General features: G+C 35.8%; 3 protein-coding genes across 17 annotated transcripts in view; 2 read left to right on the forward strand and 1 right to left on the reverse strand.

The window, feature by feature from the left end:
* Positions 1-28,289: 28,289 nt before the first annotated feature.
* GFOD1 (glucose-fructose oxidoreductase domain containing 1) lies at positions 28,290-167,026 on the forward strand. Of its 3 annotated transcripts, XM_031946838.1 has the most exons (3): positions 28,290-28,656; positions 28,926-29,444; positions 163,430-167,026. In XM_031946838.1, exons 2-3 carry the CDS (start codon positions 29,192-29,194, stop codon positions 164,347-164,349), a joined length of 1,173 nt encoding a protein of 390 aa, XP_031802698.1. In that variant the 5' UTR covers positions 28,290-28,656; positions 28,926-29,191; the 3' UTR covers positions 164,350-167,026. The 3 variants fall into 3 exon arrangements, with proteins under 3 accessions (XP_031802698.1, XP_003760211.1, XP_031802699.1); XM_003760163.3 differs by having other exon boundaries at positions 28,290-29,444; XM_031946839.1 differs by lacking the exons at positions 28,290-28,656; positions 28,926-29,444 and adding an exon at positions 49,737-52,225.
* Positions 167,027-233,606: 66,580 nt separating this feature from the next.
* On the forward strand, positions 233,607-260,605 carry TBC1D7 (TBC1 domain family member 7). Of its 5 annotated transcripts, none has more exons than XM_023496326.2 (9): positions 233,608-233,776; positions 235,091-235,161; positions 236,596-236,713; positions 240,445-240,525; positions 243,077-243,264; positions 249,004-249,141; positions 253,486-253,631; positions 258,246-258,375; positions 260,351-260,605. In XM_023496326.2, the coding sequence occupies exons 3-9, from the start codon at positions 236,602-236,604 to the stop codon at positions 260,435-260,437; spliced, it is 882 nt and encodes a 293-aa protein (XP_023352094.1). In that variant the 5' UTR covers positions 233,608-233,776; positions 235,091-235,161; positions 236,596-236,601; the 3' UTR covers positions 260,438-260,605. The 5 variants fall into 5 exon arrangements, with proteins under 5 accessions (XP_003760220.1, XP_023352094.1, XP_023352096.1 ...); XM_023496328.2 differs by having other exon boundaries at positions 233,608-233,714; XM_031946840.1 differs by having other exon boundaries at positions 233,608-233,714; positions 235,095-235,161.
* Positions 260,606-279,263: 18,658 nt separating this feature from the next.
* PHACTR1 (phosphatase and actin regulator 1) overlaps positions 279,264-288,358 on the reverse strand; it is a 622,984-nt gene continuing 613,889 nt past the window's right edge. For all 9 annotated transcript variants that reach the window (XM_031946843.1, XM_023496332.2, XM_031946844.1 and 6 more), the window contains 2 exons: positions 284,634-284,710; positions 279,264-282,893 (listed from right to left, as the gene is read on the reverse strand). In XM_031946843.1, the coding sequence (XP_031802703.1) occupies positions 282,878-282,893; positions 284,634-284,710 (93 nt within the window). In that variant the 3' untranslated portion in view covers positions 279,264-282,877. The remainder of the gene's footprint in view (positions 282,894-284,633; positions 284,711-288,358) is intronic.

The raw sequence follows: 288,358 nt of genomic DNA on the forward strand, positions 1-288,358 counted from the left end.
ATAATCTTGTTACTGTGTACCATGATTCCTGGTTCTGCTCACTTCACTCAGCATCAGTTCATGTAAATTTTTCCAGGCTTTTCTGAAATCAGCCTGCTCATAGTTTCTTATAGAATACTGATATTCCATTATCTTCATATGCTATAACTTATTCCTCAACTGATGGAGATCCTCCACTGAATTCCCAGTTCCTTGCTGTTACAAACATTTTTGCATATGTGGGTCTTTTCCCCTTTTTAAAGATCTTTTTGGGATACAGGCCCAGTTGAGACACTGCTGGATCAAAAGATATGCACAGTTTTATAGCCTTTTGGGCATAGTTCCAAATTGTTCTCCAGCATGGCTAAATCATTTCACAACTCCAGCAATAATGTATTAGTGTCCCAATTTTCCCACATCCCTTCCAACATTCATCATTATTTTTTCTTGTCATCTTAAACAATCTGAAAGATGTGAAACCACAGGTATTACTATCCCTATTTTACAGTTTGGAAAAATGAAGCTCAAAGAGATCAATGACTTATCCAGTATCATATAGTTAGTAGGTGTCAGAGATGAGATTTGAACTCCATTCTCTCATGAATGAAAGTCCAGCATGTTTTCTATTATGCTGTCAATGAGAAAGCTAAGTGGTACAGTGAATAGAATTCTCAGCCTGAAGATAGGAAGACCTGAGTTCAAATTTAGGTACAGACATTTATTATTTGTGTGATCCCAGGCAAATCCCTTACCTCTATCTGCTTCCATTTCTTCAACTGTAAAATGGGAGTATGAATGGGAATAACCCATTCATAAGGTGGTTGTGAGCATCAAATGAGACACTATTGTAAAGTGTTCAGTTCAGCACAAAACCTGGTGTAGAGTAGAAGTTCTCTAAATGCTTATTCCTTTCCTTTCCCTTCTTCTGGTAGTTCTTTATAATTATAAACTATACTTTGAGAGGAATAGGGCATATGACTGCACTTAGCTGAGACATGACACCTTTCCAAGATCAAAATGCTTTAAACAGAATATAAAGGGAAGTATAAAAGGCTCTTTGGAGAGATTAGGTCACTCAGATGAAACTGGAATTGGAACCTTTGCTCTTTGAGTCCTATAAGTAAGTGGAAGTTACCCATGGTGTCAAACAATAGCCTTTTAATCTATGGTGATAACTGAAGCACTTACAGATGGGCTGACTCCAGGAGGGTGTCCTGATCCAGATTCCCAGACTATGCTGCACATGATTCTCTGCCAGAAATGGACTTGCTGGGGCAAACATTGGTAAATGAAACAGGTAATATCGTTGAGAACTTGTATTTGCGAGTAGGGTCTCTGCTTTCACGTAGAAAAGAACATGAATTGTATGTATGTTGCTGACTCAGTAGCAGTGCCCTAAAAGAATGCCACAGGAGATGGAATCACATTAATTTAAGGGAAAATTGAGGTAATAAAAATACCTGTTTTAGAATTTAGGATTTAATGCTAGGGGGAGAGATGCTTTAGTTAGCATTTGGCCCAAGAACATAGACTTTCTGAGACCTCAAATGATATCAAATCCAACTTCAGATGATTAAGAATTGGGTCTACAAAATGCTCTGAAAAAGATTATCAAGTTTTTTCCTGCATACTTCCAACCTACCATTTCCATGACCCCAATCAGACCTCAGACACTTACTAGTTATATGACTGGGAAAGTCACTCAGTCCATTTCCCTTAATTTTCTTCAACTGTTAAATGGGGATGGTGTGAGAGTCAAATGAGATGCTAATTATAAAGTGCTTACCACAGTACTTACTAAGTATTATGTAAATATTAGCTATTATTATGGCTGTCATTACTCAAACTGATTAGGTAGGTAACACAAAGGCTAGAGCTCTGTCGTCTCTGGAGTCAGGAAGAGGTGAGTTCAAGTTTGATCTTAAACACTAGCTGTGTGACCCTGTGTAAGTCACTTAATCCTATTTGTCTTTCCTCATCTGTAAAATAAACTGGAGAAGAAAATGGCAAAGCACTCCAGTCTTTTTGCCCCCAAAAAACCTAAATAGGGTCACCAAGACACAACTGTACAAAGGATGAAGTTTTTCCTCCTTTTGAGACTAAATCCTTCTCTTTGTAGCTTTGGCCATTAGTTCTAGTTCTGTTCCTTGAGGCCAGGTAGAATGAGTCTAATCTCCCTTCCATGACAATCCTTTAAATATTTGAAAACTGTTCAATTTGGGATTGCAGTATCTGAGAATCATGGTTCATAGATGATTTAAAAAAATTCAAAGAGGTTTGTTTATAGTCACAAAAGACTTTATTGATACAAATATGGACAGATCAAACTCTTAAGTTTGGCCATTAGAAAAATGGGAGAAAATATAATGATAAATGTTGGAGGAAATGTGGCAAACTGGGACACTTGTGCTTTGTTGATGGAGTTGTGAAATGATCCAACCATTCTGGAAAGCAATTTGGAACTATATCCAAAGGGCTATAAAACTGTCCAGACCTTTTGACCCACATGCCACTTATTGGATCTGTATCTCAAAGAAATCATAAAGGAAGGAAAAGGACCCACATGTGCAAAAATGTGTGTAGCAGCTCTTCTTATGGTACCAAAGAATTGGAAAAGGAGTAGATTTCCATCAATTGGGGAATGGCTGAATAAGTTCTGGTATACAAAGGTAATGGAATATTATTGTTCTATAAAAAATGATGAATAAGCCAACTTTAGAAAGACCTGAAAAGATTTACATGAACTAATGCTGAGCGAAACAAGCAGAATCAGGAATACACTGTACAAAATAATAGCAAGAATGTGAGATGATCAACTATGAAAGACATGCTTCTTTTCAATAATTCAATCATCCAAAGAAAAAAATGGACATAAAATGCCATCTGTCTCTAGAACAAGAATTATGGAGACTGAGTGTAAATCAACTCAGATGAGTTGCTATGTTTACTTCTTTTTTCTGTTGTTTTTTTTTTTTTCCTCTCTCATGGTTTTTCCCTTTTGTTTTGATTTTTCTCTCCCAACATGATTCATAAAGCAATGTATATTAAATAAATAAATAAAATTTTGAAAAAAAAGAATAAAGTTTTGGAGAGTTTTCTATACTGAATTTGGAGATTTCAGTTAGCATGGCGAGTCTACATGGGGAGAGTAAGGTACAGATAAGAAGGAGCCAGGATTCTTTTAGCCAAATTATTTAGGGAAGGGGACAGGTAAGAAGTCAGGATGTAGCTTTGACATAAAGACAAATAAGAAGTCCTGATGATGCTTTTATGGGAGACAAAGAAGGGTCAACAAATAAAAGGTTTTATTGCTCTATATTCTTTAGCTAGGTATGCAGTTTTAAATAGACTCTGAGCTCTCACCCCTCTGGGTTAAGTGATTTACTAATAAATGCCTAAAGCTAAATTTGAACTCAGATTCTTCTGACACCAAGGCTGGTATCCACTGAACCATCAACCTATAGCTGTTCAATTTCTAAGACACTACAATAGCTAGAAGGGATACAAAGATACAACATGTAACCTGTTAAGTAAATACAAAGTATGTAAAAAATCATTTCAAAAGGGAGAGAGCTCCAACAATTAGGGAGAATCCGCAAAGATCTCTTGCAAGAGGTAGCATCAGAGCTATGTTTGGAGGAAGCTAGGGATTCTACAACAAAACAGAAGAAAGAAGAGACCTACAACTGGAAGGGACCTCAGAGACCATCTCTATCATTTTACACATGAGTAAACTGAGGTCCGAGAAAGTTAAACACCTAGTTACTAAGGAAGCAAAAATACCAGAGGCAAGATTTGAACCCATAGTTATTGCACTAACACTCCTTTCTCATACACTTATGTGTGAGGAACAGCAAATAGGTCAGTTTGGTAGGAACATTATCAAATGAGATTGGAGAGGTAAATAGATGTCCACTTGAGGAGGGCTTTAAATATTAGATTGAAGATCTCACTCTTTATCCTAAAGGCAATAGGAAGTCACTGAAGGTTTTTAGTAGAGGAGCGAAATGGCCAAATCTGTGTTGCAAGAATATTGAGTTTATCCATCAGTGACATCACTGGGTCTGTGTCTCAAGGAAATCGTAAAGGTGGGAAAAGGACATGTGCAAAAATGTTTGTAGCAGCTCTTTTTGTGGTAACAAAGAATTGGAAAATGAGTGACTGCCCATCAATTTGGCCATGGTTGTGGTATATGAAGGCAGTGGAATATTATTGTTCTATAAAAAATGATCAACAAGTCGACTTTAGAAAGGCCTGGAAAGATTTACATGAACTGATGCTGAGCAAAACAAACAGAACCAGGAACACATTGTACACAATAGTAGCCAGAATGTGTAATGATCAACTATGAAAGACTTGGTTCTTCTTGGTTGAGTGATCCAAAACAATTCCAGTAAATTTTGGATAGAAAATGCCATCTGCATCCAAAATAAGAACTAAGAAGAATGAATGTAAATCAACACATGCTATGTTCACTTCTCTTCTCTATTTTTTTTCATCTCTCACATTGTTTTTTCTTTTTTGCTCTGATTTTTCTCTCCCACCATCATTCCTAAAGCAATGTGTATTTAAATATATATTAATATATATATATATATATATATATACTTATATATAAATAGGGAAAAAAAGAATATTGATTTAGTAGCAATTTGAAAGATGAATTGAAAAGGGAAAGGATGAAAAACAGGGGGACCAGTTAGAAGACTATTTCAAAACTCTTATAAGCACTGGACTGGAACTACTTATTTGAAATTCAATAGAGATAAATGTAGTCTTATACTTGGCAATAATGAATCAACTTCCCAAGCATAAGACCAGGTACTGTGCTAAGCACTTTACAAATGGCATTTCATTCCATCTCCCAACAATCCTGGGAGGTAGGTGCTATAAGTGTAGCCATATTACAGTTGAGAAAAAGTAGTTAAATGTTAAGAACTTTGTTTATAAGTTAAGAACTTATCCAGGAAAAGACATTTTCAGTTTGGCTAATAGATTACTGCTCATTTTATTTACTCAAACAAGTCTGGAAAAATGTGGATTCTCTCTTTTGTCAAGTAGGTGATAAAAAAATTGATGTCTCTTTGACCAAGACTTGGGTGATCCAAGTCATATACCTTAAAAACCTCATTGGAATATAATCCACCTCTCATTATAATATTCATTGTCTCACTAATTGTTAACCAGAGTTGATTGCCACCTTCAGGAACACCTGCTCTTCCAAGGACATATTATAAATTGGGAGCCTACCTACAAGAGGGAGGGGTCTTTGACATTCAAGAGTGAAAAAACTGACCTTTTTATTAATATCATACTAGTCCTTTTAGTAACATGATTAAATTATCCAGAAATTATTTTTTTCAAAATTTTTTAATGTCACATACATACACATAGCTTTCAAGGAGCTGGTTATATATGATAAGACTAGCTCTCCACTAACCCCTAGCTTTATGTATTTGAGAAAAGCACTTGTGATAAGACATTTTCTGTGTGTCTACTGATTTTCTGAATTACTAGCTTTGGACTTTTGCTCTGTTTCTTTGCATTTTGAATTCTGTTAGTTGCCTATACCTTATCTTCTTTTCTGTCACTTAGTGAAGCTGTGTGGCTGATCAACAATCAAACACATTTCATTTCATGACTGTATTGCCTTTAATGAGAAATTTTGGGTGTAAAGTAGTCATCATGTTCTGGTGTTTAATTGAGTATATTTGAGGAGAAAGAAGAAGAAGCATTTAGATTAAAAATCTTAGGTCTTAGGTCATGATCCCCATCTCCCCACTACAAATTCCCTGGAAATTAGTGATCAGTTTTGAAAAGCAGTTATTATAAGGCAGACTTTTAAGACAGTTTTTCTGGTTTGCTAATAAATGTGGGTCTGAGTAGCTTGTTAATGATTCAGGTTGCTAAACAGTTTTTTCCATGTACCTATTGATCTGCCTTGAAAAAGCACCACATTTGCTTTTTGTTTATTTATAGAGCTAATATGCCTTGTTACTACATCCTATGCTCCAGCTCCTTAACAGTCTGCCCAAGATGACAGAAGTAAAACAGTGTTCTATCACTCCTCAGGAATCATGGACCCAAAGAGGAAAGTGCCTCAGGAATTTTCAGAGGTCAGGATTTAACTGCAGTATTTTTAATCTTTCAAATGAATCCATGTCTACAATTACCAAATACTTGTGCACTTCCTTTAAACTGATTTGTTTCAGTTGCTTTCCACCCTAAGTAACACTTTGATTTGGCTGAGTTTGCTCACAAAGTCTCAGATATTTCCTGTAACATCATGATTCACACCAAAGAGAAACCTGTAGTGTCACATTTGCTTGGTTTACAAAGCTTGTTGAATCATGTATATTAACTGGTAAAACATAGGAGTAGTTATGTAAACTCAAATTCTTTGAAAGTTCTCCCATTCTGTATAATATATCTGAAAAAAAAAGACTTTGGGTGAAATCAGATGATTGATTTTAAAGAGCTGAAATATATTTCTTCTAGGCAAAGACTCTTGGCAACTTTGATTGGAAATTAATGCTGTCATAAAGGGGCAGGTAGGTGATAAAGTAGATAGAACACCAAGCCTGGAGTCAGGAAGACTGAGTTCAAATTCAGACTTTGATACTTTCTTATCTGTATAAATTCAACAAGTCACTTAATCTCTATTTTTCTTAGTTCCTTATCTGCAAAATGGGGAGCATGCTGAAGGAGATGTCAAACAACTCCGGTATCTTTGTCAAGAAAACTCATGGACAAAAATTTATGGTGTCAGGTTGCAATGTTCAGGTTAGCTTTCTGGAGAAGTGATGAAGGCAGGACAGCCACCAGGAGGATGATCAAAAATGGAATGTTTCATTTCCAGTCCTTCTTAGCCCTTATATTACCTTAGCACAATTACATCATTATAGCATACTGAATATGTGTGAACTAGAGAACCATTGTATCACCATATTAAGTACTAAGTATACATGTGAACTAGAAAATCCTCATCTCATCAATTTCATTGTCAATACCTTGTTTTGAGTATACTTCTCCAGAATTCCAGCCCTCTACATCTCCCACTTTCTTTTGTTTTAGAACACAGGTGGTCACGCCTTCCCTGACTTCTTAGGAAGAGAGGTGAAAACAGCAAAAAAGAGGCGATCACACCCTCCCAGACTTTTTAGGGAGGTGAGAACACCAAACCAGATATTGTTAGCAGGTTTCCTCTGGACTGAAGGGTCTTACTTGAAACAGGTATACATAAATCCATCAGCTTGGAAGGTATTACACAAGTACATAGCAATATAACACAAGCTAGTAGTGATGTAACAAACAATATGAATCTACATGAGGAATTATACATGTCCATAAGTCCTAGAAGGAGGATATATAAATAACAATCACACATACACCTACTTCAGCAGCCAAGAGATAGTCCAAAACCAATCTATTGTCCATTACTTCATGTGTCAGGGAATCCAATGATTTCTGCAGGTTTTGAAGTCCTGCAGCAGTCTCATCAACAATTTTTGATGTTCACCAGTCAATTGTCACACATAGGGTTAATAGCCATACTTTTTCAGTGGCATGTGTAGTCAGAAATGGAACCATCTTATGTTTTTTGGGTCTTTTCCTTTGTTTCAAGGGTCTTCTCCATCTTTCTCCTATGGACAAGACAAATATGGCTCCTTGGCACCCATCTGATTCCTTTTCCATCTGTAGAGATACAAACAAACCCTCTCCCCCAAGCAGTTAATCTATCTGGTCCCTTTCATTCACCACTTTCTGAATCTCTCCGCATCACCTGGCAATTATCTAAAGATAATGGAGCTGCTCACACGGGACACTACCTTTCTGGTGGATTATAAAACCTATCTGCCAGAACCGGTGGATCTATGTCAAAAATCAAAAAATTAATAGTGTAAAGAGCTAAATTTTAAAGTTCTCTAAGGTTACCTGTGGCTTCCCCTTTCTTTTGTTTTTGGAGGAGTGTCTTAATGTCTCTGTTTCTCCTCTGTACTATTGCCTGTCCTTGAGGATTAAAAGGTATGCCAATGGTGTGTAAAATCTGATACTCTGTCATAGGGGGTGGACAGCACTGCTGCATGGGTGGTGCTGATTGAGAAGCATCACACTCCTTAATTTCATCAGCACTGTACTTCTTTTTTGTCCAATTATTCATGCTTTTCATTTGCTTTGTCAGTACCATCCCCCTTCTGCTCTTTCTCCTTTTTCCTTATTATAAAACTTGTGGGATTCCTTAAAGCCAATTGTATTATGTTGTATATATAGAATGTTTCCTTAGGAATTGAATCAGGACCATTATCATTGTAATATTCAATTAGTTGCTCTCTTGTAATTTCCACATATCTGGCTCTAATTTTTCTTTCTTAGAGAACCAAGGAGACATGTATTCTAATGTATCCAAGAGTCCAATTATCAGCTCCGAAGTTACCAACAAACCTTGCTTCTTTATTAACCTAACTATGCTTTCTATACACTTCCCTTGAGGTGGGAAAGGCTCTTTTCTTAGTATCTTCCCCATTTCAGCTGAAAAACGAAAGTGACTAGTTTACTAGTTTCTTGGGTCACAGGGTCTTCTCCACTGAACTTAGAATTGCGTCAGTCAAGCTGCTGAGTGTAGATCTGATGAGGTTTAGATTTGGGGTACCCAAATGAAATTAGGATTTCTGGTGGTCAGGGAGTAAAATGAGGTCTAGTGGTGGTGCAAGGGTAGGGAGTTCTGAGGATTCGCTTTCTAGCAGCACAAGAGTCCCCTGTAAAGGAATTTACAGACCCAAAAACCTAGATTGATAAAAGAGGTTTATTATGGAGATTGGAAGTAAGGTTCAAGTCTACTTAGTAAAAGGTGTTAGGTAAAGAGAGGTTGGCACTGGGAAATAGTATTACAGTGGGCAGAGGCTCCTTGGGATGCCAAGCATGGCATAGCATGGCATGTTTGGAACCTCTGCCAAGAGAAGATTTTAGTTTAGCTCCTTTTATAATGAAAGATTTAGCTAAAGGGGCCTGAGGGTGGAGTCCCAAGTTGGCTCAGATCTGGTAGGGACTGGGACAAGCCTGGATCTCCTATTGGAATTCAAAGGGGTGCTTTTGACCATGATTTGTGAATCAAAGGTCCTGGCTTCTTGAATTGATAATGCATCAGCCAGGAGGGGTTGGAAGTAATCTGACTCACAAATCAATTTGAAAGGATCACAAATCAATTTCTGAAAAGGGACCACAACCTGCTTCAGATCCTTACATCCAAAGTCTCAAAATGTAGTATGCTTCTTTCAGTGCCCATGTTCAGACGCCAAAGTGTAATCTTTGGGTTAGCTTTCTGAAGAAGTGATGAAGGCAGGACAGCTACCAGGAGGATGGTCAAAAATGGAATGTGTCATTTCTAGTCCTTCTTAGCCCTTATATACCTCAGTACAATTACATCATTACAGCACACTGAATATGTATGAACTAGAGAACCATTACATCACCATACTAACTATATATGTGAACTAGAGAATCATCATCTCATCAATTCCACTGAGTTAACACCTTGTTTAAAGTATACTTCTCCAGAGTTCTGGCTCTCTGCATCAGGTAGAGTCAAACATAATTGAACAACTAAGACTTAAAGAATTGAAAGTAACATTTTAGGAAAGAAAGTCAAAGGACTTTAAGCTAACCTCAGAACAAAGGTTTTTATTTTTGGTATTTCTTTTGTAGAATTAAGTCATAAACTTTACAGTATTTGATGACGGGCTAGAGAGTGGGTAAGTATCCCTGATAATAATGCAGGAATAAGATCATAAAATCATAATTTTAAAGATGGAAAGGATTTTTGTTGGATGATCTGTTAAGGACCATGCCTAGGTGAAGGGGCAGGTCAATTTTCCGAGAACCTCCACAGCTGTGAATCATAAACCAGGCGTTGCAAAGCAGCCTTTACTGATACAAGTGTTGCTTATAGATGGGGAATGAAATAAATTGGAGGCAGAGGAAAGAAGAGAGAGGTCAGACAATGCAACTGCTTCTCAGTCTCCTTGTATCATTATCATCCTCTCACATGAAGAGATCCATTCTACAAGTCTGAGTTAGACCTCCAGCAGCCACTGGCAGGTCAATTTATTGTTTTTTGAATTTTCTTGTTTTCCCTTGATTGGGAACACAGAGATAGCAAGTGATTATAAGTAACATGCACTGATAACCAAAATTCCACTATTCATTAAGGAGGCTCTCTAGCTGATTCAGAGATCTATGGCTGTACAACTAGGTTCTGATTAGTTTGAATAATAAATCCCATAAAATGTTTGCATTGTTCTAATTTGCACTTCAAATTTCTATTTGACTGGAACAATAATCATATTTTATGTAATTATAACTTCAAATAGTGTGTATCCAAATACATACAATTACTTCATGAGATTCCTTATTAGTACTAATTTAGGCCTAGTTATACAATTAGGAAGTAACTCTGACCTCACTAAAGACTTCCTATGCATCATTTCCCTCCACATACTTTATATTGAAAATGTTTTGGTCTATTTACTATTTCTTACACATAAGGCTTCATCTTCTACTTCCTGGAATGTTCTTCTTCATCTCTGCCTCTTGGAATCCTTGGCTTCCTTCAATATTCGACTTAGGTATAATCTTTTGCATGAGTTTTTTTCTGGTATCATCAATTTCCAGTTTTTAGTGCCACCCTCTTCTAGGTTACCTAATAACTCCTTTTCATGTATTTTGTTTATACTATTCAACCTCCATTTCCAATACATTGATTATAAAGATTATAGCTATTGTTATTACATCTTTAAGAGTGAAATGAAATGTTACAGAAAAGTCAATGTTGATGGGAAAGCTGAAAAATACCTTTCTGGGAGGTACATAGAATATAACAGAGAGAAGCAGGGGTGGGAGGGAGCTTTTTACATTTCTTATGACATAAAATGTGGATAGTCTGTTGAGAATGATAACTGGATGGAAGCTTTAGAGTATATTTCCTGTCATGACTGGGAAGAAGTTGGAGTAAATGTAGATAAAAGAGATGGAGAGACTGTTTGTCATAAAGTTGTTTTTACCTTCATCTTGCAAATAATATTTTTGACTTCTCAAAAGTACACTTTACTTAATATTTTAAGAGAAATCGAGTGACAGAACTAGTTTTCATAGGAAGAGAAATCAATTGGCATTACATTGAAAATTTGAAGTGACACTATAATTTTTCAGTCAAAATATTGTAGGTGATTATGGCTTTATGTTTGTTATTCATGTACTTATAAATTATATGTTCAGCAATTTTAATATATATCTAATTATAAAAAATTAAGCAATTTATGAGATATTTCTTCAGTTCCTTAAAACTACATATGGATAAGACCAAAATTTTTAATGTCATAGATTTAGAACGGAAGTGACCTTGGAAGTCATTGAGCCCAACTTCCTTTTTTTATGGATAAAGAAATTAAGACTCAGGAAGATATGCAATCTTCTCAGGGTCATGGAATTAGTAAGTATCATCTCCCCATTACAATTGTTGCTTTGTCCTTCCTTCTTGAAGGAAATCATGACATCAGAAAGACGTGAAGAAGTAAAATATGCACCAGGAGTGTATATAAAAATAGCGTAATAGAGATTCAGTTCAAGACATAGAGAAATTATCATAGGCATCCATCACAAGTTGCAAAGGAGTGCTATTTATTATGTGAATTAAGACACAGGAGTTATCAAGGAAAGGGGTTTTAACAATTAACTAGAGGAAAGACAAGTCCCTTAATGTATCTCAATTAACTTGGAAGGAAGCTGCCATAAAAGCAAATACACCATGAGGTGAGACTACTCCAGGCTAAATCCAGAGAGGAGTTTAGCAGACCAACCACAAAAGGGGTCTAGCAAGGGAAGGAGATCACATCATTGACTGGCAGCAGATCCAAAAAAGAGATTTAGCAAAGATCTACACCACCATAGGCAGATTTTTTTAAAGGGTTTCTAAAGATCTCCATCCAGGTGAAATTGTAAGGAAAGTCCACTAAAACAAAAGACCAACTAAAGAACAAAAGCTCAATTGTTAGTCAATCACTGAGAGTCAGAGTGATTTAGATTTAAGGCATTAAGCCTTAATATCGTAACTTTTAAGGCCAGGATTGTTTAATTTTTTTTTTTTTTTATTCCCAGAGTCTAGACTTAATTCAATAGAATTGATTGATTTTAACCCAGTGTTCCTAGGTGGATAAATATCAAAATTGGCTTGGGGCTTGGGGGATGTTCTTAAATGGAAAATGTTATTCTTTAAAAAAAAAAAAAAAATATATATATATATATAATGTATCTTAATATATATATATATATATATATATATATATATATATATATATCTTTTTATTTACAAAACAAATGCATGGGTAATTTTTCAACAATGACCCTTGCAAAATCTTCTGTTCCAACTTTTCACCTCCTTTCCCCTACTCCCTCCCCTAGATATATGTTAAATATGTTAAAGTATATGTTAAATACAATGTATGCATACATATTTATACAGTTATCTTGCTGCTCAAGAAAGATCGGATCTAGAAAGAAGGTAAAAAAACCTGAGAAGGAAAACAAAAATGTAAGCAAACAATAACAGAAAGAGTGGAAATGTTATATTGTGGTCCACACTCATTTCCCATAGTTTTCTCTCTGAGTGTAGTTGATTCTCTTCATTACTGAACAATTGGAACTAGTTTGCATCATCTCATTATTGAAGAAAGCCTCGTCCATCAAATTGATCATGATATAGCCTTGTTGTTGCCATGTATAATGATCTCCTGGTTCTGCTCATTTTACTCAGAATCAGTTCACGTAAGTCTCTCCAGGCCTCTCTGAAATCATCCTGCTGATCATTTCTTACAGAACAATAATGAAAATGTTATTCTTTTTGGAGTTCATGAGGCACTTGGTCATTTTGAGCTAAAGAAAATTGGATGAGCCATGAATGGGCAAGAGGAAGTATAGCTAGATAGATTACTTTAGGAATTGTATTTTCTAGTCTTTGATTTTTTTATGTGCTTTTAATAACCTTACCCTATGACACATTTCTATGGTCTGAAATATACACCTGATTAAGAAGAGAAAAATAAATAAATGCTAGAATCTATACCAAAAGATACTGTTAATGGTTAAGTAGGAGAGGTGAAAGAAAGATGTTATTGTAAATATCAAAGATGAAATTGAAACCCTTGTATTCTGACACCAAATCCAATATTCTGTTCAAAATTGCATGTGAAAAATGGATGCCTTGAGACCTAACATAAAGACTTTCTGGACAGGTTCGAAGAGGAAGAAACAATGTCTGAGGCAGCTGACTGAAGTGAAAAGCCCAGGATTCTTCATGCCTTTCATCTTAAGAATTATTTATCACATCATAAGTTGAATGAGGGAAGCATGTGCTGCAGAAGAGAAAGGAAGGAAGCTACCTTGGAATTGTTGGAGCAACATAGATTTGAAATTTTTCCTTTAGAGTGTAGAATTTGACCAATTAGGATGAAGGTTGGACTAAATATAAGTTTAAGTTTCTCAGAGATCTTAGAGCTTCTGATTCTGTAATTTAGAGTAAACTAATTCTTAGGTACCAAAACAAGAAATAGAGACTCTGTGGTTTTCCTTTTAAGAAAAAATATCTATATTTGCCATGGGGATATAATGGGATGAAAATCAAACACTTCCACCACAAAGCATTAAAATGCAAGGGAATCCTTACTATCAGCCTCTTAAATTACAAATTTGTTAAGTTTCTTAAAACTATCTTGTAAGTAAGGTTATTATCCCTGAGAAATAACTTGAGTTACATAGGTCCCAATGAAGGAATGAGTTTACTGATAATCTACAATTTGTTAAGTAGGAACAATTTATAATGATGGGCTTTTACATCAGGAATGTTAAGCTTGAGACTCCCTCCTCAGATATCAAGATGAGTTGTAAGTTTTTTATGATGAATCTCTTACTATTACAATTATATGAGACAATCACTATTCAATGGCATATGCTAGAATTGTGAGTTTGTTTACTTTAAACACAAGGTCTTAGATATTTGTGTGAAAATATTGAAACATTACTACTAGAAATTTAAATCTATATTTGATTTGATTTTAAGCTTAAAAAATTATTAAAATTTTTTTTTTTACCTTAGGGGGTCATATGTTTGTATCCCCTAATTAGATGAAGTATATTGCTTTCTAAAAAGTATTTTGGGTAATTTGTAAAAATTATGCTTTAAAATTTTGTCAGCTCTGCTGGACATATGTATAAGTTTTATAAAATTTGGTCCAAAATTAATTAGGTATTAACTATATTGTGAATTTTAAAGTTTGTTTGTTTTTAAAGAGGTGATTTTAAAAACAAGGGACAACAAAGAGTGATTTGCAAAAGCAATTGATAACTTGAATGGAACACCTAATTAGAATATCACAAGGTAAAGTATTGATTTTTAAAATAACTTTTTAATTAGTATGTACATTAAAATTGGAAATAACTATAAATTACATGAGATTCCTGTCCATTTTTGTGATAGGCTATGTTATGTTTATTTGCCTGTCACTTAAGAAAATTGTGAAATTGCTAATTAAATTATTTGGGGTTATTGTCATAATATTGAAACCTAAAATTGTTAGGGATTTGTGGGTTATGTAGATACCACATGATGATAGGCACCAAAGTTGAGATTTGGTCATATGAGGAATTCACATTGTCCATTGTCTTTGGCAAAAGGTAAATTTCTTATGAAAAGGGCAAGCTCCTAGTAGAACTTGCCATTTGCCAGGGAAAGGAAATACCCTATAAGATTGGGGCATGCCCTTAGCTGGCAGCTAATTTATGAAAGGGACTTAGCATCCTAAAAGAATTAGCTCTAAGGAGGAGAAGTGGGGTTGGGAAGCATAATGAAGCTGAGAGAGACACCACATGGAGTGGGAAAAGAGAAAAGGGAAATCTGTCTGCTTGGAAAGGTGAAGATTTAGCCCACCCTTCCCCCACTGGATGTGGCTTTATTCACTGTAATTCATGCCCCTCCCCTATATTCTGCCACTCCCCTTGCTGGTTAAATGAAATTACTTTAACATTAATTGCTTTTATTGTTTAAAGTAATAGCTTATATTTACATGGTGTTAATAACTGAATATTTGTTTTTATTTTTCTAGTTTATGGCTGCTTTAAGGCAAGGTCATTTTTGATGCTGTATCAAAAATAACACTGCTTAACAATGCAAGACACTTTTAAAAGGTTTGTTAGAACTGCAAGTTCTCTGAAAATGTTTTTTCTACCAATGTTTCCATCTGTCTTTAGCAAATTATTTAATATTTATTTAAGTGCATAATGGTCTCTTTGTTTAATGAATATGATAACAAATATGATCTATAGCTTTTTTGGAGTACCTGAGTAGAATTTTAACTTGATATCCTTGCACTAGTTTTAACTGTGTTTTACCGGTGCATTTGATAGATTATGCACAATGATTTGTAAAATTTTTTTTTTGTTTTTATATAGATCTGAAGCCCTTGATTGGTGAAACTTGCTATTGAGATGAAATCTCTTGGGACTTAATATAATTTTGAGTTTTGACTTTCAATATGATTGCCTGATGGATCATTAAGTCAGTAACTCACCATTCCAAAGAAATGCCATAAGTTACTCAGAGGCATGCCATCCTGAACTGTTCAAGTGGATGTATTATCTGGGCAAGAGTTGGAGGACAACCTTAGCCTCTGCTTAAGATGTGATCCTTCTGACTTGGTTTCCCCATTCTATTTCTTGGCTACTTGATTATTCCTGAATCTGTCTATGAAATGGAATTGTTATTGCATACTTGGTTGTCAGAGCTAAAGATGCTTTATCTTCTCATGTATATGTTCTCAGATTGAGGCCATGAAGAATCAGTTTTGACTGATTATATTATATTATAGTCATGTCCCTGCTTTTTCCTCTTATAGCAAATTTCTGAAATTAGAGAAAGTGGTCAGTAGAAGACATTGAGGCACAATACAAATATGTAGATAACATCTTGATTTGTAGCCCAGCCTTGGAGGCTTCTCTGGTTGTTGCCATAAAACCTTTAACTCTCTTGCTTTCTGGGGTGAGAGTTTCTTTGTCTGAAGGCCCACTTTGCCTAAGTATTTGGGCCACTTCTCACCTTCCTTTTGCTTACCAGGAGAGGAAGCAGACAATCTTATCCTTCCCTGATCAGGCCAAGGTTTTTTAAGACCTTGAAAGCTAAACTGACCTCTCCCCCATCCCTCTACCTTTTATATTGTACACTGATAGAAGGTGGGGATAGGTCCTCAACAGACTCGTTTCTTTGAGAAGAATCCTGCAGTAGCTTCAGAAGATGAGACCTTCGTGCCTTTATCCCAAATGAATCTGGGTCTGGACTGCTTCAGGTGGGAATGATGGTTTGGCCCTGAGGCTCCAAGGCCCCTACAGTGCTGTAGTTCTAAGTATAACTGGCAGCCAAATGACAATTTGTTGGTCTCTGGTGACAAGGTTTCCAAGACAATTAGTGGGAGTTGGGGAAAACAGGGTCTCTGATTCCTGCTCATTGCCTTAAGCAGCATTATTTATCATTCACTTGCTTATGCACTTAATCACTAGAATAGTTTAAGATTTCTTAGCTAAAATTGTTCCTGAAAGTTTCCACCGATGGGCCAGAGTTGGTTCTAAATGGTAGAGGGTGGGTGATATTGAAGAGAGGAACAAGTTTGAAGGCCTAGATAGCAAGGATGTTCTAGTGGAAGAAATGTATCAGGATTGGTATGAGAAATCTTCAAAAGTATGAAATAAAGAGGAGGGACTGAATGGGACTAGGAGAAGATTTCTCAAAAAGTCTATGAGATGCAGTGGGTCAGACCATAGGCCTAAGCCTCAGGAAGTTACATGACCCACAGAAACTTACAGAAACCCACAGAAAACTACATGACCTACAGAAAGTAGACAGCATTGCTGACCATTGGTCAATGGTTATTGCCTTTTCAGTGCATCCAATGAACTCAAGTCTTTTGCTATTTAACCAGTTCACTATTTCTGTCTCGCCACCACATACCTTTCTGATCTGGCCAGTTGGTGTGCTTGGACCTCTCTTTGGAAGAACCGAATAAATGCTTCCTGTTTGTACCTGAAGATGCTTCTGAGTAGTGAATTTGGGTAAGGGGATCTAGCACCCTCCTCACACAAAATCAAGGTAATAAAAAAGAAGAAACTAATTTTGAAGTATTTTATTTGAAAATAGACTTATTTATGATGCAAAATCTCAGTATTTGGCCAATGATTTGCAATTCTAAATGGCACTAACTTAATTTTTATTAGTACCTTGTGCTTTGCACATAATAATTTCTTGAAAAATATTGGTTGAATGAATAAATTAGAATATTTCTACACAATACTTGAAAAATTGAGAGAAAAGTTAGGTCAAATTTCTAGTAGCCACTTAATTAACTATTTTAGTTTAAATTTTTTTTTCTATGGGCTTAAACTTTTGATTATAGGTAATATGGAAAATTATTACGAAGCCAGTTAAGTAAGTGCACCAGATGTGTTGATTTTTTTTTTTTTTTAATGTGGTTTTGGTCATGTGGGTGGTTGATTAGGTTAATACTTTGGTGAGTGATATTGATAGGTTACAGATCTAAAGTTGGAAATTTCCTCTGAGGTAGATCTAGAATAGAAGAATAGGAGGAGATGGGGCTGGGTTGAATTTGGGAAATGACAGAACATTGTTATGATCCATAGGATCATAGAGTTGTAAATATAGAAATGGAAGAGCCGCCTAGGAGGTTATTAAGTTCAAATCTTTAGTTTTACAGAGGACGAAAGTAAGATTAAATCAATTGCTCAAATAGTAAGTAGCAGAGTTAATATTTGAACTCTGGTATTCTGACACCAGATTTAATGCTCTTTTTTTCTTAATAGTATTTTAGTTTTCCAAATATATGTAAAAATAGTTTTCAACATTCATTTTTTAAGATTTTGTGTTCCAAATTTTTCTCTCTCCTTACCTTACCTTCCCCAAGACAGCAAGCATAGGTTAAATATGTACAGTCATTTTAAACTTATTTCCATGTTTGTCATGCTGTGCAAGAAAAATCAGACCAAAAGGGGAAAAAAATGCGAGAAATAAAAAGCAAACAAACAAACAAAAATATGAAAATTTGTTTCAATCTATATTCTATCTCCATAGTTCTTTCTCTGGATGCAAGATGGCATTTTCCATCCCAAGTCTATCAGAATTGCTTTGAATCACCTCATTGTTGAAAGGATCCTAGTTTATCACAGTTGATCATCCCATAGTCCTGTTGTTGCTATGTACAATATTCTCATTATGCTCACTTCACAGCATCAGTTCATGTAAGTCTTTCCAGGCTTTTCTGAAATCAGCCTGATCATCACTTCTTATAGAACAATAATATTCCATTGTTTTCATAGAACATAACTTATTCAGTCAACTCTTGGATATCCACTCAATTTCTAACTCCTGCCATCTCTGCCATCACAAAAACTGCTGCTATAAATATTTTTGCACATGTGGGTCCTTTTTCCTCTTTTATGATCTCTTTGGGGTACAGACCCAATAGACACATTATTGGATCAAAGGTTATACAGTTTTATAAACCTTTGGACATAGTTCCAAATTGCTCTCCAGAATGGTTGGATCATTTCACAACTCCACCAATAATGCATTAATGTTCCAGTTTTCCCATATTTCCTCCAACATTTATTATTATATTTTCTTGTCACCTTAGCCACTGATTTAATGCTCTTGCCATTGTGTCAGAGGAGAGTTTATAGAGCAGTGTGGCACAATGAATTGTTGGAGCAAGAAGAAGTTGAATAAGGAAGAACATTTCCAATCCTGCCTCAAACACTTAGCTGTATGACTATGGACAACTCATTTAACTCTTTTCAATTTCAGTTTTCTCATTTGTAAAACAAAGATAATACTAGCTAGCCATATATGAGTAGTGTATTTGTTCAACCTATCTCATAAGACTGTTTTGATAACCAAATGAGACAATAAGTTTAAAATGCTTTGCAAATCTTAAAATGCAATTTAGATTTCTATTACCATTATTGCTGTGCTTTGCAAACTTTTTTGTTATTATTTAGTCATTTTTTTACTTGTGTACAATTTTTATTTTCCCATTTGGGGTTTTCTTAAAAAAGATACTGCAGTAGTTTTCCATTTCCTTCTCTATTCCATTTTTACGGATGAGGAAATTGAGACAAATGGGGTTAAATGGCTTTCCCAGGGTCACAAGTGTTTCAGGCAAATTTTAAACTCAGATCCTCCTGACTTCAATGCCAGCAAACTTTAAAGAACATTATGAATATTAGCTGTTATAATTGCTTTGCCACTTCCTTTGCAATACTCATCTCAAGTTGTGCATCACTTTTGAACACTGAAAGTTTTGCAGGTAACCCTTGTGGATGTGAATGGGATGTAGCATATTGACAACAGCAGCACATGAAACAAATGAAAACTTTGAAACAAAAGTTGTCATCATGGTGAATTATGTTGATATTAAAAAAGTGGACCAATCATGCAGAGAGTGAATGAGAAGAACAAAAGAGCCTAGGAAGGAACTATACTGGTCTCCATAAATTACTTTTGGTATTCCCAAAGTCTTCATACAGTTTTAAATAATTAAAGCTTAAAACTTCATGAAGATTGTTAGGTGAAGACCTCTAGCACTTTGGAGAGGTCCTTTATGGAGGCTATATTAAATTACATGAGTGTGAATCACTTAGAAAAAAAATCCAGTCCCACCAAACTCTTATTTCAATCAAGGAAAAAGAGGCTTTAGTAAGTTAAGTGACTTAACCTAAAATCACAGAATAGGAGTGTTCTTAACACTGTCTTATGCAGAGTCAAAGGTGTGGATCAGTTATGATCTCTTTAGAGGAGGCAATATCCAGATCAAAGAGTTTGCAGCTCCATGAATATATAATCTCTACATGGTGACAAAGCATTTTAATAAAAAGTTTTTCAAAATCAGTCATATGGATGTGTTTATTCTACATAATTTTAAACATCTGAATATTTGTAAACATCTTCAATACTCCTCAACTTCCAAACATCTGGATACTCAGTTTAGAGCAAACATTCATTTGAAAGAATGAATTTATTTCTTTTGGCATTTTGCCCTTGAAGATCCATCACAAATGTTCATTGCTAGTTAAATACTTTTTTATTTTCTTGTCTTCATATCATCTTTTATTCCTCCTACCTTCTTCACCCTCATCCCACATTGTCCCCAATTGTTTATTTCAATCAATCAACTACAAAAACATAAAGTTACCTGGTGATCTATATTCTTCTACCTGAATGGAACACTCCCACAATTGTTACCGGTCAAAACTTACTTTGTCAAGAAAAGGAAGGGATAATGTTATGAGAAACTAAAATGTGTTTCTATCCCTCGTGACAGGCAGTATTATTTGATGGGTGAAAATGTACTGAGTTAATTGTCACATTTTTCAAGCGTTCAAAAGTACAAGAACAAGGAGAAAGAAAATAGCTACCTATAGTATAAGTGTTGAGATTGGGAAGGGGAGATCCCAAAACTCCCAGACCAGTGTCACGAGGTGTCTCAAAAGATTTTGCAGGCCTGAACCCATCTTCTAGTCAAGGAGCAAAGTTTATTGAAAGAAATGGTATGCCATTATTTAGTGGATTGAATTCTAAGGCACCCTCAAATGCAGTTTTTTATTTCCTATTTTGAAGAGCATGCTCCCTACCCCCCACCCCCCACCCCTATTCTCTATTAATTGTTACAGAAATTACAGAATGTGAATCTCTACATCTCATTACATAGCCATTCCCTGCCCCCCAGTGAGTTTACATACTTAAGGGGAAAAAAAGTCAGCCATGAAGGGCAATAGACAAAGTCCAAAAGGATTCTTTTTTTTTTTTCCCCCAAATCTCAGGTCTGATTACAAAAGCCAGTCCCTGCCCTTAAGGAGCTTACATTCTTATGGAAGCAAAGTTCAGAGCGCTCTTGTTTAGCCCTTGATTTGTTCAAATCAAAAACTGCCACCCCTCATTATTCTTTGATGTCCTTGTAGGTTTCAATACATACATATATTTTAAAGCAATAATTAAATTAAAACATATATATGGATATTTTAAATATATGAATTTTGAAATATATATCTACATATTTTTCTATTATAATCTTACTATTCTATTGTTTTGATGTCTCGAATTCTTAAAAAAAAATGTATCTTTTGTTTCTGCACACTATTATTTCCAAATGCATTTTTCCCCCTTACAAGAAGCCTTCCAGAGAAGGGGGGAGGGAGCAGGAGGGAAAGAGAGAGAGGATAAAGAAACATAATAAAACTGTTTAATGTACCAACCAAGTATGTACATTTCATAGTATTTAAAATGCTCCTCTATCACATCCCCAACATCTGAAAAGAAGGGAGAGAAGTGTATATTTTTGTGGAAGAGATGGCCTGATCTTAGGCACAGAGATAGCAGATAGTTGCCAAATAGAATCTTGTATAGGAAGAGCAGCAAACAGGACTATTTGGCTATAAGGGGGAATGCATGAGGGGAAGTAATATATAATCAGCCTGCAAAGATAAGCTAAAGAGAGAGATAAGGAAAGGTTTCAGATACTAAACAGAGAAGTTTGCATTTTGTTCTAATAGTAACAGGGAACCACTGAAGCACTTTGAGCTGAGAACAGAACCATATTATTGTATTTATTTGTAAGAAGGAATAGTCAAAAAACCATTACATTGAATTCCCAATCCCTATATTTATGCACACCTGCATTTTTGATTTCCTTCACAAGCTAATTGTACAATATTTCAGAGTCTGATTCTTTTTGTACAGCTAAAGAACGGTTTGGTCATGTATACTTATTGTGTATCTAATTTATATATTAATATATTTAACATCTACTGGTCATCCTGCCATCTGGGGGAGAGGGTGGGGGGTAAGAGGTGAAAAATTGGAACAAGAGGTTTGGCAATTGTTAATGCTGTAAAGTTACCCATACATATAACCTGTAAATAAAAGGCTATTAAATAAAGAAATTAATATATATATATATATATATTACATCTAAAAAAAAGGAATAGTCAGTGCAACAATAATAATTATTGATTAGATGTCTACCTATAAATGCTCTTGTGCATATTAGTATGTAGATAGGATTTTGTATCATTTTTAATATGGGTATCATTCATGGTATTATGTGATGAGAATTATCTTGGCTTCTAACTTAAGCTTCCATTTAAACTTTTGGCCAGAATATTGCTTTACATTGTTAATCAAATCAATTCTACCATTACTTCTGGAAAAGAAATTATAATGACACTTTTGACTCCTTTAACACACACCAAGACGCCATAGATCAAGATTACCTTCCTTGGCCATCTTTTCCTTCTATGCTTTTTGCCTCAATTGTTACCTAGCCTTAATCTCTGAATGAGTGTGGCTTCAGTCAAACTGAGACCTGTTGAAGATCTTAGCTTAAAAAGACTAAGATCTCCCATTTCATGCAGGGCCATCTCTAGTTATCTTGATTTATATCTTGCCATTGGACCCAGATGGCTCTAGAGGGGAAAGTGAGGCAGGTGACCTTGCACAATCCTCCCTCACTTAAATCCAATTCACTTGCATGTTATGGCATCACCTCCCTGATGTCATGGTCCTCTTTGAGAAGGAAGGACAAATAACAACAAGAACCTCTGAAGGTAGTATCCAGAAGTGTGCTGGTAAATGCTAGTCAGCAGGCCATCTGGGAAATGTGGGATATAGTTTTTAATTTTAATCTACATCAACATTTTCTGCATCACTTTATAAAATATAGACAATCAGCAAAACAATAAATCAAGCCCTGGTTTGTAGAATTTGCTAATTTCTGATCTGTAAATACTCATGCTGAAAATAGAACAGTTAGCTCTCTGCTTGGCTCCAAGCTGACTCCAAGATACCTCTGTTAGAGTCTGAGTTTTGTTTTGATATCCCCAATTCCTGGCACAGCACATGGTACATAGCAGTTGCTTGATACATGCTTCTCATTCATTCATTCATTTAATATTTGTAAACATCATCAAAGTTTCTCAGCTTTGGAACATTTGGATTCTTTCTATAGTGCAAACCTACCATTGATCAAATGAATTTATTTCTTTGGGCATTTCACTCTTGAAGATCCTTCACAAGTCTCCATTGCCAGTTAAGTACTAATGACAAACTATTTTTTGTTTTCTTCTCATCTTTTATTCCCTAGACCTTCTCTACTCTCCCTCCTACCCCACTATCATAGCGTTAAAAAAAATCATTCACAGGTAAACTGTTCCTGATGGCCATTTGATTTAATGATTATTACAATCATAAGACAAAAAAAAAAAAATCAACAAAATCCCCATCAGAAAAACTGACTATGATTAAAGTCTCATCTAGATAGATATGTGACACATTTATACTAACCTTCTTACTTGCTAAGAGCTAGCTAGCTACTTGCTAGCTTACAGAGAATATCCTATTTTTATTAATATCTATTTTATTATCCATACCTACAGGTACCTTTTCAGAATCACCACTAGATATATCCCTTACAATTCAGGGGTCCTCAAACTGAGGCCCGCTGGCCAGATGTGGCAGCTGAGGACGATTATCCCCCTCACCCAGGGCTATGAAGTTTCTTTATTTAAAGGCCCACAAAACAAAGTTTTTGTTTTCACTATAGTCTGGCCCTCCAACAATCTGAGGGACAGTGAACTGGCCCCCTATTTAAAAAGTTTGAGGACCCCCTGCTCCATCATGGTCAAGAAGTATGTGCTTTGAAAAGTGGTTCTTTAGCTGTTATAATGTTCTATTTCTATGTTTGAAGGCCAGTAATGCCAAACTTCAGATTTTTTTTCATGTATACTTTCATCAATCAATAAACATTTATTAAGCACCTATATACTCTGCAATATACCAAGTTTTAATTTTAATCATTTAATTGAACACTTCAGCATTTCAATTCTGCTCATTCTTTAGAAGCTTGCTTGAAAGCATCTGCCAGTTGGTGTCAGTAGCCTGAACTATATAGTTCAATATCACTTATTCCCTCTGCATTGGTTAAATCAATCAGCCAATGAATATTAATCATATTCCTTCAATATGCTAAATTAAAGCTTCGGGTACTTCAACCTTTTTCCAAAAACTGAGATAACTATCTAGATTCATAACAAAATCACCCAATTTATCTGAAGATAATAAGGAGCAGAATTTTGAAAAAAAAAAAGTTATGTATTATAGTAAAGCCATGTTTCAAACTTGTTTTCAATATTATTTAAAAATAACAAATATGGAGTAGAAATAGGATTTAAGATTCAGTTTTTATAAAAAAAAATCTGATATTAATGTCACCTTTGTTTTCTGAATCATCTACATGCATCTAGGCATGTCTGTCAATATATGCCAGAAGGCAATAAATGTAATGAATGACTGTTTAAAATTGTTTAGCATGCTAAGTAGAACCTTTGGAAACATTCTAAGGGAATGAAACTCCTTGAGAAAGTACATAGGAACTTCTCAGAATTTCATTGTGACAAAAATATTAGGAAATGTTTTTCATTTTGACATGTTTATACTTGAGTTTACTTTACAATGCACTTTGAAGCAGTAGGAGTTAGGAGTTGAGTGTCTATTCCATTGATTTTCTATGTGATCTTGGTAAAGTCATTTAACTTCTTTCAGCTTCTTTTATTTAACAAGTCTGGGTCTGGGAGGGGTTTGTGTCTGTTTTTGAATGAGTCCTTTGATTATAGCAGAGTAGGGATCACTTGGTGAAAAACAGTCTCCCTCTAACAGTGAAGATTTAGGGTCATCATAAAAGCCAAATGTAATATTTTATAAAAGATTTGAAAAAGTTTAAATGTAAGGTATTATTGTTTATAGAGCTTTATAAACCCGAGGGGATTTATCCCAACTCTTACTCATACTGATAAGTAAGGTTTCCAAGAGAAATGTTAGTTACATCTTTCACTGAGGATTTTGGAATTACTGATTGAAATCTCCCATTCTGGTGTGTTCTCCACAATATCAATCACCAGTTACAGTTATTATCTTCCCTATTTCATTGATTGACCCAATGTTTAGTGTCCTAGTATCATCTAATCAATTAAAACCAATTAGCTTTTGCAAAGGAATATTTTTTGAGAAGATATATAAAAATAGAAATTATAAAGCATTTTCGCCAATACCAGAGGTAATACCTTCTACCTCCCTATACTATGTTGATCCCTAGAGAGAAAAGGATAAAAGTTAAAGTGATTGCCATGAAACATTTCCTCCAGCTTAGTCTTACTTCTGAATGTGGCAGTTACTGGTCAAATCACTCACTTGCTATGGGACATAGCATTTGACCGGATTGATTTATGGCTGGGCTGGACCTTGCAAATTGCTCACTCCTGAAGGTTATGTTGGCATTATCCCAAACTCAACTGCCAGCAAGCTCTGGTATAGATTCCAGTTCCTGAATCTCTGACAGCTCTCTTTTTGTGTTTTCGAAGCTTACAAGGTCACAACAATCTCTATATAAAAACATAAAAGAGTAAACATGAGACAGGAAAAGGCATAGTGATGGGAGATGGACAATTTGGCTGGATTGTAAAGTATATGGAAACAGAAAGACAGTCAAAATATAGATATTCTGTATTTTAGTGTTCGATTTTTTTATGTTTCTATTATCTCCAAGGCCCCCATCCCCCATCCTCCAAGAATATAAAACCTCTTTATAAGACAAGGACTGGAAAGTTTTTGTTTTTTGTCCCCAGTTTTATTACACTGGAAATGTTGTGAAGAGATTTAAATGCCAAAGGCATTGTTTCTAGAGTTATAAATAAGGAGTTAATAGAGTTTACTGAGTTTATTAGTAAATCAATCATGAACTTTAGGAAAATCATTTTAACAACTATGTTTAAGTTGCACTGAAATGAGGACATTCTTGATGCAGGAAGACCAATTAGGACTATTTCAATGGTAGAAATGAGAAGTTATGGGAGCCTGAACTAGGGCTCTGACTGATGGGTTGATGATCTGAGTGATGATAATACTTAGCATTTACATAATATTTTAAGCTTAGTAAAATACTTTATAAATATAATCTCTTTTTATCTTTACAACTCTAGGAAGGAGGGGGATTATTATACCCATTTTATAGATGAGAAAACTGAGACTCAGAGAAGTTACTTGCCTTGGATCACACAGCCAAAATTCCAATTCTGGTCTTCTAAACCCCAGCATCTTAAACTGTGGTTCAAGATCCCATAGAGGATCTTGTAACTGAATGTGGGGGTGGTGAAATTGTGATTTATTATTGGTAATTGTTTGATTTATATACTTATATATGCAGGGTCATGTAAAAATTCTCAGGTGAAAAGCAGTGATTAATGGAAAAAGTTAAGAAGTACTGCTCTAGACACTCAGTCTAGAACTCTAAACATTGCCACCTAACTGCTACTGAGAGAATAAAATGTATGCGATGTTATAGAGGGAGAAACAAGATTTGCTAACTGATTGGATGTGGAAAGTGAGAGAGAGAGTTGTGGAAAATGACAGAGGTTGGAACCTGAGTAACTATAAGGATAGTGTTGTCCTCAACTGAAAAGTAAAACTGGAGGGTTTTTTTTTTTTTTTTTTTTTTTTTTTTAAGATATGAGTTCTACTTAGATTATGCTGATATAGAATGCCTACAAGTGTACAATTTGAAATATCCAATAGACTTTTGGGGAGAGGAACTAGGGCTTGGAAGACAGATTAAATCTGGGAGAAAATTAAATAAGTGGGATTTGATTAGGTGGCCAACTGAAAGAGTATAGAGAGAAGAGAGGTGCTCAGGACAGAGCTATGGAGTATACCTATACATAGTGGTCATAACATAATTAGTGACACAAGAAAGGAAACTAAAGAATGTTCAAACAGAAAGACAGCCAAAATATAGATATTCTGTGTTTTAGTGTTTGATTTTTTTATGTTTCTATTATCTCCAAGGCCCCCATCCCCCATCCTCCAAGAATATAAAATCTCTTTATAAGAGGATTGGAAAGTTTTTGTTTTTTGTCCTCAGATGCCAGGCACATATTACCCACGTTAACTTCATAAAAGTTTGTTTAAAATGGATGTATTAAGTAATTAAATTGCACGAGGCTGAAGACCCATCAAATGCTGTTACATGATTCTGTTATTTTGTTAAAAAAAAAAAAATTCTTATTGTTGTCACAGTTACCATTGAGATTACCTCAACTTGGAAGTTAGGCTAAAAAAAGTAAAACAAACAAACAAACAAAAAACTACCAGAGGATGGCTGTCGGCATTGAGAAAGGCTGGGGCAAAGGTTCTCTGGGACAAAAAATAACTTTGACAGTCCATGTCGCGGTGATCCATAGACTGCAGTGGCTATGAACTTGGCAAACAAGTCTATTTGCAGTCAATGAATGAAATCCAATGGGAGATCCACTGCAGGAAAACGAAAAGGCTTGTTTAACTTAAGGCGATCCTTAAGAGATCTGATAATTTTCTTGCAGAAATGCTTCTGCCTCAGAGATGACAGCAGGGAAACTAGCACTCCTTTGCAGTCTCCAAGACAGACCAGACCCTTCCCTGCCTCCTGCTGCAGCGTGAGCCATGCAGGCTCATATTTCCATTCACCTCAAATCTCCTTCGAGCGTTTTAATGCATTTCCTAGGACTGCACATACAAATGAATGAGGGAAAGGGTATGTGGCAGGAGGGGGGGGGGGGGGGGGCAGTAAATGAATGGAGCTAGTGAAAGGGATTTTTTTTTCCCCTTTCAAATTACACTTACTTGCTAGGTAGGATGAGAGGAAAGGGAAAGGAGGCCCGGCGTGTGATGTAGAAAGTAGGATATGAAGAAAGGCAAGGCAAGCGGATAGTGGATGCGTTGTGCAAGGATCTCTTAACTGCGTTGGAGTGGCCTGTGGGCTGCTGTCGTCTGTAACCCAATCCAGACTGGCTTGCTCTGCCTAACAGCTTCGGGGAGGTACCCTGCTTGGCTAGCTGAGGGACAGGACGGTTGCTGTAGACTGGAGGAGAGGTTACAATCACTAGCGCCCGACTCCTCCTGTAGCGGCTAGTCCAGTTGGGCTAATAAGCACGCCATCGCGACCCTCCCTACATTTATTTGGGGCGGGGCTAGGAGGAAAGAAAGGAGAAAAGAAGGTTGAGAAGGAAAAAGAAATAGAGAAGCAGAACCAGGAGGAAAAGGAGAAAGAGGTGGAGTTGGGGCTCTAGAAGGGAGGAGATAGCAGGCAGAATAAGAAACAAGCGACAAGTCTCGGGGGCGGGTGGGGCGAGGCGGGGTGGGGGTGGGGGTAACTGCTCAGCCCGGAGGCCAATGGTGTGGGGAGCTCGGGAGAGGGCGTTGCAGGAAAACCCAGGGAGCTGACAGCCAAACTCCCCAACTCCGCCTTCCTCCTAGCGCGAGCGAGCCGGGAGCTGGCTGCCGCCGCCGAGGTCGAAGATGGCAGAAGAATGAAGGGGCATGCCGATCGGCCGTGACTCCGCCGCTCAGCAACTTGGGACCCCCACCCTGCCAGGGGAGCTCAGCATCCTTCTCCGCGAGCCTCCTGGCGGCTGCTTCGTTTCGGTTGATTTTATTACGAAGAGACGAGGATAACGAGAAGACAGAAGCAGATTCACTCCTTGCTCTGGAAGGTGCAAGCTTTTTGCTTTTGGGGGGCGTCTGGGTGGGTGGGACTCGCAGCCGCGAAGACAGTTGGGCGCGTGTGTGGGAGGGGTGAAGCCGGAGACCTACCCCCTCCCATCCCCAGTCTCGGGGCCGCAAAGGTTGGGAAGCTTGGTGGCGGCGGCGGCGGCGAAGGTGGAGAGGGGATGAGCCGACTATGGAGCTGCCCAGGCGGTGCGCGCGGAGCAGGCTGCCGCGGTGGCCGGTGCCCAGCCTGAGCCGGTGCTCCGCTGGGCAGTGGGGCATTTGTGTCTCTGCAGCCACCAGTAGCAAGGGCGGGAGTCTCTGGAACCCGGCGCAGCAGCGGTAACAGCAGCAGCAGTGGCGGCGGCAACTGGAAGGACTGTGAGCCACAAACGGCATCCCTGAAGTGGGCTCCGCTTTCCAGATCCCTTGCGTGGCGCATGGTACCCGAGGGAACCAGCTGGAGCTGCAAGGTCCGGAATCGTGGGGTGTATATGTGCATCAGCCCGGAGATCCCCGTGGCTGCACAGTTTAGCAGCCATGCTGCCCGGAGTGGGCGTGTTCGGCACCAGCCTCACTGCCCGGGTCATCATCCCACTCCTGAAGGACGAAGGCTTTGCGGTGAAGGCACTGTGGGGCCGGACGCAGGAAGAAGCTGAGGAGCTGGCCAAGGAGATGAGCGTTCCTTTCTACACCAGTCGCATCGACGAAGTGCTGCTTCACCAGGATGTGGACTTGGTCTGCATCAACCTGCCTCCTCCTCTCACTAGGCAAATCGCGGTCAAGACCCTGGGTGAGTGAGTAAGGCTTCTGCCTTTGCGCGTTCCCCTGACTCCCTAATCTTCAAGCCCTTTCTCCACACCTGTCCTCCCCACCTTACCACAGCCTTAGGAGAAATCCACAGACTCCCTCTGCCGCTGCATCCACATGTTCTATCTTCTTCACCCCCGGAGTCTTCCCCTCCCTGGTACTAAGGAGGTTCTTCCTTCTGCACGTGTATTAAGAGGATGTTGGAGGTGTGTGTGGTGAGGTGGGGGGAGCCGGGGCGATACTGAGGCTGATGCTGATCGCCAAGCTTGGACAGTAAGAAGAAACCAAATGCTGAGTCGTGTGTGTGTGTGTGTGTGTGTGTGTGTGTGTGTGTGTGTTGGCGTGTGCAGTCCCAGAGAAAACTGAGTAAATGACACCCCACGTGTTTAGGCTTTCCTTGGGGAGCTGAGAGTTTTGCTATGTAACTCCTGCCAAAACCTCGTCTAGGTAGTTTTTTCCCCCACTGGGTTTGTTTGTTCGTCTAGGCTTTAGAGGAGAGGGTTCTGGGATAGCAAGCGTCTGGAATTATTCCAGTGTGAGCCCTTAGGCAGGAGGTGGAAGGAGATAAGGTGTCTTCCCTGGAAACTTTTTGAGGTTATTCAAACGCTGTTGGGCTAGCAAGAAAGGCTTTGGTCTGACCATATATATAATTTGGGTGATGATTAAAAGTACAACTTTGGAGCTTTCTTTTACATTCTTTTGGTTCAAGTCTAGCTTCTGTTTTGGGATTTGAAATAAGTGCTCTAAAATTCTATGAAAATGGAAACTGTGGTGTCCTAAGCATCATTTCTTTGTACCCAGGAAGACAGAAGTCTCCCTGGTTCCTTTTGTAGGTTAGTTGTTGTTTCCTTCCCCAAAGTGTTTCAAAAGCATTTCTAAAGCCTTAGTGTTGAAAGGCTTGATGGTGATCTCTTTATACTTTATCATCCCAGGCTCCTAGATTAACATCTCTTTCATATTCCGGAAAAGGGAAAAACAACTAATTGAACACTCCTATTGTTAATTTTCCCAGGGACACTGTAAGCTGTTTACTGGTCCTAGAAAACAAACATTGTCTGAAGTGCCATCCAAGGGGTGATATATTGTTCTTGAATTTTGGGGTTTTGGTGGGAAGGAAGAGAACATGATAAAATGTTAGAGGGAGAAATTTTTAAAAAATAAGAAACTAGGAACCATTTATGAAATACTCTACTTGTAAATATTAAGTAGTATTAAATTCGGGGAAGAACCCAAGGGAAAAAATATTTTTAAAAATAATCCTGAGTTTATGGTAGGTGAAAGTTATGTGAACTATGACCAAATCTTAGACTTACAAACAGGTTGGAAAAAACTTTCTTCAGGAAAGAAATCATTTTTACTAGTACATACTCCTAGTAGACATAATAGAGGGCCTCGGAATTAGAAAGATGAAAGTTCAGATTTTATATCAGACACTTAATAGTTGAGTCACCTCAAGAAGTCATTTACTTAGTTTCATTTCCTCACATGTAAAATGGCTTTATTAATGGTCCTCATTTTACAAGGTTGTTGTGAGGCTCATGTGAGATAATAGGCAAAGCACTTTGCAAACCTTAAAGTGCTGTATAAATAAATGCTAGATAACTATTGTTATTCCTAGAATCAATCCTAGAAGTTATAATAGATTGTATTCAGGCAGTATGATATCCAAGCACTGAGTCACAATTTCTTGTGTTTTAAATATGTGCTATGGTACGGTATGGTAGAATGAATGTTTGACATGAAATTAGCAGATCTGGGGTCAAGCATTGACTTAGTCTCTAACATTTATTAATTGTGTGCCTTAGGCTGGTCATTTAAATTCCCCGAGCTTAACCCTTAAGCAAAAAAACGATGTTAGCACCACCTCTCATATAGCATTGTTGTGAAGAAAGCACTTGAGAGTTCTTACTGGGGAGTCAGTTAAATTAACTTCTTTGGAAGAAATAGAAGGTTTATTATCTTTGTCAGCAGAGGGTATATTCATACCTATGAAATTGTGAATCCTTGAAGTTTTGATATTAATATTGCCACTTTTTTTTTTTTTTTCAAATTGAACTTGTGCTTTTTGTAGTATAAGGAATTGGCTCTCTAAATGCTGACTAGCACTTGATCTTCATCTTATAACCTAGAGACACCTAGATTTGCTCAGGGTAAAGCCTTGTGTTCTTTTCTTTTTTTTTTTTTTTTTTAATAATAACTTTATTTTCAAAATACATGTAAAGATAGTTTTAAACATTCACCCTTGAAAAATCTTGTGTTCCAAAACAGCAAGTAATCCAATATATGTTAAACATGTGCAATTTTTATACATATTTCCACATTTATCATGCTGCACAAGAAAAATCATATCAAAAAAGGGAAAAAATGAGAAAAAAAGCAAGCAAACAACAACAAAAAAGGTGAAAATATCATATTGTAATCTACATTCAATATCTACAATCCTTTTTCTGGATGCAGATGGTCTTCTCTATCCCATATCCATTGGAATTGACCTGAATCACCCCAAATGATCACAACTGATCATCACATAATCTTGTTGCTGTATACAGTGTACTCTTAGTTCTACTCATTTCACTTAGCATCAGTTCATGTAAGTCTCTCCAGGCCTTTCTGAAATCATCCTGCTGATCAATTTTTATACAACAATAATATTCCATAACATTCATAATTTATTCAGCCACTCTCCAACTGATGGGCATCCACTCAGTTTCCAGTTCTTTGCCTCTACAAAAAGGGGTGCTACAAACATTTTTGCACATCTGGGTCCTTTTCCCTTTTTTAATGCTCTTTTTGGAGTACAGGCCCAGTGGAGACCTTTTTGGATCAAAGGGTATACAGTTTGATAGCCCTTTGGGCATAGTTCCAAATTGTTTTATGTAATGGTTCGATCAGTTTACAACTCCACCAACAATGTATTAGTATCTCAGTTTTCCCACATCCCCTCCAACATTTGTCATTATCTTTTCCTGTCCTCTTAGCCAATCTGAGAGGTGTGTAGTGCTACCTTAGAGTTGTCCCAATTTGCATTTCTCTAATCAATTTTTCCATTAGATTAGAAATGGCTTTAATTTCTTCATCTGAAAATTATCTGGTTTATATCTTTTGACAATTTATCAGTTGGAATGAAAGCCTTATATTCTTCAGAGAACTTGAATCCAGGTATTTTTGATTCTGTGGGCTCAAACTGGTTTCAAAAATGCTTTACATATATTATTATCGAATTTGAGCCTGGCAATCCCCCTCTCCCCTACCCCCTACTCTTCTTTCTCTCTTCCTCCCTTCCCCCCAGAAGAATAACAGGTATGCTCCCAATTTTGTATATGAACTGTTAGTCATAGGGTCATAGATGAAAAGCTGGAAGGGACTCAGAGGTCATTTAGTTCAGTAGTGTCAAACTTAAATAGAAATGAGGGCCAATAACCCCTAAATAAGAATTCTTTGGGACTACATGTTGACACTGTTTAAAAATGTAGTCATGTCTACATTTTATTATGTTTTTATTTATTTTGTTAAATATTTCCCAATTGTAACCTGACCTAGTGGGTTGGCATGGGCTGCAGTTTTGACCCCTATGATTAAGCTCAATCCCCTAATTTTTATAGGATTATACTTCTAGAGTGGGAAGGGAGGCCATCTAGTTTAATCTGTTGATTTTACAGATGAGGAAACTGAGGCCTAGGGAGGTAGTTAAGTGACTTGCCTAAAAGTCACAGACAGAATTAGAACAGAGGTTAGCATGTATTGGTCAATCTGCCATCTGGCAGAGGGTGTGGGGGAAGGAGGGGAAAAATTACCCATGCATATATCTTGTAAATAAAAAGCTATTAGAAAAAAAAAAAGAACAGAGGTTAGCATTTGTTAGACCAAACCATACTGCCAATTAGGAAATTCCACCTGCAAAGTTTGAACCCAGATCTCCCTAACTCTTAAATCCATCACTCTATTCTGCCTGTGTTTATGACATAATTCTGTTTAATGGTGTGGGTACCAAGAATATATAGGGAGGATGTATTGCAGTATCAATTTGGAAGTACTGAGCTATCCAGTAATCTGACATCAGCTGATACTTCTAATTTGAGCTGATAATTATGTATCAAGACACTTCTGTATGCAGGAGATGGGGTGGAGATGGGTGGGGTTATGTTGCCTCCTGATAAATAAAACAGGCTCTGTTATGCATCAATAGTACTTCTTTTGTCATAAAAAATCCTAAACAAATATGGTGTTTATCTTCTTAAAGAGCCTCTTCAAACCCAAGATTTAGCAGCTGGGTTTACTGTAACAGCTCAGAGAATAGAAAGCCTATCCCTAAAGCATGTTTGAAGGGAGATTGTTTGTTTTTTTTTTTTTTTTTTTTTTTTTTCATTTTTCTGTTGTCCTGGGTCTTTTCTTAAGCTTTGCTTGTCTCATTAGTGCCAATTGGATTAGAATTCAACCTTGATTTTGGTGCTGCTAGTTTTTGGATGTGGGAGAAAGTTATCAGTGCAATTATAGTGGAATTAGATTTTGTAGGGTTTAGGTCTTGTAGTACTGTAAGGTCTGTAGTACTGTAAGGTCTTAGGTCTGTAGTACTGTAGCACCTGCAGATGTACAATGGGTTTTCCTTCTTTGGTTGACTTTAGTCACAGTTGGACCTCTAATAAACATAATGCAATGAATGAATGAAGCAAAAAAGAGATTATATTACAGGAGTTGATCTGGGTTGGGTTGCACTAAGCTTGTTTATGTTTAGTGTTGAAATTAAAGTAATATGTATTACTCTTTTTTATATGAAGATATCAGGGCTGACACTATCAATTGTTTATCTAGTAGGGCAGACTGGCTCATGCTTATTATTAATCTTTTTAAATATCATAAGCACAATGGTCCTTGTAGGTAGAATTATATAGCTTGACTACATAGCATCATTAACTACTACTGTTACTGCTATTGCTACTATTATTACTACTGCTACTACTTCCATGTCTCCTCCCTCTCTTTATGGGGTCCTCTACTAGAAAGAAGGACATTTATATGGCACTTTTAAGATTTCTAAAGTCTTTTATATAGTTAACTCATTTGTTTATATAGGAATCAGAGCTTTGAACAATTTCATTATAATTATACTTTCACTAATTGAGCTAATCAGCTAGTTTAACTAATATTTAACACTTTCCTAACACTTAGTGATTTTTTTCCTTATAAAGAGAATTCCAATCTTCCCAAGTTGGGTATTTATAATATAGGCATCTTTCATAGACCAAATTATTGATAGAATGTGGAAATCTATGCACATATACTATAGTTCTTTCTGATTTCTGCTCAATAGACATCCATTACTGAATAATTAAGATTTTGTGTTTATATGCAGGTAAGCTTTGTTTCACTTTGTAAATTATTCCTACCCAGAACTGCATTGGTAAGCTTGTTCCATGAAGTCATGAGAACTGCTCTCATTAGAATATGAGAATCTCTCTGGGCTGCAGGAGGACTGTTTGTTGTTGGTAAATTGTTTCCTCTGCAACAAATCATCCTACATTGGACTTTATTTTCTATATCTTCAATCATCAGGTGGTGATTCCCCCATCTTTTACAAGTGACTAATAAAAAATATCTGCCAAGCCCTTTGAATATTATCTTAGAAAAATTTTTGTAAGTATAGCACTATCATTTTTTGGGAAAAACTCGTCTCTGGAGCTAGCTATCAGATCTAAAGTGAATTAATGAAAAAAGCATTTATTGATCATTATTTTGAATACCATGCTAAGTACTGTGGATGCAAACACAAAAGCTAAATGGTATTTGCCTCAAGAAGCTTATATTATAGAAGAAATAAATCATAGATCCAGAGCAGTCAGAGTAGGTGTTTTGGCTTGAAAAATCAACCAAGAAGTCCATGGAAAGCAAGCGAAGTAGAAAAAGTGTCAGGTGATAAACAAGAAGGTAGTGAAACGTGGCTGGGACCATAAAACAGAGTGAGCTATGTGAGGCACTCGTAATCAAGGTAGCATTTGCCCTAGGAGTTCTAAATTGAAAATATCAGTCAGTCAAAAAAACATTTATTAAGCACATAATATATGCTAGGCAGTTAGATAGCATAGTGGGTAGAGCACTGGGCCTGGAATCAGTGCTCTACTATCTGAACATTCATCTATCTGGCCTCCCACATTTACTAGATATGTGATCCTAGGCAAGGGGCAAGTCACTTAATCTGCTCCGTTTTCTAATCTGTAAAATGGGGAAGATAACAACACTTACCCCTCAAGGTTGTTGTGAGAATCAAAAGAGAAAACCATTGCAAAATGTTTTTTAGCACAATGCCTGATACATAGTAAGCATTATATAGATGTTAGCTACTATTTTATCAACAGAGAATAGACATTCATAAAGTAATAGAGTGGACTATCCCCCAGACCATTCACCATGGCACAGCCCATGTAGTTAATTTTTCAGTAAAGGTTGCTGAATATATTAATAACTTGGAGAAATTTAGCCCTTCTTGCTTTGCCAGGAAGAGGTTTTTTCAGAAACAAAAAATAGAATTTAGGACTCCCCTATTTCTCAAGTTTTTTAGCTTTTGCTCCGGGGAAGCTGACAATGCTACTTCTCTATCTTTATTTTAAATTGTAAGCTGTCATTGGAACCATGTCAAGATAATTATTGCTCTGTGGTAAAGAGTGACAATTTCTGTTTTAATGAGCTTCTTTTTTCCTTAACAAAAGATCATAAATTCAACCCATAGGTCTTTTTTAAACCTGCCAGATTATGGTCACCAAAAGGCTCCTTGGATGCTAATTAAGATTTTAGGGCTTCACCTAAGCTTTGATCTTGTTGCATATTGCAACTGAGTCAGCTTTTGTCCTAACTTGTTTGAGTTTACTTAGCTGGGAATTTCAAACTCCCGGTTCTTCCTCCTATACTGTCAGCTATTGCTTGAAGTTAGAAGGTTACTGCTTTAAAGGTCTTAGACTCCCAGAGGCTGGGACAGATGAGGAAATTTACTGACCATCATTGTCAACTGCTGAGTTGTCCTTCTAGCATGGTACACTGATGTTTGCTTTTCCATGCTTCTTTTAAGATCCCTTGTGGCCTCCTCCCCACCTTTTGTAAATAAATTGCTTGAAAGTATTAGTGGATACTAGTACAATTCAGGTATATGAAAATTGTTGAGAGTATGAGAAATCCCGGATATTACATAAACAAAAGAAGTTTTGATAATTATTTCTAAGAATAATTAGGTGATGTTATTCTCATTGTATAGAACTGAAATTTTGTTAATTCAAGTTATTACCAAACTGAAGATTTCTGACTTTGAAAACAAAAAGACACTTGCACAGAAATTTAAAGTTAAACAGAGAGGCTGGAGGCCTTTGAATTCCTCAAAATGAAGGGAGAACCCCTCCTCCCCCAAGATGTATTCTGTGATTCTCACCAAGAAAGAATGAATAGGTAATCAAATAGATGTTCTGACTTAGATTACTCATATGACACAGTAGAAATTTTTTTTTTGAATGGTGGGCACCAATGAATTAAGGAAATATATAACAAAATTTAGCCTCTCCATTATATAAACCCATATTTAAACCTATGTGCAGAAGGCTATGGAAGACATAAAACTTAACTCGAGGTCTCTACCTTTAACTATAATATACTACTAATTATATTATGCATGTAATAACTATATTATATAGTATATATGGTACAGTGTTTATTATAGATATTAATATTACATAAATAAAACTGCTAATTATATATTACATGCTATTATAATACTATTTAATATACTATTATAATACTATACTATAGTATAATACTGTTATTCTATAATAGAATATATTATTAAATATGTTAGTAGACAGACTCAAATGAGATAATTCTGCCTAGCAAGATGACCAGCAGCTAAGTAGCATTTCAAAATATTTTTTTGAGGATATTTATGTTTTCTGAGCTTTCTCCTCCAAATTTACAGAAATATGGTTTAAAGTGTCTTACTTTTGAAATAGAAGTAGCTATTTTTCTTCCTTTAAAAAAATTTTTTTTTGCAGGACAATCAGAGTTAAATGACTTGTCCAGGGTCACACAGCTAGTAAGTGTTAAGTGTCTGGTGACAGATTTGAACTTAACTCCTCTTGATTTCAGGATCAGTGATATCCACTGTGCCATCTAGCTGCTCCTGAAGCTGGTGTTTTTTAAAGATCTTAGCCTATCTTTATACTTGAGATTTTTGAAGGAATCACAGTGTGGTAATGAATGTAGAAAAGAAGCTTGGACTGAAGTGGAAAGTAAATGATATCTAAAGAAAATCCTTTAAAGTCCAAGCTTATCCTTATTTCTTTGCAGAGAAGCAGTTTTATTTCTAATTCTTATTGCTATAATTGATTATCTTTAGCTTTTAACTTATATATTCCTTAGCTTTATTCAAAACAATTGGAGTCTAAGAAGATGAAGACTTTTAGTATTGGTCAATGAAACAGGAATGCTTACATAGTGTGGAGAGTTATATTAGGACTTGCAGTAAACTGAGCATCAGGTGATCTCCTGTACTGGCTTGTTCACTCTCCCTAGGCTTTAGTTTCTTCATCTATTAAATGAAGGTGGTAGAGGACTCATGAGGATGCATAGCTGGGAGGTAAGAGGAGGAAGATGGTTTAAGTTAAGGAGGAATTTTTTTTTTGATTGAAATTTTTTATTTCCAAAACATATGCAAGGATAATTTTTCAACACTGACCCTTGAAAAACCTTGTGTTCCTATCTTCCTCCTCTTCTCCTCCCTCCCCTCCCCTAGATAGCATGTAATCCAATATATGTTAAACATAGCAAAAATATATGTTAAATCCAATATAGGTATACATATTTATATGGTTATCTTGCTGCACAAAAAAAAATCAGATAAAAAAGTAAAAATAATGAGAAAAAATAAAATTCAAGTAAACCACAACAAAAAGAGAGAAAATACTATGTTGTCATACACTTTCAGTTCCTACAGTCCTTTCTGTGAGTGTAGATGGCTCTCTCCATCACAGGTTAAGGAAGAATTTTTGAAGAATTGTGTTCAAACATGAAAAGATTTAATTTATGAAGTAATTAGTTTTGTCAATGAAAGTATATAAACAGAAAGATGTTGCATGCCTCCTTATCTGGGACATAGTAGATGGAATAATTGAATTGGATGTAAGATTGGATTAGATGAAAATTTCTTACCCCTATCTCTCTTACCCCTAGATGAAAGATTCAGCATGGGTTGGGACAGTGATTGCAAATGTTTTTTTTTTTTTTTTTTCTCTTTAAATTTAAGGCAGCACAATGTTATTATTATTCTTTGCCATCAGGATCATGGCACATTATGGAAGAGGAAGGAGATTCTCTTGATTTGAGAATGTGTATTCAATTGCTAAGTTTGAGTTTCATACAATCCTTGGGAAATGATGTGGAGGCATATATAGTTCCAAGTATAAAATCCATACAATTCAGGACATATCAAAGCCACCTTTGAGAATTATTGGGTTAAACCCAGTGGCAGTTTGCTTGTGTTTATATATATTGCCATAAAGCAACACTGGTAAAATGTTCATATTGAAGAGGTAGATTTTTATTTTCATGGGAAGGTTAGAGTCCAGAAAAATACTTTGCAGTTTCTTGAAAACAAGTCCCCTCTCTTCCCCACTCTTCTCCTTTTCAAACCTAGAACAAGTTTGTTGTCCAATTTGTGGCCTGTCCCAGATTGGACAAGCTCTCTAGATAAATCTCTCCAAATACAAGTTGAGATCTTTATCATCTCACAATTCACTAGAAGATGTAAAGAATATAATAGCCTATTGTGCTTCTTGTTTGTGGATTGTGAAAAATGATTTCACTCGGTAGAACTGCTTTCTGTCTTCTTTTGTTAGTGTCTTCCATCTGGATAAACATGAAAATCTTTAAGGATTCCTTAGAACATAAGTGTCAAATTTATAACCTTGGCTGCATGATCTGATTGGGAAATATTTAATGAAATAATAAAAATATAGTGCAACATAGACAATGTTAATTCATGTTTTTTTCAATCAATGTACAGCTGGCAGGGTTCCATTTCTACTTGTTTGACATTGCTGCCTTAGAAGATATAACAAGAAAAGTAAACCAATTCAATGGTCCTCTGATAATAAACATTAATTTAGGCAAAAAACAGGAAGATGTATGTTTGCCAAAGGTACTCTCTGGCAGCTGTGATGGAGGAGATCCAAAATAGTCTGAGTTATTTATATGATCATCCATCTTTTTATCTTTCCTTCTTTCCCTACATCTCACTCTAAATCTATTTTTCATTCTTATGATTTCTATCCTAGCAGACATCAAGTTCCAAATTGATGTTTGTGGCCATTGTAAAGGTGAGATTGGACCTTTTGAAAATTTGATGCAGTTATTTTAAACAGAATTATTCATTTCTTTTTGTGTTTTTCTTTTTAGAAATTTTATTGATATCTTTATTTTAAAATCATTTTGTTTTCCAAATGCATCTTCATTAAGACTTTTGGAGCAGCCTTTATGTTCTTCCCCTCCTATCTTCACAGCCTCCCTTCCTTGTAACAAAGAATAAAAATTAAGAGAGAAAGAAAAAAGTTCAGCAAATCTGACCAAAATATCAATTAAACTTGATAATTTTTACAATGTTTCATACACATCTCTTATTTTTGGAAACAGGTACATTTTTTAGACTTTTTGTAGATCAAACTTGCTCATTATTATTGTAGAACATTGAGTTTATTATTATTTTTTGTTATTGCTGCTATTCTTTTCATTTCCATTGTTATAGTCACTGTATAAATTATTTTCCTGTTAGCCCAGTATTTAGTACAGTGCTTGGCATATAGTAAGTGCTTAATAAATGTTTGAAGGTTTCTGCTTACTCCAAGTTATATTAGTTCATATAACTTTAACCATGTTTCTCTGTAGTCATTGTGGTCATTGTTTCTTATAGCAGAGTCATATTCCATAACTTGTTTAGTCATTTCCCAATCGATGGGCACCTACTTTGCTTCCAGTTCTTAGTTACTATAAAAAGTGCTGCTATAAATATTTTGATATAGCATTATTCATTTAGAAATAGTGACTTGCTTCTGTCAAATGTGGGTTAAGGAATAGATGATCCCTAAGGTAAAGACTTTACTGGTTCCTCTCTGATTTTAAATGTAGAACCATATAACTGTATACACATAGTTTTGATTGCAGATCTTGGAGGAAAGTCAAGATCAGAATTTGTCTGGATGAACGTTAATTGCATATGCACACCAGGTGCTGAGACACTTGAAAGCTATGTGTGAGTCTGGAAAGGAGAATTGCAGGTTTAGTCAGCTATTCATAGAAAATTGTCTTGGTAATATCAAAGACAAGGTATGGCTCCTACAGGAAATAGGGCTTCTGGAAACTGTTAAGAATTATTTCTTCTAGAAGAAGGATGTATAGGAATGTGAGTATGGATATATGTGTGTACACATGTACATATATATGCATATATATTATATGAAAAAATATTTTCCCATAATGATAGTATGTTCGCATAAAAAGATGGTCAATAACCTATGGGTAGTACTGATAAATCCATTATTCTGACCAATCCAGCTACTCATCTTTGAAACTTGTGGCCATCAGGGTGTTTGGACAAAACAGGGATGTCTTATGTGGTTTGGATTTTTCTGGGTTATATTATAAATCAAAGTATCCTGTTGGCCCTCGGAAAAGAAAAAAAAAAAACTTAACAAAAGCTTCTTAACAGAATAGAATAGTATAAGATAGTCTTTATAAAATATTGGTTATCTGATTAATCCTCCAGTGCAGTTGTGTTAGCTCCTGGCAATCTGCTGATCTTTTGCTTCAGTTAGTCTAGTTTCTACATGCTGTCATGTGGTGATCCTGTAGAGCTATCAGGACCTTAGTCTTTTGATTTGTGAGATAATTAGTGTTAGCTTTTGTCCCTGCATTTCCCAGTTTGGTTTGGTATTGTGGTACCTGTCACTCATGATAAACATTTTCCTGGATTTTCCAAATCTCTCTCTCTCCTCTGCTCCCTCTCTGTGTGTGTGTATGTGTGTGTGTATGTAGAAGTGGGACTTAGCATTCAAAAATCTTGTTAAATCTCCTTTGAGAAATCTTATATACTTAATTTTCAGAGTTCATAAAGAAGGAAGCCATACACTTTGAAAATGGATCTCTTAGTGAAGACCCTGAGAAACTTATTAACCAAGAGAATCAGCCTGTTGAGGCAGATACTTAATTAAATGGTAGAGACTGACATTTGTAAACAAACTAATATTGGGCCCCAATAAGAGATTCAGTTCTCAATGAGTTGGTTTTTAGCTTTTGAAGAGTAACTGTGATGGTCTTATCTCCTCATTTTCTTAGCTAGACATGAGATATAGTACCATTGTATATTTCCATAATGCTTTAGGGTTTACAAAGTACTTTGAAATGTTGATTCTTATTCTGACCTTGTTAAATAGGAAGAACAAGAATTAGTATTCCAGTTTTTACAGATGAGAAAACTGAAGCTTTGAAAGATTAAAATTTGCTTAAGGTCACAGACAAGTGACAGAGTGATGACTTTGCATTTTGAATAAAAGTACCATCACTGTTTTATTGGCTTTTCATTTATTCAACAAAATCTACTGAGCTATTATTATACACATAGTGCTGTGCTAGGTACTATGGGAAATACAAAGAAATAATAATACAGTTTCTGCCCTTAAGGAATTTATAACACAATACTATTTTATTAAATTTTTAAAAAAATCTTATTTATTTATTTAGAGCTGTTTATTAAGGATCTGTTGGGTACAGAACTGAAGATGTGTTTAGTTAAGACCTGGCCTTCAGCTACATAGGAGTTACAGGGGGATAAGACAGAAACAAAGATAAGTCAAAAAAGTGCATCAGAGAGTTGGTGGTGATGTGAATAGAGAGCTGGAGACTTATCTTCCTGAATTCAAATCTGGCCTCAGGCACTTATTAGCTGTATGACCTTGAGCAAGTCACTTAACCTATTTTGTCCTCTGTAAAGTGAGTTGGGAAACAAAATGGCAAATTATTTCAGTATCTTCTCCAAGAACACTTCACATGGGGTCATGAAGAGCTAGCTATCATTGGAATGATCAAAAACAAAATTAGAAAGTTGTAAAACTAACTTCATTGAGGAATGAAGTGTTGAGATGAGTGAAGGTTGTCACTAGGGAAAGCATCACTCCTCCCCTGGCTCTGTTGATGACCCTTTGGACTTCTCTATCAACCTTAGATGCCTTCTCTTCCTGGAAGACCTGTTCTACTCATGGGGGAAGATAACTCTGCCTCCTCCCATTGGCAAATTCCTGGAAACTCCATTTTGAAGAATTCCCCAGACCAGCCATACTTACTCCTTTACTCCTTTTGTAGTTCTGTTGCTAATTGTCCAGATTTTGGTGCCCTCTCTTCTCCCTCCTGTTTCCTCCCCTCTTCTTCCCCCCCATTAGAATGTAAGCACTTTGAGAACTGGACTGACTTTCTTTTTGCTTGTACCATCAGTACAAATTGAGCACTTGTATATAAGTTGACTTGATATCTTGGAAGAATTGATTTTGACTCAGGCTTTAGTGCATGAGTAAAAATTGTGGGCAGCTAGGTGACACAATGGATAGAGTACTAGGCCTGAAGTTAGGAAGGAAGATTCATTTTTCTGAGTTCAGTTCTAGCCTCACTTTCAAGTTGTGTTTCCCTTAGGCAAGTCACTTAATCCTGTTTGTTTCTGTTTCCTCATTTATAAAAATGAGCTGAAGAAGGAAATGGTAAATCACTCCAATAAAACCTGATAAAGAATAGAAGAAGTGACTGAAAATAGCAACAAGAAATTCCACATGTAAAGGAGGAGAAAAATATCATTTCAAGAACAAAATATAGGCATAGAAGTAGGAAGATGTGATATAATTTGGGGAACAGGGAGTTGTCTATTTTACTTGAAGAATAGCATGAATAAGAATAACAATGAACAAGGCTAAAAAGATTGTATGGCACCATATTATTCAAGGAGTTGAATATTCAAATCTAGCAAACTTCATTTGGCAGATTCATAAAGAAAAATTTTCTGGAAGCAATATATGGATGGACTGGAGATAGGAGAAAACCGAAGCAGAGAAATCTCTGAGGCATATAATCCAAGTAGATGATATTGAGGGCTTTTACCAGAGCTGTGACAGTGAGAATAGAGAACAGGGGATGAAAGCAGCAGGTATTGAGGAGGTAAAAGTCAACAGGGTTAGTAACTGATTACAAATGAGAAATGAGAGTACTGTTGCAGACATGATGAATTGTGGACTAGGTGGCACTCCAAATTGGTGGATTTCCAATTACCTAAATGAATGGACCCAAAGAATAGTAGCCATGTCAACCTGGGAATGAATTTCTGGTGGAGTGTTCCAGAGACCTGTATTTCATTCTTTTGTTTGAATAAATAAATGAATAAATGAATGAGAAAACAAATATATATTAGATGATTTTGTTGAATGTGCTAAACACTGTATTAAGTTCTTGGAACTGAAATATTTTTTATCATTGACTTGGATATAGATGTAGGTAGTATGTTTGTCAAATTTCCAGCTGACACCAAACAGTGAGGGAAACTTAAAAAGGGTTGAATCTCTATGTTCTCAAACTTAGGTCCTTTCTGTTTCTAATATTCTGTGATTACTACATTTTTAGAGATAGTCCAGATAGAGAGTTGGTACCCTAGCAATTTTTTAGGATGTCCTTTTAAACACCCAGTGGAACCTTAAATAGCAATTGTTCCTCATATGATCAGAAATGCCAGCATTCAGAGAACTGAAATTGAGCAAGTAATCAAAGATGGGTTTAAACTCAATGTACTCTCACCTTCTTTCTTCTTGATTCATTTCTTGGAGATCAAACAATTTTTATAAAAGTGATTTTATTGATTTTCTTAGGTACCTGGGTGATTCATTAGGTAGAACACTGGGCTTGGAGTCACAAAGACCTGAGTTCAAATCCAACCTTAAATATTTACTAAGTAGATGAACCTGGGCAATTCACTCAATCTCTGTTAGCTTCAGTTTCCTCAGCTATAAAATGAATATAATGACCTTCTAGGATCAAATGAAATAAATATTATTGATAAAGTGCTTAGCACACTGCTTTGCACAGAAGTATTTATTTCCTCCCTATTTCCCCACCTATGTAATGTAAGCACAAAAACGTGGAAGGCATATTTTCTACATTGAATAGGTGGAAGAACTGATGCTTAGCAAAATGCCATGCTTTATATTCCAGCAACAAAGAGTCCCGTACAATGGGATGCTCTGAACTGGTCAGTTAGCATTTCTTGAGGATGACATCAGAAACTGGAAAACCAGAGCTGTCTCTGATATGCTGTAATTAGCAGAGTTCAAATATACTCCCTCTGCATTTTTATATTTTAAGATGAAACACAAGACTAAGTAAAGAACTGATTTTCTATAGACTTTTTCAAGTTCAAGATACCAAAAAAAAAAAAAAAAAAATGCTGCCAAGAAGTTTCATTCTCATCTTTCACCACAATTATTTATCTCCATCTCTTGTATCTCAAATGGAGACAATAACAAGAGATTTAGGTAGAAGAGGAAACTAGCTTGTGAAAAGGTTGGAAAGCATCTCAATGAGAAAAGCTTAAAAGAGATGCAAGAATGTTACCCTGCAAGAAAAGTTCAAGGAAAAATGCCCTCTATGTGGTGAACTCAGTCATCTAATCTGGGGAAGAAAAGAGATAATTTAATTAGGGGAATTTATGCAATCTGAGAAGGGGATGATCTACACATTACTCTGTTAATGATTTTGTATGAATTTGAATGGAGTTGGATTGGTTGCATAGTCATTTTGCTTTTTCTAGTACCCGAACCAGTTAGGAATGTAATTGTAAACAATGGTAAAAGAAGATAAAAGTCCTCTATCTAGGAAGATGTATCTAGAGAGAGAGATCTTGAAACGTTTTTCAGTAACCTCATCATTGTTGTTCATTTGTTTTTCAGTTCTGTTCAACTCTTTGTGACCCCATTTGAGATTTTCTTGGCAGACATACTTGAGTGGTTTGCTATTTCCTTCTCTAATTCATTTTACAATTGAGGAAACTGAGGCAAACAAGGTTAAGTGACTTCTTAGCCTCATGTGGCTAGTTATTGTCTGAGACCAGATTTGAACTCAAGAAGTTGAGAACTCATGATTTATAAATGAACTAAAGAAATGATGTCTTTTCCTTTAACTCCAGTATCTTTGCCAAGAAAACCTCAACTGGGGTCATGAAGAGTCTGACACAATTAAAAAATAAGTGAACACAACCTTATCATTAGGAGGTGACAGCTAATGGAATTTGTATAATAGATGGGATTGAACAATGCAACACATTGACTATCTAGCTTATATAAAGCTTTGAAGCTTTACATTGTGGAAAAGGTTAATATTAGAAAAAGGACACATTGGAAGGCCTCTGAACTAGAATAAATGGTCAATTTCAGTGATGGAAGGGTTACTGGGGCCCATATTTTATCTTATCATTTCCAATTTTTGTAATGTCTTTGTTTTTAGACTTAAAATCTGAGACTGTTTTTCATCTTTCTTTGTATCTCCAGTGCTTAGCACAGTTGTCTGGAACATTGAAGGTACTCAATAAATGCCTGTTGACTTGACTTGTATAAAATTTAAAAATAGTTGATACAGTATTGACTTGGTGCAAACTATGAAATCATTTCTTCAATTGGCTTCCATACTGTTTGAAAGTGGGAGATTGAAAATTTTTTTAAGGTAATATATTTCATTTTTGGGTCACTATAAGAATGTTTCATGTGTTACTTTTGACCTTCAGTGTGAGAAAACAATGAAAACACTAGCAGGTATTCTAGTTAGCCAGTACTAACTAGTCAATCCATAAATGAATCAATCAATCAATCAACTAGTGTTTCTTTTTTTCTTTCTATTTTTTAAATTTATTTTTTTATTGAATTAAATAAAAAAATAAGAAAAAACAGAATAGAAAAAGAAGCACAGAAAACAAAAATAAACAAAACAAAACAAAACATTGTCATGTGCCCAGCAGAACATCAGGGAGGATTCAAAATATATAAAATTAAATTCTCATTTCAAGAAAACATAGATGATAACAGAAGAAATTATATTTATAACAATATTTCTTTTTTTAAATAGCTTTTTATATGCAAAACTTATGCATGGGTAATTTTTCAACATTGACCCTTGCAAAAAATTTGTTTCAGCTTTTCCCCTTCTTCCCCCAGCTTCTTTCCTAGACAGCAGGTAGTCCAATACATGTTAAATATGTTAAAGTATATGTTAAATACAATATATGTATACATATTTATACAGTATAACAACATTTCTTAAGTGCCTACTATGTGCCAGGCACCATGATAAGTGTAGATGATACAAATACAATAAATAAAATAATCCCAACTCCAAAGGAGATTATATTCCAGTGGGAGGAAAAAAAAGAAGGATGTATATATGCAGAATATATATGCTTTAAAAATTTAAATAAATATAAAGCAGTTAATACAGGGTAGTTTGTAATGGATTATACACTAAATTGAAAGGATCAGGAAAGTGTTCATAGAGAAAGTAATGCTTCACTTGCATCATGAAGGAATAGAGGATTTATGTGAGGTGTAAGTAAGGAGAGAATACATTCCAGGCATACTGGACAACCAATACAAAAATATGGAAAAGGGACATGGAGTTTTGTATGTGAGAAACAGAGAGGACAAGTTTGTTTGCAGAGTTCAGGAAGGAAAGGAACATATGATGAGGCTGGATAGATATGTTGGAGCCATATTATAAAGAACATGGAAAGCCAAACCAAAGAGCTAGATGAAACAAATCATTCTATTTATCACCCAAATTATTCTTCTTTGATTATTTATTTTCCAGATTTTTGTCAGATATGGAAATTATATCTCCGTAGCTGTTGGTTTCTCAGAGCCATATTATTTTTGGTAGGCATAAGATCTTTTGTTTATTCTCTCTTTTTCCTCTTCTTTCCCTTTTTACCTTTTTCTCTCTCTGTGTTAAAATGAAATAACAACAACAAGATTTTTTAATAATTAGAGATGCTCTAGAATTATAATTTCTTATGAATTCTCTAACCATTATTCCTACCCTATTAAATGTGTGACTATGGGCAAGATAAGCCTTAGTTTTCTTAACCCATTTAAAAAAAAAAAAATAAAGATGGCTGGATGACATAAGTGGGTAGAATATTGGACCTAGAGTCAGGACAACTTCTCTTCCTTTTCCTTCCAGAGTTCAATGCTGGTCTTAGACACTAACTAGCTGTGTGACCCTTGGTAAGTCACTTAATCCTGTTTGCTTCAGTTTTCCTCATCTGTAAAATGAACTGGATAAGGAAATAGGAAACCATTTCAGTATTGCTGCCAAGAAGATGCCAAAATGTGGTGATGAAAATTGGACATGTTTGAGAAAATAACAAAAAATGGAAATAATCCCTGCATCCCTTCACTGGGATATTATAAGAACTATATACATGTGAGTGAAGGTGATGATAATAATTTTAGCTCCATCTTCAATCAACTCTTGAGATTTACTTGATAGAATTTCCTAGATGATCTAGGATCTAGTAAAGTCAGACTTACTATAGGGTTAGCATTAGGGATTAGAGGCTGCTGTTAATGGTGAGTGAAGGAGTATGTATGTGCATAGGACTGTACCCACACATACTAAGTCTTAGTATGTTCCTTACTCAGTTCCAAAACTAATTAAAAATTATTCATTGTATTTTATTACCCACAATTCTTATTCCATCCATTAGCATGCATAATCAAGAATGGGTTGGATAAAAATGTCATTATCCTTGCCTAACATTCTCTTCAATCTCCCTCCCCCAAACTCCCCCACAGTTGAATAAATATATCAGAGGGGAAGAAAAAAGAATCAGACAAAAAATGCATTCTGGGCAGAAATGTCTGTGCCACGTGCAGCCTCCTCAGTGCACGTGGCTGTGTTTGCCTGAGACTCACAGAGCAACACCCCCATCCCCCTCACCCTGGCCCCCCAACTCCCAGTAGAGCCCATATGGGAGATTTGTTTATACCCATGATGCATTTCTCTTAAAATCCTGGGGCCCAGGTTTACATCTATTTGGATATGTAGTTCTCTCTGATTTAATGTGCACAGCTGTTCACATCCAGGGCACCAAGGCAGGCTGCCTTTCTCTCTCTTAGCTCACATGCACTACATGGTTTTGTCTCAGTGGTTCTAAACAGTCTTTTCATGCTTACATAAATTGGCTTACAGCTTGCATGCAGTGTGTTGCTTTCCCCAGGCTGCATTTGTAGAATTAGTTCTGTCCAGAATACGGGTTCTTATTCTGTGATGAGGGATTTGCTAAGGACAGTTGACATCTGTTTATTCTTTTCCGTCTCCTTCTTTCCTCCCCACCCCCAATCCTCTTACCATCAGGTATGCTGGCTTTATACAGTCCTAGGAACTATGCAGATCTACATCCCCAAGTGGAATTTGACTATTAACATATTTATTCATTTTCAAGTTTCTTTTTTCAGCATTCATTTGTTCAACAAATATTTATTGAATACCTACTGTGTGCAAGACACTGTGAGAGGATACAAAAAGAAATTGAATCTGGTCCAACCATAAAAATGGTTCTTAAGGCTGTACTGTGGGAATGTGATGAATTATTCCAAGGACACACACCATTTTATTTCATTATTTCATTAATGAGGAGCTTTGTAGCTTTGGGAAATGAATGTGTCAAACAATAAATATCTTTCCTTCAAAAGCTGAACAAATGCTAATTATTTTTCTTTCTGGCTATTGTTGAGTACTTTTTAAAATCCTAAAATAGTAAACTAATATTTTGTATGGATGGGATGGAAAAAGGAAATGTAGCTCTTTGTTTTTTCTTATTTTGGTTTTAAAATATTTCCTGGCTAAAAATGTAATGATATACTGCACTTACCCCATTTTTTCCATATAGCATTGACTAATGATAGCAATGGGGGCAGTGAAGTAGCACAGCTATAGAGTGCCAGATCTAAACTCAAAAAAACTCAACTTCCTAAGTTCAAATCTGGCTTCAAATACTTACTATCTGTGTCACCCTAGGCAAGTTACTTCACCCTGTTTGCTTTAGTTTCCTCATCTGTAAAATGAGCTGGAGATGGCAAACTACTCCAGTATCTTTGCCAAGAAAACCCCAATGGGGTCACAGTCAGATTTGACTGAAAAAATGACTGAACAACAACAAATGGTAACGTGGAAGGAATGGGGGGGGGGGAGAGAAGGGGTCTTTGCCACTGATCTGTAATCCAATTGAGTACCTTTAGTGCTGTTACTATGATCTTCCACCTTCCACAGATTTTGGGGAAATCTGGAAGCATGGATATATTGGGGTCATATTTCAGTATTCTAATGCTCTGAAATGTTGCTTCTGAATTGAAATCAAGTCTTTGGACCATCTTCACCACATCTGTTCAAGTCCAAGGTTGCCCTAGGCACTTAAAAAAATGTCACAGATTATAGGGAGTAAAAAAAATCATCTGATGATGCTCCAATTTTTTTTCTACATCATTATAATTGCTCCATAGCATAAATACTTTTAATCAAACTTGCCTCTTGAATGGTTAACATGGAAATGACACCAAAAAAGAAGTCATTTCTCTTAGAAGAAGCTAGTCTGACTGATTAGGGAAGCATCATAAAGAGAGAGCTTTGTAAAAGAGAATGAATGAATGAATGAAAACATATATATTAAATGCTTACTCCCATATGTGCTTTGCAGATACAAATGCAAATATATTATCTCTGCTCCAGAAACTTTATCTAGAGAATAATGTATACAGAGGAAGGGGGGGGTAGGAAAAAGTATTTTGGTTTGGAAAATTATAAGAATGGTGAGTAGATTAGGCACACCCTTTCCAGGATTAATGAGAATTGTTTTGATTATGATACCTCAATTGGAATGGGAGAGGGTTGGTCTGGGTAGGGTACCCAGGTCATAGAGAAGTGGCTGACTGGGGAATGAAGTGAAATATGACAAGAGTCAAGCTCAGAGGTAATGGGGTGACTGTGTTATTAGTCATGAGAGTAGGGACAAGATGGGGTCTTCTTAAAATGGTTTGATGAGATAAAACTTGGTTGGAGCAAGGAAAGAATCCGGTACTGATACCTGGCTTCCAGTTAATGGTGATTGTGTGACCTTGGGCACATGATTCAATTTTTCCCAACCTGTTTCCTCACCTCTAATAATAATAGCTGACATTTATACTGAACTTTAAAGTTTGCTGACAGTTTTACCATAAGTATTTCATTTCAATCCCACAATAACCCTGGCTGTAGACTCTATGATAAGTTCTATTATCCCCATTTTACAGATGGGAAAATGGACACTTCAAATGTATATAACTAGTGTCTAAAATAAGATTTGAACTTAGGCCTTCCTGAGCATTATCTCAGCACACCTCATTACTTCTTTGTGAAATGATGAGCTTGGACTAGATTATCCCTAAGGTTGTTTCCAGACCTAGTGTTTCCTGACTCTGACAAAACTCTTCACTTCTTACAAAAATGCTTGAGTGGCTGCTTTATCGTATTCATTTCACCTCTCATGTTTTCCACTGTCAGTGGGGCATTTGGTGTAGTGAGCACAGGATTTATGGAAGTGTTACATGAATACACACAACCATATTTTCAGTTTTAGCTTAAAAGTTTGTCTTTGTTTTAAGTCTGATTTCTTTAAAGCCCAGTCTGGTTCCTATCAATGTTTTGAGCCATTATTCCCATTAAATCATTCATTCACTCATTCATTCTCTCTGTGTGTGTGACATTCGTGATGGAGAAGGGAAGGAAGATGATAAAGCTAAATTAGACACTCTCCACTATCTTCTGGAAACCTGACAAATCATTGGACTACTTAATCACTAAATCACAAGATTCTTTTATATCTCTTAGATTTGAAACTGGAAGGGATTTTATTGATCACACTATTATTGCTCTAGAGATGGAAGGAATTTATTTCAGACAAGATCGGGCATGTTCAGGATAGTATGGCCATAGATAGAAGGAATTTCAGAGACCATATGATTCAACTCTCAATTAGCAGATGGGAAAAATGTTTCATGGAGGCTGAGTAACTTGTTCAAGGTAGTAAGTAACAGAACTTGAATTTGAACCTATGTTCCACAAAAAGTTTTTTTCCATTGCATCATACTGAATGTGCTTTGAATATGCCCTGAACATTTGTTTAAAAACAAAACACTTGTTACTGGCTGAGTAGGTTTACTTAATGCAACAGATAATTTTAAAGGTTCATTCAAAAAAATTTCTTTCTTTCTTTTGTGTTATCCCTGCTGTATCCCAGAAGAGCATTCTTCCCTTTATCTTTCAGGGAGGAGATACATTCCAGCAGAATGACTGGTATTTTGGAAGGTAGCCAGCAAGGTGGATTGTGTACATGTGTGGGCACATGCATTCATTCTTGGTGGTGTGGGGACCTTGGTTTCTAACAAAGCCTGGCCTGCTGCACACCCTTCTGAATCTGTAGGTGCTGCTGGTGTCATGGAACATTAAAAAGTATGGTTATGTCATTTCAGGCACCTGAGCTTTGGTTTCTCTATGGGCTGTACTGGACTGGCCATTCTACCTGGCAATTGGGAACGATGTAACTTTGCTAAGCACAGATACCACTCTGTCAGCTGGAGAGGAAAAAGATCCAGGGCCTGGTTCTATCTTTGTAGCAGGCAAATTCAGAGGAAGGTAAGGGGAGGAGGGAAAAAGCAGATCTTAACCTGCCAGGATTGAGTAAGTGGCTGGGTGCAGCCATCTTTCATAAACTGGCTTACCTCCCTATGACTGGTTCTTTCTCTATTTCATTATCCCACCTAACAGAAAATAAAACATGAAACACTAAATTATTACCCTCACCGTAGTCACTCACACTATCTTGCCAGACCAACCTGAGAAATAATTGGAATTAAATTCAAACATTGACTGATGACTTACTATTTGCAAGATTCTACACCTGATATATGAAATAATTTTTTGGAAGGAAGGATTTTGAGATTCTACTTCTTTAGGAAGACAGATTTTCTCTCCTATTTTCTCCCTATATAACATTCATTAATTGTTTTAAGTTTGTGGTAGATGATAAAGCTTTTATTTACTTATTTATTAAGGGAAAGTGCCATTTTTAAAAATTCACCCACTAGAATTAAATAAGTAATCAAAGAACCCTAGTACCAGATTGGGACTCCAAGGGATCGAGTCCAATGTTTTGCTTCCACATAGGATGGCATAGGGCGGGATCAGTTTTCATGAAAAAGGCCAATTCATATCTGCACTTGCCATTAAAACACTAATTCAAATATGTGCCATTTATTACAGTTAGACAGTGTTTTCTAAGGTCTAACTTGAGTTGAACTTGACTTTTTTTCACGGAAATTTCTATATCTGTTCTCCCAAATGAAACAGATCTATTATATCATCTGTAGATTGGGTAATTTGGATGTTAACATTTTTACCATTAGAGCACATTTCTTGTTTTTTAAAAATTCTTATTGGGAGTCAGGACGCTTAGATTCTAGATCTGGCTCTGTCATGAATTGTGTGACCCAAGACCATACATTTCATTTCCTAGGACCTCTTTTCCTTACCTATAAAATAAGGTAGTTGAATTAGATTACCTGAGGATTCCTCCTTTACTGTGATTCTTTCTTTCCTTCTCCTTTTTCTCTCTCCCTTCCTTCTTTCTCTCTTTCCTCTCTTTTTCTTTCTTCTTTTGTACTTCTCTCTCTCTTCTTCTCATTCTTTCCTCTCTTTTTTCTTTCTCTTCCTTCTCTTTCCTCTCTTTCTTCCTTCTTCTCTCCCACCCTTCTCTCAGCTACCCTTCTTCTCTCCTACTCTTCTTTTCCTTCCTTCCTCCCTCCCTCCTTTTCTCCTCTGTTCCTCCCTCCCTCTCTCCCTCCCTACTTTCCTCTCTTCCTTCCTCCTTCCTTCCCTTCCTCCCTCCCTCCCTTCCTGCCTTCCTCCCTCCCTCCCTCTCTCCCTTCCTTCCTTCTTCTCTCCTCCCTCCTCCTTCCTTCCCTCCTCCCTTCCTTCCTTCTTCCCTCCCTCCCTCCTTTTTCCCTCCCTCCTTTCTTTTCTTCTTTCCTCCCTCCTTCCCTTTTTTCTCTCCCTCCTTCCCTTTTTTCTCTCCCTCCTTCCCTTTTTTCCCTCCCTCCTTCCCTTTTTTCTCTTCCTTCCCTTCTTCCTCCCTTCCTTCCTTCTTCCCTCCCTTCCTCTCTCCCTTCCTTCCTTCTTCCCTCCCTCCCTCCTTTTTTCTCTCCCTCCTTTCTTTCCTTCTCCTCCCTTCCTTCCCTTTTTCCTCCCTTCCTTCCTTTTTCTCTCCCTCCTTCCTTTTTTTCTCTCCCTCCCTTCTTTCCTTCCTCCCTCCCTTTTCTCCCTTCCTTCCTTCCTCCCTTCCTTCCTCCCTCCCTTCCTTCCTTCTTCCTTCCCTTCCTCTCTCCCTTTCTTCCTTCTTCCCTCCCTCCTTTCTTTCCTTCTTTCCTCCCTCCTTCCCTTTTTTCTCTCCCTCCTTCCCTTTTTTCTCTCCCTCCTTCCCTTTTTTCTCTCCCTCCCTTCCTTCCTTCCTCCCTCCCTTTCCTCCCTTCCTTCCCTCCCTCCTTCCCTTCCCTCCCTTCCCTCCCTTTCACCCTCCTTCCCTTCCTCCCTTCTTTCCCTCCCTCCCTCCCTTCTTTCTTTCCTCCTTCCCTTTCTCCCTCCCTCCTTTCCTCCCTCCTTTCCTTCCTCCCTCCCCCCTCCCTTCCTCCATCATTCCTTCTTTCCTCCCTCCTTCCCTTCCTTCCTTTCACCTTTGATACTATTATTCTGAGATTTGTCTTTGAATTTGGCTACTATACATTGATACTGTTCATTTCTGAGAACTTGTAGCCCTCAGAAGCTGTATGCTGCTGCCTTGGCACTTATTCATCCTGTTGGGAAGAGAGAGAGAGTGTGTGTATATTCATCGAACCACCCTTAATTTGGAGAGTGAAGCTCCTCAAATGGCCTTTGTTCTCCTTTCCTCCCCTTGCTTAATGCCATTTAAGCCGCAGGTTAGTGCACTGGAGTCTGAAATTAACATTGGGGAAATCTCTCTGATAGTTCTCTAGATCTAACTTCCCAGGGGCTATTGATGTTGGCCCTAAATATCGCACACCATCCTTTCATCTAGTTCAGATACTTAGATTAGTAGCCAGGAAGCCTAGGAGAGGATGGAATCTGGCCTAGGAGGCCAAGGAGAATAGATTTTCTTGGTTCTCTGTAATGACAAACATCTTTTGATAACTGGCAGTGTTCAGTAGGTTGGAAGGAATTTGATGTTATCCAAAGAATGCAATGAGGTAATTTGAACTGGTTTCACTTCCGAATGGCACATTCTTCCTCTTCCATTCACACTTGACCAAAGAGAAATATGTTGGACGTGAGATTTGTGATCCCTCGATTTGTACTACTACGCCCCAATATGATCTGAAAGAAATTAGTAATGCTGGTTTGAAACTTGTATGAAGCAACCTGTCACTACAATTGTATAGCACTGTATTTTTGTATAGTCTCAATTTCTAAACTATTACATTCAACAAACAATTATTAAGATCTTAATATGTACAGAAGGCATCTCTAGATTACGGGCAGATAAAGACAATAACCAAATCAGTCTCTGACCTCAAGGAGCTTCCATTTTACTTGGAAAGGTATCTATAGTACACAAATGACTTTGTTTTTACAGAGTAATTTGAGGAAGGAGAAGGCATGAATACTCTGGGGGCTGGGAAGGCTACATAGCAAAGGTACTTGAACTGAGCCTTGAAAGTAGATAAGGAATATGAGAAGCAAAGATAAGAAGTTCCAGGCAGAGGGGATAGCTAGTGCCAATGGAATGCCAAGTATGGGTAACAAGTATTGCAGCTTGCTTCCAATAGAGAGAAAATAAAGTGAAATAAAAGAAGTTTAGAAAGCTAAATAAGGACTAGATAGTAGATTACTTTCAATACTAAGTTGAGGAGTTTGTATTTTATTCTAGTCAATGAGAAATAGGAAATCACTGAAGATTTCCTGGTAGGGGAATGATATAGTTGGACCTGTGCTTTATCAATATTACTTTGGCAACCATGTTTTAACTATTTTTTTTTTTTACCATAACCTAATGACATATTTTACCTGCTTAATACATGATTATTAAATGATTTTATGAATGAATTCTGAAAGGAGCTTTTGGCAAATTAGTTGATTATCTATCAGACATACCTCTCTGTGTCTATATCTAGAACAGTTCTAGGTTAGATAAAGGAGTTTACAGGTTTCTCTTTGGATATCTCCCATTGTTATTCAGTGATTGAGCAGCTTGGTAGTACAATGGATAAAATGCTGCTCCTGGAGTCAGTTCTCATCTTTGGGAATTCAAATCGGACCTCAGGTACTTACTGGTTATATAACCCTGGACAAGTCACTTAATCCTTTTTGCCTCAGTTTCCTCCTCTGTAAAATGAGCTAGAGAAGGAACTGGCAAACCATTTTAATATCTCTGCCAAGTAAACTCCTTATGGGATCATTAGGGTTGTATGGGACTGAAAAATGATTTAAAATTTAAAAAAATTGAATAAGATATCCTTATTCAATCAAATGTTAAATTAAAAATACTTCTGAAATATATGTGGAAGGCTTGGCTCTTTTGCCACCATCTTAGCCAGAAATCCACACATAATTTTCAGCATAGGTTCATGGGCATAAAAATAACTGATGGCTGTCACTAAACATAAAGAGCTTGAATTTCATAGATGTGTGTGAATTTCAGACTTTTAATTAGTGATACCCAGATTTGCTCACTCTTTTAAAACCAGGTTCCTTATATTTTGTTACCTTGAGATATTCAAATCACTAGGGGAAGGCTTTTTAACAGAATTAGAGGATTGGAGGGTTTATGGAAAGACAGAAAAAAATCTCTCAGGAGAAGAAACTCTTCATTGGTGGTAGGAATGCCCACATCAGTGAAACCAGAGACTCATAAAATGATCAGTCTCTTGAAATGGAACACAAACTTTTTTTTCTTAATTATTATTATTATTATTATTTTTTTTACTGATTCTGATTACTATTTTTCATGATATATAAGTAACTATGATAGAAGTCAGAAGACTTTGGCTTTATCCCAGGATCCTGACACTACCTATTTATGTGACATGAGCCAGTTACGTAATCTCACTGACCCTTATTTTCTCATCTATAGAAATAGGGATAATCATTCCTTTCTTGAGAATGTGATTGGATTTTATTTACATATGTAGGTATGCAACACTTTGTAAATTACATATGTAAGATATTAAAAGTAAAGGTAGTTCTTTGTTAATGAGCTAATCAATTTTTTATGGCTGTATTTGAGCAGTAGTGTCAAAAGAGTTAATTCCATTATCCAGAAAATTAATTCTCCACGATGCTGGGGGAATTTGGTGTTTTTGTTAATAAAACATTAAAATGTTTTCTTTCCATATCTATATCATGCTGGAACACTGTCCTCAACAAATTAGAATACAATATAAAGACCTCAAAAGGAAAGTTGCTGGACATTATTTAATCTTTCTATGTTGAATCAAAAGCAGTTTAAGGAGTTTGCAGTGACTGAGGATCATTATTAGAACTATAAAGATTCACTTTACTGGTCAAATCTGGAAAGCAATAGTTAATAGAGTTGCACTAGACTGCTCACTAACAAAGGATTTACAGTATGTGAAGTCCAAATTGTTTTTGTCTCCTGCTAACAAACCAAGAAAAATGAACACTTTTTTTTTTTTTTTGACCTAGTTTGAAATACCATTTAACTTCTGTCTGGGGCTCCTAGTCCAAATGGCCAGAGGCAAGTGCTTCTTTTTCCTTTCCCTTTTAAATCCTGTTGCAGGATTTGAATGGATGATAATGACTCTGACATAGAATTTCACACATTGACTCACTAAAATCTGGGAATAGATGTTTATTTGCATTTCGAGAGTAACTTTCTTGCCGCTAAACTTTAAATTCCTATAAGTGTCTGAAATAAGAAGTACTGGAAAGATCATGAGATTTGGAGCCAGAAGACCTGAATCTCTTATTGGGGCAGGCAGGCTCACTTGCTTATTATAAGGTATATCAATTAATCTCTTTGAGCCTTACTTTTCTTATTTGTTAAATGAATTTCATCATATTTGTTATTTACCTACAATGTTGATAAGTAAGCTTATGTGAAACTTAAAGTGCTCTTAAATATACATTATTGCCATCACTATCATGATCTTCTTTAAGATGGAAATCATTATCCTTGTATTACCTTTTTTTTCAGGCTCTTGTGAAGAAAATGTAAACCATAAAATATCTACATAAATATAAACGATATAAGTGGATCTCTAAACATAGGATTTATATTATAAGCTTGCATAAAGAATTTGAAATTTACAAAGACAAGTATTGCAATAGGTAATAATAGCCTACCCAAATAATCTTGGGCTCATTGTCCTATTTTTCTGGTCTTAAGTTTCTTTAAGCAATCAAGAAGCAATTGTCAAGCACCAACTATAGCTCAAGTGTTGTCTTGAGTACCATATACAAAGACAAAAGTAAAAGTTCTTGCTTTCATAGAGCTTACATTCTATTGAGGGAAGACAACATGTACATATAGGAAAATGTACAATATATACAAAGTGTGGTGGGTGAAAAATGAAATGACTAAGGAAGCAATGGTTCAATTTTCCAAGCATATAGATTTTTTAAAGCAATGAATACCAATTGTCACAAACTGGGACCAAACCTCCTCAGTTTGAGCCTGGACCCTGAAGACAAAGAGACAAATTTTTATAGATTAAAGACAATGCATCAAATGATGCCAATTAATTAAAAGGGAAACAATACAACATTAGGTAATCTGATTTCTAATTGATAAAGATGAGGAACTTTTCAAGTGGAGAGGGAGATATCAAACAGTGAAGTTCAGAAATTCAGAAAAAGAGGTGTCCTACACCTCCCATGTGTCTGTAAAGAGTATCAAAACAATAACTGAACAATATAGGGCCAGATATATGTGTTGCTTGAGATGGACAATTGTGAGAAAATTCTTTGTGTCAATCTTTGAATTTGCATTTCCTAGGTCAGCATCGTGTAGGTCCTTAGTTAAGGGTTTCTAAGCAGAAAGGAAAGATGGTCTATTCAGTTTCCCTGACATGCAGGGCTAGATTCAAACAGTACACTAAGGTTTACTCTCAACTTCTACAATTGAATAAGCTTTTCTCATGAACAGAATTTGGACTAGACTCATAACAATAGAAATGGAACTGAAACTTTTCTCATATAGAAATGGAACTGAAATACAATTGAATAAGCTTTTCTCATGAACAGAATTTGGACTAGACTCATAACAATAGAAATAGAACTGAAACTTTTCTCATATAGAAATGGAACTGAGATAGCTCCAAAATGGAGTCACAATATGGTGTCTCATACAATTCCTGAAATTAACAACTTGTTGTCCTAATTCCTTCAATTCCCACAAAAGTTAACGTAAGATCTTTTCAGAAAGCAGAAGGGAATGATGAAAAATTAGAAGGTAGGACTAGATCATATCTGAGGTCCAATTCAGTTATGATATTCTATATATTTGAAACATTTTCTCAGCCCCAAAGGCAAATTATTATTTAATTCATCAAATCTTAAGACTCATGTATACTTTTATTATTTAGTAGTTTACAGTAGAGCAGTATACACACACACACCTCATTTTGCTTATGACTCAAGAATTTAGATTTCTTTCCTGTATCTCCTTGTGTCTATCATCAGGGCTCCTGGCAATCTAAGAAGGTCTCTATCTGTCATTATTAATCTTTTAAAAAAATGTATCATTAGTGGAAGGAGACAATCATTTGAGGTCCCCTGTAAATGCTTTTAGTATTATATTGGTTATTTATATTTAGGATTGACATAGCACATTAAACCAAAAGGCTAAAAAGTATATTAATGTGCATACTCGGCTCATGGGGATTTGGAAAGCTTAGATAAACCTCTGGAAATGTGTCTCACTGAATGGCCACTCTCCTTCCACTTAGGGACTCTATTTTACTTACCTTACTCCACCACAGGACCTGGTCCAATAATGACTTTGCATTAACAGAGTCACTTTCTTCAAAGAGTTAATTTTCCAGATGTACTAATCACATGCTTGATCCCTAAAAGTGAGCAAAGAGCAGCTCTTATCATCCTCCTCCACTTTACCGAACTTGGGACTACTTAAAACTCTTTAGGATTCGGTAAAAACTGTTCAGTACTCTTTATTACAATTGTAATATCCCTCTGATTGGTTTTCTGGAAAGGATGAGTCTGAATTGAATGAGGTGATATGCTTAAGAAAGGATGTCCTTCCGGTATAATCTATATCATATTGCTATATCATCAGCAAGGAGTGAGGAGGGAAAAGGAAAGAGAGAATTTGGAGCTCAAAACTTAAAAAAACAAACCAAATGTTAAAAATTGTTTATATATATAATTGGAGGGAAATATTAAAAAACAAGGATATTCTTTTTTCCTCCTGGCAAATATGTGCCTGCTGGGGGAGCCAGAAGGATTACTGAGAAAAGAAAAATAGGGTACTACTGCAACACTAATAAAGGTAATTGGCTGGAAATAGAGTTATTAAGAGAAAAAAATTTTTTTGGGGGGTGACCAATCTCTTGGGTGATGGGAGAATACAAGTAATAGGTTGAAGGGTACTTACAAATGTCAAAGAAGGAAGAGCCTGTTCTGGTTAATTAGCCATGCTGTTGTGTTACAGCAGTGATGGTAGCACAGCAGAGGGATCACAGCTGTGGTGATGCACTTAGGTCACCAGAAATGTTTCAGGCTGTGTGTTACAGAAGGGTCAGAGTCTGGCTGTTGTGGAGGCAAACAGACATCCGGGACCTCATTGATCTCTGAACCTGACATGTGTACCTTTTCACACTACCTACTATGTCCTTATAGAGGATTGAAGCACTAAGGGTATGCAATGAGTTGAGGATTTGTATTAGTCCTCACAACCCATGAGCACTTATTGAGCACTTTCTGTCTGTGGGTCAGGAGTTAGGCAGTAGTAGTCATGAGCTTATAATCTGACCAGTTCTATAAAACACATAATGAATAATGAATACATAATGAATCTGACCAGTTCTATAAAACACACCATGAATTCCAGGTGAGTTGTGGCGATTAAAAACCTTTAAAAACTCATTTTATTACTTCTATTGGGCCCTAGTAATAGATGGATTGGCTTCTGAGAAGGCTGTCCAACAAAGAGGCCATCTATAGAATATAGGGAGTTTTGGCTCACTATTCTCAGTACTCGACTCCTGCCCAGCAGGATTCCAGACAAAGGCTTTCTTTTGAGAATTGATGGAAGATGGAGAGGATTTCTTTGATTCCCTGCCCCTAGTTTCTCTTTTTCTTCCCCTTATCCCTTATTTCTTAATGTCCACAACTGAATAAAGGCATATTGGAAGTATCTCTTTAAATAATACTCTTCAACTGCCATCTACTCATTCATTTATTCCTCATGAATGATTCAAACCTAGATTTTTTTTCTTTTGTGTAGAGAGTATGCTCTCACAACTCTCTAATCCCTCCAAGGTTTACCTTTTTGGCCAGGAGGGGAGGATGTGGTTCTCACTCTTTGCAGCTAATGTGATAAAAAGATGTGAAATAAATTTGAGAAGGAAAAAGAAAGTGATTCCAGCTTCCATGTAGCCCATTTTGGACCTTTCTTTAGATAATCCTGGGATTTTAGCTTTCTTAGATGAAATGTGCTTAGAAGAATTAGGAAGGAAAAGGAATCATATTTCTGGGTCATTGACTCCTTGCTGAATTTCTAGGAATTGCATTTGAAAACCTGTACTCCTACCTACAATTAAATTGCTGTGCTTCGAGGGAATCATCATCATGACTTAATGCTGACTGAAGGCTGTGAGAAATCACCGCCCAGAGAAGAAAAACAACATCTCTCCCTTCCCCCAGCTAATCTAATTAAATTGAATTAAAACACACGCAAGTTTCACAGACTCATTGAGCAAAAAACATGATAATCAGCTTTTAAAGTGAAAAGATATGCAGCCATTTAAAATCAGGCAATACAATTCTCTCAGCAATTCTTCAACAAGGAAAGCTAGAGATATTCATAGCAATGTTCACAGCATGGAATCATGAAAATGTTAGAGTTGGAAATTTAAACCTTTTTACTTAAAGAAATTATGATATAGAAAAACATTAATACACATGAATATTTTCATATGCAAGGAAGGCCAGAAAAAAGATTGCATATGAAATAAATCTTGTTAACAAGCAATAAATACAATAGATTTATTATTGTATAAGTATATATATACATATATACTTGAATACATACACACATATACATAAGTATACACACACACACACACACACTTTAATTTGGTAGTACCAACAGTGCCTTGCTTGTTGTTTGCTTCTGAACCTTTTTGCTCTTTTCTATGCATTTCTTTTTTTGGATGGGAACAGACTATCAAAATTGTATTTGTTAATTAAATCTTTTGTTTCTCAATAGTATTTTATTTTTCCAAATACATGTAAAGATAGTTTTCAACATTCTTCCTCTCAAGACCCTGTGCTTCAAATTTTTCTCCCTCCCTGTCCCCTCCTCAAGATAGCAAATAATCTAAGGTTAAATATATGCAATTCTTTTAAACATACCTGTCATGCCATGCAACAAAAATAGAGAGAATGCTCATTGAATGCTCAGTCTCTATAATTCTCTCTGGATGCACATGGTGTTTTCCATCCCAAGTCTTGAACCACTGTATTTTTGACAAAAGCCAAGTTCAACACAGTTGGTTATCTGTTCATTTCTTAAAATGTTTTGTTGACATTCTATCTTTTAAAAACATTATCACTATCCTAACTATCCTCCTATTTTGCACTTGATCTCTTCCAACGACCCAAAGGACCAAATAAGGAACACTGATCCAAATTTGTATTGGTTGTGCTTGAAAATTTATATTTCACCTTATATAACCCATCACTTCTCCACTGAGAGGTGAGAGGAATGTTTCATCTGTAGTGTTCCAGAGCAGGAATTTGTTACTTCATTGATCCTTTAGTCTTTCAAAGTTGTTTTTCTTTATGATATTGTGGTCACTGTATAAATAGTTTCACTGGTCCTTCTCATTTTGTTCTACATCAAGCTTGTACAGATCTTTCCAAAGACTTTCCAGATCCATCTCTTGAAAGATTTCTTATATTAGCCCCCCTTGTTTTATGGTAAAAGAGATAGAGACTCCGAGATGTGACATTGACCAATATCATCCCAAAGCCATACCAAGATTTTTCTAACACCCTGGTGAAGACAGGAGAGAGTTCAACTCATACATTTCCTCCTTATTTACCTGGCTGTATTACTGAGGACTTCTCTCACTATCTTTATCATGTCTCCAGGATCACCTACCCCCTTTCAGCTTCCTTTTATGTTTTGTCTTTCTCTATTACATTTTAAAATCCATGAGAATAGGGGCAAGCTTTCTTTTTTCTTTTTATATGTACTGATTTCTCACTGATTTCCTTGCTTCAGAAAAGTCATTATTGGGATAAGTCCACCATCCTGTAAGAACCCATCAGCCTAGATCTTCTACCTCATCACTACTATGTGCCTCTCTGGAAGATGGGGCCATGAATACCAAACTTTTATTTAAGGAGAGAGCTCAGCTCAGATATCTCTTCCTAGCTCACTTGTCTTACACTTCCTTAGAACTTCCCTCACTGACTTCAAAGTGTCCCAGGAAATTCATTATTGGAATAATGTCATTATTTTCTGAGCTCCTATATGTCTTGGTATTCTTTTTTTTTTTTTTTCCTGTTTTTTTTACTCTCTCTGATTAGAGAATAATAGTGCTACCATGACCTCATTTAAGGAGATACCTCAGCTGAGACATCTCCTTGTTCACTCTATATTATCCTGGGATTTCTCTCACTGCCTTCTCCACCATGCTTCCAGTATTCCTTCTTCCTTTCAACTTCTTTTTATATTTTGTCTTTTCCTATTAGATTTTAATCTTCCATGAGGGCAGGGATAGTTTTTTTTTTTTTTTAAATGCATTTTTGTTGCCTAGTATTTAGCACAGGGCCTGGAACATAGTAGGTGAGTGATAATGTTGATAGATTGATACTAGTCCCATGCTTTTTCCATTTTATAAAATGATTGTCATTGAGAAGGATTCCCAGTTTCCCTTCCCCGGATCACATGTTCTTCTGAAGAATTGCTGCTATACAGCCAAAAGTATCACATGTTAAATATGCATCACATGCATAGGAATAAATATATGTTCACTCTACCCATATATCATGTGGGAGGATAAAATTATATAAGGAAGAATTGGAGGAACATCTAAGATGTAGGAAGCAGATGTGCCTGCATTATGTTAGGCAGCATCTTAAAGTAGGATGGCCCCTTTGGAGTTAGATTAAGTGAAATGAGCCCTTTACTACTCTTTAATCATCTCTTTTGCCTGCTCTTGTTAATTATTTCTTAGGATTTTATATCTGCAGCATGATATATGGACAGCCACTCCGTATACTGGCATATGACAATAATGGATGACAGGCCAGTGACATTCTCATATGGCATTGAACTTACAAAGAGGTCCAGTGGCCAGTCATTTAATCTATTGGCACAATCCTATACATAAATACAAAAAAAAAATCTCCTATCTGAATTGTTTGTTTTTTAAAAATATTTTCCCCAAAACACACAAAGACAGTTGTCAGCATTCATCTTTGCAAAACCTTTTGTTCCAATTTTTTTTCTCCCTCTCTACACCTTCCTCCTTCCCCAACCAGCAAGCAATTCAATATAGGTTAAACATGTGCACTGAATTTTTTTTTTTAACTAGCTTTCTTTCCTTGATAGCAGTTTCCCTAACTTAACAAAAAGGAAGTAAAATTCTTACTCAGGTAAAATAAATTCTTACTCATTCTGGGCAATCAAAGATATATTAAAGCTAGAGTAGGTTTTGAATCCTCCCATCAGCCCTATATATATAAACTTACTAAGCCACATGGAACTTCAAAGTTTAATTACAATCAAAGGACAACATTTGAAAGAGAATGCCAAATTGCCATTGGTTCTTTTTTTTAATGGAAGGAATCCAAATGCAGATGGCATATAGCCCTCTGTAGAGCAGTTCTTCATAAAACTGGTCTTATTCCCATGATGCTAGTTCCTGACTTGGACATCTAGAGATAGTTGGCAACAATTTTTTATGATCAGCAAATATTTGTTGAGCAGTTACTACATGCAAAGCACTGGTGGTAAATTCTGAGTCACTCATTTACTATTGATATTCAACTGTATCAGTGGAAAAGTAAAGGCAATGAAGATTATTCTTCACCAAGCTTTGCCTCTGCCTTTTGGCATAGTCTGAATCTGAATGTCCTGAGTGGGAGTGATTTGAAAAGAGAGATGCTGTAATGTTTATTCCATAGGAAGGTAGATGCTAATTTTTCATTGACTGGTAGAACCCCATTTGCAGGTCTTGTTACTTTTTCAGCCTTGTGTCATTGCCCTGAAGGGCAGTCTGGTACTTTGACTCTGGATGAGCCACCCTGTCTTTATTTGTTCCACGTAATAGGTCTGGACCACTAGAAGTCATTCAGCAGTTTGACATGGAGGCGGGGAAGAGAGAAAGTGTGGATATATTCTTCTTCCAGAAGAGCATTTGATTCACAGAAATATATTGAATGTCAAACTTTAGAAAATGACATTCTTTTTTAGATTTCTCTTATAAAGTATTTTTGGTTTTTAGAGGACACTAGGAAGAGGAAAGGGCATGAAATGAAAATTAGTTTTTTAAAGGTCACAAGATGTTTCACTAAATGTCACAAAATTTGGTGGGGAACCTGAAAAGGCCGATCTCCAGCTTGAAGTCCACTTCATTTAAAAATGCATCCCTTTCTCTGCATCCATTGAAGTATTAAGGATTAAGACTTACCTACATTAGAAACTTCATTGTCATTCTATGAGTTTCAGGTGAGTCCAGTACTATGTTAAGAAAAAAAGAATGCCTATATAAATGTTTATATTCTTCCCTCCTCTATTCGTACCAGTGTAGAAAATGTTTAATTAATAGACAACTTGATAAAAATGAGTAATGATAGCTTCCATTTCTATAGTGCTTACTATATGCCAGGCACTGGGCTAAGTATAAGTCATCTCATAACAACATAGGTTGGTAGATATTATTATTGTCTGAGGCAAAAAGAGACTAAATGACTTGACTTAGATCAACCAGTAACTTGTCTATGGCTGTATTTGAATTCAGGTCTTCCTGCCCTCAGACCTAGTATTCTATTTGCTGTACTAGCTGAGTACCTGGATTCAACCAATTAATAAATCTGTGTTTAACTATGAACCCAGTTAAAGAGACTTAGAGATCATAGGATTTAGAGAGCTGGCATAGACCTTAAAAATTAGGTACCTTTTGCTCCCTCACTATTACAGGTAAGGAAACAGAGGTCTAGAGTTGCTTTAAGTCAACAGATTTGCCCAGAATCACACAGATGACCATTAGGAAAGCCAGAATTTCAACGCAAATTTTTATGCTACCTCTCTGTGGTTTAATTGTAGCTCAAGATTGCATTTGGGGTTAATTTGTTTCCTTGGCTGTCCCTCCCCCCAGCCAGGTCTTTTAGTGTTCCAGACAGTGAGTTTATGCATTTTTAAGTGAAGGAAGGTAGCTGGTGCCACTTGACCTTCTGTGTGCTTAACACTGCCCTAATATGGGTCTTTGTGTGGGTGTTTCCCATTAATTTGACTGGGCTGCTTCTCTTCTGAATCAGCTTGTTTAGATCCAGCTAGGTTTGCAAGCACAGGATGAAACCAAATATCAGATGTGATGTTGGCTGTTATTTGGACTTCAAGCCGGAGGTCAGCCTTTTTAGGCTCCCCGCCAACTTTGTGACATTTAGTGAAACATCTTGTGACTTTTAAAAAACTACCTTTCATCCCATGCCCTTTTTTCTTCCTAGTGTCCTCCAAAAAAATAATTTTTCAGCTGAAATTTGTTCCGTTCAATTCCATGGGTGCTTGTTAAGTGCCTACTATGTGCAAAGAAGGGGAATGATCATGCAAGTAGGAGAGCAAGAGAGAACAGCATGGAGGAAACCAGGGATGGGCAGACAGAATTTAGTTGTAGGGAGTGAGATTGAGTAACGTTGTTACACACTTCTGAAGTTGAGTCCAAAACAGTCTTTTAGAGCCAGAGGCATTGGCTACAGATATGAGCTCTTGAAAATGTGGGAGTTACTGTTGCCCCTTGGAACCTTTCTGCTGAGGAAGATCATTGTAGAGTCTCTGGATCTAGGATTGACTTTCTCCTGGGAAACACAAGCTCAGATAAGCACTGACCAGAAGTTTGGAATTACCTAGGTGATTACTTAGCCTGTAAAAGTGAGTTCAGATCAGGTTAGACTGGACATACCTGTGACACATAGGGATATATATCCACCCCCTTGCCTTCCAAGGATTTGTATGCTTCTAAGCAGATAGGGACTGGTGCCCACTTTAGGTTGTATCCTGTAATTGGGTCCACTTAACACTGTGTGTTCCTGTTACACAACCAAGTGATTGATAGGACCTGAGGTCAGTCATTAAGGTCAATCTTGGCAGCACAACAGAGTTTCATACAGGGGCAGCTAGAATTTGGTTATGAGTGACAACGGGAGGCAGACTGCAGAATTTGTGAAGGCCTCAGCTTGCCCACTCAAGCAAGACCCTTAATCCAACCTATAGGGAATGGTGCTTTCAGCATACAGGAAGACTAAATAACATGAATATTCATCAGAAACTGTCACTCTCGGTCCCATGTTGTGTCTCTGAATCAGAACTGTGCATAAGCACATCATAACCCAAAGGAGTGTAAAGAATCCAGTCAGCAAATCTGTGAAATCAGGATGTGAGAAATTTCAGCTTATCTGAATGTGTGGCTATATGCATATGTATAGGGGTGCCAAGTCTCACCCTGAGAAGTGTGTTGTAAGCAAGCTGCTATAAGGAGGTGACTCTTGAAGGATCTGAAGGTGCAAGTGCAAGATTGAAGGGATATGATGGAAAGGCATGTGTTATTATTATGAACAAAAATATAAACATAATAAATTAATAATCATATAGAGCCCTAAGGTTTACAAAGTGCTTTATACATGTTATTTCATTTGCTTTGTCAATTTTAATTCCTGGATATCTCTTCTCTCCCCCCACATGAGTCCTTTTAAACATATTTAAACCTAAACATATAAGGTATTGACATTATATTTTGGTAGGAATATGGTACAAGGAAGAGAAGAAAATGATACCCATGTGCTCACAAAATTGAGGAAATAGAGGGTGATGATAGTGACTAGACACTTCCAATGATACTCTGAAGTATTCCCTAGATATGCTTTCTCTTTAAGTCTTTAAAAGTGAGTATGCTCTTAGTCACAGAGTATTATTCCCAAAGAAGCAGGCTCATTCTCCTTGGTATAAGTCTGGTTAAAAAAAAAAAAAAAAAAAAAAAAAAAAGAATAAAAGATACTGTTCCTACACCAAATGCGAGAATTAAGCACTTAGTTACTATCTTTTCCCAAGATGTTCTAAACATTTTATAGGCCTCAGCATACTCAGTGTGGAAAATGAAGAGTGGAAACTCTAAATTTACAATCCTAAATATCCTATTTTAGGGATCAGGAAACTGAGCCACAGAGAAGCTAATTCATCTCTGAAGGATTATCCAACAAAGTTTATTGGCCAGTATTTATGTATTTAGAAGTTGGAGGTGATTTTTTGTTTTTGTTGTTCAGATCTGTGAATTCATTAATTCTTAACCCCATTTGGGGGTTTCTTGGCAAAGATACTGGAGTGATTTGCTGTTTTCTTCTCCAGCTCATTTTACAGATGAGGAAACTGAGGCAAACAAGATTAAGTGACTTGCCTATGGTCACACAAATAAGAATTTGAGGCTGGGTTTGAACTCGGGTTTTCCTGGGGCCTTGTCCACTGCTTACTTAGCTGTCCCTAGCATTCAATGATAGAGATCAGTAATTCTTGAACTTACCATCATATAGATGCTAAAGATTGAAAAGTTATAGATTGCTTGGGGTCACACAGCTAGTAGCTCTCAGGAGCAGAACATGAATCCAGGGCTTCATGATACCAAGGCCAGTCCTTTCTTGTCTTAGGCTGCCCTCTCCATGTTCTGGTTATAAAGTGCTTTAAAATACATCATCACTCTTGATCCTTATAACAATCCTTTAAGCTCTATTGCAAAAAATCTTCCATGTCCATTTTATGAGGAGGGACAGCTTTTTCAATAGCAAAAAGCTAGGATGTCATAAAGCAAAAACCTAAATGCAGGTCTTCCGTCTTGTGGCATTTGACTCTACTATGCTACTTCTAGGCATTTGCATCAGATCCCAATACATCTTCTGTCATTTTTTTGGAAAAGGTGAAGTACTATATGCATAGTCAACTAGATTATTTCTTATGCCTAACGTTCTGGAGACATTAAGTGGAGGAAGTTTCTCAAGCACCTCTAAACAAGAGAATGGGGAAAAACCCAGTAAAATGAAGGGGAGGGAAGGAAAAGTGCAATCCTTACCTTACCACTTATTTGTGTGACTTATTTTCTTAGTTTTGCTTAGTAGTGCTTAGTTTCTTCATCTGTAAAATGGAGACAATAATATTTGCACTATTTCACAAGGAAAGTACTTCATAAATTATTATTTAAATAGGAAATATTATTAATATGGATTATATTGATGTCTCTTTTGGATTATGACAGCAGTGGCTATGGAGGGGCAAAAGGTCCTTACCTTTTATAATGAGGGCAAACAACATCAAAAGCAACTTTGGCATAATGAGGGCAAACGCATCAAAAACATCTTTGAACTAGACATGGGATAAAGTATCTCTCTGCTTCTGCCTATGACACTATCTCATTATGATCTCAAGCAAATAATTTTGACTTTACAGGTCAGACCCTTAGCTTTCTGGAATGTTAAGTGCTGAGGAAGGAGAATGTATATAACTCCTGACCTATGTTGTGAGTCAGATAGGAGATGGGGGTCCTAGTTCTGGCTCTGTCACTCACTGACTAGAAACACAAAACGGGGATTTCCCAGAGTGGCTGAGAAAGAATATGTGATGCAACATTTAACCTCATTTACTAAATGAGGATAATATGTACTTGGTGGCACAATGGATAGAATACCAAGCCTGGAGTCAGGAAGACCCAGTTCAAATCCAGCCTTGGATACTTACTAGCTGTGTGACCCTAGGTGAGTCATTAAACCCTGATTGCCTCACTTTCCTCATCTATAAAATGAGATATAGAAGGAAATGGCAAACCACACTAGTACATTTGCCAAGAACCCCAAATGGGTCCTCAAAGAGTCGGATGTGACTGAACAACAATAATATTTGTTCTGCCTTATTTTGAACATTCTGGGAAGGTCTAATAAGAAACTGCAATAATATGATAGATGATATTTATATAGAATTTTAAGGTTTGCAAAATTCTTTACATATATTACTTGAAGTAATGCAAGTTCAGAAGAATATAGATTAAGAGCTGAAAGACCTTAGAAGCCATCCTATTTACTCTCTTTGCCTTTGAGCTCACTGAAAAAATTTAAATGGCTATATATAACTAACAACTATAAAAAAATGATTAATGACTCAACTTCTGCCTTTTTCCAATTGGCTCAGAGTCATGAGACCTGAGTTTGGCTTGAGGCAAGTTTTTAGCCTCAGTTCCTCAATGAAATGGGAGGGCTGGTCTTGGTACCCTCTAAATGGTACCTTCAGCTCTAAATGATTCTATAAATAACCTTAAACCTCATACCTCATTGTCTACATATATGAACTATAGTTCCCATCCATTCTCCAATTGCCCAGGATTGATTACTGTTGGAATTTACCCTCTTTTCCTTTTAGAAAACAAGTATGGATACCAACTTTCTTAACATTTTTGTCTCTTGTCAGCCCCTGGCCATCTTCAAATGGCAATTCCTACATTGAGTTGCTCTTATGTAAGAATTAGCTGTGACAACAAGATTTGCAATAATAGATTATTCAGAAGAGTAAAGCATAGACACCAAGTCAAGGAACCATTCCTTTTGGGAATGATAAAAAGCTCAGCGGGGTGTGGGGAGAGACATATAGTTACATTGCTGCATTGCTCATTGATATAATTTTTGCAACATTGCCATAGACATAAGTGACAGAGTAGGATGCAGTGGAAACAATGGATCATAGCATTTTAGAACTATAAAAAATTTTATAGATTATCTAATATCCTTCTTTAAAATTTTTTTGGTCATTGTTTTATTTTCTTATTTAGTATATTTTATTTCCATTCCAATTGCATGTTAAAATAATTAACATTTTAAAAAGTGTTAAGTTCCAAATTCTATCTCTCCCTCCGTCCCTTATCCTATGAATCCTTTGAAAAGGATATTGAAGCCCAAGTATGCTAAGTGACTTGCCTATTGTCTTCCAAAAGTGCTTTGTATAGTTTAAAAACTTTAAAATTCTTAAATATTAATAATTTGAGTTGAATGTATGATTGGAAAAAATGAGCTTTCTTTTGATGACTATCAATTAACCATAAGATATAGTTTTTCTTTTTAGAAGCAGCTAGGGGCTTAGTGGATAGAACCCTGGTCTTGGAGTCAGCAAGCTTGCATTTAACCTCAGGCACTTACTAGTTGTATGATCCTGGGCAGGTCATTGGTCCTCTGTTTGCCTCAGTTCACTTAGCTGTAAAATGGGAATAATAGGAGAGCCTACTTTTCATAATTGTTGTGAGGGTCCAGTGAGATTATATTTGTAAAGAGTTTAGCACAGTGCTTGGCATATGGAAATCCTATATAAATGTTAGTTATTATTATAAGTAGTAGTAGTACAAGAAGTTGCTATCCTAAATTTTTCATTGGTTTTTAGCAATCTCTTTGTTGATTGATTCTGTCACATTCATAGATTGAGTTATGAAAGTGTCAAGGTACATGAATTTTCTTGTGATGATTTTATACTTGTCTTCCTGATCTCCAGTAAGAGGTGCAACCACTTGGCAGATGTGTTGTGGCCTCTGTCATGTGATAGTGCTGCCATGGATACTGGAGCTGTGTGGCAAGGAAAACATCTTGCATTCCTTTGAAGTGATAACACAGTAGAAGTGGGCTTTGTGCTCATCCTTGTCAGGCATTTAGTTGAGCTTCCCTGTAGGGATCCCCATCCAACTCATATTCTATGTGAGAAGCTTACTGAGCAAGGTTCAGAGTTATATACGTATACATACTCATCATCCCTTCAGAGTAGCTTAGACAGAAGTTGATCCACAAGTAATTTCTTTGGGATGGACCACTGACTCCCAGAAGCAGTATTGGAGTTAACATTTGGTTCTATCTACCTGCCCCATTGGCAAATAAATATTGTAATGCATAGATTGTGGGGCTTGGAATCAGCAAGACTCATTTTCATGAGTTCAAATACAGCCTCAGGCACTTACTAGCTGTGTAACCCTGGGCAAGTCACTTAGCCCTGATTGCCCTAACGTTTCCTCATCTGTGAAAATAGTTAAAGAAGGAAATGGCAAACCATTTCAGTATTTTTGCTAAGAACATCCCCAAAGCTGGGGGGTCATAAAGAGTTGGACATGATTGAAATAACTGAACAACTTTCCCCTTGTGAAGAATACTTCTCCATCTTAATTTCCTCTGATTCTTATTTCTGGAGTGCTTCATTCAGCAATTCTACAAGCATTTATTGAGTTCCTGTTTACTATATCTAACACAATGCTAAATAAAGGAAATCCTAAAACACAGTCTCTGCCTTTGTGAATTTTATAACCTAGTTGGGGTGAAAAGACTAAGACAAAAGAGACTACCATTGGATGGTACATGCTAAAATGGCTGAGACATATATCACTGGACTTCAGAAAAGGGATATATTGAGGCAGGGTGGAACTGTGGAAAGAATGCTGATTGATCCATTAGAATGTAAGTTCCTTGAAAGCATGAATGATTTTATTTTTGGTTTTGGATGTGTATGCTGTCTACAATTTAGTACAATATCTGGCAAATAGTAGGTATTAAGTATATACTAATTAAATGAATGAATGAATTTGGAGCTAGAGAACTTATGCTGAGACCTCACTCTACTCATTACTTTTTGGGACTTTGGGAAAGTAACTTCAAATTTCTGGGCTTTAGTAACCTTATCTGTAAAACTTTGGGGAAAGAGTTGAAAGAAAATCTTCAAAATTTCTATAGAGACATGATAATTCTTGCCTCAGAGGATGTTATAGAAAATTACATTGCAAACTTGAAAAACTGCAAAATGAAGTTCTTCGCCACCAGTACCACCACCACCACTACTGTTTTTCTACACAATCAATGTTTTATTTTGCTGACTAGTTTTAAATTCCAATCCAGGGCAGTATGGTTATTAATGTATAGAAGTAAATCCGGCGACTATAGTCTTCCTTGTAATGATGCCCTCTATCCTTATTTTTATGGAAAAGGGGAAAAGACTCTTTGGAACTTCACTCAAGGCTTTTGTATAAATTTGGAAGAAATAATTATGGTATCATTTTTTTTTTTAATAGCAGAAGGAAATGCAAGGTCACAGTATTTTCATTGTGGTTTTACTGTTTAACAATTTGACAGTTTTTACTGCTTGACAATTTCCAAAGCATTTTTACATACATTATCTTACAGCTCATTGATTTGGAGCTAGAAAGCATTTTCAAGAACATTTATTTTGACTTATTAATTTTATAGATGTGAAAACTGAGGCCCAGAAAAGCTAAATTATTAGTTGTTAACCTAACATCACACACGTAGGTAGTGATAGAGCTGGGGTTTGAATCAAAAAAATCTTCTCACCCCAAATTGAGCATTCTTTCCAAAGCATAAAAATACTCAAAACAATCCTGAGTGTTTGAGCATCAAAATGTTATCTTCCCTATTATATGATTGATGAGACTGAGAGATATTAAGTGATTTACTTTTAAAGGTCAGGCAAGTTTTGAGTGTCAAGACTTGCATTGGAAGCAACATTTTTTGACTCCAAAGCTAGTGCTTTCCCTGTTACACTTTTGGACACTTGGAACAATTTGGACACTTTTTATTTAATTGGCTGTAGTATTCTGTTAACCAGGAAGTAGGAATCTGCACTGATTCTGTAGGGTGCCAGAGAAGTATATTATCCCATATGGATGCTACATACTACATGGAACAAAAGAGAAATATTCCATCTTAAAGGTCCTTAATGGGCATCCTTCTCTGTCTCTCTCAGTCTCTCTCTCTCTCTCTCTCTCTCTCTCTCTCTCTCTCTCTCTCTCTCTCCCTCCTTCTTTCCCTCTCTCCCTTTTCAACCTAGCACTGACTACCTTTTGCTGGCCAAATGGCTGAGGATTTCATTCATACGCCATAAACTGATGGAGGGAATCAACTGCATTTTAGATTTGTTGTTTAGGTTGTTTTCATTTGTGTCTAACCCTTTGTCACCTCCTTTTGGGTTTTCTTGAAAGAAAGATACTGAGTTTCCCATTTCCTTCTCTAGATAATTTTATAGATGAGGAACTGAAGCAAACTGGGTTAACTGTCTTGTGCAGGTTCACAAAGCAGTTGAGAATATTACCTTTCAGAAATGAACTGCTCAAGACAAACTTGGGCTCGGAGTCAGAATTAAAACAGAAGAAATTTAATATTAAACATAGAGCCATCTTGAGCTTTTTGTAGCATGTTCAATTACTACAAACAGGATTCTTAGAGATTGCTTTGAAATAGTTTGTAAATTTAGTCACTACTTTGTGGGTTTAAGATGTTGACTTGGCCTATATATATATATATATATATAGTCTTTAAATGATTTCTTGGCCTCTGTATTTGGAAAGACCAAATATTTTGAAGCATATAACTCTTTCTAACATGGTTGGCAAAGTGCAGTCAATCTGTTCCATTTTGTGTTTGGGAAGGATTCTGAATGTTGCATTTGATCATTTGCTGTTCCTTGTCTCAGACACACTTCCTATTTCTAAGCCTTTTCATTGGCTGTCTCACATGCTTGTCCCTCCTCATCTCCAGACTCCTATTTCTTTCAAGTCCCAGCTAAACTCCTACTTTAAAGTTTTCCTGAACTCTCTTTAATTCTAGTATCTGCTCTATGAGGTTATCTACAATTGTCCTACCTAGTTTTTACCTTTTGTCTCCTGTTGGACTGGAGCTTTTTAAGAGTAGGAACCAAGTTGGGTCTTTTTGGGGAAGAATATTTACATTTGTTTGTATCCCCAGTGCTTAGCACAATGTTTAGCACAAAGTAGGCACTAATCAGTGCCTGTTGTTATTTCATTTTCTTTTCAGCTAATATTTACAATATGTCCATTTTAATGGAAAAATAAGAAATGCAAAATAGAATTTGACCAGGATCTGTAGTGCAAAGAAAAGTCAGCTGATTAGCTTAACAAGCTTAACTCTCTTGTTTCACTGAAATTAAAACAAAAACAAGACTAGCAGTTTAAGAGCATTTGATGTGCACCTACTACATGTAAAAGCATATATTTACTAAGTATTGTTAGAGAATGCAAGAGAAACAAAAGAAATGGTCTCTTTATTTAAGAAGGTCTTATTCTTTTTTTTTCATTTAATAAGTTTTTATTTTGCTTGTTTATTTTATTTTTTATTTTATTTTAACAGCCTTCTATTTACAGATTATATGTATGGGTAACATTACAGCATTGACAATTGCCAAAACCTCTTGTTCCAATTTTTTCCCTACTTCCTCCCACCCCCTCCTCCAGATGGCAGGATGACCAGTAGATGTTAAATATATTAAAGTATAAATTAGATACACAATAAGTATACATGACCAAACCATTATTTTGCTGTACAAAAAGAATCGGATTCTGAAATATTGTACAATTAGCCTGTGAAGGAAATCAAAAATGCCAGTGGGCAAAAGTATAGGAATTGGGAATTCAATGTAATAGTTCTTAGTCATCTCCCAGAGTTCTTTTGCTGGGTGTAGCTGGTTCAGTTCATTACTGCTCCATTAAAGCTGATTTGGTTCATCTCATTGTTGAAGAAGCCCACATCCACCAGAACTGGTCATCATATAGTATTGTTGTTGAAGTATATAATGATCTCTTGGCCCTGCTTGTTTCACTCAGCATCAGTTCGTGGAAGTCTCCCCAGGCCTTTCTGAAATCATCCTGTGGTCGTTTCACCAACAATAATATTCCATATTATTCTATATACAATTTATTCAGCTATTCTCCAATTGATGGGATTCACCAGTTTCCAGTTTCTAGCCACTTTAAAAGAGGGCTGCCACAAAACATTGTGACATACAGGTCCCTTTCCTTTTTATGATCTCTTTGGAATATGCCCAGTAGTAAAAATTCTGGATTAAAGAGAATGACAGTTTGAAACTTTTTGAGCATAGTTCCAAATCTTCCAGAATGGTGGATGTATTCACAATTCCACCAACAATGTATTAGTGTCCTTGTTTTCACACATTTCCTCCAAATTCCGTTATCTTTCCCTTGTCATTCTAACAAGTCTGAGGGTATGTAGGGTATCTCAGGTTGTCTAATTTGATTTCTGATTAATAATGACTTGGAGCATCTTTTTTCATATGGCGAAATAGTTTCTATTTCTTTGTCTGAGAATTGTCTGTTATATCCTTTGACCATTTATCAATTGGAGAATGGTTTGATTTTTATAAATTAGAGTCAATTCTTAATATTTTGGAAATGGTCCTTATCAGAATCTTTTGACTGTAAAAATATTTTCCAGTTTATTCCTTCTAATCTTTTGATTAGTTTTGTTTGTACAAAAACTTTTAAGTTTGGTATAATCAAAATTTTCTATTTTGCGATCTGTAATGATCTCTAGTTCTTCTTTGGTCATAAATTCAGAGGGTCTTATTCTTGCTGGGGAGGTGGACATCATCTTTTAAAAAATGACAAATACAATTATAAAGCAACATACCAGACATGGCAATTAACAGAGTGTAGATTAATTATGTGACTGCTGAGAGGTTGCTTTATGAAGACGTTATAATAGTTGATATCCAAGACCTCTTCTATCCATCACTAATTTCTGTTTTAGGTGATAAAGCTTTGATAAGATGATAAAGGTTTGAGATCAGTTTTGAGAGGTGAAAGGCATGGATTGGTAGGGGGAAAATATCTTGACCCTTAAGTTCTCTGAAGAAGAAAGGCTTATAAGAGAGCTCTGATGGCTCCAGATGAGGTGTGGGGATTGGAATTTGAACCAAAAGAGAGAGATTCAGGAACTCCCTTGGTTTTCAGGGAGTTAGATATCCTTGTAGTGATTTCTCATATTGAATCTGATAAGCCATTAGGCTCTAGGGGAAGGAGAAGAATTGGTCCCCTAGATAAAAGAACTAATAGAGACCAGAATTGGACTTTTCAGAATATTGGCTTTCAGCAGTAGTTCTGGATTCTTTAGTCTTGTCTTTATCAGAAATGGGGTGAAGAAACATGGATGGGAGGAGTATTATCTATTATATGCATAAGTCCTTTGAGGGCTGCTGAATGTTACAGTGGATACAGTGCCAGCCCTAGAGTCATGAACTTTGATCTTCCTGAATTCAAATATGGGTTCACACTCTTAGTAGCTGAGTGATTCCGGGCAAGTCATATAACACTTTGCCTCAGTTTCCTCATCTATAAAATGAGCTAAAAAAGGAAATGGCAAACCACTCCAGTTTCTCCGCCAAGAACATTCCAAACAACTGAAACAGCTGAACAACAAAAGCCCTTCATTAGGCAATGGTTCATTTATCAGAGGCAGCCTGTAAAGTTATTTTTGTAGCATAAAGTCTTATGGTTAAAAAGAAATAATTTATTCTAACTCCCTCATTTGACAGCTGAGGAAACAGGCCAAGAAAGATGAAATAAATGATTGTCCATGGTTTTGTAGCTGCTTAGTAATAGAAGAAGGATTTAAATCCAGGTCTTAGAAAACTCAGTCCAATATTTTTCCCATTGCTTCATTTTGCCTTCCTTGTCAGAAACTTATATTTGGAATGGTTTTTATAAAATCCTTTTGTTAAATTCATTAACTGTCATAATATGTTATGTGCCAGTATTATAAATAATATTTAGAAATCATAAATTATGTCAGGTTTTTTTTGGTAACTTCTCTCTCAGGATTGCCTCGATGTTCTTTTAAATTTCTTTATTTCAATTGTGTAAAAATGCTGAGGGGAAAGGTTGGAGGACCTACTCTTTGTGACTTGTCTAGACTTATTGTTTGTTATGTATGGTCTTTCCTAATATCACTTGAAATAGATCTCTAATCTGGAAAGAGAGAGCCCTTAAATGATCCTGTGGTGTTGGCTTGCTGGCCAAGGTTTTATACCAGCTTTATCAGTACTTTTTTTTTTTTTTTAATTTAGTGACTAATGAAAAGAACATTTAAACTAAAATCCCTTTCCAATGCCTTATTGAGAAAAAGAGGTGACCATGAGCTCTTTTGTGTTATGCCAACAAAATGTAAGCCATGGAACAGACTTCCAAGTTGGAAGAAATTTTTGTATAAGTCTGATGACAGATTATATGCTTCTTGTCTATCTTATCCTAGCTAAATCTGGGGAGGTTTATCACTAGACTGATCACAGGTGATCCATTTTTCATCCATTCTGCCTCTTGAAGACCCCTTGCTGAGTTAGTTAGGGGTTGTGGGCTATAGTAGTAGAGAGAATACCCTCAGTAATAAGTCTGCCAATCCTTGATGTATAGAAGTATATAGAGATAGTTACCAGACCTGTAATTTCATTTTTCTAAGGAACTCCAAAATGAGGAAGTGTCTTTTACCAATGTAAAATGGTACCTTCTTTGAAACTTACAGTATTAGAGAGCTGTTCATCTCATTGAGAGGGCAGCCAGTTTTTGTGACATTGGTAGAACGCAGGGAAGCCTAAAGGTTCTCATGTTCTTATAACTGGAGGGGTGATAGTTAAGACCTCCTATAGACTTTTTCCATTAGTATATCAGTATAATGAATTTCTCAGATTAGCAAATTGTTACTTTAGGAAAAAAAAGGAATTTCTCAGATTAGCAAATTGTTACCTTAGTAGAAAAAGAGATCTTGTGTGCAGATTACTCTTTAGTGTCATGGATTTGGATAAGATGTGATACAGAAGGAAACTGTGGTAGGAGGGAACAGAGTTATTGAATAAGAATCTAGAGAAGGGTCAAATGGGTACCATATCGAGGGCTTTATGTTTGGAACAATGGGGTGTGGATTTGAAGAGCTATAGCCTGAGCTCTTGTTAATTTGTTTATATAATGTAGGATGAATTAGCATATTGGTTATTCATTCAACTTTCATATGAACATCAAAGTTCTTACATGGGTCTGGGCTCACTTGCTGTTTGGATGGTCAGGAACAAAGGAGCACTAAGGCCACTGAGAGCTCTCCTTGGTACTGCTTCAGACCTCAAATCTCACATCTAATCTCTCCGGCTAGTCCCATTTCTGTTTTCAACCGACCTGTCTTGTTTTTACTGATTTTGCTTTGATACCATACTCTTTCTCCCTCATTTGAGGCAGGGTAGTCTGTGTAGGTGTGCCTGGAATCAGATTTGCCTTATTTGTCTGATAGCACTTACATGGAAAAGATGATTCACATTCATTGGAATAATGTAATATTTCCCAACTAGGTTTCCAAAAAATTTTTTTTAAACAAAACTTGTTTTTGTTTTTAAATTTACTGGGAAAAAACCAAAGCAAAACAACTTTTTAATCTTGTTCTTTGGCTAGGTATATATTTATAGTAGGAGATGAAAGACAAGGTGGTGGCATGGTGCTTCAGTGACTTTCTTTTTTCCTCCAATATTCTCCTTGAATTTCACTGCCAGCACTGAGGGGAAAAAAATCTTTTTGTATTTAACAAATTCACTTCTAACTCTTTCTCTGCCACCCAGTGCATTTCATGTAATCAAGGCAACAAGCTGCAGGTTTCCTTTTGTTGTGATCTTTTATACAGCCTCTGAAATTCACTGTACAGCATGAAATGTTCGAGCTTGCAGTAATGGCCAAATTTGTATGCTGTATGTCTCTGTGGGAAAGATCTCTGCTGCTCCTTTCTATTAAGTGTCTGTTAGAGCTTGGGCTGTTTATGAATTTTTACTCAGCAGTGGTCAGGTTACTTATTTCAGGAATCAACATCCTAATTTTAGGGAAGTAGGGAGAAATTATAGTTTTTCTTTAGAGCATTTCTTTCAGGAAGAACAGAAATACTATATATCAGAAACACATATACTAAGATTTTTCTTTAAGGTCTTCCTTCCCTGGCCTTGAGTGAATATTGCCCTAAAAGTGTATATTTTGGATCTACTAGGGAAAAAAAAGAAACAGATCATACTAATGACGATAGTCAGAGTATATATTCATTTACCTTTGACTTGGAAAACAATAGCTTATTTAAAATAAATAATTTTCTATATATTCTGATGGGGAAAAGGATATTTGGCCTGAAGTTTTTTAGGAAAAAAGGTCTTATTTACTTGCAGAGGGCAATTATTATTTTTATTATAGGAGGGTTATGGCCATCATTTACTTGATTGGTAAATCTCAGTTCCTTATTTAGATCTAGATTTATATTCTCTTCAGAATTGAAATATATGTGTATATATACAAAAATATACATACATATTTTCCCCTGGTAATTCCTTTTTCATCAATAGAAAGTAAGATTAATATTCATGAGTATATTTATATTCATATACATATTTTCATACATGCATGTGTGCATGTGTTATATGTGTATTGTATGTATATGTATGTGTATATATATGAAAGAGAAGGAGGGAGGGAGGAGGAATGGGTTAAATTGGGAGATTGCCTCTATGTCTATTACAAAATTCTGAATACTTTGTAGTCTCATCTATTTGCCTCTGAGAAAACTGGATATTGATTATTTACCTTGTTTGAGATCTCTCTTCTTCAAGCAAATGCTGGCTTTTTAATGTTGAGTTATCTGAATGTCAGGTTCATGACATGGTATTTAAAAAATTTCACTGTTATTCCTATTTTTGTTTATGAAGTATGTTAAGATAGAATTATATTTTAGAAAAAATAGGAAAATATTAGTGGCAGTGATTTTCTTTCTTTTTTTTTCCACATAAAATAAAATTTTTCAATATGCTGAATTTTTGTGGAATATGTCACCTGCAAATGACATATTTCATATTTAGAAGGCCTATTATCTGCAATTATTTCACATTCTTTGCCTTCATAGAAGCTTCTTGCATTAAACCATGAATTCAATAACATGGAAATTTTTTTTTAAAAAAATAGCACTTTATAATAGCTAAAATGGACATTAGAAGGATAAAAAGAATCTTCAGAGATGATAGAAAAACCTTAAAAAAAGACTACATAAAGTGTCTGAAAGAAATATGACTAGTTTTTAATTAAGAAATAGAAAAATCACTAGGGAAAAGATAACTCTTCTTGATTATATGGAAACTATTTCATATAAGAAAAATAATATAGTAAAACAATATTTAAGGCAAATATTTCAAATTAAGATTTAACAACTAATAAACACTTACTTTTGTTTCTTCTTATTATTATAGCTTTTTGTTTACAAAACATATGCATGGGTAATTTTTCAACATTGACCCTTGCAAAACCTGTTTCCATTTTTCCCTTCCTTTCCCCCCTCCCCCCCACTTCCCCTAGATGGCAGGTAGTCCAATACATGTTAAATATGTTAAAGTATATATTAAATAAATATATGTGTACATATTTATAGTTATTTTGCTGCACAAGAGAAATCAGATCTAGAAAGAAGGTAAAAAAGTCTGAGAAGAAAAACCAAAATTCAAGCAAACAATAATAAAAAGAGTGGAAATGCTATGTTGTGGTTCACACTCATTTCCCATAGTTCTTTCTCTGGGTGTAGCTAACTCTCTTCATTAGTGAACAATTGGAACTGGTTTGAATCATTTCATTGTTGGAGAGAGCCACATCCATCAGAATTGATCATCACATAATCTTGTTGCTGTGTACAGTGTACTCTTAGTTCTACTCATTTCACTTAGCATCAGTTCATATAAATCTCTCTAGGCCTTTCTGAAATCATCCTGCTGGTCAATTTATATGAAGCAATAATATTCCATAACATTCATATGCCATAACTTGTTCAGCCATTCCCCAACTGATGGGCATCCACTCAGTTTCCAGCTGTTAAGTTCTTTGCAAATATTATGTCATTTTATATTCATGCTATTATGATCTCCATTTTACAGTTGAAGAAATGGAAAAATAGCTTAAATGACTTGAGCAGAATCACACAATTAGTAATATTGAATTTGAACTCAGGTTTTCTTAACTCCAGGCCTAGAAATCTCTATGTTTTGCAGCTGCCTCTATCTGAAAAAGGAACTTCTATGAAGTAATTAAAATTGAAAAAAAAATCTAAGCCAGAAGAACAAAATACAAAACTCTAATACAAAAGGGAAGAGATAATGAGGAATGGGATAGATCAAGAAATCCAGTATAGACAGAGGGAATGACTGAAAAGTTAAAACATCTTATTTACTTAATTTCACTTATTTAAATTATTCACTTATTTAATTACAATTCACTTATTTAAATTAAATTGTTGCAGAAACTACTTGAGTAAGTATAGATATTTATAATTTATAATATATCACTGAAAAGGGATTCATAGAATATCTACTATATGATTACTATATGCAGCCTTGTAGGATCAGAGAATTTGGAGAAGTAAGTGACTGGAGGAAATAATTTAGTTTAATTTCTGCTTTTTGTAGATGGAAAAAATAGAAACCTGAGGCTAATAAGTGATTTCCCAGGTCATGTAACCTGTTAATGGTATAGATCTTCTGAACCCCCTCTCAGAGTCCAGTGCTTTATTTAAGATTTTTTTTGAGGCAGATAATTTGCTTTACACCAGTTTATCTGAAAAAAAAAAAGTTTTCTATAAAAGAAATACTGTTATTCCTTGGTTTGGTGGTGGTCTGAGCTTAAGCCAGTCCTACTGAAAATCTATTACTTCTCATTTTGGAGAATGTGTTTACTTTGGTGCAACAATATTTATTCAATTCTTTGATGCATCTTTGATCTTGCTCTTGTGGATACTGTCTCTGGCTATGTAGATAGTAAGTCATGGAGGACTTCTCATCTTTTATATATTCTAGGCAAGTAGGTGTCAGTGTATAGAATGATGGATCTAGAGTCAGGAGTTCATATCTAGCCACAGATACTAGTTGTGTAACCAAGAGTTCATATCTAGCCACAGATACTAGTTGTGTAACCACTTCTGCACCAGTTTCCTCATCTGTATAATGGGGATAATAATAATACCTACTTACCTTACCAGGGTTGTGAATTTTAGATGAGATAATATTCTTAACACAGTCCATGGCACACAGTAGATGCTCAATAAATGCTTATTTCCTTCCTTCCTTCCTTCCTTCCTTCCTTCCTTCCTTCCTTCCTTCCTTTCTTCCACTCCTATTAATTGTTTATGGAGGATCTTTTCAATTTACAGAAGTATTCCTGTCCACCTTTTTTTTATCCCTCTGGTACCAGTGGTCAGACTGTCTCCTTGTCTTCCATTACTTTAACTATATGATTGTCCTACCTCATTTGTTGATTGTACATTTCCCCAATGATATCCCAATGGTCACAAGTCATTGGAGATAATAAGGTATAGTCTGCTTATGCCCTTTATGTTTTTTACCCCTTAGGAATTTTCCATGCAATTTTGGTTCTTTGAGGATTGTATTTCATGCTTTGCAGCTGTGTCAGTACAACAAAAGAATATGGGAATTTTTTTTTTAAATGAGAGCTGGTTGGAAATTGTTGAAAACAAATTACCTAAATATTCCCTCATTTTTCAATTCATTTCAGTTCTTTGCCCAGGTGATCTGACCAATACTACTCAGTGTTAATAAGTATCAAGGTACCACTGTGCACACACATTGAGAAAACTATTTCATTTTAAAACATATCATATGTATCTGCTTATTATTTAAACCTATAACTAAAGTCCCTTGAAACTTCATTGTAACATACAGGTGATCCTGGATTTTTCTAGGTTTAGCTACAGATTTCACCATCAGAAAGAATACAAAATGGAAAGCTTCAACTGTAGACTTAATAGTGGATTTAGTGTCTATTGTCCAGGAATCAGCCTTGCTAGGTAAACCAGGACTCAACACACACAAACACACACACACACACACACACACACACACATGCACACACACACACAATTCATAAAAATTCATAAATAACATCTGATAAGATGTGGTGGAGTTTAGAATCATAGGTTTAGATCCTAAAGGGATCTCAGTGACCATATAACTAAACTTCCATATTTTACAGAAGAAGAAACCAAGGCCTACAGAGATTAATTGGCTTGCTCATGATCACATAGGCAGTTAAGTGACAAAGAAAGGATTTAAATCTAAATCCTCTGACACCAGGTTCCATTGTGTTTCCCATTGCTGTATTTTATTGTCAGTTGTAATCTGTATTGTTGCAGGTTTTATCCATACTGATTTTCTTTTTTCTTTTTTTTTTTTTTGAAATATGATCTAAATTTATTCACATAGATATGGACTGTCTCTGCATGGTATAAAAGGGAGTGGATTGTTGGCAAATAATGAGTGAATTTGAACCTTATAGATGAAGCGTTCTGGCCAAGGCCAAATCATCTTATTTTCATTCAGTGCATGTCTGAATTATTCAGATAATTGCACAAGTTCCCCAATTAGCTTGTGGGGAGAGAGCCACAGAGAAGATCAGTAACCAAAGATATAATAATAGGACAGAGATATATGAAGGAATGCAAAATTTTAGCAAACATTGAAGCATTAAAAAAATTAAACCAATATTTAATGCTTTAGTAATGAGGGGAACTAGTGATGTTCATTTAATAATCCAATTATTGTTTACATTGAAAGCTGTTCCCTGATTTAATAGAAAACATATCTGGTTTTGATTTCAGCAAACATTTGTTAGCAAGATTGCTGCCAGGAGACCAAACCAGTCCTAGAATAAAGGGAGCCTTGTTTGTTGCTTTTTCTAGGAAAGTGTAGAATGTTTCTCTTATGTCATATGTTTACACTGAGAAGAATATGAGTTAATCTTTCAAAAATCTTTAAAATTTTGTATATTTAATAGTTTGAATTAACCTGAAAACTCAGTGAGCATATAATAATTACAATAAGAATAAGAATAATGATAGCAGTGCACATTTACATATGTGCCATGCTTTCTTCTAGGTATTTTAATATGTGGATACTAGAAGAACATAAGAGAGGATTCTCCTTCTATTATGCTGTGTTCTTGCCACATTATCAGCCTATTTCTTTTTCCAGTACATCTTCTGAAAAGTATTTTTTAATGGCAATATGCAGCTGTATAAGTGTGAATTCTCTTTTTTCTCTTTTTTCTTCTACTTCCCTTTATTACCTCCCCTTTCCTCTGCCTCTTCCTTCTTATGATATTTATATTTAGTACAGTTATTATCCCTTCCACATCATGGGACTTAGGGGCATGGTGCCTCCACAATCTGGAAAATCTGTTAAAATATATTGGCTCTTCCTTCATACCAGAGAATAAGTCTGAATTATTACAGTATTAAAAGATAAAATATGTTATATTTTAAAATAATAAATTTAAAACAATTTAAAATAAAACGTATGTAAAATACATACAATAAAAAAGTATGTATACATACATATGTATGTATGTATGTACAGTATTTATTTCTGAATTTCTAAACTTTGTGTCATGTATTGGCTTTTATGTGTCATCTGTGGCTTCCACAAAACTACTCCAAAATTCCCATTTAATTTCTTATGCCCACTTAAGAAAAATCATAACTGAGATGGGGAAAGTTATGATGTGGAAGGGGTAACTATAGATAGGCACAGTAGAGTGAGCAAAAAAGGGGGGTTATCAAAGGTGATGATGATGATGGTGATAGCAATGACATTCCCTTTGTGATGAATGACCCATTTCTCTCATCGTACAAAACTGTCATTTAAGTGTTATCTTTGTTCTTCAAAACTAGAATTACGACAGTATTAAGGTAGGCAGCATAGTAAAATCAGTTTAGCATTCAATAAGCATTTATTAGGTAGCTGCTAGGAAGGGAGGGAAAGGAAGGAACAAGGATTTATTGAGCACTTATTGTAGGCTAGCTACTGTGTGCTAAGCACTTTACAAATATCATCTCCTTTGATCTGCATAACACCTTGGAAAATAGATCCTATTATGGTCCCCATTTTATAGTTGAGAAAATGAGGCAAATGGATTTTAACCTTTGCCTAGGATCCTATAGCCAAAATGTTTGAGAATGTATTTGAACTTTTTCTTGACTGTGACCAATGTACTCTTTCTTTGTGTGTGTGTGTGTGTGTGTGTGTGTGTGTGTGTATCTGTCTCTCTTTGTCTTTGTCCCTGTCTCTATTCCTGTATCTCTTCCTCTTTCAGTCTCTCTCTGTCTCCCTGTCTCTTTCTCTGTCTCTTTATCTCTCACTCTGTTTCTCTGTGTCTATGGCTCTGTCTTTGTATATATGCTCTATGTGTGTGTGTATATATATATGTATGTGTGTGTATACGTGTAGCTCTGTTGAGGAACACAAGACAAAAATGAAACATACCCTACCTAGATTTTATCTAACAGTATACTATAATCTACATTGACCTGGGGGTTAGAAGACTTGAGTTCTCCATGTGGCTTTGATACTAACTACTAAGTCATTTCCATCTATGGCCTTACTTTCCTTATCTATAAAATGAAGGTGTTTGGGCTTGATCTCTGAAGTTCTTTACCACGCCAACATTTTAATTTCATAATGTTCCCATCCTTACTATTAGAGCTATTTTTTTTTTTTTTGGTGGAAGATATGTGCACCTTTTGTTTCTTTTCATTCACCTCTTTCTTCCAGCTGCTGCATGATTACCCACTGGGATTTAAGCCCATACATAGCCTCTCCGCAACTCACTAACTGAGGAGAGTTTTTCATTTCACAATTAAATGAAGAGATGAGATAATGAGCAGCATGTGTTCAAGAGTGAGAGCTTCTATGCATTGTTTCTATCCAGGGTTGTTGGTTTATAATTTAATGTGTATTCCTCGGTATGCCCAGAATTACCTTGAAATTCCTCAGTGAATTTGTTCTGAGAGTACATACAAGTGTCTTTTCAATTCTTCAAATTATGATTATCAGTCTCATGAGGACTGATTGAGAATGGGTATTCTAGAGGAAAAAATGCTTAGGGAAGACATTATAGTTGCCTTTAAGTACTAAAATTTGGAAGGATTAGATTTGTTTCTTTTGTCTCCTGAGAGCAAGACCAAAACTAGGTAATAAATGTTTCAGGGAGAGATAAATGTTTCAGGGAGAGATTTTTTTTCCCACTCAGGACAATGAAGAACTTCCTAGCATGCAAAAATGGGACAGACAGGTGAGTTTCCTGTCACTGGAGGTATTAAAAGGCTTGAAGACCATATTTTGGGGATGATGTCAAGAGAATTTATGCATCAGGAAGGGGATTGGATTAGACATCTTCTAAGATCTTTTCCAACTCTGAGATCCCATGATTATATAACAGGCTTGAATGGCCATTTTCTCCCTTGCCTCTTGATTTTGGCTTTTTGATATCCCTGTAACCTTTCTTACATTAACTCTTAACACTCTAACCACTCCATTACTTATTCAGAGCTCTGATTAGGGTTTTGGTGGGAGAGCATCTAGAAGTTATTGGTTAAAAAGTAGTATCTATGAATTTCAGTTGTGTGCTTCTAGTCATTTGTCTTTACAGACAACTAAGTAGATGCAATTTATATATATATATATATATATATATATATATATATATATATAAATCCCAAAATGAAATTTTTGGAGAATAGATTGCATAGCTTTTTGAGCAATAAAAATACCTTTATGCCAGAGACTGTGAGTGATTTGAGAGCAGAAACTATTTTTTACCTTTCTTTATATCCCTAATGCTTAGCACTTGGGCACTTAAGAAATACTTTTGTAGGCACTTAATAAATTTTTATTTATTTTATTAAGGCCCACATTAAGCACTTAATAAAAGTTAATTGAGTATCCATTTCAGTAGGGTATGAGTACATGAGAGCATTTCCTTCCCCAACCAATACCTAAAACTTTAAATTTACTTCAAGAAGATTGGCAGGATAGGTCCTGGATGGATGCTAATTGAGTGCTATGGATGCACATCCAGGCACTAGTTCTCCTTGGAGCTTGGGGCTTCCAAAAACATTTAATTCTCTGCATAGTTTTATATTTTGATTGCTGATTATAGTGTCTTTCCATTTAACCACCGAATTCTAGGAGTTCAGCAATATGTTATGGTGTATGTAAGAGAAGTTTAAGATTGGGAGACATGAAAAACTATTAGAGGGTGTGACAGAAAAAGGATATCCATGGACTACATTGTATAATAGTCAGATGACCCTCTGTGAGTTCAACAAATTCAATTAAAATAAATTTTTTAAAAATTCAGAGGATTAAAGCTGAGCTCTCTTCCAGGGAAATGATGGAAATATAATCCAGAATGAGATAGTATATTTGGACATGGCCAATGTGGAAATTTGTTTTGCTAGGTTCTGCATATTTATTGTGAGGGTTTAAAAAAAGTTATCCTTTAGAGGAGGAGTATGTAAGAGAGAAATAATAAAACACCCCCCCACACACACACACCTTTTTAAATAAAGAGGTTTTATGTAATAAATTGAATTGGAGTAGGACCTTGAAGACTGGAAAGATTTAGAAAGATGGAGAGAACAGATAATATTCTAGGTGAGGATAAACAAAATCATGAACACAAGAATGAACATGATGTTTGGGAGTGAAGGGGGAACAATAAAGAGAATATCCTTATTAGAATAGCTGTGTTATTACATTTTTCTCAGTCTTTTCATTTCTGAATAACTAACTTAATCAGGGGTATGGTTTAGTAACATTTAAATCAGATCATTTCTTGGGGTTTCAATTTTTTTAATCTGTAAAGCAAAGATGGTTCCTGAAGACTCCTTCTGGCCATAACCAGTTAATGAAAATCACATTGATTCTTGATCATTTAGGAATGATTCTTTCTAAAGAGATAGTAGTCCCTTAAAAGGAGGGACTGTTTCATTATTGGTATCTCCAACATGAATCGCAATACTTGTGTATTTCAAGTATGTCAAATTTTTTGTTAAATTGATTTTTATTGAATTGAAATAAAAGGATTTAATGGAGAAATATGGGTAATCTTGATTTATTTTTATTTTTTCATAAGAGCTCATTTTACCCAGTTGAGATATATTATTATGCAATAATTGAAATTATCATTTTCATTTCAAGCCTCCAGGCTTTTGGGCACTTCATTTAATCAGTGAAAAACCTGGTTATTATTTTCTTGGAGACGATTTCACTTATCTTGTTTCCTGAGTGAAATAGTTACATACCTGTAACTTATGCCTTATGACATACGACAGGCAGTACTTTATGGCCATCTGGTGTGATATGAAGTCCAGGTCAGGGCTGAATCCCCGTGAATAAAGAAATTCTTCCATTCTATTTTTCCCCCAAGAAGAGCAAAATGTGACTGCTGATGAGAAGGAAACAGCCATCACCTCAAAGAGTGCATTTGGATTGCAGAGAGGTAATTTTTTATGGAATGAATCATTAAGGGTAGTGGGATATGCACTTTAAACTGGCTTCTGTCAAGTGTTATGTTTTGAAAGCAGGGAAAGGGTATAAGCAGCTCTGGGAAAAGGAACTCAGTTGGAACCTCTTAGCTGGCAAAGTTGCACATTTTGTGGCAACATGGGGAGTGTATGATAAATAGTCATTAAACATTTATATTAAGGTGCTGTGATTATTAGAGCCTTTTCCTTGTGGTTGATGAAGGAAATATTTCTGAAGTACGACTCAAATGATGAATTATACCCTCAAATGTCTATAGATATACCTAGGTCATGAAGACAGCATACAAGGGAGATACAGGGAATTTGTCCTTAATTTATAAGAATGTTGTACCCTTCTCCTCCATCCCCTGCCCCAATATGTTTCCAGGGTGACAGCCTGGTGAAGCCTAGGAACCCTTTTGATAGTCTCGTGAACCTTAGGAATGCTTTTCAGAATAATATTTGTAAATGCATATTATATAGGATTATAAAGGAAGCCAATTATATTTAAAAAGTTATAATAATGTATATAAATATAAGAATATAAATGTGTATATATTTCCATAAACATTTTGGGTAACTTTTTCAATGTACATATGTGTGTGTGTGTGTGTGTGTGTGTGTGTGTATTGGATTAGCTAGATGGTACAATGGATAGAGTGTTGGGCTTGGAGGCAGGGAGAGAGAGAGAAAGAGAGAGAGAGAGGGAGAGAGAGAGAGAGGAGGAGAGATAGAGGAGAGACAGAGAAACACACACACACACACACACACACACTCAGAGTTTATAGAATTCTTGACCCAGATACAGGAAGGGAGAGAGAATAACAATAATGATAAGCTAACATTTATATAGCACTTTACCATATATTATCTCCCTGAATCATCACAGATTCAACCTGTGAAATTGATATTCTTGTTATTATTGTCATCTTCCTTTGTTGTTTGTTGTTGTTGTTCAGTTGTGTCCAACTTTTCATGTCCTCATTTACAGATAAGGAAACTGACATTTTGAGAGATTGTTCCTTGTCCAGGATCAATATAATTTGTAAATGTTTGAGGCAAGATTCAAAGATAGGTTTTTCTAATTCTAATAATGTGCCTCTAACAATCAGGTCTGTTCCTGAAGGTGGCATACAGCTTTGAGGGAAACTTATGTAATTATATATAAATTAGAGAGGAGGAGGTTGTAGTGGTTTATTTTCCCATGAAATCACTAAAAATTATTACTTGAGAATTTCATTCCAGTGAGATCCCACAGTTCTGATTTGAGCCCCAATAAGACCAGTGCTGCTGGTATCTAGTACTTTGTATCCCTTGAATGCTTCTGTGTTTGTACTGGGCTGATATGTATTCTTTTTGCTTCCACTAATTCCCATGCAAGAGAAAGCCAACCTGCTGGATCTCTCTGGGACTATTATGACTGCAATACTGAAAAACAGGGTAATGAGGAAGGTGGGCCCATTCCCTGTTTTTCTTCTGCATGAAATTATTCTCATACTTTTTTTTCCATTTCCTTTGAAGAAAAAATACTTCTAATTTAAGTGAAATAAAAGTGACTCAGTCTTAGAGAATCATGATATTGTGGAAAGAGAGCCATACCAAAATCAGAAGATCTGGGATTCTACTCTTGGCATTACAGCTAATTGGTTGAATGATGTTGGGTAGTTAATTAACCAGTCTAATCTTTAATATTCTCATCTTAAAATGAAATTATCTCTAAGGTCATAGCTTATAAAGCTGAGAGGAAACTTAAGAGATAAATTAGGCCTACTCTATTTAATAGAAAAGCAGCTGAAACTTAGAGAGAGGATCAGTAGATCTAGAACTGACTTGAGAAGTTGTAGTTGAGACCAAGTATTAAGTGACTTGCCCAAGATTTCATAGATGATAAGGAACAATTGTTATTGAAACCCAGATCTTTTGACTCCAGATTTAGTAGTAGTAGTAGTAGTAGTACTAGGAATAGTAGTAGTAACAATAGAATTAGTAGTTGTAGTAGTAGAAATAGTAGTAGTAGTTGTAGCAGTAAAAGTAAAAGTAGTAATTTAAGTAGTAGAATTAGTAGTAGTAGTAGTAAAAGTAGTAATTAGTCTTTGTAGTGACATTCATATAGGAGCAACTAGGTGGTATACTGGATAGAGTGCTGGACCTGGAGTCAGGAATTCTCATTCTCTTGAATTTGAATCCAATCTTAGATACTTTCTAGCTGTATGATTCTGGGCAAGTCACTTAACTCTGTTTGCTCATCTGTAAAATGAACTGGAGGAGGAAATGTCAAATCATGCCGTGAAAACCCCAAATGGGGTCAGGAAGAGTTGAATACAACTGAAAAACAACTAAACAATAACAAAAAACATTCATGCCTCATGCTGAGGTCTGCAAAGTATTCATATTCACCACAACTTTATAAGGTACATGGCATTTTTATCTTCATTTTTATAGATGAGGAAACTGAGGGGGAGAGAAGTCAAATGCTTTTCCTCTAGGGAATACATAGCTGCTGAGGCTGGTTTTGAGTTCTTCCTTTCTCTTAAGCTAGAATTCTATATCCATGACATTTTCCTCACTCATCACTTTTAATGTCAAGATCTAGGTTTATATGAAACCCTATCTTAGTGAATCTAGACAACCACATCCTATTTATGGTGGTGAATTGGGGTAGTGATCTGTTCATGGGAACTTCAGCCTATCTTTCTCTTCTTAAGTATCTTCCTAGTATGAAATGGAGTGAAGTCTTTGACAAGGAAAAAAAACCAAAAACCAAAACCTAGCTTCAATGGAAAATAGATCATGGGATCATGAAAAATCAACACAACTGAACAACAACTCTCCTACTCACTGTTCAGAGGTAGCTTGAGACTCAGGGGCTACAGAGTTGTACCTCTTGGTCCTTCAAGAAATCCTGGTGAGTTTAGAGTAATGTATATAGCTCCATCCCAGCCCTGGTCCCAGGTTCTGCCTCTAATTTCTTTCCCTCTTTATGTCTTGGTGACATTTCTCTGGATCTGAAAGTATTGTACTAGAAAATTCTATGTATGTTTATTCCTAATAGCTAGGATCCTGGATCTTGGTGACCAAACCTTCCAAGCATATTTTCATTTGGGGAGGGAAAAGCATAATGGAGTGGTTAAGTTTCTGACTTGGAATCAGAAAGATCTGGATTCAGATCCTATCTCTTATTCTTACTATGTGTATGATCCTGGGCAAATAATTCTCAGTTTTCTCACCTGTAAAATGGAGATAAATAATAACACTTACCTTATAGAGTTGTGAGGACCAAATGAGATAATATTTGTAAAGCACTTAGCACAGTGTCTGGCACAAAGTACTATATTATAATATTATTAATTATTATTATGGTGTTATTAATTATTCCCTGGACAAACTGATTAACTTTCTGGGGGATTTGGGTTTTCTGAAGTTCAACAAATTTGACTAAATAAACATTTATTAAGCACACACTATATTTAATTATACATAGTACATAAGGATTCATTAAGATATTTATCTTCACATGTAACATAATGAGGTTGAACTTGATGGTCCCAAAAGCATTTTCTAGTTCTCATTCTATGAACCCCTTATTGAGCAAGTAGTCTCATCAATGAGAAGATCATTTTGGGTGGTACAAAATCAATGAGACTGACCAAATTGCTTGCTACCATAAACCTTTCTGACACCACCATCTAGTTTTTCCTTCTGGGCAGTCTGGGGCAAAACTCTTAAAATGATGACAAGTACTCAGTTCATAGAGAAGTGTCTCTTGATTGGGCTTCAGAAATGTCAAGGCAGACTTGACTTAGCCAGACTGGCTTTCTAAATCTAAACTTTTCCACTTCAGCAGCAACTGACACTCTCTTGGATCTTGCTCAGCAGTGCTGGGAAAAGTCAGATGTGGGATGAAACCTCCTGTTTTCTCACTGTCAGAAAGAAAAGTGTGATTCATCCACTACACAGCACAAGCTGTGAAATCCTCCTAAGGCTTCTCCAGAGATCAAGCTATTGACATCTGTGAAACTGGAGCAAACTGAAAGTGCATGCTGGGTATTGGCATGCAAATGAACAAGTTAATTAGGTAAGTCAGGTGGCCATCTCACATTGGACCCAGAGGCTCCTTTGGACAATAATACTATTCCCCCTTCACAGAAGGATAGCTCTGTAGCTTTCCTATAGGAAACTGAAAGAGGCTTCTAATCATCAGACATAATGGCTTCATTGCCTCAGTCCCCTGTAGCAGGTTCTCTAGGTTTCTTCTGCTCCACTGGTTTGCTGGGTTACAAATAGGTCTATGTCCCCTAGGCTTGTCTTGAATGCCACTGGTCTTTCATCAGTGTCTTTGTGCTGTAATTTAGTTTATCTGATGGATGAGAGAGCTCATCCATAATACTTTTGGCCTTATACCTTTGCATGGGGGAATATTTAAATACTCAAGTGGTTCACTGATGTGACTTCTCCCTTCAGGGATGCAGCTCTATGTTTATTTATCTCAGACTAGTTTTATTCATGGTCTCCCATAAGTAGTCCATCCATCATAAGGTAGGGCATCCTTTTTCTCCTTTGATATCACAAGAATCCTAAGAACATAGTTGTTGTTTAGTAATTTTTTTTTAGTGGTGTCTGACTCTTATTGAATCCATTTAATTTAAAAATCCATTTGGGTTTTTCTTGGCAAAGATATTGGAGGAACCACTTACTTCTCTAGATCATTAAAAAAAATTTTTTTTTGTTTAAATTTTTAACACATTGCTCTATGAATCATGTTGGGAGAGAAAAATCAGAGTAAAAGGGAAAAATTATGGGAGTGATTAAAAAAACAGAAAAAAAGATGTGAATATATCATGTGTTGATTTACATTCAGTCTCCTTAGTTCTTTTTCTGGATGCAGATGGCATTTTGTCCAAAGTCTATTAGGATTGCTTTAGATTATTGAATCACTGAGAAGAACCAAGTCTTTCATAGTTGATCATCTCACATTTTGCTGTTATTGTATACATTGTATTTTCGGTTCTGCTTGTTTTTCTCAGCATCAGTTCATGTAAATCTTTCCAGGCCTTTCTAAAATCAGCTTGTTCATCTCCCTCCCCCTCCCCCGAGGCAATTAAGGTTAAATGACTTGCCCAAGGTCATACAGCTAGGAAGTATTAAGTGTCTGAGGCCAGATTTAACTTAAGGGTTGCTACTCTATTCACTGCACCACCTAGCTGCCCCTCATCCTTTTTTATAAAACAATAATCCATTACCTTCATATACCATCTCCAGCTCATTTTACCGATGAGGAAACTGAGACAAATAGGGGTCAAGTAACTTGCTTAGGATCACATAGCTAATAAATATCTTAGGCTATATTTGAACTCAGGAAAATGAGTCTTCTTGATTCCAGTTCTCATGTTCTATCCACTGTATCATTTAGCTGCCCAAGAACACATGGGCTATCCCACAAATCCTTGTTGTTTTTATCCCTTGTTCTTGCAATCAGAGGATTTCACAGTTTTGTTACTTATTCTTTGTTCTTTCTGTATTACTCACCCTAATCTGGGATACTGGAAAGATGGTGGTGCTTTTGACAGAAATAAGGAAGTTTGGAAGTGGGGAGGGTCTTTTTTTTTTTTTTTTTAAGATGAAGAGTTCTGAACATATTGATAACTACAACATCCAGTTTGAAATGTCTTATAGCTGATACAGGACGGAGGGGGTGACTGGGTCTGAAAATTGAGATCTGCACTGCTCTTTCCACCATGAAATGATTGTAAGAAACTATTTCAGTTTACTACTAAAATATGGAGATAAGGATAAGGATGATCTATAAAAGAGTAAAATGAATTAAGATCATATTTTCTTCCCCACCCAAAAAAGAGATACTGAGTCTTCTCTCAGTGAAGCTTTTCTGTGCTTTTTAAAGAGCTGACCTATAGGCTTTGCTTTTATGTTTAAAAGCACTCACTATGTTAAAAGCAAATCTGCTTTCTTCAGTGGATCCTGGATCCTTGATATGCTATGTACTATTAACATACTATTAGTGGAAAGTTAGGCAATCTTGGGTATCAGAGACCAATAACTGATCTGAAAATGAAGTCTGTATTTCCACTGATGTTTGCAGTTTCTTTTCTTTTGTCTCTTCTGTGTCCTCCCCCAACTTTCTCTCATTTCCAGTTTCCTTCACAAGGTAGTGACTAGTGTTGTTTTGGGGTGAGTAATGCTCACACTCTTCTTAGATTCCAGTATGAAGCTGCTAGGTATAGAAATAATTCCTGAGGAGGCACAGATTTCTAGGGAGGCTCAAAATGAGGAAGATTTTTGGGGGAGGGAATGTTGTCAGTTTCTAATGTAGGACTCCTAGAATTAGATGGATCCTTAGAGGCAAATCTGATCTGACCTGTCTTACCCTCATAGCTACAATTTTTTGGAACCTTTTTTCAAATTCTACCTCCTCCCTCCTTCTCTCCCTCCCTTCCTTCTCCCTCCTTCTATTCCTTCCTTCCTTCTATTCCTTCCTTCCTTCCTTCCTTCCTTCCTTCCTTCTTTCCTTCTTCCTTCCTTCTTTCCTTCTTCCTTCCTTCCTTCCTTCTTCCCTTCCTTCCTCCCTCCCTTCCTTCCTTCCCTTTTTAATATTTTATTTTTCCCAATTACATGTAAAAACAATTTAAAACAATTTTTACATTTTTTTTTCAAATTTTGAATTTCAAGTTCTCTCCCTCCCCTCTCCCCCATGAAAAGATAAGCAAATTTGACATAGAGTTATATGTGTGCAGTCATGCAAAACACATTTCCATGCATGTCATTCTGTGAAAGAAAACAAAAAAAAAAATCAAGGAAAATAAAGTAAAGAAAAATATCTTTGATCTGCATTTAGGCTTTACCAGTTTTTTCTCTGGAGATGCATAGAACCTTTCATTATAAGTCCTACAGAATCACGTTGGATTACTTTATTGCTGAGAATAGCTAAGTTATTCATAGTAGATCATCATACAATATTGTTGTTACTCGGTACAATATTTTTGTGGTTTTAGTCATTTCAATTTTCATTAGTTCATGTAAATCTTTCCATAGTTTTCTAAGAACATCCTGTTGTTCATTTCTTAAAACACAATAATATTCTATCACAATTATGTACAACTTATTCAGCCATTTTCCAATTGATGGATATTCCTTCAATCTCTAATTTTTTTTTTGCCACTAAAAGAAATCTTATAAATATTTTTGTGCAGATAGGTTCTTTTTTTTTTTTATCTCTTTGAGATACAGATTCAGTAGTGGTATTCCTTAGTCAAAGAATATGCTTGGTTTTATAGCTTTTTGGACATAGTTCTACATTGCTCTCTAGAAGGGTTGAATCAGTGTACAACTCTACAAATAGTACATTAGTAAACACTAATTTCATTTTTCTTATCCACCATTTGTCATTTTCTTTTTCTGTCATATTAGCTAACCTGATAGATATAAGGTAGTAATTCAGATTATTTTAATTTGCATTTTTCTCATCAATAGTGATTTAGAATATTTTTAATGTGACTAGTCATATGATTTCTTTGTCTGAAAACTGCCTGTTCATATCCTTTGACCATTTATCAATTGAGAAATAGCTCTTATTTCTATAAACTTAACTGAGTTTTTAATGTTTGAGAGAAGCCTTTTACTCAGTGCAAAAAAATATTTTTTCATAGTAATAATGACCAACTGTGTATCTCACTCCATTCTATTTTCCCTGTTTATCTTTTTTCCCCTTTACTCTGTCCATTCATATGGAAAATAGGTATGAAAATATCTATGCCTAGCTATCTGTCTAATTCTGTGCCCTGAATCCATCACCTGTGTCAGGAAGGGGAGCTCACACTTCATTATCAGTATTCTGCAATAGATGGTGGTTGTTTGTCTTTCTGACTTTGTTGTTATTGTATACATTGTTCTCCTGATTCTTCTAGTTTCATTCTTCATTTTTTTTATAAAGACCTTCAAATTGTTTGTTTTTATAATGCTGATGTTAGAGTATAAATTGTTATCATGATTCTGTTCACTTCACTTGATCAATTCATATAACTTTTCAGGTCTCTTTGAAATCATCTGTTTCCTCATTTCTTACGTACAATAATATTTTGTTACATTCATAAGCCTTCTTTCTTTTGAGTTTAAATCCTATTTCAAACATCTCCTATAGTATGACTCCAAGCAAGTCACCAAACCCCTGTCTGTTTTAATTTATTCAACTTAAAAATGGGGTTAATAATGCCTTTAATTATTCTTGGGAAGATTAAATGAGATAATATTTCTGAAGTGATTAGCAGACTCCCTGGTTTAATATATAAACATTTAATAAATACTGATTTTCTTCCTTCTCATGTATGACATGTGGTAATGACTAGGTAGATGCTAACCGATTTGTGTCCTATAAAAAGGCTCCTACTAAAGCAATGTCAGTCACTCATCAGGAAATGGGAAACCAAACTCTGCCTAAATAGCCTAGACCTGTTTGTGAGTATCATTCATAAACTTCAACTGGAGTAGGAAATTGGTAGTATAGTTGTTCTAAAACAGCTGGATTTAGGATTAGAGGACCTGAGGTTGAATTTTGACTCTGACTTTGACGCTTTCTACTTGTATAACTTTGGAAAAGTTCCTCATTTTTCCTAAGCCTCAGTTTACCCTGAGTAAACTGAAAAATGTGAATTTTTGGACCATGTGACTTGAGTCCTCTTTTCTATGAAGTTTCTGTAGTACTAAAAATTAATCCCATCCAAGTTGCATGAACTTAATTTCTTTTTAAAGTGTAAGGAAACCTCACTAATAAAAACACGGTATTTTAAAATTTGTAAAATGCCTTACATAATTATCTAATTTGAATGTCCCAACAACCCTCTGAGGGAAGTATTACAATTATTATTATCATCAATTTTCTGAGGAGGAAACTGACACAAAGAATCTAAGTGATCTGTCCAAGGTCACATGGCTAATTAAGTGTCAGGGATGAGATTTAAACTTCAGTCTTCCTGACACTAGATTGGCACTTTGTTCTGGAAGTCCCTAATACTTCACATTTCTTTTTCATAGTTAGCCTTTGCGATTTCTCTTAATCTTCCCAGTACCCACATGAGGTGGGTAAGATTTAAAAGAATCCTTTTAAGGATTTGCTTGACTTCTGTCAAACAAAATAAATAAATAAAACCCACAAACAAAAAAAAAACCTTATATAATACAAAAATGAATCAAGTGTTTTTGTGTTTTAAAATATAAAGCTTTATTGTCTGTTCTAAGTCATATATGTAAGCTTTGAGGCACATGGGTTTACTCATATTAGTATCTATCAATTAATCATGAAGCATTTATGTGTTGGGCATATGCAGAGTCCTAGAGATACAGAGATCAAAAACAAAAGAGCTCTTATCCTCAGAGAGCTTACATTTTATTGTGGGAAATGATATGTATAAGTGTATGTAAAAAAATACAAGTTTTGTTTCTGTTTTTGTTTTTTTGTTGGGGAGGATTAGAAAAGCTTGCTATTTTTGTTCAGCCATTTCTTTGTGACTCCATTTAAGGTTTTCTTGGCAAAGATACTGGAGTGATTTGCCATTTCTTTCTCTACCTCATTTTATAGAGGAGGAAACAGGCTTAAATGACTTCTCCACAACTAGGAAATTTCTAAGGTTAGATTTGAACTTAGGTCTTTCTGGCTCCAGGACTGGTGCTTTCTTCACTGTACCATACACCTAACTTTTGAAAGAAACTAGGAATTCTAAAAGACAGAGGTGAGGAGAAGATACATTTTATTCATGGAAGCATAGATATGGAAGATGGAGTGCTGTGTGAGAAACAGAAAGATGGCCAGTCTGATTGTACTGTACACAAATAGAGTATCAGAAAGATTTTAGGCAAAATTTCCCAATGAAATCTTCCAAACAGGCATTCATTCAACATACCCTGACTCTTGAAGAGCTTCTACTACTAGAGCTTCCAAGTAGTATTAAAGGGCCAGGTCCTTGGAATCAAAGAATTTTAGAAGTTTGAAACACCACAGAGAACATCTCTAGACTTTCCCCTTTCCCTTTTTTTTTTTTTTTTTTTTTTTAATAGATGAAGAAGTTGAGATATAGAGTTACAGAGCTGAGATAATCTAGTTAAGAAACAGAGCTAGGACATACCTGGTTTGTAATCAACTTTTAATAAACTCACTATACTGCACAAAAACCCACACTTGTTTAAAAAAGAAGTAAAGAAACATTCCTCTTTCTCTGTGCATGTGTGTCTATCTGTGTATCTATGTCTGTCTGTCTGTCTCTGTCTCAGCTTTACACAAAGCATTTTTCAAAGGGTTACTTTCTATCTACTTCCTCACTTGGTTTTCTGTCAAAGAAGGTAACTAATGTGTTCTTTGGAAAGTTACAAGTATTAATAAAAGAAGAAGAAGAAAAAGAAAAAAAAAAGAAAGAAAGAAAAAAAAAAAGGAAAGTTACAAGTGTTATAGGATTGTAAAGTGTTCTTGTTCCTGTTAGTATTAGTGAATATAAAAAGAACTTTAAAAATTCATAGGATTATACATTGAGATGTGGAAGGGATCTTAGAGGTTCCCTGAGTTTAATCTTTCTATTTTACAAATGAGGAAACTGAGATCCAATTATATAATCCAGTCAATAAGGGGCAGAAGTGGCTTTTATAGAAATGAAAGGAGTTCAACCCACTTTGGTCCATTCTCCTTTAAATCAATCAAGTATCACTGCTGAAAACAAGGTACAATAAGGATCCCTCAGCCATGGGCTGCTTTCATATTATTTTGTTTGGTCCAGGGACCAGAGTCCTAAAGTTTCCATCCCATTTGAATACTCTTGTTACATCTAACTTATTGATTAACATATGGATTGACCTGAGGATTTTGCTTAAAGATCCCCAGGTGAATTGTCTTCTGTGAGAAGCATTCATTCTCTGTTCTGCATGGTCCTGATGTGCCTGTCTGTAACAAATAATTCTACCCATCATACTTGCTGGTCATTCACTCAATTTTAATAAGGGGCAGAAACCAGACAAACAGGGGTTCTTAAGGAATCTTTGTGCATCTACTGTTGCTGATCAGTCTCTGCTATAGTTTTTTGGAGGAGTGAATTTGGTGTTATTTGGGAGTGTACTTCAGTGTTCTCTCTACTTTTCATTTCAGTTTATTTCTCATGATCTGCCCCCTGACCCAGATAACACAATAAGTGACAGGTGGGATCAGTTCAAAGCCTGGGATGCTGAGCAATGTAAAGTAATGATTCTCTGGTTTCCTGGCACTCATTTCTTCTCTTGTAAAGCCAAATCAGGCTATATTCTCTCCCTTGTGTACAAACATTCTTACTCAGTAAAATGTAGCAGGATTTTTTTTTTGTCATGCCATAAAAACAAGCTGAGTCCATTGTGTGAAGAAGAAGCTGTTTAAATTGGTCCATTTTCTCCCATTGAGTGTGTGCCCCTCAGCTTTGTGGCCCCCATTTCCTGCTAATTTTACCTCAAGGGTGTGGAGGGAGGAGCAGGAAGCTGAGGTATGGTGGTCCCTGCTCATGTCAGCAGCTGTAAAACACATCTGAGTAAGAGTGTTCTGCCTCTGCTTCATACTTTCTTCTGAAAGAATAGGATATGTATGTCTTTTATTTTGTTTTAAACCAACCCAGTGAGAAATGCTCAACAAATTCCATTTGCTTAACTACTGATGGAATAAAAGAATCAAGGCAGAAAGCATGGTTTTCTAAAGTAAGCTTGTTGGAGACAGGAACTGGTTTTGTTGTCGTTTTGTAAAGGTTGATATAGTATAGTAATTTGCATATACTGGGCACCTAATTATTGGTTGAATTGTCAAAACAGGGTGGAAAATTTCAATTTTAATCTTGTCACAGAACCCCAGATTTTTAGATCAGTTCTTTAGCCAGATTCTACATTTTACATTATAAACTTTTGTTGTTTCTAGGCCAGAAAATTGAGAACAAAAGAACAGGAGTTATAAGATAGATCTTTCAGATATATTACATTTAGTGTTAGACCAAACTCTTTTAACTTATAATGGTAAGTTTAATAAAAGCCAAAACTTTTGAGCTAAAAAGGGATTTTCTCTGGCTTGTTTATATAGTCTTCTGTGTAAAATGAAGGCTTAGGAGAAGGATAATAGTCATCTTCCTGTATTTGGAATGATTTTTATGGAAGTAATAGATAATATCCTTGGACACAGATGTCAAAACAAGTATAAATAGGTGCAAATTATAAGGAGATATATTTTTATTCCACATACATAATGAGGAACATTTGAACAGTTATAAAAGTGAGTTTCCAATCAGTAGATTGGCTAGGCTTGATGACTGTTGATCAGGAATATATATTACATGGAAGATTCTTCTTTTTATGGGAGATTGATACTTTCCAATTAAGATTCTAAGGAAAAGAGTGCCCACCTATCTCAAGAATATTCTATTTTGATTTCTTTAGTTATGAGTTGCAGTTGTTCCATCTCTATAAACTGACCTAAATTAAATGCCGATTGGGACTTTATAATTATTCTTAATTATTCACATCCCAGGAGTAAAGTTTCTCTCCAGGAGTCTAGATGATATGTTTACTAATGAAATAATCAGAGAGAGCAGAATGTGGAAAGTGGAACAGTTCTTCCAGGGCTGTGTTTTACCTTTTCCTGTATTTTTGGAAATAGTCAATTAAACCAAGATATCCTTGAAGGCACTAATTTTTTCATTTATGTGTTTGTGTCCTCAACATTTAGCACATGCCTGGCACATAGTAGACACATAATAAATTTTGTTGATTGGTTTTTAAAGGAATTGGTGTCCCAGGACACCCAATTTCAAATCAGTCTCATATATTTCCTAGCTGTGTGATTATGGGCAAATTCTTTATCTTCTCTATTTTAGTTTTCTTCTCTGTAAAATGGGGATAAAACAGACCTTCTTAACAGGATTGTTGTAAGGATCAAGTGAGATATTTGTTAAGTGCTTTGCAAATTGTAAAATGCCAAATAATCAACCAATAAACATTTATTAAGAGCCTCCTGTTATGTCGGGGACTATGAGTACTGCATTTTATGCTAACCATATAAGTTCTAGTTCTTATTATTATTAACTGGGAAGGTAGATAAGGGATAAGAGGAAGTTAAAATAACTTATTTTGCATAATTATAAAATTTGTTCCAATATCTAAGAGAAAAAAATCATTAATTGCCCTGGATGTTCCCAAGTCTGCAAACTTCCTGACAGTTTCAGGGAAGCATTTGGTTCAAACAAAGGTATCCAACAAAGGTATCTGGAAGGACAATAGTTTTTACTAAAATGGAAATGATCTGAATAAAAAAGTTATTTAAGGATATTTTATTGATGTTTCTGCCAGGACCTTTCCTAGCTCCTCCTTAAGGTTACCTCAGTCAGTCAGTCAGTCTGTTTTTCTTTCTCTCCTATATTTCTCCTCCTCTTCCTCCTCCTCCTCATTTTCTTCCTCCTCCTCTTTGTATTCACAATGCCAAGCACAGTTTGGCACATAGTAGGCACTCAATGCTTATTAATGAATTGAACTAGTAAGCATTTAGTAAATGCTTGCTGATTGACTGCGGAAGCATAACTCACACTCAGTTACAAAATTTCAAAAGGGGGAAACTATTGGATAATAACTGGGACATGATTGGCATGGCTGTGCTCCTTGTGAAGCATTATTGCCAACACCTTTTGGGTTTCTTTGGGCCTCAGTTTCCTCATCTGTAAAATGAAATAGCCTGACTAGATTGTTATTCTTTACAGTGCCTTAAAATTAGTAAATTCTATGGTTTTTTTCATTCTCATTGATTTATTGAGATTTGACATACATACAGTTCATCTATAGTTTTCACTTAGGGGTTCTTTTGACATTCTACACTTCAGAATCAAAGTTGCTGATGTCCTAAATGCCATCAGAACTGAATCTAAGGATTGAATTGATTGGAAGAACATGTATTGGAGAAAAAGAAGGTTTTTGCATCCATGTCTGTAAAGAGGCTTGAAAAGAATGTTTTATATGATGCTTGGGTCATAGCCAGCCTCTGTTTTTAAACAGCAAATTGGTTTATTTTTTTCCCCTTTCTCATTTTATTTTTTTTTTCTATAAAAATTACAACTCACAATTTCTGATTCTAAGCAATTGAGGCTTCTCAGTAGAAAGGAAGCAGCTGTTGAAAAGTCAGTTTATTACAGATTTCAATGTCAAATTATACCATTAGCTAACCATCCTGGGGGAAAGTCCATGACTGACCAGCAAAGCAGCTTTGACCCTTTTGAAAAAATCTACTCTCTCTTTCAGAATGAGCCTATGGCACAATGGCCTGAGAACTCTTCTGAGAGTGTCAGAAATGTGTCTGGAAGGGTTTTTTAAAGGCATGATAGAGGTGGGAATACCAAGCATGAATTTGATACTGATTGTCAATCATGATGGTAGTGGTAGATGTGAAGGAGTTAACAAAGAGTTCCTTAAAAGACAAGTGTGTCTACATAATCTTCTCTGTTGAAATTCTAGTGTTTAAATTTTTCTTTTGTTTGAATGGCAACTTTAAGCAAAGAAAAAAAAGTTGTAGAGGGGGATAATTTGAATAGTATCAAGATTTCAGGATTTTATTGGTATATAGTCAGTCACTTGGCCCTATGGTGGATGAAGCTGTAAAGTTATCAGGGAAGCAAAGGATAAAATTGTCCTTCTGTCATGGAAAGTTTGTGACTCAGGTTCAATTCTTCATTGAATCATAGCATTGACCTTTTACTGTGGCAAAAAGAAGCCTGTGAATTTAAGAAAAGAACTGAAACACACATAAATAAGCACACTCACTGGAGGCTCTGGGAAAAATCCCCTAACTCTGACTGTTTTACTTGATTGACTTTTGATGTAAATTGCCAGGCAGAGTGTTTCAATAAGAATACTGAAAAATACATAATAATATGCTGTGTGTGTGTGTGTGTGTGTGTGTGTGTGTGTGTGTGTATGTGTATTCGTAGGTTTTATGGTAAAATTAGCCCAGTATTCACTGTCACTGTTCCATGAAGGTGTTTGGTACCTTCAATGGGCTCTGGAACCCTCCTTGCTTCATTAGATTCCTTTTTCTTTCTTCTGCTTCCTCTTCTCTTCAACATTCTAGCTGTTGCTAGGGCTTTTTCCCTGAAAGATCACCCATAATAATTGGCTAAGCCCTGAGCAGGCTGAGATGATTCCTCTGCAATCCAGGAAATACAGGGTTAGGTCTTGGGTTAGAGGGAGCTTTAGGCAGCATTTGTCACCCTTTGGGAGCCTGAAGTGAGTTCTGTTGCTTCATCATTTTTTAATAGAGACTCATATTATTTATAAAGCAAGTCCCATGTGTATTTATTGTACCCAGAGGATGTTAAAGGAGCTGGAGAGCCAGCCTGGATTCTAGTTTTCAAATAGAAATTTTGTTGATTTATTCATTGACTTGAATTCTGTGTACCATCATATAAAAGGAATGTTTTCTCTGTTCCCCTCTCTCTCTGCAACTTAATCAGAATATCAAATCAAGTCACAAGTATTTGTGGAGTGCTTTTCATGTTTCAGACGGTGGGAATACAAATAGAGCTGAAAAAAAGCACTTGTCTGCTCTTAAGGAGTTTACATTCTGATGGGGAAGGACTATATATATAAAAGAGATAAAAAAGGATGAAGGGAGAAGGATAATAATAATACATTGTTCTTATGTCAATCAGGTTTATTAATATTAATATTTATTATTATAGTTAACATTTATGTAGTGTCTAAAAAAATAAAATGATTCTTGGGAAGTAGCTTCTATTACCCCTATCGTGTAGACGAAAACATAGAGGCAATAAGTGTATAATATCAGATTTGGATTCAAGAAGGTGAATCTCTGACTCCCAGCCCAGTGTTCTCTCCACTGGGCCATCTAGTGTCCTACTAAATAGATTAGGGAATCTTAAATACCAGTTTGGGAAATTTTAAATGCTAGGCTATAACACATATAAACAAATTAGTATCTATAAATTGAGGTATTTGGACTAAATAATTTCTTTAAAATGAGGAGTAGGATAGTCTCAGGAAACCTGGAAAGATTTCTATGAACGGAAACAAAGCAACTGTAATATTAGAAGATGATCAACTGTGGCTTAGATATATTCAGCAATATAATGATCTAAGACAACTCTAAAGGCTTTATGATGCTCTTGTGATGAAAAAGGCCATCCATCCCCAGAGAAAGAACTGATGGTATTTAACTATAGATGGAAGCTTACTTTTTAAATTTTGTTTTACTTGAGTTTTTTTTTAGCTCTGTTTTCTTTCATGACTAATATAGACATGTTTTGCATGATTATACATGTATAACATATTGAATTGCTTGCTTTCTCAATGTGGGGAGGGGGGATGAATGGAAAGAGAAGAAGGGAGAGAATTTGAAACTTAAAGTTTTAAAAAGCAAAGATTTAAAATTGTTTTTACATGTAACTGGTGAAAAATAAAAAAGCTAAATAATTTTTTAAAAATTTCTTAAGATCTCTTCCGGTTCTGACAACCTTATGGTTCTAGGATTCAATTGTCTTTTGTAGACACAAAGCAGAAAATAACAAGTTTGTCTACTTTCTCTCCATTGTAAAAAGTGGTTTAAGGTAGGGGTAAAGACTTTTTTACTTAGGAAACTTCCAAATCTATTTGTGACCCATCTTACTTCTACTGTGAGGTCTTAGATTGTAGATTCATGGATTTAGAGGTTGGAGGAACCACAGGGGACTTTTAGCTTAACCCCCCTCATTTTACAAACAAGGAAATGAAACCTAAAGAGGTCTCATTTACCTAATGTTGTTTGTTAGTCAGATGCAACTTACTCTCATGACCTGTGTACTATGTTGTCCATGAGATTTTCTTGGCAAAGATACTGGAGTAGAGTAAGTCAAACAGGGGTTAAATGACTTGCCCAGGATCACATAGCTAGAAAGTATCTGAGGCTGGATTTGAACTCCTGTCTCCTGACTCCTGGTCCAGGACTTTATTTTACTAAGCCATCTAATGTCGCATAGAGATAATAAGCATGAGAGCTGGGATTTGAATTAAATTTTTAAAATTTATTTATTTTTTAATATACATTACTTTAAGAATCATGTTGAAAGAGAAAAATCAGAATAAAAGGGAAAAACCATGGGAGAGAGAAAAAAAAGAGAAAAAGAAGTGAACATAATATGTGTTGATTTAAATTCAATCTCCATAGTTCTTTTTCTGGATGTAGATGGCATTTTCTATCCAAAGTCTATTGAAATTGCTTTGGATCACTAGACCATTGAGAAGAACCAAATCTTTCATAGGTGATCATCTCACATTCTTGTTGTTATTATATTCAGTATATTCCTGGTTCTGCTTGTTTTGCTCAGCATTAGTTTGTGTGAATCTTTCCAGGCTTTCCTAACATCAGCTTTGATCCAAGATTTTTTGACTCCAAAACTAGTGTTTTTGTTGTTGTTGTTGTTGTTTTTCTGTAACCTAGCATCTTTTTTGGACTCATTGTTTCCAGCTGGCACCAGTCCTTCCTGTTGACTTCCCTAGAGGATTAACAAAGCCTTTGTTACTATCTGAGTACACATCCTAGAATCTGAGACCTTCCCATCTTAGGGGTAACTTTGTCATATATGGTGCAATGGAAAGAACAGTAAATTTAGAAGACCAGGGTGAGTGATTATGAGAAAAGTATTGTGGAAAGCTCAAAGCTATCAATAGAAATGTAAGTTTATCATGATTAAATGAGAATTTTTGAGGAAAACTGGGTCTTGCTCAAGGGCAAAGAAGTTGGGATGGTACTAGAATCTAAATTTCTAGAATCTGGGTCCCGTGCCCTTTTGTGCATGATTTAGGATTGGATTTCTCTGTAACTAAATTATATTCTTCAAGTTATACTTCAGATGTTTGGGAAAACATGAGTATATGGCTCATGGTCTCATTATATCTACTTGACCGATTTGCTTAAGGAAACTGGGAGAAAGAGTAAATGACCAAAGTGATTAAAGGACAACAAGTTCAGCTGCAGCATCATGGAATTTCAGAACTAGTAGGGACCATGTTGAGCCTGTAGTCTAACTAACCTTATTTTAGAGGGAAAAGAACCAAGATTAAGTGACTCAACCTAAGAATACATAGCAATGTGTTGTTGGAACTCTGAAAACATTAAGGACTGAAAAAAAAAAAACCCCAACAACCAATATATATAAATATATATAATCAACTGAACTAGCAAAGAAGCAAAGGCAGCACCATAGACAGCAGCTAAGTAAATTTCCAGCTTGGTGCACTTTCTATTATGTTACACAATTTCTTTCATAGGACCTCTTAAAACTTTAGCTGTTCTTCCAGGGCACCTTTGGGGAAATGGCGGGAAACAATAAATAAGAGGCTAGCTCTGGTGGTAAATAATTATAATTCCTTCTACTAGGGAAACTGAGGCTGGCAGATTTTTTGAGCCTAGAAAAGCCAATGATCTGGTGTCTGCATCAAGTCCAATACTAATATAATGAGCCCCTATAATTGGAGGACTTTCAGGATGTTTAAGGATGGATGAACTAGCCTATATAGGGAAATAGAGATGGTTATTGCTTCTATTCCAATCAGCATTGGGATCAATCTATGAGAGACTATTGCTGCCTGAGTAAGAAAAGGAGACCCCATCTGTTTCCTTCCTTCCTTCCTTCCTTCCTTCCTTCCTTCCTTCCTTCTCTCCCCTCTCATATAAAATACATATACATATTACTTCATGTATGTATATATAGATACATATATACATGTATATATAAATATGTTCATATTTAATAATGATATATATATATATATAAATGGATATATATGCTCAAATATACAGAGAGAACCTGAGTAAGATAAGGAGATCTTGTCTGTTCTCTCTCTCTTCCCTTCCCCTCCTTCTCTTCTATCTCTACACACACACACACACACACACACACACACACACACAAATACATATATATATATGTATAAAATTACTTAGATGTATCTACATATATTTATACACTCACATACAGAAGATATATATAGTGTGTGTATGTGTAGCTGGTGGGGGAGCTATAGAATAGGGACAAAACTTCAGTATCTGTAAGATTTAGAGACTTTAAAAACATTGGCAGTGGTTGGAAGAAAACCATTGTTATGGGAAAATGGGAAACGATATATTAGCTGAACTTAGTTGCATGAACTTATAAGAGCAAGGCAGAGACATCCTTCTAAACAAGTTTAGTAAAATCCACTTTTAAGTTCTAGCTATCTTGCCATCGATTTCTCAAATGGCAGGTCTTTGAGAAAATTGAAGTAACTGTTTTGGACTTTAGTTTCTTCCTCTAAGAAAAAAAGAAATAAAAGACTGAAGAAGAATAGAAGGCAAATGAGCAGTTTCTCTGATATCTGCTAAAGGTTTCCTTGGACTTTCTTACACTTACTGAGAGGGAATGCTGGTTAGTTTCTTTTCCTTTGCTGAGTAATGTGCCTAAATTCAGCGGGTCACTTCATCCGATCCACAATAAAAGGTGTTTGGTTGTATTATTATGATTATAGAGGATGCCATCTTTGTAGTTCGATGGAGAATGTAAGTCAGAATAATAACTGATATATATATGTGTATATATATATATATATATATATATATATATATATATAGCATTAGCTCATTTGGTCCTCAAAAAAGTTCTGTGAGGTAGAACTACAGGAATTATTGTTTTGCAGATTATTATTATTATTATTTTGCAGGTGAAAAAACTGAAGGTCAAAGAGATTCTATGATTTACCCAGAGTCACAATTTTTAGTAAACATCACAGATAGGGTTTAAAATGAAATCTTGCTGACTTCAAGTCCAGCTCTCTGTCAGCTGCCATGTTTAGTCTCATAGAATTAGCAAGAATCACTATGGTGAGTTTCAAATCTGCACTCCTACATTTACTAGCCAGATGACTATGGGCAAATCTCTTAATTCCAGTTTATCTCAGCTTTCTCATCTGTAAAATAGAGATAATAATAGCATCGCCTTCCCTGGTTTGTTGTGAGGATCAAATGAAATAATGATTGTAAAGTATTTAACATAGTGCTTAACATATGGTAGGTGCTACATAAATGTTGGCTATTATTATTATTATTAGGATAGAAGTTTTAATTTATATAAAAGCCCTGTCTCAGGAATGTGAAAGTCATTGCCACAGGAGCATCTGAGTATGTTTCCTCAGGCATGTTTCTGAGTACCTTTTTTTCTGTTTAAGTCAGAGGAAGAAATGCTTAATATTTTTTTTATTAGTCCTGTGACAGGGACAAATCCTCTTAGAACCTTTGTTTAAAGAAGGCACTCAGGCCAACCATGACTTTATACCTTTCCAGGCTTCGCTTGAATTTTCTTTACCATGGTTTTGCTCCTTTCCACGAACCCTTTTCAGTTTTGTTTTGTTTTTTTAATCTGTTGTTTTATTAGAATGCAGGCACATTGAGGGAAAAGGACTGCTAATTCCTTTCTGCTAATATTTGAATTCCCAGTACTTTAAACATAGTATGTGCTTAATAAATATTTGTGGACTTGTTGATTAAACTTGGATGATAGTAGAGAAAAGGGGACAGATCCAAGATATATTGTGGAGGTGGTAATCTGAGTTCTCTAGGCAATGTGGTGCTAGATCTCACTTGGCCCTGAATAATAATAATAATAATCTCTTTGGAATATAAACCTAGTCATACTTGGTATTTTAAATGATTCTGCTTCCTATAGCTGGGCTGCATTTATCAAAAAGTGAGAAGGCATAGAAATTGAAGAACATGATTATATAATTGCCCTTTCCCTTTTTCAGGGAAAAAAATTTGATCCTGTCTGCTATGAATTCAATATGTATTTATTTGTTTAATTGTCAATTTGTCCTCTGTGTAGGATTTCTATATTCTTGTGGAGGATAATGAGAAAAGAGTTCTAGGTTCTCTTTTTTTTCCCTCTCAGTATTAGCTTGTTTTCCTCCCTAGCAGCCTCCATTTCATTTTTTATCATCTTTGGTTTTTTATGATTTATTGTCCAACCTGTCACTTGCAGTGGTTTCAGTGGAGAACTATAGTGTGTGGGTGGTGGCTGGCTTCCAGAACTGACATATGCAATTCAGGCCACTAGTACTGAGGCAGTTATTCTGTGTGGCTGAAGCTTACAACTGCCCTTCTCTGTGAAAAGAGAAAGTTCACAAGCTTTTCTTTTCTCACACTTGTGGGATAAAAAACTCAGATATCAACAAATGGGGGGAACTGGGGGAATATGGTCTTATAGTATCTGCTGTTCAGTTGTTTCAGTCATATCCATGACTTCATGATCACATTAGGAGTTTTCTTGACAAAGATGCTAGAATAATTTGCCATTTCTTTCTAAGATTATTTTACAGATGAAGAAACTGAGGCAAACAATAAGAAGTATCCTGCCCAGGTCACCCAGCTAATAAGTGTCTGAGGCTGAATTTGAATTCAGGTCTATGTGATGCAAGACTATGCATCTTAATTTTTAAAAAAATTACTGATGTTTTAACTTGTTATAATTATCATCAATATAATGCTAGAAGTGTTAGTGTTTTTAAACATATATGATCAAGAATGACAACAACAATAAATGATATGTTAGCAATGGACTGAGTTACTAGCCCCAACCTCTCTTTCAAGCCTTAGTAAATATATTTTTCTCATCCTCATATTTTGCCAATCCAGTCCTGTCTGATCTTATTTTTCCTCACACATGACATTGCATTGGCCTATTCACTGATATCCTCCCTGCCTGGAATTCATTCCTTCTTTACCTCTGCCTCAAAAAATTCCTGTTCCCCCTTCCCCCCAATTTAACTCAAGTACCATATTTTTTTTCCTACATGAAACCTTTTGTGATTCTTAGTAGCTACTAGAATCTTTCCCCTGACAAGTATTTTTTTTTGCAGATAGAGAATATATATAAACTATATATGTATATATGTGTATGTATGTACATTATACATACACATAGATTCACACATATATTCTCTAACCCATCTCTTGCCCACACCTTCAATCTCAAAGAATACAAGTTCCCTGAGGGAAGGGCTGTTCATTTCATTTTTTGAAATCTCAAAGTCTAACTCAGTACCTGATACATACAGTTGGTGCTTAATAGTTGGATGTTGATTGATTATATACAGTTATACATTCACTTCAAGCAGGAATTTTTTATTTAAAAAAATTTTTTTTCATTATGTGTTCGTTTAATAATCTGGTGTTTGCCTACATTTATTATGCAGGGAATAAATGTCAGTGAGAGATTAATGAAAATAAAAATGTGTTTAGTAGGGTTCATATACAAGGTCACAGACCTTCCTTAAATCTATCCAAGGACTTTTAAGTATTTGGTTGATATTGTTATGTTGTCAAGAATTTGTTATAGTTTTTAGGTCTTAAAAATGCAAATAATGGGAAAGCCATGGGTGTTATACCTGCTGGAAATCTGTGCCTCAGGCCCACATGGATGCTAAGACACCACAAGGCTCTATGCTTAGCCATTCACTTGACTTGATATTTGATGCCTTAGGGGTGGTAATTGAAGTTACCCAGACCGGACACTAGTACAGGAAATGGATAGAAATCTTCACCCAGAGGAAGGATGAGGGGAAAGCATGATTCAGAAGTCTGTTGATACCTTAAGGGCTGAAGTCTGCCCTCCCCACCCTCTACTACCCCACATTTTTTTTTTTTGAGACTTTCACACTCAGAAATCCACAGGCAAAAGAAAAATTGTTTAAAAATACCAGGAGGGGAAGGATAGATGACTCACTTATGGTGGGAGGTGCCATTTCAACCACAGTCATTTTGTTCCAGTGGGAGCCTTTACTAATCAAATTAAGGCCCTCAGAGAAGCTAGTTTTGAAGAGGGATTAGTGGCAGGAAAAACAGGTCAGACCGAAGCTGAGGGGCAGGACAGACAAGGCTGTTCTGGTTTTTTGAGAAAAGTATAGAGGCCCAAGAAGAGGACTAGGTTTGGAAATAAGGACTCTGGCTTGAGTCTCAGACACCTGTGGGAAACAGCAATTAACTTGCTTCTTCTCTCTCAGCCTCACCCTCCTCAGTGAAATGAGGAGTTTGAATTTGGCGACTTTGTCCTCCAGACTCAAGAATCTAGAAAAGTATCAGGAACAAGACTGGAAGAGAAAGACTAAATTTGCTGGCCACAGTTTGCCCCAGTGCAGGCCTGAAAAGTGGTCTGAGTATAAGAAAGCAGATGAAAACATTTGCTTGATAAAGATAAAAGTCAACCCTTCCCCATTCCCCCTTCCACTCCCTCCCCTGTGGACAACACTACGTGTTTCCTACCTTGTGGCTTTTATTCAACTGCTAATCTTTCTGACTGGAGGGTTGGTATGCTTTCCATTCAGCACTCTAACACTTTTGTTTCTAGCTTGGAAACAGCCTATGCTAATGCATCAGATATGTTTACAATTTTGGCCAACCACTAACTACCCTATTTATTAGACTATATGACCTCTTTTATCTTTTGAGGAAAAAAAAGGCTTACACTAAAGATTCTCAAGGCCACATGATTACTTTATGCCTTTTAATCTGACTTTTGACTTTGAATGAATGAATCAAAGAATCATTGTATTTTAGAACCAGGAGAAACATTTTAGATCATAGATTCTAATCCCTTTCCATTTTATAGATTAGGTCTTCTTAAACCTTTTCTACTCGAGATTTCACTTGAGAAATTATGATGTGACTCTGGAATATAGGTATATAAAATAGTTATACAAATCAAACATTTAATGATAATAAATCATAATTTTGTCATCCCCACATTCAGTTATTAGACCTTACATGAGGTCACAACTCACAATTTAAGAAACTGGATCATAGATGAGGAAATGGAGATTTAATCCACATCTATTTTATTATATTATTATTTTATTATCTATTTTATTACTATTCAATAGAACCAGGTAGATGGCAAAACTGAATCTTTTTAGCTATAGCTAGTTGCTTTAGTTCAGTAGGTAGAAATTTGTAGTCTCCTATCATTTTACTCTATATTGTCTTGTATTGTTCCCAGGTATTTTATGGAAGAAAGATAGAACTTGTTCTTGACTCCAGAGGCAGAACTGGGACAGTTAGGTGAAAATTGTGGAGAGGATGATTTTTATTCAATATAAGCAGTTACGTGTTAGGCAATGTTTAACAAACAACTTTTAATTATTTTTAATAATTTTAATAAAAAATTTTAATTATTTAATTAAACAAACAATGTTTAACAGTTGTTTAACAACTGGCTCTATCAGGAAAAAAAGTATATATAACACTTAAATTTAATCTTCATTATGAATATTTTTTCAATTACTTTTGTAACTTGTTATGAGCCAAAACTCTGTACTTGAAACAAGGATTCTTACAAGGTGTTAAGTCAGTGGAATTGATGAGACAATGTTATCTAGTTTAGCATGGTAGTTAATAGTTCTCTAGTTCAGTATGATTGATTTAATCTTACAACAAATAATTGGTTTATACTCAGTATACTGCATATAAGCTGGGACAAACTCAGCCAGACAGATTCATTTCATCTCCCACCTTTGTGGTGGCTAGAGGCTGGATATTAATATTTTATTCCTCACCCTGTAAAACATTTTTTTTTACATTTTAAAAAAGTTTTAAGTTCCAAATTCTGTTCCTTCTGTGACCCTTCCCCCACAATTGTAAGCAATTCTATATAAGTTGTACATGTGCAATCATGTAAAACATTTCCATATTAGTCATTTTACACAAAAAGACTTGACAAGAAAAAAGGAAAGAAGGAAGGAAGGAAGGAAGGAAAGAAATGAGAGAGAGAGAGAGAGAGAGAGAGAGAGAGAGAGAGAGAGAAAGGAAGGAAGGAAGAAAGAAAGAAAGAAAGAAAGAAAGAAAAATTAGTATACTTGAGTCTGTGATTAGACAATATCAGTTCTTTGGAGCATAGCATGTTTCATCATGAGTCCTTTCCTTTTTCTTTGATCTCTTTGGGATACAGAACTACCATCAGTATTGCTGGGTCAAATGTATTGCAACTGTATTGTATTGTCAAATGTATCACATAGTTTGAGTGCCCTTTGGGCATAGTTTCAAATGGCTCTCTAGGATGGTTGGATTAGTTCATAACTTCATCAAAAGTACGCTAGTATCCCAGTTTTCCATATCCTCCCCAACATTTGTCATTTTCCTTTTCTGTCATATTAATCAATCTGATAAGTGTAAGATGATACTTCAGAATTGTTTTGTTTTCTCTAATCAATTGTGATTTAGAATATTTTTTCATATAACTGCAGATAATTTTCAAAAATTGTTTTTTCTATAAAACTATGCATATCCTTTGATCCAGCAATACACTACTACATATGTATCTCAAAGTGGAGGGGGGGGGGGGGGAGAAGGACCTATTTGTACAAAAAATATTTATAGCAGCTCATTTTTGTGGTGGCAAAGAATTGGAAATTGAGGCAATGCTTATCAATTAGGGAATGGCTGAACAAATTGTGATGTATGATTGTGTTGAAATATTATTGTGCTATAAGAAATGACAAACAGAATGGTTTCAGAAAATCCTGTTAAGATTTATATGAAGTCATGGAAAAGGAAGCAAGCAGAACCAGGAAAACATTGTACTCACTAGAAGCAATATTTTCAGATGATTAGTTATGAATGTTTTAGCTATTTTCAGCAAGATGTGGATCCAATACAATTCCAGAGGACATCTGGAGATGGATCCATCTCCAGAGAAAGAACTAATGAAATCTTAATGCTGACTAAAGCATACTTTTTTTTTTGGGCTGAGGCAATTAGGGTTAACTGACTTGCAGGGTCACACAGCTAGGAAGTGTTAAGTGTTTGAGATTGGATTTGAACTCAGGTCCTCCTGATTTCAGGCCTGGTGCTTTTCACTGTGATATTTAGCTGCCCCCAAAGCATACTTTTTAAAATATATTTTTACATATAAATAAGAGAAAAAATAAATTTAAAATAAAACCCCAAACCATCTTTTGGAATGCTTCACATTGGTACTAATGAATCTTCCAGCTCCTTCAAAACAAATAAGTTTTGCTTAGTTATCTGTCAAGTAGCTAAAAACTTCTTCAATGAGAAGTCTGATTCTAATTTCTGGGAGAGTATTTATTTAGGTTTCAACTATTCTCTGGGAGCTGCATTTATTCTCCTTTATTTGGTATCATTTGTTCCTCTAAGATCCCTCCAATATAACAGATAGTTCTACAGATATCAGGAAAAAGGAGAAATTATAAACCAGAATTCATCACTGGGTCTTGCTAAAATTTTTGACCTTACTTACCTTTTCCTCCCTTCCTCCTTCCCTCTTTCCTTTCCTTCCTTCTACCATTCCATAGAAAGCACCACGGTTGTGAATGTCATGCATTGAGTGACAGCTGCTTATCTGAGGGAAGCCGCAAGGTTGATGACTTTCTATCATGTTAGCCAAAAAATGCCCAAATGGACATTCCTTCAAGTTCCGCTCATTCTTGGCTTACCTTCCTTAGGATGAAGGTAGGGAATGAAGTGGGAGTTAGTCAGGAACTCTGTGTCTCTTGATTTTTCAAATGTCCTCTATTCCCTTCTAGATACTCTCTATCAGAAAGGAATTTTTTTTTTTGTCTCTTAGATTAGGCATTTCTTCTTTTTTTCTCCTTTTTTGGACAAGTTGCTTACTTACATCACTGCAGCCTGATTTAGGCTGATGTTCATATGACATCAAACAAAGTCAGTCCTCAAACAGGCATTGGGCTGTGTTGACTTTCCTTTGCAGTTCAGAAAGTTTTCAATTTCATAATGCCAAAATCTAGAACATTTTGTGAGTACTAACTGGCCCCTGAGAAATAGAGTAGAAATGAGAAGACTTGGACTCCAGCATTGGCTCTCTTACTAAATAGCAGCATGACCTTGGACAAATTATCCCTTGAACCTCAGTATAATCATCCAAAAAATCATGGGGTGAACTGGATCTCTCTGAAATCCCTTTCAGCTATAAAACTTTCCTCTTCCTTCATTATCACATCTTTTTACTCCTCTCAAGTAATTATAAGAAATACAGTTTGTCTCAGGAAAATGATCAGTTGCCCACACAAGCCATATGGCTCCATATAAAAATGTTGCTTCTGACAGGGAATGGGGGATATAAGTTGTTTGTGAAGAAATTCTAGGGAAAAGTTTTTGGAACTGATTATTATAGGGGAAGAGCCTGTTGAGGGAGTGTATTGAGCAAGAAGGTCCCTCACTATTGACTTAGGCAATGGTTTAATGAAAGGTTCTTCCCTTTTTTTGGATCTCTTGTTTACCAAGCATTGGTAATAGAAATCTTTGAGTGAGCAGCACAGTGAAAGCAGAATAATCTTACTATTACAGTTCCTTTGTCATTGTCTTTGTTGTTATTTAGTAATTTTTTAGTTGTGTCTAACTCTTTGTGACCTCATTTGAAGTATTTTTGGCAACAATATTCAAGTTGTTTGCCATTTCCTTCTCCAGTTCATTTTATAGATGAAAAAACTGAAGCATCGGTTAAGTGACTCGTCCAGGATCACACAGTGTATGAGGCTAGATTTGAATTTAGAAAGAGAAGGCTTCTTGACTCCCAGAACTGGCACTCTATTCACTGTGCCATCTAGCTGTCCCTGTCATATTCACTAGGGACAATAAAATCTGACTTGAAAACATGAGGTGTTTTGAGTGTTATGAGGTGGGATGGGGCTTGTGAACTCCTCCAAAAATGTCTTGGAATTCATTAAAATTCATCTGCCAGCCTGGCAGTACAAGATTTGTCAAGATTTCAAAGGGTGGTTTAAAAAAAAAATGACATGGAGTCTTGAATGGATAGCCCTTTTGTGGTAGATAGGAAATGGAGGGGAAAGGACTCTGGTAAAGAAACAAGGACACACCATTGCTTTGATTCTAAAGCCTTAGGAATTCTGAAAGCAATGAGATGCTGGACAGACTCCTAGAAGGTGTTTGAAGAATATCCTTTCCTTTGGCTGAAAATATCTATTGGATCTATAAAGTTAGTAAGGTTTATTTAAAAAGAATTTTTTTTTTTTTTTTTTTTTTTTGTGGGGCAGGTAAGTGATATAGTGTACCAGAGCACTAGCCCCTGGAGTTAAGAGGATCAGAGTTCAGATTTGACCTCAGACACTAGCTGTGAAACCTTGGGCAAGTCACTTAACCCTGATTGTCTTAAAAATGAAACAAAAGCACTTTGCAAGGATGTCAAAATGTAGAGCCAGAAAAGCCTTGAGAGATCCTTGTTTAAATCTCTGATTTTACATATGGGGGCTGAGAGACATTGAGGTTGCTCAAGGTCAGAGAATTAGATGTAAGATTTGAATTTGGGTCATCTGACTTCATAGCCAGTATACTTTCTACACACAGGATCCCACAGCGAGCTAGTATTTAGCAATTCAACCTAGTTCTATATATAAAAGTGCTTGCCTTAAACAATATAACATAAGTCTCTTGGAATTGCCTTAAATTGTTGCATTGCTGAGAAGACTAAGGTTGATCATAATGACATCATATTGCTGTAATTGTTTACATTATTTTCCTGGTTCTGCTCATTTTATTCAGCATCAATTCATGCAAATCTTTTCAGGTTTTTGGGAAATTTGTTTGCTCATCATTTCTTAGAACAATAGTATTCCATTACATTCATATACTGATGTGGGTGATATAAACACCAGATGATGGTAGCACCAAAAGCTGGAGTTCAGTCATGTGAAGAATTCACAGTGGTCATTCTCTTTTTGCAAAAGGTAGATTTATTTAGGGAAATAGGTTATAGACAAAATGAAGAAATACAATAAATACCAGGAATGGTTAAATGTGAAATAGAATGGGAGAGCATATGAAAGACAAGTACCTCAGTGGAACCCACAATTACCTTGTAGAAAGGGAGCATCCCATGATTTTGGGGCATGTCTTTAGCTGGCAGCCTAAAGCCTGAAAGGATCTTACACACTTAAAGAGTTAATTAGCTATAATAAGGAGAAGTAGGATTGAGAAGCATAGTGGAGTTAGAAATACGACATAGCATGGGGGAGGGCTAAGAGAAAGACATCATGAGGTAGAGTGCCATGACAGACTGACCCAAGGGAAGATAGCAACCATGAGATGGCTCATAAGTAGATTTATAAGGCAAATTTCATCTCAGGGACATAACTTGGACATGGCAAGGTGAAGCTGCACATGACCCCTACAGAGGGTGGACTTCAGGAGTTTGAAATAACTTGGATTTCTGACTAGATGACCTCCCCAGAGCATGGGACCAGGGAGCTAAACTGGATTTCTATCAGTGTCTTCCCTCTGCTTGCCTCAGGGATCAATTCTTTGGTTTCTTTACATAGAACACACCTTTCAAGACCTCATCATATTCTACAACTTGTTCAGTCATTCCCCAATGAATTGGCATTCCCCAGATTTCCAATTCTTTCCCAAAATACACAATTTTTATTTCTTTTTTTTTATTGAAGCCTTTTATTTTCAAAACATATGCAAAGATACTTTTTCACTATAGACGCTTGTAAAACCTTGTATTCCAATTTCCCACTCTTCCCCCATCCCCTTTCCTAGATGGCAAGTAATCCAATATATGTTAAACATGGTAAAAATATATAAATACACAATTACTCATGGAGTCTTTCCTTAGACTTCTCCTAATTTCTTGGATTCCTTTTCTCTTCCAGGGTTTCATTAGAAATTATATTAGGGGTTGCCAATAACTATTCCAGAGAATTCCCTAGGAGAAAGACAAAGGTATTCAGTCAATAAACACTTATTAATTTAATTCAGTAAACATTTCTTAGGTACCTACTATGTTCTGGGAAACATGGTGCTAAGTGCTAGGGATACAAAAAAAGGAAGACAAGTTACTGCCTTCAAGAAGCTTGCAATCTAATGGGAATGGGAAAAGCAGACAACATGCAAATAAATGTAAACAAAGAAAGCTTTATACAAGATAAATAAGAAATAACCGACTGAAAAAAAGACACTGGAATCTTGAGAGGTTAAGAAGGCCTCCTGTAGATTGTGGGGTTTTAGTTGAGACTTAAATGAAGCCAAGGAGGTCAGTAGTCAAGAGCATATGTTTTGTACCTAGTACTGTGTTAAGTGCTGGAGATGTGACAGTTCCTTTTCAATCTAATGGAAAAGACGATATGCATGCATAAAAGGAAGCTAGAAAGAGAGGGAGTAAGGAAAGGTACATTGTTTAGGGTATGATGAAATCTGAAGTAGTACAGCTAAATGGGAAATAATTGATTCAGGCATATGTGTCCACACTTGCTTTTGACATAGGGACTGCATATAGTGATTAATGATAATAACTATATAGCACAATAAAGTTTTCAAAGTGCAGTCCTCCCAGTTATTGGGCCACTAGGTGATACAATGGATAGAACTGGAGTCAGAAAGATGGGCTCAAACTTTACTTCAGATAGCTGTGTGATCCTGGGCAAGTCACAATTTCTCTGAGCCTCAGTTTCCTCATCTTCAAAATGAGGTAATAAAAACTTTTACCTCAGATAAGATCAATTGAGCTAAAAATAAAAGCACTTTGTGGTTTGCAAAATGCCTTTATAATCAATCTCATTTGATAATAAAAGCTAACTATTATTTCTTTCCCTTTTATAGAAGAAGAAACCAAGACCCCAAAAAGTGACTTTTCCAGTTACATGTTTACTAAGTGGAAAAAACTCAAAACCTGAATCTAAACCTAGTCTTTTTTCCACCATATGCATTGCAAACTTTAAAGCTTTATATAAATGTTATTATGATGATAATTATCATGAGGGTGATAAGAATGATGCCTTATTGATGTCTCCATTGCTAGTTGTTTCCTTTTACTGGGAACTTACTAATTCTATCGCTAATATTATAGCTTAATTACCATTCCAAGAAAGGCTATGGGTTGAGATTAACAATTCATCCAAGATTGGGTTGTCTGCGAACTCTTCTGTATTGGAAGATAGCCACTTTCCTGATGAAGGAAAAAGGAATGTTCTTTTCTGTATGTATAGAACAGATGAATGTGTTTTTTGGCTCAACATCTGGAGGAAACAGATTTCATATTAAAATTGGATTACAAAAGGCTGCTGATTTTTGTTTGTTTGTTTTCACACATGAGGGAGGAAGTCAGGACTAAAGGCAACAGCAGAGATATAATTGAGTCTGTCCTTCTGAGAGAACCATTTCCATAGCTGGGCTCTGCCCATTTCCCCCCCAAATCCTAAAATTCCCTTCCCTGGCCTTCCCTCCTTTGCCTTCTGTTTTCCTTTCAGTCAAAAGTTAATGATTCCACTTAAAATGAAGACAAATTCCAACCAAGGTCCTCGGCACATTCTAAAATCTGAAGTAATCCATCTGGTTCCTATTTTCAGCGTCTAGGACTTTTTTTTTTTTTAGTGTGAAATTAAAAGCAAAACTTGAGTTTTTTTGTTTTAGCTTTTTTTTGAGGCTTTGTACTTGATTTTTATACCTTATAAAAATTTACCACTATTTGAAATGCATTTCCTTCTATTGTATCCTTGCCATTCTGCCCCAGTCATTCAGTAACTACTATTGCTTTTTTAGGGATGTGGTTTGATATAGTTGCTTGGTGGAGAGGCAAGTAGAGAATGAAGGATGAAGGGGAAGGGCAGTAGAGGATTTAGTTTTCAGTGCCAGTATTGTGAATAATGCCTCTTAAAAAAAATTTTTTTTTCTCCTTTTCCTCTTTGGATTTCCAAAGAGGGAAGGAACTACATCCAGTGTATCCCGTATTGGTCTTTGACATAGATTCTGGATTTCAGAGATTGTTCTCTAGTTTCCTTTCAAATTCCCAGCCTTTCCAGTATTCTGGAAGTTTAAAACCCCTTCTTATCTGTATTGAGCCAAGTGGGCCACCTATGCGTTGAAGTTTTCAGTCCACATGTTGTTAAGAAGTGCCAAAGGCTATAAAGAATAGGCTATATTTAAAGGACTGGAATAGTCCATCTTACTGGGTGGGGGTCTTCCTCCTCTACTGGGAAAGCAGAACAAAGTCTGGAGAATAGGTCTTATGCACCCTTGAGTTCTAAGTATCTCTATAGATAACTGTACTCCAAGAATATGTTTTAAAATAGATGTTGCTAATACATTGTTGGTAGAGTTGTGAACTTATCCAACCGTTGTGGAAAGCAATTTGGAACTATGCCCCAAAGCCTATCAAACTGTGCATAGGTTTGATCCAACAGTGTCTTCACTGGATCTGTATTACAAAGAGATCATAAAAAAGGGAAAAGGACCAATTTCTGCAAAAATGTTTGTAGCAGCCCTTTTTGTAGTGGTAGGGAACTCAAAACTGAGGGGATGCCCATCAGTTGGGGAATGGCTGAATAAGTTATGGTATATGAATGTTATGGAATATTGTTGTTCTATAAGAAACAATCAGCAAAATGATTTCATAAAGGCCTGGGGAGACTTGAACTAGCATGAATTGATGCTAAGTGAAAGGAGTAGAACCAGTTAGAATATTGTATATAGCAACAATAAGAATATGGGATGATCGATTCTGATGAATGTGATTTTTTTTTTTTTTTTTAACAATGAAGTGATTCAGGCCAATTTCAAGAGACTTGTGATGGAGAGAACCATCTGCATCTAGAAAGAGGACTGTGGATCACAACATAGTATTTTTACCTTTTTTGTTGTTGTTTGCTTGCTTTGTTTCTTTCTCATTTTTTTTTTCCTTTTTGATCTGATTTTTCTTGTGCAGCATGATAATCGTGGAAATATATATATACAGAAGAATTGCACGTTTAACATATATTGGACATTATTAACATAACTTGCTATCTAGAGAAAGGTGAAAAAATTTTGAACACAAGATTTTGCAAGGATGAATGTTAAAAACTATCTTTGCATATAGTTTGAAAATAGAAAGCTATTATTTAAAAAAAAATTTAAAAATAAAGTAGGTGTTGGTATCTTGTTTTCCCAGACCTTCACCCATTGTACTCAAATTGACCTTGGTTTCTGCCTTAGGTATCTGACCATTTTTTCATAATTCTATCTGCTAACAAATCTTCCTATAAACAACTTAATTCCAGTCTTACAAATCCATACAAATAAAATGAATCTCTCAGGTGGTTTCTCTTTATCTAGTGTTGCTAAAAGAAGGCAGCTCCTAGTTCATTTTCTGAAATGTAAAAAAGAACCTTAGGAATTATCAAGAACAAAATTAATTTTATAGATAAGAAAGCTGAGGTTCAGAGAGTTTTGAAATAATTTCCACAGGGTCACAAAGATCCTGTGTTTCAAATATAAATTCAGTCAGGTTGACTGGCTTAGTGTTGAGATTTTGAGCTTAACCTGTTGCTGCATTCTATTTTAAACATTTAAGAGTCCAATTTATCACCTACTGCCCTCACAAGGCTGTTATGAGGAAAATTATTTGTAAACTATATATTTATCACATATACACATACACAAAAGTACACATGCAGGCACAACTGTGTGTATATATAAATATATGTACATAGGTGTGTATATATATATATATATATATATATACATACATACACACATATCTATATGTATCTATCTATATATATCTACATATATATATAAAACCAGAATTTTAATTACATCAATGTAGGCAGAAAGTGAAACATTTCCTTCAGCGCTGTACTTAAGTAATTCCTCTGCACCATATAGAGAGCTGCTCATTGAGAGATCAAGTTGTTCATGGTCAAGCTAGTACATGACAAAAGCAGGACTTGAGCCTAGATCATTTGCATCAGCATAAAAATAATAATAACCAGAAACTCTATGGTGCCTTTAAGTTTTGCAAAGCAATTTACAAATCTCATCTTAGTTGTTCCTCACAACAACTCTGTGAGATAGGTGTTATTATTATCTCTGTTTTACAGATGAGGAAACTGAGTCACAGACAGGTTAAGTGACTTATTTAGGGACAGCAGTGTCTTGAGTTGGAATCAAAATTAGATTTTCCTGAGTCTACCTCTCTCTACTAATTGTTATTTCAACAAATATTTAGTCTTGCCCACATGTGTGATATCATGCCCTATCATTGGGGGCACAAAAATACATCTGTTTTGTCATTTGTGAAATGAATAGATCTCAAAAGGTTTTTCTCATTCTGTGTGACTGATCCGATGGACCCATCTAGGATTCCAAACCGATTGCTTTTCCCTGTATACCACACAGTGTCTGATAGTAGTGAAGAAATTGTGCTTCCAAAATGTCATTTTTCATGCTTTTCTAAAACTTGCACTGGTTTGTGACCTGATTTCTCATAGACCTATTGGCCTTATTTCTCAGACTTTGCCCTCCCCACACCTGTGCTACTTTGCATGGCTACTGTATCCTTTGCAGGCTAACTACAGGAGCAAGCCTCCCAAGCAGAAACAAATTTTCACTGAAAGGGCTCCATGCCAGCCGCCTTTGGGACTGCAACGAAAACAACATCCTTCCCACAACTAACATTGTTTCTGAGCAGAATTTTCCCAATCGTCTCAAACGCCAACCACCCACTTTAAAACAACGGGAGGAACCACAGGGAGGCTTTTGCCTCCCTGCCTGAGATAAGGCACTTGCCATATTGTGCGGAAAATTTAATTAAATGAAGTGAGACAATTGGAACAGCATCCTGCCCCACGAAGGAAAGGGAATTAACCTTTGCCTGCTGCTGCTGTGCCCAAGGTCATGTTGAGTCATGTTATGATCAGACTTGTTTCTGAGCTCTGAGGGCAGATGCCAGCGGATAAGCTGCCTCTGTGTAGAGCCTGGAGACGGCTCTTCTCATTGGGCTCAGAGCTTCTAGTCTTTCTTTATTGGCCATGTTTTGGTCAGGAAGCGTGTGTTTTTTGCATGTCTTAGTGAGAGAATAGATTCCCTGGGAACAAAACCAAAGGCTTCTGTCTTTTAGAAGTTGACCTGGGAATTCCTTTGTTGACCATCGATCTCTGGTTGGGTAAGGTCAGAGGCAACCTCTATTTCATCATAGTTTATGTTAAACAAATAACAGCCAACCCTCATATGGGATTCCTATTTTAGAAAGCTTTCTATATAATATAATCCTCACATTTGGTCAAAACACTTTGTTTTAAACAAACAACATTTTGAGAGGGAGAGTTGTGAGCATTATTTATCCCTATTTTACAAAAGGGGAAATTGAGACCTATTAAGGAAAATTTTCTCCACATTTACATGCAGAGGTGATTTGATTGAACCCATTCTGATCAATACTATAAACAAATCATGCTTACATGGAAAATCTCAAACTGGAAGGCTCTAAGTAGCAGTTTGTTAAGAATCTGTTTTGTTGTATGAGAAGTAAGAGCCCCTTTCCTTACTCTTAGGGGTCCTTTCAGATCGGTCAGATCACCATTGCAAATCAGAAAATCAGCCAACAAGCATTTATTAAGCATTTGTATATGTTGTGCTAAGGCCTGAGAACACAGATAAAAGCTCCAAGATTCCTCCCCTCTAGGACTTACATGCTAATAGAGGAAGACATAAAAGGAAGTTAAAAGGGCTATTTAAGAGACTGCCTAGAGAGGTTCCCAGTGCAATCTAGTGAAGAGATTGCTGGCCTCAGAGGCCCTCTTTAAAAGGAGAATCTTAGATGAACTAGAGCCATCGAGAGATTACTGGAGAAAGGTACTTTTAAGGTGTAATCCCAGCTCCCAGGTAATCTTCTAGAAAGAAGAGGTTACAAAAGTCTGCTAACACTACAAATGAAGAGCATATTCAAATGATAAAAAAGAGGACTAGTGATTGTGGCTGAATTGGTTTATTTTTTATTCTTGCAAGAAAGAGGCAGGTTCTGGGAGGATATGCATTTATGAGCTTCTTTATTTTCTATCCTGAAAGGCAAAAAGCGCTCTCTCTCTTTGTCCCAATTGTCTGTAGATGAGAAAGTAACAGACTTTTTGCTCCTCCATTGCATGCATTGACTTGACATGTTCCCCTCCCTCATCATACAACCCATGTTCAAAAATGGTAGAAAACTCTTTTAGGGAGGAAAAGTTAATATTAATTAACTCATTAAGCTGCTTACTCAGTGCTTACTGTCCCCTTTCATCCATTTCTTGTTTTGGGAATTTTTATTAGATCATTAGTTGGGTGGCTCATTATCTTGTTTTGTACAACTAATTTGGGTCAGCTGACATGAATTTTCTCTGTCTTTGTCCTTATATGGAAAAACAGTTCTATAGATTGCACACACTCTTATGGATTTATCTCTCTCAGACCAGCTTACCCAATGTTCAAACAGACAATGTTCACTTTTCTATCATTCCTAAAACTGTCTCCTTTGAAATTGAGGAAGAGTTTACAGTTTATGTTAAAGGAGGGAAGACTCACATCAAAGAAACCATGGATCTCATAAATATTGTATGAATTTCCTAAGGTTTGGAAGGTAAAAATATTCATATTTTCTATGAGAAAAAATGCAATTCAACTCAAACAAATTTTTTAAAGTACCTATTCCTCGTAGAGCATTGTGCTAAATTCTGGGAAATACAAATCCCTGTCCTTATAGATCTTATAGTCCAGTTACAGTATATGATATATGCATTGATAAATAATATAAATAACTTCATCTGCTATCAGTAACTTTAACTGTGATTCCATTGATTGGTGGTTCCCATGAATAGTACCTTACTTTGACATAAACAATCTTCTTTAAAGAGCAAATAAAATAAACAGACTACTTGCTTTAGGATTGTGGATAAGTCATTCAATCTCTGTCTGCCAAAATGTCCTCATCTATAAAATGGAAATAATAAGTTCACTTATGTTCTAGGATTGTAAAATGAGATTAATATTTACAAAGTACTTTGCAAACCTTAGTGCACTACATAAATACTATTATTATTATTATTTTTATTACCATACAATTCAAAACATTCATTACTAATGGTCAATCTTGTATGATTGCCTCTAAACACTAAGATAAGCTAAAACTTAGATAATGGCTATATATAGCAGTTCCCAAGTTTGTGCTCTTGTAAACTTTGTCAGTTTGGAGGACCTGCCAAAACTTTTTTTATGCTGATATAATTTTCAAAAACTCAGGGTCATTCTTATGCTATGATGAGGTATAGGAGTAGAGCTTCATTCATGTAAAAAAAAATTCTTGTGGACAGACTTCTTTTTTTCCTTTTCTTTATTTTTGCAGCCTTTTTTCCCTAAATTTTTAAAGAGAAAACTAAAATATTTTCAAAGTCTGACCAGGAACAAAGGCACCTTTGGCATGGAAATAGTGTCCATCTTCAGATTGGGCTTCATAAAAGATGAGGGACAAGGAGAACTCTTACATAAAATTGCAAAAATCCCAGTAAAAGTGGGTTTGATTTTCCATTAGCTAGGGAGGCATTTTATTTCCTACAGAAATGGTAGCAGACGAGAAAGCAATTAGTGTTAGAGGGTTTATAGTGACGTCCCTGGAGTCGGCATAATACTTGGGCCAGATGTCTGTGCTTTACTGATTCTCTGTTCAGAGAACATGTCAGAGTTATTTCTAACCCTACCCTGTCTCCCACCCTGTCTCTACTTCTTCTCTCTCCTCCCTCTCACCCTCACACACAGCCCCAAAATAACCCAGTTAAGAGAACAAAATATTCCCTGAACATCTGAAGAAGGGCTGTACTTTGGAGAATGAACAAGCATGCAGCCTTTTGGGAGGGGAAGTCAAGAACAGGGAAAATGGACTAAAGGGCTGACTCACTGAACAGCATAGCCTCCTAATTCCTCTCCCTCCCCCCCACTTAATGACTCTATCCAAAGGGTTCCTTCATGCCAAAGCTTATCTGGGACTAGGTTTTAAGATGGGTTGTAGCTGGAGAGCAGGAAAGAAAAGATTCTGTATCTCTTTTTTGTCTCACTTCTAATGTCCTACAATTCTCAATCTACCCCTAGCAGAAATAGAATTGAGAATAAAACAGGGAAAGAAAAGGCTGAAAAGAAATGAAGCAAAGAGAAAAGAAATGGATGAAAACTTTTTCCATCACATAAATCTCTTAAAGACTTGGAATGTGATTCCATCTTCCTCATTTTAAGTCTTTTGGGGCCAAAAAAACTCTTCAGATTAGTGAATTAAACCAGCAAATGTTGGACATTCATTTTTAAGTGACATGTCAACTTCTTCCAAGATCTGGTTTTGAGTGGTTTTCAGGAACACAACATGAATCTATGAAAATCATGACAATCATATATACTTTTATATAGTATATTTAGTATATATACTTTTATAGATATTAAGCAATTTCATAGAAATTCTCATTTGAGAATTTGAATCATTTGAATGTCATAAGTCAGAGATATTTAGAGCTAGTATTCTTCAGTTTATAAATTGGACAACCGAGACTTAAAGAGATCATGTCCCAAAGTCACGTGGATAGTAGGTTAGCTATAGGTTTCAAACATGGGTCTTCTGAGTCTTCTTTTCATTATCCCCATGCTGCCTCTTATAAATCAGAAAATTTGGATCCTAGTCCTATTTCTTCCCTTTAGCTATATATATATATAAATTCTCTGGCCTTAGTTTCCTTATTTATTAAGGAAGGGTTGAACTATATGATCTCTGAGGTTTCTTCCAGCTCTAATTTTAAAAATCGTGATTCCATAATTCAGTGGATATGGGAAAGGAATAGATCTGTCCTATACTACTGTGCTTTAATTTATCTCTTCTTTGTAAATGTGCAACAACCTTTTTGTATTGTACTCAACTAGGAGATTTTCAGTATTTTCTTCACCAAGAGAACTTATGTCTGTCTCTATTAAATAGTGAATTCAAATGATCAATTCTTAGTAGTAATAATTTTGTATTGTAGCAGATGCTACCTCATCTGAATCTAGTCTTTGTTATTCAGTTACCCCTTTCATTCATTTGACAAGCACTTCTTTAGCACCTCCAATAGTGCAAAGCACTGTGCTAGGGGATGATACTGAGGCAAAAGAAAAGCAGTCTCTCTCCTGAAGGAGCTAATAAGAGCTGCTAACTGAAGAGAATACGTGACTTGGAGTCAGGAAGACAACAGTTCAAATTTTTCCTTAAATATAAATTAGCTGTATGACCCTGGACAAGTCACTTACTCCCTCTCTGTCTTTATTTCTCATTTGAAAAATAGGAATAACAATAATATCTCTTAGGGTTGTAATGAAAATAAAGTGAGGTAATATTTATAAAGCACTTTGCAAATTTTAAAGGACAATATAAATGTTTACTATTATTAGTACTCCTACTGGGAGAATAAAGCAAAGTAAATTTGAAAGAATTTAAACAGTGAACTAATGATTGCAAACATGGAAATCAGAAACTGCTCCCCTTAGGAAGAATCATTATTAGAAAAAGAAAAAAAAAAAGAACAAGAAGACATCCATAATCATAAACCCATATGTCTAATTTTATCTATAAGAAATCTTTATGAGAATGATCCTCATATTTTGTATGTCAGATGACAGAATGATGCTATCCTTATATTCTTGTCTATCTCAGACTCTTGTATGATTTTGATAAATTCATGGATTATATAGGTTTATCAGTTTAGAACAGGAAGGGACTTCAGAATCCATCTAGACTAACCCCCACATTTTGTATATAAGGAAGTTGAAAGCCAAGGGAGGTTAAGTGACTTGCCCATTTCCTCTCTTGGGGAAGCCTCCAAGTTATCATTTTTGTCCTGCCAGGTCAAATGCCTTTTTAAAATCAATAAACAGTAAGCATAGAAGCATCTTATATCCTCTTTGTCTCTCAGTCAATTGAAAGACTATTTCTAATGTGGTCTGTTATAAAAAATTGTAAAAGCTTACTGCCCCCTTTTTGTATTTTCATTGTGAATGCCCTCTAGGCATGTGTAAATGATTCTCATAAAGATACTTTTGAATGATTTTAAATTAAAAAATACACTCATTGATACATTTTATTTCACACTGTCAAGATTTTCACATCTCTCTCCCTTTCTTCTTCCCACAGAGTCATCTCTAAAACATAGTATTTTCTTTAAAACAGAAAGAAAAAATTTGAACAAAAGTGATATATTTTTTTAAACGTGGCATTATGTCTAAGATTCTTTGCCCAAGAACCCTCCCCTACTTCTACAAAGAAACGGGAGGAGATGTCTTCTTATATTTCTTATATGTATCTTAGGTTTCTTTATAATTTTGTACCATTTATCTTTCTTTCTCCTTTTTCTTTCTTTGGTTTAGAGCAAGCGTTTATGTGCTTGCTGATAGTTTTTTTTTTTTTTTTTAATAGCAAAGGAACTAATTTATTGCCTTTATTTATTTGCCCAGTGTTTTTCTGTGATGCAATTCGAATTTTCTAAAACATTTAAAAAATTGTGTTATACATTTATTCTTAATCCTTTTTTTAAAAAAATTCTGAGCTTGATAAATGTCATTTAAAATTTGCACTTCCAATATACATAGTAGCATAGAGAAACTTTGAGATACATGAAACTTTGAAGTTCTTTTGAAAACTTTTATTTTATATTTGACCAATTATCTATTGAGAAATAGCTCTTAGATTTTTATATTTCTGTTCATTTCTGATCCATCAGGATTTTAAGCTTTAATCATTTTGTCCTAATTGATAGCATACCTTTCTGTCTTAGTTTATAAAGTTTTTTTAGTTACTGATATCTTAGATCTTGTTATTTGTTTTTTTAATTTTGATGTGTGTGTTTGTGTATGCATGCATGCATTGCTTTTATCATAAGCACCATCTTTGAGTCTGCCCATCTTTTTGTGATACCTCCAACACAGATATCTTCAGTATGTATTTTGTAAATGTAGTCTTTATGATCAAGAAATTTTTCCTTAATCTGATTTCAAACCTTACTTGCTATATGAGCACAGGGAAGATCAAAAAAAAAAAAAAAAAAAAAAAAAAAAAAAAGCTGAGATATATTTTCTTAGAAGAACTTTCTTTGTTTTCTGATTTACAGTAATAGATTAGAGACAGTGGTATATGGAAAGGTTGTCATTTTAATTAAGGTCCTATATATGATATGAATCTCTCTTTCTAAAACTTCTATGACCTCAGACAAATTATTCCTCCTTTCTAGACCATGTTTTCCTCAACTGTACTATGAAGAATAGGGCTAGATGATTCCAGTGGTCTCATCTGGTGCCGAGTTCTGTGATTCCTCCCTAAAAGTACTATTGTTTCTCTGGTAGAGCACCTATAAAAGAAAGAGACACCTTTGTTAATAGAAGGTATAGGTAGAGGTAGTACCTTAGTAGAAGTATAATATTATTACTTATTTGTTTTTCCTTAAGCTGTTCCAAAGACTCACTATTTAGTAAGACAACAACAGAAATATTACCCATTTCCTTCTGGAATGAGAAAACTGTTTCCCATATGTCCATATCATTCTTATACTTATTTGATCTTCAAAATATTTTCTAAGTATTAGCTCATCAGTCAGATGCCTGCAGTGGAAAGAGACTGTCATTTATCCCATTTGACTTGGGAGTGTTTCTGGAGTGTTTGCTTTTAGCATATTTATCTGCTAAAGTTTTTGAGACCTTTTGAGACTCAGTCTTACTATCCTCTTTTCCTTTCCCTGAGTATTTCATGGCCCAGCTACAAGGAATCTTTCCCTCCTTAATCTCTCATTCCACTGTGTTTGAACTTTTCTTATGCAATTATCATAATATGTTTGTATTTACTTCTATACCCCATTCCCTTACTAAATTGTAAAGTGCCTATAGAGCAGAGATCATTTTTGTTTTTCCAGTTCCTATTTCTGGATCCTAGTAGAACACCTTGCATACAGCAGAACACACTGCATACAGTATGCATACAGTGCATACAAATAATAAATATTTGTTGATTTGAATTGAACTTCATAGCGATTAGCTCACATATTCCAACAAATATGCTCCCATTCTTCTTTTCTTTTTTCATCTTTATTTCTGTGGAACCTGCTCTGCTGTCCAATTAGACGCTGGAATGAGAAGACCTTATTCTCTAATACATCAAGGAACCTTTACTTCAAAATGCAACCTTATGAAGAAATGATTGTGGGACTTAATAGGGTGTGTATATATGTGTGTATGTGTGTATGTATGTATACATATATTTGGATAAAAATTCAACTTCTTGGAAAGTGAACCAACAGCTTTCAGGAAGAGTCTGAAGTAATCCATTTGAAGGGAACACTGCCCTAGAAACAATACCACCTTTCTCTTTTCAAACACATTATTACTGTAACTGACTCCTGATTAGTGTTTCCAGGATTAGGAAAGATGAATAGAATTAACTTTGTCCATGGAGTTATTGTGAATAGAGCTTAGAAATGGACTCAGAAAAAGGACTCATTTGGTATCCAGTAGGACTCTGAGTCTCTTAAATGTCACTCCTTGTTCCTATCCTGGAGTGTTTGTGCTCAGGAAGCAATTCCAGCTGGTGCTAACCCAGACCAAGAGACAGAAATAGTTTTTCTTATCTAGCAGAAACACAGGGAGCTGAGTAGATCCTGCTAGGAGGGCCTGATTCAACAATAGAGCAATGCACTGCCCTCTGGAATACAAAATTACCTCCTTTCAGATGAAATTCTAAATCTACGATCCAGGCATAAAGATAAACATCCATCATTTTTGGGGGAGGCAAGGGGCAATTCTCAAAATTCATGTTTTTTTGAGAGTCCTGTTTGTTTTTTTTCCCATCACAGACTTTTAAGCTAGAAGGGACTTTAAGACAACCTCATTTGTTATCATCACCTTGTGATGATATGGCACAGTTGGCCATCATTAGGACCATTCAGGCAGATATATAGAACTTGAAAGTGACATGGAAAATGAAAAGAGTACAGTGATGGGGAAGATAATTTTATCATAGCAGATTGAAGAGTGAAAAGAAGAGCAACATTATATCTGCTTCTTTTGGGAACCTTTGTTGTTCTTTTCCTTATCAGCTCTGACAGAACTGAAGGGGCATGGTAATGGACAGGACATGATTCACCATTAGCTGTGTTACAGATGGTGACCATCTTCTATAAAGGCAATATGTCTCCTCTCATGTATGCTTTGTTATAACTGGATCCTCAGGCCAGCAAAGAAACTGATTTTGAGTCTTCAGAGAATACTCATATGAAACATACTACAACTATAAATTCTTTACCTTCCCTATTCCATGGTTGGGGGAGGGGAGAGGGAAGGAAACCACTTTTAGATTCCTTAGCCTGAACAGCTGGGATTTGGAAACTTTTTTTTGGCTGTCCCATATTGAATATTAGACCTTCCTGGAAAAAAAGAGGTGGCATGAGGGCCCACAACAAGACTGAAGGAGATTTGTGTGGGTATTTTGTTTCTTTGGAGCCCCTCCTGATGTCAGCTTTGAAAGATTTGATGTGTGCTGGATATAGTGTTAGAATTATAGAGGAATAGGGTATTAGATCAAAAGGACCTCAGAAGTCATCTAGTCTGGCCCCCTTTCCCCTCTCTTTTCTAAAGCCTAGTGTGGTCAGGGGACTTGTTCAAAGATACACAATTAATTGGCAGTTCAGAGACTAGAACTAAAATTACCAGACTTTATTCCAATACTATTGTTTTCCAAGGTTCAATAATTAAGATACTTCCCATACTTCTCATATAAACTGGGGAGAGACTTAGTTTTTTGTCTTTGTATTTCTTTACCTCACATAGTTTATGGTATTCCTATTATAATTAATGCTTGTTAATTGATTGACTTGCTTATCACATTATGTGGCAAATACTTCATCCTTTGCCATCCAAGCAATACTTCATCTTTCTTTCACCCTCCCAGCTTCAAAGAGTGCTCTCTTTTAAGACCTAGGGAATTAGCCTATACTAAAGTTGACTGTTCCCCTCCGGCTAAAATTTGAATCATCTAAGCCACTCCTGGACCAAGGACAATCCAGAACTGAACTGAACTTCAGATTAGTTATCTTTTAATTATGGTTGGGAACTAGACCAGTTTCTACAAATGAAGGTGTTAGGAAGGCAGTAGGATATAGGAAAGAAAACTGTACACATAATCAGGAAAGTTGTTTTTTTGTAATTGTTTTACTATTTAATCTCTGAGTGATTCTGGGAAAGATATATGACTACTTTGATCCTTTGTTTTTGTATCTCTAAAGAACTGAACTAAATATATAAAGCTCCATCCAGCTGTTTTATGATTTTACCTACTCTGGTGTGTTGGACCCAATGTGGGACTTCTTTTAACAATGACAGGTGCCTTTCTTGTTGCAAATGATCTCTCAAATCTAAGATTATTTGCCCCTTCTTTAATTCTTATCCCAGTCATATCCATACCCCCAAATTCCCAATATCCCTCAAATTTACCTTCCATTTTTATTGAATTGGGTTGATGAGTACATTGTTGTTCTTCAGTCCTGTAGGATTCAACTTTATGTGATCCCGTGGATATTTTCATGGGATTTTCTTAGCAGAGGTGCATGTTCTTCTCCAATATGCCCCTATTTTACCAATGAGGAACTGAGACAAATGGGATCAAGTGATTTGCTCAGAATTATACATCTAGTGAATGTCTAAGGCTGGTTTTGAACTCAGTTCTTTCTAACTCTTGACCTGGTGCTCTAACTAGTGTATCACCCAACTGCCAACACATGCAAAAGATCTACTGAAAATTATACTGTTTTGAATTTCTTTAAATGGTTCACTTAGCAATGATTCCCTGAGCGAAACAATAGTATCTCAGTTGAAAAGTTATATATAACATTATTGTATATAATTATATTAAAATACAACTGTATAAATGACATAATATACAATTATAGTAATTACAATGGTATTAAATTATAAATCATATACAATAATAAATAATATATAATAAATAAGTAATTTTCTTTATTCTCTTCACTATTTAACAATTGACAAATGTTTCTATGTAAAATACCATCTTTAGTTACATTTAGCCACAGATCTTATACTGTTATAATCTTATACTATTATATTATAGAATTATGTTACATAATATTATACAATCATATTTAATGTTATTGTTTATAATATTATATATTTATATATTTTTGACCTGTTTAATGACTTTATGGTTCAGAGCCAACATTTCTTTCTCATAGTCTGGACCCCAGCTTCTTAAACTGTGCTTTGTGACCCCATATGGAGTGTTATAACTGAATGTGAGGGTAATGAAATTATGATTTGTTATTACTAAATGTTTGATTTGTATACCTGTCTGCCCAGGGTCACATAAAAGTTTCTCAAGTGAAAAGGAGTCACAAGTGGAAAAAGTTTAAGAAGGCCTGGTCTAGCCCATTTCACATAGCCTATGTAACAGAGAACTCTGTGAGCTTAATTTTGTGTAGTTAAAACAAACCAACAAAAAAGGCAGAAAGTCAAGGGTAAATGGAATTAGGAGATTTGAGTTCAAAACCACTTCTGCTATGTATACACTGTATAATAATACAGGCAATTATTTGTCCATATTTTCCTCTCTGGGACTCGGCTCCCTCATCTGTGCAAATGGAAGTTAATAAATTATATATTGCTTGTCTCTTGAGGATAGAACTTATGACGATAGTCATTTGTGAACTTTAAAGCATGATGTAAACGTGAATTATTATTTATTATTAACTTTTCTCTAAGTTATTATAATCTCTCTAAGAAAACTTGGATTCAATAATAATAATAATAATAGATCACTTTATCATTTTATACACAAATTACAGTATAAACCCTTGGATAGAGGGTGCTAAAAAAATAGGTCAACTTTCTTTCTCTTCATCCCCTTCCAGCACCTATTATACAGAAGAAACTTGATAAATGTTGAGTGACTATTTTTAAAGAGTAAAAAAGAAAGTGAGTCTGCTTTTTAGGATCTCTGTGAAGTTATACAATATTATAAATGCATATGTTTATAATAATGTACTAATAAATGTTCCTGAGAGTCTAGCTGTGCAGAGAAATAAACACTATTGATTTTTCTTGGTTGCTTTGTGATATTCAAAATAGAGACTCCCAGTGTTTAAAGATCTGTAATGATGGAAATATAGCTTTACATAGAAAAAGATCAATATGAGTTAGCATATGTCAATAGAATCTACAGAAGAAAATGCTTTGCTAATTCAGGCTTAATTCTTTCTCCTCCCCAGGAATTATAGAGTGGAATATAGTATAGAGTGATAGAGAATGTTACATATTTAGATTTCTATGAATTTTTAATCATTCCAATGAAACAAATTTTAATACATGTTTATGTGAGTGAGAGTGGTTGTAATTATAGAACATGAAAATGTATATCAACTCACAAGCACAACTGCTGTGCTGTACTTTAAAGGAAATAAGCATTTACACATATGTGTATATACACACATATGTATATGTTTGTGTCTTTATATATTTCCAATTACATGTTAAAACACTCGAACATTTTTTTTGTTTCAAGTTCTAAATTCTATTCTTCCCTTTCTTTTTCTCCTCTCCTCTCTCTGAGATGGCAAGCAATCAGACGTTATACATGTTTAATCATGTAAAACATTTCCATATTAGTTACTTTGTACAAGAAGATGTGAATAATATGACCACTATGGAAATATGTTTAAAATGATTGTGCATGTATAACCTATATCAGATTGTTTGCTGTCTTAGGAAGGGGGAAAGTAAGAAAAAAAGGGAGAAAAAAAATTGGAACTCAAAATCTTACAAAGATGAATATTAAACTACTTTTATATGTAATTGTAAAAAATAAAATACTATTAAGTGAAAAAAAAAATCATTTCTAGGGAATGTTTTGGCTACACAAAAAACAAATCCCCACACAAACAAACAAAAAAACCCCAAGAGGATATGAATAAAAGAAAAAGAACAAAAGAAAATGAAAATGGCATTCTTTAGTATGTATCCAAACAATACCAGTTCTTTCTCTGGAGGTGGTTAGTGTCCTTCATCAATAGTCCTTTGTGGTTATCTTGGATCATTGTATCATGAGAGTAACTAAATCATTCACAGTTCTTCATCATAAGATATTGGTGTGCAACATTCTTTTGGTTCTGCTCCTTTTACTTTGCATCAGTTTATGTAAGTCTTTCCAGGTTTTTCTGAAATCATCCTGCTTGTCATTTCTTATAGTATTCCCAGCTTTCTAGGATTTCTTTTAAAGTAATATCGCATGTATGCAAATAAGTGTAGTATAAAGAATATTTATGCGGAGGAGTGTACTAATGATTGGGAGGATCAGAGAAGGCTTCCTGGAAGAGATGTTATCTGGCATGAGCCTTAAAGGAAGACTAGAATTTTCAGAAATAAAGATGAAGAGGAAATTAGGCTTGTTTCTGGTAGTGTGGTAGTGCAACCATGCAGAGAAATAAACATTGATTTTGCTTACCCTACTATTTGCATACCATTCATGAAGAACATTTTATACAAATGCATAAGGGTGGATTATATACTAATGAGTTCAGAGGACTATTTTTAGTTCAGTTTGATTGGAGTATAGGGGAAGGGTATAAAAAAAAATAGCTTACATTGATATAGCTCTTAAAGGTTTGCTAAATTCTTTACAAATATCATGTCACTTGATCTTCACCCTCCAAAGTAGGTGCTATTATTTAGTATTATTTTGCAAATGAGGAAACTAAGGTATACCGAGGTTAGGTGACTTGTCTGGAATCACAAGTAAGTATCTTGACTGTGCTATCTACTATCCACTGTGCTATCTAAATAACTTTAAGTAGACAGGGGATAAGTTGTAGAAGGTCCTAGATGCCCAAGGTAAAGAGATTTGAATGAATAAATTATGAACTTTGAAGCACTAGAACTAGTTGTCCCTCAAGCTCCACCAAGTAATTTGTTGATAGGTATAAAACCTAAAGCTTGAATGAATGGATGGATGCATAAATAAATATCAAAGCTGGGGGACTCTGGTTGTCTAGCAAACTCCTTTATATAGATTTCTGCTAATCTAAGATAGAAAGGTAGCATGTATTTTTCTGAGTAGGTTTTCTAGTTCAGTTCATGGAGAAGAGAGAGAGAGAGACTGTTTAAGTGACTTTTTCTACTAAAGCTATCTTGAGGGTACTGAGTAATCAACAAGATGTTCCTGTCACTTGAATAAAGAGCAGCAAGTGTCTGGATCCCATAAGAAAATGGGAAAATGGGAGTAAAGCTAGAGCAATGGCAGAGAAAAACAAGCAAAGTATGTTCATCACAATAGAGTTCCCTCTGTTTGGCTTTTATAGGCAATGAGATTATAATGACAGGGAAGACCTAGGTTGTAGAAAATCTTGAATATCGGGCTAAGCAATTTTGACTTATACCATGTAGGTAGAAGAATCATTGGAGGTTTTGTGACTTATTGAAAGATGAGTGTAGCAGTGATATACTGAATTGCATATGAATGGAAGAAAAGTTAGGAATCTGGTACCATAATTATAGAAACAGAAAGGGAGGAACATTGATGTAAGAGACCTTAGGAAGGAAACATTGGCAAGTTTTAGTTGCTATAAGAAGGTAAACAATTCTATTCTGTTCTTTCATCATTTTTCTTAAGGATATAGCAAGTACATTTTGTAAAATAAAAAACAGATCGATCTGTACTTTAGCCCAGATCATTAAAAAGATCTATCTTCTTAGCATTAAAATAAATTGATTACTTGCTTGTCATGCTGACCTGTTTCTTGACCTCTTTTCCATACCCTGTTTTTTACTGCTTCTGATCCCAACAGACCACAATTGACACACAAAACTAGAGCGAGTGACTATTTTTTTGTTGTTGTTGTTTTGTTTTGCTGAGACAGTTAGGGTTAAGTGACTTGTCCAGGGTTACACAATTAGGATGTGTTAAGGGTCTGAGACCAAATTTGAACTCAGGTCCTCTTGACTCTCAGGACTGGTGCTCTATCCACTGCACCGCTTAGGTGCCCTGGGAGTGGCTATTCTTGTGCAAGTATTTCCCCCAAATCTATCTTCTCCCTGAACTCCCACAAGTATGGAAGTAGCATGTATTCATTTCATTAAAGCATATTGTGCCAAGCTCTGGGAACCCAAAGACAAAATGAAGCAATGTCTTCCTTCAAGGAAATAGTATGCTTTTGGGGAAAAACACACCCTGAATACAGAAAAATAAGTAAAAAATTTTCTTTGTCCTTCATTCTTAAAGAGGACCAATGACATCAGCAGGGTGACATCAAGTTAAATACAAAATATATTCAAAGTAGACACAGCTAGTTCCAATAGTAGAAAGGACATCAGCTGCTGAAAGATGGGGAGGTGGGGATGGGAACCAAGAAGGAAGCCATCAGAAGGCCTCTTTTATGAGGTAGCTTCCCTTTAATCTGAGATTTGAAGGAAGCCAAGGATTTTAGGAGGTGAAAGGGAAATGCGTTCTAGGTCTAGAGTAGCCTACATGAAATTACAGAGATGAGAGATGGAATGCCATGTACAGGGAGCAGCAAGTAAGTTGGAGAAAATGAAAATGGAGAAAATGGCTAAGTGTCAGTATGTATGTATTCTCTGATATTAGAGATTCTGAGACTGGTGGATCATTTGAGCTCAGGAGCTCTGAACTGTGGTGGACTAAGCCCATTGGGTGTCTAGCACCAACATGATGAGCCCCTGTGAGCAAGGATCCACTAGACTGCCTAAGAAGGTCAAGATTGGAAATGGAGCAAGTCAAAGCTTTGATGTCAGTCTGCGGTGAGATTGGACCCTTTAAAACGTTGCTATACTTATAGCTTGTGAGAGATAGTCCCCTTTCCAGCCTCCCAAAGAAAAGAAAATAGACTTTTATATTCATTATCTACAGTATGTCCAGATAAAACAAACTCTTGGTTATTTTTTTGTTTGTTCGTTGACATTTTTAAAGAAAGAAGCCTAGGCTCTGGTAAACAGAATGTTTCTGGAATATGCCATTTAATATCCTTCCTGAGCAGGAAGAAATGTTTTCTCATATTTGTACAGCACTTTATGTTTTATTTGACCATGTCAAACTCTTATTCCATAAACCACAGTGGCTCCCTATTACCTCCAGGATCAAACTTAAATTACTCCAGCATTTCAAAGTCTTTCGTTGCTTGGCCTCTTCCTCCATTTCCAATCTTCTTGGTTTAAGAAGGTAGTGACAGGGATAGTGTCCTATCTTTGAAGCTTGTGGAATGCCTCACATCTAGGAGATAAGAAATTAAAATTAAATTTAAAAACAAAATGAATCTGAATTGTTCAATCAACCTTCCTTTCCTCCCTCCTATGTGCTTGCAAATGAACTGTTTTTAAATTTCATCCTGATTTTAAAAACCTATGACATGACAAATATGGAAATATGTTAAAAGAATTGCACATATTTAATCTATATCAGATTGCTTGTTTTTTGGGGGAGAGGAAGATAAGGGAGAGAGGAAGAATAATTTGGAACACAAAGTTTTACAAAAGTGAATTTTAATAGCTATCTTTGCATGCATCTGGAAAATAAAATACAATAAAAAAAAAACCTGCAACCCTTTAAAATAACAGAAACAACAAGAACGATGAGGAATAGAATGTAGGACATGTATTGGGAAGATAGTTGCAGGTACCAGGGACCTGCAAAGCTTTATTTGTTTATTCATTTGTGCATTTATTTATCAGTCTACCTTTCTATTTATTTGTTTATTTGTTTTTGTTTTGGTGTGTGTCTAAAAGGTGAGCTTCTCCCAAAGAGGACAGATGCTCCTCTGTCTGAAGCACAGTTAGTCTACTTCTCCATCTCTGGGGAGTCTGGATAGCTGTGTCCTAGACACTTGATTTAGAAATGCTGATTCATAAGCCTCCGTCCTTTTCCTCATTATTGTTTTTGAGTCGTTTCAATCAGGGCCAACTTTTCATGACTCTATTTGGGGTTTTCTTAGCAAAGATACTATAGTTTGCCTTTGCCTTCTCCAGTTCATATTAGGGAAGAAATGGGATGTAAATGGGTCAGTCAGGTGCCTTGTCCAGGGTCTTATAGCTAGCAAGGCCTATTTTGAACTCAGGTCTTTCTGACTCGAGGCTGGACAAACTTAAATCTATATAGGACTTTACATTTAACAAAGATCTCTTATTCATCATCTATTGCAAGGGAGCTTTATCTATATAAAGCATTTTGCTTTTTTTGTTTATTAAAGAAAGAGCCTATGCTCTGGTTAAACAGAGCATTCCTGGAATATACAGTTGAATAGTCTTTGGGGTCAGGAAATGATGCCTACAATATTGTTTTAAGTTTACATAACATTTTGTGTCATATTTGATCTTGCCCTCCTCCTATTCTATAAACTTCAGTGGCTCCCCATTACTTCCAAAGTCAAACATTAAATTCCTGCTTGGCATTCAATGCCCTTTATGTTCTGTCTCCTTCCTACTTTTCCAAACTTCTTACACTTTCATAACCCTCCTTCCACCTACACACATACTTTGTGAACCAGTAATACTACTTTCCTTACTATTCCTTGCACAGGACACTCCATCTTCTTGCTCTGGACATTTTTTCTTGCTGTCCCTCATATCCAGAATGCTCTTTTTCCTCATCCCTGTCTCTTGGCTTCCTTAAAGTCTTGCCAAAATCCCACCTTCTAGAGGAGGCCTTCTCTGATTCCTATCTACCCCATGTCCAGTCCTAGAACTTTTCCTCTGTTAATCTTCTCCAGTTTCTTCTATATTTAATTCGTCTGTATTTAATTGCTTGTATGTTGCTTCTTTCATTAGATTGTGAATTCTTTCAGAGCAGGGACTATCTTTTGCCTCCCTCTTCTACCCCACTCCTATTGCTTAACACAGTGCCTGAACATAGTAAGTGTTTGCTATGGTTCTTCCTCAAGTTCCAGTGTCTTTATCCTTCATCTCTGACCATCTAAAGCCCAATCATCTTTCAAGGTCCAGCCCAAAGCTTTCCTCTTCTAAACCTATAGAACTCATTCCTTCCTGAACTCCTACTACTATACTAGAATCAACCCACTTTTATATAGCACTTTACATTCTACTTTATATCCAATATTTACCACATTGGAGCTTCACAACTAACCTGTAAGATAAGCAAGTTAGATATTATTATTATTATTATTCCAATTTTACAGAGGAGAAAACTGAAATTCTTGCATTCTAAGTGACTTGTCTAAAGTATCAGAGGCAAAACTGGAACTCAACCAAACCTTGGACTTCTGATTTAAAATCTCTTGTGCCTTTCATTATGTATTATTTTTGGAAAGGCATACTGGAGCATTTCATTTCAGGGCAAGTACATAATACAGTGCCAAGTTTGGAGTCAGGAAGACTCATCTTTGAAAGTTTAATTCTGATCTGAGATACTTATAAATTGTGTGACTCTAGGGAAGTCATGTAACCCTGTTTGCCTCATTTTTCCTCATATGTAAAATGAGGTGGAGAACCAGAGTCAGTTTCCTTGCGAAGAAAACTCCAAATGAGGCTCATGAAGAATTAGACATGATTGAACAACAACAATATTCATTTCACACTTACCAGTAATGTCCTGTGATAATCCTGGAAATTTATTATTATCTAATTTTTTATTTTTTAACTTTTTAAAAATTAGAAGACTTTGTCTTTTCAGATCATCTGTAAACTCTTCCAAGACAGGATCCTTTTCTCCTGGTACTGTACTCTAATGCCCCAAGCAGTGTTGGGTCTATAGCAGTTAGAGTTGAACGAATATTGGCAGAGCTGCTTGTCAATTCCTTAACTAGGTAACTTCATTCTGGATTCCAGATTCCTGAGAGTTGAACTTGATCCCTAACATTCTCCCATCTCCAAATGCAATGTTTTGTAACAGCTACAAGAATGAAAACTGAGCGAAGCTAAATTGCCTTTTGTAACCCACAGCTATAGAATCTACCCTCTCTTTTTGCACCTTTTTTTTTTTTTTTTTTTTTTTTTTTTTTTTTTTTAAAGAACAGGGTTGCAAGCTTTGTTGTTACCTTTCTCTGTATGATGTTTTCAAGGATATCAGAATCTTCTTGCCAACATGCTCCCCTTCCAAAATAATAAATAAAAATTCAAAAAACTATCTTCAACTGCTCTATATAGTGTTCTTCTTTCAGGTTCTTATCCAATCTAGTTATAAAAAGAACAAAGTATCTCCTAAGGAGAGGCTCAACTATATATTCTGTCTTGATAATCCAGTAAAAGGAAAAGCACATACCTGAGATTAACCCACATTAACATTTATAACATTATAAACCCCTCTTCTGGTCTTTTGGTGCCATGAGTATTAACAGTTGCCAGGGAACTAGATTATCTGTATTCTCCCAGGGTGGCAGAGTAGGACTAGGCCATTCCCATTGTTTGAAAAGTGTCAGGTGTGGGGATCCCTTAAGCAGGAGGTTAGAACAGTGATACTCATGCCAGACAATTGGGTATCATGCTCTGGGCAGATCTCTTCATTTTGGAAAGAGGATTTTCTTAAGAAGAAAAAAGGAGAAATTATTTCTGTGTAAGTTTATTAGACAAATCAGATTTTGATATAAAAGTTTGATTTATTAGGAAGAAAATTTAAGCCATAAAGATCATCGTTGTCGTCGTCATTGTCGTCGTCATCATCATCATCATCATCATCATCATCGTTAATTTCCTCCTTGGCTGCTCCACTCAGCCTTCTCCACTGTCTCTGGAAACTCCTCCTCCTAAAAAAATCAAATCAACTCTATAGTGCTACAGTATTCCTTGCCCCAGGGCATCTTTCTCCCTTTGATTGGAAAGGTAGTAGGGTAGTCATCTGAAAGACCTTTTTGGATTCTCTATTCGGGAGGGACCCAATGCAGATACTTCATTTCCTACCTGACTGTAGGACTTCCTCATGCCCATTAGATTGTGAACTTTTTGAAGTCCGAATTTCCTTTACTTTTCTTTGTATCTCTAGTTCTTAGCACAATGCGTGGCATAAAAGGCTTTATAAAGGTTTGTTGCCTGGTCAACTATTAATTTAATAAAAAGTTCAGTATAAGTACTTTATTGATGTGGAAAGAATATTGAGCTGATAGCCAGAAGATTTGGTTCTAGTCAATTCAACCAATATTTATAAAATGCCTAACACATGAAGTGTATAGAAAGACAGAGTAATTGTCCTCTGATTGAGGAAGAACTGGGTTCAATAGGTTGGGTGATTCTGGATAAGTCATTTAATTTCTTAGAACAATGCTCCCCTCCTAACCACTGCAACTCTTAAAAATTCTAAATTGTAAAAGAGTAGCCAGTAGAGGTTATTCCCTCACATGAGTTTTCTACACCAATGAAATCACTTGTGGTATTTTGCTTCTATCTTTTCAGGGACCAACAAATTGATTTTGTTTTGGGTTTTTTTGGTATATTGAATTTTTAGTTTATATCTTTGAATTTTTGAAAATAACTCATTATTTTCAGTTTATACATTTGAAAACATTATGCTGAGAAGAGTTTGCTAAGTGTTACCAGATTGTTAAAAGGGTCCATAATATGAAAAAGATTAGAAAAATTTCCTTGAAGATTATAAGATACATAAGAGACTGACACATATTGGTCAATTGCTTTATCTCATTCAGGACTTCTCTTTACCAATGAAATTACAAGTTCATTCCCTAACTGTAAGTAGTCCAGAAGATATATGATATTTTTCTAATTTGTACCCTGTGTAGACCTGAGACTCCTCAGTAGGATACAAGAATGTCATACACACATATGGATAACAGACTCCCATCCCTTAGACTGGCAATAAGAACCACAAGTGGAAAATATTGCTGTGTTGAAGGGAAGTAGAGTATGACTTATTTATTCCCTGTATTATAAATCTGGTTCAAAACTGTTATCCCTTATCTGCAGACAACTCTTAGATCTTTAATAACCCCAAATGGGCAGGATCTAAGCTTTCACATCAACTAAATAGTAGATATTGAGTATTTTATTTTATTGAGTATAAATTTTATCCTACTAAATATATTTATTACTTATTTGAGTGTATTTGTTTTATTTTATATATTTATTAAGTACTACAGTACTCCACCAGCAGCAACAGCAATAGAATGATACAGTGGTGCAGAAAAGGAGATGCTACCAGAGCTGGTTTTTGAAGATAGAAGGACCTTTAATAGACAGAGATGAGGAGAAGGAAGAACGAACAAGCCTTCGGGATCCTCACTTTATTTTACAGATGAGAAAAAGGAGGCAGAGTTAAGTGATTTGCCCAGAGTCACACAAAGAATACTTTGTATCCCTGTCTTCAACACGTTTTCATTTCTTGCATTTTATATATCCTGGAGATTTTCTTCTTTTTTTAGCTTAACATATTTGTATTTATTTTTTATATATTCTTTAAAAATTTTTTCCATAGTATTCCAAATATAGTTTTCAACATTCCCATGAACTTGTTTTAAAAAAAGTTCAATAACTTTTTTTTAATATAATTGGTTTCCTTTGTAATCTTATATATTTTATTACATGCATATAAAAACATAATTCTGAGAAGGGGTCCTGTGCTTCACCAAATTTACAAAGGAATCTAAGACACACAAAAAAAGGTTCCAAAGCTTTGGACTAGATGGTTACTGAGGTTCCTTGCATTACTAGAGCTATGATACTATAAACCTTGTGATGTAGATAGGATGAGTATTATTTTACACTCATTTTACAGATAAGGAAATTTCAGGTCTGAGAGAATATGATTTGCCCATGATAACACAGTTAATAATTATCCAAGATGAGGGTCAAACTCAATCTCCTGAATTCTACTCTCTAACATAGCATGCTTTCTCTGAATAAGAACATGGTCCCCCCACCTCTTCGCCCCTCATATAAGACATGGAGGACTAGTACAAGGAATAAAAAAATGAGTGAATGAAGAAATGAAGAAAAAATTTGTGTAGAAGTCTCAGGTGAACTTTTTTCAGATTCTGACTGGGCACAACCTACCTCGCCTACAAACCACTGAATGAAACTCTCTTTTCCCCATGAAAGCTGCAGCTGGATTTATAAAATGATTATGGTGGTATACAGTATTATAGGCAGGAAGAGTATTGGATAGTCTGGATTGGCTGTTTGCCTTTATACTGACCCTTTCCCTCCAATAATCAGGTCATTGTCTGAAGGAATTTAGTAAACGGTATCCCTCCCTCCCCCTTCCTGACTACTTCCCTGTCTGTAAAATGGGGACAATCCATCCTCTGTCACTACCAAGAAGAGCAAAGGAGTACTAGAATCTATCAAAAGTGCTTACAAAAGGTGCCCTGTTTTAAATTAATTACTAGAGAAAAGTAGACTTTTTAGCCAGGTTTTACTGCTTTAAAATAGTCTGTATTATTTGCTAATATAACAAGCTGGAGGGGAACACAAGCCAATCCTTGGAGTTGGTGCTTTATATGACTCTTTCCTCAGTGGAGTGAGTGATAAACCAGCTTTTCCTTCTGCTGAAAGAGGAGAATTGGGTGACTTTTCACTCTTGGCTGGGGTGTCTTGTCGTCAGACCTAGTTGGTAAAAATAAAGCTCTATCTCTTTAACACAAATGGTGGCAGGAAGGAAAGAAGAAAAAAACAACCCAAACCTGATGTGAGGGAAGGAGAAAGGGCCCTCTGGTGACAAGAGGGTGAGCCTGTTAGGGTAGCTTGTAAACTGTTCCTTGTTGAAGACTTGGCTGTGTCTCTCTCTGCTGGCAGGGTTCTCAGCCCACAGCTGATGTATTAACATGAGCCCAATTCATTGTGCAAAAGAGGGAGACCTGGAAGTTTTGTTCTCTGGGGAAATAGGCTCGGTATATCACCAAAAGAGCTTGATTTTTTCATTTACCAGCAGTAGTATGATTTGTTTATCTAGAGTAGTTAATAAGGAACTTGTGCTGATGGCAGTGTTCCCCTGTTTTCACCCCCACAGTTGTAGGTACAGAAGATACATAAAGGAGATATTTATCGCTTCCATTCTTCATAAGTGGACTGTCTTGAATTGCTGCACATCTTTTAGATTAAAATTGAGAGCTGAAGGACTTGTCTTCCCAATGCATGGGCACCTCTCTATTGTAGACAATAGAGTTATGGAGGGAGAAGTATATCCCACTGTCCCTTGTCCAGGAATAAGGAAAGAAAGGACTACTCTGGCCTCATGAACCATTTTCCAGGCAGTGTTTCCATGCAGTCTGGAAGGCAGGTAGAGCAGGCTAACCTTCCTACTTCTCTTCCCAGGAGACAGTTGGGATTTGGGAAAGCACAATGGTTATGCATGGGCCTGCCCTGGATAACGTCAAAAGGATTAGGGATAAAGACATGGAAAGTGAAAACTCAAGCTTTTCCAGAGTACAATTCATGTAGTTGTGCTGTTTAATAATAAACATTTGTGTACTACTCATCCAAGCCCCAAGCCCATTTCTGCTAGAGCATGCTGCTAGGGGTAGGTAGTCTGGAAGCATATTTCTTCAGTCTTTATAGAGGATACTATAGGTTCCATTTTTAAAATAGATTTTTGTTTTTAAAAGTTGAGGATGGGGTGGGATAAAGGGCATGAAGAAATATATCAATATATTAGTCTGTGTATCAAACAAATTTAATGTAAAATTCCCTCACTTTATATCCTTGATGTTTAGCACAATGCCTAACACATGGTAGACTCTTAATAATTGTTTAGTGATTGGTTGATCGGATTAAAAATGTAACGGTTTAAAAAAAAGGGGGAGATGAGAATATCAGTAAAAGAAGAAAGTGCTCCAGGCAAAATGCTAGTCTGGGACATATTCTTTGTCCTGTTTTCAACTTTCCAAATCTTATGTTTAGCTTTGAGATTCTTGGCTGAGTTCTAAAGTTTATAATTTTTCATCTTATTCATTCTCCACTCATTGGAATTTTGTTGAGTCGTTTTTCTGTCATCTCCGACTCTTTATGACCCTGTTTGGGGTTTTCTTGGCAAAGATACTAAAATAGTTTGCCATTTCTTTTCAACTCATTTTATAGCTGAGGAAACTGAGACAAATAAGGTTGTTTTACCCAAAGTCACATGGCTAGTGAGTGTCTGAGGCTGAATTTGAACTCTGGTCTTGCCGACTGCAACGCCAGTGCTTTATCTACTGTACCAAGTAGTTGCCCCACTAATTAAAACAGCACATTATAATTGTTTGAGGTTTTATCCTACCCAAATTGCTTCCTACCTTCTCTATGTCTTCACGTGTCTGTTCTTTCCTCCAGTCTCAAAGCATAAGTGGTCTCCATCTTTACTAATCCCTCCACTTGTGCCTTTAATATTAGCTCTCATCTTTGGAGGCAAATTCAGTGTATTCTGTCTTGATCCTTGACTTTCCTTCAGTATTTGTCACTGCCAACCAGCCCCTCCTTGAAAGTCTCTCCTCCTTAGGTTTCATCTATGCTACTTCTATTGGAACCTGTCTGACTTGATACTTTTTGTCGCCTTCACCAGTTGATCTTTCTCACACCTGAGAGTGGGTGTCTTCTAAAGCTCTAAGTTCTTTCTTTTTCTCTTCTCTCTTTACTTAATCAGCAAAATGGATAGAGTGTTAAACCTAGAATAAGGGAGACCTGAATTCAAATCTAGCCTCAGACATTTAGCAATTAATTTAATCTTGTTTGCTTCAATTTCCTAAACTATGAATGAAATGATAAATGATAATAATAATGGCTCCAATATTCCAGGATTGTTGTGAAGATCAAATAAGATAATTGTAAAGGATTAAGCATCTAGTAGATGCTCATTAAAGGTTGTTCCCTTCCTTTTTATTCTCTCCTGTGACAGTCTCATCCACTCTCATTGTTTCAATAATCACCTCTGTTTATTTAATTACCAAGTTTATATAAAATGCTTTGCAAACAGTAAAATTTTATACTAAAGAGGCAAATGGTGCAGCAGATGTAGTATTGTTGTTATTTTCAGTTGTGTCCGACTCTTTGTGGCCCCATTTAGGGTTTTCTTGGCAAAGATAGTGGAATAGTTCGCTATTTCCTTCTCATTTTACAGATGAGGAAAGTAAGGCAAACATTACTAAGTGACTTGCTCAGTCAGTCAGCAATTATGTATCAGAGGCTAGAACTCCTAAGTCTTCCTGATTCCCAGCCCAGTGCTCTAGCCATTAGGCTACTTGGCTACAGACAGTGCTGGACCTCAGATTAGGAAGATTTGAGTTAAAACTAGTCTTAGACAAAATTATTAGCTATGTAACTCTGGGAAACATTGTTGTGAAAAAATGAAATAATATTTGTAAAATGACTTATAAACCTTAAAGTGTTTAATAAATGTCACTATCATCATCATTATCATTATTATTATTATTATTATTATTATTATTATTACTCAATTGTCATCCCTGAGTTCCAGATCTTCATTTCCAATTGCCTGCATGACCACTTCAGACATATGTCCTTCTACCATCTTAAACTCAACATGTCCAAAATAATTATAGTGATGATGATGGTGGTGATATCTTATGTTTAGTACTACAAGGTTTGAACTGATTTGATCTTCACAACAACCCTGTGATGTAAGTGATATTATTTTTCCTATTTAGAGATGGAAAAATTAATGCCAAGTGACTAACCATCTTTGCCTCTGCCCTATCTCTACTCCTTGTGAAATCTATCTCCACAATATTCCTTCCTCTTCCCTTAAAATGTTGCCATCTTAGTTTAGGTCCTCATACTATCTTTTCTGGACTACTAATCTTGTTCTCTCCAGTATCCAGGAGATATACTGGTTTTTTCTTTACATTTTTGTCTATGAAGTCCCCTTCTTACTGATAATGACTCTTCCCCCCTTCAGTTCAATAGGAACTTTCTTTGCTCAAATTTTATTATATCATCTTGCCCTTATTTCTCCTTTCTCTTTATTCCATTTTGCCTTACATCTCACTTGTGCCTCTGCTATATTTTCCCTGTTAGACTCTAAACTATTGAAAAGCAGAAACTTTTTTTCATTTTTGTACTCCTCCATGCTTCCCCAAGAGCTCTGATTACATATAATTTTTTAAAATTTTATTTTAAAATTGTATATTATTCTTCCAATTACATGTAAAGATGGTTTTTGGCTTTCCTTTTTGTAAAATTTTTTTTAAGTACCAAAATTTTTTTTCTCCCTCCCTTTTTATCTTCCTTTCTCCACTCCAATAAGCAATTTGATATAGGTTATATATGTACATTCATTTTTAACATATTTCCATATGAGTCATTTTGGGAAAGAAAAATCAGAACAAAAGGGAAAAACCGCAAGAAAGGAAAAAAAAAAGTAAAAACAGAATACTTTGATCTGCATTCCTTTTCCATAATTCTCTCTCTGGATATAGATGGCATTTTCCATCCAAAGTTTATTGGGATTGTTTTGGATTACTGAATTGCTGAGAAGAGCCAAATCTTTCATAGTTGATCATCACAAAAATCTTGCTGTTGCTGTGTACAGTGTTCTCCTGGTTCTGCTCACTTCACTCAGCCTCAGTTCAGGTTTTTGTGAAATCATTTCATCATTTCTTATGGACTACTATTGTATTCCATTATATTCATGTACCAAAAGTTATTCAGTCATTCCCCAACTGATGGGCATCCACTCATTTTCCAATTCTTTGCCAGCATAAAAAGAATTGCTACAAATATTTTTACACATTATGTGAAGTTTTTAGTAGCAATTTGTTAAAATACCATTAAAACTTAAAAATAATTTGTTAAATTGAAAACATCATTTCAGCTATTCTTCCCCAACCTTATGAGGTTGGAAGTATAAATGTCATTACCCCTGTTGTATACTGAAGAAACAAATTCATTCAGAGTGATTTGGTGATCAGTGATCTGACCACTCATTCTACACTCCATTCAAGGTTCTATCGGATCCTGTCTCCTGAGGACTCCTAATAGAGACTGCTACTGTAGCTCTGGAAGCTCTTAATGTACAATCCTATGAGCGGAGAGCAGATGTTACCAATTTTTATTTGGAACCATTTAAGAGATGGTTCTCTTAATGTGCCCCTCCAGGGCACAGCACCAGGTCCAAGAACATACAACATTAAGTAACATAAACTCTTAAATTATTGATTAATTAGTTCCTTATTTCTAACTACCCATACCTTCTTTCTCCAGTAAATCCTTTTCATAAAAATAGATTGTATCTAAGGCCTAAATAGGATGCTATGCTTGAAACCAGGGAATTTAGGCTCTACTAGCTCTGCTAATTGCTGCTAACTTAGTTGCTGGTTGTCAGCACCAACAAGAAAAATCTTTGTGTTGGGGAGTTTATAAAGCAGATGTGGGTAATGCAAACAGTTCACAAAACTAATTGCTGTTTAACAGGGTCAGCACTGGGGGAAGGGGAAAAGAAAACTGCCTCTTTTGGTGGGTGGGGAGCCTAGGTAGGTTGGATCCTCCCTCCCTCTCCCATTTGACTACACAAAGCTACCCTTCTTTCTGATGGCCCAAGAGTCCTGCCCAGGGTTTGGCAGGCTGCATGTCTTCAAGCAGCACCTCAGGTTTCCCTGACAGCTAGCTCATTGCTTTCATAGAAGGTGGAGCTCTGTGGCAAGCCCTTGGCTGGAGGAACCCTTTCTGTGGTGTGTGGTATTCCACTGGGCATGAAACTAGACTCATCTGGAGGGCTTTGTTTGGAGCGAAGCTTTTATGGCTGTGAGTGTTACTACCTAAAAGTGGATCGTATTTGGGTGTGGATATATGCATATTTTTTGACACTCTCCCTTCCAGTTCCTTCTTTCTACCCTTTGCCTGGTTAGAGCCCTGTGAATGGGGCATTCTGATATTGAGATGATCTCTGCTTCCTGTCTCTTCCCTGATATCCCCTCAGTTAATCTGAGCGGATCCAGTGCCATGGGACACTTGCCCTGATCCAAAGACTGATCTGGGGCAGCAACCATCACAGTGACCTTTGTAGTACTTCCCTCCCCCTCTGGCAAAGGCTGCTTCTCCTTGGATATCAGCCCAGATCTCCTCTGAAGCACCCTTGCTGAGGTCTGATAGGTCTAGAAGAGCCTGAGAGAAAGGTCATGTTTCCCCAACTCACCTTGTGTGAGTCAGGCCATCTGTTTCTTGTTGAAATGTCCTGGTCCCACCTTTCTGATAGCAATAAAATACTGATGATTTGCTAGATTGAAAATGAACTTCTTTGTTCCTGGGTGATAATCAAAAGTCACATAAGACATCTTGTTCCTTGGAAGCAGAGTTTTTAAGAGCTGGCTTCAGATGAGCTTTTTCATTATTTTTCCAGTCAGAGAAGTTGATATTGCCTATCTCAAAGGCACATGGTTCAGTTGAAAGTCACTCAGCAAGCATTTATTAAATGCTTACTATATGCCAGGAATTGTATTCCATGCTAGAGACCCAAAGAAAGGCAAAAACACAGTCCTTGTGCTCATAATTAGAGGCAATCAATATGCAAATAGCTATCCACATACAAGATACATAGAGTATTAGTGGGATGTAATCTCAGAGCAGGGGCACTAATGGGATGGGGGATGGGGAGGAAGGATGGAATGGGAAATATCTCTTGCAGATATTGTGATTTGGGCTGAGTCTTGAGGGAAACCAGGGAAGCCAAAAGCTGACTGAGACCAGAAGAGAGAGAGCGTTCTATGCCAGTGAATGCCAGTGAAAAGAGAAAGTTTTAGGAAGATTCAGTGAATTGTGGGGCGACCAGTGTGGCTGTAACAGACCACATGTGGAGAAGAATAAGGTATAAGAAGACTGCAAGGGTAGGAAAAGGCCAAGTTGTAAAGGGCTTTCAAAACCTAAAAGAAGACTATATTTGATCCTGAAGCAGATTTGGTTCTGGTATTGATTCCACACTAATGCTCTGTGTGCCCTCTGTGTAATTGAGTCAAAAGCATTGGGAGCATTGTCATTTCTAAAGTATAACATCAGTCTTGTCTACCTGTAAGGGTTATTGTAAGGACCAAATGAGAAAATGCAGCATGGAAACCACCAGACCGGGAGCTAGTCTTTGGACTTCCTTCTCTGAGCCTCAGTTCCCTCATCTGAAAAAAATTAGATAATTCCTAATCTCTCTTCCAACTCCAATATTCTATGATTCAATCAATCTGTTGATAAATATTTGAGTAGCTATGTGACAGGTGTTGTGGTAGCCATGGGTAACACAAACTCTAAGTCCTTGAGATGCTTATAGTCTAGTCAGGAGAAATATTATTCCCCTGTACAGGTGTAGACAAAATACATGCAAAATAGATAACAGGTGATTGGGGAGGGAGGAAGAAAGGGAAAAGCTTTATCTAAGGGGGAGCAGTTTAACTGGGTCTTGAAAAAAACTAGGAATTCTATATAAGGAACAGAAGAAGGACAATTTTGCTGGACTATAAAGTGAATGGAGAGGAGTAATATGTAAGATGGCTGGATTGCTGCCAGGTTTTGAAAGTCTTTAAATGTTAAATAGAACAGTTTATATTTGATCCTAGAGGCTACAGGGAGACTCTAAAGTTATTGAGTAAAAAAGAAGTGTAATCAGAGTTGAGCTTTAGAAAAATCATTTTGGCAATTTTATGGAATTTAGGTGGGAGTTGGGAGTGACTTGAAGCAAGAAAACCAATTGTTACAGTACTTAATAAATAATCTTGACTAAACAATAAAGACTATTGCAATTGCAATAGTATTGGCTATTATTACATAATAGTCTGGGTAGAAGGTTATTTTAACATAGAGAAAAATTCCTTGAAAACAGATGGTACTATAGAGTATAAGATATTATTAATACTATTGGAAATCATCCTGATTCAAGATTCCAGGTTTCATATACTTTCTGTGCATGATAACATGGGATAAACTAATTGTTATTTCCTGAAGCTGCTTCAGCCCCTCACCTCTATGCCCCATACTGTGCCTCAGTAGAGAGGGTATGAATAGACTTCTGTTGAAAGGGAGATTAGCAGGCATTAAAAATATATTAGCATCTAATTAGGATTTCTTACTGCTATAATCAGAAAAACTGAAAAAGCCTACAAAGGTAGAACTTTGGAGAAAAAAAAAAGCAAGCAACCATAAAAATAATTATAGGCTGGCATTTCACAGTGCCTATAGGGTAACAGAGTAGTTTCCTCCCAATAATCCTGTGAGGTGATGAGTGCAATTATTCATATTTCTTTGGATCAAAGGGGTATTTTGTAGTCATACCTCAGGAATTTGTATTTGCACATTGATTCTGATATATCACCCCAAATAAATGTGAGTTATTATTCTCAGCTAAGACTCTGACTTTCCAGCAGTACCAGTTAAAAGGACGGAACACTTAAAAAACAACAACAACAACAAAAAAAAAAACTTCACTTTTTAAAAAAATTCACATGATTCTGACATATCAAAAGAACTCCAGTCAACCAGTGAGTGATTATGGGCTTCCTTTCACTAGGCTTTCATTGCCCAAGGGGATCAGAATTTTGAACAAGAGGGATCTTAGAGATTACATGAATTCAGGCCTTATTTTTTATAGATGAAGAAACTGAGACTCAGGAAGTACCCATAACCAAAGCAAGATTTAGCCTTAGATATTCTGATTGCAATGGGCACCATGTGAATGAATCTAGTTTTCCTCTATAGCAAACTCATCCCAGCCTACCCTTCTTTATTTGGGTCTAGAAATATTAGGATTCTTGGAATATGGAGCTGAATATAGGTCATGATGACTAGAGACTTGGAAAATAGATACTTAATCAAATTGCTTTGAGACTTTTATGTTTAGTCTCAAACTAAGAATCAGCTTTGTATGTTTTTTTTACTTTTTCTGATTATAGTAGTGAGAAATGTTTAGCATTGACTTTGGATACCCCCAGTAATCTGTTTGTAGTAAGATATGATTATATGTACATGGACATTTGTCTGAAGAATAGAGATATATATGTGCTTCAACTCCCACTCTCAAATTCTATACAGGATACTTAAAAATCATACATGCCTATGAAAATGATGGAATATAAGATGAGCTTGGTCTAAAGGAAAGCTTGCCTTCATTGCCATTGGCAACCTGATAGAAAGCCTTGGATTTTCAAACTGAAGACACTTCAGTCTGATTCCCAACTTTGTTCTTTCTTGGTTATGGAGAAGTTGTCTTTCTGGGCTGCTGTCATTACTAAAGATGAAGATAAAGGACTTCATTAAATTCATAAAATCAAAGACTTTTAGAGCTGATGTAATGGTATCATGGAAAGATTGCTGGATTTAAGTCAAAGGAACTGGCCCCAAATCTCAACTTTGCTACTTACTCCCCATGTGACCTTTTGCTAGTCATTTCTATTTATTGGGCCTCAGTTTCTTTATCTAACCTTTGTAGACCTATGATTCCAGCAAATGTAAAAAAGAGAGTGGGGAGCCGACTAGTTGATTCCAGTGCTAAATATATGATCCTAAAGTACCTTAGGAGAAGAAAATGGCAAACTACTCCTATATCTTTCCCAAGAAAACCCCAAATGTGATCATGAAGAGTCATACATGCTTGAAAAAAATGACTGAACAACAGCAAATATACCTTAGAGTTCATCTAGTTGAGGAAAGTGGAAGTCTACAGGATGAGATGATTTTCCTGAGGTCACAGAGTCAGCTAGTGGCTAATGGTACTAATATCTTCCCTAGAAAGAGTTTAGCTCAAAGAATCAATTAGATTAAGCTCCTCTTTGCTACAGGAACTATAGGCAATGCAACCAGGTGAAGAAACATCACTGCGATTTTTAGGTAAGTCACTCAACCTCTAAGGCACAGTTTCCTCATTTGTAAAATGAGGATACTGGTATTTATAATATTTGCTTTACAGGGTATTTTAAGGAAAACATTAATTCAGTGGTCCTCAAAGTGTAGTCCAAAGAATTGTTGGGGTCTCTGAAACCCTTTCAGAGGGTCTACAAATTCAAAATTATTTTTTATTTCTAATATAGTAAATAGCTATAAATATAACCCATGTGAACAAAAACTCTTTGAACAGGTCCTCGATAGTTTTTTAACAACATGAAGAAACTGAGAACAAAGGTTTGAGAACCACTGCATTAATGGATAGGGAGATAATCTTGGAATCAAAAAGTTCTGGTGTCAAGTATTGTTTCTGGCACTTGTGGTAATATAATTCTTGATGTGTTACTTAACTTGTCATCGCCCTAGGCAGTTCTCTAAGATTTAAGTTACAGTGATAGTGCCGAGTTTAAACAATTGTAGATTTAGAGCTATCTAGGAAGGGCCTTGCAAAGCAACTAATCCAAGCCTTTCTTAGTACAAAAAAAGGTAAGGTCACATGGGTAAACGAGTGGCCAAACTGGGATTTCAGTTGATTAAATATCAATAGACATTTATTAAGTGCCTACTATGTGCTAAGCAGTATCTTAAGTGTAGGGATACAGAAAGAGGTAAAAGGCAATCCCTGTCCTCAAGGATGATACAAAATCTTTCTTCCTCCCTCCTTCCCTCCCTTCCTCCTTCCTTCCCTTCCTCTTTTCCTCCCTCCCTCCCTTCCTTCCTTCCTTCCTTCCTTCCTTCCTTCCTTCTCAGATTAGAATTCACTCAAATTTATTAATAACTCACATTGTAAACCATAAAACATTTTCAGGCTTGCAAAGCACATTGCTCACAACAACCCTATGGGGTATGCAGTGCAAGTATCATTCTTTTTTTTGTTGTTGAGGCAATTAGGGTTAAGTGACTTGCCCAGGGTCACACAACTAGGAAATATTAAATGTCTGAGCTCTATCCACTGTACCATCTATTGTCCCAAGTATTATTATTTCTGATTTGCAATTTAGGAAAATGAACCCCTTTTCCTCAAGGCGTTACAAAGCTAAAAAGAATCAAAGCCAGCATTTGAATTTCAGTCCTCTGAGCACAAGCCTCTTCACACTTAACAAATGCAATGTTTTCCAATCACATTTTTATAGAGCCTCTGAATTGTTTAATTGTTTTGGGTTCCTATGGCCCAACCTTCTTCTGATAAGCTCTAAACTTATTTAGGCTGATCCTTGGCCAATAGATTCAAGTCTCTTTAAAAATAAAAAAGCTTTATTAAACACTCATTTAACTCATCAGGTTTCGCTTCAAACCCCTAAACCTCGGTCCTTTGATTCCAAATTTAGTATTTTATCATAAATGAATCCCAAATCCAATCCTAATCCCTATGCTACTGTAATTATTACTGAAGTCATTTCTTCTTCACTTCTCTTGTATTAATTCTTCTAAGCAAAAATTGGGTATGGGATCAAGGTGCTCCACTGTTGACCCAGCAAGTTCAAAATTTGAAGAAGAGCCAACTAGAGTAGACTGAGAGCCAAGGAAAAAGTTCAGATGTTTCTGCAAGTGAAGGGCTGACTGACTGATGTGAAATGGGTATGTGTGTCTGGGCAGGGTTATAAAAAGATTTTATTTGTGCAGATGGAGTTTCTGCTGCAGTCCTGAATCTATTTCTTGCTGGGGCAACTTCACCTGGTTATAATTCCGAGAACATTAAGCAAACAATGTCTGTCTTTCCTCTGGATTATCCTATGTATAGGGGATCTGTCTGGAAAATGAAGATTTGGATCATCTACCTAAGCTGGAAATGGCCTTGGAACATCCCTATAACTAGGAAAAAAGAGGGGAGACCATATAGATTATGATGACTTCTAGGAAACACAGCTGCAAAGCCAAGCTGGCCCTAAGTTAATGTGGAATAATGATTTGTGCATCTGATTTGGCTCCCAAAAGGTCTGAGGCTGTCGACAGGAATGAAATAATAAGAGTGAATGCTTGGGGATGTACTAATGACTTTGCAGATTTCCACCATCGATTAGATGAGAAAATGCGTAATTGGAAATGTTCCAGCAGAAAAGAAAGGCTTTGATCACACACTGATTCTTTTAAGGAATTGCTACAACTCTTGAATGGTGGATTGGTAGCAATACTGTGGGTCACTAGTGATAACTCTTGAATCAATAGACAGTGGATCCATTTGAAAAGCTGCTACTATTTATCCTTTTCTAGGCAGTATAATGAGAGGAGACCTTTTGTAGATACCCTTGGGATCTTTGCCTCTCCCTGCATAGATGTGGGCTTTCCCTCAAATCTCATAGTTATTGACTGACTAGTGGACAATGACATAGCAAATGGTGGAAGGATCCTGGAGTGATGAGGAAACTTATGAGGAAAGAGCTACTCACCAACATTCTCTTAGCCATTGAATCCTTGAAAGCATGAGGAAAGAACTACACCAACAACAACCAGCATGGAGATCATCTAGAGAAAGCTTTCAGCTCTCTCCATTGGTTATTCTTGCTCTACAGTAGAGGTCCTTAATCTGGAGTCCCCAGAACCCTTCCTGCCCACCCTGCCCCAGGTCAATGGATAGACTTTAACAGGTCTAAAAACTTGGGTAAAAAAATATATAAATATGTGTGTGTGTGTGTGTGTATACATCTCTCTCTTCTAATCCCCCCAGTTTCTCCCTCCCTCCCTCCTTCTCTCTCTCTGTCTCTCTCTCTCTCTCTGTCTCTCTGTCTCTCTCTGTCTCTCTCTCTGTCTCTCTCTCTGTCTGTCTCTCTCTCTCTCTCTGTCTGTCTGTCATATACTCTTTTTTTTAAACCAACCTCTAACTGAAATTTATTCTGAGAAGGGATCCATAGACTTTACCAGACTGCCAAAGTGGTTCATAACACAAGTAAGGTGAAAAACCCTTGTCTCACACAGTATTAAAAATAATACTCATCTTTTTTTCATCAACTCTAGCACTCAATGAACACCTAAATGGTGCAGTGGATAGAGTGCTGAGACTAGAGTCATGAAAACCTGAATTCAAATCCAGGCTTAGAAACTTAATGTATATTCTGGCAAGTTTACTTCAATTTCCTCATCTTTAAAATGAGCTGAAGAAGGAAAAGGCAAGCCATCCCAGAATCTTTGTCATTTAAAACGGGATCTCAAAAAATTGGACATGGATGAAACAGTATCAGTGCTACTAGCATATAAATACTAAAAGTTTGACATTCAGTTCAATTCCAAGAAATTAATTAAAATCATTCTTGTCAAATACATAACTAGTCCTTAAATGGAGTCTTTTTTGCCAGGTGGAGTTATTGTGAGGTGATATTGTAAGATACATACGGAGAGTGGTAAAGAAATACTTTCTGAAATTATTGTGTAAAGCCCTGGGATTAATAACAACCACAACACTGCTGATAATAATAGCACAACTTCCCTTACCAAGATGCAAATAGTTTGTAACAGAAGAGGGAGATAGGAGATAGTGCATTTTATTACATAATGGGATAGATCTCTGCCTGGAAGTAAATACTGTTCATTTTAATAAATGTTCATTTTGATAAAATTGAATGACTAGGAAAACATTATTTAATTGTAAACAGGGTGTCTGAAGGGAAACAAATAGCTTCTTGATTATTTAGTTCACAAACTTAAATGGATCAAGGATAAAAATGTCACAACTGCCTACTTTGGGGAGGATTTAATGCATTCTGTCTAATTTGAGATGATCAACCAGCATTAAATAAGTTTTACATAGATCACTCTATACTAGGCATTTGTGTTTGGGCTGGATACAAAAAGAACTGGAATTATAATCACTGCCCCTTTAGGAGCTTACAGAACATGCACACAAAATATTCTAAATCTAAATAAGTGAGCACTTGAGAAAACCAATATTCACATTAGTACAAATAATATTCAAAGCTAATATCTTAGTACTTGGGAGGGGATAAGAGAGGGATCAATTGAATGAGTTGCTGAGTTGAATTGGGAGTATATTATTAGTTTTATTCTCTTTGCTATCAAGAATTGCAAGGCCAGAAAATGAGTGTTGGGTTTTTTGTTTGTTTGTTTTAATCACAGAGACAGAACAACCAAAAAGAACCCACTTGTTAGAGTAGATAGAGCTAAACTGTTTTTTGCTTTTTTTTTTTCCCTGTTAACATCTTGAGCTGCTTTGGGAAAGTTTGGGGTTTGGCAAAACACAAAACACTTTTTCCAAAGGACTCAATCTTTTTTCCCTTCTCCATTTTGTATTCATGTTTGTTTGCAGGGAAATAAATGCAATCCATATGTTTCAGATTACTTCACTTAATTCTATGCAGCACTATTTTCTCTAGGAGTTTTTTGATGTTTAAGAAGCTTTTTGATCTTTGGTCTTAGAAGGAGGAAGCAACATTTGTCATGAGAGGATATAAAGTCAGATCTCCAAAAGTCTGCCTTTGCTGTAGAACTGAGACATCTGGAAAAGAGCAGATTTGGGATTGGATCTCTTGGGCTTGTTCTTAACCTGCTTCTCTAAGCTTCTCCTGTGGTGAGAATTCATAGACTCTGTCCTTAGACTTGGCACAAAAGAGGAAAATATAGTTTTACTTATCACTGAATCCTATAGTATTAGTATATATAAATATATATATATACTAAAAATTAGTGTATATATATATATATATATATATATATATATATATATATATAAAATCCTATAGTATAGTATAGCCAGAACCATAAATCAGAAATGACTCTCACTTGAAACCTTCTGGACATAAGAAGGGATGCTCTGCCTTCATACCAGGTCAATTTTTTAACCAATCAGAATAGCTCCACAAGAGAATTCAATCTCATACCTCCCTTATCCTCCAGTCTTGAAGAGTAGTTACCAATGATCATCATCTATCTGTGTGGTGGAGATGAGAGCTAGTGTAGTCTTATTTACAACTCAAGGGAATATCACATCAGGTCCATATTCTTGTTAGAGTACATAGGCGTGTATATGTATTTTTTTTTTTCCACAAAGAGCCAGTTTTGCTATTTCTTTTCCCTTTCTGGGATGTCAACAGGTAATCACAACTTCATGAAACTAATGTGAAAACTAAGTTTATTACAAGAGAAATGAACATGTATATGGAACCCAAAGAGTTCATAGTCTATATAGAGGTTTGTATGTTTATAAAGTACAACAAAAGAAGGAGGAAGAAACACAAATCTCCATCTAAAGGAACATGACATGAGAGGGGGAAAGGTGCAGTAGAGGTGGGGAAAGGACAAAACCCTTTCCAAGGGGAGGAGCAAGGTTGAGGCAAAAGGTACATTCTTTTCCCTTGAAGACTGCTGAGTTATGAAGGTAGGATGGTCTGGTTATCTATAAGGGTCCCAGCTACACACACAATTTCTCAGTCTAATATAGACTGACTAGCACCTGTTTTGACTCTCAAGGACACACAGGAACTCCAATTTGGTATGCAAACAACATATTATGTCAGCTCAGTGGATGCTCTAATATATTCTGGGTCTCCTGATATGCTAAGTCCAGTGTTTTTGGAAAATATGAAAAAATCAAAAGATATGTTCAGGGGATCTCTTAACAGGATGTAGGAAAAAAATCTTCTTTGTTAATTATAGTTATAGGTGTAGAGATACCCAAAATATGTGTAATATGTAATATTATATGTCATTATATATTATATATATAATATATAATTATGTATAATCAAGTACCAGTGATCTAGATTTTTTGAAAAGTAAAATAAATTGGAAAACAAAAGACTGTTTATATTTCCTGAGGAAGTATTCTCTCCAAATAGTATTTTCCCAGATTATTGAGTCCTTTGGCTTTTGGCAACAAGAGAGTAGACCATATGATGGGAAATTTCAGGGAATCCTGGCATGTACCATGTTTCAAAGAGTTTGATGCCTGAAATTTTGCAATCAGAGCTTCTTTCCTTTGACTTAAGTCTTAGAATTGAAACTAATTTTGATGATAGTGATACTATGTGTAGGAGATATGAGGTATTTGATCAGAATATCAGGATATTAGATAGATAGAGAGAAGGAATGGCCAACTGGAATCTGATGGTCCTGAATTTAAGCCTCGCCTAGTTTATAATATTGTGAGAGCAGGTACCCACATGATTAGATTGTGATAAATGTTGAATTTAAAAAAAAAAAGTCTTGAGGAGAGCCTCTTTCAACCAATAGATCACTAAAGATTTCAAGTACCATTTCTGGAATGGATATTTGCAGCCTCCTTCTTACTCCCTTTCTTCAGAGTCCAAAAGGCAAGTGCATTTCATGAACACTCTGGTGATTTGAATGGAGTCTCTCATGCTTAGGTGCCATGAGAAAACAATGGACGACTATAGTTTTCATTAATTCTCCAGATCCTTGTTGTTTAAAAGATCCCTGCTAAAATATCTTTTGGATTCTGAAAATAGTATATTGATAAATGGTTTTTGTACTAATTTAGAAGGCATAGAGATATAAAGAAAAACAATTATATTGAAACATGTTTATCAAAATATGAAAAAAACAAATTCATGGACTTGAAATACATTACTATACCATGCTGGTCTCTAACTCTGGTCTAGATGCTTCTGGGAAAGTCTAGAATAATGTAAACTTTTTAAGGGTCAGGACCATTTTTATTTTGATCTCAATATCTCTGGAGCTCAGCATAGTGTATTGTTAATGCATATATTCCTGAGGTAATGTCACATAGAATAAGCTATGGACCTGTGGTTTTATTGGTATAAGGAACTTTGAGAAGTAGAACTGACTTTAACAGTGCAGGTCAGTGCCTTGTAAGCAACATATAGTCTTTTTTTTTTTTAATTTTTTATTTAATAGCCTTTTATTTACAGGATATATACATGGGTAACTTTACAGCATTAACAATTGCCAAACCTCTTGTTCCAATTTTTCACCTCTTACTCCCCCACTCCCTCCCCTAGATGGCAGGATGACCAGTAGATGTTAAATATATTAAAATATAAATTAGATACACAATAAGTATACATGACCAAAACGTTATTTTGCTGTACAAAAAGAATCAGACTCTGAAATATTGTACAGTTAGCTTGTGAAGGAAATCAAAAATGCAGGTGTGCATAAATATAGGGATTGGGAATTTAATGTAATGGTTTTTAGTCATCTCCCAGAGTTCTTTTTCTGGGCATAGCTAGTTCAGTTCATTACTGCTCCATTAGAAATGATTTGGTTGATCTCGTTGCTGAGGATGGCCTGATCCATCAGAACTGGTCATCATCTAGTATTGTTGTTGAAGTATATAATGATCTCCTGGTCCTGCTCATTTCACTCAGCATCAGTTCGTGTAAGTCTCTCCAGGCCTTTCTGAAATCATCCTGTTGGTCATTTCTTACAGAACAGTAATATTCCATAATTTTCATATACCACAATTTATTCAGCCATTCTCCAACTGATGGACATCCATTCAGTTTCCAGTTTCTAGCCACTACAAAAAGGGCTGCCACAAACATTTGTGCACATACAGGTCCCTTTCCCTTCTTTATAATCTCTTTGGGATATAATCCCAGTAGTAACACTGCTGGATCAAAGGGTATGCACAGTTTGATAACTTTTTGAGCATAGTTCCAAACTACTCTCCAAAATGGTTGGATTCAGCAACATATAGTCTTAAAGAAATGCCTAAGTGCGTCTTAGAGATTGAGTCACCCAAGGTCTCATAGTCAGTATGTGTCAAAGGTAGGATTTTAATCTAGCTTTTTATGATTTCAAAACCTGCCGATCTCCTTCACTTTATTGCATAAATGGGTAGAATGATGGACTTTGAGAGCTATAACCAAATTTCTTACTAGCTCTGTTACCACTAGCAAATCATTTAATCAGTCTCATGCTGCTCTCCAAAATTTATTTACAGAGTTAAAGAGGTATTGTGCTAATAAATGGGGTGGGGAGAGAGAGGGAAGCTGAGATAAGCTGGAAGCTGGGCCACCACCTTGATCAGTCAGCAGTTACCAATATTGAGGCAAGAACCTCTACTAGCAAAAAGATTGTCATTTGTTGAAGGTTCAAGTGATGATTACTTTTTTTTTTTAGCAATATTTTTTAATTAAAAAAAAGAGGTATTGTATTCTATGAATAGAGGAAGTTCCCAAACTTGGGAAAAGTTGATTTCTCATCATTAGTCAAAAATATCTCTTCCAGTCTCCTCCCATTTACATTTAAGGGGATGAGGAGAGTGTTAACAGTGATGGCCCCTGATATTCTGACCTGTAGAATGTAATCCTTCACCAGCTATAAAGAACTTCTAAAGGAAATCAGATAACTATTGATAAGCATTAACTAGAATTGTCAAACAATTGAAGAGATGAAGTCCTTTTAAAAAATATCTTCTTCAGATCTGTGAAATCATTTTTTAAAGTCACCTGAGTCATTCTTTTCCCAAGCTCAACAAGAACTTTTGGGGTAACTGCTAATAGTACTTCTCACCTCCTAGTACACATATTAGCTCTTACATTCTCTTTTCTTCCTTAAAGGTATTGGGAAGAATGTCATCTGTGACCGAACAGCTACCCCCCTCGATGCTTTCCGAATGATGTCGGCTGCCCACTACTACCCCAAACTCATGAGTATCATGGGCAACGTCCTGCGCTTCCTGCCTGCCTTTGTGCGCATGAAGCAGCTCATCCAAGAAGGCTACGTGGGGGAGCTGCTGGTATGTGAAGTACAGGTGCACAGCGGGAGCCTCCTGGGCAAGAAGTACAACTGGAGCTGCGACGACCTGATGGGAGGCGGGGGCTTGCACTCCGTGGGCACTTACATCATCGACCTGCTGACCTTCCTCACCAGCCAGAAGGCAGTGAAAGTTCATGGGCTGCTCAAGACCTTCGTGAAGCAGACGGACCACATCAAGGGCATCCGCCAGATCACCAGCGATGACTTCTGCACCTTCCAGATGGTACTGGAGGGTGGCGTGTGCTGTACTGTTACCCTCAATTTTAACGTGCCGGGGGAATTCAAGCAGGACATAATTGTGGTGGGCTCCACCGGGCGGCTGATGGCGGCTGGCACAGATCTCTATGGCCAGCGGAACAGTTCCCCGCAGCAGGAGCTCCTGCTGCAGGACGCTACTCCCGTCAGCAACTCCCTGCTGCCGGAGAAAGCCTTTAGTGACATCCCCTCGCCGTACTTACGGGGGACCATCAAGATGATGCAGGCGGTCCGGCAGGCCTTCCAGGACCAGGAGGACCGGCGGACCTGGGATGGGCGGCCCCTCACCATGGCTGCCACTTTTGATGACTGCCTCTATGCCCTCTGTGTGGTGGATACCATCAAGCGGTCCAGCCAGACAGGGGAGTGGCAGAACATCACCATCATGACTGAGGAACCAGAGCTGAGCCCCGCCTACTTGATTAGCGAAGCCATGCGCAGGAGCAGGATGTCTCTGTATTGCTAGCATGGGTTAGGGACAGCAATGGCCACGGGAAATTTGGGGATGGCGGAGGGATGGCATTGGTGAGGTGGAAGAAGAGTTCAGCTGAATGCTTTTGGGGGTGGAGAAAATGAAGCTCCTTCTTTGCTGCAAAAAAAAAAAAAAAAAAAAAAAAAAAAAAAAAAAAAAAAAAAAAAACCTTAAGGCTTTGTGGGGAATGTATCCCAAACAGGATTCTTTATGGGCATGAAATAACCACATGAGGATTTAGAATCCTCTGGGCTGCACTTGTCTTGTCAGCAGCCAGTAGTGCTAGCTGGCCGAATTCAAGGTGGAAATTCCTATGTGGTTTATCTGCCTTTTTTTGCATTTACTGTGAAAGGTAGAGGGCCTTTTTTTTTTTTTTTTTTTTTTTTTTTTTTAACTTTCCTTGCCTCTTCTCTTTGCATCACTTCTCAACATGTGGCTCTGTACCCTCCTACATATTTATCATAACTTTCCTCCCCAGCCACATGGTGCTATTAGATCAGGCTGCATTCATTGGCTAGCTCTGTTTGCTGCTGGCATGAATGACCTTCCCAATATCCAATTCTGGCACCATGCGGTTTTGCAATCTCACATTTTCATATATACCCATTTTCTCTAGAGGAAAAAGATGAGCAGTGTGTGTGTGTGTGTGTGTGTGTGTGTGCACGCAGAGATGAGTGTGAGAGAATTGTCCAGTGTGATGGTTTGGCAGCTGCCCAGTCATTTTTCACACTATACTGTTTGAATGAGAAAGCATCATTAAATCTTATTCTGTAGGGAAGGGTATAGTTTTTCTGGGTAACACAGTCCCTCTTTCACTCACTGTCTGCCTCTATTCCTTCCTCCTCTTGGAGATTGTTGGTGAGGGTCTTTCCAAAAATTAGCTTACATCAATTTTTTCCCATAAGTAACTTGATGAGCTTGAGAAGCAGAAAGTAAAGCTCCCTTTGAAATTTTTTTCCTTACAAAATTGGGTTAGGAGGCAGGGCTAAATCAATCAAAAGTTTGAATAAGCGTACTGAAATCTCACTATAACACTTATTAGATTTTAATATGAGATTGAATTAAAATTTATGGATATAAGAGAGACCATAGGTTACTCTAATATGATTTTGTTTGCCAAGGTGATTGCACAACTCAAACCTCAGGTGTATATAATATTAAAAAGCTAGTGAGGTCCACGTATCCTTGGCTAACAGTCCCATCTGTCCTTGGTATAGAGTTGAGAAAAGCAGGTGATTTGACATGATAGGTATAACAGTCCAGAATGAATTTAAAGCTCACAGTACTTTTGGAATCATCTTAAACTGTATTAAACCCCTTTCTATTCACTTAGATGAAGAAAAAACATCCCAGAACTGTTGCTCAGTTTTTTTTTCCCCTATAGGTTTGAAAGGAAAAGAGCTGATTTAGTCCTTCATATCTCTCTAAAAAGAATCCTTTCTTCTTTGCATCCTTAGAAAAATAAGGATCATCTGACTTGCCTCTGATCCCAAGATCTAGGTCAGTCTCTTGGTGAATTTTAGTTAGACTTTTAAAAATGAAATCAAAGGGCATAAATTTCCTTGATTTGAGGGCATTTGGATCCCTCTGAAACATGATTAATCCTACAAAACTACCCTATCTTGGACAAATCACTTAGCATCTCTTTGCCTCAGTTTCCTACTCTGTTAAAGGAGAGGATTGGACAAGATTGCCTCTATGGTCCATTCTAGAGCTAAATTTATGATTTGGTAATTCTCTGAACTGAAGGTAGAAAGTCACTGATAATTTGTTGCTTGGTCTGTCACTGACCCATGCTGAGAAAAGAAAGCTGACTTCAGTGAAGATGGCAGGGACTGTGAGTTATTTTTCAGTTGACTGGAAATAGAATTAGAAGAAACCTCTAGAAGGCATCTGACACTGGGCATGTGCATATCTAAATTGACAGGCATCTTTAGCTTCTTTTCTCTCCCTTTTCTTCCCACCAGTGAAATATATTATAGGTCCCTGGGCTACTATAGTATATTTAATTTTTTTAAATAAATTAAAATCCTACTGGAAATATTCTGCTGTATCCTGTAAAGGATTAAGTTTAAGGATCATCAACCTTGAAACAATTAATCCTAACTGTAACATCCTTTACCTTTTGGTCACTGACTTAAAGCCATTACAATAAGGAGTTCCAGCCTCTTGCTGCAATAGATTCAAAATGGAAAATTTAATAGGATTTATACATCTCCTTGGAATCACCTTAGATTTCTTCAAGAACTCCATTTCTTGGAGGTACTCACATGCAATAGGACCTCCCATCCCTCTTTTCCTAGGTTTCTAGGGTAGGTGGGATGCTTACCTTTGGGTAAATAGATTTTATGGGTCCTGAGTGAAAAAGTGCTTAAACGCAGTATATTTGAAAAGAGATGCCTGTCAGCAGGAAGAGAGAGAGAGGGCAAAGTAAATTTGCCCATTCTCTTTGTTTAAAATTCCAAATCACATGCTGAAATTTGGAAAATCTTTAGTAACTCACCATAAAAGTAGGGAGATATTTTCAAAGACTTTATGATAGAAATTCAGGGTTCTCTTTGGTAGCCTGTGAATGTCCTCTTTGAAGATGGGACATGGTAGAAATGTGTATTTCCTAGTTGAAAAAAAAAAAAAAACAGAAGGGAACATTTAACCAAGGAAACTCCAAAGACTAGCTCCTGGATTGCTTCTGTTGCAAGCACAGGAAAGAGAAATTACTAAGGATGGTATGATTCTCTTAGTTAAAGTCAGAGATAAAATCCAACATTACTCAGTTCTTCTGTCTTAACTTCTGCCCCAGTGCCAATGAATTTAGAGTCTTTATAGATGGAGAGGAAATAAACAATATTTTTTCTTAAAATAAGATTTGGTTGGATATCTTTTATTTTTACATTGCCTAGATTTACCCCTGTGAGTACTCTTCCTCCTTTTCCCAGAGATCTATCCTTTATAATAATGAACTTTTTTTTAATTAAAGGAAAGAAGGAAGAGAAAAAAAATCAGTAAAACAGATCAATATATATATAAAGAAAAAAAGTGATGTTGTATATAAAGTTCCACATCATGGATTTGAACCTCTTACAAAGAAGCTGGGTGAGGTCTTTTTTCTATATCTCTAAATTCTATGCCAGGCTGGGTCTGGAACCGCAAAGACTACTAGAACATCTACTAAACCTGGATACTTTGAGCAATTGCTGACTCCTCTTCTGGCTGCTTGCAGTGATACCAGGGGACAGAGGTTGCTCTTTCATTTTGCTTAAAACTCTACTCCCTATTGTTCTGCTGATTTGCCCCATCATAACTTGTGCCCCTGCTCAGTTAGGAATATCTCCAATTATTTTATGGGAGGAAACGGGATTATGTCACCCATTGACTAAGACTGAAGGTGACTTCATTAAAGCACTTGTGCATTTATAGGCTAGATGTAGAATGCCATGACTGACAGAATTGGACTAGTCCTGCTAGCTCCAAACTCAACATATATTCCCTTAGAGGAACTTCCTCAATGACTCTTAAAACTCATAGGACGCCAATTATTAGAAGGAACTTCACAGATTATTTAATCCAAACCACACTCAAACTCAAATTCCTTCTACAAAAGTGGTTATTCAACTTCTACTTGAAGACATCCAGAAGTGGAGAATTCATTACCTCCTAACCTAGCCAGTTTCATTTTTAGATGGCTCTAAATAATAGGAGTTCTTCCCTTTAATTGAATTGAATTGAACTTTTTCTTTATACTCTCTGCCCATTACTTGCAGTTCTGTGGTCCATACCTTCCCTTCCCCCACTTTTTCTTTAGATAAATCATTCCTAGTTACTTTCAACCAAGCCTTTCTAAGGCATGATTTTGAGTCCTTTCACCCTGCTGGGTGTAGTTTAGGCTGTCAGTGTCATTCCTAAAATATAATACTTATAAAAAACAACAATCCAGTTAAGATCTGACTAGATTGCATTAATTTTTTTGGTTGTCATGTCACACTCTTGACTCATATTGAGTTTGTGGTAAATGAAAACACCCACATCTCTTCCCATGTGAGCTATTGTTTAACCATCTTATATACTCATGCAAATTAATTTTTGAACCCAAATGTAGGATTTTACATTCATTTATCACTACAAATTTTTTTTTAATTGATTTGGCCCATTGCTCAAGCTTGTCAGAATCTTTTGGGATTTAATGTATTTTCTATTCCCTTTAACTTCATGCCACATAAAAATTATAACATTTGGGCTCTCATTCAGGACACTGATAAAAAAAATATTGAATGGAATAGGGTCAAGGACAGAACAATGAAATGCTACTAAAGACTGACCTCTGTGATCTGTCAACCATCATTTTTTGGGTGTAGCCTTCATCTAGGTAGCCAGATAGTTTACTCTCAGCCAAGATCTTTCTCTCTTCTCTCAAGAATATCACAAGAAGCTTTGCCAAATGCTTTGTTTGACCCAAAGAGATTACAGAATAAAGCAAAACTTATAGCACTATATAAACTCTAGACAATATTTTTTCCTAGAGGCAATTGGGGTTAAAATAGTTGCCCAAGGTCAAAGAGCCAGGAAGACAAATTATTTTAACCCATCATTTTCCACTGAACTATTAGTTGAATAACCAGAAAGGGCAGCAAGGTTAGTCTGACATCTCTTGCACTTAATGGACCTTTTTATGGCTTTCAGTAATTACTCTTCTTCAATTGCTCAGCTAAATTCATTTCTCCACTTTGCTGGAAACAAACCTTCTATTTGATATGCTGGGTCTTTTGGAATTTTGCTAGTAGTGAAGAAGGAAGATATAGCATCATCAACCCAGAGCTGAGAAAGATCTAGGAAGCCAACCAGAATAACCCTTTCTTTTGACAGATGTGGAAACTGAGGTTAAGTGATTTGTTCAATGCCCACAGGTAGCAGAGATAGAATTTGCACCTGAGATCCCTGATGTCTTGCTCTTTCCACTGTATTATGATTCCTTTCAGGAATGTGGTACTTTCATCCTTGGCTTTTTTTTTATTGGAACAAGGATCACTCTCTTCCTCTAATAACTTGAAAATATTTTTCTGCTTGCTCATAGCTGAGTGATTAAGGCATCTCTGTACTAAACCATGACACCCATCCTCCTGTTCTGTAGGATATAGCACTTGACATTTGGGTCAGAAAATTACTGAATTGCAAAAAGAAGTTAATTTTCCCTTTTCAGAATGAAAATGTCACTCCCTTTAAAATCTTGCCTTCTGGGTTAATTTTTATTGCAGGTGATAAAAGAAACCACAAAGCTAAGCATTTTTGAAAGACTTGTGATTGACTTATTGGATTCTTTTTTATCTGGCTTACTCTGGTCTAAGTATAAATAGAAAAAAAGATCTTTTTTCAGTAAATGGATTTTTTAATATTCATTTGTATATGTATCAGAGCTTGAGCCCTGGAAAGCCTTGGTTTGAGTTTATTGTTTGCCTTACTTTGGATCTTATCACAAAATTGTTGCATAAAAGTTTTAGCTAGCAGCTGTGTTCTAGGCTGGTGTTCAGCAGGGCTTAAACCAAATGAGAACTTTCACAAAGTGGGATCATAGACAGAACTGGAAAGGACCTTTAAGTTTATTGAGTTTAACCCTCTCATGTTACAGATGAAAGAAACTCAGTCTATCAAGTAAATTTGTCCAAGGTTATAAAACTTATATCAGGACTGACATGAACTCAACATTAACTTCCAGGCCAGAGGTCTGAAGTCTACTGTTGCTTCTGTGATCTGGTCAGTGGTTTTTAATAGACATGGGGCAAAAAGATTAAGGAAGGTAGTGGTGGTGACCACCTAGGAAGAAGGTAAACTTGTTTGCAGTGAGCAGGAGAAAAAAAAGATTTATTTGTATCATAGTCATGAAATCTGATCCCCTTCCAAGTAGAAAAGGAAAATTACTTGTCAATGGTCACTTAGATATTGAGTGGCAAAATCAGAATTAGAACCCAAGCCTCCTATCTTTCTATCCTATCCCTTTCACTATATGATTCTGTTTCCATAAAAAGTTTCACATAAAACATTTTCTTACATAAATAATACCCTATAATTATAGGTTTTGAGCTAAAAGGAACCTAAGAAGCCAGTTACTGAGCTCTTTAATTTATAAGTAAGGAAACTGAGCCTAGAGAAAATGAATCACCCAGGTAGGGTTTGAACAGGTCTTTGGACTGCAAAACTACTGCTTTTCCACTGTACCAAACTGTCTTTTCATATATACCAGGAATCCTTGCTAACAATCATGCTTCCATTTCCACCCCACCTCACCCCACCCCACCCCCGTCATTGAATAAGGATATACATAGCTACACAGCTACACATAATTTTTTCCTTTACGTTTCAAAGCTATGAGATTGAAAACCCAGGCAGTATTTTCACTGGAATTCACACTTGGTTTAGAATTGGGAAACTAAGGTTTGAGACCCAGCCTTGACATTTATTGAATGTGTGGAACTCTCTTCTCTGGGCCTGTTTCCTGATATGTAAAATAAAAGTATTGGAGCTCTTGAATTCTATAGTTCTACATTGGATGTCTTTCTTACTAGGGTAATCCTCCTTCCCTTTTTGAAAAGTCCACAACTCAAAATGTCATATTTCTTTTAAACTTATTTTTTTTTCCATGGTGTCAAGAAACAGTGAAATAAGGTATTATATAGGAGCCTTTTTGTTCCCTGCACACCCAGAAAGGTACAGAAGAACCAGGGAGAATGAGTGATTTTTGCCATCTTAGTCTTTCATTACTGATAGATGGGTGAGTTGTCCACTGCCTTTATAACCTATCAAGGAGGATGTTGCTGCCATAATATTAGTAGGAGCAATGCTTTTATTTTAAAAAAGAAATGAGGGTGATGAAGGGGAGAGAGCTCTCAAATTAGGTTAGCATTATGTCTAAATATTTAAGTCCATTGGACTGAGGATGTAAAAATTAAGGAGTCCTGGTCTTTCCCAAATGGATTAGCTTTCCATTGCAGGTCTCCTGAAGTTTTAAAATGATACATTCTGGAAATTCCTATGTCGGTTGTATTTTCCTTTCCCTCCATCCTTTCCCCCCCATCTCCTGACTCCTGAATAAAGGGTAATAAGAACACAATGTAAGCAGTAAATTGAAGGTGGTGTTGGGAGTGTTGGTTAAGTAATCAAAAAGGTTGAGCAAATATAGACAATCTTAAAAACAACAATTGCATCCAGAAGTTTGGGGGTTTGACTCAACTGCCCTTCTCAGTCCACTCTTCCACCGATCTCTCTGGATGACCATCTTTCCTCTTCCTTTCCTCAACCCTTTGAGCCCAACCATAGAGCTAAGCTGCAAATGTCAGCAGTCCTCGGTCCTTAGCCTTGCTCCGCAGCTGCCTTTAGCTCCAGGTTTGGCCTACTGAACAGGATGAGTGATTTCTGATCTGGAGGCTAGTCCCCCATGAATTAAATGAGAGCAAGTGATCCCCACCAGCCTCTTAACTCATCCCCTTTTCCTTCCCATCTATATCATGAACATGCCCAGTGCCTTGTCCTGGGGAAGGACTTAGCTCCTTGCAGTTTCTCATTTCTGAATGCTGCCTGGTGCTTTTCCAGTACTGCCTTTCTTTTTGTTTTCATTTCTTTCCTTACCAACAAACCTCGCATTCATTTTGTTGCTGTATCATTGTGGAGTATGTATTTATTGTGTTTTACATATATGTGTACAAATACAAACCTATATATATATATATATGAAAAATGTCAACGCATGAATATATGTACAGTAGATATTTTAAAGAGCTATTTATCAAAAAAGATGTGTGTTATAAAGTAAACAGAGTCTATATTTTATATATGATGTAGATAGGAAAAAAATAGCATTTAAGTTATAGAAAGAGGAACTTTTTTTTTTCTTTTGGTAGCAAAAAAGGACAATGAATGTGGCCATTCTTGGTGTTTTGAGTCTATGCTCTGTGATCCTCATGTTTTAGCAACCAGACTGCTTAGTGAGGAAACCTTTCTTCCCTATCTTGTCTCTTTGGGCCACTTGCTTTTCACTTCGGAGGGGCTCTCTTAGCACTGCTCTGGGGAACATTGTTTTCCTCACTCAGCCACCTGGTATGTGATGCATAAAACATGGTTTCCGGCTGTTCTACATGTTTGCATTATGGGATAAAGAAACTCAAAGTGGCAAATAAAGACATAAGAGAAGAATGTAATCCCAGCTGTTTTCCTTTTTTTTTTATATCGCACGTTCTTCCCCCACCATAACTTGCCATCTGCACTTGGGGAGATAGAATTCTTTTCCAGAGGCACTTGGTGAGTGGGTTACCTGGCTGGCTCAAGGCTTTTGATTTTCATTTTGAAGGTAGAGAACAAAGATTGGGAATTATCTGTGTCTGCAATGACCAATAGAAAGATCAGCATCATGAATCATAATCCTTAAATTTAAGATCACAGAACACATTAGATCTGCAAGTATTTGTAAGGAGCCTGTCCCCCTCATTTAATATATGGGGAAACTGATATTCCCAAAAGCAAAAAGAACTACCTGAGGTCCTATGAGTAGTTTGCAAAGCTAGATTTGAACAGGTCTTCCCCCTCTAATTCCAATGCTCCTCCCACTATACAATTGCCTCTTTGCTTTCTTATGATGCTATACACATGATAATTGTTTCAAGGTTACTTATCACTTGTCAGAGACTGGTCTGTTTTGAATCAGGACCTTAGGAATAAAGTTGAGAACAGGTTAGTTCAAGAATGTTTTTAGGAAGTATCTGGACTTCCTTTGAGAACCCCTGAGAGTTGGGTTAACTTGTCCTTCCTAAGTATACAGATTTCTATTTAACCAGCTGAGGTGTGAATTAATCTGAAAACTTCTAAGTCATCCTAATGGTGATAGCTTTAAGAAGGAGTCTCCAAACAGTTCCTACTTCTCCAAACACTTTCAGTATAACCCAGAGCTATCTACCCAGTTAATAACTCAATATCGAATTTGTGGCTGACACTGAATCAATCTACAACTGTAAGGGAAAAATTCATTTAACTGGCTAAATTTTCTGGTAAAAAGGTAAGAAATTAGTAGTACAGAGTTTTGCATGAGGAGTACATTATAAAATTCTATCTGATAATAGAAACTCAATCAGCCACTAATACTTGAAAGATAACTTTTTTAAAAGTTATTATTTCTTCCAATTAACAAGTTTATTTTCTCTCTTATAACCTCACCTACAATGAACAATAAAAAAGAAAAAGACCTCATAACAAATATGCAGAGTTAAGCAAATGAAATTCTCATATTGGTCATATCCAAAAACGTATGTCTCACTCTTCATTCCAAGTCTGTCATTTCTGTCAGGAGGTGAGGAGTAGCAGGCTGCATTTTCAGGTCTCTTGAATCATGGTATGTCACTGAATTGTTCAGGTTTCCTAAATCTTCAAAACTGTTTTTCTTCTCTTTTTGCTATTATACAGTTTTTTCTTTTAGTTCTGCTCATATTGCTCTGTGCCAGTGCATGAAAGTTTTCTGAATTTCTCTTAAAATTATCCATTTCATCATGTCTTAGAATTTTAGGATTTGTATGACATGGAAGACACTGGTACAGGACCTTCCAGCATAATGTACTCTCCTTAGAGAAGGTATTATATTCTATAAGCAAAGCAAAATTGAATTAACTCATAAGTGGATATGCAAAATAGAGAAGCCACCCCAAATGTTTATAGGAACTATTTGTGTCTGGCCTGTAGCAGAGTATTCTGAGTTCATATTGGTCTGATCAGCTATAATTGGATGCACTGTAACTAAACCCTAACATAGTGATGCCATTTTGATCCTCTTGGACAACAAAGGACAAGAGTGGATCAATACTATTCCCTCATATTCACATAATGTCATTTGGTTAGCCACTTCCCAATAGGTGAGCAACCACTTAGTTTCCAGCGTTTTTTTGGTTTTTTTTGTTATTATAAAAAGAGCTCCTTTTCCTTTGATTTTTTTGGGTCACGAAAGAATTTGTAGCATCACAGCATTCTAAAGTTTTTTAAAAGCACTTTTGTCTTTCCCTAAATATAGTACAGTGAAGGAAATCTGATTAAAAGTATAACATTTGTCCATGGATAGAATTCTAGAGTTATCCTTAAGAAAATGAAATTCAAATTTACACTAAATGGGTCTTCTATATATTCCTTTTGGCAATGACATGAATAATATAAGGAACATAAGAACATTTTAAAAAAATCTCTCTACTATTCTATGCTAGATCTCAAATTGTTATTTGCCTTAAGCTGTTAAAAAAAAAAAAAGGTTACCAAAGAGCTATACCTATGTTGCATGAGTATCTGGCATTAATGCAACTCCTGTCTAAATTTGCATCAAAACCAGTCATGCATATGGCCTTAAATCACCCTTTTTCTTCTAGAGTAAATTTACACAAGGTCAGTTAAGAAGAGACTTTTGCTCTTTTTCTGGGTCTTATTCAATATCTAAAAATAAAGTGGTTGGGCAAAGTAACTTTTGAGGTCCCTCTCAATTCTAAATATATGACTATGGTTTAATCATGTTTTTTTTTTTTTTTTTTTTTTTTTTTTTTTTTTTTTTTGACAAATCTTCTACAGGGGACCTTCCTCTGCTTTCAGGAGTATTGTTTGTATGTGTGTGTGGTGTGTGTGTATCTTCCAATGATGTGAGATGTCTATCTTGCCTTCTCTTGTTCTCAGTACATTATACATCATGATCATGTGATCCATCTTTATGTGTTTTATGATACTACTCCATGTAAAAGGATTTGATTTAGCTGAAGTATTTTTCCCTCTGATTATAATAAGGACTGACACACAACTAAAGGCTGATATTTCTGATAAATTTCAGATTACAGAGAACTCTTTATGTTTATTAAAACAACAACAGCACTTTACTCTCTGTCCTTTAGCTGTGAGGGATATTCTTATATACTCCTATAACATTTACAGAGACAGAGGGGAATATTTGAGTTCTCTGTGATCTGGTAGATTTATTGATCTTGAATTGTTCTTTATCCTATGGACACCTGTACAAAGCATTATAAAACCATAAAACTCTGCATCATTAACTGTCATCCCCCCCCCGCCGCCTTTCTTTGTAAACCAGGTATAATCATAGCTACTATTAATTCACAGGCATGCTGTGAATAATGTATTATAAAAAGTATTAGAGTTTTTGATTTTAAAATAATGGATATGCTCATACTTAATGTTGTCTGCCCAAATGCGAGAAAATAGATTTAATGTCTGTACATTGTTTCCATTCCTTAGGATACACCTCCTTTCTATTCATATAATCACAATTCTAATCCAAGACTTTACCACCTCTTCTTACCAGGTCTGGCAAGGTCCTGGATTAGCAATTAATTTATCTTCTTGCTTCAAGTGTCTCCTCATTCCAATTCATCCTCACTCAATTTCCAAGCACTAGTTTGTCCATTTAACCTCCTTGCTATATGAACTCCAATAATTCTATTACCCCTACCATCAAAATAGTCTTGTATATGGCATTTAAGGCTCTTTGTAACCTGCCTCCTTTCTCTCCTTCCAGTCTTCTTCACTTGACTCCCTTCAATTCTACACTGGCCTGCCTCTGACTGTCTCCCTGTGCCTGAAATGCTCTTTCACCTCACCTCCATTTCTTCATTTCTCTATTCCAAGACTCATTTCAAGTCTCCCAGACTAATAGTGCCTTTTATCTGAGATTATTCTCCACCTCCTTTGTTTCCCTATTGGAATGTAAGGTCCTTGAGAGCAGAAACTAGAGGTTTTGTTTTTTTGGGGTTTTTTAGTCTTCCCTGTATATGTGCTTAGCACAGTGCCTGGCACGTATTAACTGCTTAAGAAGTACTTGTTGATTGATTGATCCCCCAAAACTTTCAGCATGTGCTTTTTCTAATGCACCCTATATTTTGTTCTCTTTCCCAGTGCCTCTGATGAGGTTAAGGTTGCAATACCTAGTTTGAAATAAATATGTGACAAATTCACAATAGTCATTCTCTTTGCCAAAGGATAGTTTTATTTAGGACAAGAAGTTACAGACAAAATAAGAGGTAAAATAGGTACCAGAAATGGCAAATATGAAATAGAGTTGGGAGAGCATATAGTTAGCAAGGAAAAGACAAGTTTCCTTGGGCAACTCACAATTAACCAGGAGAAAAGAAATACTCCATGAGATGAGAGTAAGCCATTGACCAACAGATTAGATCCAGAGAGGAGTTTAGCAGACTAATCAGTATTAGTTAGAATGAGGAGAAAGGTACCATTAAAGAGAAAGGACTATGAGAAAGAGAAAGAGAATACCTTATAGTGGGCCGAATCCTGAAAAGAACTTAACAAAGATCATCATGAGTAGATCTTTTATAGGGAAAATACAATCTTGGGGTTTCTCAGGAAAACCAGGGAAGTAAAGATGGGAACAAAAAGGGAGGATCAAAGAAGAGCCAGATGGAATACCTGGCAAACCAAGTCCCAGACCTCTCTAAAGATATGCTAATTAATATCTCAAAAGGTTGTTCAAAGATAACAGAAGTTGGGGGATGGACAATGGAGATTGATAAAGTGTTTCTTACAATCACTCTATATAAACAGAATATTATAGGAATTGGTCATATCTGATAATAGCCATTTGGACTTTTTCTTGACAAGGGAAGAGATTAAATGCACATCACCGCCTCTGTCAGTTCTATTTCATGTTGATCCCAATGATATCCATCTCAATGTGGAAAAAAATGACTTGCCTGATTTTACTAAAATGTGTCTGTCATTGACATTAATGGTAGTTATAAGGATGAACTATGTGTCTGTAAGGTAATTTTTGCTTGAGTAGGTGAAATGAAGTCCTCCTCAATAAAACAATGATGAGGCTTTCTACTTCATTTGCTCAATCTATTAGCTCTCTTATAACTTGAGTAAAAAAATTGATCTTTATTGGACTCAGATTATAGCCCCTTCTCCCAGGTAACAGCTGCCATGGGCTCACTAGAGGCTCCAGTCCTTCTAGACTGAAGAGATGAAAAAGATTTACTGTCTCATAGAGTTCAAGTCAGGTTATGATCAAGGGCCCAGATAGCACTAGATTTTATCTGAGCCAAAACCACAAGCTAAAAAATAAAAACCAATTGATGCTAATTGAAAGTTCTCAAATGCTGAATACAAATAAATCAGGCTTTCCCTAGAACTACATCTCTGATTCTTGATCTGTCAATGAAGATCAAGCCTAATTAGTAGGGGAACTATTCAATTCAAATCACAAAACATTGATGAAGTGCCTACTGTATACAGAGCACTGAGTAGGGTGAAGAGAGAATAGTCCAGTTTTACTGGATCATAGAATGCACATAGGGGAGGGGTATGGGCTAAATCTGGAAAAGTGGTATTTCTATTAAGTGGAGATCCTTACAAGCCAGATAGAAGAGTTTTAATTTTACTTAGCAGGCAGTAAAGATCTGTGAACAGAGGAATTATGTGACTAAATCTATGCGTAAAGAAGATGCCTGGTTATGGTAGCAGTGAATAGTCATAAATGTTACAATAAATGTTAATCAAAATTAATATAAACATAATAAAATGATGTAATATATAATAAAATAGATAAACACATTTGTTAAAGGCCCACCATGTTTTGGGTCCCGTGCTAAGCATTAAGGGATACAAAAAGAGGCAAAAGACAATTCCTGCCCACGTGGAGCTTACAATCTCATGGAGGAAACAACAAACAAATATATACAAAGCAAGCTTTATGTAGATTAAATAAGAAATAATTAATAGAGGGAAAGCACTAAAATTAGGAGAGATTAGAAAATAGTTCTGCTAAAAAAAAATGAGATAGTAATTGGGAGTTAAAGGAAGTTAGCAGTCACTAGTCAGAGAAGAAAAAGGAAAACATTCAAGGCATGAGGGATGTTCAGAAAAAATGCCCCAAAATGAGAGATGGAGAGTGTTGCTCATGGAGCAATCAGGAGACCAGTGTCATTGGAGGGAAGGCTCCAGGAGCAAAATTGCATGGTTGTCTGTTCACAGTGGCTATGGTTCTGACTGTAAGAACTTCAATAGCAAGAGTCAGTCCAGGCTGGATTCCTTTGGGCAGCTGTGTCATTAGTACCAATGGTCTCAGAAGTCCAGCTAATATTCAAATCACACTAAATTCTTTGGGCAGCTCACTAGGAACTACACAGATTATTCCAGTAGGTTCAAGGTCTGTGACCAAATGAGGCAGAAGTTTTTTTTTTTTTTTTAAACATTCATGTAGGTATTTATTTGGGGCCTTGATTTACCTTTTCCCATGGTGGAATGTTTCTTCTTTCCCCAGCCACAGTAGCTGGGCAATAGTGGAGCAGGCTTTCTGTTGAGATGTTGAACTTTTGATTAGGTATTTTATTTATTATAACTTTTTATTGACAGAGTCCATGCCTGGGTAATTTTTTACAACATTACCCCTTGCACTCACTTCTGTTCCGGTTTTTCCCCTCCCTCCTCCCTTCACCCCCTCCCCCAGATGGCAAGCAGTCCTATACATGTTAAATAGATTACAGTATATCCTAGATACAATATATGTGTGCAGAACCAAATAGTTCTCTTGTTGCACAGGAAGAATTAGATTCAGAAGGTAAAAGTAGCCTGGGAAGAAAAACAAAAATGCAAGCAGTTTACATTCATTTCCCAGTCAATTGATCAATTGAAACTGAGTTAGATCTTCTCCTTGTCGAAGAAATCCATTCCCATCAGAATACATCCTCATACAGTATCTTTGTTGAGGTATGTAATGATCTCCTGGTTCTGCTCATTTCACTCAACATCAGTTCATGTAAGTCTCTCCAAGCCTCTCTGTATTCATCCTGCTGGACATTTCTTACAGAACAATAATATTCCATAACATTTGTATATCACAATTTACTCAACCATTCTCCAATTGATGGGCATTCATTCATTTTCCAGCTTCTAGCCACTACAAACAGGGCTGCCACAAACATTTTGGCACATACAGGTCCCTTTCCCTTCTTTAGCATCTCCTTGGGGTATAAGCCCAGTAGAAACACTGTTGGATCAAAGGGTATGCCCAGTTTGATAACTTTTTGAGCATAGTTCCAAATTGCTCTCCAGAATGGTTGGAGGTATTCACAATTCCACCAACAATGTATCAGTGTCCCTGTTTTCCCACATCTCCTCCAACATTCCGCATTATCTTTCCCTGTCATTCTAGCCAATCTAACAGGTGTGTAGTGGTATCTCAGAGTTGTCTTAATTTGCATTTCTCTGATTAATAATGACTTGGAGCATATTTTCATATGGCTAGAAATAGTTTCAATTTCTTCATCTAAGAATTGTCTGTTCATATTCTTTGACCATTTATCAATTGGAGAATGGTTTGATTTCTTATAAATTAGAGTCAGTTCTCTATATATTTTGGAAATGAGGCCTTTATCAGAACTTTTGACTGTAAAAAATGTTTTCCCGGTTTATTGTTTCCCTTCTAATCTTGTCTGCATTAATTTTGTTTGTACAAAAACTTTTCAATTTGATATAATCAAAATTTTCTATTTTGTAGTCAATAATGATCTCTAGTTCTTCTTTGGTTATAAATTCCTTCCTCTTCCACAGGTCTGAGGGGTAAACTATTCTATGCTTTTCCAATTTATTTATAATCTCATTCTTTATGCCTAGGTCATGAATCCATTTTGACCTTATCTTGGTGTATGGTGTTAAGTGTGGGTCAATGCCTAGTTTTGAGGCAGACGTTTTGTGAAGACCTGCAACATATGGAAAGGAGACCTAGAACTCATTTAGTCTCCATAGGACTCTTGGCCTATGGCTTCCAAAGCTGGAAGTCTCTGGTACTTCCATTGCAGAATACTAAGGGAATGTGAGTAAGGAAGCCTCAGATTAGGAAGTCCTAGCTGAAGCTAGGAAAAATATCCTGGTATAAAATAGAGCTCAACCCTTCTTCACTCTAGAAATTTTTACAGTTCCCCATCTTGAATCTGAGATGAGGTGTTTCTGGAAGCATTTGTGCATGCACAGTGCAAAATGTTTATGTAATGTGTTCAGAACCAAAGCTGTAGTAAAGTCAGATAATGTAACATGGGCAAGCAATATCAGAAACACTTTGGATTTTATATTTGATTTTGAATTAATTTTTGGTCAAAATGATTTCAGATTTTCCAAATCCCACAATTAGTTACATGCCTCTATATAGGGTCATGATCTTTAGTTGAAGAAACTTTGGTACACAGGAAAGACTATTGGCTTAACTATCTGGACACCTGGTTTTAAATTCCAGCTCTGCCATGTACTAGCTATTTGAATATAGGCAAATTTGTTGTTGTTTTTTCTAACCTTTGCTCATATGCCTGTGAAATGGAGGGAAAGAATACCTGCACTTCCTGTCATATAATATTGTTAGGAAAATAAGTCTTAAAAACTTAAAATGCTTTAGGAATGTTAATTTAAAAAAAAAGATATTTCTGCAAATAATACAATACCAGGACTTTATTTTTTTTAATTCAATAAACATCTATTAAATTGCTTATTGTGCTATAGGTTTCAGAAGTACAATGGCCAAAGAGGAAGCAATTCCTTTTTCCAAATGGTTTACATTCTACTAAGGGGACAGTAAGAGAAGAGGGAACCACATGTGCAGATAAATAAATGTAAAATATACACAAAATAAATACACAGTGAAAGTGGGTGTGGGGAGAATTATTTCTGATGCTTTCATCTCTAGTCTCTATTGCAATCTTATGATTCTCATGTTCTGCCTGAAGGGACCATTTGGAAGTACTTATCAATACAAACATACAATCTGAAAATACGCACATACATATATACCAGGTTGTGTCAGTAACTAAGATGAATTTCCTTTTTTCTTTTCTTTTTTCTTTTTTATTTAATAGCCTTTTATTTACAGGTTATATGCATGGGTAACTTTACAGCATTAACAATTGCCAAACCTCTTGTTCCAATTTTTCACCTCTTACTCCCCCACCCCCTCCCCCAGATGGCAGGATAACCAGTAGATGTTACATTAAATACATTAAATTATAATGTATTTATATTATATTATACATTAATATACATTAATTACATTAAAATATACATTATTTTATTGTAATACATTACATTAAATACATTAAAATATAAATTAGATACACAATAAGTATACATGACCAAAACGTTATTTTGCTGTACAAAAAGAATCAGACTCTGAAATATTGTACAATTAGCTTGTGAAGGAAATCAAAAATGCAGGTGGGCATAAATATAGGGATTGGGAATTCAATGTAATGGTTTTTAGTCATCTCCCAGGGTTCTTTCTCTGGGCGTAGCTGGTTCAGTTCATTACTGCTCCATTGGAAATGATTTGAATACCAGGACTTTAAAAAAAACTATTCAAGTTACTATGTAAATGGTCAGTAGTTGCCTTGTTAGTCCGTGTTTTTTTTTTTTTTTTTTCTTTTTCTTTTTTAAAAAACTCTTGCTTCCAAGTCTGAGGACTTGGGTTCAAATCTCACCATGACTGCTTAATATTTGTATACTCTCTTGTTTCCTTATCTGAAAATGAGGGATTAAACTTAATTATCTCTGCACTCTTATAAGCATTTATTAAACTCCCACTATGTGGGAAGATCTGTATTGAGGGGATGGAGGTTATAGGAAACAGCAAAATAAACACGGTTCTAATTGAGTATCCAAGAGTCCAGAATGACTTAAAACAACTGAACAACAAATACTTTCTAAGTCACTTTGGTCAAATCACTTAACCTATTTGGGTCTCAATTTCCTCACCTGTAAAGAGAAAATGTTGAATTCAATGACCCCTAAGGTTCTTTCTCCTCTAATTCTATGATTCTGTTTGAGCACATTCCCATGAAACAATATGAGAACAGCTTTAGTTAATCATCACAATGAGTAATCATTATGTGCCTATGGCAAAACACTCCCTTACCTGAATGGAAATGATGTCACTCAGTATGTGTTTGAAATGTTTTTGATCTTTTGAAACTATAATGATAGGATTCTGGACCACCTTTGATGGGGTCAGGAGCAGGTCTGAATGATGATTCATCAAAGAGAATTTAGTAACTTATACCAGGAAGACAAGCATTTATTGTGACCCGATTGACCTAGTCATCTCTATCCTGGGAAATGTGAGGAGAGCTGAAGGCGTTTCCTAGGAGGAAGCCAGTAAATTTATATATGGTCTAAAGGGAACATGGATTTTTTTCTTCTTTTAAAATCATTTTTATATCCATTTGAAAAAACACCAAAGACATTCTCATGTATTATCTCATGTGACAGAGAAAAACAATTAAAATCTATCAAGAAAATAAATATGCCTGACAGCTTATGCAACATTTTGCACCCATAATTTCCCTCCAAGAAGAGGTAACTGTTTTATCATCTGGTTTTCAAGGACCAAGATTGGTAGAGAACATTGGCTTTTAAAATAAGAAGAGACAAAGAGTCTGCTTTTTGTATTTAAAGTAATATGATGCCAAGTTAAAAAGCACCAGGTGAAAATGGAACCATCCTCAGGTTGCCAACAGGCTAGTATTTATCATAGTTGCTTCATACAGATATGGAGTATTATGACTATTTCATTTATTTTTATATTGCTAATCTATAATTGGTAGAACAATAACGTACTAGCTTTTCTGGGGGAGAGTAGCTGCTAATTTAAAGTTGCCTGTATATCTATTTTCCACCAAATGCTGGTTACACAAAAGAACATCACAAATAATGAATAGCATTTATCCAAGCTAAAAAGCATACAGGTGTCCTAGAAAATATATAGATTAGAATTATACAAGAAAATATGAAGAGTAAATGAGCTCTTCTGCTGGGAGCAAGATAAAACAGCTCAAACCAAGTGAGAATCTCTGATCTTATCCAAATTCCCTAACCATTAGAGAAGCAAGCTGGAAATCAGGGACCTATGGAAGAGTCGGCTTCCTCTACCTCTCTGTAGTTTTCAAAGTCTGTTTCTTTCTCCTCATATGTCTGAAACTGGTTCCCAAGAGAGTCTGACATCACGTACATTGTCTTGAAGAATGTCTCTGTCCTTCAAAAATCTCACATTAATTCTTCCTCTCATGCAGTCACACTGTATTATGTCAGCATTCTCTCCACCGGATAGGAGAGTCTCAGGCAAAATGCCCCAAATTTGGCTACAAACAATATATAATTACATGATATATAATTAAATAATATATAATTAAAACAATATTTAAAGAGGACTAGCATAGTGGTCTTTTAAAAATGTAGTTTGAATGAGATTTAGGATTGCAAAGTGAAGGATAAGGAAAGGCTGTAATCTTTCTCAAGGGGCATCAATTTCGTTGCTAGACGAAAAGCCTAATAGCCAAATGGTTCAGAGTCCTCTAGTCACAGTTGGGGATAAGGGGGTAGACCTTACTATCAAGGTACAAGGTTCCCAGTTTAGCCCTTATAATCTACATTTCTTAAGAAGTGACTTGGTCTTTTCAACAAAGAGGTAATTCAGGTCAGTTCCAATGATCTTGTGATGGAGAGAGCCATCTGCATCCAGAAAGAGAACTATGGGGACTGAATGTAGATCACAACATAGTATTTTCACTTTTAAAAAAAAAAATGTAATATTCTTTTATTCAAGAAGTATTTGTTAAGCCCCTATTGTCTGCTAGATATTGTTAGTCATTGGCTTTTTTTTAATTAAAGCTTTTCATTTTCAAAACATATGCATAGATAATTTTTCAACATTGACCTTTGAAAACCTTATATTGCCAATTCCTCCCCTTCTCCCCACCCCCTCTCCTATATGGCAAGTAATCCAATATATGTCAAACATGTTAAAATATGTATATTAAGTCCAATATATGTATTTGTATAAAATATGTATAAATATGCATATTTATACAATTATCTTGCTGCACAAGAAAAATCAGATCAAAAAGAAAAAAGAGAAAGAAAACAAAAGGCAAGCAAACTCTCTCCATCACAAGATCATTGGAACTGGTCTGAATCATCTCAGAAATTGAGATTGAAAAGAGCCATGTTGGGGCAGCTAGATGGTGCAGTGGTTAGAGTACCAGCCCTAAAATCAGGAGAACCCCAGTTCAAATCTTGTCTCAAGACACTTAACACTTCCTACCTGTGTGACCCTAGGCAAGTCACAACCCCAACTGCCTCAGGAAAAAAATTTAAATAATGAAAAGAGCCATGTCCATCAGAATTGATCATCATAAAATCTTTTTGTTGCTGTTTCACCTTTTTTTGTTGCTATTGTTTGCTTGCTTTTTTCTTTCTCATTTTTTCCCTTTTTTATCTGATTTTTCTTGTGCAACATGATAAATGTGGGAATATCTTTAGAAGAATTGAACATATTTAAGTTATGTTGGATTACTTGCTGTCTAGGGGAAAGTGGAGGGAGGAAGGGAGAAAAATTTGGAATGCCATATTTTGCAAGGGTGAATGTTGACTATTTTTGTATATATTTTGAAAATAAAAATCAATTATTAAAAAAAAAAGAGGAAGAAATGGCTTAGGAAGTATGTGTGACTGTCAAGATTTAGTCCCAACCCTGGTCAAGAGCTGATGCTTCTAAAAAGTTTGTTTATCTGTAAAATGGGAGTAATAGTAATACCTACCACAGAGTTATAGGAGATAATATATAAGCATTTTGCAAATCTTAACATATTTGATAAATATAAATGATGTATCATAGAAAGGATTTGTTTTCTGGGGTTAGAGCCAGTACTTTTTCTAAGAGATTGTACTGCCTAAGTTGGCTCAGAAGGGTCTTGAAGGAGATGATAGATGTGAGTTAGCAGAGTTAAAGCTGGAGGATATTCTCAGTATGATGTGATGGCTTGAGCAAAGGCACACACACACAAAAATGTATAGCAAGTTGAGGGCAGCAGTCAACCTAACTCAACTTCAGTGTAGTAACTGACTGCACAAAGCAGAAGTGGGGTAGGGGGTGGAGCAGGGCAAGGCAGCTAATTTAGGAGTGAGGCATTTTAGGGTTTTTATCCATAAACTCTGTATTGCATGCTGCTCTTGTGGCTGCTAAAATGAACCAAATCTAGAAGAGTACCTTGGTATAAACAAACCTACAAGGTGTCTCATCTCCGTGTGTCAATGCACACCAGATGCAAGGGGAAGAAAGATAGGAGAAGGACAAGAGAGAGAAAAGCAGCTTGTGCCAAGAGTGAAAAAAAGTGATGAGAAAAGTTGCATGATATGAAAGGTGATGGAGATGAGTACATGTTGCAGGAGAGGTATGTATCATGATTCTTCTGTGACTATTAGACCTTAATCTCTGAAAAGAAAAAGGATGACAGATGAGGAAGTTTGATGGTTGTGATGGGACTTTCAGGAACTTTTAAAGATTAACTCATAGTTGTTTGTTTGTTTTTTAAATTTTATTTATTTATTTTAACTCATAGTTTTTAAGAGTGAGAAAACAAGGGCATGCTTTTAGGTAACAGAGAAGAAACCAATAGGTAGGGAAATACTGAAGATTAACTAGAATTCTGCAGGAGACCTTTTTAAGCCATTTCCCCCTCCCTCCCTTCTTAGTGCCTTGCCTCTGAAATTAGTTGATATATACTCTGCGTTGATTGTTGTTCGAATATTGTCCCTTGCTAGAATGTTTCCTTGGTAAGAGGGTCCATATTTTTGCATTTTTATAGTATCTTATTTTTCTAAATATACACAAAGATAGTTTTCAACATTTACCTTTGTAAAAGCCTTCTATTCTAAATTTTTCTCCCTCTTCCCCTCCAACAGGAAGCAATACAACATAGGTTAAACATATTGCTTTTTTTTCTCTTCCATTCCTGGGGTTTAACATAACATTTGGCATATAATAAATGCTTAATAAATCCTGCCTGACAATCTGGGAAAAAAAAGATTGAATCATTCATTTTTATAACTGGGTTAATACTTTAACATAAAGCAAGTTATTTACTGAAATGGTTTCATTAACTGCTGAATCTCACTGCTCTACCTCCAAGAGTTATAGTTCAAAGTTTCCTCTCTCTGACCACATCCTTCTTATTAAAAAAAAAAAAAAGTTTTTTAGTGCCTTTTTTGTTTTATTTTGTTTTATAGACTGCAGCTCCCTCTTTCACCCAGCTGGAAGAACCTGAGCCCTCTTAAGGCAGGTCTGATGCTGATTAATGCAGGAACTTTAACTTTATATCTGACCTGGGGTAATCCATCCCTTCCTTTGGCACCCTACTGTGGGGATTTATCATTTTGGTGCCAGACTTAGTGTGAACACCCAATGGGTTTAGTCTTGTCACATCTCAGAATTCCCAAGCTCAAGCAATCCACCAGTCTCAGCTTCCTTGGTATTTGAGTTTGGATGCCCAACAGTGCCTTTATTATTTTTTAAAATATTACATTCATTTTTTTATACATCCTTTATTCTACTCTCCATCAGTGAATCTATCATGTCATAAGGAAAAATAGTTAAGCCAAACTACCCACACAGTGACCACTACCACATGTAATCACATATGCAGTATTTTGTACTCTTGGTTCCCAGCATATCCAAGTGAAGGAGGTTTGATCACAGTCTTTTTACTTTTCTATAAGTCTCCCACATTTCCTCACCCCACAAAACTAACTAATAGACCCTTCTCAGAATAGAAACCCAGCTACTCTATTCTGATCATCAATCCTACTCTGTTCAAGATAATCTAATTCACAAAACATAAGAAGTTTCTATGTGTAAAATACTGAACTAACCCTTGGGGGCACAAAAATAGATCCAACATATATCTTCTCAAGGAGTTCAAAGTTTAATAGAACCGAAAAGATATGTACATAATTATGAAAGAAAAGAAAATGGAATGGAATGAAGGAGAGATAACCATGTGCTCTGCTCTGCTGGTCCCACAGCAACTTCATTGTAGACTTTCTTCACAATCCAGATTCTCTTAGCCATACCATTACCAATCTTACAATATCTCTCCCATTTACAATTCTGGATCATTCTTACTCTCTCTTTTCTTTTCCCCTATTCCTAAATACCCCTGCAAAGCTAGAGAAAGTTGACTTACTGATCTAAATGTCCATCAGAACAGAGATAAGCAATTCAACTTTCCTAAATCTAAGGTAAAAACATAAAACAATTGCATTGACTTATGTCTTAATTTATGGCTTAATCAGTATAGAGATATATAGTTGTACTTTTCCACATCTTCTAAGATAAAAAACTAAAAAAAAAATGCATTGACTTATGGCCTAAATGTCCACTAGTACAGAGATAAACAATTCAACTCTCCCACCTCTACTAAGATAAAAAATCTGAAAAAAAAAAAATGCATCAAATAAAATAATGATCAGGAAATCCAGTAAGAAACTACACTATATGATTTCATTAATTTCATAACTGCTTCGCCCCTCCCACCCCCCCAAATCAGTTAGAAACTCATAGGCAATAAGAGAGAGGGCCACGGGGAAAAAGCAGTAACCATGCTAAGACAAACAAGCAGGAGAGCTTCCAGAACCAAAGACACTTCTTGTAGTTTTCCAGTGTTTAGCACAGTGACTGGCATAGAGTATGTGCTTACCAAGTGTTTATTGATTGATACTCTGCAAAGTTCTATATCCCAAAGCAAAAAAGGACATAAAGGACAATTTCTCTGAGCTGAAAACTGCTGAAAAAAATTGCCGAAAACTCACAATGAGGAGCTTGGAAGGGAGAGATAGGAACTGGGAGAAGTAGAAATGATCATAGCAATAGTTAAGACCTAGATATTCCAGGCATAGGACCATAGCTCTATGTTCTGAGATATCATAGAAAGTCATGAATCTAGTGCTTTAATCTCAAGATCCTGGGCAAGGTTGGGGGAAACAAATCCATTGGAGCCCAAATTGATCTAGGGCAAGATAAATAATTTTCCTATCACTCCAAACAAACAAACAAATAACAGCAATAAGAAAAAAATAGCAGAGGTAGAGTCTGGCCCTAAACAAAGCCTCAGTTCAGGAACTAAATTTGGAGAGATGAATAAATCAAAGAAAACACCAAATAGTCTCAAAAACTATTTTAAATCAAGGGATCCCTAAAAAGAAAGAATAAGTAACTCTAACAACTATAAGCAGAGACTCAGAGGAAAACATGAATGCTTCCTTGACTCTGCCATCATGGCATTGCTTCAACTTCATAAACTCTTAAATCAGGTTAAGGGTAACCAACAAGCCTCACACCTATCAGTGAGAAGAGGATGTCTACCCCAAGCATGTAAAGACATCCCCTGGCAAAATGGGCATTTGAGAATAATTTGTTCCAATAATCAAGTAGACATTGTGAAACACTTAGAACTTGGTCAGACATAGCAGAAGCCAAGTTATTCACTGCATTCTAGCCCATTGTCAATTGCCTGATTTTTGTCTTGTGACTGGACTTCGATGACTCTGGAAGTTAGAATAAGACTGATGACTTTGTGCTACTCTGTCTCTCTTAAGTACCATTCACCCAAGTCAAGATATCACCATGATGTCAATGGTCCTCTGAAAATGGAGGACAATCAATAACAATTTCATTGTATACTTTTAAAAACATTCTTCTGAGAAAATGTCCATAGACTTTATATTACAAGTCATCACAAGCAAACCTTAGCTGATCAATTAAAAAGGAATGTCTCTTAGATATTAGAAAGGAAGCTCTCCTCCAGAACCACACAGAGAGGCTGATGTAGTCCAGCTCAACTTGGATTTCAAATCTGCCTCACTTATTAGTTGTGTGATCCTGGGTAAGTCACTTAAATCTGCAATGTCTTGATTTCCTTATCTGTAACATGGACCTAATAAAAGGTTTGTGATGAGGATCAAATGATATAATCTATATAAATTGAATCATAAACCTTAAATAATTATATAAATGCTGGCTTCTATCATTTTAGAAGTAGCTAGGTATCACAATGGAGAGTGTTGAACCTGGAATGAGAAGGATCTGAGTTCAAATTCACTCAGACTCTTACTGGTTGTCTGATTCTGGGCAAATTGCTTAATCACTGTGCCTCAGTTTTTTTATCTTTAAAATAGGATAATAATAATATCTACTTCCCAGGGTTGTTTTGGGAATAACATATTATTTGTAAAGCACTTGTTGTAATGTCTGGGCTAGCTCTCTGAAGGGCTTCAGGATCAGTCAAAGTCCTTGGTCTTTAGGAGGAAAAGTGAAGGAGGCAGGCAAGCTGCCATGTGGCTCATCAAAGATGGATCCTGGACTCTGGAGTCTGGAGCCTGAAGTCTTCCCTGCTAAGCATGCTGTGGCAAAGAGACTGACTCTCTTCCTCAGCCCTCCAATCCTTCCCTAGGATTACCTCACCACAGCACATTCAGCAAGCACCAAAGGATATTTTATAAAACCATTATTTTATTTGAGTTTTATTTATTTATTTATTTGAGTACATTTATTTGAGTAGGTACTTAGCCTTAAGTACTCTGCTGTTCTGGATTCAAGTACACCTTTTCAAAGTTCCAGCCTTGTAAACTTTGTAACTTTAATACCATGAAAACGCTGTCAGTACATACACTTAATTTTTATTTCAGTTACTGTCCTTACACCATTTCCCTTATATGTTCCTTTTTTCTTAGAGACATTAGACAATTATTTTGCCTCTTTGGAATTCAGTTTCCTCACCTATAAAATAAAAGTGAGGTGATCCTATCACTTATGCCCCTTCATAGTTATTTCTTTTGACTCTCATCCTCCCACAACATTTCAGAAGAAAAGTTGTTCTTCTGTTCTACAAAGAACTCCTCTCCCTATTTGCGGAATTCCATCTCTTTCTGGTTTTCAAGGGATCTTGGTCCCATTTTATCTTTATAACTTTTTTTTTAAAGCATATTCAGTTATTTGCCCTCCACTGGGTTCCTTCCATTAACCTTCAAAGAGGGACCCCAAAACCTTTCCCTTAACACTACCATGCATTCAGCTTTCATTCAATACAAAACAAGAATGGTTTGTGAGAAAAGGATATGGCATCAGTATGAGATCAGCTCAGGATTCCTTAAGGACAAGTTATCACAGATTAATCTTTTCTTCTATAATAGAGTCATTAGACTGGTTGATCAGGGAAACGTCACAGACCTATACTTTAGGGAAGAATTGAACCATGTTTCACAATGGCCTAGATGACAAAATGGAGAAATGTGGGTCATCTAGCTGGCTTCGGAACTGGTTAAACAACTGGAACCAACATGTTGTGTAATGGATCAATGTCAACGAGGCAATGTACTGTAACTGATAAGAGTGCTTGGAACCAGAAGACCTGGGTTCAGATGTCACAGGAGATACTTGTTATGCAGTCAAGGGCAAGCCATCTCATTTCTCATCACCCTCTTTCATCTTCAAGCAGGGATTCTTAACTTTTTTTGTGAGTCCTGGAACCCCTGGGCAGTTGGATAAAACCTATGTACTCCTCAGAATAACATTTTTAAATACATAGAATATAATATATAATTTTATGAAAGAAACCAATTATATTAAAATATGGTTTTCAAATTAAAAAAAAACAAAAAAACAAAAAAACAAAACATAGACCTAGCTTAAAAGGCTCTGAATTAGAGGTAACTTGACTTAGAAAAAATACTACATTTAGAATCAGAAATATTAGAAAGCTTCATATACTTAGTAACAAGAATTTGTTCCTTAAATTCAAATGTGCTTATAGACTTAGTAGCTACATAGCTCTAAATTTGAATGTGTTTCATATACTTAGTAACTGTATGTTCTCTAAATTCAAATGTGCCTTATAAACTTAGTAGCTCTATGACCCCAAATTTGAATGTATCTTATATACTTAGTATCTATATCATCCTGGGTAATTCATTTGATTTCTTAATTTCCTCATCTGGGAAATAGGGATAATAACAGCATGTACTTCACTTGCTTGTTAGTATTAAAAGAGAGTGGAAATTGAGAGCTTTGCAAATGTCAGCTATTATCTGTCAAATGGGAATAATAATACTTACGCGACTTCTTTCATAGGCTTGTTCCAAAATCACTTTACTAGCCTTAAACCACTATATAAATAATAGTAATTAATAATAGTAATAATGATGATTACAGCTAGCATTTGTATAGCACTTTGAAGTTTGCAAGCTATTTTATAAATATTGTCTCATTTGGTCCTTACAACAGCCCTTAGAGATATGTTCTATTATTATCGCCATTTTAAAGAGAAGCAAACTGAAACTGAAGTAAAAACAGGGGAAGGTCTGGCATTGTAATTCACATGAAAAAGACTGGATTTTTACTTATTTACTTTCTTTTCCTAATGTATCACAAGATCAATATGAATCAACAGCTTAGAGCGACAGGCCCCAACCCCCCAAAACCAAAGGAAAATCAACCCTCCCCAAACCTAATGCAAAATTATACTTTGCATCGATAGAAATATAATATCTGAGGGATGCAATGAACCCTTTTTATAAGGGCCTAGTCAAACCACAATCAGAATACTTTGGTTAATTTTGAAGATTGTCAGACAGTTATAACATGTCAGAGACAAGATTTGAATGTAGATTTTCCTGATATGCATGCTTCCCCTCTTTCTAATATTCCATTCTATATTTGCATTATAAGATAATGGCACAACTTATATGGATTAATGCTTTCTTCCAACTTATATATACTGTATTTAAGGATATTACCAAACTGGAATAAAGCCAGAGGAAAGTAAAGAGAATAGTGAAAGTACTCAAACCATGTTATATGGGAACTGGTTGAAGAACCTGGGAATAAGCACACTAAAGAAAAGACTAATGAAGAATAAAAATGTAGATATGATGTTGACCAGATTTAATAGCTCTTTGGCTATTAATATTGTTAATGGCTTTGTACAATGTCTGTGCCTCAGTTTCTTCATCATTAAATTGAGAAATTGAATTAAATATTCCTTAAAGCCTTTCTTGCTCTAAAGAACTTAAATTTCTTGTTAATGAAAATCTTCTAATCAAGAAAATGGATAGATAGTATATCATTGATTCAGTTTAGGGTGCAGGAAAGGAAGACATCCATAACACCTACTATGTGTCAAAAATCTCATTTGTAAAATTAACAAGAGAAGTAAATGGCCAACCACTACAGTGTCTATGCCAAAAAAAACTCCAGATGGGGTGACAAAGTGACAGGCATCACTTTGAACAACACAATTGAATAACATGTGCCAAATACTTTACAATTTGTACTTCTGTTTGAGTTTCCTTATCTCTAAAATGGGCATAATAATAGCATGTATCTTTAAGGTTTGTTGTGAAGACCAAACGAGATGATGTTTAGAAAGTAGTTTGCAAACTTTAAAGTGCCATATAAATGTTAGCTATAATGTTAATAACTATTGATATTATTATTATTATTATTATTATTTGTATAGTGGCTTGAGGCTAGAAAAGTGCCTTTTGAATGAATCTATGAGGTAAAGTAGTATAATTAATATTGTCCCCAACAACAACACTGTTGAGATGGATGGTATTATTATTCCTTTTTCATGGTTGAGATGGATGGTAAAACAGAAATCAAATAATTTATCCAGGATCAACCACCTGGAAAGCATTCAAGACTTCATTTGAATTCAGGTCTTCCCGACTCTTTAGAGTAAAACTCTAAACCCAGTTTTATCCACTGAACAAACTAGCCACTTCTGCCTACCAAAATTATTTTTAATTCAGTCCTGCACAGAGGCTGGGGAAAGGATGAGATGTTTGCTTATGCAATTACTAGGGAAATGGTAGAAGAGGGAGATTTCAGAATTGGCAGTTCTTGCAGAACAAAAACTTAGATTAAAAAAAGAAAAGAAAAGCAATCAATCAATTAGGAAATCTTTATGAAGCACTTGTATTTCTAGAAATGTTCTACATGGTGGGAATTCAAATCAAAGAATGAAGCAATCCCACCTTTGAAGGACCTTACATTCTATAGAGGGTAGGGGAAAAGAGGGGAAGGAAATAATAAAGAAACCTCTCTTGATTATGAACAGATAAACATTGATTCACACAAACTGTACCATTAGCTAACAGTGGAAATGTAGGCTCAAATATTGCATGGAAGGGAAGTTTAGATGTCAGGAAGCCCACCTGCTTGAATGTTGTATCCACAGATCCTTAGAAGAGATGTATTGGATACAGTTCAAATAGGTTCAGGAGAGACAGTTGTTCCATTTACTCCTTGGAAAGCTGCAAATACTACAAATTAAAGCTTGATTTTTCATTTCATAAATGATCTAGATTTAAGAAAGTGGAATAGAAAATGTTATTTAACTCAGTGTGTGTATATATATATATATATATATATACACACATATATATATATATATACATATATATATATATATATGTATATATATATATATATTCCCAGAGAGTATATATATATATATATACATATATATATATATATATATATATATATATTCCCAGAGAGCTAGTTATTAAACATTTACTTTGTGGTTTTTTAAAATCACAGACATGATTTTTTTCTTTTAAATAGTGTTTATTATTATTATTAATTATTTTTGCTGAGGCAACTGGGGTTAAGTGACTTGCCCAGGGTCACACAGCTAAGAAGTGTTAAGTGTCTGAGACCAGATTTGAAGTCAGGTCCTCCTGACTTCAGGGCTAGTGCTCTATCCACTGTGTCACCTAGCTGCCCCTATATTTCATTATTTTCAATTACACATAAAGATTATTCTAAACATCCATTTAAAAAATGTTGAGTTCCAGTTTTTTTCTTTCACTCTCTCCTCTCTGCTCCCTAAAATGACAAACATTTTGATATAGGTTATATATAAAGCACAGAAATGATTGCTTACAAAAGTAGAAGTGGACAAAACCTATTCACTTTGAAGAAAATTAGTGTTGGATTTATAGACAAACCCTTTAAGAAACAAAAGGGAAGAAAATTGGCAAATCCTTTAGTTTGTAAAAGAATCTGGGGATATAAACCATCTTGTATTAACTCCTAGAGAACAATGACACCCTGTTTTCACTTTTTCTCCTTCCTTCTTAGCTTATGAGTATATGGATACTTAAATTCTGCCATTGCAGAAAGTAACTGTGACTGGGCTGTTAATAATCCCCCAGAGGCTGTTCCAATGAGAGAAACCTCCTAATCCTCCATAACAATGGTATTAAGATGTGAAAGATTTATATAACATAATTTTGACCATATCAGTGCTGTGTATTTAATATGAAGCAAATATTCTGAAATCTGAATCAATCTCCTCAGTATTCCTAACTCTTCTTTACTTATTATAAGGTATCTGTTGGTTCTTTTTCAATCTTCTACTTTCCAATTTAGAGACAAAATGACACAGATGGAAAGATCACCGATTCTAAACCAGGCATTCTTAACCTTGTGTGTCAGAATAAGTTTTGTTTTCTATGCTTATAACTGAAAAAAATATGGAATATAAACTCTTTGAGGGCACAGATTATTTAACTGTGAAATTTAAATTAGAAATTAGAGAGAATAAAGCCTATCTCTCTCCTTGGTTCTAAGAGCTCTTGCCACTAGTCCTTTGTCTCTCCCAGCTTCAGCCTTTCTTCCTCCGAATCTCCAGGCAGCACAAACGTAGAAGTTGGAATGAATCTGCCTCTGCCTCTGAGAGTGGGCTTGTGGACTTCTGTGTCTGGCCCTGATAGCTTCTTGCTTATATGCTGTGCACTGAGTATGCTCCAATCATTACATCACTAGGAAACCATTATTTGTTGTAGGATTAAATCAATGCTAAATTAGATTTAACATTGTCTCCTCAATTCAGTTTAGTACTTTGTTTCAAGTTCTTGCCCATAACATCTCCTTGTAGGATCAAATCAATCATACTGAACCATGCTAAATTAGATAATTATTGTCTCTATCAATTCCACTGTCTTAGTACCTTGTAAGAATCATAACACCCCCTCCTCCACCCCCCATCCAAGTTCACAGATATCTGAAATCTTTCCATAGAATCCTTGGAGATCTGTGATCCCAGGTTAACAAACTCTGCTCTAGAGCTAGGAGACCTTAGTTCAAATCTTACCTCTAATATTTATTACCTGTAGAACCAACATTGGACAAATTATACAATCTCCTCTTAGCCTCAATTTCTTGATCTGTAAAATGATGATTGTGTTGGCAAAGAATCGGAAAATGAGGGGATGCCATCAATTGGGGAATGGCTAAACAAATTGTGGTATGATTGTGATGGAATACCAATGTGCTATAACAAATGATGAGCTCAGTGATCTTAGTAAGGCATTGAAAGACTCATTACCTCCATACTCATTACCCCATTTGCCCTTAGGATCAAGTTGCCTCACTTTTCTGAGTCTCAGATTCCTCATCTGTAAAATGGAGAGCTTGAGCTATAAGTGATCCGTAGCGTCCCTTTCAGTTCTAGCATTCTCAGATTCTGGGCTGCTAACATGCTCTTTTGCCTTGTCTTGATGGCCTATGGAGCTCTGGCTCAGAGTATACTGATGTTCAAGTAGCTTTTGAAAATTAAATATGTCTGATCCCTGCCTGACATCTTGGTAAGGCTGTAGAGAAAAAAAAAAACACCAATTAGTATTTCTTTCTGTAAACAAATTGTCTTTTTGTTATCTCAGAAGCTATTAATAGAATCCTACTGACTAGAAAGGGTATGTCTTTTCTTCTGACCATATTGAAAGTGAGCAGATGGATGGCACTGCCATAGATGACATGGTTATGATAATGAATCCTTTTCAATTCTGGAATGTCCTCAATAATATCAGTAGACATTTGTAGAGGGTCTGAAGGTTTACAGAACAATTTACAAATATTACTTCACATGGGTCCAACAGGTACCGCCTTCATTTTGCAGATGATGAAGCAATTTCAGACAGATTAAATGAGTTATCCATAGTCATAATCAGTATCAGAGCAGGATTCAAATTCACATCCCTCTTATCTTAACCCTAGCAACTTTTGCCTGCCATGTTGTCTTTCATCCTGGACTCTGAAAATGACTGGATTTGGGGATATTAGACCAAGGGTTTTCACTTTGGTAGTATGTACCCTCTAAGAAGAAAGGACTGTCCTCAGACTATCCCTTCTTCCCTCAATATAGTGAGAATAGAAAAAAAAAAGTTGGAAGAAATCAACTTACACAGTATGTGTTTGATTGAATTGTTATCACTCCACTTCCTCCACTATAATGTCCATGTATTTTCCTGTAATAGACATTTGTGGGCCTCAATTTCTTTATCTATAAAATGAAGGGAGTTTCACTAGATGATCTCTATTGTCCTCTTGTACAGCTTTAAATCTATATGATCTTCCAAGATTACACACCTGTCAGTATATCTTGATTTAGTAACCAACCCACTGGGATGTTGGTAGTCTGAAAGTTATGCTATTCTCACAAATGCTTAACATGATCTCAGGTATATACGTGTCAAACTTGTCAATTTGAGGTGTTTATTTGTTTAAGAAAGACTGTTTCAGTGTATCTTGCACTTCAAGTAGCTTTTGAAAAATGGGTGTATCTGCTTCCTGCTTGCCAGTGTTCTTGGTGGTGGTGATAGTGGTGGTACTGTCAAATTCAGCATCATTTTTTTTGGGGGGGAACCTAATATCTGCCTGATATTTAATTATCCCTCAGAATCTACCCTCTCATTAATGGAAATCAATGTTTCAAGAAAAGTGGCTCAGAATCACAAGGTGTCTGAGTTGGCAGAAAACGGAGAGGCTATTTAGACCAAGCTGCACCTGCACAAAAGTTCTATGGTGGCTTGGAGGTTACCCTAGGAATTGAAAGACCAGAGTAGGGGGCAAACTCATCATCTTCATCACTAGTATTTCTATAGTGATTTAAGTACTTTACATATGCAACCTCAAGTTTTACCAAAATTTCCCTGTAATTAATTTAAGGATAATAGATTTAGAGCTGTGATGGTATCTTAAAGGTCCTTTGGACCAACTTTATTTCCAAAGATCTATTTTGATACCTTCCATTGTGAATGTCTCCCCCATACAAATTATATTGTAATTTGCTTCTGCTATTTCTTTTACCAATAACATATAAACTCCTTGGGGGCACAGATAACTTAATTTCTGTCTTTTTAGTTCCAGTGGAATCAGGAAAACTTGAGTTCAAATCCAGTCTTAGACACTAGCTGTAGGACCCTGGCAAGACTTCAACTCTGTTTGCGTTAGTTTCCACATCTATAAAATGAACTGGAGAAGGAAATGGCAAACCACTCCATTATCCTTACCAAAATAACCACAAATGGGGCCACCAAGTGTCAGACATGAATGAAAAAAATGAATAACAAATTCCTAGTGCTAAGCACCGTATCTAGCACGTAGTAGATACCCAATAAATGTTTTCTGATTGGCTGACTTAAAGGAAATAGTCTTCCAGCAAGGCTTGAGCTGGCCACAAAGACCTTGGGATTTATATTTTCCAAAGCCTTTGTGGCCAGCCACACCTTCCCAAAGCTTGTCACATACATATGAAAAAACAGAGTGGGAGTGGTTGTTAAGTGACTTGCCCAATATCTTACAAGCAGTAAAGAGAAGTAAGATTTGGACTCAATATTAACAATCTACTACTCTTCCTACTACATTATTCTATAGTTTCAAGTAAGAATATGGAGACAGTATCCTTCTGTTATCTAAGTAAAAGTTTAGCTATATTTGGAGAATTTTATCACTGGTTGGCTACAGGTTTGATGGTGAATTTTTCAAACACAGAAACTTTCCCAAGTTCATACTGACAGAACTTTGAAGTTTACCATTAGAGGGCTTGATAGTGTGTTCTTACTTAATAACCAATAAAGTTGAGAAGCATTAGTAACTTGAGTTGTCTAACAACTATCATGACAAGCTTCTTAGATTTTCAACAGGAGACTCCCTCTCCTTTTGAATTAAACATTATTCCTGTCTCCAAGGAGATAATTCAGTTATTTCTGACTCTTTGTGGCTTCATTTAGGGTTTTCTTGGCAAAGATACTGGAGTGGTTTGTCATTTTTCCTTCCAGCTCAATTTTACAGATAAGGAAACTGAGGCAAACAGGATTAAGTGGCTTACCTAGAGTCACACAGCTAGTAAATGTCTGAAGTTAAATTTGAACTCAGGTTTTTCTGACTCCAGGCTTGGCACACTATCCATTGTATTGCTTGATTATTTCACAATATTATTAGTTTAACATGTATATAGCACTTTAAGGTTACAAAGATTTATAAAGTTCACTTTATACATATGTTATCTTATTTTATTCTCACAAAATCCCTTGAAGGGATGTGCTATTATCATCCTTATTTACAAATGGGAAAACTGGGGTAGAAAGGGACTGAGTAAATTGCCCAAAGTACCATAACTCAGAAGTATTATAGCCACATTTGAACTCAAGTATTCTTGACTTCTAGTGTAGCTACCTATAAGCTAAAGACTTTTTTTCCTGATAAAAGTTCCATAAAACAGGAGACAGCAAATAAATGGAGAAAGACTGCATCCTTAGGATTAGAATGACATGCTAGCTATTTTACCCTGGTTCTCTGTTTGACTTCCTATGTTCTAAGTAGATGGTAGCCCTTCCTTCTCTGGGTTATATCTCTGGGGGTTACTCGTTGTTTTTTCTTCTGGCTTATTGACACCTATGCTTCTATCTCCCACCTCTCTTTTTGCCCCTGGATTTCAGATGTTTCACCTACTCACAATTTCCTTTAAGAAGTCAGCTTTTTTTTTTTTCTTCACTGAACTGCTTTGTCCATGGTTCTTTATACTTTGGGCCATTTTTGAAAAACAGAATTATAAGTTAGTTATTGATAAGGGATAATAGGTTTGCCTTCATGGTTGTCTTCTGCCAAAAGTTATATCATTGCCTTGTACATAAATCATTGGAGTATTTTTTACTTTGTCAATTAAATGAAACTGTATCTTTCCAACCATTTCATGAATAAAATTCTGGCAACTTCCTTATGTGATATTGAGTGTGAGATAAATGATGCTAAGGCCTGGAGGTTGATGCAGTTCCTGGTAAACTTGAGAACCATGCATCATGGCATGGTGGATGAAGGAAAAATTCTAGCATCTGAGAACATGGCTTCAAATCCCACTTTTGATACTTGTTACCCAAGAAACCTTAAACAAGTCATGTAACTTTCCTGAATCTCAGTTTCCTCATCCATACATTGAAAGAGCTGGATTAGATGTCCTCTAAAGCCTCTTTCAGAACTAGTTGAAGCCTATGAATTTCATTACTCCTAGCTTGTATGATACCCATTACAAATTATTTGGAAACCCCTTAAAATCTCATTCTAAAACTAAACTAGTTTACTTAAATATTTAAGCAGATCTGGGAGCAGCTCTCCTCTTTCTACTTTATTTCTGTTCTTCTTTGGGATTCCTCATGGGAAATAGCTTGTAACTTGCTCATACCCAATTGCACACACAACTGCTCTAACCCCAGACTGCTTCAATGAAATGAGCACTGGTTTTAGAATCAAATGACCCAGATTGGATACTAATCTGGTATGAATTTCAAAAATTCCAAACACCTTAAAATTGAAAGTGACCCCAAGGGAATCCAATCCAACCTATAACTGACCAAGAATTCCCTCCATGAGCATCTCTATGAACAGGTGGTCTAACTCCTATCTGGGAACTCCAGTGCAAGGGAGCATGAGGCAGCCCATTATACTTGGCACAGCTCTAAGAATTTCTTTCTCCCTACATAGAGTTGAAATTGTCCTCTCTGAAACTTCCACCCATTGTTCTTTGTTCTGTCCTCTGAAGCCAAGCATAACAAGTTTAATTAATCTTCCATGTGACACTTTTGCAAGTACTTGAAAATAAGACTCATATTTCCTTCTTTTTAAGTCCCCTCTTCTCTAGTCTAAACATTCCCAGTTCCTTCAAATGAGCCTCATTATGGCATATGGTCAATCATTCTCCATTCCATCCCACCCCCATCCCCTCCCACACCCAATCCTGATCATCTTTGGACATGCATTAACCTGCAAACATCCTAAACTGTGGCTCCCAGAACTTAGCAAAGTGATACAGATATGTTCCAATCAGGGTAAAGTTCAACAGGATTATTACCTCCTTTGTTCTGGATACTATGTCTCAATCAATGTAACCTAGAATGAATCAAAAAGGAAAGACAGATCCTGTCTGTAAGGAGATTACATTTAATAGGAGGAGCCAACACATAAAAGAGAGTGTGAATGAGGGATATTTTGATTTAGGAAATTACAGAGATGGCAAGTGGAACAACAAAGAGGACAAAGTTGAATTGATTAAGGTTCCAGAAAGTTAATAGGAGGAGCATGAGAGGAAAGAGCTACATTTAGGACAGTATGTCAGCTGGTGAAGAAATGATAGGGAAGAGAAATGAAATATGGCTGGAGTTCCTAAATATCTGAAGAAACCACTCATAAGATACAGAGATCCCAGGGATGGAGTTTCAAGCAGAAAAAGTTAAGTATTTGAAGTTGGAGGTGGGAGTGAGGCTTTTACTTTAGCTTGGGAAAAGAGAACATTTAGTTCTACATTCCATTTTCTTCATGTCCAAAATCAAGGAACAATTACTCATTATACCCATGTTTGATTATTGTCATATTAAATAATTGTAGATGGGATAACATGGCCCTAGTAATAGCCATTTTCTTATTTTCTCAGTTCCCATTGCATTCTCTTTTGGATAATTAGTAAAGATGAATTATTCAGCACGAAGGCATTACAAGTTATGGAACACTGCCCTATGAGACAACAGGTTGGGGTTATTTTTCTTCCTCCTTGTCTAATCACCTACTTTATAATCTTGATCAAATCACTCAAATTTTCAGATGTGTTTATACAATGATGATTACCTATCTTGAACATAGGGGAACAAAAAGTCCATTAGAGTTCTTTCCAGTTCTATAATCCATGGTTTTAATTGCTTTCTGAGGATGCTCCTTGGTCAGAATGCTCTTGGTATTTGTTTTACCACCTTGTGAGATGGAAGGCAGAAGGTTCACTGAGTTGATCAATTGAGTTTGCAATTCTGAGTACTCTAAACAGTTCTTTAAACAGAATGTATAATCTTAAAGTGTACCATCCAAAAATACTGAAGAAATTAATATTCTTATACTAAAGACTACTTAGAGATTCAAATGGGATCTGTGATCAGCCCATCATCTCTTGTTATATGATTCCCAGATTACTTCCTCCTCTCTTCTTAAGGATTCTTCTTGGATTATAGGTTGTAACCTGCTCACAGTCAATTCCTATAGCCCCAAACAGTGGAATGGGTCAGGGGTGAGGGGAGTGAGGGAAATGAGGAGAAAGGGAAGGAAATAAAGATTTATATGGTACTTACTATATATGGTTGATTTGTTTATTGTTCATTTTTTGTTTTCAAAGAGGATCAATGACATCATGAGGAGAAAATGACTTGTTTATGAACTGGATTTGAATGAGGCAGAGTTGCACAAAGTCATCAGCTTTATTCTCTCTTCCAGAGATATCAGAGTCCAATGACAGGACAAAAATCAAGATAACTGGGGATGGTCCAGGATGCAGTGGATTACCTTATCATCTTTCTTTCTTTCTTTCTTTCTTTGCTGAGGCAATTGGGGTTAAGTAACTTGCCCAGGGTCATACAGTCAGGGAGTGTCTGAGACCACATTTGAACTCGGGTCCTCCTGACTTCAGGGATGGTGCTCTATACGCTACACTACCTAGCTGCCCCCAACCTTAGCATCTTATGTGCCTGACCAAGCTTCAAGCACCTCTCCAATTCAGTGACCAGTTTCAAGCCTCTTTATTACCTGCATTAGTCCATCTGCTGAGATGCTTTTACCAGGGTGTGGTTGCTGTTCATGGTACAGTGTCTTGAGTCACAGGTGAGGTAGGACAGAACTGAAAAGAAGAAAAAAGTAATAAGGCTAAACAGAAGAAAAAGCACACACTAGATTTCAGTTAGGAGGTCACATAGTTCTTTCTCTCATTCTCTCAGAAACAGGTCCATTTTTTTTTTTTTTTCCTGAGGCAATTGGAGTTAAGTGACTTGCCCAGCTTCATACAGCTTCATACAGTAAGTGTCTGAGGCCAGATTTGAACTCGGGTCCTTCTGACTTCAGGGCCGGTGCTCAGTAGCTGCCCCAGCAGGTACACTTTTAAACATAGTTTTTATATATACTACTATTATAATGTATATACATATTACCAGGTACTGTGCTAAGCACTTTACAAATATTGTGTCATCACTGAGTTTAGAGGGCCTAGATTTGAATCCTAAGTTGTTATTTGAAATTCAATTTTTTTTTTCTCTAAACTGAGAACAGGCAGCATAATAGAATGATAAATTTGTAATTAGAAAGATCTGAATTAGAATTCTATTACAGAAGCTGACTAGCTGTGTGATTAAACTCTCTACCTCAATTTCTACCTCTGTAAAAGGAGGATAATATCTTCTCCATAAAACCTCTGTAAAAAGAGAATAATAATACTCTTCAATTGTTGAGAGGATCAAATGTGATAACTTACATAAAATGACCTACAAACTTTATAATGCAGTTTACATCAGTAAATATAAAATATCATAACATACCATAATGTAACATATATATATATAATGGGCAGCTAGGTGATACAGTGGATAAGGTACTGGGTCGGGAGTCAGGAAGACTCATCTTCCTGAATTCAAATCTGACCTCATAAACTTATTAGCTGTATGAACCTAGGCAAGTTACTTAACCCTGTTTGCCTTAGTTTCTTCATTAGTAAAATGAACTAAAGAAGGAAATGACAAATCACTCCAGTATCTTTGCCAAGAAAATCCCAAATGGAGTCACTAACAGTTTGGACATGACTGAAAAACAATTGAAGCACAATAAAAATGTTCATATAACGTGTAAAATTAGCAAAGCATTATATATTTGTGTGTGTGTTTATTTTTGCCAAAAAATCCCAAATGAGGTCACAAAGCATTGCATATAACTGAAAATGACAGAACAACAAAATTTTATATAAGGTTCCTTCCAGCTCATTGTCCTTTGATCAAAGGCAATACAGATTAATAGCCTACCAACATTTTCAGCCAGACTACAGAATTCTATAGCCCCAACCACATCCATGATTCTACCATCTTTCCCTCCTAACCCTTCTTTCCACTTCATTCTAAACCCTTCATAGTTCTTTATATTTGTCAGCACTTATAAAAATCTCTCTTAGACCTGCTACTTAATTTATTTTAAGCTCGCTTCCTTATTTTCTGAAAACTAAGGTTTGGCTGTGCTCTTCCCTTTCCCCTCCCAAATACACATACACAAAAAGTAGAATTGAAGGATTTGTGTTACAGAAGAAACATGACAAACCATTTGGGAATGACTCCTTATCAGGGATAGTTAATAAGTGATAAAGTGAACCTGTCATGTCCAGGAATCTCTTCAAAAAGAAAGAAAAAAAAAAGAATGGGAACATAGCCAGGGAAGAGAGCCAAGCTTTTCCAGACTTGTTTTAAGTCATCATAGAAACAGCTGAGAACATAGGACATTATGTTTCACCCTGTAGTCCCCATTTACTGATTTTCTCCACTCCCTTTCCTCACCTTCTTGCCTCTACCCCTTTATTTCTATAATCAAAGAAATGTCTCTTTTCTGGAAGAAAACCTTGGGGGCAAAGCTGTTATCAGTCACTCATCAGCACAAGACCTAACTAGATTTATCTAGCCACCCATTCATCCCTCTCCTTTGTTCAAGTCTGTAAAAGCAGCTGGCATGAAACTGAAATCTTGGTTTCTGCCTGGGGTAGATTAGGGACCCTTATCAAGATTAATGTCTTTTATTTTGTTCTATATGTTATCTACCCACCTACTTCAAATGGTATTATAGCTAAGGTGCCAAGATCTTGATTTCACATTGTGCCACTCTGGAAGTTTCTCAGACTTAGGTTATTTTTTCTAAATAATTTGTTTAATGTTTCCCAATATTAAAAATATTTTTATCTCAATTTTATTTTAAATAAAAATTGGTTTTTAAACTATGGTATATTGAATTGGGTACAGTCCATAATAAATATCCCTGATTTTAAAAAATAAATAATGACCAAAAAAAACCCAAATATGGGAATAGTTCCATATTGATAAAACTGTAGGTCATATGGCCAATGGCCATGATTTGTATTAAAATAAAAGCATCATTTTGTATAAGTGGAGAGAAGCTTGATGCAAAAATTGTGGAATTTGAGAAGCATCATCAAAGAATCTTATCCTAACACTTTACCAAAAGGAGACAGCCCAGAAGTCTGAATTCAAGAGCCATCGATAGCAGTTTACCACCCAGTTCCCTTAGCAAGCAACCTGATGCGATCTAGCAGCAGCCCCTGCAGGTACCCCAGGCATAGCTATTGAAGATCCAGAAAAGAAAATTCTTTCTACCAATGTCTTTGACAAAATCAAATGGCTCACTATTAGAAACTGATTAAAGGGGAGGTATTACTATTGCTTTCTTGCTGCACCATAAGGACTATCGGACCTTTTCATCTGACTTATGGCTGAAATCTTTCAAATGTGTTTTCTCTTTCATTAGGATGTGTACTCTGAGACAGGATTTTGGGGAAATGGTGAAGTAGGTCAGAAAAGGTTTTACTCTTCAAATTTCTTCCACAGAAAAGACAGAACACTGTCTCAGAGGGAATGTACAACATAAACAGAAGTCAGAGTAAAGCAATTGTTTTCCTGAGACCCCAGAGAAGACCTCTCCTCCTGAGGCTGAGGTTCTGCTTGAGTGAAGTACAAACATCTTCAGGCTAACTCTGTGGAATCAACAAATAACAAGCCCTAGGGGCATCTGGGACTGGGAGGCAGTTTCAGTTTTGGCTTGAGCTTTCATCTCTTGGATAGTTTGGGAGGTGGCTCAATTGGAGAAAAGTGAAGAACTTTCCACTGTTCAGAGATGCCAAGATAGTTTCTATGGGAATAGAGAAGATCAGGGTTCATGTTCAGAGCAAGATAATGGAGATTTTTTTAAAAAGCCACTCCTTTTTCTATTTTTTTTTCTTTTTAAAAAAAATTTATTAAAGTTTTTATTTTCAAAACATATGCATGGATAATTTTTCAACATTGACCCTTGCAAAACTTTGTGTTCCAAATTTTCTCCTCCTTTCCTCCCACCCCCTCCCCTAACTAGCAAGCAATCCAATATATGTTAAACACATGCAATTCTATACATATTTATACAATTATCTTGCTTCAGGGAAGCTAGGTGGAGCAGTGGATAGAGCACCAGCCCTGAAGTCAGGAGGACCTGAATTCAAATTTGCCCTGAGAACTTAACACTTCCTAGCTATGTGACCCTGGGCAAGTCACTTAACCCCAATTGCCTCAGCAAAAACCAAAACCAAAACCAAAACAAAACAAAACAACAACAAAAAAAAAAAAAAACAATTATCTTGCTGCACAAGAAAAATCAGATCAAAAAGGGGAAAAAATAGAAAGAAAACAAAATGCAAGCAAACAACAAAAAAAGTATAAATACTATGTTGTGAACCACACTCAGTCCCTACAATCCTTTTAGCAGTTACTACATTGAAGATCTTAGATACTATATTTTGTAAAGCAAAAGAGCTGGGGTTACCACTAAGGTTAGCTCATTCTTTGCCGTCCTATTCCTTAACCTACCCATCCCTCCAAGAATTTCTCCTTTAGCCTCTCTACATTTTATCTCTCGCCTTGCTCTCTTATTTTTTTTTCTGAATTTAGAAGACTTTTATACCCATCTATATGTATGTTATTCCTTCTTTAACCTCTTCCTAATGAGAGTTAAGCTTCAGCTATCCCCCCTGCCTCCTACTGTATAATGCTGAATGGGAGGGAAAAAAAATTACAAAACCAAATGAATTTTAGATATTTGTGAGAAAACCAGCAGAATTTCTTTCCTTTTTTTTTTTATTAAAGCTTTTTATTTTCAAAATATATGCATGGATAATTTTCAACATTCATCCTTGCAAAACCTTGTGTTCCAAAATTTTTCCCTCTCTTCCCCTCACCCCCTTCACTAAATAGCAAGTAATCCAATATTTGTTAAACACGTGCAATTCTTCTATACATATTTCCCCAAATATCACTTTGCATAAGAAAAAAGAGAAAAAAATAAGAAAGAAAACAAAATGGAAGAAAACAACAACAAAAAGGGTGGGAAAAAAATGTGATCCACTCTCAGTTCCCACAGGATTCTCTAAGTATACCTCTCTCTGGATGCAGATGGCTCTCTTCATCACAAGAATGTTGGAACTGACCTGAATGAGATGATTCTCATTCTCATTGTTGAAGAGAGCCATGTCCATCATAATTGATCATCTTTTAATCTTGCTGTTGCTGTGCATGATGATCCCCTGAAAACCAGTAGAATTTAAAAGAAAATTTGAAATATAAAATCCAGGAAAAATATAAAGTAAACATTAAGGACCAATGATAAGGTACTCAAAAAGGTAAAATCGTTTACTTTTTATGGATGAAAATATTATCATTTCTTTTATGACTGCTATTTTTATTTGGTTAGTTTGAAAGAAAAACTTGAGCTAGCTAAGTATGATGGGATGACTCTGAAAAAATAAAAGTGGGAGAGATAAAAAGGAACAATCATCTCATATAAATGAGGTTAAAAAAGGAAAAATATACAAGAAGAGAATAGGAGGGAGGGTAGATTGTGCTGAAACTTTACTCTCATTGGGAATGGGTTAAAGAAAGAATAACATATACATATAGAAGAGTATAAAAGTCTTCTAAATTCAGAATAAAATAAGAGGGCAAGGGAATAGATAGAATGTAGCGATAAGCTAAAGGAGGAATTCTTGGAGAGATGGGTAGGTTAAGGAATAGGAGGGCAAGGGAGCAGGTAGAAGTAAAGCAGAGTAAGGAGGGATAGGAATAGTGTGAGGACAGAGAGGAAAACTAGGAAGAAAATATACAACAAGCAATTATAGTTCACAATGTGAGCTATCTACAAATATAAACACAAACTCTTTATACAAATAATTTTAGATCCCAGCAATTGAAGTAATATTTATTGTTCATGAATAGGGAAAATCAATGTAATAATAAAAAACCCTGACAATTTTACCTAATCTAGTTATGCAATGCCATCCCAATTAAATTATTAAAAAACTATTTTATTGTTAGAAAAAATAATTCAAACTCACATAGGATATAGAATATAGAAATGGGAGGGGATTGTTCTGATTTCACATTAAAAAAAAACCCTATCAGAATTAACATTAATAATTTCTTCATAAAAAGTGTTAATTCAACTACCTCCAAATGAGTAGTCCCTATAAATAACAGGTACAATATTGTTAAAATTCCTTTAAGCACAATGAATCTCTCCTAATTGCATTGGTATAGAGTCAATTTTAGAGGTTATAAATTGTCCTTAACAGGAGGTTCCTCCACAAGTCCTTTAAACCTGGTTGTTCTCAGCCTCTGGACTGCAGTTATCTGTTATCCTGGAACTGCAAATAACAAAGGTGTAGTCCAGATCATCAGTCCTTGCTTCCTAAGGGCTGCAAGAGATAAGGACACTGCCAGTAAATAATTCCTTAAAAATTAATTCTTTGTTTCAAAAGAAGGTATTTCCCTTTCCTTTTCCAAATGAAGTAAAACCAAACAGCATCTCATTTGGGGAAAGTTCCAACTCACTTCTGGCCACAGTTCTAATTTTTTAACAAAGCAATAAACAAATATTTGGCCCAAAGTGATTTAGATTCTAATATCAATTTATCCATTTCTTAAGAACCTGATTCATTCTTTTTACTTTCCCTGATGAGGGCAGACACTCAGGTGTATGGAATTGCCATTCAATTTGCAATCCCTATCCATTATTTCTTATAAAACCTTAGAAGTAAAGTATGTTCCATTATCAGAATAATTAATCTCTACCAATCCATACTTAGGTACAATTTGTTCCAATGTTATTCCACTCATCCCTCTTAAGGCAGCAGAGTTCAGGAGAAAGCTTCCACCCATCCTATCAAATAGTCCACTATAATCAGTAAATATCTCAGTTTTTCCCACTGGTATTGTTTCAATAAAACCTAAGTTGAATATTCTGGAGTCAGGTTCACTCCCTCCCTCCATAGTGAACACCTCCTCAATCCCATCTTATTTATCTTTAGATGTATCACACATCTTTGAGCAACAATTTGTTTTGCAATTATCTGTATCCCTATGCACCAAATTTTCTTGCTTTTATTTCTTTGTTAAAGAAAGAAAGCAAGACAAACCTTAAGATCCAGAATATAGGTAATATCTAAATAACTCTGGACCAAATTTCACAACATTTATACCACATATCCAACAGGACTGTACAAAATGTTAAAGCATAGTTTGTACAGTTTTTACAAATTGCCCCAAATATAATTTAGAAAGCAATGTGGTACCTTAAATATATTTCATCTAATTAGGAGATACAAATATGTGGCCTCTTTAGGTAAGTTACCAGAGAACTTTGTTTAAATACCCCAATTTTTAAAAAATTAAAATAAATTTTAATTTAATTTAAACTTCTAGGAATAATACTTCAATATCAATGCACACATATTTCTAAAATCTTATACCAGAATAAACAAATTCACAATTTTCACATGCAATAGTTAATAGTACTTATCCCATACAATTTCAGAATCAGAATTCCAATTTAAACCTACATAGCCCCAAAATTTAATGTGGAGGAAAACTGCCTTTTCAAGTCTGTCGATCCAATTTCACCCTTCTACAGTTAGGGTTGAAGAGAAAGAGGGTGCAAGATAACTGAGCTGATAAGTCACACCCTTCTATACACACACACACACACAAACACACACACACACACGGGGGGGGGGGGGGGGGGAGGGGAAATTCAGAGCTACCATTTCTGGTGCAAGGACTAGAAGAAAGGATTTAAGAAATTAGAAATTGGTGGACTTTAGTCCCCTGGGGGAGAGAGTCAGAGAGTTTTGGACCTAGGTTTCTGGCCCAGTGAATACCCCATCCTTTGAGCCAGAAACGCCAGAGAGCCATGTCAAAGTTTTTGGGGCACCAGCTCAAACCCCAGAAGAATCCAGGCCATCCAGGAATAATAATAACTGAAAACAAGCATAATATGGTCTTACGTATAAGTGTATGAATGTACATGTGAATATAGGTATATATTTATAGATATCAATGTATATCTATGTGTGTATATGTATATGTGTGTGTGCAGGTATATATTTCTGCACTTAATTGTAGCCTTCTTTTGGGAGAAAAAATAAAGTAAGAAGCACACTACAGAAAACAAAACAAAACAAAAAACCCTGGAAAGAAACAAAGAGAAGTTGGACAGCTATGAAAGCAATGTCTAGTATTTATTAGAAAGGCTTTCTTGAAATGGAAATTTATTGTTTTATATTAGATTCTTTCTTGTGTTCTGTGTACATGGTATTTTTTTTCTTTTCTTATTTTGCATGTTTCCTAATTTTTTAAGAATAAGTAATAACAACAATAACAAAGAATGCAAGCTCTTTGAGAGCAGGACCAGTCTTATTTTTCTAGAGATATCATCATTCCTTATCATAGTGCTTTGCCCATTATAAGCATTAAAATACTTTATTCATTTATTTATTCATTGTCTTTCCACTTTTTGCAGAGAACTAAAATTCCAACATTAGAGCTTTGCCTTCTGTAAAAATACAAATATCTCTGGGAAAGACAAAAGCCTTAACAACTAATCATTAGCATCTTAATGTAAAAAGGACGATTTCTTTTTGAGTTACTTCAGTGACACCATTTGGAGTTTTCTTGGCAAAAATACTGGAGTGGTTTGCCATTTGCTTCTCCAGCTCATTTTATAGATGAGGAAACTGAGGCAAACAGGATTAAAGAACTTGTCCATGGTCACATAGTTAAGTAAGTGTCAAAGGCTGAGTTTGGACTCCTCCCAACTCCAGGACCAGCATTTTATCTACTATCTGTCCTTATAGAATGATGCATTTTTTGCCATGTGTCAATAGCAAGATGATACTTCATGGAGTTCTTTCTGAGTTTCTAACATTCTTTCTTGTTCCTCCTCTCTACCTCCAGGACTTTTCTTCTTTCTGGGTTCACATAATACTTTGTGTTGTTTTTATTCATTTCTGATCTTCTCTTTCTTAATAGTTTTATCTTAACTGCTAGATTGTAGGTAACTTCCTTATAAGCAGGAGTCATATCTTATTTCTCTTTGCAACTCACTCAGTGTCTATCCCAATGCTTCATGGTCTTAGTCTATTTCTTCAGCCTCTTATATCAAAAATGACTTTCAGTGCAATGTCTCCTGAAAGATCTAATTAATGATTGAAGTCAAGGTGTTGATGATAAGCAAAGCTTAAGGTATTAAGTCCTCCAATCTTTAGATCAACCAAGGGGAGAATGAGAGAACTGGGCATCTAAGAGTGATTGGTATGGTTACCATAGGGTAGGATGAAAGAACTACAGAAGGAGGGGGGAGATCAATAACAAATTTTGCTAAGTCTGAATAAATTTCAATAATATTTTACAATATTGCCCTATGATGAATAGAAATGAAATCCTTATAACTTAATACTAAAATCTCTATCTGGTTAGCCTGAATAGTACATTGGAACCATCAAAACATTAAATGAGCCAGCGATATAATATGTTACTGTGAAATTGTACTTTAATATTATATATATATATACATATATATATATACATATATATATATACACATACATACACACACATGCATACATATATAGGTATATGTGTGCTTATGTATGTATGTATATATATATATATGTATGTATGTATTAGAAAAATTTTTATTAAATAACTGATTGTTACTATTGGAGAGACAAGATTTATTACTTTCTGAAATTTTATTCTCTACTAGACCAAGTCAACATTTGAAAGATTTTGCTATTGATGAGATTGGATTAATTTTCTTTTTTTTTTTTTTTAATTTAATAGCCTTTTATTTACAGGATATATAAATGGGTAACTTTACAGCATTAACAATTGCCAAACCTCTTGTTTGGATTAATTTTCTACTCAATCTTGTTCAGACCCCAACTATAGGGGGAGGAGGGAAAGGTGTTCTGCTCAGGTTTGGGTGGAGATAAATTCTTTGATTAGATTGCCTAAGGCTTAGGGTGATTTGAAAGTAAATGACATGATCAAAGTCACAGCTTGCAGTCCCTCATTAGAATAGATCCATCTCTCATTAGAATATTCATTCTCTCTCATTACTAATCTTAGCAAAACCCACTCTTCTAAGTCCATATAAGCATTATGTGGGTTCCAAAAGGCATCTTTGGCATTCAAAAGTGTCAAAGATCCCTTTTATTAACTGTTGCTCAGATGATTAATAAAATGACTATTTACCCAGAAATTCTGTCTTTCAGCATTTTGAATGTCACATGTGTATGTATATATAATATATATAGATATATATGGCTATATTTACATACATACCCACATACAAATATGTATGAACTTAAATACCAAATAAAACGAATTATTTCCATACACATAGTGGAATATGCAAAGAGAATTTGTACATGAAACTGAGAATCTCTATTTTGCATGGCTTACTTTTCAAGTATTATAATAAATTCAGCATGTAACTTTCAAGGTAGGGCTGCTTAAGAATGGTTCCTTCTGGTCTTTCTTCCATTTTGCATTTGCAAAACAATCCTCTTTCCTTTTGTTTCTTTTCCTAAGTGTTTTGTTCCTCTCTTTCTCTCCTACCCTTCACTTTCCCAAGAAATGGGGTAAAGGAAAACAAAACAAAGAAAAACTTGTAACAATTATGTCTAGATGGGGCAGCTAGGTGGCACAGTGGATAGAACACCAGCCCTGAAGTCAGGAGAATCTGAGTTCAAATCTGATCTCAGACACTTAACACTTCTTAGCTGTGTGACCCTGCGCAAATCACAATCCCAAATGCCTCAGCAAAAACAAAACAAAACAAAAAAACAAACCCCCAAACCAATTATGTCTAGACAAGCAAAACACATTCTCATATTGTTCATTTCTGAAAAAATATTTCTTAGTCTCTGCATTTTGAATCTATTACTTCTTTACAGGGAGGTAGATAGCAAATTTTGTCATTCATTGATTGTCTGGAATTATGGTTAATTATTCTATCTATCAGAGTTCTAAAATTTTTTCAATTCTGTTTTTCTTTACAATGTTATTATTGTAAAAGTTGGTCTCTTCGTTTTTCTGTATACCTCATTTTGCATGTTTGTACAAATTTCCCCAAATTTCTCTAAAACCATCCCTATGGACATTTATTATTGTGTGATATTTTTAGCATTCAAAAAATTTATTTAAGAATCCCCAACTATGTCCCCAGTGGTACCCCTTAGATTCCAGCTAGAAAAAGATGCTATGACTATTTCTGTTCATAATGACTCTTTTCCTTCTTTCTTTGTGCCTTAGTAGTATATTTGTTAGGTAGTGATATATATTGTATGTATGGTATCAAATGCTCAGTTTAGTGACTTTTGGGGTATAGTTCCAAATTGCTTTTCAGAATATGAACCAATCCACACATCCAACAACATTGCATTACTATGACTATTTCCCCCTCAGTTCCTCTAACAATTATTTCTCCCCTTATCGATCCCCCCCACCCCATCTCTATCTCTTTTTGTCTCTCTGTCTCTTTGTCTCTGTCTGTCTGTCTGTCTCTGTGTCTCTGTCTTTTCTGTCTGTCTGTCTCTCTTTTCTCTCTCTCTCTTATCTCTCTCTCTCTCTCTCTCTCTCCTTTTCTGTTTGTCTTGTTTTCTTTGCCAATCTAATAAGTACCAATAAGTATCTCTCTCTGTCTCTTTCTTTCTGTCTGTCTTGTTTTCTTTGCCAATCTAATAAGTACCAAAAAGAATATCTCAGTTGCTTTAATTTCTATTTCTCTAATTAAGTGGACAATAGGCATTTATTAAGCACTAAGTATGTATGTACCAAACACTGTGCCCTCTAAGAGTTTACATTCTAATGATGAAGAAAATACATAAAATGAAACTGTTATTAGTGATTTGGAGCATTTTTTTATGTGGTTGTTAATATCTTCGTTGAAAAAACTGCCTAGTTATATCCTTTGATTATTTATCTAAGTCTCTTAATTGTTAAGCCTTACTAAATATTTTATACACATTTTCTTATTTAAGCCTCACAATAGCCTTGTAAGATAGGGGTGAATATTACCCTATTTTACAGGGGGGATTCAGAGAGGTTAAGTGATTTGTTCAGGATCACACAGCAAGGATTTGAATGTTTTCCTAACTTCAAATTCACTTATGCTACAATGAGTAGAGACTTTCTAGATCATCTCCAGTAAAATAGTGAACTAGGAAACAGATACTTTCAGACTTCTCTGTTGGGGCTTGAGAGATCATAGGTACTAAACAGTTATGTCAGAGATCCATAGCAGAAACAGTACTCTCCAGGAGCAGCAGTTCCCATAATGTAATTTTGTATTGTTCAATAAAGCGATTAATCATATCATGTTGTCATTGTTTTGGTAAATCAACAGATCGTTAATTTGAACTGATATCAGTGAGCTCCACAAAAGAGACGTAAATTTAGCATTCAGTATAACAGAATATCACCAGTAATGTACTTACAGATTTCTCAAAATGTTCTAAGCTCTATCTTCTTTTATAGGTTTATTACCGGTGGTCAGCTCAGGGAAAAAAAAAATCATTTTCTCTTTTTGTATTGGATTTTCCATTCGCATCTTGTGAATGAAAGCTCACATTTCCATATCCTGATTTCATAGATATTGCTATAGATCTTTTCTGTACTTCCTATTTCAGGTGATAATCCTTCTAAAGCTCAACAGATCAAAGCTTCTTAAACTGCATGTTGAGACCCCAGGTGTGGAGATCAAGAAAAATTTGGCAACTATAAAAGGCTTCTTAAAGCTCTATGTCTTACAGTACCAAGTATTTTGCCAAGATTTAATTCTTTATGTAAAAACAAGCAAGTACATGCATCTTGTTAATGTGCGAATTTGCTTTCTTCTTTAATAAATGTTAAAATTATATGTAAACCAAAGAATTATTTATAAAATAAAATTCTTTAAAGGTTTATTACCTGCAAGTGTTTGATGTGTATAACTATTGTATATACCTACAAAGTGGGGTATTGTAAAAATTTCTCAGAGTCTTCTTAAGTCCTGTACTAGATAACTTCTTTATACCTCAGTATTCCACTTCAAGAATTGCTGTGGTTGAAAATAAATTATATTATTGCTTGGTGATGAGTCCCTTTGAATTTTCCAGGGTTGGCCCTTAGGTTGGTTTTTCAGGCTGTTACAAATTTGTACATGAAGCATCACCTACTCTAACTTTTACTTTGCTGGAAAGTCTTTTTTCTAGAGTGACCTCCACACCATGATGAGTGATAGAGAAGGACTTTAGCAGAAAACTTTTATGTACATATGTTCAAAGAATGGCTTGTCTGTGCTAATTACACTTAATAATAAGTATAAATCCTCTGAGTTGTTGGAAAGTTGCTAGTCCTAAGTGAATACCAAATCTTCTAGGAGGCAGAAAGCAGTTGAAACCTATTCACTAGAGTAGAGTCCTTCTGCTCAGACTCAAAAGACTAGGATTGTGAGGGGACTGGAGAATAAGGTAGAGCTACCTACTTCAAAAGTAATTTGAAAAAAACAAAGTAATTTGAATGGGCTAAACAGAACGTGGAATTTACAAAAGAGATTTCTCAGGGATAGCCAAAAAGAGAAGGAATTAGGCTAAGAATGACCTACCTGGTGGATTGGTATTAGGTACACAGGAGTGAAGAATTGCTTAAGTAAGATTTCCTAAATTAGGTGGAGCAGAATTCTATTGTTTTGAGTATTTAATTTTCTTCAGGCTTGGACCTGATTGGGCAGTTTGAAGTTACTGATTTAGAATATGTAGCCTTTAGTCTATGCACCTGGAATTCAGATGGTTAAATGTGTTAAGGTCTTCTTTTGGTGAATACTTTTTCCAAGTGACTCTCTAGTTGCTACGCCCTGAAAGCCAGGTGGTCCATTTCATCATCTTTGAGTCTTTCAGTCTCTACTGTTGGCTCAAGTACCCACCAATTATGTTACCCCAATATTCAGGAAACAATTGACTTTAAACACTTAACAGTTATATAACTTTTACAGAGGAATTTTACTTTAAAAATATAATAAGAACGCAGTACAAAATTCTTCCCCCAACACCATAATCCTTTCCACAATCTCTCCTCTCTGGGAAAAGGAAGGAAATTACATTTCAGTTTATGTAACATTAGTCCTTAGTCTAAAGCCTCTTCTTCATTTGATTTCTGGAACACTGGCTTTTTCCTGAGTTGATTGGAATAATTAGTCAGGAATTCTGGATTCCAAAAACCTCAAGACTTGAGTTCCTGGGCTTAGGCTCTAAACTCTCTGTACCTGGGACCAAAGTGGGCAAATGAATCAAAATGAAAACTCCGACTTTTCCTCATAGTTACAGGACCTAAAGGGAGGTGAAGGTGGCACTCAGGCCCTTCCTGACTATAGGAACATGATGTTCTGGCTGTGAATGAATGAGCCCTTCATCTCTGCACACTTAGAGAAAGTGTGTGTGTGTATGTGTGTGTTTGTGACAGAGAGAGAGAGAGAGAGAGAGAGAGAGAGAGAGAGAGAAGAGGGAAGGAGAGAGGGAGGGAGGAAGAATTTCCTCAGTCTGGTAATTTAAAGATAAAGGTATTTCAATGGAAAAAGATTATTCCCAGACATGTAGATCAAGGCAGAAGACCCTCCTATATTAGTTTTTCTGTATCCCTGCAGGTCACTGACATCTTCCATGTGAGGGTCTTTCATCTTAGGTATTCTGAGCATCACCAAATACTGTTCACTATATAAACTGTTTTATTACTATTATTATTATATTTAGAAGGAGGTAAAGCTCTTCTGACCTCATGGACCATTTATTCCCAATGGGTACTTTTATAGTTATGGTGATAGTGATGGTGGTTGGTGTTTAGTCATATATGACTTTGAGAGATCCCATTTAGGTTTTCTTGGCAAAGACACTGGAGTGATTTGCCATTTCCTCCTTCAACTCATTTTATAGATGAGAAAATTGAGGCAAACAGTGATAAGTGACTTACCCAGGTCCACATAGCTAATAAGTGTCTGAGGACAGATTTGAACTCAGGAAGACGAGTTTTTCTAACTCTAGGCCTTGTGTTTTACTCACTCTGCCACCTAGTTGCCCACATAGTTATGGACTTGGGTGTAAATTCTTGAATAAGAACCTGGAGAGTTATACTTATCAATACTGAGTGTTTGTAATTAGTGAAAGGTTTTTGAAAATCATCTGGTTCATTGATTCATTCTCTTCAGATGCTGAACATACATTTGGGACCAGCCTGCATCTGGCTGGAGGCAATTATTATTTATAGCTATAATTACCTGTGCATATGGGTCTCTGACATATAACAGCTCTAACCCAGGCAAATCTAGAAGACTCTAAATTTCTGATAATTTGCCAATATACATCAGGAGAAGGAGTGTCAATACAGGAATTTCCTGTGAAATCCCACTCCTAGAATAGTAACTACAGTATAGAAATTGCTCATTTACATGGTGTTGATATTTCTTAAGAATCCTTATCAGTTAATGTCACTTTGATTTTACTCAAAACAATTTGAGTGAATATTGTTGTAGTTATCTTTTTGCTGAAGAAGATGATGGGAAATAAAAGAGAAGGACCCCAAGATTTCAGGCAAAAGCAAGAGGGAAGCCAGAGGGAAGTCCTCCTTTTATCAACAATGGAATTGACAGTTCTCACTTTTATCCTTCTCAGCTGGTGACCCATTTGTCTCTCAAGTATAGAAATGATGTCTCTTGTAGCTTGAAGAAAAAAGTTGAATCAAAACTGAGAATAAATTGAAAGCTGGTTTGGATCAAATTAGAGAAGCAATGAATTCAACATACTAACTCCTCTTCTTCCTCCTCCTTTCTCTGCCCTCCCACCTTCTCAGGGATATTTTTCAATAAGGGATAGCATTTATTGGTATGAATAAATACTACTGACTTGAACTGGAACTGAATTACAGATATACTCAAAGCCGGCCTTAGACAAAATTATGGAGGCTTTGAAGTTTATCTTCAGTGTTTTCAGGTTCCCCATTTTGCACTCTCTTTGCACCTCAATAGAAAAAGCTATTTGTAGCTTTAGTTGTCTGTCCACGTGGTATTTGTACCTTTAGAATTTTCCACTGTCAAACTAGTTCTCAGCCCTTGTCTCCCCTCAGGAATAATATTTATTTTTGTGCCCTTTAAAATTTATTCTGAGGAAAATACCATCCATTCCTTGCATTTTACTAATGCTACCGCCCTAATTTAGTTCCTGGACTATTGTAACAACTTCTGAAATGCCTTCTCATGCCTCTTCCTCTGATCTTTCTCTTCTCCAATCCATTCTTTATAAAGTTCCTATTGCAGTTGTCTTAATACATGAGTCTGATCACACTCTTTCCTTGATATGCTTAGCACAGTTCCTGGCACATAGTAGGTATTTAATAAATATTATTGAATTGAATTGAATAATTTCCAGGATTTTCCTAATAATTAAAGGATAAAATGTAAACTCTGTAATATTCAAGGTCTACCAAATCTATTTGATATACTGTTCTGAATTAATTTCAGATCCCTACCCTTCATGCATTCTACATTCTAGCCAAATTAGATTAGTGGCTGTTCCCCCACAATCATCCTACTGTCTCTTACTTCTGTGTATTTTCCTCCTTCTACATTGTTTCCTTCTCTTCCTTCAAAGCCCAAGTCATGTGCCAATTCTTCCATAAAGCTTCCCTCTCCAGTCTGAGAAGAGACAGAATTACTCCATCTTTTATACCTTTTTCCTACCTACTTTTCTATGTACTTCTCTTATGTACTTTTTTCTTTTTTCCAATTACATAATATATGCAAAATATGAGGACATCCCTTGCCCCGATAAATTATAAATATTTTGAGGGCAGAAACTATTCTGCCTTTTTACCTTTGAATCCTCAGAACTCAGCAGATAGTAGAAATTTAAATGTTTGTTGAATTTGACATCTTTGAACCTGATTTCTGATGAGATGTTAATGACTAGTGAGGTTTAAACCCTCCAATGTATCCCAGAGGACAAAGGTTTAAGCCAAAAGAACAAATCCTTAATTGTGGAATTTCAAGAATTAGTTAGCAAGGTTGTTTTTGGATAAGGGTGCTTTCCTAGAGAATTACACCTCTTGGGTGGCTGCCTAATTCAAATTCATGTAAGGTTAGCCTTGGACTCCTATCAATCTGAATCAGACTAAACTAGAACAATTCAGATTGGACTTCCCATAGGAAAGATGTCTTTTGCAGCTGAAAGAGGACCTTGGTTTTCTCCCTCTTTACCCTACCATATTCTTTTTCTTTTCCTCTAGGCTCTTCATGTGCTCTAACTAGTAAGACTTTTCTTTTTCTTTTCTCCCAAGAGCATCCCCCCTTTACAGGGTAACTCTAGAATGAAAAAGGAAACAGGAAAGAAGTATAGGTCAATGGAAAGGCAGACAGGCAGTGGGCTTTGGGGAAGATGGAAGACTGAAGAATGGGATAAGAGCAAAGGGCAGCAGAGGCTTCCAGACAATATGAAGGTCCGGTCTCTGGTAATGAGGGTGGTGATTTCAGAGGAAGTAGTGAAGCCAGGAGGCAAAGACTTGGTGACTGGAGGATGCAGGGGAAAAAGAAGACAAATATATGGGATACAGAACTTGGGAGCTGAGAATAGGAAAGGCCGGGAGAAGGGCAGCTCCTGTGAGTGTAGCTTGGTCTACCTCCATGAATCATGTTCCTGGCATAATCAGGAGACTCTGCTGTTATTAGAATCGAGTAAAGTAGAAAAAAACACTGCCTTAAGGAGTGAGAAAACTTAGGTTTTAGCTCTACCTTTTCTATTTAACTGCAATTCTAGATAAGTCACTTGCTTTTCAGTATCAGTTTTTTTTTTTTTTTCATCTGTTAAATAGAACAAGTATGGAGATTTCCTTTCACTAAAGGCAGACTAAGAGTAAGTTAAGGAGATGATTTAAATTAGGACTCTAAGTAAATGATAAAATATGTAGCATGATGCAATGGGTAGAGTGTTAGTCAGAAAGACATAATTCAGATTCTGACACTTACAACTGGGTGACAAAGGGCAATTTACTTGACTTCTCTGAAGCTCAGTTCTCTCATCTATAAAACCCCTCATAGGGATTGTTGTGAAACCCCATCAAATTATGTATATATGCCTTATATACTCTAAAGTTTGTTATAAAATTATTAGATATTATTATTATTAATAAATGGCACTATAAGCAAAAATGTTTGTAGTAGCCCTTTTTTGAAGCAGCAAGGAATAGGAAATTGAGTGGATGTCTATTATTTGGGGAAAGGCTAAATAAGTTATGGTATATGAAATAATGGAATATTATTGTTCTATAAGAAATGATGAACAGACTGATTTCAAAAAAGCCTGGAAAAACTTATATGAATTTAAGTGAAGTGAGTAGAACACAGTAACAGCAAGATTATAGGATAATCAACTGTGATGGACTTGGTTCTTTTCAACAATAAGGTAATTCAAGGCAATTCCAACAGACTTGTGATGGAGAAAGCCATCTGAATCCAGAAAGAGGTGACTGAATATGGATCCTAACATCATATTTCACTTTTGTTGTTGTTTTTTTGTTTGTTTTTCTTTCTTATGACTTTCTCATGGTTTTTTTCCCTTTTGGCCTAATTTTTCTTGCACAACATGACAAATACAGAAATATTTTTAAAAGAATTGCACATATTTAACTGATATCAGATTGCTTGCTGTCTTGGGGAGAGAGAAGGGGAGTAAAGGAGAAAAATTTGGAACACAAAGTCTTACAAAAATCAATGTTGAAAACTCTCTTTACATTTATTTAGAAAAATAAGATACTTCTGAAAAAATAATAACTATCAGGATGAAGCTGGTTTTATCATTGAGAACATTTTAATATATTTGAACTAATGATAATAACACATTAGCTAGTGCTTTGTAGTTGAATGGTTGCATATGTATGTATGTATGAATATGTTAGATCCCAATTCCCAGCACAGTTCTGTATATGTTGATTTTTAGTGTTAATTGAACCTAAGTTGAGTTACTAATATTAATTCATATTTCTATCGCACTTCACAATTTACAAAATACCTCCTTACTAACAACCTTGTGAGGTCAGTGCTGATATAGCCTTACTTCTGAGATCAGGAAGTCAAAGAGGAGTGAAATTACTTATCTCAATTCACATCGTAATTAAGTGGTATAACTGAGACTCAAAGATTTGTTCTTCTGATCTAGAATTGGTGCTCATACCGCCACCTGATATCCCAAAGAATTGTTTCTAAATTCTTTGATGTGGTTCAAGGGAATGGTAAATGAAGTTGAAGATGGATAGATAAAGCTAGTTTGGATTGTCTGGAGGTTTTAGTGACCCACAAATTTAATAGCAATCTACAGTATAATTCATCAGCCTAGCAAGCAAATGACATCTCAGGCATGGTATCCAGCAGTAGGCTGTGATGGTCTTACTGTAAGAGCCCTACTTTTGTAAGACCAGGCTTGAAGTACTATGTTTAATAATGGACTCATTTCATATTTAGAACATAATCTGGATCAAGAGCATATAGACAAGGCAAACTAGGATGATGAAAGGCCTTGAGTTTTTGGGATATGACAACTATTAGCTTCCATTGGGTTAAGTGACTTCCCCAACATCACACACCTAGTATTAAGTGTTTGAGACAGGATTTGAATTTAGATCCTCCTGAATCCAGAGCCAGTGCTCTATCCCCTGTGCCATCTAGCTGCTCCTTATTTTATAAAGCTTTATAATTTATAAAGTACTTTATAGCTATAATCTCAGTTTATCTTTCCAACAACCTTAGGAGGTAAGAGCTATTATTATCATCTCTATTTTATAGATAAGAACTGAGGCAATCATAGGTTGAGTGATTTGCTCAAGATCATACAGTTAATAAGTATCTGAGGTCAGATTTGAACTGACTGCAGGTTTTCCTGATTCCAGGTTCTTTGCTCTATTCAATGCACCACCAGTTGCTAGGAATTGAAGGAAGCAGGAACTTTTGGCTAAAGAAAATGGAGAGGATGGGAAAGATACCATAGCTCTTTCTATTTTTTGAAGAGCTGTTAGGTTTAAACAGATTAGATTTATCCTATTTGGGTAGAATCAAAAGTACATGTATTTTATTTATTTATTTTTTTTTTGCTGAGGCAATTGGGGTTAAGTGACTTGCCCAGGGTCAAACAGCCAGGAAGTGTTAAGTGTCTGAAGTCAAATTTGAACTCAGGTCCTCCTGACTTCAGGGCTGGTGCTCTATCCACTGTGCCACTTAGCTGCCCTGTAGATGTATTTTTAGGTTTAGATATTAGGGGAAACTGCTTTCCCAAAGTGTGTGTGTGTGTGTGTGTGAATTTTAGTGAGGGTGAGAGGGTGTAGTAGATTCCCTCTTATTAGAAGTCTTCAGGAAGAAACTAGATGACCACTTTTTGGATATGTTGTAGGGGAATTTTTTTCCCCTGGATAGGTATAGGCCAGACTAGGTCATTCCAGTGTTTCCCTCCTTTTTTGCTTATAATTGATTAGAATGGCATTCTCTTTTGCATCCCAAAAACAGCAAAAGAAAACCTCAGAAGGTATCATAGAGTCAGAAACAATATCTCTCAGACACTTATGGCCACTGAGCAAGCACAGGCTCCATCTTTTGGTAAGATATTTCCATTATTGCATGAGATTTTTACGCAGATATCCAAAATACCAATCTGCCCTCTGCTGTTTTTGTTAAGAATTGCAGCATAATGCTGAGTGAAGTGAAAAGAACCAGAAAAACAAAACAATGAATCCAAGTACTAGTTTGTAGATTATGTATTTCTGAGTGTTCAAATTAAAATTTGACAATAGGTCAAAGTAATTTAAAATATTTTAATAATTTAATTTAAATTTAATAATTTAAAACTGCCTAAAAATTATTTATTTTAAATTTATGGAATAAAACATTTCCATAACATAGTATAAAAAAAGATTGCACATAAAATTGCAACTTGATTATGTACAACTTATTATTTTCTTTTAAGTATAAAATAAAGTTATCATGTAACTTTTTGCCTCTGGATTTTTTTTTCTTCTCTTCCCCCTCCCCTAACCTAGAGATAGCTACAATTATACACAACTGTGTTTGTGTGAAATCATTCTATGCAGAGTTCTATTTACCACTTCTTTTTCTGGATGTAGATAGATCTTCCTTCAAATGTCCTTTTTAGTTAATTTGGGTATTTTTAATAGTCAAAATGATAGAGGATAGAGACCATTTCATTTATGTCTTTGTAACCCTAGCATCTAGCACAATACATGACACATAACTAATAAGGTCATCAATCTAAACCTATAGGGCATCCTATAGTTGATATAGGTAATTAATAGTCTAGGTAATTAATAAATACATCTTGTTTGAAACATCATAGTTTTTTTCATATCTCTCTTTTTTTTTTAGCATTAATAGGTACCTAAATGTGTAATTGCTGCATATTTGATAAGCTTTCACTTGAAAGAGGGATTGAATATTTTCTGTTTAACTCCCTGAGGATAGTACCAAGAGCAATGAGGCAGAGTTTTAGCTTTATGGAAGGAGAAACTTCCCAAAATTTCAAATTTGGAATTCTGCTGTGATGGGCCCAGGCTAGTAGGTTATTTTAGCTCAGTAATTCTGAGCTGCATTAGGCTAAGATGAATGGATATCTCTGAGAGCAGGGGACTACCAGACTGCCTAAAAAGGGACAAACTAGCCTAGGTCAGAAACAGAGAAGGATCTTTGGCCAGCTGTGATTGTCTGCTGTATTTTCACCATGGGCAAGATAGGGATACCTACTCTTAAAAAAGAAAAAAAAGGGCAACTAGATGGCACAGGGGATAGAGGATGCCAAAGGATGTGTTGATTCCCTGTTGTTGAAGTCTTCAAACACATTCTAGGTGACTATTGGTCAAGGATGTTGCAGAAAGGATTATCTGGACTAGATGGCAAATGTCAAAGGTATGGCCAGGGGCTGACAACATTCCTGAAATGCATTCTAATCAGATTAAAATGTAACTGGGAAATAGTTAGCAAAATTGGTAAAAATACAATAGAACACATTTAATGTTAATATGTAATTATCTAAGTCAATATGCAGCTTTCAGGGACTCTTATATACATTTAGTAGTCACTCAAAGTTGTTCTTTTAAAAAAATTTGTTTTTAATTTATGGAATAAAACAAACATTTCCATAATGTAATATAATTTAAAAAGATGATTACACATGAAACTGCAATTTTATTATATACAATATCATATATATTTATTTTCTTTTTCTCTCTCCTACCCTAGAGATGGCAACCATTAATCAAAAAGAGTTATGCATAAACACATATATACATATATATGTATGTATGTATGTTTGTTTGTAAAATTATTCAGTCCTTTCACTAGATGCAGATAGCATCTTCTTTCATAGGTCCTTTGCGATTAATTTGGATATTTGTAATGGTCAAAATAATGTATTTGCTCAAAGCCATCTTAAAACAATACTACTGTTGCTCTATACAGCATTCTCTTGGTTCTGCTCATTTAATTGTTTATTATTTTGTGCAAGTTTATACACGTTTTCCTATGATGACTGAGCTCATCATTTCTTGTGGCACTATTCTATCACAATCAGATACCACAACTTGTTCAGTCAAGTTGGTTCTAGCATGTAAGATTAGCAATGTATCAAGCATTCTCCTGAAAAGATAGGATGTGAAATCAATCTCTAAGTATTTGAAGGGCTGCCCCATGAAATTAAATTATATATTTGGCATTGTGGTGATTCCCCCTCAGCTAGTTTTTGTCATTTTTCATCTAGTGGGGCCATCTGCCTACTGGTCCTGCCCCTATTTCAAAGGAAATATTCCCCTTATATGTCTTTATGAAGAAGTTCCTTTGAAACTCAAGTTTAGTGTCAAACTTTTGGTACCAAATTAAAGAAGATTATAAAGAGGAATTCTTCACAACTAAGGAGTTAGTTAAGGGACAAGACTAAGGGTGGAACTATTAACTAAGCGTAAAATACTAACTAAACATGAGATGGGTGATTAAGCAACATAATAGATAGATTTGGAGAAAGGAAGATCTGAGTCCAGACTCTGCTTCAAATAGACTCTGCTTCAAATAATTATTAGCTGTGTGACCCTAGACAAGACATTTCATTTTCCAACTGGATACTTTCCTGGACTTTATGATCTCCAGAAACTTATCCTGTAATATGACATCAGTTTGGAAACTCAAACTTCCTCAGCTTTTTCTGCCCCTGGGTGTCTCTCTCTCTCTCTCTCTCTCTCTCTCTCTCATTAGAGAAGATGGAGAGCGGACATTGGAGATCTATTCCTAGATCCTTCACCATTAAGGAGGGTATCCAGGGAATTTACCTCATTATTTTCCACTAGGCTGCTTCCCTGGATTCCATGATCTCCAGACACTTATCATTCTGCAAGATGAAATCAACTCAGAAACTCTTGGCTCTTCAGATAATTTTCAGCTTCTATATATGTGTTGACTTTCCCTTTAAGATGAATTTTCAGCTTCTATTTATGTATTGACTATTATATTGGGACCTCCTTGAAGGCAGAAAATGTCATAGTTTTCTTTGTATCCTCACCACTTAGCACAGTCCCTGACATATTGTTGTTCAGTCATTCAGTCAAGTCCGACTCTTTGTGACCTTATGGATTATTTTTTTTCCATGGGACTTTCTTGGCAAAGACATTGAAGTGGTTTGACATTTCTTTCTCCAATGGATGACTTTTTTTCTTTCTGGGGGGTCATTGTTCTCCTCTGTGCCCTATGTGTCTTGAATATCCCTATTTAGCATAGTTCTAAAGTTTCATTGAGCTATACCAGTCTCCTCTGCCATAACAAGGCAGTCAAACAGGAGGGGCTTTGTTTTAGGCAAATGAGTTAAGTGACTTGCTCACGTCAAGTGCTGGAGGCTGGATTTGAACTCAAGTCTTTCACTCTCCAGGACCAGCACTGTATTCATTTCATATCTGACTTAACCACTCAATGTCTGCTTCCTGTCCTGTAAAATGGAATGGTAATAATTAGTAACTTATTGGGTTGTTATAAGGAGCAAGAGAGATAACATATGTAAAATATTTTGCAAATCTTTAAGCATCATATAAATGTTAGATATTAATAGAGATAATCATAGAAGATACATTAGAAAGTTGAGATTACATATAAAATTTTAAGTTTTTTTATGAACAAAATCAATATAACAAAATTTAGAAAAGAAAGCAGTTAATTGGGAAAATATTTGCATATGTTACTCATTAAGGTCAAATATAAAAGACATATAAAGCAAAGGGAGCCAAGTGGGTGAGCCATGAAAGTGCTAGAATTTTGGACAAAAAGTTGCCCGTAACCATATGTATAACACATACATTAGATAAGTGCCATAGTCAGGAACTATGTTTATTCCTGAAAATGAAGCAGTCAAGCTCTTTTAAAATGGATCTGTTGGAGGAATAATATCCCATATAAAGTCTTTATTTACATTCTAGAAGATTTTCTAATATTTTATGACAATCTTTTTCATTATGGATGTGCCTTTGGCCTGGAGTTATCAGGCTATCTTTATAACATTTGACATTCAGATCCAGATGGTCCATTTTTCCCCTGCACTGGACTTCTCACCAAAATTGAGTTTGCTCATTATGTGTACTCAAAAAGAATTTTTCCTTTCTACAACATCCCTTCTCACATTACCTCCAATAAACTTGTCTCATATTCAGGAACTGTTTTCTTCATGATCCTCCAAATAAAAATTCACCTCTTAGGATATGCGCAGTCAAAGAATAAAACTTAAACTATGGCATACCACTGTTGGTGCTTATATCTAGGATTAGTGTATGTCTTTTAAGCAGCTGTGGGGTTCTGTTTGGGACCATTCATTTATCTAGTGGATGTCCTTTTATGTGTACAATTGCTCATACCTCACAAAGAAAAGTATTTCTTTGTACTTACTATGTACATGGTAATTCTCACAGTTAATGACTCCTTGGGGCTGTTGGGAGCTGCACAGGTGAATTTATAGCATACCATATGTGTAGCCAAAGCAGAAAACTGTCTGTCATTGCACCTTAGGGAGCAATGGAGTGATGGAGATCAATATCTAGATATCTTTCTGTAACCTCTGTAGCCACAGGCTTTGCTAGACACTGGTGTACAATTGGCAGCTGGAAGAAAGATGAGAACCGTAGAAAAAAGAATCAGAAAGAAAATTTCTAGTGTAGTACAGAAGTTTCGTAACATTGCTACATAAAAATCACAGCTTCATAAAAGTTAGATAAAATCGAAGCCAATGTCCATGAGACTACAAGAATTATGAAACAAAGTTAAAAGATGAAAAAAATAGAATAAAATGTAGGGTATTCATAACAAAACAAATGAACTGAAAAACAGGCAAAAAGAAAGAATCAAGGAGTTTATATTCTAAGGGGGAAAGATAACACATAAAAGAAAGCTAAAAAAGAGGGGTGTGGGGCACAGTCCACAGTCAGAAGGGGGTCAGAAAAGAGAGAAAGATGGATGGGGAGAGGGATTTTCCAAGCTGAGATAGCCATAGGGACAGAAGGATTTTCTAGGGCAAGAAAGCAGATGAAAGATGGTGTGAAGGATGGAGATGGGGAGTTGAGAAATGAAGGAAGATTGGCTGGACAGAGCAATTCTTCAAATAAAGGCAATACTGATTGGTCCCCTATGGCAGAAGTTGTGTTGGCCATTAGAGTCTATCTTTATGACCAGCAAATGTTCTTCTTTCAGTTTGACTTCTCCATGTTATTGACTGTCTTCCATGATGCACAAACTTTTACTGTACTTTCCAAAGATTTTTGATGTCATCTAAGAACTTTCCAGCCTGCTTTTCTGCTAGACATTCACCTCTGATAAGGCTTAGGAACTCTACTGCTACTGCTGTTAATTGTATAGCTGTTATAGTCATGTCTCCACTAGGGGTTTTCTTGCTAAAGACCCTGGAATGGTTTGCCAAATACATGTACAGATCATTTTGCAGATGAAGAAACTGAAGCAAACAGGATTAGGTGTTTCACAGTATCACACAGCCAGATTTAAATGGGGGAGATGAGTCTTCTTGACTTCAAATCTAGCACTCTATCAACTGAGCCACTTAGATGTTAGTCTTGTAAGTAGATAATGCAAATATCATTATCCCATTTTACAGATGAGGACTAAGGTTCACTAATTACGTTCCCTTTAAAAAGTAAATTATTAGTCTCCTAAATTAGGGCAATGTTGTGGAAAGAATACTTTTTGTTTATTTGTTTGTTTTTTTGTTTTGTTTTAACATCAAGACTTCTTTCCTTAGGATTTAATTCAGTTGTCATATCCTCTCTGAAGCCATCTTTGACCCTTTCCCCCTTTTATTCCATTGCTTCCTACTTAGTATTATAGTTATCCTTTTATTATTTATTTGTTCATTTATTGATTTATATTGATTTATCTTTTATCTTAGGACAGATTTGGTTTATACCTTTTTTAAATTTTAAAAAAATATTAGACATATAAGAGATCGTGCATCGATATATCTAGATAAATAGCAATTTCAAATAGTTCAATTGTAACATTCTTAAGAATTTATAAAAGGCAGCTAGATGAAACCGTAGGTACAGGGCCAGGCCTGGAGTCAGGAAGACTCGTTTTCCTGAATTTAACTATGGTCTCAAATATTTACTGGCTTTGTGATTCTAGGCAAGTCATTTAATCCTGTTTGCCTCAGTTTCCCCATCTGTAAAATGAGCTAGAGAAAGAAATGGTTAATCGCTCTGACATCTTTGCCAAGAAAATGGGGTTACAAAGAGTCAATCAAGACTGGAAACACTTGAATAATAACCACCACAACAAATGCTTTACTGTTTCAATGACTTAGTTTTCTATATATTTGAGAAATGAGTTTTTTTTTTTCCCTCCCTGAGGCAGTTGGGGTTAAGTGACTTGTCCAGGGTCACACAGCTAGGAAGTGTTAAGTGTCTGAGGCCAGATTTGAACTCAGGTCCTCCTGACTTCAGAACTAGTGCTCTAGCCACTGTGCCACCTAGTTGTTCCATAAATGAGTTTTTTTTTTTTTCAGAAAAAAACTTATAACATTTTTTCCCCACAGTTATAATTACTAACTTTGTATTTCCCTCCATCCTATTTTCCTTACTTTTCCCTCCCCTCTGTCTCTGTCCCTGAACCTGTCCCTGTTTCTTTGGCTATTTTTTTCTGTCTTTTCTCTCTCTTTTCACCTTATATATCCTCAAAAGTATTTTGTCTCTGACTTTTACCTCTCCTAGTCCATCTTTCCTTCTATCAGTCCCTCTCCCCCACTCTCCACTTTTTCTCTTATCTCTTTCCCTTTCTTCTTTCCTGTAGGGTAAGATAGATTTCTTTATCCAACTGAGTGTATATGTTATTTCCTCTTTGAGCCAATTCCAATGAGAGTAAGGTTCATCTATGCTCCCCCTTCCCCTTCCCCTATCATCCTTTCCACTATAAAAGCTCTTTCAGATCTCTTTTATGCCAGATAATTTACTTTATTCTACCTCTTCCTTTCCCCTTCTCCCAATTCATTCCTATTTCCCACTCTTTAATTTTTTTTTTTAAGATAATCATCCCATCATATTCAACTCACCCAGGTCCTCTCTCTATATATACTTTCTAACTGCCCTAATAATGAGAAACTTTTTAGGAGTCACAAGTATCATTTTCTGATGAAGAAATGCAAATAGTTTAACCTTGAATATCTTACAGTTTTTTTTTCCCGTTTACCTTTTTATGCTTCTTTTGTATTTGAAAGCCAAATTTTCTATCCCGTTCTAGTTGATCTTTTTATCAGTGATGTTTCAAAGTCCTCTAATTTTGTTGAATATCTATTTGTTTTCCCTGAAAAATTATGCTTTTACTGGATAGATGACTCTTGGTTGTAATCCTAGCTCTTTTGTCCTGCAGAATACCATATTCCAAGCCTTCTGTCTATAAAGTAGAAACTGCTAGATCTTGTGTTTTACTGACCATAGCCTCATGATATTTGAATTGTTTCTTTTTGCTTGCAATATTTTCTCCTTGACTTGAGAGATCTGAAATACACCTATAAATATTGCTGGAAATTTTCATTTTGGGGTCTCTTTCAGGAGGTGATTAATGGATTCTTTCATTTTCTATTTTATTTTCTGGTTCCAGATTATTGGAACAGTTTTCTTTGATAGTATCTTGAAAAATCATATTGAGATTCTTTTTTTTTTTTTTTTTTTTTGGATTATGACTTCCAGGTAGTCCAATAATTCTCGTCATCTCTCTTTGGTTTTTTTTTTTTTTTTTTTTTGGCTAAAAAGTCAAAGTGACTTGCCTAATAGGGTAGGGTCACACCGCTAGGAAGTGTTAAGTGTCTGAGATCAAATTTGAACTCAGATCCTCCTGATTTCAGGGCTGATGATCTATGCATTGCGCCACCTAGCTGCCTAAGTCATTTCTCTTTGATCTATTTTACAGGTTAGTTGTTTTTTCAATGAGCTATTTTATATTTTCTCTTTTTTCATTCTTTTGATTTTCTTTCACTGTTTCTTGATGTTTCATAAAGTTATTAGTTTCTACCTTTCCAATTCTAATTTTCAAAGAATCTTTTTCCCCCCTGTGAGCTCTTATATTTGTATTCCATTTGGCCAGTTCTACTTTTTAAGGAGTTCTTTTCTTCAATGAATTTTTGTCTTTTTTTTTTTTTTTTCCCCATTTGGTCAGTTCTGCTTTTCAAAACATTCTTTTCTTCATTTGAATTTTTGTACCTCTTTTTTACCATTTTATTTATTCTATTTTAAAGGTGTTATTTTCTTCAATATTTTTGTTCCTCTTTTAACAAGCTGTTGATTATTTTTTCACAATTTCCTTGCATCATTCTGATATCTTTTTCCAATTTTTTCTTTACCTCTCCGACCTGATTTTAAAAATCCTTTTGAATTCTTCCATGCTCTGAGACCAATTCATATTTTTCTTTGAGACACTTTGAATGTAGTAGTTTTGACTTTATTGAATTCTTCTGACTGTGTGTTTTGATCTTTATTGTCACCATAGTAAGTCTCTATAGTCAAAATCCTTTTCTGTTGTTTGCTTATTCTTCTAGCCTATTTCTTGACTTTTATCTCTGTCCTAAAATGGAGTTCTGTTTCTGGGGTGAAGCTTAGATAGTGTCCCAAGCTTTAGGGTTTTTGTGCAGCTCTTTTCAGAAATAATTATAGGGTTATACCAGTTTTTGATTCTTCAAGGTGATATGATTTAGGGAGATAAGTGTTTACTACTCTCCTGGCTTGTATACTGTCCTCTGAGTGACCATAAATGTCCTTTTCTGCTCTTCATCTGTGATCAGGGTACCTGCTCCTTTAGGACTGCAAGCTCTCATGTGTTAGAATCCAATTATGGGAAATGCAACAGAATCCTGCCCCTGGTGCCAGCAAAGGGGCTCCTGGAATCTCCTTCTGACCAATTGTTTGAATCTACCTTACTATCTGTAGGCTGAGAGCTTCAGAAGACTTCACTTATGCTACTGATTCAGTTACCCCAAGGTCAAATTGCCAGTTTCCTGGGGTCTACATTGGACTGCATTTTCTCTCACCAAACAGATGTTTCCTTCCAATCTTCTAAATTATCTTGGACTGGAAAATTGTTTTACCATATCATTTTGTGGATTCTGCAACTCCAGAATTTGTTTTGAGGTGTTGTTTAAAATGTTTTGAGGGGATATTTGAGAAAGCTCTGGCAAGTTCCTGCCTTTACTTCATTATCTTTGAAAGACAATTTCTAAGGAGTCTTCTAGATATAATCTCAGGACTCTTTTAGGTTGTCTTAATGACAATTCTTAATTTTTAAAAAAGTTTAACCACCAGAGGGCAGCAAAATTACAAAGCAATTTATTACAATGAGGCCTGCCATATGCTATTATTAAATCTAGAAAAAAACTAAGTTTTACATTGCAGGGTTTTCACATCTAATTATCTAGTTTCATCTGTATTGTGACCTTTCAATTACATCTCCATATGTCTTTTGGACAACTTAACGATATCCCTTAGACATCTTAAATTCAATGTGTCCAAACCTGAATTTATTATCTTTTCCCTCAAACCTTGCCTTTTCCCAATTCCTTTTACTGTTGAAAGTGGCATTGTCCTTCATAAAAAAGGGAAAAGGGTCCACATGTGTAAAATGTTTGTCGCAGTCCTTTTTTACAGTGGCAAGGAACTGAAAGTTGAGTGGATACCCACCCACTGGAGAATGAATGAATAAGTTATGGTATATGTATATAAAGGAATATTATTGTTCATAAGAAATTATGAGCCGGCTGATTTTAGGAAAGCTTGAAAAGACTTACGTGAACTGATGTTAAGTAAAGTGAACAGAACCAAGAGAATACAGAGTTACAAGATTATATGACAATCAACTGTGATGGACTTGGCTCTTTTCAACAATGAGGTGATTCAAAGCAATTCCAATAGACTTGTGATGGAAAGAGCCATCCACATGCAGATAGAGAACTATGGAGACTGAATGTGGATCAAAGCATAAAATTTTCACCTTTTTGCTGTTATTTGTTTTCTTGTTTTTTCCCCGTTTTGATTTGATTTTTCTTGAGCAGCATGACAAACATGGAAATATGAAGAAGGACTTTATGAAGAAGAACTTTAGAAGAATATTTAATCAATTTTAGATTGCTTGCTGTCCAGGGAAGGAGAGAGAAAAGAAGAGAGGGAGAAAAATTTGGAACACATGGTTTTGCAAAAGTGAATGTTAAAAACTATCTTTTTATATATTTGGAAAAATAAAAAGCTATTGTTTAAAAAAAAACCTTTAAAAATGCCATCATCCTTCCTGCTACCCAGGCTTACAACCTAGGTGCCATCTTTTATTTCTCATTTTCTCTCTCGTCTATCCTTCACTCTTCTTAAAGGGTAAGTTTGACCATGGTCATTCACTGTGTTCCCTCTCCTCGCCTCCAACTATTCTCTGCTATCTCAAATATAAATTTCTCTGTTTGGCTTTCAAAACCTTATATACCTTGGCCCTTTCGTACCTTTCCAAATCTTTTTACAACTTAATTCTCTTTAGTTACTGTGTGATCCAAAAATATTAGTCACCTTGCTCTAGTTACTCATACATGACAAACCATCTTCCAAGATGTGTCTTTTTTCTCTGGCTGTCTCCTATTTCTGGAATTCTCTCCTCACTTCCTTGACTTTCTTCAAGGCTCAAATAAAAACCTCACTTTCTGTAAGATGGTCTGGACCCCCTTTAATGCTTTCCTGTTTTTCATCTCAGGTTACTTCTAATTTATCATGTATATATCTTGTTTGTAAATAATTGTTTGCATGTTATCTCCCACAAAAGACTTTGAGTTCTTTGAGAATATAGAGTATTTTTTCCTCTCCTATTTAACATAGTTCCTGGCACATAGAAAGTATTTAAATGCTTGCTGATAACATTATTACTATAGTTTTATAGTGACTCAAATTTGTATAGGGTTAAACAAGTACTTTCCTTACCACAGATTTGTGAAAGACACAATGCAAATATTTAATCTCCATTCCACAGATAAAGAAACTGATACTCTTTGCTCCATATAGGAATGATATAACGCCCTTTTCTGCCACTAGTCTACCCCCAGACCCTCTTCCAATTCCTCTCAATCACTTTCCAAGGTATCATTTTTTGGTTGTGAGATGACGCCCAAATGATTAAAATGTTAAAAACTTTTCTTTATTCTTGTCAATCATAACCCCACGAGGTCTCACCATGTCTGTGGTCCCTTGGAAATAAAGCTCGGACTAGAGGTTCAGGGCCAACGGGAGAGGGTGCAAAGCAAAGGCTCTGGCAGATGTTTGCACGGGGACTGCTAGCATGCAGACTCCAAGCCCAGAGGATGCTTCTTCCCCACTAAGTGACAACGGGAAGCGCAAACCTGGCAGGGAAGGACCAGGGCTGGAGAGGTCTTCTGGGAAGACCTGCTTTTCTCCATTCCCATTCAAAGACGGAGAGCAATCGTCGGAGGGCGCAACTCTCAGCTATCTTAAGCAGTCAGCTCCGGTCCTTCCCAGAGCCCAACCCATCTATCCATCGTGGCTGGGCGGGGCGAAGAGGGGCGGACCTGGCTCAGTCCTCTCCTTCCCCCAGCCCGCCTCCCGCACTCCGGCCAGCCCCCGGAGCTGCCGTCACTTCCCTCAGCTGGTCCTGCTGCTCTTGCTCCTGCTCTTCGGCTTCCTCAGCTTCCCGGGGCCGCTACCGTCCGCAGGTGACTGAGCCCCTGGGGAGCTTTCTCTTCCTTGCCTGCATCCCGTCCCTCTTTTCTTCCAGGTGAAGGATGGAGCCCCTGAATTCCGAGCGCGTCTTAACACTGCCCTTTCTCACCTGCTTCCCTGCATCTGCTCCCACTCCTTCATTTCCTGTTTATTGCCCTCCTTTTCTTCCCCTCCACTCCCTTTCTTCTGGGTTCATAATCGCGACGGGTACTAAGTGAAGTCTCTTTTGGGTCTGCCACTGCCCCTAGAGTGATTGTTTAGTTCTTTTCCTAGACTGATTGCATGTGGCCCGAGTTCTTCAGGCAGTGAGAGCTAGTTTGGTAAATTTGGGGAAGGTCTTCAAGATGCTCCGTTAACGTAAGATGCTTCCTCCTAATTTTATCTCTAAATTGTCTAAATTAGGTGATACTTTGAGAGGGCGGGGCTTCCAAGAAAATGGGCGGGTATTTGGGTTTTAGAATTCATTGGACTGTCAATTTGGAAGTGGGAAGGACCTTCAAGGTCATTTAATCTAACCCCCTGATTTTAGAATTAGAAGAAACTCAGACCCAGAGAGATTCAGTGACTTGCTCAAAGATTGATCACACCGATCATAAATGCAGAATGAGGATTTGAAGCCGGGTCCTCCAACTCCAAGTCCACTTTTCTACGCCTACCTGTGGAAGTTTGGGACTCGGAAAAGATTGATTTTATTGCTGCACACATGGATTTTCCATGCGAAAATCCTCTGTGTTCTTTCAGAAGGGATTTTGTCATTTTAGTTAATCTGGAAACATGCTGATCCTACAGAACATTAAGGGAGGGACCTTAGCGCAGTAGCTAGAGATGGAGTCAGGAAGACCTGAATTCAAATCCATTCTCAAGAGTTTGTAGCTGTGTCACTCTGGGCAAGTCATTTAACCCTGTTTACCTCAGTTTCCTCATCTGTAAAAATGAATTGAACAAGGAAATGGCAAACTATTCCAGTATTGCTAAGAAAATCTCAAATGGAGTCACGAGTTTGACACCGTTGAATATATAACAACAATCATTATGAATGCCATTTATATACTCTAGTAATTCATAGATTAAACACTGAAAAGGACTTTAGAAACCTTTGATATACAGTACTCTCTTGTTACATATGAGGAAACTGAGCCTAAAAGAAATTAAGTGCGTTACCCAGGAGCTGATTCTAAATCCATTGCCCTGTCTTCTATACCACATTGCAGAATTACCGTTTGTGCTATGTTGAGACATAATGATGAATGATTATTCCCCAAGGGCATTGGTATATATAGGGTCTTGTTTTATTATATGACCTCAGAGTCCTTTTTCAGTTTTTTGAATTCTCATCAGCTTTCTACAATTTTTCTCTCTTCCTTCCCAGCCAGCTGTCATTGCTTGCTGCTCACATCGAACTTGCCTTTAAGCAATCTTTCTATCTCCTTTTGATTTTTGGTGAGTTTGGAAATCAATTAACTATGAGCAAAGTAATAGTAAATAGGTTTTCACTTAATTCATAGGAACTATCCTGTTGCTATTGCCTTAATTTGTGTCTCTTTGAAAGGGGGAAAAAGCAATTTTTCTATATATAAATCTTTTATTATACATGGAACAAATTTATAAAATATTATTTTAAAAGTACATTTACTGTGAAAATTCTTTTAGACTTTTAAAATAAAGATTTTTTCTTCTTTCTGTCATCACTTCTTCTTTTTTGTCACTTTTGCCAATTTCTTTTTAAGAACATTGTTATCATCATCATTATTATAAGAACAGTGTTATTATCACTAGGGCTTTATATGGGCCAGATTTGTAATTGAGAGACAAATAGTATATTTGGACTAATAAGGTATATATGTATATATACACACATATATGTTATATATATATGTATGTGTATAGATATGCATATACTATATAAATTAATATAAGCATATTATATCATATTATTATAGAGTTTATGTTAAATATATGAATATGTAACAAATATATTCACACACATATGTTACAATTAAGAGGCCTTGATTACTTCCTGGTTTGAGGCTGTTCTGCTGGATAGTTGAGTTCCACTTAAGGGAGATATTAATGTATTTGTACAAAGAAAGAACATCTATGTGAGATCGTGGGAGGAAATTGAGTCTTTCTATCTCTTCCAGTTTGGAAGTATGGCAGCCGCTCATGGATGTGATCTTATTGTTGTTCAGTCTGGAAACTCTGACCTGCTCTGTTTCCAATTTGTACCCCTCCGTAAGCAGAGGAGGAGCCCTCTGCTTCCAGGCAAATGCCATATTGTTACTAGTCTTAGCAGAGATATGCAATCAACCTTTACTCTATTACAGATCAAAATTCCTGAGCTCTTAAGATCCACTAATTTCCATTAGTTCGACTTTCCAGTAATAGGGATTATAGTCCTGTACCAGCATGTCTAGTAATATAATTACATTTAAATGGAAATACCTGAAGTTCTATCTCACACCCATGTATTTAATAGAAATAAGTAGAAATGATAAAGTTCAATGCCAGTGTGACTTTGATGCAGTTAGGTGGTACAATGAATTCCACTGGGCTTGGAATTAGGAGGACTCATCTTCCTGAGTTCAAATTTGGCCTTAGATACTTACTAGATGTGTGACCCTGGATAAATGATTTGTTTGCCTCAGTTTCCCCATCTAAAATGATCTGAAGAAAGAAATGGCAAATAACATTTAGTATTTTTGAAAAAGAAAGAAACTTTTCACAAATTTCTTAAACAAGGGCAGATGTATTGCTGTCATGTTTCAATTTGATTGAAAAGTTGAAGTTAATTATGACAGAATTTTCATTCTCTTTATTTCATATGATTCTTTCTTCTCCAATGCTTCTGTGCTCTCTGCCACTCTTTTCCCACAGTAAAACATGGCTGAAGATTCTCAGAGAAACTTTCGTTCAGTATATTATGAGAAAGTTGGATTTCGTGGTGTTGAAGAAAAGAAATCATTGGAAATACTCCTCAAAGATGATCCTCTGGGTGAGTTTTAAAAGATAATTCAACTAAATGAAGACAAACTATCCTATGAAAATCTTAAAAGAGATCTAGCCATAATTGCCACTTTATATGTTTTTGAATGAAAGGTAGCCATAGGTTTATATCTTGAAAGGAAATTTGAATGGTCAAGCTTTTATTTTTAATATTATTTCTGATACATAAAGACTATGTGGTACTTTAATGCCCTAGTGTTAGAAGTTTCAGATGATTTCCCAGTCTGCATTAGTAAAGGACATTTCCTTGCCAGAAATTCCCCATGTTGATGAAATCACACACACACACACACACACACACACACACGCAAACACATAAAACCAAAAATAACGATTCCCTCCCTCCAACCCTATGTACAGTATCACTGAAAACATCTTTGTAAAATTGATTTTTCCATTTTCCCTCTTGGGCTAGACTTGCAGTAGGATTCTTGTAATAAAAGATTTTTTTTGGCTAGTTTTATGGTTCTTGATTGGGTGTTGCCCATATATAATATTGTGAATGTGGTAGAATAATTCTCGGGAATTTGACTACCTCTTCTCTAAGACTGTAAATTTGTACATTCACATCTATATGTGAATAAATGTGCATTTTTCATTTTCCCTACCAGGGTCACACCTACTGATGAGTCAATTTAATTGTATCCAACTCTTCATGACATGTTTTGGGGTTTTCTTGGCAGAGACATTGAAGTGGCTTCCTATTTCCATCTCATTTATTTTACAGATGAGGAACTGAGTTAAATGACTTGTCCAGGGACACACAGATAGCAAGTGTCTGAGCCCAGATTTGAACTCAGGAAGATGAAGATGAATTTTCCTTTCTCCAAGCCTAGCATTCTATCCACTGCATCACCTAGCTGCCTTAGAGTCACATAATATAGGGCTTTATCATTTCTATTTATTTTTGTTAATTGGTTGAGTGTGAGATAGAGCTTCAGGTATTTCAATTTAATGTAGTTATGTTACTGTGCATGGTGGTACAGGACTGACTGTAATCCCTATTACTGGGAAGTTGAGACTGGTGGAATCTAGGAGCTTAAGAATTCTGATCTATAGTAGATGAAGGTTGATTGGTATGAAGCCTAGTAACAACATGGCATTTCACTGAAAGCAGGGGGCCTCTAGGCTGCTTAAGGAGGGGTAAACAGAGCAGGTCAGACTTTCAATGCAGAACAGCAATGGACTCACATCCATGAGTGGCTATTGTACTTTCAATCTAGTGAGAGAGAAAGCTCCACTTTCCTTCCACCTGCCCCTACACAATTGCAGTGGTGATGAACATTTTTCTAAGCATTTATTTACTCTAGATGCTTTCTCTTTTGTCAGTTCTCTATATCTCTTGATCTTTCCTTTTTCCCTGGAAGAAGTGGTATATCACTTGTAAATATATAACATAATAGAAGTTTGCAATAACAATGTGTATTTTTAGTAGCTCTTGACATGACTTGTGCTCTGAAAATGCTAAATGAGTTTAGTGGATCACGTATTTCAGATTCTATCCAAACAGCAATGATGTTCATGGTTTTTCTAGAGATCATGGATTCTTCACCTTTTCTGTGTGTGTGTGTGTGTGTGTGTGTGTGTGTGTGTGTGTGTATGTTTTGGACCTATTGAGTACTCTGTCAAAGCTTATAGACCTCTTCTCAGAATACAGCTTTTAAATATGGAAATATATATAGGCTTACAAAGGAAACCAATTGTAATGAAATAGCTATTATAAAAATGTTAAAGAAACAAGTTCATAGACCCTGATATGACCTAGATAAACCACATTACTTAAACTTTTAACTTTTTCAGTGTTTTAAAATTTTCAAGACTTTCTTATATCTCTGATCTTTTGCAATCTCTGAGCAGTTTACAGAATAAAAATTATTATCTCTATTTGGGCAACAAGAAAGCTGAGCTTAGAGGCCCAGGGAGGTAAGCAGTAGACCTTTTTTAAGCTCTCACATTAAGGGCTAGAGTGAAAATTAGAATTCAGTTTTCTAGATACCTACTGCTGTGCTCTTTGAACTGCCTCATATGGACTTTCCTAGATTTAGTTAGCCGCAGAATTAGACTAGAGTTGCCAAATGGGGCTTTTGTTTCAAATTGGAGAAATTACCCAAGAGTTTGAAATTTGCCCATGAGAGGACATTTAAAGAGCCACTGATTAAAAAAAACCAAACAAAAAACCCAAAAAACTTTGTAAATAAGGAGATGGGGCAAAGTCTGGTGATTTAATTTTGGGAGGAGATGAGGAGAAGTCTAGTATTGAGAGGAGGGTGCAGTTATGGCTGCTAGGTATGATAGGGGTTTAACAGTTGGGCCCACTGGGGAAGAATCTCAAATAAAAGTCAAGTCTTGTAGAACTCAAAATATGAAAGATGCCTACCTGTGGCCCAGGAAGCTCATCTTCTCATTGCTGAGTGGTGATTCAAAAACCATCTAGCAGTTCAGTTGTCAGGGAAGAGGAGGAAAGTTGGGAAAGGCTTCTTTATATCACTGACTATCCTATTGGGAAGTATTTTATGGATTAGGAGGGAAACAAGGTAGGAGAAAGGAGAGAATACCTTTGTTCTGCTAGAGAGCTTCTTGAGAATACTCCTGCTTTCTTGATCCTTGGGAACTTTGTCTTTTTTCCAAATTTTGCTCTTCAAGTTTTTTCATAGTTTATTATAGTCTAGTACCTGAGAGTCAGTCAACAGAGCTCATTTGGAAATGTCATGAATTGTGAAAATGAAATGAACTTTAAGGGATCTTTGGCTTTCTGTAAGGGTTGCCACTCCAGTTTACTCCCAAATAATCAATTTTCTTTTATATCAGATTTGAAGAAACAACTTATTATACAGAATAATTAATTTACCTAGGAAGTTACCAAATAGACCAATTCTTCTGGGAGTGGAGATAAACTATCTCCATGGCAGTAACCTTGTGTTAACTGGGGGCTTGTGTCTTCCCTGAAAGTGCATACCTAATCAGATTGATATTCATTGTACTATGTACCCTGAGTACAAAAATTCCTAGTTCCATACCTGTCTACCCAGATAATAACTCTTTGTCTGAGGAAATGAGTTATTATATTTTTAGTTGTTCAAAAAAACTATACTTAAAAATATTCAATCAACAGAGAAATGTACATTATGTCAGCCAAATCAATATTGTTTTAGAGGTATTTGTATATATGTGTGTGTGTATGTGTGTATAAAATGTGCATATGTGTATATATCTAAATCTATGTATTGTGGGCATATATATGTATATGTGTGTCTCTATGTACAGGAGTATATTTATAAATATGTAAGTGTGTGTACATATGAACATAAATATATCCATGCTTAACTGCAGCCTGCTTTGAGGAAGTGGGAGGAGAAAAGGGAAAAAAGAATAAAATAAAAAGTACATAAAGGAGAATAAAAGAAAACCTACAAGGAAGCAAAGAAAAGATGACAGTTATAAGTATAATGTCTTCTATTTTTATATATGTCTTGAAACGGAAACCTATTGTTACATATTTTGAATCCTCCCTGATGTTCTGCTGGGCACATGACAATTTTTTTTTTTTTTCCCCTGTCTTTCTTCCTTTTTCTATTTTATTTTTTCTTATTTTTGCATTTAAGTTTTAAATAAATCAATATATCTTTTTAAAAAAGAAAGGAAAACCTCCTTTCTTCTTTAACTCTGTTAGTAGCGTCATGTAAGTCTCATTCTAATTTTTTGGTTTTTTTTCTCTTCTAGATATTGAGAAGCTTTGTACATTTAGTCAGAGATTCCCTCTCCCATCCATGTACCGAGGCTTCGTGTGGAAGGTGCTTTTAGGTAGGACTTTAAAGAGCTGTAAGAGGTTTAATCTTGGGAGATATTGGCCACTAGCATGATTTAACATCTTATCAGATTGAAAATGGACTTGAATGGGCAATGATCCACTTTAAGCATGGGAAGTCTTCCTGACTCCAGCCCTGCCTTCTATCCATTGTGTCATTTAGTTACTCTAGTCTTTTCACTGCCCTAAGAGAATTCCTCAAAAGCCTAGAGGTACATATGAACTTTTTTCCACTGTTAGGGTATGTAGAACAGCCATCCCTTCATCTTGTATTTTGTAACTGTAACTTGGTGAAGTTGGAGTTCCATGAAGAAGATGAACTAATTGATAGCAATGTTGGAAAATTTTGGAGGAATTCAAAGATTGGGGTGGTGGTCTTTTGGTTTCTGGCACAGAGTATTAATAAGATGGGAAATGATCAGTTTTTATTTTGTCAGTCCTTTGAAAGAAGAATCACCACTAGACTCAGTTTCTTGGGAGTTCTGGATGTTGGACAACTTTGTGAATAACAGCAGAAATTTTGGTGCTAGTATATTTCTGGGCCAGTGGTAATTCATTTAAGAAAAGTTCACTTTGGTTACTCATACAGATTCAGTGATGGATGAAACCAAATTTGCCCAGACTCTCATCAGAAACTAGAAAGAATGGGATCCTCATTTTCTATCATAAGTTCAGAACTGAGATCTAGAGAAGTTAAATTACCAAAATTATATAGGTAGTAATAAGAAGAGCTTAAATTCAAACTCATAAAAAGATACAAGGCTCAAAGAAATACCTCTTCCTAAGTGTAATATATGAATATGTAGAAACTATGTATAAAACAAGAACTTTGGAATAGAAACATCTTTTTTTTATGTGTTTTAAGTCATAGATAGAGAAATGTCTCACTCTTTACCAGACAGACTGACTCTTAATTCTGCAAAGGAAAAATTTTTGTGCAAAGACCCTGGCATTTCTTCTTTATGAAGATTCCTCTAATTTGAAAAGGGACAGTAAAGACTCAGCACTTAGATAACAATCTTACTATCTACATACAAATGATATTTTGTGTTTGTTTGAGGGTAGTTGAGTTAGAGACTTAAAGGAACTTGGGGAAGCCATCTGCACTATTGGTATTACATTGGATGTTCAAATGAAGCTTTTAAATCTATAATAAGATAAACTTAGAGAATATTTTAAATTCTTTTGACTTAATCACAGCTTGACAAAATGTAGATGACAAAAGTAAGTGAAGATTATGTTTAGGTAAATGAACATTCAGAACATTATTGCCCATAGTGTTCAAAAGTAGAATCACAAATTTGGAATTTGAAGGCATCCTAATTTCTCAAGTAAGAACACTGAAGTGAGGATGTTTCTTGCCAAGGATTATATGGCAAATGATAACAAGACCAGGAGTAGAACCTAGATCCCTGGGGTACTCTAATCAGTTTTATTTTCTCTCTACCATATTATCTTTATTTTGGGAGGGAATTTTGCTGAGGCAATTGGAGCTAAGTGACTTCTTGCCCAGGATCACACAGCCAGGAAGTGTTAAGTGTTGGAGGACAGATTTGAACTCAGGTTCTCCTGACGTCAGGACTGGTGCTCTATCCACTGTACCACCTAGCTGCCCCCACCATATTATCTTTTATTCCTTTTTTTCTTTTATTATTGGTTTTTGTTTTATACACCAAAGTCATTTCCTTATATGTCCTCTTCATTATTGATCCTTCAATTGTAACTAGGAAAAATGTTACTCAACAATAAATGACAAAATAACAGCTTAGCCTATGGCTCCCAGTAGGCCTCTGCTTCTCTTCTCAGACAAGAAAAAATCTTTTTTGATTAATTTATTGATAACTTTTGTTTTTATATGACCTATGGATTCTAATACATTTTCCCCCTGTCCTAGAGTAACTAATCAGAAGCTAAGTATTATTGCTGTTCCCATAACAAACCTTGTACCTAAGTATTCTCCCTCTCTCAATTGCCCTTCCACTACCAAAATTCAGACTCTTTCCTGCTTCTCTAGATTATTCCCAATTGAATTGGCTATAATGTCTGCTTTCCAATTCATTTTCCATACAACTGTCAAAATACCTTTTCTAAGGCACAGAAATGAGGTTGGACTAGATATCCTCTTCCAGCTATAAATCTGTGATCCTATGATTATGTCAATCAGTCAATGGGCATTTATTAAGTGCCAACTATGAGCTAAGCACTGTGCTAAGCACTGGGAATACAAAAAGAGGTAAAACTTAGTTCCTGCCCTCAAGGAGCCTGCATGGAATCTTTTTGGTATCATGTAATTTCATGACTATATCAACAATGATGTTATTAACTTAAGCCTCAGTGCTTTAAGAATATGATAATTTCCTAAGAGTTCTCTACAGTTATTATTATTACACTAATTATTCTCTACAGTTAATACATGTGGTTGTTCATTCTTTTGTAGGAACCAATCTAGCTTTTTTGTTTTTGTTTTCAGGGGATTTTCCTCCTAGCAACCCCTTTGAGAAGGGTTTGGATTTCTGATTCTAGCTCTGGCTTTCTCCTCTTTTTTAGGAATCCTGCCTCCTCATCATGAATCTCATACTCAGGTCATGATGTACCGGAAGGAACAGTACACAGATGTCCTGCATGCCCTGAAAGTCATCCGTTTTGTCAGTGACTCCACTCCTCAGGTGGACATCTACCTGCGCATGTATCAGCTAGAATCCGGAAAATTGCCTCGAAGTCCTTCCTTTCCTCTGGTTGGTAACTGCTTTGCTTTGACACTTGGTTTTGTCCTTAAACATTTATAAACAACCAGGACCCGTCTTAAGGCCATCATAAAATTAAAGTCACTAAGTAGGAAAGGTTTTTAGGCATCTAAGGGAAGGGATGAGGCGGGGAGTAGAGGGAGAAAAAAAATTTGGAACACAAGATTTTGCAAGGGTAAATGTTAAAAAAAAAAAAAATCTGTGCTTATGTTTGAAAATGAAAAGCTTTAAAAATATGTATTACTCATAAAAAATTAATCTTAAGAACCTATACAAAAGGTATCAACTTCATTTTATTAAGACTAAGTGAAATTTAATGGAAATTGCTGAGCATTCTTGTTTCCCTTGATGAAAATAATAAAGGTTTGCAACTATCAGTAGCTATAAGGTCTATATATCTATGCAGTAGCACTGCATCATTTACTTTTTAAATAAAAAAAAACCAAGTTAAATATACATGGCAAATCTGTTGTTAAAAAAAATAAATTAATCTTGGAGAACACTACAATTGATAGTCAAATCACTGCATTTAGTAGTCTCTCCCAATGATTATGCTATCCAATCTGTGAGAGGAAGAGAAAAAAATCATATATATATATATATATATATATATATATATATATGTATATATATATATATATATATATATATATTTATATATGTTTAATAATAGTTTTTTCTTTTCTTTTTTTTATTTAAGCTTTATTCTTTATTATTTTCATCAAGTGAAACAGCAATGTTCAGCAATCTCCATTAAATTTTACTTAGCATTAATAAAATGAAGTTAATACCTTTGTGTAGCTTCTTAAGATTAATTTTTTATGAGTAGTACATATTTTTAAAAGCTTTTTATTTCAAAACATATGCATAGTTTTCAACATTCACCCTTGCAAAACCTTGTGTTCCAAATTTTTTTCTCCCTTCTTTCCTCCCTCATCCCCTCCTGTTGTATATATTAAACATGTGCAATTCTTCTATACATATTTCCATGATTATCAGGCTGTACAAGAAAAATCAGATCAAAAAGAAAACAAAATGCAAGCAAACAACAACAAAAAGTGAAAATATTATGTTGTGATTTGCATTCAGTCCCCACACTCCTCTCTCTGGGTGCAGATGGCTTTCTTCATCACAAGACCATTGGAATTAGCCTGAATCACCTCATTGTTAAAAAAAGCTATGTCCATCAGAATTGATCATCATATAATTTTGTTGCTGTTACAATGTTCTCTTGGTTCAAATAGTACATATTTAGTCCTGTTATAGTTCTTGATCTATCTCTACTTAAAATTCTTTTTTACTTAAATGGTCCTATGGACCAGCATAAAGCACTCTGCTTTTACACACCGAATACTATCAGAAACAAGGTATCCCCTCTCTCCCCCCCTTTTTAAGTAGAAAACTGTCTTTATGTTTTCTATGGATTTTAATACATTTTCTAATTCTAATTCTAATTCTAATACATGTTGATGAGTATGTTATTAAGGATTTAGGAAAGTTATCTTTTTTTGCTCTTTTCTATATACACCTAAATTTGTATACAACTCAGAAACATATTAAAGGAGGCCTACAGATGAAAGAATGAAAGGATTTAATATTTTCCAGAGTAAGAAGATAATATTTAGTTTGGTTTTAACTTTGAAGCATTACTGCTTAACTCAGATAAGATTCCAAAACATTTTCAGTAGGGGATAATATTTGAGAACAAAAGATTTTCATGCATTTTTCTTGCCTCTCGGAGGTCTTTTGCTAAAATTTACTTAAGGAATTTACTCTCATGTTTTGAACGGCATTTTGAAAGATTTGGAAATGGTCATTCTTTTGATCTGTATAATCTTGGTTCTAGGGTCTATCAGATCAAAGTCACTTTAAATTTGTATTTAAAGGTAGCATAAAATAAAGACTTTATTAATGCCTAGAAGTAAAACTTTAAAATATTCTTAAACTATTTTACTTTATAAATAAAATTTTATAAATATTTTATTTTATATTTGTTTTAAAATATTGTTACTTGTTCTCATGACAGTATATAGTATTCATTGATTATAATATTGATAACAGAAACATTTTGGCATAGTGAATGGAGTGCTACCCTTGAATTAGAAAGACCTGAATTTGGGGTAGTCAGTGGCTGAAGTACTTGCCCTGAAGTGATAAACACAGCACTTACTAACTGTGGGCTCTGAATGAGTCACTTAACCCCAATTTCTTGCTTCTCCCCCAAAAAAAGAATCCCTGAATTCATCAGATCTTAGATCAGAGGGGACTTTAGAAGCCATCAGGTCCATTGCCCCCATTTAATAGATGAATAAGCTAAGGCATAGGAGGCTAGGTGAGTTGCAAGGGATCATATGGTTAATAAATGTCTGAATTCCCGGTTTCCTGTCTTCAGATTCATGGCACAACTGACCAGGTGACTTCACTGACACTTATTAGCAAATTAAGTCACTTAACCTTTTTGTAATTCAGATAGCTCCTAGCACTTATTTAATGTCTTATAGGTTGGCTAGAATCTGCTAGGTGGCTTGGTGGATAGAGTACTGGGCCAGGAGTCAGGAAGATTCATTTCCCTGAGTGCAAATCTGGCCTCAGATACTTAATAGCTATGGGAAAATCACTTAACTCTCTTTGCCTCAGTTTCCTGATCTGTAAAATTAACAGAAGAAGGAAATGGCAAGCTACTGTAGCATTTTTGCCAGTAAAGTCCCAAAGAGATCATGAAGGGTTGAATATGACTGAAAACAACTGATCATCAATATATGTCAGGCCCTGTATTGGGGATACAAAAAAACAAACCACAGCAAAACCCTGAATATCTTTTTCCTCAAGCAGCCTACATTCTGTTGGGGGAAAGACTAGGTACACAGGTAAACATAATTAAACTATATACAAAAAAAAAAAGGAATCCTGATGGTCTCTGAAACATAAATGAATTGCTGATGATTTATCTGTGGTGTTATTATAGAACTTGTATTAGGTTTATCAAATGCTTAGAATGTTTACAAGACTGTCTTAGACTTCTATAACTTCTAATTCTTCTTACACCCTTCCTTAGTTTTTTTTGTAATGTTGAACTTGATGTGAAAGAAGTTTATCACTATAAATCCAGCTATATCAAGCACTGTTCAACCAATTACCATACCCAAAATGCAATCAACTTCCAACCAAAGCTCTCCGATTTGAAACATTTCTATACCAGTCAGTTAGGGAGAAAGAAAACATTGATATCATAACATGCTTCCCTCCTCCCCCCATTTTTATTCTATTTACTGAATTTTACATGTATTTGTAACGGTTTTTTTTTTTTTATTAAGGTGTGTGTGGGCAAACTCAATCAGGATTAATTATGCATAGATAAATATTATATAAATTTGCCTTTAATTTAACTATTGATAATTAAAAATATGCATTTTAATGAAGTATAGTCAATGAAAGTATGGAACAATAGGAAGACTTCTGCATTAAAGAGAGAGCTACTCTAGGTTCAAATCCCATCTCTCTTCTTTTATTACTTGATGTGACATTGGTCAAGTCACCCAGCCTTTATTGACCTCTTATCCCTACTGAACTACCATAGTACTTTTGGGCTTCTCAAGTTGTGCCTTTTCTTGGGGTTGTACCTTTCTTTGGGGTCGAATCTTCATCCTCATAGTCTTCTGTCAGGGTCAATCTTCCAGGGTCAGTTTTCCAGAAGACACCATTTTATTTTATTTTATTTTTTTTGCATGTCAGTTAGAGTCAAGTGACTTGCCCAGGGTCACACAGCTAGTAAGTGTTAAGTGTCTGAGGCTGGATTTGAATTCAAGTCCTCCTGACTCCAGGGCTGATGTTTTATCCACTGTGCCATCTAGCTGTCCCAGAAAACATGTTTTTAATCCTCATCCAGTTCTAATTCTGTAATTCTATGATCAAACAAACAGACAGAAAGGAGGTTACCTTGTATGCCTTCAATTCCATCTCAAATGTCATTTCTTTATGCTTTGTTATCTTTATTTTTTTAATGGTAGATTTTTTTTGGTTTGTTAATCCTTCTCAAGTTTTTCCATGTTTTCTTATATTCTTTATACATATAATTTTGTGGCAGCATAGAATTGCTTTACATTAATATACTATGATTTATTCTTACTATTCTTTAATTGGTGGATATATTGATTAAGTTTTTCAGCTATATGAGTAAAGTGGCCACGAATTTTTTTTTCTTTTGAACAGAAGACCAAAGATATCCTCTTAAAAGAACATTCATATTTATGGGTCAAAAGGAAGATGAAGAGCCAGCAAAAGAGACAGAAAAGGAGTAAGCAAAGAGTTAGGAGACTCATAACAGCATATAGTGCCACAGATGTTCAGGGAACAGACGGTACTGTCAGCAGCATCAAATGTAATTTGGACATCTGCTACTGGGGCAGTCAGATGGTGCAGTGAATGCTCTCATTGGGTCTAAGTTCAAATGCATCTCAGACACTTATTAGGTATGTGACCCTGAGCAAACCACTTAACTGTCTCACCTTCCTTATCTGTAAAATGGCATAATAATATTACTTTTTTTTTTTTTGAGGCAATTGGGATAAAGTGATTTGCCCAGGGTCATATAGCTAGAAAATATTAAGTCTCTGAGGCTGGATTTGAACTCAGGTCCTCCTGACTTCAGGGCCAGAATTCTATCCACTCTACCATCTAGCTGCTCTAATAATATTACTTTCTTAAGTTAGTTTTCTATTTTTTGCCATGAAAGGATGATTTCATTTCCAAAGAGGTCAAGTGCTTCCTAGCTTTAAGTGTTTCTTTCTATCATTGTTCAAGTGTATTTTCTGTAACAAAAACATACTGAAAAAGTTTTCTTTCCCCTTGGAAATGATAATTCTTTAAATTTTGCTGATTTAAAAATTCTCACAGATCATATGATTTAAGCAATTGAATAATGTAAATTCGCTGTTTTGTCTCTCAATAAAAATATGTACACATGTGCATATACGCATACATGAATGTACATACATGTGCAGGATTGTAGATATGCAATACATACACATACATAATACACAGGTATATACATATAGGTATATAATACAGACATACATATATGCATGTACACACATGTACTTGCAAACAGCATATAAGTGCACACACATGTGTGAATAAGCACACAAAACAGGCACTGTATGCACATATATATATCATATACATGCATACAATATTTGCATTGCATAATGCATACACATTTCATGGCATGTATTCACACATATATGTATACATTCATGCATGTTTATACATGTATACATACATATTTGTTGCAATGATCAAATGAGACAATATTTGTAAAATGCTTAGCAGAATGCCTGGCACATAGTTGATATTATATAAATGTTAGTTATCATCATTAGCTACAATAAGATCAAGAACATGAGGACTGAAAACAGACTTTTAAAATTTTCAATAAAGAGGTCATTCACTGCATTAGAAAGAACTGTTTTAGTACAATGGCAGGGATGGCCTCCTTCTTGTTAAGAATGTGAGAAGTTAATGTGTGAGAAGGATTGAGAGATAGTGAGTAAAGTCCTTCACAGGGAAGAGAGTGAAGATCAAAAACTCAACACCAAGGAAAAGCATTCTGTTTACATACATTTTGAGAGGCCCAGTCAATTAAATTAAAGAAAATACAGTTTTATTGAAGAAAAATATATTCTTTCCCTCCTTTCCACTTCCCATTTAATTAATGTGTTCTTTTTCTTTTAGGAACCAGAAGATGAAGTGTTTCTTGCCATTGCCAAGGCTATGGAAGAGATGGTTGAAGATAATGTTGATTGTTATTGGCTTGTCAGATGTTTTGTGAACCAATTAAATAACAAGTTCCGGGATTCCTTACCCCAGCTGGTGAGAAGTGTTTTTTTTGGTCTTGGGGAGGGGGTAGGAGGTAGACAGTGAGGCTAACAGGTGTCCTAGAACTCTTATGATCCTTTAGGGCTGTTGCTGGTGAGAGTTGATTCCCCCAGTAACTATTATTTGTGGCCTACGTCCAAGTGCCTATAGAAGGGGTCTAATGTTTAATACACAACTAAGTGGCTACTTTTATATTGGTCAGGATGAGGAATGATTCTTTTCCTTTTGCTTTTCATAATATCATTATATCTTGGATTTAGAGCTGGAAAGTACTTTGAGATTATCTCAGTCAGAGTCAGGCTGACTGAGGCTTGAAAAACTCCCAAGTACAGATGAACTAGATTAAAATGTAATTGGGAAATGTTTAACAAAATAAATAAAAATAAAAAATAATGTCCAATTGTGGTTTTGTAAGTCATTCCACTAGGGCAGACATATGGCACAATAGAGAGAGCACTGGACTTGGAATTGGGAGTATTCACCTTCATAAATTCAAATCTGGCCTCAGATATGTACTAGCTGTGTAACTCTGGACAAGTCACTTAACCTTAAGGTCACTTAAGGGATTGTGGGTAAGTCATTTCATCCTGTTTGTCCCAGTTTCCTTACTTGTAAAATGAGCTGAAAAAGGGAAAGGCAAATCTAGAATCTTGCTAATAAGACCTCAGATTGGGGTACAAAGAATAAGACAATCAAAACTAACAGAACAAGCTTTACAGCTGAGGAAATTGGGATGCAGATATGTTAAGTGAATTGCTCAGGGTAATATTCTTAATAAGAGGTAAAGCCAATATTTGAACCCAGTCTTCTGCCTCAAGAGCCATTACTCATTCCCCTATGACATGATGCCTTTTTTCTTCGTTTCTTGCTCTTTTCATTTTTTTCCATTTATTCTAACACTTTTTGAGAAGTGACATGATTGCTTTGTATAAAAATATATATGTATATATGTGTATATATGTATGTATAAAGATCATTATTACATGAGGATACCAAATAAGGTTGAGGATATTTATTGATTGTATTTATTAAGTATGGCCTTATGTAATGTAATTCTTACTTCTAAACTCAATTATAATCTCCAGAATTTACCAGCGCTTCCTTACCTACTTTCTCTGGTTACTCCAGTGACTTTGGACAGTGCAGTGCTTCCCAGATTCTTGAAGTTGAAATAATGGTATAGTCAGCACTTTTAAAGGAAGAACAGGGGAAAATATGTTATCAGAAAGGTAGTACACTTATAATCCATGGTAATTTCATTTTTCTTCAAGGCATTTCACAGGTTTCAAATTTCCAATGGAATCCAATATTGGTAGAACTAAATAGTTATGAGGTTTTTAGAAAAGCCTTTGCTAAGCATAAATAAAAGCTGACCAGTGATTGTGCTGAGATTTGTCTTTCTCCTAAATTTATTTAAACTTCTCTGTTTGGTTAAACAGTGTGAACTTTTAAAAAATTTACAATATGGATTTTTCCTACCCATCCTTTTACAGTTATCATTAACTTCTTAAGTTATCTTCTTAGGTTTTTAAAACCTTGCCAAACAAAATTGCGATCACAAAGCAAAGATCTTTCCAAAATCTAAAGGATTACGGATAGAAAAAGGACTTTTTGTCATGAGAATAAGGACAGCACATACCAGGGTGATGTGCACCCTAACTATAGTTCAGTGTTCTGAATCACTGGATCCCACCAACACCTTTGCGCCCCTTTAGAAGACTCACTGAAATCTTGTTCTCTCATAGATAAACTTGCTGCCATATACACAAGGACTTTGTCAAAATTGCATAAAAGCTACAAGGCATAACATGATTTCATAGGTAATCTAGCCAGGGGATCTTAACTTAAGATGCTTAAATATTTCTTCTCCATATTTTGATGTTTGCTTCAATATAATTAGTTTCCTTTGAAAAACCATATATTTTATTTCTGTATTTTTGCATTTATACATTATATATTTATTGTTCTGTGAAGGGGTCCACAGTTTTTACTCCACTACCAAAGGGATCTATGAAACAAAAAGAGTTAAGAACCTTTGAGCTATACTATCTTAGGCTATAAAATGGCTATGCCTCTCTTTTGCCATAGTTATTCTAAGTCCTGAAAAATTCTCATGATAAAAAAGCTTTTTGTAAACGAGTTTATTGACTTTTTTTCTAGTTATAGTCAATAAACATTAGGTCAGCATCATTGTTTATTGTACTGTGCTACATATGCAGGGGGAGTACAAAGATGGATGAAACATGTCCTGTTTATATTCTACTAGGGAATGTAACATGTGCACAAATATGTATAGCTCAAGATAAATAGTAAAATAAGCCAGAGAGAAGTCAGAGGTTAACCTAAATTAGTCCCCATGCAATTCAAACTATTTCCTGTCTTCTCATCTTCCTGATCCTTGCCCCCAAACCAGCCATTGAGATGGTATAGTGGATAGAGATCTTGAGGCAGAAACTCTGGGTTCAAATTTTACTTCTGATACTTAGTAGCTGTGTAATGATAACTAAGTCATTTTCTTCCTTGGAGACTGTTTCCTAATTGATAAAATGGGGCTAGATTTTTGTTTTCATATATCATGACAAATTGATATTAAAATATGCAAAGTACTTTGTAGCTCTTAAAATGCCATATAAATGCTGGCTACTATTAATTATTATTATTTCTATTACTATTGCTAATATAATTATTTACATATTAATGTTTATAAGGCTTTAATAGGATAATTTTTGTGAAGCAATTATTATTAATTTCTTAAATTCCTCTCATTTCTTCTTCCTGAAACTGCAGATATATGACCTTGAAAACTTATGCTAAAATTTATACTCTATTGCTTCAAAGTGATGTGGATTTGACCTTTAGTTCTCAAAGACTGTGCTCATCACTAGAAGTTGGTGATGAATTTTTGCTTGAGGCAGCTCAGGAAACTGTCGACTAAAGCTAACCCTACTGGAAGTCACAGCGGCTTATGCCCAAACTCAGAAAATCTTTGAAAATGTGGGAGATATTATTGAGACCATAGTAAATATAATTTTGGGAAGAACTCTCTATTTATTGGCCAAACTAGAATGCTAAAATGTGTAAATTTCACTGTTTTGAAGGTGCTAATTTAATGTCATTTTAAAAAATGCATTTTAAATTATTCTTAAAACTGTAACACTTTAAAATTTCTTTTCTCTATGTCTTGCTGAGTTCTGCTAATTTTTGGTGGTTTTCTTTGTACTAATTATAACTGAGAAATACAAATCAGGTGCTAAGTGAAGCAAGCAGAACCAGGAAAATGCCATACACAGCAACAACAAAATTGTGTGATGGTCAGCTATGATAGACCTAGATACTTGGTATGTAAGAATAGCTCTTCTCAGCAATTCAGTGATCCAAAGCAATCCCAGTAAACTTTGGATGGAAAATGCCATCTGTATCTAAAGAGAAAACTATGGAAATGGAATGTGGACCAATGCACACTATTTTCACCTTTTTTCTTCTGTTTTTTTTTTTTTTCCTCATGATTTTTCCTTTTTGTTCTGATTTTTTTCTCCCAACATGACTCATATGGAAATATGTAAAAAATGAATGTACATGTGTAACCTAAAAAAAAAAGAAATAAAAAAGAGATACAAATTGGGATCATAGAATTATAAAGCATTTTAAGTCCTACAAAGTACTCTACAAATTTAAAAACTTTTTTGTCATGATATATGAGGACAAAATTTATAAGGACAAAAATCTAGCCCCATTTTATCAGTGCAGAAACTGAATCTCAGAAGATCAAATGACTTATCCATAATCACATAATTTAGTGTAGATTGGGAACTTGAAGATCTGAGAGATTAAGTGATTAATCCAAAGTCACATAGCTAGTTGCTGTTTGAACTGGGACAAAGACATGATCACTAGTGATTCTAAGTCTTTATCCATTAGAATTTTAGAATGATAGGTTTAGAGCTAAAAAGGACCTCACAGGTCACCTGTTCCAACCGTCTCACCCCATAGATGACGCTGCTGAGGCTAAAAGAGGATTCTGTCTACCACATGTATTTCTCTCTTCCAATTTTTCTAGACCTCCTGTCTCATGTCTTATTTCTTATCTTTTTCTCTCGTTTCCTCTTCTTTACTGTTTATATCTTTCCCTAGTTTTGAGTCTTAGAACTTTAAAAAAGGACTGTTAATAAGCTTAATCTGATTGACAGATTTTTGCTTGGGGGACTATGTCTGCCCAGGTTAAGTGTGAATAATACTTGCTTTAATTTAACAGTTAGAAGATTTTCAGCATATCCTATATATCAGCTGATATAGTTTATATCATTGAACATTTCTCCCTTCTCTTTTTGTCTCCTTTAGCCAAAGGTTTTTGAACAGTACTTGAATCTTGAAGATAGCCGTCTCCTGAATCATATGAAGATGTGTTCTGCGGTAACCAAACTGCCTTATGATCTCTGGTTCCAGAAGTGCTTTGCCGGTTGTTTACCTGAATCCAGTTTACAGAGGCAAGTATTTCTTTGGCAGATTGTGAAGACTTGGGCTCTGCTGTTGATCAACATTACTTGTATTAGGCATCTCAAACTTAACATGTCCAAAACAGAACTCATTGTCTTTCCTTTTAAGCTCTTCTACTTCTGGATTTCTCTGCCTGACAAAGGCTTCTTCCATTCTCTTCATAAACAGCATTGTTCTCAATTCCTCATTCTTCTAATTATCAAATCTTCTGTCTCCATGACATTTCTCTTGTATGACCCTTTCTTTCTACTCACACAATGACTACTTTAGCTCAGATTCTCATCTGACATTAGACAATTGCAAACATGTCCTACTAATCGTTCTGTCTCAAGTCTCTTTCTACTCCAGTCAATCAATCGATAAACATCTATCATATAATGAACATTTAATAAATGCTTACTATGTGTCAGGCATCGTGCTAAGCACTGAAGATACAAAAAGAGAAAATAATGGTTCCTCTCCTCAAGGAGCTTTTAATCTTATAGGGGAAACAACATGCAGATAAATGTATGGGAAGTAAGCTATTTACATGTTAGATAAGAAAAAAATTGGCAGAGGAAAGGCACTGGAATGCAGAGGGGTTGGGGAAAGCTTCTTGTAGAAGATAGAATTTTAAATGAGATTTAAAGGAAGACATGGAGGTCAAACTCAGAGCTGAGGAGGGAGAGCATTCTAGGCTAGAGAGAAAGCCCAAACTGAGAGATAAAGTGTCTTGTTTGTGGAAGAATTAGGACACCAGTGTCACTGAGGAAGAAGGTATAAGAAGATTGGAAAGCAGTGTGTGTGTGTGTGTGTGTGTGTGTGTGTGTGTGTGTGTGGTTATGAAGAGCTTTAAATGTCAAACAGAGCATTTTGTATTTGATCTTGGAAGCACTCTGGAGTTTATTGAGTAGGGGATTGACATGTTTTAGAAAAAAAATCACTTTAACAGCTGAATGGAGGATGGTTTGGAATGGAGAGAGACTTAAGGCCGACTGACCCACCAGCAATAATCAAGGCATGAGATGAGAATCTGTGCCACAGTTACGGCTGTGTCAGAGGAGGGAAGGGACCATATTGGAGAGATAGAAAAGATGGAATCAACAAACCTTAGCAACAGCTTGGACATGAAAGTTGACATAAAGTGAGGAATTCATGTTGATTTTAAGTACAGATCAGACCATGTCATTTTCTTACTTAATAAATGGTTTTATTTTTTCCTTAGGATCAAATATAAACACTTTCATTTAGTGTTTTTAAAGCTCTTCACAACCTTGTCACAACCTACTGTTCCAGCTTTATTGGACATTGCTCCCTAATTCACACTCTTGGGAACCAGCTCAAATAGCTTTCTCTTTGCTTCTTATATTATTCCTTTTCTCATCTCTTTGCTTTTGCTGATTGACTATGCCTGGAATGCAGTCTCCACACTCTACCTCATAAAATCCCTTGATGATGATGATGATGGTAATGATAATAACAGCCAGAATTTGCATTAGACCTTTAATGATTTACAAATATGTCATTTAAGGGGTAGCTAGGCGATGCAGTAGATAGAGCACTGACCCTGGAGTTAGGAGGACCTGAGTTCAATTCTCATCTCAGATACTTAACATTTCCTAGCTGTGCGATCTTGGCCAGTCATTTAACCTCACTTGTCTTACAAAAAAAAAAAAAATGTTAAAATCAAATATATTATTTGTCCTTACAACAATCCTAGGAGGTAGGTGTTATGATCCCACTTTACAAATTAAGAAACTTACTTGCGAACAGGGAGTTTAATGACTTATCTACGGTTATACAATTGGGAAGTGCCAGAATGAATTTAAACTCAAAAATCCTGATTCCAAGCCCATGCTACCTAGTTTCTCCCTGTAAGCCACAACTAAACACTACCTTCTACAGGAAGCCTTCCCTGATTTCCCCTAGCTACTACTGCCCTCTCTCTTCAACTACCTTTTATTTAACTACTTATTTATTGGCATTTATTCTGTAACTATTTAGTAAGTGCCTGTTATTTCCCCTGTTACAATGTAAACCCAATGAGAATAAAGATTGTTTCATTCGGAGGTCGCTAGGTGGTGCTGTTGATAGAGCTCGGGTGACTGATATAAAGAAAGCCCTCCATTCAAATCCTGCATCAGACCCTATCTAGTTTTGTGACACTGAGCGGCTCAACCCTTGCATTTTCAGGGTCTTCATCCGTAAGAAAGGGATTATAATGACAGCAGCTACCTCTTAGGATTGTTGTGAGCACCAGAGGAGATTAATATATGTGAAGCACTGTGTAAACTTTTAAGCACTATATAAATGGAAATAAAATAGAAATATAACCATTCCTATTATTAATTATTATTAGCAATTATAATCATTCATTATATACGTAGCCTCAGTCTCTCATATGGCAGGCATATAGTAAGTGCTTAATAAATAATTCATTGCTTGATTGAACAGGCACCTCAGAGGATTGTTTCTTATTTGTCATTTTATCTTCCTCATTACCTGGCACAGTGTATTGAACAAAATAGGCACTTAGTAAATGTTTATTAAATGAATAAAAGGATGAATGAATGAGAAGAAGATAAACTACTCCTGCTCCTCTGCTCCTCAAATAGAGTATGAATTTTCTCTCAAGAAAAAAAAAATGATTTAGAAGCACCATTTTTTGCAAACAATGCAATGGTATTATTTCTCCTTCCTATTAAGATAGTATAGCATTGCATGATTTATTACAGTTTCTTATTTGAGGGTCCTCAGATCATAAAGGGGCAGCTAGATGGCAAAATAGGATAAAGTGCTGGTCCTAAAGTCAGCAAGACTCATCTTCTTGAGTTCAAATCTGACCTTAGACACTTACTATCTGGGTAATCCTATATAAGTAACTTAATCCTGTTATTCAGTTTCCTTATTGATTAAAAGAGCAGAAAAAGGAAATGGAAACCATTCTAGTATTTCTTCCTGAGTTCAAATCTGACTTCAGATACTTACTGTTGGGGTGACCCTATGCAAGTAACTTAACCCTGTTAAAAGAACTGAAGAAGGAAATGGAAACCATTCCAGTATTTCTGCCAAGAAAATCCCAAACGAGGTCATGAAGAGTTGGACATGACTGAAATAACTCAACAAGAAATTGTAAAACTCACAATACTGAGGACTTACATAGAAGAGCAGTTTTTCTTATAAATATCATGGAGCTCAGTTCTAAGAATGGATTCAGAAATATGTGACTTCATTGCAATATCATTATGAGCAAGTTGTAAAGAAAATGAATTGAATTTGAGGATGCACTTCCAAACACCATACTAGTCAATCCCCATGTATTGAACCATAAATATAATTTTTATTCATATCCTTTATTTTTACAATACTTTTATGTCTGAATACATACTTTGCCATATCCAATGATCCATCTTTTGTAGCAAAGAATCAGAAAAGAAAGATTTTCTGAAAATCAGTTCAACAAAATTAACCTGCACATCAACAACATTGGAAGATGTATGTAGTGTTTCCCATCTGTTGTCCCCCATTTCTACAAAGAAAGGAGGGAAGTATGTTTTCTAAACTCTTCTCCAAGGTCAGGCTGAGTCATTATAAGTATACAGTTTAATTTTGTATTTCTTCCAATTTACCTTATGGTAAACATTGTATAATTTTGTTGGTTCAGCTTAATTCACTATATATCAGTTCATATAATCCTTCCTATGCTTCTCTGTATTCTTTGTATTCTACATTTCTTGTGTTTCAATAGTATTCCATTATGTTCATATACCATTCCCCAAATGAACATCTACTTTGCTCCTAGTTCTTTGTCCTGCAGAAAGAGTTGTTATGGATATTTTGATGCATATGAGAACTTTCTATCATTAACCTCTTTAGCAATGGAATCACTGAGTCAAAGAATATGACTTCTTTATTGCTTTTTATAGCATTAATTTAAGTACCAGTTTCTTTTGTTTTGTATTAATTACATTTTAAAAAATACATTTTTTTTGCTTTTTGTTTTTACATCATCTAAATTTCTCCATATATCCCTTTTCCTTCTCTGTTACAAAGAACAAAAAAGAGGGGGAAAACTTGTTTTGCAAAATTAACCAAGATATGGAAAAAAATTCTGACATATACAATGCATAATCCCTGTAATCCTCCAGTTTTGCAAAGAAATGAGGGAAGGTAAATCTCTAATTTCAAAGGGGAACATTAGAGGTAAGAGTTGTAATAGATTCATTGTAGGCTGGTATGTAAATGTATTTTTCTTTTCTTCTTATTTCTAATCAATCATAACTAAGATAAATTCAATGGAACTTGAAATACTTCATGAATGTCCATTTATTTATTTGTTTGTTTGTTTGTTTGTTTGCTGAGGCACTTGGGGTTTAGTGACTTGCCCAAGGTCACACAGCTAGGAAGTGTTAAGTGTCTGAGGTCTGATTTGAATTCGGGTCCTCCTGACTTCAAGGCTGGTGCTCTATTCACTGCGCCACCTAGCTGCCCCAATGAATGCCCATTTATAAATGATCCTTTGACAAGATTAATAGTGGAAATAAGGAATAACTTTGGATTTTGAAGAAATTTTAATAATTTAAAACTCAGCAGTATCACTTAATTGAATATTTTTATTTTTGTAGAGTTTGGGACAAAGTTATAAGTGGTTCCTGCAAGATCTTAGTTTTTGTTGCTGTGGAAATTTTATTAACTTTTAAAATAAAAGTAATGGCATTGAACAACTCCGAAAAAATCACAAAGTTTTTGGAAAATGTAAGTATATTTTACCTTAATTTGCTCATTCAGCAACTATTTCATAGAATTTTAGGAGCAGGGATAGAGACCTCGAGGCATCTGGGTGGCTTAGAGAACAGAGAAGTGGGCTTAGATTCAGAAAAGACTATTATGCTATAATACTATTATGCTATAACAAATTATAGTATATACCATAAATTATAGTATTTATTGGATGATAAAGTATATAGTTAAGGAGAAGGCTATAGCTACTGTTAATCTGGATTTAAGCAAAGCAAATGACAAAATTTCTCATGCTGTTCTTGTGAATAAAATGATAAGAGATGGGCTTGATCAGGGCTTTTTAAACTTAAAAAAATTGGCCTCAGACACTCATTAGTTATGTGGCACTTAACCTCTATTTGCCTTAATTCACTGGAGAAAGAAATGACAGACAGACATTCTAGTATCTTTGCCAAGAAATCGCTGTGGACAGTATTGACATACTATGGTTCATGGAATCACAAGAGTCAAAAACAATTGGATGACAAAAGACAGAGAGCTAGAAAGAGCCTTAGAGATATTCTGGTCCAGTCCTCTGGTTTTTATAGAAGCATTTGTTTTATTTTGACCAACAAAACAAAGTAGATTCTCTACGTACCTAGATTTTCTCAGTATACAAACTATTACTCCCAATAATAAATTATAGTATTTATTGGATGATAAAGTATATAGTTAAGGAGAAGGCTGCAGATACTGTTAATCTGGATTTAACAAAGCAAATGACAAAATTTCTCATGCTATTCTTGTGAATAAAATGACAAGAGATGGGCTTGATCAGGGCTTTTAAAACTTTTCCCACTCATTATCCCTTTTCTCTTGAGAAATTTTTACATGACCCCGAGTATCTAGGTATATAAAACAGATATACAAATCAAACATTTATTGATAATTAGTAACAATTTTGCATATTCAGTTATGAGAACCTATAGAGTATTGCAAAATCTAGTTAAGGAAATTAAGGGCTAGATGCTACTGTAATTAGGTGGATTTGAAACTGGTTGAATGACCAGTCCCAAAGTAGCTTAATAGGTCACTATTGGTTTCACAAAGAATTATGAGTGTATTGTCCCAAGGCTGTCATCATTTCCTTGTACTATTAATGTTCATATCAATTATTAGAAGAAGGCATGCATCATATTTTTTAATCAAATTTGCAGAGTCCCAAAAATGGAAGAGATAGCTAATGTGTTAAATAAATGACAGAGTGAGATCCAATATGGTCTTGACAAGCTGAAACATTGGACTGAATCTAATAAGATGAAATGAAATAAAAGATAAATGCCAAATGTGGACCATTAGAGTGGAAGATGAATGGAGTGCTGAACTTGCGGTCATTCAGATGATGGTACCAGTCCTGCTTCCAGTATTTATTAGTTATGCAACCATGAGCAAGTCACTTTTCAATAAACAATGCCTTTGCTTTGATGATTTAATTCCTCCTCACTTAGATGTGATCACAGATGCTTGATATATTAGTATAAATGCAAACTTCTTTGCTAGAGTTAAAAAAAAAAGTTTCATAAAATACTATTAAGTAAAATAAAATTTTAAAAAATTTCTAATGTTCTAAAAACAAAAACAGCTTTATGAAATATTGTTAGATAATAGTTTATCTGAAAAAGACTTAGGGGTTTTAGTGCACTAGAGTCCTAACACAAATTAACAATGTGATTTGTTGTTCAGTAGTTTTTCAGGTGAGACTGACTCTTTATGACCCCATTTGGGGTTTTCTTGGCAGATATCCTGGAATGGTTTACCATTTCCTTCTTCAACTCATTTTACAGATGAGGAAACTAAGCAAATAGAGTTAAGTGACTGTCCAGGGTCACACGGCTTATAAGTGTCTGAGGCTGTATTTGAATTCAGTAAGATAAGCTCCAGTGCTCTATCTACTGCAAAAGTATAGATGTCACAAGATGTTTTTTTTTTTTTTCTTTCTACTTTTTCACAGATCCCTCAAGACAGTTCAGATGCAATTGTGAGCAAAGCCATTGATTTGTGGCATAAACACTGTGGTACTCCAGTGCATTCCATGTGAGCCCTTCTTTTAAACATAGACATGGTGTACTGACTGAACATGGGCTTTTCAGAGGTGACTACAGTTCACTGCAAACGTTCTCCTGAGCTGACTAAAAATGCTTTGGGATTTGTTTTCTTTTCTTTTCTTTTTTTTTTTTTTTTAATGGCCTAATGTTGAAATGTAAATATTTTTTCAATAAAACTATTTAACTAAAACATCTGTTATTTCTATGATATGGATCAAGAGTGCTTTTAGGAAACTCAAATACAAATTCAATTTTCTGTGCCCAGGATTTGCAGCTGCACTGTGTTAGCTACTGGGAATAAAGATATGTTCCTGCCCTTGTGGAGCTTACCTGTCACTATGGGCAAACTGACAAAGCTCATTGTTGGAGGGGTAATTTTTAAAGGCTGCTGAGAAATGTAGCCCCATCAGAATGGAAGCATTAATAAGCAAGTCAGGATTGAAACTTCTTTGGCACTCTGATTAGCATCAAGCTAGTTACTTTCTAAGGTCTATTTCAGGAAGGGAAAGCTACTTCCTTTTATTAATGCTTCAGAATTTGGCTCTTTATTGGTATGTGCTTATTTGAGAAGGAGCTGGCTCTCTCTGAAAGTTTCAGCTTACTTACTAAAGAGGCTTTAAAAAAAAATTTACATTTTTTTCCCCTTCTGAGTTGCAATGGGAATGAAACATTTACTAAATTAAATCTAAATTTACTTCTTTGGAGATAATGTAACCCACATAATAATAATAATAAATAAAAATAGCAGGCATTTATATAGCATTTTAAGATTTGTAAAACACTTTACAAATATTTGATTTTATTTTCATAACAACTCTGGCAGGTAGGTGCTATTATTATCATCCCCATTTTATAGTTAAGGAAACTGAGGCTGAAAGAAGTTAGTGATTTTCTCAGGACCACTCAACTAGGTCTCTTAAATCTAAAACCACATTTGAGGACTTCCTGACTCCAGGTCTAATAATCTATCCATTAAGTCACCTAGCTGTTGTTTGTCCAGTTTGAGACTTTATGTTGATAGATAATTAAATGCCTAGGGATGTACCCAGCATGTAACAAGAATGAAAGAAAGCAAATTGAGGTTAATAACCCCTCAGATGCATTGTGCCTGTGGTGACAGCTGTGCATTGAATAGGCTGCCCAGAGCATGAGACAGCGCTGAATGAAAATTTGCCTTTTCTCCTTCAGACTTGAGATTGGGGTGGGGGAAGAAAGTATATAGTCATTTATCAAGTACCTGCCGTATGCCACTGTGCTAAATGCTTACAAATATTATCTCATTTGATCTTCACAAGAACCCTAGGAGGTAAGTGCTATTATAACCCCCCATTTTATTAAAGTTGAGGAAACTGGGGCAGACTTGCCCAGATTCACATCGCTGTAAGTGTTTGAGGCTGAGTTTGAGTTCAGGTCTTTTTGAATGTCCACTTTAATCCATTATCCACTCAGCAGACCCAGTGCTCTATCCATTGTGTCACCTAGCTGTTCCTAAATATAAAAGATCACTGCATATAGAAATATTAAGCCAGACATCAGATATATGGTAGGCTGGATAGTTGAATTTTATCTATCAAAAAATCCCCAAAACTTTGTGCCCAATCTGTGGTAGAGCCTTCCAATCTTTCAGTCTTATCAGTCACAATTAGACATGCTGTACGTTGACTCTAATATAGTGATGTCATTTTGATCCTCTTTGAGAACAGAGGACAGCAAACCAACCTTCCCCACCTCCAAAAAAGAAGAAATATGTTTTAAAAATAATGCAAACTGGATTTATCATAATTCTACAGTTCCTTGACACTACAAAAAAGATACTATAGTACTATATAAATACTATACTTTGATCAACATTCAGTCTCCATAGTTCTCTCTCTGGATGTGGATGGTACTTTTTATGACAAGTCTATTGGAAATGCATTGAATCACATCATTGCTGAAAGGAGCCAAGTCCATCAGAATTGGTCATCATATAATCTTGTTACTGTGTATAATGTCCTCTTGGTTCTACTCATTTCACTTAGCATCAATTCATGAAAGCCTTATGAGACTTTTATGAAATCAGCCTACTCATCATTTTTTATAGAACAATAATATTCCATTACACTCATTTACCTTAACTTATCATTCCCATCCACTTAAAAAAAAAAATCTCTTTAATGTGTAACTCATGACCCCAAATGGAATTTTTACCTTAAACTTATACAAATTAAACTCAATCTTGAGCCCAGCCCTAAAAAATCACTGTTTCTTACATTTTATCCTCTCCCAGAATTATAGCTTGTGTTTAAATTGTGTCTAGGTTTCCAAGTCTTCTTCAAGCACTCAAGGTAGCAATGCATATGTTAGGTATAGAACAGTCTTTATATTGCCTCACTGAAAATTTGAAAAACAACATAAAAGATTCACAGGAGCCCATAAAGCAGAAAACACACAAAGGCACTCAGCAAGTTATAAACAATCATCATATTTTTCTCCCTCTCTGAGGAAGGCTACCATCCCTAGGGTCCTAAAATCTTTTATACTCATGTCGTTGTGGTTTGGCCTTGTTTCACAAGGCAAATAAACTCTAGAAAGGTAGCACTTTCATATTCTGATAAATCTCTTTAACTTTTGCCTCCAAGATACCAATATAATATTAGGTCATCATTGCAAAGGCATGGACTTTCCTGGTAGGAACATGAACCTGAGTTTGCTGAAGAAATGTTGCATTGGATACATACCATCTGACTAACAGAAACAGCAGAGACCAAACTTTAGTCAGTCAATCAACAAACATTTATTAAACATTTACTAAGTTTGGGGGTTAGAAAGAAAGGCAAAGCATAGTCCCTATTCTCAAGGAACTCAGACTCTAATTGAGGAGACAATACACATATACTTATATACATTTCAAGATATATCCAGTGTAAATGGAAGGTGATTTCATAGAGAGAAGACCCTGGTTGAATAGATAGAGAATACATCAACAGGAACCTCCTGTAGAAGATAGATATTGAGCCAAGTATTTTTGCAACAATATTTTATTTTTCCCAATTATGTGTAAAGAAAATTTTAAGCATTAATTTCCCCAAAATTTTGAGTTTCAAATTTTTCTCCCTCCTCACCCCTCCCTTTTTCCTCATGTGCAGTCATGTAATATATATTCCCATATTACTCATAGTTCTAAAAGAAGAAACAAACCAATAAGAACACACACACAAAAAAGTGAAAATAGTATGCTTTGATTTGCATTCAGAGACTATCAGTTCTTTCTCTGGATGTCAATAGGATTTTTCATCATGAGCCCTTTGTAATTGTCTTGGATCATTGCGTTGCTAAGATGAGCTAAGTCAATCATAGCTGATCATCACACAATGTTGCTGTTACAATGTATAATAATCTGGTTCTGCTCATTTTACTTTGTATCAATTCATAAAAGCCTTCCCAGGTTTTTCTGAAATCTGTCTTGAGCTAAGTATTAAAGTAGCCAGGGAAGAGTAGTTGGTGAGGAGGGCATAGGGGACAGTCAGTGCATAAACATGGAAATGGGAGATTTCTTAAACATGATGCTCGAGAAACAGCAAAGAAGCCAGTGTAGGTGGATCTTAGAGTATATGGAAGGGAATAATACAGTGTGAATAGACTGGGTAGGTAAGAAGCCAGATTTTGAAGGCTTTTGGGAGCCAATGAAGGTTACTGAGTATATATGTGATTTGTTCAGACCTGTACTTTAGGAAACTCACTTTGGCAGCTGAGTACGGCAGGAAAACTAATTAGAAGACTATTGATTTAATATAGAAGAGAGATGAACAAGACCTAAGTGAGCAGAGAAAATATGATTTATAAAAGAGATATAAAGATGGAAGGACTTGAAAGTCTGCCAATGGTTTGGATATGTAATGTGAGTACAAATGAGGAGGTGAGCATGACATTAAAATTGTCAGCTTGGGTAACTGGGAGGATGGTGGTGACACCTTATTTGGCCATAATAGAAAAGTTGGGGAAAAGGGGAGAATGAAAGATACTGAGTTTTGGTTTAGATTTTGAGTTACTTAGAAGATAGCCATTCTGAGATGCCCAAAAGGCAGCACTGGAACTCAGGAGAGAAGTTAAGGTTAGGAATCATCTATGTAAACATGGAATTATAACCCCTGGGAACAGGTATGATTGTTAAGAGAGTATAGAGGCAAAAAAGAGAATATGGGTCAGGATGAAGCTTTGGGGGACACCTGCAGTTAGTATGTGTGACCTAGATAAAGATCCAGCAAAGTGATGGAAAGTTATGAGAGGAGATCCAAAGGAACAATACATGCTGAATATCTTTGTGTCAATGAAGATAGCATTAAATAGTCACAAAACTCAGATCAAAGACAATGCATAATATTGGTGCTGCCTTTTTCTACTGAGAGCATGTGCAGCCTTCCTTTCTTGGTACAAGTGGTAAATTGCCAAAATACAGAGTGTTTTGAACTTAGTCTCAGTCTTTTCTATGCCAGTTTTGTACAATTGTGTTATTTTAGGAAGACTATACTTCATAATTTATATGCATGTTTATGTTTGACTGCTTTGTTTCAACAAAATTTAACCATTAAAAATAACTGTATTCTTACTTTGGACGGAAAGCGGGTCTTTTTTAGGTCTTTTTTTATTCTCCTACTTTGCTGTCATATTGGGAAGAGAAAGAAAGTCTCTGAGGAACTAGTTGGGAGTCAGGTGTGTTCACTGTATGCTCAGAGGGAGATTCTTTGAAGGAAAAGGTTGAAACATCTTTGACTTTAAGCATTTGTAGAAGTGAAGGACCACAGGTGAAGGATGGGTTTCTCTTTTAGCTTCTCCCCAAAATTATAGGGATTTTTTTTTCCTTCTTGGAATCTAGAATCCTAATAGTTTATAGATAGATAAGAGAGATAAAGATAGCTTTATATATTTACTGTATTACAGTTTAAAGTATAAATCTACTCCTTAGGTTAGAATTTGGATGGGTGACTGAAAAATTCCAAAGATTCAGAGAATTCTGAAATGCAGAGAAAGAGTCAGAGATTCAGAGAAAGCCATAAATTATAATTCATTCATTCAACAAGCATTTATTTAAGCTTTCACTAAGGAATTCTTAATGTGAAGTTTTAACTTCTTTTAAAAAATATAACAATAACTGCATTTCACTATAATTTGGTTTTCTTTGTAAATCCTATATACTTTATTTTATTCATTCAAAAGCAGTATTTTGAGAAATACTGTTTCAGAAATAGTCTTCACCAGACTGCCAAAGCTGTCCATGATTCAAAAATGATAAAGAATCCCTAGTCTAGAACAGTGGTTCCAGTCACTCTGTGTGATAGTGGAAAAATAAAGTGAAACAGGTTTCCTTTAGAAGCTTACTTCTACTGAGGAAAAGAACATGACAGGTTTTGGATTAGTTGTTAAACTGATAATTGGTGGGGAAACACCAAATCATGTGATTCAGAGAGACTTCCTTAAACTTTTGTTACCTTCTGCTTGAAAGCATGGTCACAATTTCTTCAGTTGCTTAATGTTTCTCACATTTTTGCAATGTGACAATCTTCTGTTTTTCATAAGGTGCTTACATACGTAGTCTGTAAGGTAGATAGTTTATTGCATTTTACAGAGGAGGAAACTAAGATTCATAGAGATTAAATAACTCACTGGAGCAAAGCTGGGTCTAAAGTCCATTCTTTTTCTTGTCTTGGCTTTAAAAAAAAAACAAAAACATTTACTTTCTTATACCTATTGCAATCACCTCCCAGTTTTCACTCCTCATTTCCCTTCCTCCCATAAAGTCCAGCTTTATAACAAAGAAAAATAGTTAAACAAAATGAAGCAATACTTTAGCTTTGTCTTACTTTCTTCTCCTATGGTCCACCACCTCTCTGTGGAAGGGACACCTGTGTTTAAGATATTTAGCATCTCTGAAGTCAAGATTGTTTACTGAATCCATTAAGTATTGATATCTTTCAATGTGATTTCCCTTTACATTATTATAGTCATTGTTATAAATTGTTTTCGTGGTTCTGTTTATTCCATCATCAATTCTTACAAGTTTTTTCAAATTTCTCTGAATTCTTTATATTTGTTGTTATTTATTATATAATAATATTCCACTTCCAGCATTCTTTCCACCATATCAGTTTTTCATGATGTCAATATTTTCTTCTCATATACTTTATTTGGCATTTCTAGTTCAGTAACTGCTTATTAGATTTTGACTAGAATAAATCCAAAGAGTTCTGCTAAGAGTGCTACAGGCAAAGAAGAGATATGAAAACATAGCTCCTCTAATTCCTTCACAAAGGTGAAGGTTCACAGGTATAGAACAATATGTATATTTGGTTTTTCAAAGTGTTTTTGGATTTGCTGAATTTTTTTTCTCATATTCTGAATTTTTGGTTTTTTGGTTAGAAAAGCTAGTTTTCTGGGAGGAGGGAAGGAAAGGGATATTGAGGGAAATGTAGATATAAAAACAAAACATACTACTATAAAATAATACTACTACTAAATAAAGACTACTACTAAAAAAGAGAATAGATGTTTACCAAACTGTTAGCTGACAGCAAATTGCAAAACAGGGTTTTTGCAGAAGTTGTGGAATTATGAGATGTAATAGTATATTTCTTGTATTAGACGTTTGACTATTAAATAGTAGGGAAATCCCAAATTACAATATTAGACAAAGAGTTACTTGAGGTTTTATGACACGGGGCTCACAAACCACTCCCTATATTTTATTATACACGTGCTGTCCCTTACATAATGGAACCATCCGATTTGTCCAGTTTATGTAACAGAATTTTATCACTCTCTAAGAGGACGGTGCCAGTTGGAGAAAGTTTGTTGGAAGAAGAACCACATCTGTCTTGATTGGAGTTTAAGAGATATCTCCGATTCCCAGTGAGATAGTTACACATCTCATTATGTATATCCAAATCTATAACCACAGTTTTGCTTTTGCTGGCTCACAGAGTCAGGGTCAGCTTTTGGCACTGCAAAAAGTTTGGGTCCCATTAATTTCAATCAGAGTTGCAGACAATGGAGCCTGGTTTTCCATTTTGAATCAGCCTTTGAGTATACAGTCTTTCAAGATTAATAAGCTTTTTGGTATTCAAGTAGGGATCTGTTTTATTTTGTTTTACTGTTGTTGTTTTTTTAAAAAAATATTTCAAATGTCACCTTCCTGCCCCAGGCATGTAAGAGATAAAGGAAATTTTTATAGTAGAGTTTAGGAGAATTCCTTTTGCTGGATGAAACAAAGAGCATTTGCTCCCTGGGACTTGTGGCCAATTGAAACTGGCCTGTGGATATTGGAATAAGCTATATCTTTCTAAATCAAATGTTACTTTGCCAAAGTTAATGTTTCTGTGGTTGGCTCAGAATATAAGAAGAGGAGAGGGAATTGATTGCTTTCTACTCTTTTACTGTGAATTGCTTGGTATGGCCAAAAGATTCTAAAGCCAAAAGTATTAGGCTCATGTGTCAAATCTACCACTTATCAGTTATGTGATTATATGAAAATAATTTTATTATTTTTAATATTATTTTCCTCATCTGCAAAATGGATAATCATCTTGTGATACCTTCCTTATGGAGTTGTATTGAGGGAAATATTTAGTAAATTCTAAAGATTATAATAAGATAATAACTATTTTTGTTATTATTTTTGCTGAGGCAATTGGGGTTAAGTGACTAGTCCAGGGTCACACAACTAGAAAGTGTTAAGTGTCTGAGTTCAGATTTAAACTCAGATTCTCCTGACTTCAGGGATAGTGCTGTATTCACTGAGCCATCTAGCTGCCCTTGTTATTATTTCTTTATGCATTTTAGTCAATCATGAAATGGTAAAGATGTATAATATATATAAAGTTTGAGAGACAGTTTTTGATCAATTATTTTATTAATCATATAAGCAATAATTAATAGAAGGGGCTAGTGTCACTGTCAACTCCCAAAGACTCTTCATGGAACCCACTCATATTAGAAGAGTAAGTGTTTCTGAGAGCAGCAGTTGACTCTGGTTAACTGTTGATCAGAAGAGTGAATATTATAATGAGAAGTGGATTCATTTTAATGAGCAGCTAGAAGACAGGACTGAGCACTAAGTCTTGGACTAGGAGACATCTGTTATCTAACTTTACCCCACCTAGGATAATCTAGAGAAAAAGGAGTCCTCCCCTCCTTAGACCTGGCTGAGAGGAACACAATGGGATAGAATTCAAGTTAGATTAAATTCTTTTTAATATTCTCCAGTTGGGTGGGGTCTCCCACCCAGGATCAGAAGACATATACCCAATATACCCCTGGAGGTTTGGGAAATGTCATCCATCAACTATACCTTTCAGTTCAATGTAATTCAAAAATTAATTATTAATATGAGAGAAATAACTTTTCTCAGATGTTGATTATGAGGAAGTGTTTTGATTTGTTAGAAACTGTCTTTAAAAACTCTTTTACAACAAAGTATCTCTTGTCTATCCATCCATTCTTTAACAACTATAACAGTAGAAATAACCCTTTTCAATGACTACACATCAGAGGAAGAATGTATATATAGAACAGGGAGAAGTAGGTTCAACAAAGGTCTTGAAGAGAAATTCCTTTAGAAGTTTCTGTTTGTGGATATTGTGTTACTGCATGCAGTTTCAGAACATTATAGAGCTCCTGGGAGATCTCTAACCACTCAAAAGAATTTGATTTAACTATCCACTCAGAAAAGACCAAATAGATTGTGTGTGTGTGTGTGTGTGTGTGTGTGTGTGTATGTTTGTGTATAGAATAAATTTTGACATGCATTTGGGTGAATGATCTATGGGGAGTTGTCAGTTGTTAATTGGAAACAGAGAGTACAAATGGAAAATGATTTGGACCTATATAGCTGAGTACAAAGGGAGACTTTGCTGGATTGTCTGTGGGAAATTGCAAAGCTTCTTTAATGACCTCAGTTCTCTATGAAAACAAAAACTCACCCTTTTAATAATAGCATTCTACTGGTTTTTCTGTATGGCATGAGAAAGGAAATATGATAGTATTGGAAGAATTAAAAGATTGAAAAATAATCACGCAGAGGTCACTGGGGAGAAACATGGAATATGCAGAATAGGGTGCAAGATATAACCAGTGAGTCTTGTCAAAGAAGAAAAGAAGGAGATATATAATATATGGGGGAGACATATAATATATATAATAGGGAGAGAAAATAGTCTATTGAGGATAAGGGAGGATGTTAGATTAGTCTGAGTGCTTCCTGGTACACTGGAGATGTCAGGAGAAAGTGAGGAAAACCTCCAGCACATCGTGTGGACCCCCTATGGCAAATTTATGGAAGAGCATGGGTGTTATACAGAAATGTCAAGTGCAGATGGGTTACAACTGAATTGTTGATGGGAATTCTCAAATCAGTTGAATCACAGATACTATTTGAATGTTATTATTGTTATTTTTATTGTTGTTGTTTGTTATTGTTACTATTGGTAGTAATAATAATAGTAGTAGTAGATGTGGTACTTGACCTAGGGAGTTGAATGTCAATAGACAGTTGACAGTGTGAATAGTGTTCTCCTAATAGTGTTCTAATTCCTTTCAGTTGGTTTGGTGTTGGATTAATGAATGTTTCTGTGAGAAGGGTAAGCAAAGAAAGGTAGTGGACGGAGGGAAAAGGTCCCTCTTGAGAGGGACAAACTTAGATTATCATAGGTTTAGAGGATCCTCATGGACCTAGACTAAGAATGAGTCAACTCCTAGACTCTAGGAGTGAAGCAAATTGCCTTTAAAGGGATGTAGATGTGGGTAGAAAAGGCAGGAGAGGTGTATTTATAGAGGTACATCCCACTACCTGAATTAGACTATTTTCTAGACCAGTCCTATGTTTCAATGTAAAGGTGTATGTTATAGACATATATAGAAGGTTATCTGATCCAAATTCCTCATTTAGCATGGGAAAAAGAGATTCCCAGAGGTAAAGAAGTAATGTCATAGAATCTCTGAATTGGAAGGGTTTTCAGAGACCATCTAATCTAAACCATACAAGAACAGGAAATCTACAATATCCCCAACAAGTAGTGAATTTCCTTTGGCTTGTACATCTTTATATCAAGTCCCTTCTTTCTTTCTACCGCCTATTCCCAAGGTAATTTCACTTCTAAACAGTTCTAACTGGTCAGATCTGCCAAGTCTAATTGTTTTCTCAAATAAGGCAATGAGATTAGTTTGGCATGACCTAATCTTGATGAAGCTTATGTTGTCTCATGGTGATCCCTGCTTCTCCATTTGAGTGCTTGTAAAATGGTATATTAGGTTCCTAGTTATTTTCATCTGTGTTAATGTTTCAACCTGTCAATGTTCTAACTGAAGTAGGATGCCCTGAATTGGACCCAGTACTTCAAGTACCATCTGGGACTAACAAGTGCAGAAGACAAAGGGACTGTCATCTCCCTTATTTTCGATGCTTTGCCTCTTTTAACACAGCTCAAGATGGCATTAACTTAATTTTTTTTTTTTGGCTTCTAAAATCTGTTGAACTCATTTGACTTGAGCTTCTAAAGCCCCCAGATTTTTTGAGCTGGGTATAATCATATCTCCCCCATCTTGTACATATGAAGTTTGTTTTTCAGATGTGAGAGACTTTACATTTTTCTTTTTAAATTACAAGTCATTCAGTTCTTCCCATTGATTTAAACTGTTGGGATATTTACTTGAATCATAACATGGTCATCTAAAACATAAGAGATTCTCCTCAGTTTTGTGACACCTATAGATATGATATGTATGTCACCAATAAGTCACCAATAAAAATGTTGAAAAACAAGAGCCATTACAGTGAGTGATCACTCTGTTGAACACTCTATTGGAGACTCCCTTCCAAGTTAACACCGAATCATAATTGATTATAGTTTGGTTAGAGTCATTTAACCCATTCTCAATCCACTTAATCTTAATTATCAATTAACTTGCATCTCCCTATCTTACCCACATAAATAGGATGAAGCAGATTTTGTTAGTGAAATATAGGCATTTTATGCCTAGAACATTCTCCTGATCTGCTATTCCAGTCATTCTATCAAAAAAAGTTAAGAGATATATTTGGCAAGAAACCATATTGTCTCATAGGAATTGCTATTTCCCATTTTAAGTACCCATAAAATGATATGGGTTGGATTTAATGGCCATTATGAACTATTCTGCCTCTGAAGTTCTGCAAATTCTGTGAACCATTCCATTAATAATGTGTTATAAAATTTTGCCAGGAACTGGAATCAATCTCTCATGTCTTCTTAGGTTGAAGGCTCCATCCTCTTACCTTTTAGGAGGATTTTCCCAGTTCTAGGAGAATAAAAAGACATGTTTTGTTCTCCATGAACTTTTAGAGTTGAGAGAAATTGTGTATATAATCACGCTGCCCAGTTTTTTCAGGGTTCTATGTTATTGTTTGTCTGATCTGGTAAATTGCACTATTGTGTGTAGCTAAGTAACTTTTTTTTTTTAACCTATTGTGGTCTCATTTGCCAAAGGTCACAGAAGAAATAAAACAGCAAAATGAGAATTTCTTATTCTCCACACTTTGTCACCTACTGAAGATCACAGAAGAAATAAGCAGCAAAATGAGAATTTCTTATTCTCTAGGCTTTGCCACCATACCTCAGATGCTTCCTCATCTGAAATTTCCCTCTTCTTCTATTAGTGAATTCCTCTTGGAGCTTTCAGTTTGAGAGAAGAGTCCCAGACTTATTATCCTTCATTCATGTCCTGTATTTATTGTTGACTCTCTGGACTAAATTCCCTGATTTCAAATGGGATTTAGAATTGGAAGGAACCTCAGTGATCATCTAGTCTGACCCTTTCATGATAAAGATGAGAGGCCCACAGAGGTCATGTCATTTGTCCAAAGTTACACAGGTGGTATTTAGCAGGATCAGGATTGTAACCATAGTCTTCTAAGCCCAAATCCAGCATACTTTCTAAAACACTTTGATTGTCACAACATTAAGTTAATTAATGAATGCATGCTATTGTAATTATAAATAATAAATCATTCAATCAGTTAAACAATTAATTAAATCACAACATTAATTCATAACATTAAGTTGTGAATGACTGAAATCTGGTCCTTTCTCTAGAGCTGATTTTCAGAAGGTTTGAATCCTGAACTCTTTGAAGGAGGTAGAATTCTCTAAAGTGGGAAAGGGGTACAGAAACAGAAAGGCAGGGAGAGCAGGTCTCACCAATTTGGCTTTTCTGTCCTATGGGCAATATCTGATTTTTAAAGAAAGAAAGTGACCAAATTGTTCTGTACACATTGTTCTTATTGAGGTCATTTTACTTCCCTCAGCCAATTTCCTTATTTCATAATGGACACAATAGTGGGCCTCATTTCTGAGAAAGAGAATTGAGTCTTAGTCAGACTTGAACTTGGTATTGTAACCCCAGTCTCTGCTCTAGGAGGTGGTTTATTATACCTTGCATACTTTGTTAATGCTCCATGGGCAAGCCCAGGTGTTATAGAAGGAGCAATAGAATCCCTTGGCACTTTGCGGTTCTCTAATAAGAACTGCTGAACAGGAAATCTTTAGCTTAAAGGAACCAGGATTATCTTTGGAGCTTTTAATGGATGGAGGAAAATTTGACTCAGGCTGAGGCTGGGAGTAGATTTTATTATTTTTTTCATGGAGATGAATTTTACAAATTTATAATATGACACCACATAGCTGTTGTTGGCTATTTATTATCATAATAGGAATAGTTTATAAATGTTTGCCCCTGTAAATTGTAAGGCTCTGAAGATTGTTATTATGCAGCATTGCTCCTCTTCAGAGAAGACCCCAAACTACAAGAGTCTTATTTCTAACATCATTCTTCAGGGTTAGAATTTGCTTTGGAGTTAGGGATATAGATTGAAATTTCCCCTGTGATACTCAGTAACTTTGGGCAAGTTCTAACATCTGTAAAAATGATAAGGTGGTACTAGGTTAAAGCTTCTTAGACTGTTGGTTTTGACCCCATATAGAATTTTGTAACTGAATGTGAAATGTGCAGAGTTATGATTTATAAATAGTAAATGTTTGATTTATATACTTATTTTATATGCTTATATAACTGGAGTTGCATAAAATTTTCTCAGGCTAAAAGGGATTGCAAATGGAAAAAGTTTAAGAAGCACTGGTCTAAATGTATCCGTGATTCTTGGGTTCTAGATCTGTAACCCCAAGCAGAGAGTATGCTTCTTGCTGCCTATGTATTACTCATATCTAAAAATTTGGAAACTAAACTACTGAACTAGTCTTTAATCCAAAGTCATTATTCTTATGAGTCAACTGTGGAGTCAGAATAGGGCCCTGGTGTTCTCAATCCTGAGTTGCTGTTGATTCATAAAATCTTTGGCAGGCCATCTAGTCCTAGAGCCAGGCCAATGCAGCAGACCCTTCTCTAACACAATTGATAGGTGAACTGTGAGACTGTTTTGGAATGTTGCCAGAAGTGATTCATAGATTTAGAGCTAGAGAGACTTTAGAAGTCATCTGGTCCAATCTTCTGATTTCCCAAGATGTCACATAGGTAGGCAGCAAACTGCAGAACTGAGATTTAAACCCAGGCCTTCTGTCTTGCAGTGTCTAGAGCACTAGGGTTGGAAAAAGAAAGATTCATTTTCAGAAGATCAAATCTGGTTTAGATACTAGTTACTGTGATCTTGGTCGAGTCACTAAGCCCTATTTGCCTCCTTTTTTGTAAAATGATCTGGAAAAGGAAATGACAAACCATTCCAGTATTTCTGCCATGAAAACTCCAAATGGGGTCACAAAGAGTCAGGTAATACTGATAACTAAATAGGAGCTTCTGACTTCAAATCCAACACATTTTCCATTGCATCTGGCGAAGGGGAAATCATAATCTTATAAGGACCTTCGCCCATTGGATAGCAAGAATTGTTTGATAGAGTTCCATTATATCTTTCTCTTCTTTCTTGACTAATGTCCACAATGGGGAAATTTTACCAGTAAATTTGCCAGCTCTGTGCTTTGTTATATACTTTCAAAGACTGGTTTATGAATTAATTTCATTGAAGTCTTTTGTCTTGGCAGTGTTACTCTATAAACATATTTGATGGTCCTGGATCTCTGCTAGGAAATACAAAGAGCTTTATTTATACTAACAACATGTAGTCTGAGTAAAACCTTGTATTTACAGGAGTAGACAATTGGCTTTAAGAGTGGAAGTGGAAAGAGAAACACAAGAATTGATGAGTTGTTCTTCCCTGTTGAACTTCAGCCAACATGTCTTTTAGCCCAACTCCCTAAATAGCCCATTACTGGGTTGCATATAATTAAAAATTCTTGTAAATACTTAATCTATATTTCTTGTCTGACATGAACAATTATGGAAGTTTTACAACCTATGTGTGCAGCTGTGGATTCAGTTTTAGATAAGCCTGCATTAGAATCAGACAATCTCAATGTAGAGCTGTCTTTGGAGGTCATGTCTACATCTCCCATCTGAAGCACATTTCCCTTCTTTTACATTCCTGAAGCAAAGACATTCAATCTTTTCCTGAACTCTTCCACTAAGAAGGAAATACCTCAGTATTCTGAGGCAGGCAATCAATTCTCTGAGGAAAACATGAAGTCTTTCCTAATACAAGACAAACTGCATCACTACAAATTTGTTGAAGTAATTATAGTGTGTAAAAATGGAATTTGATTTGTTCTTAACTGAAAAGATAAAAAGAGCTGCTCCTCGTTTAGCTTTCTATCACCTGCTTTGAGTCTCTTTGTGATTATGGACACTTTCCTCTGGATACTTTGCAGTTGGTGTAGTTCTGAGAACTACGCATAAGATCCTAAAGTGATCTGATCACTTCATCAAGGGCAGTATTTTTACTATGGTGAGGCAATCAAAATTTGTTAACTACAATTATCCCTTCTACATCATGGCAGAGTGGAGAGTAGGGGTGAAGGTGAGGGTATAAGGTGCCCCAATAATCTGGAAGTTCTGTATAAAATTTTTTGATCTTTCCTTCATACTAGAGGAAAGAGTGTGAATATTTTTTTCTTTTGCAGGGTGTTTACAGACATTGTAAAATTTGGGTTAAATATTTGGGCATAAAGTCCATGTCATGTGCTAGCCTTTATGTGTTGTCTGTGGCTTCTGCAAAACTCCCCCAAATTCATACTTGATTTCTCAAGCTGACTGGTGATATATCAAAACTGTGATCAGAAAGTTTCAATGTGGAAGGGATAACTATATTTTTTGACTGCCATATTATGGTGTTAACTTATCTTGAACTTGCAATCTACTAAAAGCAGGAGGAAACCAGCCTAGCAGGAGCAATATGATATAAGACATTGGTACCCTTCTAACCTTGAACACATGAATTGTCTCTCGATGTGCGTTTTCACATAAATTCCTTATTTATGTATTTCTCCATTTGGGCAACCAAGTGATGCAGTGGCTAGAGTACCAGACCAGAAAGCAGGAAGATTCATCTTCTAGAGCTCAAATCTGGCCTCAAATGTTGAGCAATTTATTTAACTCTGTTTGCCTCAATTTTTTCATGTGTAAACAGAAATGGCAAACCATTCTGGTATCTTTGCCCCAAACCCCCCAAATGAGGTCACAAAGGCTCTGAAATGACTAAAAAACCACAACCACCAACATATGTCTTCCCAAATTGTGCATATTCTTCCCATTGATTATTTATAGGAGAGTAGGCTCCAAGTTTATGGAGGAAAAACTCATTACTTTTATTACTATGCTATTTAATTAATTGTTTTTCTTTTCTTCTCTCTTTTTTTATTTTAAATAATTTATTTATTTACAAACTAATTAAGGTTAATTGACTTGCCCAGGGTCACATAGCTAGGAAGTGTTAAGTATCTGAGGCTGAATTTGAACTCAGGTCTTACTGACTCAAGTGCTAGTTTTCTATTCATAGCACCATCTAGCTGCCTCTTTTCTTTTTCTTTCTTTTTTTTTTTAAATGTTATGCCTTGTCTGAGTAGCAAAATAAGTACATCTTTCAGAGTTTGGGATTTAGAATGCATAGGAAGGCCCTACGTGAACTAAGGGAAATATATTTAATTTTATTTTAAAAATATTATTTTTCTTTGTTTTTGTGCTATACAGATAAGGAAATGAAGCCAAAAAGGGAAAGGGACTTGGTCAAAGTCACAAGCTATGTGTAAAGGGTCTGGGGTCTTGTTTGACTCAAACCCACTAGATCTATTCCCCTGAGCTAGTGACTAACAGTCAAATGAAAAACTTTTTTTTCTGAATTATTTATTAATAAAATATACCTTCTTCCAGAGCAAGTTTTTGGTACAAAAATCTTCTACATAAAAAGTGGCAGAATAAACAATCATGGGAACACCCCCGCTTACTTGGAAATCAGTTCCAATATCCTTATTTATTTGGAACATAGCAGGAAATATATATCTGCCCTCTTCCCAAAAAAGTCCTTCAGTAGCCAAAATAGTTATCACAGAGCCATGGTTCTCTGGTTCTCTAGCTTGTGCTTTTAATACAGAAGTGAGAGGGTTGGTTGAGTTGAGTCAAACCTACTTAGTAAATAAATACTAAGAGCCTGACAGCAAGAGCAAAGAATTAAAACAAAACAAATTAACCTTTTTAAAACTATATTTAAACTTAAAATTTGAAACACCTAGTAGCAGTACTAGTAGACATCTAGTCAAGTTCTTTCTAGTTCTAAAGCTGGAATTTTATGGTTCTGGAGTAAACAGCAGCTAATGCAATAGCTCCTGAGAGTACTGTATGACATAGGAGGGAGAGAGCAAAGGAATAAGCATTTATTAAGTACCTGCTATATGTCAAACATTGTTCTAAGAACCTTATTAATATTAGCATTTATAACACATTATTTCAGTATAAAACAAGTGCTCACAATGATGTGGTAAAATGTCAAGCAAAGTTTAAATTACAGTCATAATATTCAAAGACAGTAAGAAAGAATTATAATACATTTTAGAGCAGTTTCCACCCTAAATTTTATGAAATGAAAAAAAAATAATTTAAGATAAGCTTCAGTTATCTGTAACATGACTCTCCTCTTTCCCTGGGAATGTTCGATGAGAAATTTTCCTGTATCTTTTCTTTCATCTATATCATTTCTCTACTAATCAGAGGAAGCCTGATGGAATCAGAGAAACCAGATTCAAATCTTCTGATGCTGTATGACTGGGAACAAGTTGCTTAAGTTTGCCTGGAACCTCAGTTTACTTATCTGTAAAATGAGGATTTTGGAAGTGATCTTTGAAGTCCCTTCTAGCTTTTAAGTTATGCTCCTCTCATCCTCAGGGTTCTTAAGTGGGGCTGAGATGGCATTTCTGTGAATTTGTTTTAATATTTTGGTAACTATATTTCAGTAGATTTGGTTTCCTTTGTAATCCTATGTATTTTATTTTTATTAATTTATAACTATTACTCTGAGAAGTCCATAGCTTTCCCAGATTGCCAAAGGGTTCCTTGGCATAAAGACAGTTAAGAACTCCTTCTTTAAAGCATCAAGTACCCTGTAGGTATCTAATGGTTAAGAATGAAATCTGTAGAAGCAGAAAGCTGGGAAACAATTTTTATAGTCAGTATTTCTGATAAATCCCTTTTTTCTAAAATATATAGAAAATTGACTCAAATTTATAAGAATATAAATCATTTCCTAATTTATAAATGGTCAAAAAATGTGAACAATTTTTAGATGGAGAAATTAAAGTCATATGTAGTCATATGAAAAAATGCTCTAATCACTATTGATAAGAGAAATGCAAATTAAGACAACTATATATATAAAATCTCATCACATGTATCAGATTGGCTAAGATGACAGGAAAAGATGATAAATGTTGGAGAGAATGTAATAGGAATACTAAAGCTTTGATGGTGGAGTTGTGAACTGATCCAGCCATTCTGGAGAACAATTTGGAACTATACCCAAGGGGCTATAAAACTCTGTCACTACTGGGTCTGTATCCCAAAAAGATAAGAAAAGAGGGAAAAGGACCCACATGTACATGTACCAATGATACATGTACACTCACATGCAGCCCCTTTTTGTAGTGACAAGAAATTGGAAATTGAGGAGATGACCATCAGTTGAGGAATGGTTGAGTAAGTTACGGTATATGAATGTAATGAATTATTATTGTTCTATAAGAAATAATGAGCAGGCTGATTTCAGAAAAGTCTAGAAAGACTTACATGATTTGATACTAAGTGAGGTGAGTGGAACCAGAAGAACACTGTATACAGTAACAGCAAGATTATGATGTAATTAACTATGATAGATTTAGCTCTTCTCAGCAACACAATGATCCAAGATAATTCCAATATATGTGAGATGGAAATGACTATCCACATCCTGAGAGAGAACTATGGAGACAGAATATGGATTGAAGCATACTATTTTTAGCTTTTTTTTTTTTTTTTTTTGGTCTGTTTTATCTTTCTCGTGTTTTTTCCCTTTTGTTCTGATTTTTCTTTTACAACATGATTAATATGGAAATATGTTTAAAATGATTGTACATATATAGTCTATATCTGATTGCTTGCTGTCTTGGGAAGGGAGGAAGAAGGAAGAATCTGGAACTCAAAATTTTACAAAAGTGAATGTTGAAATGTTTTTTACATGTAATTGAAAAAATAAAATATTATTGAGAAAAAAAACGAGACCCATAGCTGAGGAAAACAGACAGGAGACGGAAACACTTTTTTTTTTTTAAAACTTTTTTTGTTGTTATTGTTAAAGAAACTGCATACATCATCAGAGACAAACAATAATTTAAATACCATGCAGTTTCTGTATGTACAAAACCCAGGACACAAGAGATCCAGTTTAATTGTTCTCCTATTTACAGATAATTTTTTTTTTTTCATGATCTGGTCAATTACAATACTTGAAGAGCACAGGATTGACAGCCACCACATTCACTCCTATACAAAGATGAGCTATGTACAGACACTGGGTTAGCAACTGGAAAATGCAGCTGGTTCTGGATGTAACAGACACATGGGAAAAAGCCATTTCAGGTATCGTTGGCTAATCCTCTGCATGAAGAAATGTTAAAAGATATCATTCTTCTGAGTGTGTGCCACCATATTAGTTTTTCACTTTGTAAATGCTCCTTTCTCAAGAAGGGAAAAGAATGAAACATTGACAACTGTTTCTATTTCACCGACTATTCACTGTGTATGTTTTCTAATTGAATGGAAAGCCCCTGGTTCAGGGGATCCACTCTGTCCTTGGATGCAGAAACAGTATCATTTATAGGTCCAAATCTTAGAGCCACTATTTACTATATGATCTGGGGAAAGTTTTGACCTCTCTGAATTTCAAATTAAGAAGTGGAGTTAGGTGATTTTAAAGGTCCCTTCCAATTCCAACCTGTTGTAATTGAAGATGAAAACTGGCTTTAGAATTAAAAAAACAAAAACAAAAGCAAACCGACAGAAATATACATAGAAATCTTTTTTCTTCCAGCATTAAGGAGTCTATGTTTGGTAAAATTAACCTTGGCTAGAAAATATAACATCTTTTCCCCCCTTCTTAAAATAATCCAGATGTTCCCCATAGATTTTTGAGCACTGGGAATTCATATTACATAATAGAAGCCTTCAGTCAAAAACTATAGCTTCCTTAGAAGAGAGATGCAGTTTAAACAGAATCTAGGATACCCCTCTTCTGTCTGAATTGGAATCAAAGTCTTACAAAGTAACGTGTATTGGCTCAATTGACATAGCAATGTTGTAAAAAGAAATGACAGACTTCAATGAAGAACTCAAGGTATTACAAAAACAGCCACAGAGTAGAGGGCCTCAGCCTGCAGTCCATATTTGTTGATGCTACCCATGGTAGATGGTGGGAGTGAGGTGGGCATAAGAGCCACATAAGTGAAGCTGGAAATATCCCATTGTGGCCCTGCAAGCACAATTCCCACTGTTGTCAGAGGGTTGTGATGATACACATCTAACAGTGCAAATGTTGTCTGGGGAAAAGGGGTTTTGCAGGAAGGCAAAAATAAATTTGGTTAATCATCTTATATATAAAGTGGACCGCAATAGTTGGGCACTTCAGGGAGAGAACCCAGGTTATCTTGCTGGTTGGCTCCTTGTGAGATCTAGGAATGTTACATGGAGCCCTCAGAGGGCTTAAAAAGCAGAGTGGAGACATTAATCCCTTGGTGAGAGGGGTATAGCCCACAGAAGAATTTCCCCCTTATTCTAAGGGAAAACCAAGGGTTATTGTATATCATGAAGTACTGCAGGTTACTGGTGACCTAACAGGGGTAGGAAAAACCAATTTCCCTCAACTTGGAAACCAACACAATACCAGCACCTTCAATACTGGGTATAGGAGTCAAACAATAGGGCCCTAACTCTTTCATTAAGCCACTTTGCACATTCACATGTCAGTAAACCTTTTGGGAAGATCTTATTTACAGCTGAATTAAAATCCTGGTACATTCTCCTTGAACAAAATGTCTCCCCATAACAATAGATAGTAAAACTCAACATTCAAATAAAAACAAAAAGCCTCAGGAATAACATACACACCGGACCCTTGGGATGCACCTTCCTAATGGCCTGGAGGAATTCATGAGTGGGGGTCCTTTAGCTGGCGAACTCTACCCTGAGGAGCTGTCCTACCTATTCCAGATATGTGCTGTCCCCCTGAAAGCAGCATGACCCCAGCTGTTGGCAAGAATTTAAAGGACTTCCTTCTGCCACAAATCAAATATGGTATCTTTAGGGTTGATAGTGGTGATTGTGATAGTGTTTGGGGAAGGTGATGGGATTAACTTTTTGTTTGTGTGTAAGTCTAGTTAGTTTACTTCTAAGTAAAATATACATGAGGTGGAGAATGCAAGGATCTCATTAAATTATTAGAATGACAAGCAAATTTTCACACATATCTGGGTAGAGAGCTTTATTACTCTGGACTTATTGGCTCTCTCAGAAACAAAACTAAAGTAAATATGACTCCCTTGAGGACAGTAGTTATGTCCACTGTGAGAGATCAGTTTAAGAGTTGAGTCTTTTCATCATAATGCATTGAGAGATCCATATTCCCTCAAGATTAGTGCATTTTCTTTTTTACTGGCCAATTAGGGCAAGCATTTCGTAAATCAACTCATTCTTATTTGCATTATAAAAGAGTTGGGGAAAAAAATCATGCTGGTTTTAAAGGATCAATAGGGTGCACCATGGGATGGCTGGTGTTCTTAGCTGTACAGTTCTGATGCATGCTGAGCTCACATAGAATTGCCAATGTGCTTCCAAGAGAACTCTTCAAAAGATGAGGGAATTGAAAGCCAAGTGTGGTGTTTTTGGAGGAGGGGCCCATCTGTTATTTAAGGACCAATGGTGGCAGCATGAACTCTTGTTTCCAGCCCTTCAGGCTTTGTTGCTGTGCCCACTTCCCTTCGAAGACATACATAATCTTAAAATGGTGCACTTTACAAAAATCAGCATTGGAGCATGTTAGGAAAATTAAGAACAGAAGCCAAGCAGGGTGGCTAGGTAGACCATTGTGTCCATAAAGCAAGTTTGATATATACATGCCTATATAACCATTGTACCTTAATAACATTCAGTTATTATGTGCGTGTGAGAGAGAATGCTGGTGGCATTCTGATTTCTAACAGTTGGGGGGTCATCCATTTTCATTAATAAATAAATATGCTGACTTTATTCATTTTAAGCAAATTTTGCTGGAAGGAGACAGCTTTGCTCTGAGGTGATTCTACCAGTTATCCAGGTTGAACTTTCAGCTCCTCAAGGTGCACACCCCTCTGGTGACCAATAGTTGATTATAAACACAGGTAGAAAAGGGCTTTCCTTTGTGTTTAGTGTATGGAGGATGGAGACAGGTATGAGATGGAAGGAGTGGTAAGGAAAGGGGTCGCTAAGAGCAGCACTCCCTGACTGCTTCCTCCTCCTAAGGTGCTTCCCAAACCAGAAGCCACATTTGGTTTAAGTGCTTGGGATTTTACTTAAAAGGCTAGTCTGAACTTTTTTACTCTGTACAGTCATTCAGTTTTCTTTGGAGTTGAGTGACAGATACTTGCGAGAATGAGGGTGGCTGAAGACAGAATGAATGCAGTTACCAGCTGGGCTTGGACAAATAGGACACATCCACATGCCAGAAAGTCTTAAAATGAGGACGCCAAGCTGTTGTCCTTGGCCCTGCCAGGGGTGGGGTGGGGGGTATTTCACTGTCAGAAGTTATGTCAGCAGGTCTGATGACTGAATGGTAACCATCAAGTTTACAGATATGTATAATATATATATAATCCTCATTATGTTTATTTTTCTTCTTTTCTCTTCTTTTAAAAAAAGGCAGTTCAGAAGATTTACATGGTAATGGGAGAAGTGAATAATACCAGCACTTATGGTTCTTATAAATTCATGTTTTGAAGACAGCATAGTACTCAAGTGGAATTCAACTGCTACGGTCGATGAAACCTAAGGAAACAAAAGCCAAAAAAAATAAAAAGGGGGAAGTGAGCAGATAGACAGATGAAGATATGACCACTTACCCCTTACCCCTCAAAATGGGGCTCTAGGCATACTTGTCCTATATATCAATAAATATTTATTAAATGCTTACTATGTTCCAGGCATTAGGCATATCAAGACAAAAAATGAGATGGTCTTTGCCCTCAGGAAGCCTACATTCTAAAATCTCCAAAAAACGGTCATCCAGCCTTTGAAGGCCTCTAATGATGAGAAATTTGCATTAATGAAATAGGATAATAAAGCTTTTTAAGGACAATGACTAAAGTGAAAATCCCTTCCCCCCCTTTTAGTTTTTTTGTATTGGATCTAGCATGGTTCAATGACAAAGTATTTAATAATTGTTGAATGTCATTGAATCCAATTTTTAGCTCTATGTGTAAAAAAGAAGGCTCACAATGACTCTGTGTTTGAAGGATGGTCAAATACCCCCAAGGAATGGTAAAGAAAACTGATAGATCACTCTTACAGAGTCAGGGAACACCAAATATTGAATACTTGCCAAAGACATTTTTACCTTTTTTCCCTTTGTGAGTAAAGACAAAAGAAATGGACCACAGGAAAAGTCACTACCCTCTGTGAGCCTCAGCTTTTCTCTTTGTCACACAGCAAGGAGAAATATCTAGTAGTGGATCTTAGGCCCATATACAACAAGCCTTCTGGCTCCTCTGCCATCTTTATATGCAACCCATTGGAAGCTAAGATTCTAACCTTGGATCTCCCAGGTCTGATAGATGGAACTTTCACCTTATTTTGCTGGGAAGCAGGGTTCTACACCACTTTCTTGTTGTCTCCTCAACAATGTCACTCCCCACCCCCGACCCAAACTTTTGGCATTCTTTTTATATTTTCCTTTCCTATTCTAAAATGTAAGATCCTTGAAGCCTTGTATTTATGTCCCTACTACTTAGTGCTAAGGAACAGTAGTGTCTAAAATGTAAGATCCTTGAAGCCTTGTATTTATGTCCCTCCTACTTAGTGCTAAGGAACAGTAGTGTAGCATTTTATAAATATTTTATGTCTCTATATCTTTCTATGAATCTATATCTCTATCTGCCTATATCTATCCATTCATCATCCATCCTCATTTCATCTTTTTGTCTCTGTCTTTTATTTACCTTGATTTTTATATCATCTATTGGGATAGTCAAATTAGATTAGATTTTGAAAATTATAATGTACAAGTCAAAAAACCTTTGTTTTCCTAGATTCCTTCCAGACTCAGTTCAAATTCTCCCTTTAGCAGGAGAACCATTCCGGTTTTCCCAATTGCTAATGGCTTCCCTTTTCCTTTCCTTACCTTCCTGTACTCCACAGATCTTATATGTACCAAGAAATCCACATATTTTCTTTTCCATTACAATGTCTATTTGTTGAGGGCAGTCCCTTTCTTTTCCTCTCTGTGCATTCCCCCAGTGCTCAATACAGTTCCTGGCAGGTTTTAAGTACTTTAATAAATTGCTTATTGATTAACTGACTCAAAGACAGTCTTCTTGTCAAGCAACTCAATAGACTTAAAAGTGCTATATGCTTTAAATACCAATTATTATTAATACGACAATGATTATTATCATTGCTCACAACCATATCAAGAACATCAATCTTGAAAATGGGAAAACTGTCAAGTTTAGAAACTTACATTGGTTAATGGTGATTTTTAAAAAGTTTTTAAAAGCATCTACTACCTACCTTGTTAGATGTCTACTTAATTCATGAACTTCCATTTCAGTGCTTTTAAATTCATTGAGTTCTTTCCGAATGGCAGCCTGAAATGAAGAGTAGTCCGTAAATATGTAAATAAGGAAGATGGAAAGAAAAAAATTTCAAATTTCAAATAATAAATTTTCTTAAGTAATGGCAATAAAAGGACCATAAAATGGATTCCTTTGCACAGAAAAATATGAAAGGAGCCTTTAGAACCCACAAAAGAACACGTAGACTCTAAATTGCAAATCATGGAGGAAAACCTTTTCTTTTTTCTCTCCTTTCTCCCCCTTTTCTCTTTTCTTTTTTCTCTCTTTTTCTCTCCCTATGCCTCTGTCTCTCTCTCTCCAGATCTTCTACAGCATATATAGTCATTAAATCAATAATGGATATACATCTACACAAATAAGTCTCAACCATGCACAAGCTTAAATGTCAACCCATCTTCTTACTGAAGTGAATAAAAAAAGTTCTTGGCAACCACCAGGATCCCTTCATGAACAAAATGCAAAAATATACTGCGAAGAGCAAGAAGCTTACCAACTGCTTCCACGCCTCGTTCCCCTGTCACATACCCTCCTCCCCCATTCTTTATTTATGAATACTTTCGTTATTTTATCAGTTGCAAGGTAAATATACTGTCATTAATTTTTAGAAGCAGGTATATCTTTGGGGGAAAAAGAAATCTTAACAAATTCATTCCCACTGCTCTGTCCAATGGTGAGGCTAGAACAGTGTGTGCCTAGGGGCCTGGTAGTATTGGGTATAATGGGGAGAGTATGGGTTGAGCCTGGGAGCAGTGGAGTATGAAAATAACAATGAGAGCTTCTCGCTGTTCACTTTATTCTTAGGGGGTCAAGACTTTAAACAAATGCTACCATAATAGATGTGGCCTTCATGTTTTATTTTATGGATATTCTGAGTGCATGGAAGTTTGGAAAACCACCATGTTCTTGATTATAGCAGACCCATAGGGAAGGAGAACGAGGGAGAAAGGGGGAGGATGTGGTGGCAGAGAGAGCATTATCTTTAGCTAGCAAACTGATTATGACAAATGTGTGCTCATCTGCCAGGGTGTTACTGTTTCCTCTTCTGTTTCCTGTTCATGTTTCTGTCACTAGCCAAATGGGGATGTTTTGAGGAAGTAGGTTATTGTATTGCTTAAATACTCATACATCATTTTATCATTCCATATTCATATGGAAATGTCGTTATGTTTTTATGATGACATCAATGACATTAAGCCTATTATTGAAGGGTCCTTTTCCTGGATTTGAGATGACTAATGACACACTATACTGTGACTGTAAAAATACCAAACTTGGAACTGTTGGATGGTCTGTGTTTGAGTCCAGACCACGTATTAATATATGATATTTAGTAAATCATTTGCCTCCTCCTTGAGCTGTTTCTGTTGCTGTAAATTCTCATACCACATGTCTTAGGAAGTTGTCATGATGTTCAAAAAAGATGATATCTGCATTATACATTATAGTCAGTAAAATAATAGGAAACTCCAGAGCTAGATTTGGAGTCAGGAAATGTAGGTTCAAAGTTCAGTTTTGTCATGTATTACCTATGTGACTGTAACTTCTGTGGGTTTCAGTTTTGTTATTTTTAAATGAAGACGTTAGGGGGAGGGCAGTTAAATGGCATAGGGGATAAAGCACTGGCCCTAGAATCAGGATGACCTGAATTCAAATTGAACCTCAGTCAGCTTACTGTATGACCCTGGGCAAGTCAGTTAATCTCAAATAAAATAAAGCAAAGGATTTTGGACTAGACTTCTGAGGTTCCTTTCAGTTCTAAATCTATGATTCCATCTTATGGGAGCTCTTAGTATTCCTTGGTAGTTTACCAGTGAGAGAAAAGGGAGAGGAAGGAACATTGAGAGCTGGGAACTGAGCAGCTCAATTTTAATACCTGTTCCAAGTCCAAGAGCCATTGTAAGAAAGGACTGTTGCTATTGTTGTTCAGTCATTTCAATCTGAATCTTTGTGATCCCATTTGGAGTTTTCTTGGCAAAGATGCTGGAGTGGTTTGCCATTTCCTATAATTGAGGAACTGAGGCAAACAAGTTTAAGTGATTTGCTCATGGTCACATGGCTAGTTAGTATCTGAGGCTGGGTTTGAACTAGGGAAGATGAGTCTTCTTGACTTCAGGTTCAGCACTCTATTCACTGAGCTAGTAAGAGACATAGGCCATATAAATTGCTTTCCTCATATAGAAAGGAAAAATTATTTTGTTCTTTTGATTTCATAACTTCATATAGAACTGTAACTAGAAATTTTACACTTAGGAAAAGCATTAATAAATTCACCCGGGAAGGGATAAGACTGATGGCTTTTTATGAAAGCTTATAATTCATAAAAAGAAAATAATACAAGAATCAATTAAGACAAATTCAACTAAGTGTGTTTGGCAGAGGGGTGGAGTGGGATGGAGTGAGAAGTGAAGTCAGTCACTATATTGGTTTCTATGCTCCTGAAGGAGTAAGCAGGTGTTAATTTTTTGTGCACTCTAAAGCTTGGTGCTCTAGACAATGCCCTTGTCATTATAATTCTGCTCCACACAGTGACAGGAATGTATTAGAGCCAGAAAAGACAAGTACATGCAGAAAGTACTGGTTGTCCAATCTACTTCTATGATCATAAAGAAATTACTCTTCAGAAATGTCTCATAAGGAACTCTTTAAGAATTCATGAAATGGAATTACTTTCAGAAGCTTTGATCCAATTTGCCTAAATGTTTAGTACCTGCAATGCTAAGTAGAAATATGGAAGAATTTCTTCTTTGAACAAGGCCAAAGAGGACCTAAACAAAAATAAAGTTTAGATGTTGCCATTTTTATCAGTGCATATCCTAGAGTTCTTTCACTGATATAAGACATGGCGCATAGTGACTAGTCTGTGTCTCTCTATTTCTGTCTCTCTATCTCCTTGTCTCTCTATCTCTGACTCTCTCTGCTCTGAAATGTGGGAAGGGCAGGATGTACTAAGGGCATCACCTGGAGTCCAATCCTTGTTAAGAGTGTTCTCACTTAATATTGTACCTAGAACTAGCAATATTGGCTATTCTTTAGGAATTTATTTCTCTTGTCTTCAAACTAATGGAGATAGTAAGTGCTAAAAGCTAAGGTACTAATATAGGTGGGAAACAATCATTTATTAAGCACCTACTATGTACCTGGCACTGTGTAAGTGCTTTATGATTGTTATTTCATTTGATCCTCATAACTCTGGGAGCTTAGTGCTATTATTATCCCCTTTTAGAGTTGAGGGAATGATGGCAGACAGAGGTTAAGGAATATGCTGAACATTATACTGCCAGTAAATGTTTCAGCCTGGATTTGAACTCAGGTCTTTCTGATTCTAGACCTAATACTTTATCCATAGTAAGTCATCTAAACTGCTTCTATGAGGAAAAGAACCAGTGCAATCTTAGCACAGATAGACAAGTTTTACAGAGTTAACATCACATCGATGCTTCTAAGGGCCAGGATGAGGACAGATGTGTGTGGGACAATAAGTGATTGGCAATCTTAAAAAATATTGATTTTTTATTTGGTTATTTATAATTCAATTCATTTATAATTTATTAAGTACCTATTAGGAAGTCAGGTATCATATTAGGTGGCAGAACTATAAGTACAAAGAATGAAACAGCTCCTACTTTCACGGAACTAATACTGATCATCTGAAGTTAGGCA

Source organism: Sarcophilus harrisii, chromosome 1 (assembly GCF_902635505.1).
Source record: "Sarcophilus harrisii chromosome 1, mSarHar1.11, whole genome shotgun sequence".
Taxonomy (NCBI): domain Eukaryota; kingdom Metazoa; phylum Chordata; class Mammalia; order Dasyuromorphia; family Dasyuridae; genus Sarcophilus; species Sarcophilus harrisii.

Excerpts from the sequence above, each read along its gene's own strand:
- GFOD1 (XM_003760163.3), top strand. The coding sequence starts at position 29,192 with ATGCTGCCCGGAGTGGGCGTGTTCGGCACCAGCCTCACTGCCCGGGTC. Across the intron at positions 29,445-163,429 it reads AATCGCGGTCAAGACCCTGG|GTATTGGGAAGAATGTCATC; the intron begins GTGAGTGAGTAA and ends TCTTCCTTAAAG.
- TBC1D7 (XM_003760172.4), top strand. The coding sequence starts at position 236,602 with ATGGCTGAAGATTCTCAGAGAAACTTTCGTTCAGTATATTATGAGAAA. Across the intron at positions 240,526-243,076 it reads CGTGTGGAAGGTGCTTTTAG|GAATCCTGCCTCCTCATCAT; the intron begins GTAGGACTTTAA and ends CCTCTTTTTTAG. Across the intron at positions 249,142-253,485 it reads GGGATTCCTTACCCCAGCTG|CCAAAGGTTTTTGAACAGTA; the intron begins GTGAGAAGTGTT and ends TGTCTCCTTTAG.